This window comes from Nerophis lumbriciformis, linkage group LG04 (assembly GCF_033978685.3).
Source record: "Nerophis lumbriciformis linkage group LG04, RoL_Nlum_v2.1, whole genome shotgun sequence".
In the NCBI taxonomy this organism is placed as follows: Eukaryota; Metazoa; Chordata; class Actinopteri; order Syngnathiformes; family Syngnathidae; genus Nerophis; species Nerophis lumbriciformis.
This window is the reverse complement of record NC_084551.2, coordinates 41,625,160-41,852,500: the sequence shown is the minus strand read 5'-3', so window position 1 is coordinate 41,852,500 and position 227,341 is coordinate 41,625,160. Positions and strand designations below refer to the sequence as shown.

Sequence of the window (227,341 nt, the reverse complement as noted above, 5' to 3'; positions counted from 1 at the left end):
CTATGATGTTAATTGTGTTTGGAGAAATGACGGACAACCTCGTAAATGACGCAGCAGTAAATCTGATGAACACCAGCCACCCAAGTCAGTTCACACACAGTATTAACACATTTAATGGTATAGAAGAAAGACTATTACAGCCCTTTGTTTTGTATTTTCAGATTTTACAATGCCAAACAGCACCTTACAGGCGGACATGACAAAGTAGGACCAAAAAGTAAATTCACGAGTTCTCCTTAATGAGGCGTATTGGATTTTATTTTTGTTTTTTCCTTCAACTCTAGCTTTGCCATCTATTATTCCATCTTGGGTGCCTTGGTGCTGGTGGCTGCTTACATGCAGGTTGCCTTCTTTACGGTGTCAGCTGGACGGCAAGTCAAACGCATTCGAAAGCATTTTTTTCACAGCATCATGCGGCAGGACATCAGCTGGTTTGACGTCAGCGAGACAGGAGAGCTCAACACTCGTCTTACAGAGTGAGTGACAAAAAATGCTGAACTTTTTCTCTGCAATTTGATAAATGTGTCATATAATTTGAGGGCACTCTTGTCATTTTATCGCTAAGACTGTGTGTATTGTGGTACCTCAGTTTTCGTACACCCTGCTTTTTTGTAGTATAAGTCATCGACAAAGTCATAATCACGATCTGCCTGGATTTTCGTAAAGTGTCTGGTTATCATGCGGCTAAACATTACACACAACAAACTAGTCACGTTTAATTCCGTATAATTTCGTTTAATTCCGCAAAATCAAGTGTCCAAACAAAAAATATTGATCGCTGGTTACTCAATCTCTGCTTTTTAAAATAAAATAGTCCACCACAGGGCCACAGAAAGTTGCAAGTGCACTTTAATAAAAAGGTGAGAAACACTTCAACAATAAATAATTTGAAGCAAAGTATGAAGGTGGCGTCAGCGTGGTTCTCCCCTCGCCGATCATTGCCGTCTTCATAAACAAGAGTCTTCAATAAATGTAAAAGTCATGTTAAAGCCCCACTTAAGAACTTTCAGATTTTGGTGGCGCAAGTGTACCAAAGCGGTAGTGTTTTGCCAGAAAGGGTCACATTCGGGGGGGGGGGGGGGGTCGCAGCTCGCTGCTGGGTTGTTCTTCCAACGCAAAAGACGGCTCCGGACGACAGCGTGAAGGTAGGCTTGGATTTATTTAACAAAAATCACTCACTACCACAAACACAAAAATACAACAAAAAAGGCAAGTGTGCCTAAAACACAAGTGAAGCTGTTGAATAGATCAGAAGCTATGGCATGGACTAGGAAACTTACTTGGTCAGAAAGAGACATGAATCGGTGTGACATAAAGACAATGCAGGCAGAACGAGTGATGAACAAAGGTAGGCTTGAATAACAGTGACATGATTGGTGACAGGTGTGTGTGAGTCCAAACGTGGAACAGGTGAAACTAATGGGTAACCATGGAAACAAAACAAACTCAAACAAGGAAGTGAAATCAGGAACTAAGGAAGTCCAAAACTAACAGCATAACTAAACAAAACATGATCCGGACCACGGATCATGACAGAAAGAAGACCACATTTCCCATTAGGACTAGCACATTTGGCGTCAAACTGACATAATGTCCGTTGTAATATTGGCACAAATTACAAACCCCGTTTCCATATGAGTTGGGAAATTGTGTTAGATGTAAATATAAACAGAATACAATGATTTGCAAATCCTTTTCAACCCATATTCAATTGAATGCACTACAAAGACAAGATATTTGATGTTCAAACTCATAAACCTTTTTCTTTTTTGCAAATAATAATTAACTTAGAATTTCATGGCTGCAACACGTGCCAAAGTAGTTGGGAAAGGGCATGTTCACCACTGTTACATGGCCTTTCCTTTTAACAACACTCAGTAAACGTTTGGGAACTGAGGAGACACATTTTTTAAGCTTCTCAGGTAGAATTCTTTCCCATTCTTGCTTGATGTAAAGCTTAAGTTGTTCAAGAGTCCGGGGGTCTCCGTTGTGGTATTTTTTAGGCTTCATAATACGCCACACATTTTCAATGGGAGACAGTTCTGGACTACAGGCAGGCCAGTCTAGTACCCGCACTCTTTTACTATGAAGCCACGTTGATGTAACACGTGGCTTGGCATTGTCTTGCTGAAATAAGCAGGGGCGTCCATGGTAACGTTGCTTGGATGGCAACATATGTTGCTCCAAAAGCTGTATGTACCTTTCAGCATTAATGGCGCCTTCACAGATGTGTAAGTTACCCATGTCTTGGGCACTAATACACCCCCATACAATCACAGATGCTGGCTTTTCAACTTTGCGCCTATAACAATCCGGATGGTTCTTTTCCTCTTTGGTCCGGAGGACACGACCTCCACAGTTTCCAAAAACAATTTGAAATGTGGACTCGTCAGACCAGAGAACACTTTTTCACTTTGTATCAGTCCATCTTAGATGAGCTCAGGCCCAGCGAAGCCGACGGCGTTTCTGGGTGTTGTTGATAAACGGTTTTCGCCTTGCATAGGAGAGTTTAAACTTGCACTTACATATGTAGTGACCAACTGTAGTTACTGACAGTGGGTTTCTGAAGTGTTCCTGAGCCCATGTGGTGATATCCTTTACACACTGATGTCGCTTGTTGATGCAGTACAGCCTAAGGTGTCGAAGGTCACGGGCTTAGCTGCTTACGTGCAGTGATTTCTCCAGATTCTCTGAACCCTTTGATGATATTATGGACCGTAGATGGTGAAATCCCTAAATTCCTTGCAATAGCTGGTTGAGAAAGGTTTTTCTGAAACTGTTCAACAATTTGCTCACGCATTTGTTGACAAAGTGGTGACCCTCGCCCCATCCTTGTTTGTGAATGACTGAGCATTTCATGGAATCTACTTTTATACCCAATCATGGCACCCACCTGTTCCCAATTTGCCTGTTCACCTGTGGGATGTTCCAAATAAGTGTTTGATGAGCATTCGTCAACTTTATCAGTATTTATTGCCACCTTTCCCAACTTCTTTGTCACGTGTTGCTGGCATCAAATTCTAAAGTTAATGATTATTTGCAAAAAAAAATGTCTATCAGTTTGAACATCAAATATGTTGTCTTTGTAGCATATTCAACTGAATATGGGTTGAAAATGATTTGCTAATCATTGTATTCCGTTTATATTTACATCTAACACAATTTCCCAACTCATATGGAAACGGGGTTTGTACAAATATTACGTCTCTAACCGCTATGCTGATGTTGAATAGCAGACACTATTAAGACATGATCTTGGATTGCAGTACAAACATGACGCTACTACCAAGAATGTGAGGAAAAAAAGACTGGCGGTAGTTTTTTTCGAAAGGAAGTTGTGTGGAACTGCAAACTATCAAGCTGGTGCCTATTTATTGCTACCACGAGAATTTACGATAGCTATCATTAGCATTAGTTTTGCAGGAACAGCCAAGGAAGAATCGGTCTGAAATCTCTCCTGGTATTTGAGCTCACGCCAGCGAGTAAAAGCCGGACCAATGTTGATCCTTGACTGTCCTTTTATCTGGGTAACCTCCCTCTTTCTTTTTTTGTCTCCTCTGACAAAAGTTTTGTTTTTTTTGGTTGTTTTTCAGCCTCTGACATGATAGCAGTAATTGCACGTAGGCATTATTCTTCTTCTTTTATTTTATTGGCGGTACGCAGGTGTTCGCATCGACTTCAATCTTTTTAAAGGCTAGAGCATACAAATGAGTTTTAGGATGGAAGTTAAATGCTTCTACTGAGGCATCTCTAACTGTTACCATTAGGGCGTTTCAGAGTACTGGAACCTGAATAGAAAACGTTCTAAACCCTGCAGACATTTTTGGGCTCTGGGAATCACTAATAAGCCCGAGTTCTTACAATGCAGATTTCACTCCATGCTTTATGAAAAACCTCAAGTTTAGTTGCATGCCATTTGCGTTCCAGCTTTCTACAAACCCTGTTTCCATATGAGTTGGGATATTGTGTTAGATGTAAATATAAACGGAATACAATGATTTGCAAATCATTTTCAACCCATATTCAGTTGAATATGCTACAAAGACAACATATTTGATGTTCAAACTGATAAACATTTTTTTTTTTTGCAAATAATCATTAACTTTAGAATTTGATGCCAGCAACACGTGACAAAGAAGTTGGGAAAGGTGGCAATAAATACTGATAAAGTTGAGGAATGCTCATCAAACACTTATTTGGAACATCCCACAGGTGTGCAGGCTAATTGGGAACAGGTGAGTGCCATGATTGGGTATAAAAGTAGATTCCATGAAATGCAGTGCAACACATCTCCTTTGCATAGAGTTGATCAGGTTGTTGATTGTGGCCTGTGGAATGTTGGTCCACTCTTCTTCAATGGCTGTGCGAAGTTGCTGGATATTGTCAGAAACTGGAACACGCTGCCGTATACGCCGATCCACGGCACCCCAAACGTGCTCAATGGGTGACATGTCCGGTGAGCATGCTGGCAATGCAAGAACTGGGATGTTTTCAGCTTGCTTGCATACTGCAATATGAGTTGATGGTCTCGGGTGAATGAGCCCCAGGATCTCGTCATGGTATCTCTGGGCATTCAAAATTTTTAGATTTTTGATTCAAGATGGCTGTCGGCTAGATGCACTGGGTCACACAGCTCCAACAATCCATGCAAAAGCTTGAAAATAAGTTGACATCCATCCAGCAGAGCAACATCTTCATGTTTATGAGGAAGATAAACATCAAACTGCCGGATCATTTTTGTGATTTTGGACTTGTTGGAGACTTTTTGATGACATGTGCTTCAATGCACTGACACACCATCAATACTTGATTGCCTGGAATCTGAAAGTATTCTGAATGATCACCCGGATTCTGAAAGTACGTTCCTCACTAAAGAATGGTGACTAAGAAGTTATCAGAAGAAATGGAGGAGGTGAAAAAGTCTCTGAATTTCATGTCAGAGGAACTGAGCAAAGTAGTAAAACAGCAAATTGGCTTTCTGGATTTAATTGACGAACTTAAGCAGCTGAAGGCAATAATCAAAGACAAAGACAAGAAGATTGAAGAGCTTGAAAGAAGAGTGGAAGATCTAGAGCACTACTCGAAGATGGACGACCTGGTGATTTCTGGGCTTGAGACAAGCCACCGCTCCTATGCACGGATCACAGCAGGTGACAAGGAGGGAGAAGATGCACCAAGAGGTGAACTGCACACGCTTGAGCAGTAAGTCATCAACTTTTTCAACAACAAAGGAATTCCTGTATGCAGTTCAAGTATAGCTGCATGCCACACCATTCCACTAAAACAAAACAACAGATCCAACATCATCATCCGTTTTGTGAGTAGAAAACATAAAATTGAAATGCTTAAGCTGGGGAAAAAATTGAAATACACAGGAGTGCATATAAATGAGCATCTATCTCACAAAGAGAAATGCAGAAATTGCAAGACAAGCCAGGATCATGAAAAAGGGAAAGCGAATCCAGGACACATGGACAAGGAACTGTAAAGTAATGATCAGATTGAATGGTCCACCAGAACAAGCAAGGGTATTAGTGGTCAGAGACTTGAAGGACCTTGAACAATATCAAAGAAAAAGATGATCATGATAAACAAGTGGAATAGTGTGGAAATGTTCCTTGTTGGCTGTGTACTGTGTGCAGAGAAACAGTTTGTACAACGGACATGATAGAAGAACAAATGAGCTGCACAAAATTCAAGTCTTTTGACTTTCATGATCATAAATGCTGTGAGTTAGAAAATAACATTGACCCAGATATTTACTTATATCAGAACTCTAATGTGGACTGTGAGTATTATACTGAAGAACAGTTTAACCCAAATGTTAAAATGGAAGGCTTTTCAGTGATTCATTAAAATAGCAGGAGTCTTTACAGTAACTTTTCCAAAATTAAAGAGTATCTTAAACAAATACAGCAAAGGTTTACCATAATAGCAATTTCAGAGACTTGGTTGAGTGATAGTAAGGAATTACTGGATGGATTAGAGCAGGGATGTCAAACTCAAATACAGAGTGGGCCAAAATTTAAAACTGAACAAAGCCGCGGGCCAAGGTTGAACAAATTAACCTTTTAATAGGGACCCAAACACGTTTTGCATTGAATATTGAACAAGCAAGGCTTATATAACTTTATAGTGACATGCAAAATCGAGTTTCAAATAATAATAATAATAATTAAAAAATATCAATGGCATATCAAATACAATTTAAATAAAAATGTAATGCCTCTTTTCTATTTGCAGCCTTCTGAGGTAAATATCAACATTATCTTTTTCCACAGGCTAATAAATTAGAACATAAAATAACAATGAATAAACCAACCATTCACAACTTTAAACTGCTCAGTTTGCAACACACTGATCTAATCTGATGTGCCCAAGCCAGATACCTGCCATCTTTTCTTGGATGCTAGTTCATTAATGTCGGGGCTCAGGCTTTGAGCTGAGGCAACCTTCATTATCGAACGAAGGTGTTCATCAGTCATTATATCTCGTAGTCCACCCGGACCACAGTCTTAGGGGCGTGCCTTAAAGGCACTGCCTTTAACGCAGCGTTTCTCAAAGTGTGGGGCGCGCCCCACTGGTGGGGAATAGAGACATGACAGGTGGGGCGCGAGGAACGGGAGGAAATTTCACTTTAAAAATTTTTTTTTATTATTATATTCTTAGATTTTTTTTTTTTACTATGCTTTCATTTTCTATACACACTGTAAATCACTTTGTGATTCTGTCTGTGAAATCCGCTATATAAATAAATGGAAATTACCGGTACTTATTTTTACTGTAGGCTTTATATTTCTCGATAGGAGCGAAAGTTTGACAGACATAGCAACAGTAACTAATGGGGGCGGGGCTAAGCGGAACAAACTTTCGCGCGGATGGGTAGCAGGCTAATGTGTGGATCACAATTACACAAATATATACATTTGTGACTCGCACCTCAAAGGTCGTCGAGCCAGAGCCAGCGCCTGCAGAGGAACAAAAATCTGACGGGCACACACTGTGTCATTCACTGGGAAGCACTCGCGTCAAGGCAGCTCAGCCCCGAACTCAATGAGGTTTTAACAGATGTTGTGAGCGCGGTAAATTTGATCAAAACACGACCACTGAAAGTGCGACTGTTCTCTGCACTGTGTGAGGAAATGGGAGCTGATCATACAGCCGTGCTGTTTCACAGTGAAGCAAGGTGGCTCTCCCGGGGAAAAGTGCTGTCACTTGCCCTGTCTTGCCAAATGCATAGCTCCTCCTTTTTTTTTTTTGCGAAGATTGCAAAGTAGCACTTTTATTTGATTTATTTTTGAACTTGATGCAAGTTATTTGATTTATTATTGAACTTTATGCAAGTTATAACACTTTTGTTTTATTTATTATTGAACTTGATGCAAGTTATAACACTTTTTGATTTATTATTGAACGTGAGCAAGTTATAACACTTTTTTTTTTTTTTTTATTGAACTTGATGCAAGTTATTTGATTTATTATTGAACTTGATGCAAGTTATAATAACACTTTTATTTGATTTATTATTGAACTTGATGCAAGGTATAAGACTTTTATTTGATTTATTATTGAACTTGATGCAAGTTATAACACTTTTTTTGATTTATTATTGAACGTGATGCAAGTTATAACACTTTTTTTTAATTTATTTTTTAACTTGATGCAAGTTATAAAACTTTTTTTGATTTATTATTGAACTTGATGCAAGTTATTTGATTTATTATGGAACTTGATGCAAGTTATAACACTTTGATTTATTATTGAACTTGATGCAAGTTATAAAACTTTTTTTTTATTTATTATTGAACGTGATGCAAGTTATAACACTTTTTTTGATTTATTATTGAACTTGATGCAAGTTATAACACTTTTGTTTTATTTATTAAACTTGATGGAAGTTATTTTATTTATTATTGAACTTGATGCAAATTATACCACAGCTGCACAGTTATTTTATTTATTATTGAACTTGATGTTATTTTATGTTATTGAGCTTGAACGTATACAACTTGATGTTCAATAAATTTGAAAATGTTAAAGCTTGGCATTAGCGCTCTGTTGGGGCGATGGGGGCAGGTGGGGCTTGAAAACTCCCCCTTGTCCAAAGTGGGGGATGACAAAAAAAGTTTGAGAACCACTGCTTTAACGTCCTCTACGAGCTGTCGTCACGTCCGCTTTTCATCCATTCTAACAACGTGCCGGCCCAGTCACAAGATATGTGCGGCTTCTGTACGCACACACACGTGAATGCAACGCATACTTGATCAACAGCGATACAGGTTACTCTGAGGGTGGCCGTATAAACAACTTTAGCACTGTTAGAAATATACGCCACACTGTGAACCCACACCAAACAAGAATGACAAACACATTTCGGGAGAACATCCGTACAACATAAACACAACAGAACAAATACCTAGAACCCTTTGCAGCACTAACTTTTCCGGGACGCTACAAAATACACCCCCCGCTACCACCAAACCCCCCACACACACACACACCTTGTAGCGTCCCGGAAGAGTTAGTGCTGCAAAGGGTTCTGGGTATTTGTTCTGTTGTGTTTATGTTGTGTTACGGTGCGGAAATGTGTTTGTCATTCTTATCTGGTGTGGGTTCACAGTTTGGCGTATATTTCTAACAGTGTTAAAGTTGTTTATACGGCCACCCTCAGTGTAAACTGTATCGCTGTTGACCAAGTATGGGTGGCATTCACGTGTGTGTGCGTACAGAAGCCGCACATATCTTGTGACTGGGCCAGCACTCGTTGGACTGGATGAAAAGCGGACGTGACGATTTTCGGGAGGGGCACTGAAATTTGGGAGTCTCCCAGGAGGGTTGGCAAGTATGAGAATTAGCGGTGAATGCAATGTTACCGCGGCATCGCCGCTGTATATAATCGGCGGGCCAGCTCTAGTGTTAATTTGATATCGCCTCAAGGACCAAGTGACATTACACGGCGGGCCAATTTTGGCCCGCGGGCCAGAGTTTGACACCATGGATTAGAGGGTTATGAAATGTTTTGGCAAAACAGGATGAACAAAAGGGGAGGGGGTGTTTTATTGTTTGTGATGTCTTCTCTCAAATGTAGGGTGATGCTGACATGACAACTGCCATTGACAATCTGATGGAATGTGTAACTATTGAAATCAGTGTTGAAAAATCCAAAAAAATATTATTTAGTTGTATTTATAGAACTCCAGTAACATGCATTGATCAATTCAATAAGACAATTTTTGAGTTATATGAAAGTCATAATGATAAGGTGATCTTGATTTGTGGTGACTTCAACATTGATTTGATGAAATTTAATGATCACACGAAAACCACTGATTTTGTTAATCTTATGTTTAGCTTGAGTTTCTTTCCACTAATTGTAAAACCTAGCAGAATAACAAAGGACAGCTTAACACTGATTGACAATATTTTTATAAATGTATTTTATGGGAAGAGAAAAAATTTACTCTTAGTGACTGATGTAAATGATCACTTGCCTCTCTTTACAGTGATCAAAATGAACAAGGAGCGACACTTACAATCAAAAAGACAAATAAATAACTTTGTTAGAATAAAATCACCAAAAACAGTTAAGGCATTCAAGGCTGATCTTTTAAATTAGGATAGGCAAAACGTTTTTGTGGAGGATACTAATGAAGCATACGATACATTCCTGGATATATTTCAGACTCTTTATGACCGTCATTGTCCATTGAGAGAATATAAGTAAAATACTAAAACGAGGGAGAAACCATGGATAACAAAGGGTTTAGTAAAAGCCTGTAAAAAAAAAAAAAGGCTTTACAGGGAATGTATTAAGCATCGAACAAAGGAAAATGAGGACTAATATAAAAAGTATAAAAACAGATTGACATGTATCATGAGGCTGCAACAAAAAAACTATTATGAACAATTGCTGCATAAACATAAAAATAATATCATTGAAACTTGGAATGTGCTTAATACTATGATTAAAAAATCTAGCAAAAAGGATTTTACAGCATATCTGGTAAAAGATGACAACTCAATTATGGAAAATATAGAAGAAATAGCTGAGGAATTCAGTAAGTTTTTTGTGAATGTTGGCCCAAATTTGGCTAAAAATATTAATTTTAATATGAATGATGACAAAAAGTTAAAGCGTGTATCTGACATTAAAAATGTAATGTTTCTTGGTGGAGTTTGTGAAAGTGATGTGTTAGAAGTGGTCAGAAAGTTTCAAAACAAAAAATCTGTCGAAGGTTACAACGTGGATATTGTTAAAGAAGTGACAGATTGTGTCCTGAAGCCGTTTACTTATATATGTTATAAATCTTTATCAACTGGAGCTTTTCCTGACAAAATGAAAATCGCTAAAGTTATTCCGATTTATAAAAATGGTGATAAACATATGGTCTGAAATTATAGACCTGTGTCTCTACTACCTCAATTTGCAAAAAATATTGAGAAATTATTTGTAAATAGACTTGATAAGTTCATTGACAAACATGAGCTACTGAATGACCATCAGTATGTGTCCAGGATTAATCGACCGACGTTCCTAGCAGTGATGAACTTTGTAGAAAACATAGCTACAGCAATAGAAAAAAAGCAACACACCGTTGGAGTATTTATTGACTTATGTAAAGCTTTTGACACAATCGATAATTCCTTACTTCTGCAAAAATTGGAAAACTATGGCATAAGAGGTGTTTCACAACAGTGGTTAAGTAGTTATTTAAGTAATAGATCTCAATATGTGGAAATTATTAAGACTAAATCACAGCCAAGAAGAGTAACTTGTGGGGTTCCACAAGGCTCGGTATTGGGACCTAAGTTATTTATACTTTATTTATATGACATTTGTTCAGTATCTAATACATTGAAATGTATTATGTTTGCAGATGATACAAATGTATATTGTTCAGGAGAAGACTTGAAGGAAGTGTTGAGGATAATAGAGGTTGAGTTGATTCAGCTAAAAAAATGGTTTGATATTAATAAGTTATCATTAAATGATAAGAAACTAAATTTATGGTGTTTAGTCGTGCAAGGACAAATTGTGAAGCAAAATTAAATCAAGTGGAAATTGATAGAGTATATTAAACTAAATTCTTGGGAATAATAATTGATCATAAATTATGTTGGAAACCGCATATTGAATATATAAAGGGAAAAATATCCAAATCCATTGCTATTCTTTATAAAGTAAAACACATGCTGAATAAGACATGTCTGCATATGTTATATTATTCTTTTATTTTTCCATATTTAACATATTGTGTTGAAGTTTGGGGAAATGTTTATAAAACAAACATTGACCCAATAATTAAACTTCAAAAAAGGGTCGTTAGAATATTTCACAAAGCGTGCTACTATGAACATACCAATCCATTATTTATAAGTTCTAATGTGGTAACATTTTCAGATATTGTGTTTTTAAAAGCAACGGAAATTATGTTTCGAGTAAAGAACAACAGCCTTCCAGCTTGTATTCTTAGGTTATTCAAATTAAGAGGAGAAAACTATAATTTACGGGGGATATTGATTTTTGAAATAGGTAAAGTAAGAACGAATATAAAATACAAATGTATTTCAGTTTTAGGAGTTAAATGGTGGAACAAGCTCAGTGATGAGTTGAAGACATGTAGTTATTTGTTCAGGTTTAAGAAAACTTTGAAAGGTGAAATAATTGAAAATTACAAACTGCATAAAATATAGTAACAATTACTTTCATCCCATTGATTTTTTTAACGTTGATGATTCAGGTAATCTTATTTTCAGTGAAGGTATAGGATAGGCACATATAAGCTTTGGCTTCAGCCTATTCCTTTTTCGGTCATTCTTTTTCTTTTTTTGTGTGTGTAAATGTGTATGATTGTTAAATATGTATAATCTGTACTGTGTTAAATATGTATAATCTGTACTGTTAAACTGATCACACAAAATGGTTGATTATATGACCGAAATAAACTTATTTGAAAATGCCATCAGTAAAATGTACTTGCTTGTTGTCCATAGCATAGGCTGCCCATACCATAACCCCAAACCCACCATGGGCCACTCAATTAACAACGTCGACATCAGCAAACCGCTCTCCCACTCTATGCCACACCCGCTGTCTGCCATCTGCCCTGAATAGCGAAAACTGGGATTCATCCTTGAAGAGAACACCTCTCCCAACGTGCCAGACGCCATCGAATGTGAGCAATGGCCCACACAAGCTGGCTAGGAAGACAAACTGCAGTCTGGTCGAGACCTCGATGAGGACGAGAAACATGCAGATGAGCTACCTTGAGATGGTTTTTCACAGTTTGTGCAGAAATTATTTGGTTATGCAAACCAATTGTTGCAGCCGGGTGGCTGGTCTTAGACGATCATGTGCTGGTGTGTTTACACGTGGTCTGCGGTTGTGAGGTCGTTTGGGTGATGACTTATGGTAGAGAAATTAACATTCAATTCACGGGCAACAGGTCTGGTGGACATTCCTGCAGTCAGCATGCCAACTGCACGCTCCCTCAAAACTTGCGACATCTGTAGCATTATACTCTGTGATAAAACTGCACATTTCAGTGTGGCCTTTTATTGTGGGCAGCTTTAAGGCACACCTGTGCAATAGACCTGCTGTTTAATCAGCATATTGATATGTGAGGTGGGATGGATTATCTTGGCAAAAAAAGAAATGCTCACTAACACAGATTTAGACAGATTTGTGAACAATATTTGAGAGGAGTAGGTATTTTGTGTATGTAGTAAAGGTTTTATAGATCTTTGAGTTTATTCATTCATGAAAAATGGGAGGAAAAACAAAAGGTGTTGCGTTTATATTTTTGTTCAATGTATTATTTATATGGTGCTGGGATACCATGATTTCAGCCTTTCAACGCTCCTCTTGGACCACCATTGTTTGACCTCAGCATTTGTCAAATCATGGTTACGGCCCTGAGTATAGACTACTACAGTATATTCATTCAGGTGTGTTGTAAAAAAATACACCCAAGGTAATTAAATAAGTTATGTGTATATTTATAGCAAGGCAAGGCAACTTTATTTATATAGCACGTTTACAACAATTTTTAAATTGGACCAAAGTGTTAGGAACTGGTCAAGGGGGTGACCCCGGGATGCAGAGATGAGAGGCAAGTTTGAGTAACAAAAAGGGAATACATTTAATGAGTCCAAAAAGTGTAACAAAAAGCGATGGAGGCAGAAGTGTACTCCATGAAATACTCAAATGAAAACAGGTTCCTCAGTGGTCGGCAGGGGGAGAAGCCAGTGCACACTAGAACACAGGGTAAAGTCCTTGTTGCCTCAAGGAGGCTAGGAAAACAAACAGAACAACGTTAGGAATTACAGGACTAGGAAAAAACAACATACCAGGACTGACGAGGCGAAGCAGGCACGTGCACGTGGAAGGTGCAGGATAAAATAACCGACAAGAGCCAGCTGTGGGAGGTGAGCTTAAATAGTCCTCGGTGGAAATAGGTTGCAGGTGTGCCTTAGTGTCCGCCCCTTGCTGGAGACCAATGAGCTGCGGAAACACATCACAACACAAGAGAAGGCAGGGAAATAAAAACACAACAGTACCCCCCCCCTTAATGGACGCCACCTGGCGGCTTACCTGGCTTCTCTGGAAAACGATCATAAAATGTATTTAAAAGTGTAGGGTCTAAGATAAGGGAACGCGAGACCCAGGATCGGTCCTCGGGGCCGTAACCCTCCCAGTCCACCAGATACTGGAAACCCCTGCCCCTTCTCCTCACATCGAGAATGGCCTTGACAGAGAACGCCGGATGGCCATCAATAAGCCTGGGAGGTGGAGGAGGCACCTCTGGAGGGCTCAGGGGACTGGTGGAAACGGGCTTGATAAGAGAGACGTGGAATGAGGGATGTATCCTTAGGGAGTCGGGAAGGCGTAATTGAACGGCAGAGGGATTTATGATACGCTCAATGGAATAAGGACCAATAAATCTAGGCTGGAGTTTTCTTGAGTCCACTTGGAGAGGAAGATCCCGAGACGACAACCACACCTTCTGACCGGGCCTGTAGTCTGGTGCTGTGCTGCGGTGGCGGTTAGCGATGCGCTGGTTGCGCTCTGATGTGTGTAGCAGTGCAGAGCGGGTGTTGCGCCAGGCTTGATGTGCGCAGTGCAGGTGGGCCGCCACCGATGGGACAGCTACCTCCGATTCCAGAGAAGGAAAAGCGGGAGGTTGGTACCCGTAGGCAGAGTGAAAAGGTGACATGCCTGTAGCAGAGCTGATGAGCGTATTGTGAGCGTACTCTATCCACGGTAGACTGAACGCCCAGGATGCCGGCTGCTGGTGGCAGACGCAGCGGATGGCGGCCTCCAGGTCTTGATTAGTGCGCTCAGTCTGACCGTTAGTCTGTGGGTGGTATCCTGAAGACAGGCTGGGTGATGCTCCTAATGCTTTGCAGAACACCTTCCAAACAGCAGACGAGAATTGTGGACCTCTATCCGAAACCACATCCACCGGGATACCATGTAGCCGGAAAACATGGCGTACGAGCAGTTCTGCGGTCTCGAGTGCAGAGGGCAACTTGGCAACAGCGACGAAATGGGCCATCTTGGAAAAACGGTCCACCAAGGTCAATATCACCGTGTTGCCCTTGGATGGTGGAAGTCCTGTGACAAAGTCCAATGCCACATGGGACCACGGGCGGGAGGGAATGGGAAGCGGGCGCAGAAGACCAGCTGGTGCCCGATGTGAAGCCTTATTACGGGCACAAGTGGCACAGGCGGATACGAAGTCCTTTGTGTCAGCCCTGGAAGTTGGCCACCAGAAGCGCTGGGATAGGAGGAAAAACGTACGGGTTATGCCGGGGTGGCAGGCGACCTTGGAGCTGTGGGCCCAGTTCAGTACTTCAGGACGGAGCTCTGGAATCACAAACAAACGCCCCTGAGGGCAGTTATTAGGAAGAGGAACGTCTTTGAGTCCCTCCTTGACGCGGCCTTCAATGTCCCACTGCAATGCTCCCAGTACACGTGATGGGGGGATAATCATCTCAGTCTTGACCTCTTCTTCGGGGCAGGAGTACATCCTCGACAGGGCGTCTGGTTTGCCATTCTGTGAACCGGGGCGGAAGGTCATGGTAAATTTAAATCTGGCTAGAAACAACGCCCACCTTGCTTGTCTAGGATTGAGCCGTTGAGCAGTACGAATATAGGATAGATTTTTGTGGTCTGTGAACACCACAAACGGGGTCTCCGAGCCCTCCAGCCAGTGCCTCCATTCTTGTAGTGCCAACACTACGGCGAGTAGCTCTCTATTGCCAATATCATAATTTCGTTCTGCAGGAGTCAGGCGGCGTGAGAAGAAGGCACAGGGGTGCAGCCTCTGGTCGGAGGTGGAGCGCTGGGAGAGAACAGCCCCCACGCCGGAGTCAGACGCGTCAACCTCGACAAAAAATTGAGAGGATATGTTAGGATGGACCAGAACAGGTGCAGAGGTGAACAAAGACTTAAGTTTCTCAAAAGCAGACTGAGTCTCTGAGGTCCACAAAAACGGAAGCTTAATGGAAGTTAGTTTCGTTAATGGTATCGTTACTCGACTAAAATTACGGATAAAACGACGATAAAAATTAGCGAAACCTAGAAACCTTTGAAGGTGCTTTCTAGAAGTGGGTGTGGGCCAATCAACCACTGCCTGGATCTTAGCCGGATCTGCCCGGAGTTGACCCCTCTCAACAATAAAACCCAAAAACGGAACAGACTCAGTATGAAAAACGCACTTCTCAGCCTTGACATACAGACGATTTTCGAGAAGGCGTTGGAGTACTAGGCGAACATGCTGGATGTGTAGTTCAGGGGTAGGTGAGAAAACGAGGATATCGTCTAAATAAACTACCACGAAACGGTCGAGCATGTCACGCAGGACATGATTTATGAGGCCCTGAAAGACGGCAGGAGCATTGGTGAGACCGAAAGGCATGACAAGGTATTCAAAATGTCCAAGTGGTGTGTTGAAGGCAGTTTTCCATTCATCTCCTTGCTTAATTCTGACTAAGTGGTAAGCATTGCGGAGGTCCAATTTAGTGAAATGTCTAGCATTGTGTAGTGGGTTGAAAGTAGAGTCTAGAAGTGGTAACGGATATTTATTCTTAACAGTAATATTATTGAGGGCACGGTAATCGATGCAGGGGCGAAGTGTCTTATCCTTCTTTTCCACAAAAAAGAACCCGGCGGCTAGTGGAGAGTTGGATGGACGGATAAGACCAGATGCAAGTGAAGTGGTGATATAGTCCTCTAGTCACTGTCTTTCGTGTCGGGAAATGTATAAACGCGAAGAAGGGAGTGTAGCACTAGGGAGGAGATCAATACCGCAATCGTAGGGACGGTGTGGAGGTAACGACAAGGCTCGATCTTTGCTAAAAACGTCTTTAAGGTCGTGATAAGCAGTGGGCACCACCGACAAATCAATGACCTCCTCGGTGACGACACGCGATGACCCTGTGCGAGGGCATGCGGACCGCAGACAATGAGAATGACAAAAAATACCCCAGTTAATTATTGTAGCTTTAGTCCAGTCAATATGGGGGTTGTGTTTAGATAACCAGGTAAGCCCAAGCACAACCGGAGCAGAACGAGAGGGAATTACCAGAAAAATTATTGATTCAAAATGGTTACCAGATAATTGGAGAGATAACGGAAGGGTATGATGGATAACAGTCGCCAGGTGGCCCCCGTTTAGGGATCGGACCACTTTTGGTTTATGTAACTTAGCAACGGGTATAGAAAAACGCTTAATTACGGACTCATCGATGAAATTATCGTCAGCACCCGAATCAATAAGAGCCCTAATGTCCAATTCCTGGTCTTTATCCCAGGTAAGCGTACCCGAGATTTGAAGTCTGGACAGCGTCTGACCTGTAGCTGACTGTAGAGGAGCAGGGTCGGTCGCTGGGGGAAGTGACGCTGGAATGCAGTGAGGCGGCGCCGCTTGAGTACGCAGATGAGGCGACGCTTGGGTGCGCAGAGGAGGCGACGCTTGGGTGCGCAGAGGAGGCGACGCTTGGGTGCGCAGAGGAGGCGACGCTTGGGTGCGCAGAGGAGGCGACGCTTGAGTGCGGCGGCGGTCAGGACGATGAGGACAGTGGGAGATGTGATGCTCCGCCTTGCCGCAATATAAACACAGCTGGAGACGAAGGCGACGATCTCGCTCAGCTGGAGAGAGACGATTTCCACCGAGCTGCATCGGTTTCTCTTCCAGTGATATCGGCAGGGCATCGACACTGGGTATCGGTGTGAATGCTTGATGCGCCTCGTGGCCACTCCTACTATGCTTCAAGGAGCGGAGTTCCTGGCGTTGGAAACTCTCTCTCTCCCAGTCAACGAGGCGATTTTCAATCCTCACCGCCAGAGCGACTAGCTCGTCGAGGCTGTCGGGAGTTTTGAGCGGGATCATATGTTTTCGGACTCGATCAGCCAGACCGAGGGAAAAAACGTCCACCAATGCGGAAGTAGGCCATCCGCTCTCAGCTGCGAGCCTTCGGAATTCGATGGCGAAGTCTGTGACGTTCCGCTGTCCTTGCTGTAGACGAAGTAATGCCCGCGCTGCTTCACGTCCTGGTCTTTCGCGCTGGAAAATGTTCTCCATGGCTTTGGCAAAAGCGGCATACGAGGCACATACGGGGGATTGACGTGTCCATTCCGCGGTGGCCCAGGCGGAAGCCCGGCCACTCATATGGGACAAAACAAAAGCCACACGAGCCTTTTCAGTGTAAAAAGAAGTGGGCAATAGTTCAAAAAAGATTTCACACTGGGTGAGGAAGGACCGCACGTCACCTGACTCGCCGGAGAATCGCTCGGGCTTGGAGAGTGGTGGACATGTAGTAGGAGAGGTTTCGTCAGGCAGCTGAATATCTGCGGGTCGAGGATGGCTCAGCGGTACTGCTGGGTCGGCCGGGGGGGAAGACATCACCTGCAGCGCGGTGAGTACACTTCCCAGCTTTGTCTCTAAGATATTAAGGCGAGCGTTCTGGCGTTCCGCCATGGCGTTGACGCTGGCCCCAAGCACGCCAAACTGTTCTTCCTGTTGGCCTAGTCTCTTGGCCTGTTGGTCAAGAGATCTTATGACCGGGTCGATCTCTGCGAGGTCCATGATGTGGTCGGTTAATATGTTAGGAACTGGTCAAGGGGGTGACCCCGGGATGCAGAGATGAGAGGCAAGTTTGAGTAACAAAAAGGGAATACATTTAATGAGTCCAAAAAGTGTAACAAAAAGCGATGGAGGCAGAAGTGCACTCCATGAAATACTCAAATGAAAACAGGTTCCTCAGTGGTCGGCAGGGGGAGAAGCCAGGGCACACTAGAACACAGGGTAAAGTCCTTGTTGCCTCAAGGAGGCTAGGAAAACAAACAGAACAACGTTAGGAATTACAGGACTAGGAAAAAACAACATACCAGGACTGACGAGGCGAAGCAGGCACGTGCACGTGGAAGGTGCAGGATAAAATAACCGACAAGAGCCAGCTGTGGGAGGTGAGCTTAAATAGTCCTCGGTGGAAATAGGTTGCAGGTGTGCCTTAGTGTCCGCCCCTTGCTGGAGACCAATGAGCTGCGGAAACACATCACAACACAAGAGAAGGCAGGGAAATAAAAACACAACACAAAGTGCTTTACAGGTTGAAAAGCATAGAGCAAAAACAAACAAAGAACCGCCCACCTCAACCGATGCACGGAGGGGGGCGGGGGGTGATGTGTGTGTGGGGGGGCAGGGTTGGGGGGACGAGGTTTGGTGGTAGTGGGGGTGTATAATGTAGCCTGGAAGAGTTAGGGATGCATGGGATTCTGGGTATTTGTTCTGTTGTGTTTATGTTGTGTTACGGTGCGGATGTTTACCCGAAATGTGTTTGTCATTCTTGTTTGGTGTAGGTTCACATTGTGGCGCATATTAGTAAGAGTGTTAAAGTTGTTTATATCGCCACCCTCAGTGTAACCTGTTGGCTGTTGATCAAGTATGCATTGCAGTCACTTATGTATGTGTACAGAAGCCTCATACAACATGTAACTGGGCTGGCACGCTGTACAGGCTGTAGAGGACGCTAAAGGCAGCGCCATCACGGCACGTCCTTATTAGTGTTGTTTGTTTAAAATTCAGCAGACATTCGAGAGAATAATTGCCCCGAAATACGGGAATCTCCCAGAAAAATCGGGAAGGTTGGTAAGTATGACGCGGTCAAGCGCCATTCATATAAAACTTGCGGGCCGCACTAACATTAAATGTTCTTATTAAGGTGCGGGCCGTGTGTCTGAGACCCCTGGTTTATACATAGCACAAAGCAAAAAAAAAACTTTGTATGCAGTGTTATTTCATTTTAAATTTCAAAAGAGTTTTGTGGCTCCCATTGTTTTCTTTAATTTGTGAAAGAGGTCAAAATGGCTCTTTGAGTGGTAAAGGTTGCCGACCCCTGATCTAGGGAGGAGAAAGAGCAGCGAGTGATCTTCATGGCAGTTTTTATGACCCTCTGAAGTGCGTTTCTCTCTGCGCTGTGCAGCTGGCATACCATACACACATGCAGTATGTCAGCACACTTTCTATTGAGCAGCGATAGAATGACACAAGCAGTTTTTGTCACAGGTGGTTCTTTCTGAGGAGTCTCAGAAAGTAAAGTCTCTGCTGTGCCTTTTTGATGGTCACTGATGTCTTCCTCGATCTGGATGCCCTAGAACCTGAAGTTAGAGACCCTCTCCACATAGATGTACAGTGGTTGGATAGTTATGGTTTTTTTCTTCCGGAAGTCCATGATCAGCTCCTTCATCTTGGTGGTGTTAAGGACCAAGTTATTTTCCCTGCACAACCCAGTCAGCCGCTCCACTTCATTTCTGTAGGCAGACTCATACCCCCAGAAATGATTCCCACTACTGTGGTGTCATCTACAAATTTAATAGTGGTATTGCTGGCATGGGCAGGGGTGTAGTCATGAGTGTAGAGGTCATACTTGCAAACCTTGAGACCTCCGAATTCGGAAGATGGGGGTGTTGAGGTGGGCGGGGTTGGGGGGGCGGGTTTGGTGGTAGCGGGGGTGTATATTGTAGCCCGGAAGAGTTAGGGCTGCAAGGGATTCTGGGTATTTGTTCTGTTGTGTTTATGTTGTGTTACGGTGCGGATGTTTTCCCCAAATGTGTTTGTCATTCTTGTTTGGTGTGGGTTCACAGTGTGGTGCATATTTGTAACAGTGTTAAAGTTGTTTATATGGCCACCCTCAGTGTGACCTGTATGGCTGTTGATCAAGTATGTCTTGCAGTCACTTACGTGAGTCTGTAGAAGTCGCATACAACATGAGATTGGGCCGGCATGCTGCTTGTATGGAGAAAAAGCGGACGTGACGACAGGTTGTAGAGGACGCTAAAGGAAGTGCCATCACGGCACACACTCAATATTATTGTCCGGGTGAAAATCGGGAGAAATCCGGGAAAATGGTTGCCCCGGGAGAATTTCGGGAGGGGCACTGAAAAATTGGGAGCGTTGGCAAGTATGGTAGAGGGTGTAGAGTAGGGGGCTTAGCACACAGCCTTGGGGGAGCCGGTGCTGATGCTGATGGATGCTGAGAGGTGGGAGCCTACTCACACCCTCTGAGAGCGATTTGTCAGGAAGTCCAGGATCCAATGGCAGATGGAGGAAGACAATCCCAGCCCCGTCAGTTTGGGCACAAGTCTGTGGGGGAGGATGGTATTGAACGCAGAGCTAAAATCAACAAAGAGTAGCCTTGCATAGCTCCCCTGCTGCTCTAGGTGGCTCAGAGCAGTGTGGAGGGCTGTCGCGATAGCATACTCTGTAAATCTGTTGGCCCTGTACGCAAACTGGTGAGAGTCCAATGCAGGTGGCAGACTTGAGGTGATGTGCCCCCGAACCAGAGTTTCAAAACACTTCATTGGTGTAAGTGCCACTGGACGGTAGTCTATTCAAGCTGTGTACGGCATTTTTTTTTGGCAGTGGGACAGAGTCCTTTAGACAGGGTGGGACGATGTACTGGGACAAGGACTGGTTGAAAATCCTGGTAAAGACAACAGCCTGGTCTGCACAGGTCTTTAGTACACGTCCAGGTACGCCATCTGGTCCAGCAGCTTTCCTCGGGTTCACCCTCCTTAGTGTGTGCTGCACCTCATGTTCTTCCAACATGAGGACGTTGTCACGGGTTGAGGGTTGTGATGCGACTGCATGTGGTTGCTCCACCTCGAAGCGAGCGAAGAAGATGTTCAGTTGCTCTGCCAGCGAGGCGTCTCCGTCAGCCACAGCGAGGGTGTTGGATTTGTAGACAGTGATGTGCCGCACCCCCTGCCACACCTGCCTTGTGTTGTTGCTGCTGAGGTGTCCCTCTATTCTCTTCTGGTATGCTGTCTTGGCCTCTCTGATGCCTATCCCCTGGCTGGCTGTGGCAGCACTGTACTGTTCCCCATCACCACACCTAAATGCCTTGTTCCTCTCCTTCAGCAGGGTCCTGACCTCACCAGTCATCCAGGGCTTTTGGTTTGGATAGACCCGGATGCGCTTCTCGGTCATAGCAATATCCGTGCAGAACTTGATATAGCTGTTCAAAGATGCCCCAGTTTGTTCTTTCAAACCAATCCTGGAGCTGCTGAGGGGCGCCCTCAGGCCAGATTTTAAGTGAAGTGAAGTGAATTATATTTATATAGCGCTTTTCTCTAGTGACTCAAAGCGCTTTACATAGTGAAACCCAATATCTAAGTTACGTTTAAACCAGTGGGGGTGGCACTGGGAGCAGGTAGGTAAAGTGTCTTGCCCAAGGACACAACAACAGTGAGTAGGATGGCGGAAGCGGGAATCGAACCTGGAACCCTCAAGTTGCTGGCACGGCCACTCTACCAACCGAGCTATTGTGGGGCGGCAACTTTTAACAGTTTTAGTTGTCGGGGGAGCACTTTTCCTGAGGGGGGTGTATGCTGGGATTAAGAAAACTGACAGGTGGTCGGAATGGCCCAGGTGTGATAGTGGCTTAGCCCTGTACCTACTCTTGATATTAGAGTATGCCTTGTCCAGAGTGTTTTTTCCTCTAGTTACACATTTAATGTGCTGGTGGAATTTAGGGAGCACAGTTTTCAGTTCTGCATGATTAAAGTCCCCTGCAATGATGTGCACCGCCTCAGGATACGCGCTTTGATTACTGTTAATGGAGTCATGTAACACCCTGAGGGCCGTACTAGTATTAGCTGCCTGTGGTATGTAAACAGCTGTTAGCATGACAACATTAAACTCCCGTGGAAGGTAGATGGGTCTGCATTTCATAGTAACGTACTCCAGATCTGCCACCAGTCTTGGTGTTGGTGCACCAGCTGTTGTTGACGTAGATGCATAGCCCCTCTCCTCTGGTCTCACCGGAGTCTTTGGTTCTGTCATGCCGATGTGTTGTGCAGCCCGCTAGCTCGATAGCCGTGTCCAGGATGAGCGGGTGAAGCCACGTCTCCGTGATGAGCAGAATGCAGCTGTCCCCGAGGATCTTATTTGTCGCAATCTGCAGCTTCAGCTCATCCAGCTTGTTGGCGAGGGATCTTGCATTTGATAAAAAAATGCTGGTAAGCGATTGTTTGAATGGCAGCTTGCTGAGCTTAGCTAGCGCGCCAGCTCTGCAGACCCGTTTTTGCTTCCTGTATCTCCGCCTCTTTCTCCTGGGTAATGTAATCCACGGAGAGCCCAGTGTCCTGGCTATGTCCGCCGGTATCTCGTGTAAGCGAAGAAACTCAGCTGTGACGTCTTGCTCACTCCATAGTCCCAATTTTAGAAGTTCGGGTCGACTGTAGATGTTAGTTGCCCGGCATAATGTGGACAGACACACCCACCATACAAAAAAATATAAAAAACTTGCACCAAAAAAGAGATCTCTGAACCACTGCGTCTATGTGCGCCGTCATCTTATTTGTCCTGGCTCAGGAAGTAGACCTGGTAGTTCTGTAAACCAGAGGATCAGAGGTTTGAATCTCACTTTGGTGGGAAATACTTAATACCGGCTTTGCTCAAAAGAAAGGGAAAGTAAAGCATGTCTGAATGTCACTGAATTTTTCGACACTGAATTTTTAAAAAACAAATTTTTATACACTGAATTTCTAAACACTGAAATGTTTTACACTGATTTGTTACACTGAATTTATGCACTGAATTATTGAACACAGATTTTTTTACATTGAATTTGTATACACTGAATTTTAAGACACCACATTTTGAAACACATGCAATTTGCTAACACATTTAAAAAAAAAAATTGTCAGCATAATTTAATGCAAAAAATTCAGTTCACAAATTTCCAACGCAAAAAATTCAGTTACATAAATTCAGTGTAAAAAAAAAAAAAAGAAGCTTTTTTAATAAAGACACAAATGAACCTTTAGACATTCACCGCTCCAAAATTATTTATATTCAAAATACATTTGAGTTTTTAGGGTCTTTTCCCATTTTTGCATTCTAAAACCGTTGTCAGGTAAAACTGATGCAAATATTGCTGAACAGTTGAGATAAGTGATGGACATTTTTTCATCTGTATCATCAGCGATGTCTATAAGATCCAAGAGGGGATCGGAGACAAAGTGGGGATGCTGCTTCAGTCCTTTGCCACCTTCATCACATCTGTCATCATCGGTTTAGTGAAAGGATGGAAACTCACGCTGGTCCTTCTGTCCATCAGCCCCTTGCTGGGCCTTACGGCTGCACTTTTTAGTACGGTAAGCCTTGCTCTTTGTTCACATTGGCATTCAGCCCCCATCTTCACAGCCAGACTATTCCTGCTATAATTGCATGCGTCTCCCATCTTGAATAGGTGTTGGTATCGTTCACGTCTAAAGAACAGGCTGCCTATGCGAAAGCGGGGTCCGTGGCAGAGGAGGTGCTTTCTTCCATCAGGACGGTGTTTGCCTTCAGTGGTCAGCAAAAAGAGATTGCCAGGTGAGTTGTACAATGTTGTATGCTGCATGACTGATGATACTGTACAATTTGGTATTGATCTAAACAAAGTTAATGAGCAAATACATAGTCGGTATTGCAGATGATATTTTTAACAGAATTTTTGAGAAAATAAAGTCAATATAATGAACCACAAGCAAAAACTTTTGGCTCTAATTCAAATCCTTTGACTTCTGTGTCCAAAAAAAAAAGAATCTTGCTTTGTAAATAATTTGTAAATACAACAGTATTAACAACACAGGTATTTGTAAACAATATAACAGAAGAGAATTAAAAAGAATATTGATCTACTATCAATCGAATATAATGTCAATATTTGGATCTATGTACCCATTTTTCGAGTGATCAGATCCCAATTCACCAAATGTGGGACAGAGACTAAGTTTTAATGCATCGAGGTAGTCCATAATAACTTAAAAAATAACATTTGTATTTTGCTTACAGAATCCGAATAAAAACTTTAAATGCAATTTTCTCACACTGTCTTATGTAAAAAAAACAAGCAAGGAGCTTAAATGAAAAGAGTATAAATCTATAGTAAATATTCTCACATTTGACTTTGCTATCATAATTTTTTCTACTAATGTCAGTGCTTTTCACTAGCAAAGCTCCGTTACTGCTCTGTGTGTATGCTAGCAGCCCTGCTTCCAGTAACAGAGACAAAACAAGTGGATTACTGACAAGATGGTTCACTCCGCACCCAATACGTGAAACCATCTCCGGCTATCGAGCTAAAAACCTGCTATCAACTAGCTATTAACCCCGTAACAAGCACTTCTCTTAAGGTTGTGAGGGAGTGAGGTTTACCGATGTACACATGCCCCAGCCACACTGGCTGGCCTCCGTTACACTCAACCCCCGAAACAGGTAACAACACCATTGTAACCCGCCTGGTTCTGTCCTTGCTTTTCTGTTCCGCCCGGAACTTGAACCTAGGTTGGCCTGCATTAGAGACGAGCGTTCTTGCCACCGAGCTAAAAGCCCAGGCTATCAACAGTCCTGAAACTCGTAGAAAGCAAAGCTGCAAAAGTAAAACAGCAAAGCAACTGAATTAGTAATTTATGCAGATCTTAATATTATAAAGTTTTTGTCAAGATCCATGAACCATTTGGATTCTGGATTACCGTATTTTCCGCACTATAAGGCGCACCGGATTATAAGGGGCACCTTGAATGAATGGCATATTTTAAAACTTTGTTCATACATAAGGCGCACCGCATTATAAGGCGCATAGAATAGACGCTACAGTAGAGGCTGGGGTTACGTTATGCATCCATTAGGTAGAGCTGCGCTAAAGGGAATGTCAACAAAACAGTCAGATAGGTCAGTCAAACTTTATTAATAGATTACAAACCAGCGTTCTGACAACTCTGTTCACTCCCAAAATGAATAAACAGCTGTTTTATTATTTTCCCCGAGGTAAAGTCAGTGACGTGGTGTTTTGTTTATCTTTTAACAACAGCAAGGTATAACATGTAGTGCAACATTTATATCACATAGTGGAGGGGAACTTTTCCCTGATTCAATAAACACGTAAAAAACAGTGATACTGTTACGGTAAATCAAACGTTAGTGCAATCACAATATAGTAACACTCGAAATAGTGCAGAGCAATAACAATATATCAATAACTCAACGTTGCTCAAACGTTAATGTCACACAACACAACACACAAAATAAACATGTAAAGCTCACTTTATGAAGTTATTCTTCATCCACGAATCCCTCGAATTCTTCTTCTTCAGTGTCCGAATTAAACAGTGGAGCGAATACGGAATCCAACATGCCCGGCTCCGTCTCGTCGATGTCGTCATTAATCGAGTCAGTGTCACTGCTGCTCTATTCCCGTGTTCTACTGCGTGACTGATCGTCTTAAGTTTAAACTCTGCGTCGTAAGCGTGTCTCTTAATAGGAGCCATTTTGGGGTCTTTACATAAACAAACAAATGGAAATGAAACAGCACGCCTCGCACAGTCATATATCCCAGCATGCACGGCGCGCTTTTTCTTCTTCTACGGGGGAAAATGAAGATGGAGGAAAATTAAGTCGGCGGCTGCTTACCGTAGTTGCGATTGATTGATTGATTGAAACTTTTACCTGTTGGAGGCTCAATATTGGTCCATATATAAGGCGCACCGGATTATAAGGCGCACTGTCAACTTTTGACAAAATTGGATGTTTTTAGGTGCGCCTTATAGTGCGGAAAATACGGTAGTTTTCTTTGAAGCAGTGCTCAATTATTTTGTCTTTACATTGTCTCACAGGTATCATAAGAACCTAGAGGATGCTAAGACTGTGGGAATAAAGAAAGCAATAAGTTCAAACATTGCTATGGGCTTCACCTTCTTAATGATCTATCTGTCCTATGCTCTTGCCTTCTGGTATGGAAGCACACTTATTCTGAGTGGAGAGTACTCAATTGGGGTTGTACTTACGGTGAGTAGAGACTATTAACACCAATAAGAACATTCCCACCAAAACTAAGCTACAGTAAATATAATGTTTTGTTTTAGGTTTTATTTGCTTTGCTTATTGGAGTATTTGCATTGGGGCAGACCTCCCCTAACATCCAGTCCATTGCCAGTGCTCGAGGAGCTGCACACAAAGTGTACAGCATCATTGACAATGTAAGGAAAGCCACAATCTCTTTTGACACTTTCACACACAACACATTTTTGTTTCTGTAGAGCTGTCAGTTTGCTTTAGTGCATGTGCACAAGTGTGTTCTGGCGCTCCAAGGAGTCACATTAATACAGCCTTCAACCAGGAGGCACCAATAAGGGGTTTGGAATCCACTCAAATTGGAGCAGCACCCACTGTTAGAGTGCACATTTGGTTAATCTGAAGACCACAGTCTTCTGACTCCAATATATTCACGCAAAGTGATTAGAGCAATATGACTCATGTGAGGTTTAAACATTCTATCATTTTGCAAGAGATTTTAAGACACAACGTATAATAATGGCTTAATTAATCACGTTCTTGCTGTGTCTCACACTACAACATGCATAGATACTTAGCATTAATGAAAGTTGTTCGTACTGCGGCGTTAAAAACCCGGTAGCTTGCTTTTTCTTGTTTCTGAAGATATCTTCTTCAATCCATGTGGAGAGACTTCCTCAAACAACAATACTTTCGTTTTTGTATACGTACATTGAGGAAAGTGGCTGAAGTAAAAAGCAGTGTAAATAAACAGAAGTACACTTCAATACTCCTGCAGAGCAGACAGTCTTCCTCACACTGTCTGTTTGGCCTTTGATAAGCTTCAGTTTCTTTGACCCGCAGTGACCAAACCTTCAACCACAACTGAGCTCAATATGAAATATTTTTGCTCTACAGAAACCATGCATCGACAGCTATTCACACAGCGGCTTCAAGCCTGATGTCATCAATGGAAACATTGAGTTCAAGAACATCCACTTTAACTACCCATCAAGGCCAGATGTCAAAGTAAGCTCCTCAGTGACTGTTTATCCAACACATAACTTCGCTTTGTAGGCCTAAATTACTATCATAACTTTCGTCATTTGCAGGTATTAAACAACTTGTCCTTGAGCGTGAAAAATGGACGAACCATGGCTTTAGTAGGAAGTAGTGGCTGTGGAAAAAGTACAACTATCCAACTATTGCAGAGGTTTTACGATCCTATGGAAGGATCTGTATGTCCACATTTGTAAAGCTTTAAAGACACATTATTTGCAATAAATGGACGCAAAAGGCATTAAATATATCTTTACATTCCTCTCTGTAGATATTCATTGATGACCATGACATCCGTTCTCTCAACGTCCGCTACCTGCGAGAGAAGATTGGAGTGGTGAGTCAAGAGCCCGTACTTTTTGCCACCACGATCACAGAGAACATTCGATACGGACGAAGTGATGTGACGCAGCAGGAGATAGAGCAAGCTGCCAAGGAGGCCAATGCTTACAACTTCATAATGAACCTTCCTGATGTACGACTTTATGACTTTACTTATAAACATATTTGACTGATACTTTCCAATGATAAGACTGTTTTCCTTAAGCAGAAATTTGAGACACTGGTTGGGGATCGAGGGACTCAGATGAGTGGAGGACAGAAGCAGAGAATCGCAATTGCTCGAGCACTTGTCCGTAACCCCAAAATCCTTCTGCTGGATGAAGCAACATCTGCTCTTGATGCAGAGAGTGAGACTGTCGTACAATCTGCACTGGACAAGGTACAACAGACCCTTCACACTAGCCCTTTATATTACTTTGACCTTTAGGTGCCAAATGCTTGTCTTCCCGGGTCTTCCCCAAAACTGATTTTGGTTACCCTTTGTATATTTTTGTTCACAATTAGCACAGTTGATTTTAGGGCGTGTTATTGCCCATTATTTTGAGAAGCACAAATAGCTCTTTAAGTTGCCTTTATTATTTTGGTTTGGCGTACTACAAGGTGTGTCATAAAAGTTCCAGGACTGTGATGTTCTATGATGTGAGACGCATCGTGCGGCATTTGCCTTCAGTGCACGAGAGGAGGCGAGAGTTGTGGCAGGACAACTGGTGGCTGCTTCACTATGACAAAATGCCCTCAGCATCCGACACATTGTAATGCTGGAGCAACCTCCCTACTCACCTGACTTTGCTCTGTGTGATTCCTCTCTCTCTTTCCGAAGTTCAAAGGTTTTATAAAGGGGACAATATCAAGATGGCCATGACAGCGAGGACTGGGAAGAAACATTCAAGGAATGCGTGAAGGCGTAGCATAGGCTAGGAAAGTGTGTTACGTTTCAATAGGATTACAGAGAGGAAAACTTCTGAAAGATATTTTTTGTGACACCAGTCATGGAACTTTTCTGACCCGCCTTGTCAACTAATACTTATTTCGCATGGCTATCCTATTCAGTGTTTATAGAGTAATCTGTAATGTTGACATTCTCAAATGTTTGGGTTATACACGTACACTACTGTCATTAAAACAAAGGGCCAAAATAGCACTTTTTTTTTTCCCAAATTTGGCAAAAAACTGTTGTGTAAATGGTCACATACAGAAAACAGCTGGAGGTGTTGAGGTAAAGCACTTTAGATGTATTTAGTAGGGACAACTAAGGTTGTTGGACTTACAGGATAGACTAAAAAAGGTACAACATCTGTTTTGTATCGATTAGCAAAATCCCAACCCTAAGTGACAAAAACAACAGTAATGTGTCATGAGCTAATTCATATATTATTGTTATAATACATAAACTTCTCTTCAGGTCAGACTGGGTCGGACCACCATAATTGTGGCCCATCGTCTCTCAACTATCAGAAACGCTGATATCATCGCTGGCTTACAAAACGGGGAGGTTGTTGAGTTTGGGACTCATAGCGAGCTAATGGAAAAACAGGGTGTCTACCACAATCTCGTCACCATGCAGGTAACTCTTTAACACAACTTTGGGGGACATTTATTTATCACCAGAAAGATAAACCTCGTGGTTTCTTCGCATTTCCACCCTGCAGACATTTGAAGAAGCCAAAGGTGAACAGCAAGATGAAAATCAGGAAGAAAAGAGCCCAGAATCAAAAACGAGTCCCGACTCCCCTCAATTCAGGAGGAGGTGTACAAAAAGTTCCTTCACTGGTTCAGAGGGAAAGAAAGAAGAGAAAGAAAAACTGGTGGATGCCAAAGACGAGGAGGTGCAATTGCTGCCTTATATCCGATGATCCATCTGAACAGGATTCAGATTTTTCTGCTTCTTTCTGCAGGATGAAAAAGTTCCACCCGTGTCGTTCCTCAAAGTGATGCATTTTAATCTTCCCGAGTGGCCTTACATTTTAGTCGGGACCATCTGTGCTATGATCAACGGAGCGATGCAGCCTCTGTTTGCAGTCCTCTTCTCCAAGATCATCACCGTAGGTTTTTGTAATGTTCATTTAAAGGCCTACTGAAACCCACTACTACCGACCACGCAGTCTGATAGTTTATATATCAGTGATGAAATCTTAACATTGCAACACATGCCAATACGGCCGGGTTAGCTGACTAAAGTGCAATTTTAAATTTCGCGCGGAATATCCTGCTGAAAACGTCTCGGTATGATGACGCCTGCGCGTGACGTCACGGATTGTAGAGGACATTTTGGGACAGCATGGTGGCCAGCTATTAAGTCGTCTGTTTTCATCGCAAAATTCCACAGTATTCTGGACATCTGTGTTGGTGAATCTTTTGCAATTTGTTCAATGAACAATGGAAACAGCAAAGAAGAAAGCTGTAGGTGGGAAGCGGTGTATTGCGGCAGGTGTTGTGCCGTATAACGCACCCCCGCCGTAGAATGCACCCCTTGACTGTTGTGCCGGATAACACAGCCGGTGTTTCATTGTTTACATTCCCGGAAGATGACAGTCAAGCTTTACCATTGGCTTGTGGAGAACTGGGACAACAGAGACTCTTACCAGGAGGACTTTGAGTTGGATGCGCAGACGCGGTACCGTGAGTACGCATGCAGCTGCGGCTTCCAAACATTTGATCGCTTGCCCGTACGTGCGTGCCGCTATGTGCATGTCACATACGTAACTTTGGGGACTTTGGGGAAATATATGTGCTGTATGCACTTTGGGGAGGTGAACGGTACTTTGGGCTGTGGGATTGAGTGTGTTGTGCAGGTGTTTGAGTTGTATTGGCGCGTTATATAGACGGGAGGGGGGAGGTGTTTGTTATGCGGTATTAATTTGTGGCATATTAAATATAAGCCTGGTTGTGTTGTGGCTAATAGAGTATATATATATGTCTTGTGTTTATTTACTGTTTTAGTCATTCCCAGCTGAATATCAGGTCCCACCCGCCTCTCACAGCATCTTCCCTATCTGAATCACTCCCACTGCCCTCTAGTCCTTCACTCTCACTTTCCTCATCCACGAATCTTTCATCCTCGCTCAAATTAATGGGGAAATTGTCACTTTCTCAGTCCGAATCGCTCTCGCTGCTGGTGGCCATGATTGTAAACAATGTGCAGATGTGAGGAGCTCCACAACCTGTGATGTCACGCTACTCGTCTGCTACTTCAGGTACAGGCAAGGCTTTTTTATCAGCGACCAAAAGTTGCGGACTTTATCGTCGATGTTCTCTACTAAATCCTTTCAGCAAAAATATGGCAATATCGCGAAATGATCAAGTATGACACATAGAATGGACCTGCTATCCCCGTTTAAATAAGAACATCGCATTTCAGTAGGCCTTTAAGTTTTTTGAGAAATCAATCTGCTTTCTTTTTCAAATGTTTAGGTGTTTGCCGAGCCTGATGTGGAAGTCGTTCGACAGAGATCTCTATTCTTCTCCCTCATGTTCGCTGCTATTGGAGGCATATCTTTTTTTTCCATGTTTTTTCAGGTATGAATAGCAACATTCACACACATTCTTATGATAGTTTTTGTTGATGTGTTAAATTGAGCTATTTGTCCGATTGAAAGTTTCTGTTATGACAGCCTGCCAAAATATGTCAGTATCGCTCCGCGTGCTCTGATCTGTCACTTTATTCAGGGTTTCTGTTTTGGTAAATCTGGAGAGATCCTCACGATGAAACTGAGACTTTCGGCTTTCAAGTCCATGCTGAGGCAGGTAAGTAACAAGGACTACTCATTTACTGCGACTAACATGCCACTAGATTTACGAGTATTTTTAGTGTTGGTTGAAGTAATATTTGTAACAGGTGCCATTTAAACAATGAAGAATTATAATATATTACATGAGTTGGAAAAAATGGGCCTCTTGTCGTAGTCAAACTAAATCGAGTGCAGTTGTTTGTTTGTTTTTATTGACTTTCAGCTCATTCAAATCGATCAACATATCAAAACCTTGAAAAACAATATCAAGGTGCAGGAATGATCCATATAATGATTGACATGTAAGACTTTCCAATGATTGCATAAACAATGACTGACTGACTGTGCGGGAAGGCGGGACTTAAACAGAAACACAAGTCACAGCTCAGCTGAATATTGCAAGCAGATACATTCAATAAATCAGATTTTCTAACTGTTTTGTTTTCTGTTAGGACCTTGGATGGTTTGATGACCACAAGAACAGTGTTGGAGCGCTCACAACAAGGCTTGCCACAGATGCTGCTCAAGTACAAGGGGTAAGTAAGGCACTCACTTGAGCACTGACACACACATCCTTGAAGCAAACTTTTTGGACTCTGCTCAGGCTACAGGAGCACGTCTGGCTACTGTGGTCCAAAATATTGCCAACATGGGCACCGGTCTGATTCTGGCCTTTGTATATGGCTGGGAGCTGACCCTGCTCATCCTGTCGGTGGTGCCGGTTATGGCGGTGGCTGGAGCTGTGCAGATGCAGCTGCTCTCTGGGCAAGCTGCCGAGGACAAGAAAGAGCTGGAGAAGGCAGGAAAGGTGCGATTTTGTTGTGGGATGGTTTGTTTGTGAAATGAAAAAAATTTACCATTTCTAAGTGTTGTTTAGTAAATGTTACCTTGAAAGAAAAGTATTATAGTGTTCACTACACCACTGATACTTTGTTTACAGCAGAATGTAGTTTTTGATGACAAGCAAAATAACGAAAGAACTTCCATCCATCCATCCATCCATCCATCCATTTTCTACCGCTTGTCTCTTTTGGGGTCGCGGGGGGTGCTGGAGCCTATCTTAGCTGCATTCGGGCGGAAGGTGGGGTACACCCTGGACAAGTCGCCACCTCATCACAGGGCCAACACAGATAGACAGACAACATTCACACTCACATTCACACACTAGGGCCAATTTAGTGTTGTCAATCAACCTATCTCCAGGCGCATGTTTTTGGAGGTGGGAGGAAGCTGGAGTACCCAGAGGGAACTCACGCAGTCACGGGGAGAACATGCAAACTCCACACAGATAGATCCCGAGCCCGGGATTGACGTCAGGACTACTCAGGACCTTCGTATTGTGAGGCACATGCACTAACCCCTGTACCACCGTGCTGGCCACGAAATAACTTAAAGAAGAAAAAACGTTAAAGTACCAATGATTGTCACACACACAATAGATGTGGTGAAATATGTCCTCTGCATTCGACCCATCCCCTTGTTCCCCCCCTGGGAGGTGAGGGGAGCAGTGGGCAGCAGCGGTGGCAATTTAACCCCCAATTCCAACCCTTGATGCTGAGTGCCAAGCAGGGAGGTAAAAACCAAGGTACGGACCGTAGTGTGGGTTACAATGCTGCACCTCAACACAACCAAAAATATTGCACAAAATGACTGAACATGCAGCTGAAGGCAGTCAAAAAAAATGTTAACCGGGACTATGTAGGGCCCACAGTTGTACAGTATACCGGTAATAATTAAGTACCGCAGTACTAATTAATCATAATTGGTACTATACTGCCTCTAAAAAATACCGGTTCCCTTTTTTATTTTTTTACGGGCATGACGGCGCGCCGTTGTCACATTGTGACATTGCTGGTTTTACAAGCAGAGGAGCATGTCTGGCAACACACACGCACAGAGTACTTAAAAGCAGACAGTGTGTAGACAGAAAGGGAAGAATGGATGCATTTTAGCCTAAAAACTTAACAATAAAGGTTAAGCTACAATACTGAAACGCCGCTCAGCAAGAGGTACTTTAAAACATGGCTAGCTAGCTAGTGGCTAGCTATAAACACTGAAGCGTTGCCCTGCAAGTGGTCTTTTCAAACATAGCTTGCTAATAGCTAGCTAGCGGCTAACGTCCCTCTGTAGTGTTTTAGCTACTTCTAAATCACTAATCTTCGCCTCCATGGCGACAAATAAAGTAAGTTTCTTACAAGTATCATCTCTGCAGGACGAGTTACAGCTAAACATGCTTCACCACACACCGTAGGAGGATACAATAGCTCAGCGGCGTCACTGTAACAAAAGCTAGTGCTCCTCAATGTAAACAAATGCCAGGGATGGATATACACCTGACATCCACTGTAATGAAAATTTGAGAGTAATAGATCTTTTTTGTATATAGTAAAAGTTTTAGATTTTTCAGTAGCTGGACGAAGTGGCTGGGGAGAGGGAAGTCTGGGCTTCTTTGCTTAGGCTGCTGCCCCCGCGACCCGATCTCGGATAAGCGGAAGAAGACTGATGGATGGATAGTTTAACTCATGAAAAATGGGAGCAAAAACAAAAATGTTGCGTTTATATTTTTATTCAGCATACATATTGCTCACTAATATAGATAGAAGATCAAATACAACAAAACAAACCACTAATATCTGTACTGCACACCATGAAAAAACATCACAGTAATTACAAAAGTGCGTTGTACAGTTTAATGGCTATGGGTAGAAAGGACCTGCGGTAGCGCGCCTTTTTACACTGTGGATATAACAGTCTAATGCTGAAGGAGCTAATCAGGGCCTCCACAGTGTTGTGCATGGGGTGAGAGGGATTGGACATTATGGATGTCAACTTTGTCAGTATTCTTCTGTCAGCCACCTCCTCAATGCTATCTGGTGGGCAGCCGAGGACGGAGATTTCAAGATTCAAGATTGTTTATTGTCATATGCACAGTTAAACAGACAGTTTGCCATACAATGAAAATCTTACTTTGCTAGTCCACCCTTCAACAAGTCACACGGTACTTAGCTAAAAATAAAAATAAAAATAAAAATGTATATACAAGGCACAGTAAGTAACATTACAATATTGCACATTCTGATTGACAGTCAACAGTATAACTATGGAGGTGACCTTGGGTCACAGCAGCAGTTAAAGTGTTTTTAGTGATCAAAGGTGAAAAGTGTGGTTCACAGTTCGGGGGTGGTCATGGTAGCTGTCTTTTGTTCAAAAGATAAAAGTAAAACGGGGGGGGGGAAGCTAGCATTCACAAGTTAGCATTCACAAGACTGATGGCCTGTGGGTAGAAACTGTTTGTCAGTCTCGTAGTCCTGGATTTCAGGCTCCTGTATCGTCTGCCTGATGGTAGGAGGCTGAAGAGACTGTGCTGGGGGTGTGTACTGTCCTTTATGATGTTGTGTGCTGTCCTGGTGGCCCTGGTAGAGTACATGTCCTGTAGTGAGGGGAAGGCTGCTCCTGATATGTACTGAGCAGTTTTAATCACTCGCTGGAGTGCCTTCCTGTCTTTAGCAGTGCAGTTTCCATACCAGACCGTGATTGAGCTGGTAAGGACACTCTCAACCGTACTTCTATAGAAGTTGCAGAGAATTTTGGGTGGCATGCCAAATTTTCTCAGCCTTCTTAGGAAGTACAGTCGCTGCTGGGCTTTCTTTATTGTTTGTTGGGTGTTGTGATCCCAGGTGAGGTCCACCTTTGTCCCCCCTATGTACAGAGGTGTGTACTGGGCACTCCTTCTCCGTGGGTCAATAATCATCTCCTTGGTCTTGTCTGTGTTCAAGGAGAGATTATTATCCTGACACCAGGCCACCAGTTCCGCTACCTCCCTTCTGTACACTGCCTCAGCTCCCTCGGTGATCAGTCCGACGACCGTAGTATCATCTGCAAACTTGATGATACTGGTGTTGTTCTGGGAGGCCACACAGTTGTGTGTGAAGAGGGTGTACAATAGGGGGCTCAGCACGCAGCCTTGGGGGGTCCCTGTGCTTAGAACCTTTGTGCCTGATGTCTGGTTGATGTCTGACTGACTGGGGCCGGTTTGTGAGAAAGTTCAGGACCCAGTCACAGAGAGCCGGTGTCAGACCAACAGTGAGGAGTTTAGCAGTGAGTTTTTGTGGGATGACCGTGTTAAAAGCAGAGCTGTAGTTGATGAATAATAGCCTGGCATAGGTGTCCTTGCCCTCTAGGTGGGTGAGGGTGGTGTGGATGACGGTGTTGACTGCTTCCTCAGTGGACCGGTTCTGCCAGTAGGCAAACTGTAGAGGGTCCAGTGTGTCTGGGATAGTCTTCTTGATGTGTGACATGACTATCCTCTCGAAGTACTTCATCACTATTGGGGTGAGTGCAACAGGTCACAGTGTTTTTCTTTGGCAGGGGCACGATGGTGGTAGTCTTGAAGCAGGTGGGCACAACAGCTTGTGCTAGTGACAAGTTGTATATGTCAGCAAGTACGTCAGCTAGCTCTGATGAACACACCCTGAGGGCCTGGCCAGGGATGTTGTCTGGGCTGGCTGCCTTCAGTGGGTTTCTTCTCCTCAGAACTGTACGTACCTCTGCTGTTGTCACAGTGAGTGGTGGGTCCTGCGTGCGCTCCGTAGTCAGAACCCCTCTCTGTTGGTTAGTGTTGAGGACCTCGAAGCAAGCGTAGAACTCATTCAGCTCATCTGGCAGTGAGCGTTGGCTGTTTGTGACCTCCCTGCTCCCCTGCTTGTAGTCTGTGATGTGTTGCAGGCCTTGCCACATGCGCCGGGAATCTGTGGTGGAGTAGAATCCCTCCAGCTTTAGTCTGTATTGTCCCTTGGCCTCGCTGATGGATTTACGCAGGTCATATCTGGCCTTATTGTAGTCCTCAGCGTTGCTTGAGACAAATGCAGTGGAGCGGGCATGAAGCTTGGACCGAACATCACAGTTAATCCAGGGTTTTTGGTTTGGGTATATTTTGTATTGTTTTGTGGGAACAATGTTTTCCACACATGTGCTGATGTAGCCAGTTACACTGGAAGCATATTCCTCTATGTCCACAGTACCGTCATCCCTCTGAGCAGCAGTTTTGAACATGTCCCAGTCTGTACTCCCAAAGCAGTCCTGAAGCACTAGTTCAGTGTCTTCATTCCACAACAGTTTTTCTCACTGGGGGGGCCTTGCTTGAGGCGCTGTCTGTACGCTGGATATAGAAAAGCTGAGATGTGATCAGATAGTCTAAAGTGTGGTCTGGGTACAGCCTTGTAGGCTCCCCTCACGTTGCAGTATAGACTTAGACTTCCTTTTTATTGTCATTCAAATTAGAACTTTACAGATAAGAACGAAATTTTGTTACATAAGCTCATGGTAGTGCAGGATAAAAAAGCAATAAGGTGCATATATAAATAAATAAATATATATATATAATAAATAAATATATATAAATAAATAAATAGATTACTGTACAGATAAATATATTGCACTTTTTCACATGTGTCCACGTTTATGGATCTATGTTATATTGTCTTTTTTATTCCAGCAAGTTAATCCATTTTGGGGGGGGGGTTGAGGGTATAATTTAATTATGATGCGTTTAAGAGTCTTACGGCCTGAGGGAAGAAGCTGTTACAGAACCTGGAGGTTCTGCTTCGGAGGCTGTGGAACCTCTTTCTAGAGTCCAGCAGTGAAAACAGTCCTTGGTGGGGGTGGGAGGAGTCTTTGCAGATTTTCTGAGCCCTGGTCAGGCAGCGGCTTTTTGCGATCTCCTGGATAGGAGGAAGAAGAGTCCTGATGATCTTTTCCGTCGTCCTCACCACTCTCTGGAGAGACTTCCAGTCTGAGGCATTGCAGGCTCCAGTCCAGACAGAGATGCTGTTGGTCAGCAGGCTCTCTATAGTGCCTCTGTAGAATGGGGTGAGAATGGGGGGAGGGAGCTGTGCTCTTTTCATCCGACGCAAAAAGTGCATGCGCTGCTGAGCTCTTTTTGGTCCAGAGTGATTTTCTCCCTCGTAGGAAAGTTCACATACTGATGGTATTTCGGGAGGACACTCTTTAGGTTGTGGTGGTTAAAATCCCCAGCTACCGTGAACGCAACATCGGGGTGTGCGGTCTCTTGTTTACTGATGACGTCATGCAGCAGCTTCAGCGCTGTAGTGGAACCCGCCCGTGGCGGGATGTAAACAGACAGTACAAACACTGCACTGAACTCCCTTGGCAGGTAAAATGGTCTGCATTTCACCATCAAAAACTCAATGTTGTCCAAGCAGTGTCTCTCAACCACCTGTACGTCCGAGCACCAGCGGTTACTCACGTAAACACAGACGCCGCCGCCTCTCGCCTTTCTTGAAGCCTTTGTCCGGTCTCCACGGTAGACTGAGTGTGTTGCTAGCTGGATAGCAGAGTCTGGGATGCTGTCCGAAAGCCAGGTTTCCGTAAAAATAAGAGCACAGCAATCTCTCAGTTCACGCTGGAATGTAATCCTGGTTCTCAGCTCATCCAGCTTGTTGTCAAGCGAGCGCACGTTAGCTAGCAGCAGGCTAGGTAGTGGTGGTCGTGTCGCTCTAGCCTTTTGCCTAGCATGTGGCCCCGCTCTCTTGCCCCGCCGCCTTGTTGTTGTTGCTTGGTTAGGTGGGTCTCATCGTAGCAGAAAGTTAAAGTCCGTCAGACTAGCTCATGGTGAGCTTTTCCGATGTCCAGAAGTGCGTCTCTGTTATATCTCACTGTTGCGTGCAAAAACTTTGCATTTAGGATGCAAATTAGTACTATAATAAATAAAAAACGTAAATGTTGTCGGGAGGACGACGCAAAGACGTCAGCCACGGGGGGCACATCAGGTCATAGCTCTCTTGATCAGTTTATTAAGTCTGTTATTGTCTCTGGCTGTGCCCCCACCCCAGCAAATGACAGCATAGAACACAGCAGAAGCCACCACAATGTCGTAAAAGGTGCGCAGCAGTAACCCGCACACCCCAAAGGACCTCAGTCTCATTAAGAGCTGTAGGCAACTTTGATCTTTCTTGTACACAGCGTTTAAATCTACTATTTTATTAGGATGTTGAACTAATCTTTTGTTTATTTTTCTTTAACTGCAGGCTAAAAACAATATAAAAAACCTGATTTTAATCGAGATTGGAAGTTGTGAAATTTTTGTTCCTAATAATTTGTTTGCCATATTGGCCAGTCCTACTGCGTTTGTGTATCAATGGGTAAAACGAAACTTTTTGGCTTGGCTTGTTTGAACATTGTGGTTTATTGCCCAGGGCCACTGAACTCTGGAGAAGTGGAAATACATTCAAATGATTGATTGGTCATCTGCCCTACCTGAACAACTGCTTTAGTGGATAACTGATAATGTTATGGCGCAAGACTTAGGTGTCACATGACGTGCTTTACTCAGGGCTTTTAAGAGAACATTAATGTCTGACTACTCAACCAAAGTTCACTGTCTTTCCAAACTGACATATTTTATGGTCTGTTTCCTCAGATTGCTACAGAAGCCATCGACAATATTCGCACTGTCGCATCTCTGACCAGAGAACCCGAGTTTGAATCTCTGTATCATGAAAACCTCAGCGTTCCATTCAAGTATGAAAAATCTTTGGTACAGTGTTGGAAATTTGAAAGAAAAATGTCTTGATAGTTACTGTAGGTCTCTCTTTGCAGAAACTCCCAGAAAAAGGCCCATGTGTACGGCTTTACCTTTGCATTTACCCAGGCCATGATCTACTTTGCTTATGCAGGATGTTTCCGGTTTGGAGCTTGGCTCATTGACAATGACAGAATGAACGTGGAAGGAGTTTTCTTGTGAGTCAACTTCCAATCAACTTTCTTTTGATGTGGTTGGCAAAAGGCAACTATCAAGAGTTGATCTAAGCCAAAATGCTCAATTTCTATATTTAGCTGTTAATCATTTACTACAAGTTTAAAAGACCTTTGTGGGCAATTGTAGATGTGAGTGGGTTATAAACCAAGAACTGTAACACATGCATAAACATATTGTTTTGGAGAAGGTGTGTATTAATGTTCATTACATAACGCTGCCATATAATTACTAAGTCTCAGCAAACATTGTGTCTCAGGGTGATTTCGGCAGTTCTGTATGGAGCCATGGCTCTTGGAGAAGCCAATTCTTTCGCTCCCAACTATGCAAAGGCCAAAATGTCTGCTGCACACATCATGATGCTCCTGAACAGAGAGCCTGCCATTGATAATCTTTCAGAACAGGGAGAGTCGCTGGTATAACACCTTACTTTACCTTTCCGTTTACTTACAGACTTAAGTCTTCCTTCTTGACTTTGTTGTCTTTTAAAACCTCAGGATAAATTTGATGGTAACGTGCAATTCGAGGGTGTAAAGTTTAACTACCCTTCACGCCCTGATGTACCCGTCCTCCGAGGGCTGAATCTGAAGGTGAGCAAAGGAGAGACACTTGCCCTGGTAGGAAGCAGTGGCTGTGGAAAAAGCACAACCATCCAACTTCTGGAGAGGTTTTACGACACCATGAATGGATCAGTGGTGAGTACATAAATACACACCCAACAGCTTTATACCACACATGCCTCTTCACCTACTGTCTCTTAGTCCACAGTCAGTGTTTTTATAGCTGCAATGATAAAACCACACTACTTAAATTCATCCTAATAAAGTTAATATTGCTGCCGCTAAAAGACAAAACGGGATTACTATTACTATCACTTGCTGCATTTGTCTCCATTTCAAGGCCTCTGTGGGAGCAAATCAGAGTTCTCAAGTCTGCCTGCCACAATTAACAGATCTATAGACTGAATGTTTGTCATTTCTTATTAGTTTGAACTTAGTCCTTGCTTCAAAGTTTTCCTGGTTTTCCAGCATCTGTTCGTGTGGTTGTTCATGAAAATGTTCGCCCAAATTTGCCTCAATTTTCGTATCCTGTGCCGGCCAAAACATTGAATCACACATTGGTGACTCAGTCTGTGTGCATTCTTTTCACAGCGACAAAATAAACCACCACGGGTCAAAGAATACTGTAGAAAAACTATACAGTTCAAGAAAGAACTCGTAGCAAAGTACAAAGGTGGCGTCCACTTACTTGGCTGTACGCTCCCCTTCTCCCTCTCCACTCATTGCTGTCTTCGCCAACAACTTCAATAAATGTAAGTGGTGTTAAATGTTAAAAGGCACTCTGGGTACATCTGTACCATATATGGATAATCCACTGACGTCACAACGGCAGAAACTTCACAAAAGAAGCAATTTCCAAATAGCTTGTTGACAGTTGTAGGAAGGAAGGCATGTATATTTTATAAATATCTCCACAATGCCTCCTAGGTATGTGGGCTTGTATAAAGCCTCAGGGAGTTGAACGCCCCTGCCTTACATAGTTCCGGGTCACCCTTGGGCAAGGTGTAGCACCCGAATGCCCCCCCATCAGGTTTACGATACCCCCCGTGAAACAAACTAAGAGAAGATGCGTTACCGGCCCAGAGGAAGCCCGGGGCCCTCCTCCGGAGTTAGGCCCGGAGGCAGGGCTCGTCAGCGAGCCCCTGGTGGCCGGGCTAGCCACGGAGCCCGGCCGAAGCTCATTGAACACACCATCCTCTCCGCCACGTGGGCCCACCACCCGCGGTCGGAACCAGTGGGATCGGGTGAGCTGCCAAGTGGATGGCAGTGAAAGTGGAGGCTCCAGACGGACCAATTCGGGGCAGCAAAGGCTGACTTTTGGGACGTGGAACGTCTCTACGCTGGTGGGGAGGAGCCCGAGCTAGTGCGAGAGGTGGAGCGCTACCGGTTGGATATGGTGGGGCTTACCTCTACGCATAGCAAGGGCTCTGAAACCACACTCCTGGACAAGGGATGGACCTTGTTCACTTCTGGAGTTGCTCAGGGTGTGAGGGCCCAGTCGGGTGTGGGGATACTCACAAGTCCCTGGCTGAGTGCCTGTACGTTGGAGTTCACACCAGTGGACAAGAGGGTCGCTTCCCTTCGCCTTAGGGTTGGAGGGGGGGAAAACTCTGACTGTTGTTTGTGCGTACGCACCAAACAAGAGTTCAGACTATTCGGCCTTCTTAGATAACTTGCATGGGGTCATGTATGGGGAACCGGCAGAGGATTCTATAGTCTTGCTGGGGGGCTTCAACGCACACGTGGGCAATGACAGTGATACGTGGACTGGCGTGATTGGGAGGAACGGTCACCCTGAGTGGTGAATTGTTATTGGACTTCTGTGCTAGTCATGGACTTGTGAAAACAAACACCATGTTCAAGCATAAGGATGCTCATAAGTGTACCTGGTACCAGAGCACCCTAGGCCAAAGATCAATGATCGATTTTGTAATCGTATCAGCTGATCTGAGGCCGTATGTTTTGGACACTCGGGTGAAGAGAGGGGCTGAACTGTCAACTGATCACCATCTGGTGGTGAGTTGGGTCAGATGGCGGGGAAAACCTGTGGACAGACCTGGCAATCCCAAGCGTTTAGTGCAGGTGAACTGGGAACGTTTTGGGGAGTCCTCTGTCCGGAAGGACTTCAACTCCCACCTCCGGCAGGGCTTCTCTGCCATCCCTGTGGAGGTTGGGGACATTGAACAGGAATGGGCAATGTTCAAAGCCTCTATTGCTAAAGCTGCAGCTGCGAGCTGTGGCCAGAAGGTCTTAGGTGCCTCAAGGGGCGGTAACCCTCGAACACCCTGGTGGACAGCGGTGGTCAGGGAAGCCGTCCAACTGAAGGACTCCTACCGGGGTATGTTATCTCAGGGGACTCCGGAGGCCGTTGCAAGGTACCGACAGGCCCGAAGGGCAGCGGCTATGGCTGTGGACGAGGCTAAGCAGAGGGTGTGGGATCAGTTTGGGGAATTCCATGGAGAAGGACTATCGGGCGGCACCAAAGCTGTTCTGGAAGACCATACGGCACCTCAGGAGGAGGAAGCGGGGAACCATCCAAGCTGTGTACAGCAAGGATGGGACTCTGCTGACTTCAAGTGAGGAATTCGTAGGGCGTTGGAAAGAGCACTTTGAGGAACTCCTGAACCCAACAACCTGGTACTGAATGTCAACAAGACCAAGGAGATCATCGTTGACTTCAGGAAGCACCAGTCCAGCCACGCTCCACTCTACATCAACGGCACAGCGGTGGAGAAAGTAAGCAGCACCAAGTTCCTGGGGGTGCAGATAACAGACAATATAACCTGGTCCCTACACACCGGAGCTCTTGTAAAAAGAGCTCAGCAGCGCATGCACTTTTTGCGTCGGATGAAAAGAGCACAGCTCCCTCCCCCCATTCTCACCACATTCTACAGAGGCACTATATAGAGAGCCTGCTGACCAACAGCATCTCTGTCTGGACTGGAGCCTGCAATGCCTCGAACTGGAAGTCTTTCCAGAGAGTGGTGAGGACGGCGGAAAAGATCATCAGGACTCCTCTTCCTCCTATCCAGGAGATCGCAAAAAGCCGCTGCCTGACCAGGGCTCAGAAAATCTGCAAAGACTCCTCCCACCCCCACCAAGGACTGTTTTCACTGCTGGACTCTAGAAAGAGGTTCCGCAGCCTCCGAAGCAGAACCTCCAGGTTCTGTAACAGCTTCTTCCCTCAAGCCGTAAGACTCTTGAACGCATCATAATTAAATTATCCCCTCAACTCCCCCCAAAATGGATTAACTCGCTGGAATAAAAAAGACAATATAACATACATCCATAAACATAGACGCATGTGAAAAAGTGCAATATATTTATCCGTGCAGTAATTTATTTTTTTATTTATATATATTTATATATATTTATTTATTTTATATATATATATATATATATATATATATATATATATATATATATATATATATATATTATATATATTATTTATATATATATTTATTTATTTATATATGCACCTTATTGCTTTTTTATCCTGCACTGCCATGAGCTTATGTAACGAAATTTCGTTCTTATCTGTGCTGTAAAGTTCAAATTTGAATGACAATAAAAAGGAAGTCTAAGTCTAAGTCTAGCTACATCAGACACACCCTCCATGACAGGAGCGGAGCCTGAGGATGATGGGGGATTGACGTCAATCTCTCGGAGTGAAGTCACTGATGTAGTTAGACAACTCCACAGTGGCAAAGCTCCGGAGGTTGATGAGATCCGTCCAGAAATGCTGAAGGCTCTGCGTGTTTAGGGGCTGTCTTGGTTGATACGCCTTTTCAACGTTGCGCGGAAGTCTGGGACAGTGCCGAGGGAGTGGCAGACTGGGGTGGTGGTTCCCCTATTCAAAAAGGAGGACCAGAGGATGGGTGCTAACTACAGGGGTATCACAGTACTCAGCCTCCCTGGGAAAGTTTACGTCAAGGTACTGGAAAGGAGGGTTCGGCCAATAGTCGAACCTCAGATTCAAGAGGAGCATTGTGGATTCGGTCCTGGTCGTGGAACAACTGACCAGCTCTTTACTCTTGCGGGAATCCTGGAGAAGGCCTAAGAGTATACCTATCCAGTCTACATGTGCTTTGTGGATTTGGAGAAGGCGTATGACCGGGTCCCCCGGGAGATCCTGTGGGAGGTGCTGAGGGAGTACGGGGTGGGGGTAACCCTGCTGAGGGCCATCCAATTTCTGTACAACCAAAGCGAGAGTTGTGTCCGGGTGCTTGGATGTAAGTCGGATCCGTTTCCAGTGGGGGTTGGTCTCCGACAGGGCTGCGCTCTGTCACCTATCCTGTTTGTGATTTTCATGGACAGGATTTATAGGATTTCGTGACCATGGCGGAGAGGGTATACGTCTCGGGGGACTAAAGGATGCGTCACTGCTGTTTGCAGATGATGTGGTCCTGATGGCACCTTCGGTTCGTGACCTTCAGCTCTGACTGAATCGGTTCACAGCCGAGTGTTCAGCGGCTGGAATGAGGATCAGCATTTCCAAATATGAGGCCGTGGTTCTCAGCAGGAAACCGATGGTTTGTATACTCCAGGTAGAGAACGAGACTCTGTCCCAAGTGGAGGAGTTTTTAAGTATCTTGGGGTCTTGTTCACGAGTGAGGGAAAGATGGAGAAGGAAATCAGCCGGAGAATCGGAGCAGTTGGGGCAGTATTGCAGTCTCTCTGCCGCACTGTTGTGACGAAACGAGAGCTGAGCCAGAAGGCAAAGCTCTCGGTCTACCGAGCTATCTACCTTCCTACTCTCACCTATGGTCACGAAGTGTGGGTCATGACCGAAAGAATAAGATCGCGGATACAAGCGGCTAAAATGAGTTTCCTCAGAAGGGTGGCTGGCATCTTCCTTAGAGATAGGGTGAGAAGTTCAGTCACACGAGAGAGACTCGGAGTAGAGCAGCTGCTCCTTCGCTTGGGAAGAAGCCAGCTTAGGTGGTTCGGGCATCTCGTGCGGATGCCCTTCGAGCATCTCCCTAGGGAGGTCCTCGTTGCACGTCCCACTTGAAGGAGACCCCGCGGCAGGCCAAGGACCAGATGGGGGGGGATTACATCTCCTCTCTGGCCTGGGAACGCTTCGGGATTCCCCAGGAGGAAGTTGCTAATGTTACTCTGGAGAGGGAAGTCTGGGGGTCTCTGCTGGAGCTGTTGTCCCCGTGACCCGATTCCGGATAAGCGGTTGAAGATGAAGATGGCAATGCCTCCACAGTTTGATTTCAAATCTTCGGGACTTACACAGATTCCAAATACACAATAGGATATGAAAAGTTGGTTTTACAAAAAAAAAATACAAATGTTTTTTTGTTTTTGAAACTTTTGATTGTAGATGCTGGCAAGCCGTAGTTTGGGGACCGCTGTTTAAAGAATTTGATTTTTTATTTTTTTCAACAGTTTTACTAAAGAAAACTGAGATGTTATTGAACCAATGCAGAAAATGTCTGCTTTGTAATTTTCCATCCATCCATTTTCTACCGCTTGCCACGTTCGGGGTAAGGTTATTAAAATTAAGACTTACAATACTTATCGATATCAGTGGTTCTCAACTGTTTTTATTTGCCCTCCTTTTTGAAGGAAGACAACACACACACACACACACACACACACACACACACACACACACCTCCCACCCAGCACCAACCATACTGTAATGTGTCAAGTATGATTCTAATTTTTATGATATTTTATTTTTATTTTTTTTATATAATTAGCTGTACAATAAATGTGGTACTTTTATAAGCACAGATCAAATTCTGTTTGTGCTACTGAGTATCGATTCATGTAAATTCAAACAGTGCCATATTTGGATATTTTTGTTGATCGTGACGTCAGGTATAGTTACAGACTAAACACTGACTCAAACACTTGGCGAGGAGACAATCACTCAAGCAGCACTCAGAGCGGACTCAGCCAAACAAAGCAAGTATGTCTGATAGAAAACTGTCATACGTAAACAATTTTACATGGTGATTGCAACACCTCCAAAAATTTGGTAATGAAAACTATAATTAAGATAAGCTTGTTTGTAATTACTACAATACTTTCATTATAACTACTCGGTTGGGCACAACAAAACACTGGGCTGGCATATTCAGCTTGAAGGTGAACTGCACTTTTTTAAATTGTTTTCTATCAAGCACAATTGTTATGTAAGAGAAGAACACATGTTTTTCTATTTGTAATGCATTCTAACTCATAAATAAACGGCAGCAAAAGTCTGCTAAAATGGAGGTAATGGGAGTCGCTCTATTGCAGATATAAAGCGCTTTAAAAACCTCCAAAAACCTCCATCAATGTTTTATATACATGCTGCAGGTATATGCAATGTAGTAATAGGCACATTCATCGTAACATGTAATATTTACGTATTTTGCTCATTTTAAGCATACGTGGCATTTTAGTTTCACAGACGCATCACAACCTTCGCTTTTCACTTAAAAAAACACTAATACTAATGATGGCAGACTTAATAAGAGACAACAAAGACTACTTTGGGACAAATGATGATCCAGAGCTTTATATTTTGTATTTTGAATATAAGGAGAATGAGCTAGAAGTTTTAGAAGCTGACTGATAATCAGATCCAGCAAGTAGTTATATTGCTACGTGATAAACCAAAAATACAAATAAGAGCATGATAAAAGGACAGCACGGTTCTCCACGGTTCTGCATGTTCTCTCTGTGACTGTGTGGGTTCTCTCCGGGTACTCCAGCTTCCTACTGCATCAATCATAATCCTTACACAGGTAAAAAAAAAAAAAGAAAAAAAACCAAAACGAAACTAGTGTCAATTTGTGTCTTTCTCATCATTTTTGGGTCTAACTTGGACATCAAAGTTGACCAACTTCTCTGTTTATGGCAACAACCTTCATCTATACAAGTGAGAGGCATGACTGATAATCTAGAATTAACTTGTCCCAACTCAGAGGCGATGCAGCAGCTCAGTATGTCAATATACAAACCCCGTTTCCATATGAGTTGGGAAATTGTGTTAGATGTAAATATAAACGGAATATAATGATTTGCAAATCCTTTTCAACCCATATTCAATTGAATGCACTACAAAGACAAGATATTTGATGTTCAAACTCATAAACTTTTTTTTTTTTTTGCAAATAATAATTAACTTAGAATTTCATGGCTGCAACACGTGCCAAAGTAGTTGGGAAAGGGCATGTCACCACTGTGTTCCATCACCTTTTCTTTTAACAACACTCAATAAATGATTGGGAACTGAGGAAACTAATTAAAGTTAAAAGTTAAAGTACCAATGATTGTCACACACACACTAGGTGTGGCGAGATTATTCTCTGCATTTGACCCATCACCCTTGATCACCCCCTGGGAGGTGAGGGGAGCAGTGGGCAGCAGCGGTGGCCGCGCCCGGGAATCATTTTGGTGATTTAACCCCCAATTCCAACCCTTGATGCTGAGTGCCAAGCAGGGAGGTAATGGGTCCCATTTTTTTATAGTCTTTGGTATGACTCGGCCGGGATTTGAACTCACAACCTACCGATCTCAGGGCGGACACTCTAACCACTAGGCCACTGAGTAGTAATTGTTGAAGCTTTGAAAGTGGAATTCTTTCCCATTCTTGTTTTATGTAGAGTTTCAGTCGTTCAATAGTCCGGGGTCTCCGCTGTCGTATTTTACGCTTCATAATGCGCCACACATTTTCGATGGGCGACAGGTCTGGACTGCAGGCGGGCCAGGAAAGTACCCGCACTCTTTTTTTACGAAGCCACGCTGTTGTAACACGTGCTGAATGTGGCTTGGCATTGTCTTGCTGAAATAAGTAGGGGCGTCCATGAAAAAGACGGCGCTTAGATGGCAGCATATGTTGTTCCAAAACCTGTATGTACCTTTCAGCATTAATGGTGCCTTCACAGATGTGTAAGTTACCCATGCCTTGGGCACTAATGCACCCCCATACCATCACAGATGCTGGCTTTTGAACTTTGCGTCGATAACAGTCTGGATGGTTCGCTTCCCCTTTAGTCCGGATGACACGATGTCGAATAGTTCCAAAAACAATTTGAAATGTGGACTCGTCAGACCACAGAACACTTTTCCACCTTGCATGAGTCCATCTTAGATGATCTCAGGCCCAGAGAAGCCGGCGACGTTTCTGGATGTTGTTGATAAATGGCTTTCGCTTTGCATAGTAGAGCTTTAACTTGCACTTACAGATAGCGACGAACTGTATTTAGTGACAGTGGTTTTCTGAAGTGTTCCTGAGCCCATGTGGTGATATCCTTTCGAGATTGATGTCGGTTTTTGATACAGTGCCGTCTGAGAGATCGAAGGTCACGGTCATTCAATGTTGGGTTCCAGCCATGCCGCTTACGTGGAGTGATTTCTCCAGATTCTCTGAACCTTTTGATGATATTATGGACTGTAGATGTTGAAATCCCTAAATTTCTTGCAATTGCACTTTGAGAAACGTTGTTCTTAAACTGTTTGACTATTTGCTCAAGCAGTTGTGAACAAAGGGGTGTACCTCGCCCCATCCCTTCTGGTGAAAGACTGAGCATTTTTTGGGAAGCTGTTTTTATACCCAATCATGGCACCCACCTGTCCCCAATTAGCCTGCACACCTGTGGGATGTTCCAAATAAGTGTTTGATGAGCATTCCTCAACTTTATTAGTATTTATTGCCACCTTTCTCAACTTCTTTGTCACGTGTTGCTGGCATCAAATTCTAAAGTTAATGTTTATTTGCAAAAAAAAAAATGTTTATCAGTTTGAACATCAAATGTCTTTGTAGCATATTCAACTGAATGTGGGTTGAAAATGATTTGCAAATCATTGTATTCCGTTTTTATTTACATCTAACACAATTTCCCAACTCATATGGAAACGGGGTTTGTAGCAGCATAAGCAAGTTAGCTCTCTGTGATCACGGCGCTGTTAAAAGTAAATCCTTGGTATTAGAAAAACTATTGCAGCACATTGAGCAACTAAAAAAGCAGCATTAGTTCAATATTCAAGTTAATGTAGTTATTATAAAATCAGAAACTTGCCACAAAAAACCCTATGTAAAATATTTAAAAAAGCAACAGCACAGACATAGTGCAGTTATTACTAACAATACATTGGGGGCAGCCACCATAGTTATATACTTCACAGAAAAGTCATAATTTGTCATTAATTGTTGGTCCAAAGCTAAGGATTTTGGCAAAATGAGGGTAATAAGTTTTGCTTTTTTTTGGTCGTTATAAGCATTTTCTGATGTACATTGCTGTGGCGGGAGCATTTTAGAAACCTGTTGGTAACTAATACTGTAAGATTATAGTGGTGGAGTGCATCAACTACGGCCACAAAATTGCCGTAAAAATATTCATCCATTTTCTACCGCTTGTCCCGTTCGGGGTCGCGGGGGGTGCTGGAGCCTATCTCAGCTGCCTTCGGGCAGAAGGCGGGGTACACCCAGGACAAGTCGCCAACTTATCGCAGGGCCAACAAAAATAGACAGACAACATTCAAAATATATGTACTATTAACCGCAACAGGTAATTGTAAAAAAAACAAAAAAAAACAATATTATGATTTGTACAATTTCAGAATGTTCTTGTTCTATTTTTAAACAAAGAAAAAAATCTTTGAATTTATTAATGGAAAACCCCTTGAGATGCAGCATCTCGTTTTCAAGGTACCGAATAAAAAAAAACATGTTTTATTGTAAGTTTATAAGCTGGAGTATGTTAAGAACTGTAATTAGACTTATTATTTTTTTGGTTTATTTTTGTCAGGAAAACTAACATCAGAACGACTGAATTTGCATGCATCCGGGTACAACAGGACACGTCCGAGGTCCCCAACATGGCGCATTTGGTTTAGTTGGCCATACTTTCTCTATACACGGCTCTGCCGTAGCATACACACTACTGCCATCTGAAGTCTTGGAATTGCAACTGCATGCAAAGTCTACTATATAATACTTGAAAATGAAACTCAGAAATGTAGTAAGAAAGCAAGTTATAACAACAGGACAGCACCGTTATCATAATTAGCTCATTTTCAAATATTACATTAAAAGATTAGATATTATTATAAAACAATTAACATTTATTAACTTACACAAGTATTGAAGATTGGTACCGAGAATTGGTACAGTATCCTTTTATATGTGAAGAATACTCATCCCTAAGTACAAGACAACTAATTTGCAAGAATTTTGCTGCCTGAGCACCGTCTCCAAAAATAAGTGTTTTTATCTTTGACTTTTGACACCCTTGCAATTGCATCATTGGACAGGAGGACAAATTCAGCAGTCAGTGTGAGTTCCTTTGCGATTATGTGTGGTTTGTGACTATGCAATATGCAACCTTGTAGGAAACCCTGTTTTCTTTTTATTTTATTGTTAACCAATTTAAGGCCCTGTTTACACGAGACACTAAATCAGATTTTTTTGCCAATCTAAATGCTCCAAAGTGCTTCAAATCTGATCTTTTGGCATCAGATTCATGCTACATCAGGAGGTAGTCCTGAATCTGACTGAAATCAGATCTTTTTAAATGTGATTACAGTCTAAACGCAATGCGCCATGTATGTGACTTTTTTTGTCAGCTTTGGGCGAGCTACGTCACTCGTGTGCGCGGAAGTGGATATATCATCACAACATCCGGTTTCGGTGACGAAAGTCTATTTAAGATGACCAAATTTTCGGTGAATCACTTGTCAATAGTGCACAAATAATAGGCTATATGTAATATATGAATATATATTTTGATTCCGAAGAAATAGCAATTGTTGAAGGACCGGAAACGGCGCTGTGACGCATTTGCTTACATGTGAGTTGAAAAATAAAGCTCACCTAGATCCTGATGTCTGTGTCTCCTCTACTCAACAGCCATTAAAAAATGTGATCCCTCCCAAATATATTACACTATATACATCCATTCATACATTATATTACTTTAATTTACTTTCTCGTAAACAAAATACTCATTTTGAAGGTGTTGCGACTTTTATTTTATTGTGTAGTAGTAACGACTTCCTCCCGGTCAACTACCTTTGTTTTTACTTTATCGCACTGCGCATGCAAGTGACTTCGAGGCAACATTGGGGCCTGTGCGCGTTTACACTGGAGTCTGATAAAAATCACATTTTACTTGCTGTGTAAACGGTCAGCTGGAAAAAACAGATATAAAAAAATCAGATTTGGGCCACTTTTGCCTGCAGTATAAACTTAGTCTAACTCTGTGAGCATGAACTGGTGAAACCTGGTCAGATGAGAGGGGAAACATTTTTGAAGTTCTTCTCAGCACTTAGACTGATTTGGCTTGTTTGTCCAAAACATTGCACAGTTTTGTTTTTTCAGAAACGCCTTCATTCTCAAAACCTATAATTGTCACCAAAGCACCGTGGATTTTTTTGTTGTACGTACCTAAAATTACTTTTAAGTACGTATTTTTTATTTTATTTTTTGTCCTGTCCACCTTCTCAGGCAAATCATATAGTTGATGTAGATGCCCATATCGGCTGTTCAGATTTACTTTACAAAAGAGAAGTGTAGGATACTTCTCTTGTTGCCTTATTTGTATGTGACTTTATTAAATGTATTTATATTATCATTTGGTGCAGCCGGGCCGGAGCAGGAGAGAATAGAAAGAGGAAAGAAGGAAGACAAAGGGGGAAATTGTGGGGACAAGAGGGGGATTAGACAGAGAGACAAAAACAACAACAGCAAACACAACAATAACAACAACAACAACAATAGAGCAACATCAGCAAATACGACATGTACAAATATGATGGTAAAAGTGATAGCAAATAAGCAGTTAGTGAAAATAAAAAATTATACAGAAATGAGTACTTATGACACCAAAACTCTACTTCTACCTTCTAAACTTTAGCTCTGACTTAAAAAAAAAAAAGGCAGCAGGGATCTGGTGCCACACCTCCCCAAACCTTCGGAAAGTCTCCAAAAATGTGGCAAACATCAATTAAAATAAAGGGCCCTCACCTCTCAAATTGTTGGCTTTAATGGAGACTAGACTCTAGATCAAATACTTTCATGCTTGCGTAATACCAAGTTGTTTAGATGACGCACAACGTCTAAACAAAACATTCCTCTTCCCTGTAAACATTGTTTCAAGTCCATTGTTTAAAACTATTCCGAAAGATTTACTCGAGTGTATTTTGGCTTACCTTCAGACTTGGACCACATCACTTCCGCTTTGCTTGTGACTTTTGACTTCACTTTTGATCTTACCTTGCAGATGCTTGATTCCAAGAGTGTAAAAGAGCTGAACATCCACTGGCTGAGGTCTCAGATAGGTATTGTGTCCCAGGAGCCTGTGCTGTTTGACTGTAGCTTGGCTGAAAACATCGCCTATGGAGACAACAGTCGCACTGTAACTATGGAGGAGGTTAAGGCAGCTGCTGAGGCAGCCAACATTCACAGCTTCATTGAAAACCTGCCAAAGGTCGGTAATTGTGTTTTTTTATCAAAGAGTTGATATCCTGATTGAAGCTCACTTCTAGACCTTAGTATTTTGACGTCAACTCTAATGATGAAGGCAACTATGAAAAACCTATTTCTTCAATTTTAGGTACCGTATTTTCCGCACTATAAGGCGCACCTAAAAACCACAATTTTTCTCAAAAGCTGACAGTGCGCCTTATAACCCGGTGCGCTTTATTACGATTCATTTTCATAAAGTTTCGGTCTCGCAACTTCGGTAAACAGCCGCCATCTTTTTTCCCGGTAGAACAGGAAGCGCTTCTTCTTCTACGCAAGCAACCGCCAAGGAAAGCACCCGCCCCCATAGAACAGGAAGCGCTTCACCCGCCCCCGGAAGAAGAAGAAAAAACGCGCGGATATCACCGTACGTTTCATTTCCTGTTTACATCTGTAAAGACCACAAAATGGCTCCTACTAAGCGATCCGGTTCATAAAAAGACGCAATCTCTCCATCCGCACACGGATTACTACCGTATTTCACAGCTGATATTCCTGTGAACCGCACTGTGGAACGGGAGCACGTACGGTGAATATTCGCACCACAGGGAATGAGAAGTCATCCTTCACTGTGGTTCTAGCTTGCCATGCTAACTTCCACCCATGATGATATTCAAAAGGAAGACCTTGCCAAAAGAGACCTTTCCAGCCGGCGTCATCATAAAAGCTAACTCGAAGGGATGGATGGATGAAGAAAAGATGAGCGAGTGGTTAAGGGAAGTTTACGCGAAGAGGCCGGGTGGCTTTTTTCACACAGCTCCGAAGGCGAACACACCTTCACTAAGACGGGCAGATAGCGCCGGTCGACATACGCCAACATCTGCCAGTGGATTGTAAATGCCTGGGCAGATAGTTTCGGTCACAACTGTGGTCCGAGCTTTCCGGAAGGCAGGATTCACAGAACTGCTGCACAACAACAGCGACACTGAATCCGATGACTTCGACGAGGCGGAGCCGGCCATTTTTGGATCCCACGCTTGCGCAACTTTTCAATTCGGACACCGAAGACGAAGAATTCGAAGGATTTACGAATGAAGAATAACTTCAGAAGGTGAGCGCTATGTTTATTTTGTGTGTTGTGACATTAACGTTCGAGCAACATTATGTTGCTATTTATTGCTCTACACCATTTTGAATTTTACTATGTTTGTGATTGCACATTTGCGTACATTTTGGGACAGAGTTGTTAGAACGCTGGTTTTCAATATATTATTAAAGTTTGACTGAACTATCTGACTGTTTTTTTGACATTCACTTTAGCGCAGCGTTTTTTTGACATTCACTTTAGCGCAGCGTAGGCGCGGCTTATAGTCCGGGGCGGCTTATTGGTGGACAAAATTATGAAATATGTAATTCATAGAAGGTGCGGCTAATAATCCGGTGCGCCTTATAGTGCGGAAAATACGGTAGATCTATTTTAAGAACTGAAAACAATAACTTTCTGCCTGACTACATCTTGGTTTTGTCTTTGTTTGCTTGAGCAGAAGTATGACACTCAGGCAGGCGATAAGGGGACCCAGCTGTCAGGGGGTCAGAAACAACGAATAGCCATAGCCCGAGCCATCCTCCGTAACCCCAAACTGTTGCTTCTGGATGAAGCCACGTCTGCACTCGACACTGAGAGCGAGAAGGTGGGATTTTTTTCTTATCAGGGATAACAGAATAATTCTTTATCTGGTTGATTTGTGTGATTTTTGTCCTCTCATTGATCAAGGTGGTGCAGGAGGCGTTGGACAAAGCAAGGCAGGGCAGGACGTGTATCGTTGTCGCCCACCGCCTGTCTACCATCCAAAACGCAGACCGCATTGCTGTATTTCAAAGAGGTGTGGTTATAGAACAAGGGACACATCAACAACTGTTATCCAAAAAGGGAGTTTATCACATGCTGGTCACAACCCAGATGGGTCATGGAAGGGAATCAGAAGATTAATAAAATGTATTTCAATAGGTTTACAAATAGAAACTTATTATTGTTGTATCATTGTTTTAATTAGTAGTAGCACCTGATTGTTTGAACGTACTACCTCAGCATTGGAATTAGTGCTGACTTTGTGTCCACTGGCTAACATAAGTTGCCTTAAAAGTCAAATCGCCTTTTTTGTATACATACAGTATATATATATATATATATATGTATATACAATATTAGGGGTGTAACGGTACGTGTATTTGTATTGAACCGTTTCGGTACGGGAGTTTCGGTTCGGTTCGGAGGTGTACCGAACGAGTACACATGCTAGCAGCGACCGGGCTAGGACAACATGTAAAAGCCAGAGCTGGAAGACCCTCCTGCCTCGTTAAGATCTCCGGTTTGGGAACACTTTGGCTGCGCGATACAACAATGGAGGACGGAAGTTTGCCGACATTGTTCAGCAGCTGCTTCTGACAACACGTCAAACATGTGTTGCACCTTTCCTGCTTCCGGCTCCCAGACCGTAGTCGAGGAGTGCAGGGAAGACACTCCTCCAGGGCCGATGTATTCTCGGGGGGAACACCCTTCACTCTACCCGGCAGTGGGTCTCCACAGCTCCGGACTCCAGGGTAAATGACGAGTCCGGCGATTAGTTGCAAATCGTGGCTTTATTGAGGTCTTGCACACAGCCAATCCAACAAAACACTAGCCACTCCCCACACTCAGCTACCGCTCCCTCACCTCACATGCTGTCACATATTAAAGGGCCACACACACATACGCTACTCTCATAACACATGCTAACCCATTTGAAGCGTCACCACCGCATTCAAGCAGCCTCTCCTCGGCGAGTCAGGCAGGGCTAAAGCAATAACAAATGTTTTTATAGCAGCAGATATAAGTCCATATTGCATTAAAGGCCTATTGAAATGCGATTTTCTTATTTAAACGGGGATAGCAGGTCCATTCTATGTGTCATACTTGATCATTTTGCGATATTGCCATATTTTTGCTGAAAGGATGTAGTAGAGAACAATCGACGATAAAGTTCGCAACTTTTGGTCGCTGATAAAAAAGCCTTGCCTGTACCGGAAGTAGCAGACGAGTAGCGTGACGTCACAGGTTGTGGAGCTCCTCACATCCGCACATTGTTTACAATCATGGCCACCAGCAGCGAGAGCGATTCGGACCGAGAAAGCGACGATTTCCCCATTAATTTGAGCAAGGATGAAAGATTTGTGGATGAGGAAAGTGAGAGTGAAAGACTAGAGGGCAGTGGGAGTGATTCAGATAGGGAAGATGCTGTGAGAGGCGGGTGGGACCTGATATTCAGCTGGGAATGACTAAAACAGTAAATAAACACAAGACACTCTATTAGCCACAACATAACCAGGCTTATATTTAATATGCCACAAATTAATACCGCATAACAAACACCTCCCCCCTCCCGTCCATATAACCCGCCAATACAACTCAAACACCTGCACAACACACTCAATCCCACATCCCAAAGTACCGTTCACCTCCCCAAAGTTCATACAGCACATATATTTTCCCGAAGTCCCCAAAGTTACGTACGTGAGACTTTTATTAGTAGGTTGCACAGTGAAGTACATATTCCGTACAATTGACCACTAAATGGTAACACCCAAATAAGTTTTTCAACTTGTTTAAGTCGGGGTCCACTTAAATTGATTCATGATACAGATATACACTATCATATATACTATCATCATAATACAGTCATCACACAAGATAATCATCAGGGTGTATACATTGAATTATTTACGTGACATGCACATAGCGGCACGCATGTACGGGCAAGCGATCAAATGTTTGGAAGCGTACTCACGGCACCGTGTCTGCGTATCCAACTCAAAGTCCTCCTGGTAAGAGTCTCTGTTGTCCCAGTTCTCCACAGGCCAATGGTAAAGATTGACTGTCATCTTTCGGGAATGTAAACAATGAAACACCGGCCGTGTTTGTGTTGCTAAAGTCGGCCGCAATACACCGCTTCCCTCCTACAACTTTCTTCATTGCTGTCTCCATTGTTCATTGAACAAATTGCAAAAGATTCACCAACACAGATGTCCAGAATACTGTGGAATTTTGCGATGAAACAGACTACTTAATAGCTGGCCATCATGCTGTCTCAAAATGTCCTCCACAATCCGTGACGTTTTCAGCAGGATATTTCGCGCGAAATTTTAAATTGCACTTTAGTAAACTAACCCGGCCGTATTGGCATGTGTTGCAATGTTAAGATTTCATCATTGATATATAAACTATCAGACTGCGTGGTCGGTAGTAGTGGGTTTCAGTAGGCCTTTAAAAACTCGATTTTGACCCACTTCTATGGTGGATGAACAATGAGCCCATATATCCTCTTACTGGCAAGATAGCCAGGCGGGGGGGGGGGGGGGGCTAATCTGAGGCTGAGTTGACTTGAAACTGTTTAATGTTGCACTTTTTATATGTAGAAGAAAAGTTTTGTCATTTTATTTAATCTGAGCAACAACTTGAGGCAGTTTAATGTTAATTAACTTGGACCCCGACTTAAACAAGTTGAAAAACTTATTGGGGTGTTACCATTTAGTGGTTAATTGTACAGAATATGTACTGTACTGTGCAATCTACTAATAAAAGTCTCAATCAATCAAAAAAAGCACTTTATATGTAGAAAGGTTTTGTTAAGAAACCATTCTGAGCCTTATCTTATTTAGTTTTTATTTTATATATGTTGACCACATTAACCCTGGCAATGGACCCTGTGTGGATATGTATGTTATGCCATTGTTTACAAATTTGGTAAATAAATAACTAAAACTTTTATATTTTGTTGTTTTCTTACTGTACCGAAAATGAACCGAACCGTGACCTCTAAACCGAGGTACGTACCAAACCGAAATTTTTGTGTACCGTTACACCCCTATACAATATATATATATGTATATATATAGATATATAGATATTGATACCAGGCATGGAACAGTTTTTCCGCAGGTTCTGACTTTGTCTTTCTCCTCCTGAGAGTGCTCTTGATTTCAAAGATTCATTTAGCTTGAGTCAGTTTTTCTTTTTTTTTTTCACCTGGTTCGGACCACGTGTGTCGTTTGTGTCATAAGCATGCGCAATATGAGTAGAAGGATAAACTGAAGAGTTGTGGCGGCGTTCATATTGTTTACAGAGATAGAGGATGCACACCTGTGGCTTTGTATATATCTGATGTGTGAGAGCACTTTTTGTTTAGTGTGAGCTATGATAGCAGCGGTAAGAAAGTGGTGGATGAAACTACGACTGTGTGCCGGAATTATGCAACACATTTTGTTTAACGCATCCAACATGTCACCTAATCTGCGGAGACGTCACCTAATTGTGTCAATTGACAGTGCCAGAAGGAGAGAGTGAGGTGGGAAACCGCTTTTACTCCCCGTAACATTGAGACAGCATCTTAGTGCTGACTTGGAACAAAAGCGCTGGGGCAATTTACTGCCAAGGGTATGTAGCCATATGCCGTGGTGGAGGGTGCATGATTTCAACACATTGTAAAAGCACTCTAGTCTAGATATGTAATGTTCACAAACAAATCGAATATTTTCAACGGCTCTCTTAAGTGAGCGAGAAGAACTGATTCACAGTTGCGAGCTGTTCGATTGGGGGACATTTTTTATGCACACCTCCAAATACACGCACCTGGGAATAAGTTGATTGGCAACACTAAATTGGCCCTAGTGTGCGAATGTTGTCTGTCTATCTGTGTTGGCCCTGCGATGAGGTGGCGACTTGTCCAGGGTGTAACCCGCCTTCCGCCCGAATGCAGCTGAGATAGTCTCCAGCACCCCCCGCAACCCCGAACGAGACAAGCGGTAGAAAATGGATGGATGGAGGACACAGATGCAGCATTTGCATATTGTATTCGGGTTTTATTTATACTTTTATATTTGTACTTATTTGTATTTTTTCAGGATTTTTAATATGTTACAATGTTTTTAAGGGGGAATATTTAAAATAAGGATATCATTGGCAAAGGCAAGGGAAGTGTGTTTATAGAGCACAATTCATACACAAGGCACTTCAAAGAACTTTACAAAAAAATACAAGGCGGCAAAAATGAAATCATCATAAAAATATGGGGTGGATGAGTAAAAAAAAAGGTTTGTTCTCAGACTGGGGTCCTGGGGAGGGGATCCAGACTGAGGCCAAGAAAAAAAACTCAATAGCCATAAGCAAACAAACATGTTACATAGAATCCACAAAACTTGCAACAGAGGGGAGGTTGTGGTTTGCTACGGTGGCAGGCTGCTGCTATCTAAAGCGTTGCTCATCCGTCCATCACCCCTAAGGAATTCAAGCGGTGGTGAAGGCTTGGGGTCGGGGTGTGTGTGTGCATATGCACATTGTCCAGGGTGTAGTGTTGTTGTGTGTATAGGCCTGCAGTCGCTCTGCTGGTGTTACGAGTAAAGTTCAACTCCCAGGTGTTGTTGAAGGAGGGAGGGAGGTCAGAGCGGCTATCACTGAGGTGTCCTCGGAGGATGTTTTCAGAACAGCCTTCTTCTGTTGTGAGCAGCATCAAGGCCATTTGAGAGAGTCGAAATGTAGATAAGGATCGTTGTTTTCCAAGCGACCAGACATTTTAATGGTTTGTTTGATCTAATCGTCCATGCTGGCTAACAAGTTGATCAATTTTCGCATTTCAGTAAGCCTATCAGTGATGTGATCCCACTTAACGATTCAGTTCAGAAATCGCCACAGTCTGTGGTCCCACAGTGCGACCCTTGCCTTCCATTGTGACAGGCAGCCTTTGGGCTCCTTGAACGGCTGCCATCGTCTTCCGAATTTGACGATACACCAAAGCAATGCCCAGCCGAATATAGGTAGATAGGTCGATGTCTTCCACGTCCTCGACGTAAAGTACTGAGAGCAGGCCCGGCCCTAACCAATCTGGCGCCCTAGGCAAGATTTTAGGTGGCGCCCCCCCACATCGGCAGTGAAGTGTATATACTCACAAGAAACCGAATAGCTTTGTCTTTGACCTTTTTTTTTTTACTTACAACGACTTGTCCAGGGTGTACCCCGCCTTCCGCCCGATTGTAGCTGAGATAGGCTCCAGCGCCCCCCGCGACACCAAAGGGAATAAGCGGTAGAAAATGGATGGATGGACAACTATACCTAATATATAAAGGGGTGGAAAAGTGACTATTACCTGCAGGGCAAACATTAGCTAACCAGAAGGCAATAACAATGTAAACAAAAAACACCTGCTTAAAATATCTAATACAAATGTCCCTGAGGAATGTAAGGTGGGAGTACTGTAATTACCTAACGTTACATTATTATTTTCCATAACAATTTAGCCCCCTCCACAATATTAACCCGACGTTAAAACAGAACTTGCTATTTATTGATTAGCAATTGCCGAATCATGTAACATTAGCTTAATGCTAAAAAGCCAGGTTACTATCACATTCTGTAACAGACAAATAATTTCATGTAGGCTAACGTTACCTACCTGCTACCTCTGTCTTTTCTCGTTTCTCCTCCTTTTCTTTTCTCTTTTTTCTTCCCTGGGCACCTGACAGTTTTGGCCGTTTTGACATCTTGTGTTGATTTTTTGATGTGGTGACGTCCAAAAAGAGTCATGATACGGGAAGGGAGGGGGCGCACCGTGCTGGGGGGGGGGCAAATAATATTTCTATTAAATAGGCTTTACTTTGCATTTTAATTAACGCGGGATTATGTTTTGTATTTAGAAATAATAGTACCAACTTTTTTTCTTTTTTTTTTTTCTTTTTTCTCCAACATTTGTGACACTGGTGTGGCGCCCCCTGATGGACGGCGCCCTTAGCATTTGCCTATACGACCTATGCCACGGGCCGGCCCTGACTGAGAGGCACATGATTCTCCATTTCTCCCAGGAGTCTCTCACGTATCCCGCAGCAATTGTTCTGTCAGGGATGGCAGGCTCCCCAGAACCTCTTTTCCTAGTCGAGAAGATTTGGTCAATTGAGTCGAGAGTCCAGCTAATCAATTCTATGTTAGATGTTTAGATTTCGGCGGACAGCGCAGAGAAATAGGCTCTTAAAAAGTATAGACAAGCAGAGGGAGGAAAATGCAACCGCCTCCACCAAGTGCCAAGCCAGAAATATATTGCCAAAGTTGAGGCATGTTTGGTCCTGACTCTGGGCACCAGCAGGAGACCACTCCTTGAGGTTCTAAGTTCCCAAGATGGTTAATATTGTTTGAACATATCAGAGATGTACTTTGGCACAAAGCCATGAAAAGAATTGTACACAAGCAGAGCTGTTTTAAAGTCTATTCTCTGAGCAACAGGAATCTAGTGCACGCCTGCACAGACCTTTGTACTGGACTAATATAGTCATGTTCTCTGGTTCTAGTCAGGACTCGAGGAGTAGAATTTTGGATGCACTGCAGCTACGTTACAGCTCGTTTTGAGACCCCAGTGAGAAGGCCATTACAGTAGTCTAACTTGCACACAGATATGGCACCCCCTAATGGAAGGTTTACTACTGTATAAAACACAGCAAAATTTAAAATACCGGTAGTCAGTATTTTAGAATAATTAGCACCAAAATAGTAATACTGGTGTAAAATGAATCTGATGCAAATCTTAAAACTCCAACCAGTTATTGTTCCCTTGATAAAACTTAGGTTAGGTTAGCCTAAATTTTATCAAGGAAACAATTTATTCGTACCGGAAGGTAAACTTGTTTTGCAGCCAGCAAGATCAGGACATCCATTGAAACATACAGAGAAAATAACATCTTAGATATGCAATACAAAGACCATAATGAAATAATCATAAAATAATAAATAATAAATCAAAGAATAAATTGCAGTAAAATAAATATAGGCAAAAATAGGTACTACAGCTTATTTAGTTCTGTGATGGCAGCTGGGACAAAACTACATCTGCATTGTTTTGTTTTGCCTCTTGGGACTAAAAACCTCTGTCCAGATGGGAGAAGCTGAAAATGGCTGCGTAGGTAGTGAGGTACATCAGTAAAATGGAGGAAGCTATCCTCACTACCTGGTTGTTGTAGAGCAGTGTTTTTCAACCACTGTGCCGTGGCAAGTGCCGTGGGAGATTATCTAAATTCACCTATTTGGGTTAAAAATATTTTTTGCAAACCAGTGATTGTAGTCTGCAAATGATGTGTTGTTGTTGAGTGTCGGTGTCAGTAGGTGGCAGCCGGTAGCTAATTGCTTTGTAGATGTTGGAAACAGCGGGAGGCAGTGTGCAGGTAAAAAGGTGTCTAATGCTTAAACCAAAAATAAACAAAAGGTGAGTGCCCCTAAGAAAAGGCATTGAAGCTATGCAGAACGAAACTACAACTGAACTGGCTACAAAGTAAACAAAAACAGAATGCTGGGCAACAGCAAAGACTTAGTGCGGAGCAAAGACGGCGTCCACAATGTACATCCGAACATGACATGACAATCAACAAAGAAGGATAAAAACTAAAATATTCTTGATTGCTAAAACAAAGTAGATGCGGGAAATATCGCTCAAAGGAAGACATGAAACTGCTACAGGAAAATACCAAAAAAAAAGAGGAAAACCACCAAAATAGGAGCGCAAGACAAGAACTAAAACACTACACACAGGAAAACAGCAAAAAACTCAAAATAAGCCAGGGGGTGATGTGACAGGTGTTGACAGTACACCTACTTTGAGACGATAGCTATAGTGATGCATGCTTGGTTATGGTTTAAAGCCATATCCAACAATTGCGACAACGACTTTTTACTGTCAACTGAGTTTCGTTTTTTTAGTGATTTCTGCTGGTGGTGTGCCTCCAGATTTTCTCAACGCAGAAAATGTGCCTTGGCTCAAAAAAGGTTGAAAAACACTGTTGTAGAGGGTGGCTGGAGACAAATGAGACTCACCAATTAATTTACCTGACACTTTAACAATTGGACTTAGGGAAATCTTGTCCTTTAGTGACAGGTGACTGAACCATGAGACCATGGAGAAGGACACAGCAGATTCTATAAAAGCACAGTAAAACATGATCATGATGGTCTTGTCAACATTAAAATGAGACAGTTTTCTCAGACAGTACAAACATTGTTGAGCCTTTTTACACACCACGTCACAGTTAGCTTCAAATCTCAGTTGTTCATCAATTATAGTCCCAAGGTATTATACTTGTGCGCATATTAATTTACCTGGTTTTTAATCATAGTTGGCTGGTTCACATAGAGTCTCTTCCTAAAGTCAATCAGCATGTCTTTTGTTTTTGATAAGTTGAGCTAGAAGTAAGACTCATCACACCAGCAAAGTCATCAATAATCAGGCCGTTGCTGCTTTCATCTCCATTTAGTAACTAACAATTACTGAATAATCAGCATATTTGATTGTTGTTCTGTTGTCATATTTACTCCGACACAAAAGGGACAAGCTGTAAAAAACGGATGGATGGATGGATGGATGTTTGTATACAAAATAGATAACATGAGAGACAATACACAACCTTGTGGTGAGCTGGTAGAAGTACCTTTCCTGACAGACAAAGTATCATTGACCCTGACTTTCTGGGTTCTGTTCGTTAAAAAGTTAAGGATCCAGCCCAAGTTATTAGTCAGGTTAAAGTGCAGTCAATCTGCTAATCAGGAGATGCGGCTGGATCGTGTTAAAAACTGAAGAAAAGTCTACAAATAAAAGTCTGTCATGAATTCCATTTTTGTCCAAATGTTTTAAAAGCATATCTGAAAGAGTTACAGTGGCATCATCCACACCTCTTTTGGCTGTACATGCAAACTGCAGAGGATGTAGTTCTGTTCGAGTTTGTTTTAAAATCTCTTAATATCTTCATAACAATGGAGGTCAAAGCCACTGGTCTAACTAAAATCATTAAAAATGTTTGGTCTGTTGGTTTTGGGGACAGGAACTACCACAGCATCTTTCCAAAGCTCAAGGACATGTTATGTCTGTAGAGACTTGTTAAAAATATAACAAAATACAGGACTTAGCTCTATAGCACATGTTTTAAGTACACGACCACAGACATTGTTTGGACCATGTTTTTTTTATTTACTTTTACTGCGCTAAATGATCTTTCAACATCCAGCTGAGTAACTTTAAAATGCTTGTTGTCCCTCAGACTATGACTTAGTTCCAGAACTTCTCTTCTACAATCAAATGTATCAAAACGACAATAAAAACAGTTAAGAGCATTAACCAAATTAATATTTTTGCTAAAATCATCTAAAATAACACGATTGCTGCACCCTGCGTTTTGAAGCCTTGTCGTGGTTTTCATTGTCTTTCAGCCTGAGCAAGATCATTTGCAGCCAATTTATTCTTCAGTTTTAATTTATAGCAACAAGAAAAAAATATGGTTAAAAGTTATATTTATGTATATATATATATATATATATATATATATATATATATATATATATATATATATACTTTTATATATGTATATATATATATGTATATACACACATATATACATACATATATACATACATATCAGGGTTTCCCGCAGCGCTTTGTTGTTAAAGCGGCTGCCTTAACAGCAAAGAGCCGCCGCCTAAACTAAAGTCTTAACAAGCTGCTCCGCTTAGTTCTGCCTCTGCCTCTGTCAGTACGTCTCTGCAGCACCCAGCATTGTCCCAACCATCTGATTGGTTACACGCAGAGCGGTAACAGCCAATCAACAGTGCGTATTCAGAGTGCATGCAACAGCCAATCAGCAGTGCTTATTCAGAGCGCATGCAACAGCTTATCAGCAGTGGTATTCAGAGCGCATGGAGTCAGTGCTCCTTCGATGGAGTGAGCAGAAAGGTAAGCGTAAGGCAGCGGACTCTCCCCAAATAATAATAAACACTTCCAAGTCAACTACTAGTAACATCACTATGAGCCCATTGACGTTCTAGAAACATAAGCGGCAGCTCAGCTCGCTCGCAGTCCTTGAGGTGAAGGCTAATGAGCTTTTAGCGTAACGTTAGCTCACTGTGCGGTGAGTGTGCGTGCGTGTGTGTGTGTTACGGACAGCAAAGCCCTGTCTAAGACAAGCATCATTGACCTACAGTTAACAACTAAGTTATTTCATTTTACCTTTTTCTGTGTTGATTGAGCTGTGTTGAAGCAGCAAAAAAGGACATTATGTTAAATGAAGAGTTTCCTGAAGCTGTCTCTGATAGTTGATATAATAATTTAACTGCATCATAAAGCCTACATGAACTCCATGGTGTTCAGGGATGAATAGTCTCTCCTATTGCTATTGTACTATTTTTTCAGCTATAGTTACATTAATCATTAGTAATGTAGCAACCTAGTTTTGAATGGCAATGCTATCACATGTTGATAAAAATATAACATTTACATAATAAAAATCAACTACAGGCTTCCCAAATGCTGTAATAAATGAAGCATGATGAGTTGAGCATATGTCAGCATGTGGCCCCAATTTTAACTCGTTTTTTCAAACGCTTATTGCAAACGCTTACTTACAGTAAATCATTCATTTGACTTTGTTAGTCATTATTTTAGTATCTTAGGTAACTAGGACTGTTTTGTTTTTACTTTACGGAAAAAATATCGAGATATATATCGTATATCGCCATTCAGCAAATGGAGCGGAAAACACAACCAAAAGTTGTAGGCTTCTTCATGCGACGAAGCCGGCCTACGTCACCACAGTCTGTAAATTATTGCCCCCCCAGGCTGTGGTGGCAGCGACGAGGTGGAGACGTGATGGCGACAGGCCGAATTACACCAATCCTTACACCCACCCACCCCCTTCCATGGTCCCCCTCGCTCTGAGTAACAAATGAAAAGCTCTTCATGAGAGCATCTCTCTGTAGCACTGACAGAGGCTGTGACAGAGTAGAAGTTGGAGACGGGCAGCAGCATAAAACAACAGACAACTGATGTATGCAGCTTATGATGTATATTTTAGCCAGTTCTAAATTGTTGCACTCTATTTTGGTGACAGTGACTATTTTTCTTTATATTTGTGCATGTGTCTGATCCAGCTTTAATTATGTATCAAACGGCATCAGGTTGTATGTAACTATACATGACACAATTGATTTAACAGAAACCTGGTTATGATGGGTCTTTGGAATCTATGGTATTCCTGGGTGTTAAAAACATTAACATGTACACCGAACCGAACTGAAAACTGTGACCACTAAACAGTGATCAGATCCGAACTGTGGATTTTGTGAACCATTCCATCCCTAATATATGTAGTTGTTTTGTGACTGTGAATGCATTGAGTACAATGTAAAAATGAATGTAATGACTAAAGTTTTCTATTCAGTTTGCACTGGTAGTCCTTATAAACAAGTTTGAAGAAAAACAGACATGTTCTTGGCTGAGTTATTAATGGTTTGTTCATTAAAGGGGTATGAGTCAACCCCTGGGTCCTGAAGACTTGTGCTGCTCAGCTGACTGAGATCCTGCACTTCATCTTCAGCCTGAGTCTGAAGTTAGAAAGGAAACCAGCGCTATGGAAAACATCCCGCATAGTGCCGGTGCCCGAGAAGCCCATCCCATCGGGCTTGAATGACTTCAAACCGGTTGCCCTGACGTCTCATGTCATGAAGGTCCTTGAGAGACTTGTGCTGGCTCAGCTGAGACCCCTAGTGGCTCCTTCCCTGGACCCTCTACAATTTGCGTATCAGCCCCATGTTGGAGTTGATGATGCTGTTATCTACCTGCTGCATCATGCTCAGTCTCACCTGGATGGTGGGAGGGGCACTGTAAGGATCATGTTCTTTGATTTTTTCCAGTGTCTTTAACACCATCCAGCCAATTGTGATGAGTGACAAGTTGCTCAGGATGGGTGTCAGTTCATCCATTGTCTCCTGGATCACTGATTACTTGTCTGATAGGCCCCAGTTTGTACAACTGGGGAGCTCCTTGTCGGATACTGTGGTCAGTGGTGTAGGTGCTCCACAGGGGACTGTCCTGTCTCCTTTCCTGTTCACCCTGTACACCCCAGACTTCCAGTATAGGTCCAAGTCCTGCCACCTGCAGAACTACCCTGATAACTGCTGTGGTTAGGTGTATCGGAGAGGTACAGGAATTGGAGTACAGGACACTGATCGCTGACTTTGTGGAGTGGTCTCAAGTGAACCATCTGCTCCTTAATGTGGACAAGACCAAGGAGCTGGTCATCAACTTCAAGAAGAAAATGACCCCTGTGGAGCCCATCAACATCCAGGGCCGGGAGGTGGCAGTAGTGCGGCAGTACAAGTACCTGGGAGTCCACTTGAACAGCACATTGGACTGGAAGTACAACAGCAAAGCTGCATACAACCGGGAGGTGGCAGTAGTGCGGCAGTACAAGTACCTGAGAGTCCACTTGAACAGCACATTGGACTGGAAGTACAACAGCAAAGCTGCATACAAGAAGGGCATGAGCAGACTCTTTCCTGAGGAAGCTTAAGTCCTTTAATGTGTGCAGCAAGCTGTTGAAGATCTTTTTTCAGCCTGTTGTGGCCAGTGCTCTGTACTTTGCAGTGGTTTGTTGGGAGAGCAGCACCAGCAAAAAGAACTTAATGTCAAGACTTGAACTATGGCTTGGTTTGTTCTCCCGAGGTGCAAGTGAATTGGACCAGATGTGGCGTGAAGGTAAATACATATTTAATAATAACACTCAAAGGAACAAAAGGCGCGCTCAAGGCGGATGTTCAAACTTGACTAACGAAAACAAAAGACTTGCACGGGGGCAAAAAACTATGAACAACAAAAAACACTAACTGTGGCAATAATAAACAAAACTTACTTGGCATGGACATGAAGTGCGCAGAGGTGGACAGAGTGTGACAGGAGTATGAATACGGGGATGTCACCAGGACGAACAACAGAAAATGAAAAGCTTAAATAACACAGACATGATTAACGAAAACAGGTGCGTGACTCAAAACGTGAAACAGGTGCGTGACGTGACAGGTGAAGACTAATGGGTTGCTATGGTGACAAAACAAAACAAAAGGTCCAAAAACAAAACCGAACATGAATGAAACAAAACATGATCACACAGACATGACACTTAAACCAGATTGACAAACTATTGGCATGCAGTTGGAGACGTTTGTGTCAGTGAGGGACAGGAGGACAATGGACAAACTGCTCGCCATCATGGACAATCCTGCCCACCCACTACCCCAGACAATTGAGGGACAGCGGAGCTCATACTCCAACAGGGTCCTTCAGCTTCGTTCCCACAGTGTTCGATTCAAGAACTCCTTCATTCTGCACTCCATCCAGCTGTATAATCACTCGCCATACAGCAAAATATGTCTATTACCTGACCGCTTCTAGGTTAGCTACCTTTGTTTATAATGTATATTTTCTGCTGGATCTACTCTTTATTTTATGCTGCCCTGTTACATATACTGTAATATTGTACATGGTAATTGGGATTTGTTATATATTGTATATATTATATAAAAATATAATACAATATAATAATATGATATATCAATATATAGTATATACTGTATATATAATATGTAAATATTACATATGTTATATTTTATAATGCTACTATGGTACATTTTTAGTCTACTTAATACATTTTGTTTTCGCCCTCTTTTGGTGACCTTGTGTGCATTATCCTTTCCATCCTTATTGAATTTTGAATTGAATTATATTTATATAGCGCTTTTCTCTAGTGACTCAAAGCGCTTTTACACAGTGAAACCCAATATCTAAGTTACATTGAAACCAGTGTGGGTGGCACTGGGAGCAGGTGGGTAAAGTGTCTTGCCCAAGGACACAACGGCAGTGACTCGTATGGCGGAAGCGGGGATCGAACCTGGAACCCTCAAGTTGCTGGCACGGCCACTCTACCAACCGAGCTATACCGCCCCTATCCATTCCATCCTTTGTAACTGAGCTACTGTGTGGAACAATTTCCCTTGTGGATCAATAAAGTTTGTCTAAGTCTATGATATGGGGATGTGTTACCATAATTTGACTGAAGGTCATTATTGTGCCTTATGCTTGTCTGTCCACATACTGTAGGTTTTGCATTATCAGTGAAATACAAGAGACAACTTTTTTTGCTTGTGGCAAATGGAAACATCAGCATGTGAAACATTCATTTAAGAAATACTGCAGAATAGGTTTACAAACGTTGTCTCACATAAACGTACGCACTAACTGTACAAATAAATGGACAACTAAAGCGATGATTAGGGTGGCAAACTCACTGTAAAAAAATAAAATGGAAAAAGGACAAATTTATCTCTATCATGAAGAATATTTTGTCTTTTTTTTTTTTTTTTTTACTAATCAGAATCAGCTTTATTAGCCAAGTATGTTCAACATACAAGGAATTTGGACTTGGTCGACTGTGTTCTCTCTTTAAATGTAAAAAATAAATGTTGACCAACTAAAAATATAAACAAGTAAATAAATAATATGTGCAAGGCTAATAAGTAATTTTCATACTATTTGACTCAAATTTAAATTTGATTAAATGCATGTGTTAAACCAATACGAATACGTGGGAACAAAATTGTATAATTTAAATAACTTTTGGCTATTTCTCGTTGATTTAGCGTAATGTTTACACCGGATACATTTCCTGAAGGAATTAAAATAATACCTTGTTCTTTCATTAGCGGCAGAGCAGGAAAGGTCTAGGAATATGTTTGTCTTGTATAGGAGAACTTTTTATTTTATTTTTAATTTTGCCTATTATGGAATTGTGCCTATCATCCACAATCCTTATGTAAGACGAGAACACACACCTTCCCTTTTCAATGCATTCTAAATAGTAAAAAACTGCTAATAAAAGGTAGCTAACAATGTAGGTAATGAGGATACAATATATTCCGCCTATAAAGCACGTTAAGAACAGTAAAAAAAAAAAAAAACATTCAGCGTTTTATACAGATGCTGTAAGTATGTATGTAATGTTTTAATAGGCACATTTATAATAACGTGATAATATACAGTATAGAATTGGAGGGTTATCATGTATGGAGCACTATTGCTAAACATTTCAAATAAAAAAATAAATGTCTGGTCTCACTAGGATGCAGACTGATGGGATGTTGTGTTTTTCAGCACCAGTGCTCTCCTTGAGTTTAGAATAATCTTCACTCCTTCAAATTTTGAAATAATTAACGAATATGCCTGCCACATGCATTGTTGCAGGTTGTAGCAATACAACTAAAGAAGGTCAGTCTGCATACATTTTCAAAAGATTGGCCGAAAGGGACGAGCGGTAGAAAATGGATGGATGGAATTATGAAGAAAGTAAGGACCTCTCAAAATGACTTGTGCAAAATGGGACGGACCAAACGAGAGGAGTGTCATTTGCAGCGACCGTTTTAATAACTCTAACTTTAAAGAAGAGGGGCTTTGGTTGCGTTTGGATGGGAAAAAAAGAAAAAATTACTCAAACCAAATTAATCGTACAAATCAGGAGCACCGTCGAGAACCTGAACCGTCAAGTCAGAACCTGCGGAAAGATTTCAGTTCAGTTCAGTTTTAGTTTATTTCGAACGGGCATACAAAACAATTACAATGTAATGACTCACATATTTCCAGTTGTTTCATCAAAGCACGTCCAAAAAGGAGTAGAAGAAACAGATCTTATTTCATCCCAACCCTTTTCATATAATAGCAGTTTTATCCCATTTCTGTGTTCTCTGTTTGTAACAGAATAGTGAATAAATAAAAACATGAATATACAATAAGTACATAAACAAATTGTAAATACATAAATAAACTTTTTTTTTTTTTTTTTTAAAGTTCAAGATGTATATCATAATTCTTCTTCTTTGTACTTTGTGAACACTTGCCGTTTGAACAGACTCTTAAACTGAATCATATTGGTGCTTTGTTTGATTTCCTTGCTTAATACATTCCATAATTTAATTCCGCATACGGATATGCTAAAGGTCTTAAGTGTTGTACGTGCATACAAATGTTTTAAATAAGATTTTCCTCTAAGGTTATATTTCTCCTCTTTTGTTGAAAATAATTGTTGTACATTCTTGGGTAGAAGGTTATATAGTTTGCTTTGTACATAATTTTAACTGTTTGCAAATGCACCAAGTCGTTGAATTTCAATATTTTTGATTCAATGAATAAAGAGTTTGTACGTTCTCTCTGTCCAACCTTATGTATCTTTTTTGTAACATTGTTGATAAATGAAGCACAAATTTTTATTTGTTTCTCCATATTTCTGCACAATAACTCAGATATTGTATCACTAGCGAGCAGTAGAGAATATGGAGGGATTTTTGGTCCAGAACATATTTTGCTTTATTCATTAGTGACGTGTTTCTAGCCACCTTATGTTGTATATTTTTTACATGAGGTTTCCAGTTAATTTTATCATCTGTTATTGCACCCAAAAATGTGTTTTCTTTTACCCTTTCAATATCTACTCTGTCTATTTGTGTTTGACTTTCCCTTTTACTGTTACTGAATAGCAATATTTTAGTTTTACTGAGATTCAAAGATAGTCTGTTTTTGTCAAACCATCTTTTTTATTTGTTAATTTCCTATTTTATTATTTATGTTAGCTGCTGTGTTTTCTGTCCTGAACAAAACGCAGTCATATCATCTGCAAATAATACTAACTTTAAGTCTTTTGTAACTTTACAAATGTCGTTTTGTATAAAGATTGAACATTTTTGGTCCCAGTATTGATCCTTGAGGTACGCCACAAAATATTTTCAGCTCTGTAGACGTTTGTTCTCCTATCTTTACATATTGCTTCCTGTTGGTTAAGTAGCTTCTTACCAGTGACATGCGGTGAGGTTCATGGCTGGTGAGGCACTGACTTCATCACAGTCAGATTTACAAACATATGAACCCTAAAGAGTATCTTATTCACCATTTGATTGGCAGCAGTTAACGGGTTATGTTTAAAAGCTCATACCAGCATTCTTCCCTGCTTGGCACTCAGCATCAAGGGTTGGAATTGGGGATTAAATCACCAAAAATTATTCCCGGGCGCGGCGCCGCTGCTGCTCACTGCTCCCCTCACCTCCCAGGGGGTGATAAAGGGGATGGGTCAAATGCAGAGGACACATTTCACCACACCTAGTGTGTGTGACAATCATTGGTACTTTAACTTAACTTATAACTTTACACATACAAACTGTACAGCACACAAAAAAAGCACATTTAATTAAAAAAAAACGTTATTATGGTCTTATCTTTACTTATAAATGATGTCCATGTGCCGCTCCTTCTGAACAAAAGCATCGATAACTTGTTTATAGAAGTATTCCTTATCTTTCTTCAGTTTTAAAAGTCTCTCTGTCTCGATGGAGATCTTCCTTTAATTATTACCTCCTGCTTCGATTTAGAAAACTGTTTTATTTTAGATATGTAATCCTCCATGTTAAAAGTCCAGGCGAGAGGAAAAAATAAGCGATCGATAACTGTTGCTGCTTGTTGTCACTTCTTCTGCAGCCGAGTAGTTGCAAAAATGATCTCTGGGATCACTAGCGCCCTCTACCACCATGAGGCGGGATTACTGCGAGCCTCAGCCTGTGCGTCTTTGCAGCCGTTTTATGATTGCTCAGCACAAGAAATACGTTACACACATACAGTTGTTGACAAAATACACTGTACATTATATACCTCAGCTAACTAAACTATGGGAATGTATAATATAATTCATATAGCAATACGGTCTCACTGCACTGCAGGCCAGCAGTTAGCCGAGTCATTGCGCAATCCATGGTGAGGCTCAACTGGCTGCTGATCACCGCAAGTCTCTTCTCAGTATTTGAACGGCAAATGTGAAAATTCAGCAATTTTGAATAAAAAATAATCTAAAACTGGTGAAGTTAAATGGTAAATAACTATATAGTATAATCACTGGATACATATAACAATTTAATTTTTTTTTTTTCTTTTTACATTTTTTTTCTTGATGGCACGTGAGGCTCCGCCTCACCTGCCTCCCCTGACTGCACGTCACTGCTTTTTACACAAGACCAACCCTCTGATGCCATATGTTTTAATGTGTTTACTAAGATATTGTGATTATTTGTGTCAAATGCTTTTGTTAAATCCATAAACACTGCAGCAGCACATTTCTTTTGCTATCTATTGCATTGGTGACCTTTTCCGATATTTCGAGTAATGCCATTGATGTTGAAAGGTTGGCTCTGTATCCGTATTGGTTGTCTGTGAGTGTTTGATTTTTATATATGAATTAGTCAAATCTGTTGTTAAACAGTTTTTCAATAATTTTAGAAAATTGTGGAAGTAGAGAAACATGTCTGTAGTTTTTAAACTGGTGTTTGTCACCTGCCTTATGAATTGGTACGACTTTTGCTTTTCTTCTTTTTTTCTGGGAATTTGCCTGTTTGAAATGGTTGGTGATATATGTTAAAGGTTCTGTAATCTCTTCAATAACCTTTTTTGATCGTTTCCATATCAATTTCGTTACAATCAGCTAAGGTGTTTGATACACATATTTTTATCAATCAATCAATCAATCTTTATTTATATAGCCCTAAATCACAAGTGTCTCAAAGGGCTGCACAAGCCACAACGACATCCTCGGTACAAAGCCCACATACGGGCAAGGAAAAACTCACCCCAGTTTTACAATATTGATTATATCCTAGCCGAAGGCAGGGCACTTGGCGGTCCGATCCTCGGCTACAGAAGCTAGCTCTTGGGACGTGGAACGTCACCTCGCTGGGGGGGAAGGAGCCTGAGCTAGTGCGCGAGGTAGAGAAGTTCCGGTTGGATATAGTCGGACTCACCTCGACGCACAGCAAGGGCTCTGGAACCAGTTCTCTCGAGAGGGGCTGGACTCTCTTCCACTCTGGCGTTGCCAGCAGTGAGAGGCGACGGGCTGGGGTGGCAATTCTTGTTGCCCCCCGGCTCAGAGCCTGCATGTTGGAGTTCAACCCGGTGGACGAGAGGGTAGCTTCCCTCCGCCTTCGGGTGGGGGGACGGGTCCTGACTGTTGTTTGCGCTTACGCGCCAAACAGCAGCTCAGAGTACCCACCCTTTTTGGATTCACTCGAGGGAGTACTTGAGAGTGCTCCCCCGGGTGATTCCCTCGTTCTACTGGGGGACTTCAACGCTCATATTGGCAACGACAGTGAAACCTGGAGAGGCGTGATTGGGAAGAATGGCCGCCCGGATCTGAACCCAAGTGGTGTTTTGTTATTGGACTTTTGTGCCCGTCACGGATTGTCCATAACGAACACCATGTTCAAGCATAAGGGTGTCCATATGTGCACTTGGCACCAGGACACCCTAGGCCGCAGTTCTATGATCGACTTTGTAGTTGTGTCATCGGATTTGCGGCCTCATGTTTTGGACACTCGGGTGAAGAGAGGGGCGGAGCTTTCTACCGATCACCACCTGGTGGTGAGTTGGCTGCGATGGTGGGGGAGGATGCCGGACAGACCTGGCAGGCCCAAACGCATTGTGAGGGTTTGCTGGGAACGTCTGGCAGAGTCTCCTGTCAGAGAGAGTTTCAATTCCCACCTCCGGAAGAACTTTGAACATGTCACGAGGGAGGTGCTGGACATTGAGTCCGAGTGGACCATGTTCCGCACCTCTATTGTCGAGGCGGCTGATTGGAGCTGTGGCCGCAAGGTAGTTGGTGCCTGTCGTGGCGGTAATCCTGGAACCCGTTGGTGGACACCGGCGGTGAGGGATGCCGTCAAGCTGAAGAAGGAGTCCTATCGGGTTCTTTTGGCTCATGGGACTCCTGAGGCAGCGGACAGGTACCGACAGGCCAAGCGGTGTGCGGCTTCAGCGGTCGCGGAGGCAAAAACTCGGACATGGGAGGAGTTCGGGGAAGCCATGGAAAACGACTTCCGGACGGCTTCGAAGCGATTCTGGACCACCATCCACCGCCTCAGGAAGGGGAAGCAGTGCAGTGCCAACACCGTGTATGGTGCGGATGGTGTTCTGCTGACCTCGACTGCGGAAGTTGTGGATCGGTGGAGGGAATACTTCGAAGACCTCCTCAATCCCACCAACACGTCTTCCTATGAGGAAGCAGTGCCTGAGGAATCTGTGGTGGGCTCTCCTATTTCTGGGGCTGAGGTTGCTGAGGTAGTTAAAAAGCTCCTCGGTGGCAAGGCCCCGGGGGTGGATGAGATCCGCCCGGAGTTCCTTAAGGCTCTGGATGCTGTAGGGCTGTCTTGGTTGACAAGACTCTGCAGCATCGCGTGGACATCGGGGGCAGTACCTCTGGATTGGCAGACCGGGGTGGTGGTTCCTCTCTTTAAAAAGGGGAACTGGAGGGTGTGTTCTAACTATCGTGGGATCACACTCCTCAGCCTTCCCGGTAAGGTCTATTCAGGTGTACTGGAGAGGAGGCTACGCCGGATAGTCGAACCTCGGATTCAGGAGGAACAGTGTGGTTTTCGTCCTGGTCGTGGAACTGTGGACCAGCTCTATACTCTCGGCAGGGTCCTTGAGGGTGCATGGGAGTTTGCCCAACCAGTCTACATGTGCTTTGTGGACTTGGAGAAGGCATTCGACCGTGTCCCTCGGGAAGTCCTGTGGGGAGTGCTCAGAGAGTATGGGGTTTCGGACTGTCTGATTGTGGCGGTCCGCTCCCTGTATGATCAGTGTCAGAGCTTGGTTCGCATTGCCGGCAGTAAGTCGGACACGTTTCCGGTGAGGGTTGGACTCCGCCAAGGCTGCCCTTTGTCACCGATTCTGTTCATAACTTTTATGGACAGAATTTCTAGGCGCAGTCAAGGCGTTGAGGGGATCCGGTTTGGTGGCTGCAGGATTAGGTCTCTGCTTTTTGCAGATGATTTGGTCCTGATGGCTTCATCTGGCCAGGATCTTCAGCTCTCACTGGATCGGTTCGCAGCTGAGTGTGAAGCGACTGGGATGAGAATCAGCACCTCCAAGTCCGAGTCCATGGTTCTCGCCCGGAAAAGGGTGGAGTGCCATCTCCGGGTTGGGGAGGAGATCTTGCCCCAAGTGGAGGAGTTCAAGTACCTCGGAGTCTTGTTCACGAGTGAGGGAAGAGTGGATCGTGAGATCGACAGGCGGATCGGTGCGGCGTCTTCAGTAATGCGGACGCTGTATCGATCCGTTGTGGTGAAGAAGGAGCTGAGCCGGAAGGCAAAGCTCTCAATTTACCGGTCGATCTACGTTCCCATCCTCACCTATGGTCAAGAGCTTTGGGTTATGACCGAAAAGACAAGATCACGGGTACAAGCGGCCGAAATGAGTTTCCTCCGCCGGGTGGCGGGGCTCTCCCTTAGAGATAGGGTGAGAAGCTCTGTCATCCGGGGGGAGCTCAAAGTAAAGCCGCTGCTCCTCCGCATCGAGAGGAGCCAGATGAGGTGGTTCGGGCATCTGGTCAGGATGCCACCCGAGCGCCTCCCTAAGGAGGTGTTTAGGGCATGTCCGACCGGTAGGAGGCCACGAGGAAGACCCAGGACACGTTGGGAAGACTATGTCTCCCGGCTGGCCTGGGAACGCCTCGGGATCCCCCGGGAGGAGCTGGACGAAGTGGCTGGGGAGAGGGAAGTCTGGGCTTCCCTGCTTAGGCTGCTGCCCCCGCGACCCGACCTCGGATAAGCGGAAGAAGATGGATGGATGGATGGATTATATCTTCTTTTGTCACACCTTCGAGGAACATCAAGTTGGGGTTTCTGTCTATAGCAGGGGTCCCCAAACTTTTTGACTCGTGGGCCGCATTGGGTTAAAAAAATTTGGTCGGGGGCCGGGCTGTATATGTATGTATGTATATATATATAAACATTGTCTTTTTAATCCGTTTTGACATTTAAAGGCCTACTGAAATGTGATGTTCTTATTTAAACGGGGATAGCAGGTCCATTCTATGTGTCATACTTGATCATTTCGCGATATTGCCATATTTTTGCTGAAAGGATTTAGTAGAGAACATCGACGATAAAGTTTGCAAATTTTGGTCGCTGATAAAAAAGCCTTGCCTGTACCGGAAGTAGCAGACGAGTAGCGTGACGTCACAGGTTGTGGAGCTCCTCACATCTGCACATTGTTTACAATGATGGCCACCAGCAGCGAGAGCGATTCGGACCGAGAAAGCGACGATTTCCCCATTAATTTGAGTGAGGATGAAAGATTCGTGGATGAGGAAAGTGAGAGTGAAGGGCTAGAGGGCAGTGGGAGCGATTCAGATAGGGAAGATGCTGTGAGAGGCGGGTGGGACCTGATATTCAGCTGGGAATGACTAAAACAGTAAATAAACACAAGACATATACTGTATATACTCTATTAGCCACAACACAACCAGGCTTATATTTAATATGCCACAAATTAATACCGCATAACAAACACCTCCCCCCTACCGTCCATATAACCTGCCAAACAACTCAAAGACCTGCACAACACACTCAATCCCACAGCCCAAAGTACCGTTCAACTCCCCAAAGTTCATACAGCACATATATTTCCCCAAAGTCCCCAAAGTTACGTACGTGACATGTACATAGCGGCACGCACGTACGGGGAAGCGATCAAATGTTTGGAAGCCACAGCTGCATGTGTACTCACGGCACCGTGTCTGCGTATCCAACTCAAAGTCCTCCTGGTAAGAGTCTCTGTTGTCCCAGTTCTCCACAGGCCAATGGTAAAGCTTGACTGTCATCTTCCGGGAATGTAAACAATGAAACACCGGCTGTGTTATCCGGCAAAACAGTCAGGGGGTGCATTCTACGGCGGGGGTGCGTTATCCAGCACAACACCTGCCGCAATACACCGCTTCCCACCTACAGCTTTCTTCTTTGCTGTCTCCATTGTTCATTGAACAAATTGCAAAAGATTCACCAACACAGATGTCCAGAATACTGTGGAATTTTGCGATGAAAACAGACGACTTTATAGCTGGTCACCATGCTGTCCCAAAATGTCCGCTACAATCCGTGACGTCATCATACAGAGACGTTTTTAGCAGGATATTTTGCGCGAAATTTTAAATTGCACTTTAGTAAGCTAACCCGGCCGTATTGGCATGGGTTGCAATGTTAAGATTTCATCATTGATATATAAACTATCAGACTGCGTGGTGTGTTGTAGTGGGTTTCACGTTATCGATGGGAAAATTCATTTTTAGACAATATGATTTGCCTGAGCGGCTAGGAGACACCGAGAGTAACGAGCGGTAGAAAATGGATTAGAAAGGAAAGATTAAAAAAAAAATATAAATAAATAAATAAAAAACATTTTGTAACTTGGGATTTCCCGTGGGCCGGATTTTGGATGCTGGGGGGCCGGTTCCGGCCCGCGGGTCGTAGTTTGGGGACCCCTGGTTAATAGTGTCATTCAAGTCCTCAACTGACCCAGGATTTGGAATCTTTTCCTCCAGATTTTGTCCAATGTTCACAAAGTACTTTTTGAAGCTTTTAACTACTTTGTTTTTTTTTTCCATTTCATCATTTTTTCCATTGCAAAAGTATTTAGGATAATCCTTCTTAGCACCATTTTTAATAATGCCATTTAGGATGCTCCTTGTTGCTCTCATATTGTTTTTATTCCTGTCTATTAATTAACTGTAATATTCTATCCTATGTGTTCGTAGTATGCCAGTTAGCTTGTTCTAATACATTTTGTACTTGTTTGTGCCTCTGTAGATCTTTGTGTTGTAAATGTTCTATATAATGTATTCTTCTTGTTGCAAGCATTTTTCCGTCCTATTATCATCTATGGTTGATTGTTATTATTTAGCTTCTTACTAAGTTGTTTCAATGGAAAATATTTGTCCTAAAGCATCATGAAAGTAAAAATTACCATATGCATCATCTACATAATTTTCACTGTATACATTGTCCCAACTTTGATCCCTCAGATATTTGTTGGAAGCTGCCATACTTTGTTCTGTGCATATTCTTCGAAAAGTATTTTTGTCATTACGTTCCTCTTCTTGTGGTTTCCGTCATCCATCCATCCATCCAGTTTCTACCGCTTGTGCCGTTTGGGGTCCCAGGGGGTGCTGGAGCCTATCTCAGCTGCATTCGGGCGGAAGGCAGCGTACACCCTGGACAAGTCGCCACCTCATCGCAGGGCCAACACAGATAGACAGACAACATTCACACTCATATTCACACACTAGGGCCAACATAGATGATGAAAACTGGCAGATGATCACTAATGTCGGATATTAGCAGGCCACTTGTGGTATTGTCATCAAAATCATTAGTAAAAATATTATCAATAAGTGTAGCTCTGTGTTCTGAGATAGTAATTTTTTGACTCATTTCCGTAAAAGTTGGCTTAATCCAGTTTTCAAATGTATCAATGTTTTACTTAGGTTATCTATATATGCTGATGATTAATATGTCATTTTTTTTCTTTACATATTTCAATGGTAAGACATTCTAAGATATTATCAATCGCAAGTGACATTTTTTTTTTGCCACTTTGTAGTTTAAGTTCTTCATCACGTACCCAGCTTCTACCCCTCTGTTCTGTTGATATAATGTAATTAATATCTTTCCAGGTCAAAATATATTCCTTTTTTAGCATCTATCCATTTTTTTGAGGGTTCATTGAATTGTTCCAAAAAATGCTTAACGTTGTTGTAGTTTGCATACAAACTTCTGCTGTTTAAATTAATAATCGACAGAGTGTTGTCTATTTTATGTTTCCGTTATATTGTTTGTCTGTATAATAAAAATAATTATTCCTGGTATGAAAGAAAAAAACTGTATCTGGCGCTATATCCTTATCTAATTCCAGACTATTGTGGTAAAATGTTTCAGTACCATATATTCCTGTTCAGCAATAATTTGTGTTGCTCTATGAATTTCCATAAGTGTCGATGATTACCAGAGTTCGGTAATCCCTGGGAGCAATGTTCCCTCTAATTTTTCTTGTGTGTGAGCAAACGCACAAACTCCCTGAGCATTCAGTGGAGCACATGTTAGCAACACCAGACGTGCACACTGTGGCCACACCAGCGTCACACCTGTCCCAAACCTGACATTATAACAATTTAAATGTTTTATTAAAATAATTTTCTGATATAAGTGATTTTGCCCTCTTCCAATGACAATAACAAAAAAACATGTTTTTCATGACCTATGTGCTAGTATTGTATGCCTGGCTGCGGGTCCTGCCTTTAAAATAAATGTTACCCCTTTCAGAGATTACATTTAGTTCCTGTAACTTTCTGTCTGTAAAATACATCTTTTTACTAGCATTTATGAAATCTAGTGACAATATTTCATGAATAATATCCTTAGATTAACATTCTTAATAAATGGCAGTAAAATAAGCACACATCTGATTGTGGAGTCAAAGTGTTACAACCTGGCATTTACACATTGTGTGGCGTTGGGGTTGTCCGACTTTTTGTGTGGCCATAAACGCAGCACTGGCTAAGTGCCATGAGTGCTTGTGTTGGTGCAGGTGAGAGAGCGAGCGGCTTCTGTTGAAACGACGGATGATAACGTTGGTTTAAGCCTGGTTTGTATGGCAGAAAATTACCAGTTTTTATAGATAAAAGTTGTTTTTACTCATGTTTTTGGTGTGGTTACAAACAGTTTTGCTCAATAAAGTGATTGATGGAATTCCTGTCCGTAAAGTGTCTCGACAGACAATAATTGAACTGTGTTGACGAATATTGTTTTATTCATTGGAGCCACTCTTGTTGTCACCTGTCACTCACAGAGTTGCATTGCAAAGTCATACAGAATAAATTGTAATGTGTTTATTTTATGAGTTTCCTCCGCCGGGTGGCGGGGCTCTCCCTTAGAGATAGGGTGAGAAGCTCTGTCATCCGGGAGGAGCTCAAAATAAAGCCGCTGCTCCTCCACATTGAGAGGAGCCAGATGAGGTGGTTCGGGCATCTGGTCAGGATGCCACCTGAACGCCTCCCTAGGGAGGTGTTTAGGGCACGTTCAACCGGTAGGAGGCCACGGGGAAGACCCAGGACACGTTGGGAAGACTATGTCTCCCGGCTGGCCTGGGAACGCCTCGGGATCGCTCGGGGAGAGCTGGACGAAGTGGCTGGGGAGAGGAGAGTCTGGGCTTCCCTGCTTAGGCTGCTGCCCCCGCGACCCGACCTCGGATAAGTGGAAGAAGATGGATGGATGGATGGTGTTTATTTTGTTTAAAGTTCAGATGGGATTTTTGATTTCCTGCGCGGCATTAATTTGCTGTGCACAGAGGATGCGTGAGCGGTGCGCAATTGCGCAGGCGCGCACCTTAGAGGGAACGTTGCCTGGAAGCGTTGTAATTTTGTAGTAGAATGTCGATGATTGTTTTCCGTCAGACTTCATTATCACTGTTGTTGTTGTTTTGGTTCCTATGGGAATTTCATTATTCGTCCAGACACATGATGTCTTTGACAACTCGTGCTTTTGTTTCTGGCATACTTGCCAACCTTGAGACCTCCGATTTCAGATTTATATATATATATATATATATATATATATATATATATATATATATATATATATATATATATATATATATATATAATAATAATGATAAATGATAAATGGGTTATACTTGTATAGCGCTTTTCTACCTTCAAGGTACTCAAAGCGCTTTGACAGTATCACCACATTCACCCATTCACACACACATTCACACACTGATGGCGGGAGCTGCCATGCAAGGCGCTAACCAGCAGCCATCAGGAGAAAGGGGTGAAGTGTCTTGCCCAAGGACACAACGGACGTGACTAGGATGGTAGAAGGTGGGGATTGAACCCCAGTAACCAGCAACACTCCGATTGCTGGCACGGCCACTCTACCAACTTCGCCACGCCATCCACATATATATATATATATATATATATATATATATATATATATATATATATATATATATATATATATATATATATATACATATATATATACATATATATATATATATATATATATATATATATATATATATATATATATATATATATATATATATATATATATATATATATATTAGAGATGCGCGGATAGGCAATTATTTCATCCGCAACCGCATCAGAAAGTCGTCAACCATCCGCCATCCACCCGATGTAACATTTGATCAGAACCGCATCCGCCCGCACCCGCCCGTTGTTATATATCTAATATAGACGATGCAAGGCATTAGTGAGGTTATAAAGCTTTTGCCTGTTAAAGAAAGGAGACTGATCCAATGCAGCACAGACATTCGCGTGCCACGCTGTCACGACCCAGACGCACACCAGTGCGCAATCATATGGGAGCCGCGCTGAGCGCACCTCCAAGCGCGTCTCGCTGCCGGCGACGGCCGCGTATGAGCCCGACGCTCCAGCGCCATCCATTTTCAGGGCTAGTTGATTCGGCAGGTGGGTTGTTACACACTCCTTAGCGGGTTCCGACTTCCATGGCCACCGTCCAGCTGCTGTCTATATCAACCAGTGTGAGCCCCACCCCTTTCGTGAGCGCACTGCGCGCGGAGTGACCCCTGTTACGCGCCCCCGGCAATGGGGGTGGCGGGCAGGTAAGCTGCGCGGGCGGAGCGCGCGGAGTGACCCCTGTTACGAGCCCCCGGCCACGGGGGTGGCGGGCAGGTAAGCTGCTTACCTGCTGCGCGTGACGCCGGCCGCGGCGAAGGCAGACGAGGCGGGGTGTCGGTGCGGTGGGCGCGGTGGTGACCCTGGACGTGCGTCGGGCCCTTCTCGCGGATCGCCTCAGCTACGGCTCCCGGTGGGGCCCTCTCGGGGGAAGGGGCCTCGGTCCCGGACCCCGGCGAGGCGTCCCTTCTCCGCTCCGTAAAAGTGTCCATCTCTTTTTTTTTTTTCTTCTGTTGTGGCATATGCAGCAGGTGCCTGCTCGTTTTTCGTATGTGGGTAACAACATTTAACTATGTATATATATTTCCGAATTGGTTTAACTGCCACCCGCCTGAATCTATTTAAAATCTAATTTTTTTTTATTTCAACCACCCGACCCGACCCGACCCGCGGATAAAATCTAATTTTTTTAAATTTCATCCGCCCGATCCGCGGATAATCCACGGACTCCGCGGTTGTGCCCGCAAACCGCGCATCTCTAATATATATATATATATAAAACAAATACTTGAATTTCAGTGTTCATTTATTTACACATATACACACACATAATACTCATCTACTCATTGTTGAGTTAAGGGTTGAATTGTCCATCCTTGTTCTATTCTCTGTCACTATTTTTCTAACCATACTGAACACCCTCTCTGATGATGCATTGCTGTGTGGCACGCACAAAAGTGCTTTCATCAAATGCGCTAGAGTCTGGAATCTTCCATCCCTCCCTAGCATGGCCCAAAACCGGTCAATCCTTGCTTCCTGAGGAAGATCTTCACTGCCAAGCACTTGGTAGTCCACTACTCCTTCCCGGAGGCTATCCAGGTCCAATCGCAGCTGCGGCTTGGAACTTACAAGCGTACAAGCGTATTTCTTCATCTTACTCGTCGTCTGCGTCGTCACGGCTGTATCGTTCTCGTTCTTATGCTACGTCTCCTTGTTGTGTGCGCAGTTGTGCACTGCACTCTCTAAAAGCCGTAGATGTTATTGTCACATATGCATGTACAGTAGATGGCAGTATTGTCCTGTTTAAGAGTGTCACAACATTGCTGTTTACGGCAGACGAACTGCTTTACGGTAGACAAAAACGTGACTGCTGTTGTTGTGTGTTGTTACGGCGCTGGGAGGACGTTAATGAAACTGCCTAACAATAAACCCACAAGAGAAACCAAGAACTCGCCCTCGATCAATCTACAGTTATAACGTGATTGGGCAGGCACGCTGTTTATATTGTGGGAAAGCGGACGTGAAAACAGGTCAGGTCCGCATGGAGCTGGAGGGGGCGTGGCCTCCAGCTCGGCCTGAATTTCCGGAGTTTTTCGGGAGATAATTTGTCCCGGCAGGTTTTCGGGAGAGGCGCTGAATTCCGGGAGTCTCCCGGAAAATCCGGGAGGGTTGGCAAGTATGGTTTCTGGACTCCCATTCAGTTGATGTAGATTTTGCGGTTGGCGCTCCAAGTTCCCTGAATTGTCCCCCGTTTCCTCTAGTCGCATGCTTTCTTGGCAATTTCAGCATTGCGTTTAATGAAGTGCTCATCATGTACACATTTGTACCATTCCGCTTATTTCCCTGTGTCAGTAATGCCATTTTGGTTTTTCTATTGGCAAGCTTCATGATGATGACTGGCGTGGTGTTGTTGCTACTTCCATTCAGTGAAATGCATGCATCAATGGTGTTAATATCAACATCAATTCCCTGTAAGAATTGACCACTTGTTGCTCCGTTAACCAGAGGTGGGTAGAGTAGCCAGAAATTGTACTCAAGTAAGAGTACTGTTACTTTAGAGATTTATTACTCAAGTAAAAGTAAGGAGTAGTCACCCAAATATTTACTTGAGTAAAAGTAAAAAGTATGTTGTGAAAAAACTACTCAAGTACTGAGTAACTGATGAGTAACATATATACACACACACACACACATATATATATATATATATATATATATATATATATATATATATATATATATATATATATATATATATATATATATATATATATATAAATATATATATAAATATATATATATATATATATATATATATATATATATATATATATATATATATATATATATATATATATACATACATTGATATATACAGTATATAATTTATATTTATTTATTTTGCCGTTTTTGTTTACATGTTAAAGGTGTTTTAATGAATATACATGCATGTTTAACACATATAGATTCATTTCTTTCATGAAGACAAGAATATAAGTTGAAGTATTACCTGATTCTGATGACTTGCATTGATTGGAATCAGACAGTAGTGATGATAACGTCCACGTTTTCAAATGGAGGAGAAAAAAAGTTCCTCCTTTCTGTCTAATACCACATGAAAGTGGTTGGTTTTTGGCTTCTTATTTGTACAGCTTCCATATTTGTTTTTATACACTTTACAAGAAATACATTGGCGGCAAACTCCGTAGCTTGCTAGCTTGTTTGTGCTGGCTTTCGGAGACTCTTATTTTGAAAGCGCAGGCGCGATGGAGCGGCACTTTTATTGTGAAGACAGGAACTGTGAAGTCAGTCTTTAGGCTTTTGACAGGATGTACGGTTGAAATAAAAAAGGGTCTTTTTTCCTTCACACTTTTGATTGATTGATTGGAACTTTTATTAGTAGATTGCACAGTACAGTACATATTCCGTACAATTGACCACTAAATGGTAACACCCGAATACGTTTTTCAACTTGTTTAAGTCAGGTCATGTGACCCCTGGCTCTGTTTGATTGGTCCAACGTCACCAGTGACTGCATCTGATTGGTGGAACGAAGTGAACGTCACCAGTGACTGTATTCGTTGAAACGCAGGCACTATGAAGGTCTGTCTGACAGACCAAAACAAACAAAGCGTGCATTAACAGATCGATAAAAATTTGTAGCGAGTAGCGAGCTGAATGTAGATAAAAGTAGCGGAGTAAAAGTAGCGTTTCTTCTCTATAAATATACTCAAGTAAAAGTAAAAGTATGTTGCATTAAAACTACTCTTAGAAGTACAATTTATCCCAAAAGTTACTCAAGTAGATGTAACGGAGTAAATGTAGCGCGTTACTACCCACCTCTGCCGTTAACGCAGCATCCATGTCCTCTGGTTCTCCTCTGTTGTAAACTGCTCTTGCATAGGATCGAGGATTGAGGCATAGTCCTGCAATGATGATGTCATTCTGTCATGTACACTGATCCATTTCCTCTTCGATGTTTTTCCAAACACAGATATTCCCCAGATTGGTGATATCTTGTTGTCTGGCATTGAGCTGTTTCAATACAGCCATCTCCTTCCCTGAAGTTCTTCAAATCAGTGTTATCTAATTGCAACTGTTGGTGCAATGTTGCATTTTCCTCTGTCAGCTTCTCCCCCTCCCGTTTTAATGTTGTGTTGTCTTCACTGAGAATCTTTATTTCTTCTCTGAACTTTTAAAATTCCATCATACCATCACAATATCCTTGACTCTCTCTGATAATCTGTTCTTCGAGTTTTGTGAGATCATTTTGTACACCATTGATAATCTGTTCATGGAGATTGTTGACATTGCTTTGTACCTCATTTACATTGTTTTCTAGAGCTCCTATTAACACTTTTAAGTCTGGTTCCACTTCTGGTAACGCTGTATTGCGCCGTTGACTTCTTGTTGTGCTCATGGTTGCTCGGCAGCAAAGTGAAGCCCTCGGTGTTGTTAGCTTCTGCGGCAAGCAGTGGCTGTAAGGTGTTTTTTTCATGTAGCTGTGTCAGCCTTTCTTGTAGATCACATGTGTGGTCAGAAGCGCTTAAAATATGTCCAACGTTTTGGTTTTGTTGTTAGGCTTTGAGTATGGCTTTGAGCTAACATTTAGATACATGCCTTACATGCCATTATCCACACTTTTTGGGAAAATAGGTCCCAGTTCTGTAGATGACATCACACCAAGAGAGGGGCAACATATCGAGTCTGGCGATGGCAATCTACACATTACACAAAAACTCATTGATATTATGGGAAATGACTGTCAGATTCATTTTCAGAAGCAAATAATACCTAATGTGAATTTTATGGGGAAATATTGCTCTTCTGGACGCTATGTGTCCTTTAAGCTCTTTTATTAAGAAAATAAAATATTTTTAATGATCATATAAACTATGTTGACATGCTCGTCCTCAGATCCTACTCAACTACAAAGTAAAATAAATAATTTGCGCAAATATGTTCGAGAGGGGGCAGCACGGTGACAGAGGGGTTAGTGCATCTGCCTCACAATACGAAGGTCCTGAGTAGTCTGGGGTTCGAGATCTTTCTGTGTGGAGTTTGCATGTTCTCCCCGTGACTGCGTGGGTTCCCTCCGGGTACTCCGGCTTCCTCCCACCTCCAAAGACATGCACCTGGGGATAAGTGGATTGGCAACACTAAATTGGCCCTAGTGTGTGAATGTGAGTGTGAATGTTGTCTGTCTATCTGTGTTGGCCCTGTGATGAGATGGCGACTTGTCCAGGGTGTACTCTGCCTTCCGCCCGATTGTAGCTGAGATAGGCTCCAGCGCCCCCGCGACCCCGAAGGGAATAAGCGGTAGAAAATGGATGGATGAGAGGGTTCTGCATTTTTGCCGACATGTTTGGTAAAGTTTTTCATTTTGTCATACTTTTTGCTTAACAACTTTTGTTGTTAAGCACCTTCATATTTACGGAGTTCTCTTTTTACATTTTTGAGTTTTCCTTTCTCGTCATTTCGCATCAGTGTTACCTCCATAGAGTAGGTTTAATAAAAGACGAGTCCAAATTTGGATTAACAATGGATGGTTTGGAAATAACACAATATATTTGAACGTATTGACAATATAGAACTACTTGTATGTGCTTGTGCAAATATGACAAAGTTCAGTGATACAAGCAGAAATAGATAACAATGTTGATATAATGTACTTAAGTGAAACTACTTGATCATTTCAACAAGTGGGGGGTTGGGAAAGGGCATATACAGTCTGACAGTCTATAGCTGTTTAGTGCAGCCATTATATCTTACGTGCAAAAAAAAAAAAGATGTTGACAGTTCTTTACAAAACAAGTAAAACTTGAAAATGGGTCTTATGGTGAAGTTTTTTTTTTTAATGCTGTTATTGATATATCAGCTATACAGGGATGTGCACAAGAGGGAGTATGTTTCATTACTTGCTGAATGGGAGTGCGCAGCCCGGTTGTTCTGTGTGTGCCTCTTAACACAATGCGCTTGATAGCAGTGGTGGGCCGTGCGTTTCCCACCTAGGCCTTCAGTGATGTCCGACTTCAATGATTACCGTATATTACCAAATAGCCCGGGCGTTTATTTCACAAAATCGATTTTGGAGACAGGCGTTTAAAAGAAGCAGGCGGTTATTTGCAAAAGGCTTTTATTTATTTTTGCACCAGCCTGCACAAGGCCATTATTTGGTTACAATGGTTACTGTCCAGTATTTTTTTTTCGTACAAAAAACTTTAAATGGAAAAGCTATTGCAAACATATAAACAAAAAAGCAAGAGATCAACATGAGGTAGGCTATCAAAAGACAAGAGATCAAGGCCTCAACATGGCAGTAGTGCAACAATTGTCAAATAGAATACCAATACTATAAATAAATAAACTTTTTAAATAAATCAGCCTACCGGGAAAAATTAAATTATGGTACCAAGTACTCAAGTATAAAACCCACCATCAAAACAGAACAATAATACTGTCACTTAAATAAAATAAAGGCTACAGTACTCCAAGTTTTAAATAAAGCAGCATACAGGACAAATACAATTATGGTACCAAATACTCTATAAAACCATCAAAACAATAAAACTGCAGCAAACGCAACCTCAGTAGCATTTTAATCTAAATTAAAGCTGCAAGCAGCGATGGACGGGACCGACTTTGACGGCACATAAAATCCAAACCGGAGCAGTAGTTAAAACTCTTTCGTCAACTTTTAATCAGAAGGGTTCAATCTCTCCCCTGTGCTAGTTTGAAGCCGACACGACTAACGCGCTCGGAGGAGATAATGTTTGAAAAAAGGTGACCGGTTTTTACAAAACTTTTGTTTTGAAGGGGGAATTGCAAACTTCCTGTGGATTTTTTCTGGGGGTTGTCAGTATATGAAATCTAGGTTTAAGTGAGACCTACATAGAGATTTTGTTTCATGTCTCTACAACATTCCTACTAGAAGTTACAGGCAGTTTTGTTTGTGTTTTCTTCCTAGGGGGCGCTAGAGCGCAATTTTGAGTTTTGGGGTTGTTGGGTTTTTTTTTATTTGATCGCAATTTTTGCCAGTCCTGATGTGTGTGTCCAGTTTGGTGAGTTTTGAAGCATGTTAAGGGGGTCAAATTATAGCTCAAAGAGGCAAAGGTGACTGTTTTGTAAAAACTCTTGTTTTGAAGGGGGAATTGCCAACTTCCTGTTGAATTTTGCTGAAGGATGTCAGTGTCTGAAATCTAGGTCTAAGTGAGACCTACATAGAGGTTTTTGTTTCATGTCTCTATGACATTCCTACCAGAAGTTACAGGCAGTTTTGTCTGTGTTTTCTTCCTGGGGGCGCTAGAGCGCAATTTTGAGTTTTGGGGCTAGGTTTTTTTGATTAGATTGCAATTTTCGCCAGTCCTGATGTGTGTGTCAAATATGGTGAGTTTTGAAGCATGTTAAGGGACATTCGGTCCCTAATTATGCAAATAACAACCCAGAGGAGGCTATTTGGACGTGGGGGTTATAGGAAGAGGCGGTTAATTCACAAAATGGGGTCAGACCACGGGCGGTTATTAGGACATGGGCGGTTATTTGTTTATTTGGTAATATACGGTACCTTTCAAAATACCATAATTGATGTCACCACATGACCATTGCTGGAGAAATAATTTACAGGAACACATTTACACCCTACTGGTCATTGGATCACATCAACAATATACAAAACGGGTTATTTTCTGACGCATTTAAAAATCAATTAAAACGCATCAGCAATTACAACATATCTTATGTGGTACTGTCAAAATGCCAACATGGCACTGCCATATTTATTATTGAAGTCACAAAGTGCATTTTTTTTTAACATGCCTCAAAACAGCAGCTTGGAATTTGGGACATGCTGTCCCTGAGATAATCCTGATACTACAACTATGGGAAATACTATACTTTGACTTTCACAAAGTGCATTATTTTTTTTAACATGCCTCAAAACAACAGCTACAAAAACAATGAAGGCACACAGCTTGAGTCCAGAGTATACTAGAGTTATAAAGTAAACAATAACACAGTCCTCATTTAGTGCAAGACTGCCTGGCATACTGCATAACAGTATAAACTGGGCTCAATCTGCCCTGCTCTAACGTATTTGTATGAGTAACACAAATGTGCTGCAAGCTAGTGGTGAGTGCTTGAAGTGGCCTACGAGTCAGCCAGAGCTTCTGAAATGCTACGTTGAGACAGGGCACCTCCGTTCACTGCAAGCTGCAAAGTGTGCGCCATGCAGGGCAGACTAGCCATCGTAGCTTTTGCCACACACACACACACACACACACACACACACACACACACACACACACACACACACACACACACACACACACACACACACACACACACACACACACACAAACAAACAAACAAACAAACAAAGGATTTCTGCAAACCCAATCCTGTGTCTTGGTGAGAGTCAGGTGCCACTAAAAGGGCTGAAAAAGGGCATTTATTGCACAAGTCTTTGTAGGAAGGGCAGGGTGTAGAAGTATCAAACGTAAAGTATCCTTTAACAAACATAAATATCTCCCATCCGGGGCTCTCAATCCTTCACACAGCACACTTCTTTATATGTCGTAGGTAATTGCCTATCAAACAAGAGAAAACATAATATCACAAAACATTTCCCTAATAATGTCATTAATGTGGAAATGGTGGATGTCTCACTTACCACCTGATGCACCTGCCTTGACACAGAGGAGAGCCAGACCTGAATGAGGCAGGAGTCAAGAACAGTTTGTAGCTGGACTCCACCTGGCCGCAGAGCTGGTGGCACTTCAGGCTGATTGAGCAGGTACAGGGGGATGTACCGCCCCTCAATGATGCGGCCAAGGCTGGGGCGTTGTCCTCTGTGTTCCACTCTGCCTCCATTCCCTGGCTCCTCCCCTGTGAGGTGCCTACCTGTCAGGCGGTGCTTGAGTGAGACTCGAGTCATATGACTTGGACTCGAGTCGAGTCATGAATTTGATGACTTTAGACTCGACTTGACAAAATGTAAAGAAACTTGCAACTCGACTTAGACTTTAACATCAATGACTTGTGACTTAACTTGGACTTGAGCCTTTTGACTTGACATGACTTGCTACTTTCCCCAAAACCCAAAGATTAAGAAGTTATTCAGGAGCGCTCTGTATTGTACGTGTGTGTCTGTCAGCGTGTGTCTGTCAGCGTGTGTGCTGCCTGTCAGTTCAACATCCAATCAAATTAGATCCACGTTGTTTTCATCCCACTGCATTCATCCAATCAAATTGCAGGACAACAAACGAAGAAGAGCTCTCAAACAACGCGCCAGTGAGGAAAAATTATGCCAAATTAGTTTTGTTCGGGTATTAAAACTACGACTTGGTCAACAAAAAAGGAATTGCAGTATGCAAAACATGTGGTTCGAAGATTACAGACGGAGACGCAACAACTTCCAACTTCGTTCGACATTTGAAGTTGCACAAAGAACGGTAAGTTTTGAATGTAAGCTATCGTTTATTGGCTAAGTAACGTAATTTTTATTTGCTGTGTAGTTAAATCAGTGAGGCTGTAAACTCACTGCTAACGTTACAACCATAGACATCTTATAAGTAGACGCAGCATCGAGCGCTACTGCCTACTGGCGCTGACGAGACGCGGGGCCGCCAACTTGGAGTGGTGATCCGCTCCACTCAGCATACTTGCCAACCCTCCCGAATTTTCCGGGAGACTCCCGAAATTCAGCGCTTCTCCCGAAAACCTCCCGGGACAAATATTCTTCCGAAAATCTTCCGATTTTCAGCCGGAGCTGGAGGCCACGCCCCCTCCAGCTCCATGCGGACCTGAGTGAGGACAGCCTTTTTTCACGTCCGCTTTCCCACCATATAAACAGCGTGCCTGCCCAATCACGTTATTCCATATGAGGCGTCCGGCATACCACCGATGAGCATGGTGCAGATGGAGAAGATCTTCTCGGCGTCCGTGTTGGTGCACACGTTGCCAAAGCCTACGCTGGCCAGGCTGCTGAGGGTGAAGGAGAGGGCGGCGATGTATGAGCTGCGTGCCGACGGGCCGCCGACCGTGTTGTTGACGTAGGGCATCTCCAGGCGTTTTCCCAGCTCATGGAGCCATCCTCAGGGAAGAGACGGGAGGACAACAGGGTGACAAGAACTAAATCATCCAGACTAGAGATACATTGCATTATTATGTTTATCTTACCTAAAAATAAATATATTTCATAATTTAAAAAAAAACAACTAAATACATTTTTACTATATTTTGCTAAAAACATAAAAATTAATTGTATTTTTATTTGTATTTTTTCTGACTCCTTATTACATCCAGCCATAGAATTATACATTAAAATAAACATATTTGAAATTATTAATTTTAAATGATCATAATAATTCATTTAAAATGACCACATTTAATTATTAAAATAATTGCTTGTTTATCAACAACTTTAGCATTTTATACATTATATTTTGAAGTCCAGCGCCCCCCGCGACCCCAAAAGGGAATAAGGGGTAGAAAATGGATGGATGGATGGATATTTTGAAGCTCTCAGAAGCCAGTTATGTTATATTCCTTAAGATTTATTTATGCAAGTTTGAAGTATCAATTTTCTAAACACAGTTTTGTTTGCATATTTTCAGGATGTAAATTGTATATATATATATATATATATATATATATATATATATATATATATATATATATATATATATATATATATCAGTGACGTGCAGTCAGGGGAGTCAGGGGAGGCGGGGCCTCACGTGCCATCATGGAAAGAAAAAAAATGTAAAAAGAAAAAAAATTTTTTTAATTGTTATATGTATCCAGTGATTATACTATGAAGTTATTTTCCATTTAACTTCACCAGTTTTAGATTATTTGTATTCAAAATCGCTGAATTTTCACATTTGCCGTTCAAATACTAAGAAGAGACTTGCGGTGAGTCACCAGCCAGTTGAGGCATGCCACTGAGTTGAGCCTCACCATAGATTATTTGTATTCAAAATCGCTGAATTTTCACATTTGCCGTTCAAATACTAAGAAGAGACTTGCGGTGAGTCACCAGCCAGTTGAGGCATGTCACTGAGTTGAGCCTCACCATGGATTGCGCAATGACTCGGCTAACTGTTGGCCTGCTGTGCAGTGAGACCGTATTGCTATATGAATTATATTATACATTTCCATAGTTTAGTTAGCTGAGTTATATAATGTACAGTGTATTTTGTGTATTTCTTGTGCTGAGCAATCATAAAACTGCTGCGAAGACGCACTGGCTGAGGCTCGCAGTAATCCCGCCTCCTGGTGGTAGAGGGCGCTAGTGATCCCAGAGATCATTCTTGCGACTACTCGGCTGCAGAAGAAGTGACAACATGCAGCAACAGTTAGCAGCGATCGTTTATTTTTTCCTCTTGCCTGGACTATTAACATGGAGGATTACATATCTAAAATAAAACAGTTTTCTAAACTGGACTTTCAATCGAAGCAGGAGGTAATACTTAAAGGAAGATCTCCATCGAGACAGAGAGACTTTTAAAACTGAAGAAAGATAAGGAAGACTTCTATAAACAAGTTATCAATGCTTTTGTTCAAAAGGAGTGGCGCATGGACTTCATTTATAAGTAAAGGTAAGACCATAATAACGTTTTTTTTTTATTAAATGTGCTTTTTTGTGTGCTACAGTTTGTATGTGTAAAGTTAAAGTTAAGTTAAAGTACCAATGATTGTCACACACAGTAGGTGTGGTGAAATTTGTCCTCTGCATTTGACCCATCCCCTTGATCACCCCCTGGGAGTGAGGGGAGCAGTGGGCAGCAGCGGCGCCGCGCCCGGGAATCATTTTTGGTGATTTAACCCCCAATTCCAACCCTTGATGCTGAGTGCCAAGCAGGGAAGAATGCTGGTATGAGCTTTTAAACATAACCCGTTAACTGCTGCCAATCAAATGGTGAATAAGATACTCTTTAGGGTTCATATGTTTGTAAATCTGACTGTGATGAAGTCAGTGCCTCACCAGCCATGAACCTCACAGCACGTCACTGATATATACAGTATATATACTGTATATGAAATACTTGACTTGGTGAATTCTAGCTGTAAATATACTCCTCCCCTCTTAACCACGCCCCCCTCCCGAAATCGGAGGTCTCAAGGTTGGCAAGTATGCCACTCAGTGCAATTCATTTGGCAGGAGCAATAAACTCACTGAATACGACTGATTTCCACGCGTTTTTTTGTCATACGTGTAGCTATGATAAAGGACACAAGTTTCGGCGTGTTTTATTATTCATAGTTTGCTTAACAGTAATAGAATATTCTTATATGCTATAAGTGACCAGACAAAACTGGGAATATAATCCCAGAGAAGGGGGAAAAAAGGGTCTGCTATTTTTAAGTTCAAGAAACAATATGATTAGGTTATATATACATGCGTATATCCTACGTAAACAATGTATGAATACATTAGATATCTATATATCTTAGGGACCTATAGACTGTATCTCTGTTGCTGCAGCAGCAGAGAGTTTATTCTGTCTTGACACTTTGTATTGATATTTTGTATTACATTCTTCCCTTAAATGATAACGTTTACAGTGATTGTTTTATATGTATTTTTTATGTATGTCACTTTGGATAAAAGCGTCTGCCAAATACTTAAACATAAACATATATAAACACCTGAAAGTCTTTATATCAGCTAAAATCACCATCTGTTTCACTGGATTCAGAATAAAACCAAATTCTGTCTTACCCAACAATGTCAGTATTTGAATATTGTTACTTGAAGACTTATTCCTGGTTACAATTATACTTAAGAAAGTATTATCTTATACTTTGCCTAAAATGAGAATGCATCATAATCAGTGGCGGCTGGTGAATTTTGTTTTAGGTGGGGCTGAAAGTTTGTAAACAAAACCCCTGTAGGGGGGTTATCCTCCCCCAGAAGATTTCTTTGTGATTTTCACATACAAATATTGAAGATCTTTGCTCCTTCTCAACTCTGTGGTAATATTCTTTTCACAAAATACAACCAATAGTACGTTAATGTTAAATCTTACTTGTGAAAAGTAATCCCCGGATTCCTATTTTCAACAGTCCGCTCATTTGAGCAGGAAAACGCTGAACACCGGCATCTTTGTTTTCTACCTGTCAACTGTCAGTTTAGGCTGCTCGCCGGCTCCTCATCACCACTTCAAGATGACGGCCGAATTTCTCGCGTCACAGCAGCCAATGCTGCGTCTACTTATAAGATGTCTATGGTTATAACGTCATTGCAAACACTGCAATCTGTTGCATCCACTGCAGTTCACTACCTTATTCATACTGTTTGTCAAGTGATTTTTTTTAAGCAGGGTTGCATGAGGTACCTATATGCAACGTTTCTTTAGTCAATGTATCACACACAGTATCGTAACGTTATATGGCGGTCAGCAGCACCGCGTATTTTAGCCACCTACAAAAAGACAAACATAGTCAAATGAAGGTCAGTTAAAATGTATACTATACTAAGAATATGTGTACATATTGCATAGGACCCCGACATCTAAAAAGTACAACTCTGTTCATTGTTATGTTCATGTATTTTTTATGTTTTTCATGTGTACGCACACATCAACACACATGCAGTATGAGATGAGATCAATGAGACAAGGTAAGAACAGGATAGAAACTGCTGTGGAAATAGTTATAATGCAATATGCCATGAAAATAAAATGTTAACACTTTTGTGCAAATAAGTACAGTTGCACTTGTTTTTTCAAATATGTTTATTCTGTAAAGGAATGAGTTAAATGTTTAAAATGACTGGTTAATAGTGCTATTATGAAGTGCAATGTCAGCCCTATTTTTTTTCCTGCAATTTCAAATGCTTTTGTTTTAATAAATAAATACAGCGTTTTAAAAGCATACACAATCTGTGTAAATTGTGGTTAAAAGGACTTGAAAGGACTCGAAGCTCAAAATGCAGGACTTGGGACTTGACTTGAGACTTTCCAGTCTTGACTTTGGACTTGACTCGGGACTTGCCTGTCTTGACTCGGGACTTGACTCGGGACTTGAGGGCAAAGTCTTGAGACTTACTTATGACTTGCAAAACAATGACTTGGTCCCACCTCTGGAGACGCCACTATATATATATATATATATATATATATATATATATATATATACATCTTATTTTTTACTATTTATATTACTATACTATTTTGTATGCACCTTAGGGGATCTGCTCCAATTTTGTTGTTCTTTGAACCTGTTCACTATAATAATGACAAAACTCTATTCTATTCTAAAATAGCCTCCAAAATAGAGTTGGAGGAAACATCAGCTTGCTCAACGGTCCCTGCAGTTTTAGATTGTTCCCCGCTGATTTGCCCCGAAATTAAGGCGCAACTTCGCAACCCCTATCTCTTTTGTTTGGTGTCACCATCTTTGTATCATAGTTGTGTTCTTTTTCCATCGTGTCTCAAATCCTCACTTCAAAAAGCATGTCAATACATCAACCACAACATTCCTCTCTTGGGCCACAGAGTAGACAAATCTTGGAGGTTTTCCTTTTTACATTTTTTGTGAGTTTCATCTTTCATTAGAGATTTTCATCGGGAGCTCCCTGGATCACAGTCGCTCAGCCCGCGATCTTGGGCCCACCACTTCCTGTCAACTTGTTTTACGGCAATTATGTTCATTCACTATGCGTTCACTGCCAATGGTTCACCGTTATGTTTTTTTCTTGTAATCTTTATCTAAATAAAAATGTAATATGAAATATCATAATCCAAAAACAAAACCAGTTATTTAAGAATTTATTTTGAAACCGTACAGATCTGTAGAGAAAGCTGAAAGATGTGCTCAGCTGCCTTATAGCTGTTATTCGGACATGCGACTTCTTCCCGGGAGTGAAAACCAGAGGTGGTCGACCAAGCCAAGAGGCTTAAATCTTCCTGCAAAAAGCAGATACAAGCAAAATCAAACTATGCAATGGAATCGATTCCTATATTTTATCAAAAAAAGATTGTCGAGTGATATTAAGGATTACTTAGGTCTCGTCTAAGCTGCCATGTTTGATGCTGTTCCACGTGTCATTTATGAGTAGCATGTTTTTCCCCGTCTTTATCAAAATATAACTTAATGTCAACATTGTGTATGTGCTGATAGCTTCATTAATGATTTTTTCCTTTGGCTAAAAACTTAAATCTTTTAGGTTTTAATCACATTTGATTTATTTTCTTTCTGTTCTCCGAGTTGGTGCATTTTGAAACACTGTGTTTAAGAAATACAAATATAATCAAGATAATACTTAGATGAGAAAAAAACAACATTAAAAGTATATCAAACAAACCTTTAACGAAGTGATCACTGCAAACTCATGCATTCTTTGACTCTGCTCCCTTGGACTGGAGTGTGAACTGCACGATTTTCTCATCGTCGTTTCCACAAATCTTGCACTTTTCTGCCCTATTTGATTACCTCTCGAGGAACTCAGAAGAAATGTTTATCCTTTCTACGATTTTAACGGTTTGTACAGCTGAAAACAACAAAGCATAGGGCATTTTTTCTTCGATGAAGGCTAAATGACGCCTAGTACCCAATGAAAACAGAGCTAGCTTGACCACCACCGTATTCAACAGGCGGGACGGGAGCCGGACGTGATGTCAGTAACATTCCAGCAATATGGCAAGGAAATTTTTTTTTTTTACAACATTATTTACATCAACTACTGTACATTGCTTCACAATACTGATAATTTAAAATTCTACTTTTTGTCAGACTGCAGATAAAGATTTAAGTTAAGTGCCTTGTTTAAAAAAATCAATATTTAAAAAAAAAAATGCCATTGCAACGACAGAAAATACATGTCTGTTATCTACCCCTTGATAATATTTTTATATTTTTACTTTCTTTTACTACTATGTAATCTATTATTTGAATAAATAATAATAATAATAATAATAGTAATACTAATAATAATAGACCATTAATAAAATATTCAAATATCACGGTATGTGTGTTTTTCTTTTGATTGAACAATGAACATACATATACAAACACATTGAGGCACTTCCAATATACAATATAGTAACATAGCTCCAATGTTCTGGATCAGGCCGAGGAATAACATAATAAATCAAATTCAAACAATTCTCAAACAAACAAAACATTTTAAAGTAAAAGTAAATATAAGAGAAAATACACATGAGATTCAAATAAAAATCGATATCCATGAAAAAAAGAATATATTAAAAACATTTTAAAAAAGGGCTTATCTAAAACAATTTAAATTCCTCCAATAAAAACAACAATTTGAGGACTTTTTAAAATTTTCAATTATTTTCCAAGATTTTATTGTTGACTTGAAGTCATTAATCCAATGGGAAAATTACGGTTTCACTCGATTTTTGTGTATGAAAATTTTTACTAGCAATATAATAGTATTGATAACCATCTCAAGGTCGTTGTCGTTCATAAATATGCCAAATTTAATATCGGGACATCTCTTCAACATCACAGTATGTGACCTTTCAGATGCGCCGTCGTAAAATATGAAAATGAAGTGACGTAGTCTTCGCGCATGTGTGGACCGATCGGTTCTTCCGGTACGGGTGCAACACAGTGTCATTTGACTTCCTTCAATAGCTCTGAATGTGGGGACGGAACACCAGCTGAAGGTCTGTTCAGAATTTTTCAAAGAATATTACTTGATAATAACGTATTGCAGTTTGTTTGTGTTTATATTTAGAAACCATGTGTTTTGAGTTACGTCATCTTAATTCTGGCATGGTCACTTGTCCCGTATTTATTTGCTTACTTTGCCAGTGTTCCCAAGTAACGTCAATTCTGGCTAGAATGTTTTTTGTAATCTTCTTTCGGATTAGAAAAATGCAAAAACTTAAAAAGAATGAAACAGCAGCAGGACGTCAGTGTCAGTAACGTTACACAACAAGACAAAGACAACACCTAATTATTCTGGACTATGACCATGGCCTTTAATTGACCTATACAGCACAAACAACCATTTCAACTGCACAAACTGTTTCAGCTTGTTCTGTCTTTCAATGACTATACAAACTGAACGGTTGAGCTTTACCCTACTCACAGGGAACTTTTATTCAACTGTTGCCATTCAACATATACGGCACACTTCTCCCGGTGCGTCACTCTAAACCCTACGGTTAGGAATAACACACATACAGTTAAAGTTAAAGTACCCATGATTGTCACACACAGACTAGGTGTGGCGAAATTATTCTCTGCATTTGACCCATCACCCTTGATCGCCCCCTGGGAGGTGAGGGGAGCAGTGAGCAACAGCGGTGGCCGCGCCCGGGAATCATTTTTGGTGATTTAACCCCCAATTCCAACCCTTGATGCTGAGTGTCAAGCAGGGAGGTAATGGGTCCCATTTTTATAGTCTTTGATATGACTCGGCCGGGGTTTGAACTCACGACCTACCGATCTCAGGGCGGAACAAGCAATTCCTATTGCTACATCCCTTTTCTTTTAATAAAGAGAGTATTATTTTCAAATATTAAATCAGAAAAAATTACATTTTAAGTTGCTACTCTACAAACTCAAAATAGTATGCATTTTCAAATATGCTACTTATTTAAACATTCTTAGTGCAAAATAAATATTACATTCAGTTTCACAGTGCATAATTATTATTATTATTTTTTTTAAGTTACCGAACAATGTATCTTAGCTTTAGCTTATTTTCAGAACATAACCATAAGAGCCTTTACTCATCATACCTAAACCTCAGTTCACCTTTCTTTCTTTTCTTTTTTTTTCTCTCTGAAGCTAAGTACACACAAATTTATTCAAATGTCTTGGACGCTGTACCACACGTCCTGACCGTGTAGTGGTTTGTGAGCTCTCAGTGTTTTGAGACACTGGGTCGAGTCTCGTCTCAGTTTGGGATTGTTCTGACCTGTCCGGTTGCGTATCCACAGCTTTTCTCAGATGGCAACGATTTCTTCTGAGAACACTGCCTGTGTCCAGCTCCACTGAATAGGATCTGTTACCAAGTGGAGTGCTCACTGTAGCCTTTCTCCATAAGGTGTTCGTATCAAAAGGCTGCACTCGCACAATATCACCTGGTTTCAAAGAGTCCATGTCCTTGGCAGTTTGGTTGTAGTATTTTGATTGTCTCTGTCGGTTCTTCAAGAGTCCTATTGTTGGTCACTTTTGGCTCGAGTAGGCTGTCTGATCGGTAGAAGTGTCCTTGTTCTCCTGCTTAAGAGTCTTTGTGCAGGGCTCGTATCCAAACCTTGGGTTGGGGTGTTGCGATGATCCAAAATGGCTAAATACGGGTCCTGTCCAGCTAGTTTTGCCTTCCTCATCAGTCGTTTGGCTGTTTTAACAGCTGATTCCGCTTTGCCATTACTTTGCGGATAGCCAGGAGAGGAAGTTTTGTGCATAAATTCCCATTTGCGACTGAAATTTGCAAACTCTGCAGAACTAAATTGGGGTCCGTTGTCTGAAAAAATAACGTCCGGAATGCCTTGTCGAGCCAAGTGAGCTTTCAGCTTTCGAATGACTGTGCTTGACTTTGTATCTGGCAAGTAGTCCACCTCCCAGAAATTGGAGCAGTAGTCCACAGTCACTAGATACTCTTTGTTGTCAAAAGTAAACAAGTCTGTTCCAACTTTAGCCCATGGTCTGGTAGTGATCTCATGTGGTTGTAGTGTCTGTCTTTGTTGTTTTGTGTCCATAGATCGACATGTGTCACATTTAGCAATGTGCTTTTTGATATGGTCGTTCATACCGTGCCAATACACGCAGTCTTTTGTCACCGGCTCTTTTGTCACAATACTATCCAGTGCATAAATGTTGTCGTATTGGACCTGAATGAGTTTTATTGCTTCACTTGCTCTGCGGCCAAGATGTGCAGTTTTACAGTCTGCTCCTACAACTTGAAACTCAACTTTGTACTTCTTCTGATTTCTTGGATTTGTCATCTTAACTTTGCATTTTCCTAACGGACACAATTTTGACTTATTGTACATTACCAACACCTTGTCAGTGTGCTCCAATTTCACATCTGGATTCAGCAGGTTGATTGGAATGACATTGCAAGTTGCACCGCAGTCAATCTGGAAGTTCACAATGTTTTCCTTAATCTTCATCCAAGCAAACAGTTGCTCTGTTTAGCCATTTTGTTTCTCTGCTATTTGGTTCACTTCTGCTGCTTTTATTGTTACTGCTGTGACTGTCATTATCTCTTCACATGAATCTAAATCAGTCTCTGCTATTGTGTGAACTTTCTTCTTGTAGTATTCTTTCATACCTGTACTGCTTCTGCATGCCACTGCAAAATGATTGTCCTTGCCACATTTCTTACATTTTTTCCCAAAAGCTCGGCACTTTTGCTTGAGCCTTTAATATGTTTTTCCACAGTATTTGCAAGATATTTCATTAATCCTGACTTTTCTTGTTGCATGTTTTACTGCATGTATTCCTCTGCGCCATGTACTTCTATTGCTTTGCTGTACTCTCGTGAAATCTCCATTGACCTGCAAATTAGTAAACATTTGTCCAGATCTAACTTGTCCTCTCTGAGTAGGCTTTCTCTCCAACTTGAGCTGTGCGTGCCGCAAACAACCCTGTCCCCTCATAGCGAATCTTTTAATTGCCCAAAGTTGCAGGAACTTGCCAGCGATCTCAAGTCACAACCAAGCTGCGTGTCGATTGATTCTCCCGCAGCTTGGTTTTGTGCGAAAAATCAGTATCTTTCCACGGTTTCATTCACTTTGGGGTTGCAATGTCCATCTAGCTTAGTGATCAAACTGGAAACAGTCACTCTTGTGTCTAAACCTATTAGCGTTCCACATAGCTCTCTGCCGCGTTCTCCAATGAGGTAGTAAAAAGTTTTACCCGCGCTAGCTCGATATACAGCATCAATTTTTCTTTCCAGGTCTTCCATGACTTGGCAAGATTCACAGAGTCCATACACCATTGTTGAGGGGGTTTTAATCCATCCATCCTTGTGCCTCTTGAACTTGTATTTTCTGCTCGCTCAGCGGTAGCTCACTGCTATGCTAACAGCACTTAGCTTCCTTCAGCTTCGTTCGAAAAAAATCTCTTGTTTTTCCGGTACCTGCGCTGTCCTCACCGCTCAAAACGATCCGCTGCCACCATGTTTCAGCTTGTTCTGTCTTTCAATGATTGTACAAACTGGACGGTTGAGCTTTACCCTACTCACAGGGAACTTTTATTCAACTGTTGCCATTCAACATATACGGCACACTTCTCCCGGAGCGTCACTCTAAACCCTTTGGGTAGGAACAACACACATACAAGCAATTCCTATTGCCACACAAACCAGCACAAAAGAATGAGACTATTTCAACAGAGTTTTGCAGGGGGGCCAACTTCACAAAGGCCTTGTAAATATGCAAATGCCATGCAGGAACATCACAGGCTTAATGCAGGGAGTGAAGTCATGGAGAGAGGAGCAAACCGACAGGTAAAATGGACTAACATATAACAAGAGATATTTCACAAAAAAATAAAACATTGTGTTGCTTGCTCATCGTAAGTGCAGTTCAGTGGCATTGTGACTTTTCATTTTAGGGTGTTCATAGTCGGGACAGATTGCAGGGAGACTCTGAAGGCAATAGACAGAGGACGGAGCAATACCAGCCACAACCAAAATTCATGGATACTCAAGTTCTGTCAAACAAAACTTTAAAGAACAACTGCACTTTTTTGAAAATTTCCCTATCGTTCACAATCGTTATGAAAGACATGATGACGAATGTCATTTTTTTAATGCATTCTAATTTGTAAATAAAAGTCAGCTGACAGCGGAGCGAATAGGAAGTCCTCTATTCCGCCCATAAAACCTGTTAAAAAAAAAACAAATCATCCAAAAAGCGGCAACAATACTCATTTACATTTCGTGACTTGAATATTAACCAAGTATTAGTGATATTGGTATTATAAGCGTTAACTCAGACAAACTATAGCGGCGCTGTGATCACGAGCTTGTGTGCCAATGTTGCTTTCCCGATACCCTGCTCGTCAATCTATATTCCAGATCATAATTCCACCCTCCTTTGCTTTGCGAGGATTATGAGTCAGTCTACATGTAAATGGGAATTTATGTTTATGTGTGCGTGTGAGCGTGTATGTCCCAATGTTGAACTCGTTCCTATGCCCCTGGCCTCAAGGACTTAATAGCCTGATTAGCTGTGAGCTTCCTCAATCAGCTGAAAACATAATTAAAATAATTTTTAATCGGTCCAAAGGTGAACTCTGTTTCCCTGAGGGCAGTGGTTCATAAACTTTTTTCACCAAGTACCACCTCCAAAAAGCCGAGTAGGCCTAAATTGCCATTAAAAACAAGGCAGGGGTTTTATTTAACAAGTATATTTAATATTTTTAAATATACACACAGTTTGAACAGTAACGCTGTGTTTGAATAAAGAAAAATAAAACATTGTACATTAATTATTTAGTGTACCACTAGATGGAGCCCGAGAGTATGGTCAACCCAGTTTCAATGATTGGTCAAAAGGCACTTACGGGACTGCAGGGCGCCATGATGACCGCTACTAATTTTGAGCTGATGCAAATGTCTATGGCACTTCCTCATTATTTTTTCGACATGTGAAATTGCCCTGTTGTGCAGCATTGGCCTCCTACACCCACGACAATTGTGAAAAGCTTTGGCATTGCTTTCCGCACAACCAAGGCTAAAGAAGATTTTGGCACAATGAGGGTAACAAAGTTATTTTTTTGGTCGTTCTGTGTATTTTTTACGTTTATTGCCCCGTTGGGTGCATGTTAGACAGTTTGCTGGTCTCTAAACACTGCAGGAATGTAGCAGCAGAGTGCGTCAAATACGGCCACAGAATTCTACTTTTACGAAATATAAGCATGTTTTGTTGTAAGTTTACGAGCTGGAGTATGTTTTGACTGTAGACATATTATTTTAGTATATTTTGTCAGAAAAACTAACGTCAAAATGACAGCAATTGAATGCTTCCGGGCACAGCCCATGCCTTTGGCAGCAAAAACGGTGCCTGTTGCTCTCTCTATTTTTTGTATTCCGACACATGACTTTTTCCCGGAAGTAAAAAAAAATGGAGGTCAACCAAGCCAAGATTGCTTTTGTGTGCAAACTATCTACATACGCAAGAGGCCTAGATCTTCCTGCAAAAAGCAGATATGAGCAAAAAAATCTAACAATGTAATGGAATACTTTATCAAAAATAGATTTAATATTAAGGATTATCCATCAGTCACCTTATCAGACATGACAAACTATCTTGTGCTCAAGACATCATTCTATACAACAAAACAGATGAAAACTTGGAAAATCACAGAGGCCTACAACTTCTCGGTGTGTGGCTGGGTCAAGGAAATTGTTGTCAAAACTCTCCCGGATAAATCATGCATATTTTTTGCTCAGGTAACGTTGCATTTCATGATTCAACTTTGCATCTATAGCTATGTTTGTTGTTGCACGCTTTGTTTATGAGTACGCGTGTTTTACCGTCTCTATCAAAATATAACTATCGATCTCAACATTAGTATGTGCTGAAAGCTTCATTTGTGATTGCTACCTTATGGTTAAGCCTTAACTCTCTCACATTTACTTTTGTTTAATTTGACTCGCCGAGTTGGTGCTTTACGAATCACTTGTTGCAAAAATGTGTTTTAAGAAATGCAAATAATATCAAAATAATACTGAAATTGGAAACACTAAACATTAAAAGTATATCAAACAAATCTTTAATGTAGTTATCACTGCAAACGTGTGCATTCTACGACTCTGCTCTCTTGGAATATAGTGCATGCTATTTTTCTCGTCGTTTCATAAAATCTTGCACTGCGCCGCCCTTGTTGATTTCCTCTCAAAGAACTTTGAAGAAACATTTATCCTTTTTACGATTTGAACAGTTCGTACAGCCGAAAACAACGCAAGCATTGGCAGGGCCATAACTAGGACTTGACAAATACCGCGGTCAAAAAATGGTAGTCTGGCTTCCGGTTTGGCGACAAGATGGAGTAGTCGCACTTTTCCACGCTCCCGCAAATTTCATTCCTACCATTCTGTACAGCTCGACTGAATGCAGTAACTGCTACTAACGTTTTAATAGTACTAATACTTTTTCGCGCTGAATGAGAAAATGTCTAACAGATCCAAAAAGGAGGAGCAAAAGAAGGACTTGGCGGCCAGTACCATCATGGCTACGCTAACTACAATGCTAGCGGACCACAAGACTTCTCTCTCGTCGGAGTTTAACTCCGCCTTTTCCAAACTCAACAACACGCTGGATTGTATACAGACCACACTTCTGGAAAACCAGAAGCGCCTCTCCTCACTAGAACTGTTTGCCGACACGACCAGCCGGCTATGAACACCAAGCTAACATTCGTAACCGAGGAGAACGCGAGGCTAAAAGCTAAGCTAATAGACTTGGAGAGCAGAAGTCGTCGAAACAACATACGAATTGTCGGCGTACCTGAAAACATTGAAGGTCCACATCCAACAACGTTCTTCTCTCAACTGCTGGTCGAGGTCCTGGGTGAACACACGCTGTCGTCGACCCCGGAGCTGGACCGTGCCCACCGCTCGCTAACAGCAAAGCCAGGCCCCGGTGAGAGGCCGCGGGCTATCGTGATATGCTTCCACCGATTCCAGACGAGGGAGCTGGTGGTGCGGGAGGCTCGGAAACGCAGAGGCAAACTAAGGTACAAGGACTCACCGGTACACATCTTCGAAGACTACTGCCCCGAAATACTGGAACAGCGGGCCGTGTACCGTGACGTCATGAGGGATCTCTACAATCTGGGCCTCAAACCAGCACTCCACTATCCAGCTAAGCTAATGGTTTCAACCGAGGATGGAAAGAGACGGCGACTCACATCTCTCAAAGACGCCCAAGATTTTGTCAAGTCCCACAATCAACGCAGCCAAGAACATGCAAAAGAGTAATCTCAGTCGGTATGACTTTATTGAAACTTTGTTTGATACGATGTGACTACCCCACAGAGCATGGCAGGGTGGCGCTAGCTTGGCTAACTGCAGCCATGTCTGGATGCCACACTGCCGACACCAACCTTAATAATCAACGCCTGCTTTATCACGATAAACCATGCTAACATAACTCTAACTCCAGGCCTGACCGTGAATATCACATCGGTGTGTTCACTCATTGGATCCACTTTCAACCCGCAATATTGTTCATTCTGTTTTATTTTGCTACATCGACACTCAAATTATTTTGTCTCCCCTTTACATTTAGTTATCATGTTCTAATAGATATATATTTTTACACGGTGGTTTACTTTTTTGTTATTTGACCTAACTGCTGATCTACTTATTTCTTGGTTGGTTACTGTTATTCCTTACCTATACATCCATGATGGTATACATGTTTATGCGTGTGTGTGTGTGTGTGTATATGCATATATATATAAGTGTATGTATGTGTGTATGTATATGTGTGACACCGCTTGCTTGTACTTTACATTTACTTTATTTCGCCACATGCTTTTTGAGTTGTTTATACTTTATAATCTATTTTTCTCGCTTTCTGAAGTTATCTTAGTACTGGGTACTACGTTTCCTGAGGGAATATATTGCAGTTTTGATGCACTTTAATATGTTCTGACTCAGTTGGAGCCAATCTGTTGTTCTCGGGAGGTGGAAAAACCCGGAAGCCGATATGGATACGTCCATGCAGGCGCAAGGACAGCGCACTGCTGTGAAAAGGACACTTAAGGTTCAGTTTCGACAATGGGGTTCTCAGGTCCTGGGACGATGGCCCTGTAGGTGGTTGCCAGGTTTAATCCACCTGGCATTGTTGTATGTTGTTGTGTCTGTGAGAATGTGTGTGAGTCTGTTGTGTTTTCTATATGTACGTGTGTTTATTGGTTTGTTTATCTCCTTATTCCTTCCTCTCACGCTTCTGTTTCATCCCCTCCTCTTACCAGTACTCTCTGCAGTCCCCAGTTATCGTGCATCAGCCTCCCTCCTGACCTGCTTGTATACATCAGCCCGTTCTGCTCTCCTAGTTGGACATGGTGAGACATGACAAGCACCAGTAATACACTTAGATTTGTTTCATGGAACGTGAGGGGAGTGGGGAGCGCCACTAAAATTGGGAGGGTCTGACCCATTTGCAACACCTCAAAGGAGATATATTTTTCATTCAGGAGACCCACCTTCGCAACAGAGAGATTTCACGACTTAAAAGAGGCTGGATCAGCCATATTTTCCATTCAAAATTCAACGAAAGGGCCAGGGGCACAGCTATCCTTATTCGTAGAAATATTTCATTCGAACTCAATCAAACTGTAGCAGACCCGGCTGGTCGTTATATTATTGTGTCTGGAAAGCTGCAAGGCACCCCAGTCATACTCGCTAGCGTTTATGGACCCAACTGGGATGACAACTCTTATGTGACTAAATTGTTTACATAATTTCCGAACATTGGAAACCATTTCATCATTATGGGCGGGGACTTTAACCTGGTGCAGGATCCTGTACTGGATCGATCATCTAACAAACTGGCTCCCTTATCTAATTCAGCTAAAACACTGGATACTTTCGCTAAACAGTTGGGTCTTACAGACCCATGGAGACATGCCTCCCCTACAATTAAACAATTCTCCTACTTCTCCCATGTACATCACACTTACACTCGGATAGACTTCTTTCTTCTCGACAATAGATTGCTTTCCAAAACCAAAACATGTAATTACCATATTATCGTAATCTCCGATCATGCCCCCACCTCAGTCGACATCAATATGGACACTCAACCTAGACCCCTTAAACAATGGCGATTCAACTCAGCCTTACTAGCAGAAGACCGTTATAGGAATTTTCTACACGATCAAATTAAGTGTTTTTTCGAACTGAACGACTCGCCAGAAATTGGAAGAGGTATACAATGGGAAGCATCTAAAGCCTATATTAGAGGACAACTTATATCTTTTGTTTCAAACCTAAATAAGACAGAGACCATTCAAATCACTGGGCTGCTCCGCAAGATTAAGGATCTCGACGATAAATACGCTTCAAACCCAGACCCGACACTATATAAAGAACGCCTTCGCCTACAAACTGACTTTCACCTTATGTCTGTTAATAGAGCGAAATTACAACTGCTCAAATCCAGACAACGATTTTTTGAATCTGGGGAGAAAGCTGGCAGGCTCTTATCCCACCGGGTCAGGGAGGAAGCATCTTCGAGGCTAATCACGTCTATTCGCTCTAACACAGGAGAACTACATACTGATCCAGCTAAGATTAATGAAACATTTGCTGCATTTTATACAACGTTATATACCTCAGACTGCCCCCCTTCCTCAGATGAGCTGTTTGGCGATAAAACATTCCCACAGATAGAACGTGGGACTGCGAGGGGCCTGGGCCAGCCCATTAGTGTCATTGAGATCACAGAAGCCATCAAATCCTTACAGAACAATAAGTCACCCGGCCCGGATGGCTTCAGTGCAGAATATTACAAGACTTTCTCCAGTGCTCTTGCTCCGGCTCTAAGAGACATGTATAATGAAGCTTTTCTGCAACATCGCCTCCCAGAAACCTTATCGAGGGCCACCATTTCTCTCATCCTAAAAAAAGAGAAAGACCCCCTGCTTTGCAGCAGCTATAGACCAATTTCGCTCTTAAATGTAGATCTAAAAATTATATCCAAGGTTCTCGCTCTCCGGCTCCAAAGGGTGATGCCTTCCATCATCTCGTTGGATCAAACAGGTTTTATGCTAGGCCGGCAATCCTCACACAACACTCGGCTCCTCCTAAACATTATCCATTCGCCAAACCCTTCGACCCCGGAGGTGGTAGTGTCCCTCGATGCGGAGAAAGCCTTTGACAGGGTTGAATGGGAATATCTATTTGAAGTGATGGGTCGGTTTGGTTTTAACGAAGATTTCATTCTCTGGGTTAAACTTTTGTACTTGTCCCCAATAGCCTCGGTACGTACAAATAATACACTATCCGCCCCAATTTTTCTAAAAAGAGGCACTAGACAGGGTTGCCCGTTATCTCCACTACTGTTTGCTATTGCGATAGAACCCCTCGCTCTTTGGCTGCGCGCAGAGGCGGGCTTTAAAGGTATCACCCGGTCGGACACGTTGCACAAAGTCTCGCTTTACGCGGATGACCTGCTCCTGTACATCTCGGACCCTGCTAGCTCACTCCCGGTAATATTTGACATTTTGGAGCGGTTTGGCACACACTCTGGTTACAAACTTAACTACCAAAAAAGTGAGCTGTTTCCGATTAATTCCTTAGCTAAACAGTTACCACGATCTCTAGCGGCATTCAAATGGGCACATGATGGGATTCATTACTTGGGGATCCTTATTACTCCGGCTATGTCTGATATGCTCCGGGCAAATTTTTTACCTCTAATTGAAAAGATGGAGAAGAACTTTGCCCGCTGGTCTGTTTTACCATTATCTCTCGCTGGCCGGATCAATCTGATCAAGATGATCACTCTGCCTAAATTCTTTTACCTTTTTCAACATATCCCCATATTTATTACTAAATCATTTTTCGATAAATTAGACAAATCAATATATAAATTTTTATGGGGGGCCGGATTGGCTCGAATCCGTAAGTCTGTCCTACAATCTCCCAAATCTGAAGGAGGGCTCGCTCTCCCCAATTTCAGACAATACTATTGGGCGGCTAATGTACAGAAACTCCTATACTGGATGGATGGAGGCTCTCAGACCCTCCCGGCCTGGGTGTCCCTTGAAACGGCAATCCCACACTCCTCATTACATTCTTGCTTATGCTCATCACTTTCTTTCCCATTTAAACTTGAAGGCGCAAACACCATCGTGTCAATCTCCATTGAAATATGGAACCAGCTACGAAAACACTTGGGTTCTCAGGGCCCATCTATATTGACCCCGCTACTTAAAAACCAATTATTTAAACCTTCCCGTACTGACCCCGCATTTATGACTTGGCACGATCATGGTATCACCACTGTGAAAGACCTCTATGCAGACGGAGTGTTCTCATCCTTCACTGAACTCTCTTCCAAATACGATTTGCCGAACTCCCACCTTTTTCGTTTCTTTCAGGCGCGGGACTTCGTGAAGAAGCAGTTCCCACACTTTCCAAATCGTCCTCCGGAAACTCTTATAGATACATTGTTATCTTTGAGCCCTAATCATAAAAAATGTATCTCCGTGTTATATACCTCCTTAAGTTCAGTTGCTCCAAACTCTCTATCAGTGATAAGAGCCTCGTGGGAGAGCGATCTTAATATCAACATATCCGATCAACACTGGAACTCGGCCCTGAAACTGGTTCACTCCTCCTCAACCTACTCAGTGGCCTAGTGGTTAGAGTGTCCGTCCTGGGATCGGTAGGTTGGGAGTTCAAACCCCGGCCGAGTCATACCAAAAACTATAAAAATGGGACCCATTACCTCCCTGCTTGGCACTCAGCATCAAGGGTTGGAATTGGGGGTTTAATCACCAAAATGATTCCCGGGCGCGGCCACCGCTGCTGCCCACTGCTCCCCTCACCTCCCAGGGGGTGATCAAGGGTGATGGGTCAAATGCAGAGAATAATTTCGCCACACCTAGTGTGTGTGTGACAATCATTGGTACTTTAACTTTAACTTTAATATGTGCCCGTCATAGTCTCATCCAATGCAAAGTAATCCATAAAATTCACTACACTAATTCAAAACTATCCAAAATTTACCCCACTGTTAGCAATACCTGCAATAGATGCAAACAATCTCCGGCTGATCACGTCCATATGTTCTGGTCCTGCTCTAAACTATGTTCCTTTTGGGAGGACATTTTTGACACAATTGGAAAAGCATACGGTCAAAACTTTCCTCCCAACCCATTATCAGCCATTTTTGGCGTATGCCCCGATAACATGTGCCCGGTACCACTAAAACGCGCTGTTGCTTTTACGACCTTGCTGGCCAGGCGATTGATCTTGTTTAATTGGAAGCTGGCTCGCCCCCCATCACACGGCCGTTGGATTAGAGAGGTTCTCTACAACCTAAAACTGGAAAAACTTAGGTTTTCGCTAAAGGGCTCGGTTCAAGCATTTGAAAGCTCATGGAGCCCTTTTTTGCTGTATGTCAACTCTCTTGACCTATGCCCAGACGCAGATGAGGAATAATCTCCCTTTTATTTAGTAGTATTATGTTATTCTATTTTTATTTTATTATATATTATTATTATTATTACTAATTTTTATTTTATTTTATTATTATATATATATATATATTTATTTTATTTTTTTATATATATCTGTCTGTCTCTGGCCGCGTATATGTGTGTGTGTGTGTGTGAGAATGTGTCTGTCTTTGTCGTCTTGTTACATAATTGCGCCATTTGTCCCTCGTTAGTGGGACCTGAGTGGGGTGGGAGGGTGGGTGGGTGGTTTGGGTTTTAAGGGAAAGGGTGTGAATCATGTACTAACTTTAAAATTGTACTGTTTGGACTTGCACTTTTTTCTGTCTGTTTGAAAATGCCAATAAAAAAAAGTTGAAAAAAAAAAAAAAAAATGGTAGTCTAAGAGAAGCTTTGAAAGGCTGAAAGAAACCATGGGAGTCCGAGCACCATATTAATAAAAAAGTGGACTGTTACAAAATCATGCTGATTGTCAAAGACTTTAGATAATATAACATGATAGTTATACCTCAATGAATGCTTTTATTATTTATATACAAACCCCAAAACCGGTGAAGTTGGCACGTTGTGTAAATCGTAAATAAAAACAAAATACAATGATTTGCACATCCTTGTCAACCTATATTCAATTGAATACACTGCAAAGACAAGATACTTAACGTTCGAACTGGAACATTTTGTTATTTTTTGCAAATATTAGCTCATTTGGAATTTGATGCCTGCCACATGTTTCAAAAAAGCTGGCACAAGTGGCAAAAAAGACTGAGAAAGTTGCGGAATGCTCATCAAACACTTATTTGGAACATTCCACAGGTGAACATGCTAATTGGGAACAAGTAAGTGCCATGATTGGGTATAAAAGCAGCTTCCTTGAAATGCTCAGTCATTCACAAACAAGGATGGAGCGAGGGTCACCACTTTGTGAACAAATGCGTGAGCAAAGTGTCGAACAGTTTTTAAGAACAACATTTCTGAACGAGTTATTGCAAGGAATTTAGGGATTTCACCATCTACGGTGGGCAGCACGGTGGAAGAGGGGTTAGTGCGTCTGCCTCACAATACGAAGGTCCTGAGTAGTCCTGGGTTCAATCCCAGGCTCGGGATCTTTCTGTGTGGAGTTTGCATGTTCTCCCCGTGACTGCGTGGGTTCCCTCCGGGTACTCCGGCTTCCTCCCACCTCCAAAGACATGCACCTGGGGATAAGTTGATTGGCAACACTAAAATTGGCCCTAGTGTGTGGATGTGAGTGTGAATGTTGTCTGTCTATCTGTGTTGGCCCTGCGATGAGTTGGCAACTTGTCCAGGGTGTACCCCACCTTCCGCCCGATTGTAGCTGAGATAGGCTCCAGCGCCCCCCGCGACTCCAAAGGGAATAAGCGGTAGAAAATGGATGGATGGACCATCTACGGTCTGTAATGTCATCAAAAGGTTCAGAGAATCTGGAGAAATCACTGCACGTAAGCAGCTAAGCCCGTGACCTTCAATCCCTCAGACTGTACTGCATCAACAAGCGACATCAGTGTGTAAAGGATATCACAACATGGGCTCAGGAACACTTCAGAAACCCACTGTCAGTAACTACAGTTGGTCGCCACATCTGTAAGTGCAAGTTAAAACTCTCCTATGCAAGGCGAAAACCGTTTATCAACAACGCCCAGAAACGCCGTCGGCTTCGCTGGGCCTGAGCTCATCTAAGATAGACTGATACAAAGTGGAAAAGTGTTCTGTGGTCTGACGAGTCCACATTTCAAATTGTTTTTGGAAACTGTGGACGTCGTGTCCTCCGGACCAAAGAGGAAGGGAACCATCCGGATTGTTATAGGCGCAAAGTTGAAAAGTCAGCATCTGTGATGGTATGGGGGTGTATTAGTGCCCAAGACATGGGTAACTTACACATCTGTGAAGGCGCCATTAATGCTGAAAGGTACATACAGGTTTTGGAGCAACATATGTTGCCATCCAAGCAACGTTACCATGGACGCCCCTGCTTATTTCAGCAAGACAATGCCAAGCCACGTGTTACATCAACGTGGCTTCATAGTAAAAGAGTGCGGATACTAGACTGGCCTGCCTGTAGTCCAGACCTGTCTCTCATTGAAAATGTGTGGCGCATTATGAAGCGTAAAATACCACAACGAAGACCCCCGGACTGTTGAACAACTTAAGCTGTACATCAAGCAAGAATGGGAAAGAATTCCACCTGAGAAGCTTAAAAAATGTGCGACGCGCAACGCCACACACAGATAAATAATAAGATTTAAAAAATAATAAAAAAAAATAAAAAATGAATAAAATAAGTAAATAATTAAAAAAAAAAGAATAAAAAAAAAAAAAGAATAAAAGCCTGGCAGGCCACCAGACCGCAGTGCCCGCAATCCGCGCCAGCCGACGAGGCAATGAGGGGTGCGCCGAACCCCAACCCCCCATGCATGTGTACAAGGCCCCCAGAGTGTCTACTGTGTAGTAAAAATTAGGAGGTCAGCCGTTACAGCCGACCTCCAGTCCCTATTGATGTGTGTACTGTAGCGTGTGTGAGATATGTATACTTGTAGGAACTAATAATGCGATTAAAAATTAAAATTGGGGGACATCAAGGTCATGGTGTGTCCCAACCAAGCCGAGCCCCCCAAATCCTAATTGTCTAATATGCAGCTAAGACTGAGGGATGGACAAGCAGGGGACAAGACAGGAGGACTGGAGCCCCATAGGAGGCATCCTCATCCCCCCGCCATGCCTCCCCGCAGGACAATCCCCCAAAGTCTTATATATGTGTGACTGTGTGTGCTATAAGTAGGAGGAGTAGAGGGCCCGGACAGTGGAGTTTGCTTGTTCTCCTTGTGACTTTGTGGGTTTCCTCCGGGTACTCTGGCTTCCTCCCACCTCCAAAGACATGCAGCTGGGGATAGGTTGATTGTCAGCACTAAAATTGGCCCTAGTGTGTGAATGCGAGTGTGAATGTTGTCTATCTGTGTTGGCCCTGTGATGAGGTGGGTATATATATATATATATATATATATATATATATATATATATATATATATATATTAGGATGGGCGATATTGGCTTTTATTAATATCTTGATATTTTTAGGCCATATCGCGATATACGATATATATCTCGATATTTTGCCTTAGCCTTGAATGAACACTTGATGCATATAATAGGGCGCATTAAAGGAGTCATATTATTATTATTTTTCTAAATGTAAAACACTTCCTTGTGGTCTACATAACATGTAATGGTGGTTCTCTGGTCAAAATGTTGCACAAATGATGTTTATGGGACCATGTCCTTCGCTATGTAATAAGTTACTGCGGACGTTATCTCCTTGTGTTTGTGACTATGTTTTTCATATGGTGTTGATCTGTAAATGGAAGACGTCAGGCTCGTCAGTGCAGGTTGTTTCGTCATTTTTTGGGGTGTGGCACCGGCCAGAGATGTTAACTACGGAGTTTCAAGCACTCTTCATTTTCTCGCGGGTGACTTTTTAAATGAAAGAACAAATTAGTGGTCCTGCTACCAATGTTCCCTCTAATTGTTCATGTGTGTGAGCAAACACAAAAACTCCCTGAGCATTCAGTGGAGCACATGTGAGCAACATCACACGTGGCAATACCAGCAGCACACGTGGCAATACCAGCAGCACACTTGTCTCAAACCAATCTTTTATAATAACACTCAAATGAGTGGAGTCATTTTCATATTATTTTGTAATATTAGTGATTTGGCCCACTTGTAATGAAAATAAAAGAAATCTTGTTTTTCATAAGCTATGGATTAGTATTGTACAAAAAGTCTGGGTGGGGGTCCTGCTTTGGAAATCATTTGTACCCCTTTCAGAGATCACATTTAGTTGCCCTTAAACATCCTCATGTTGCACAATGAAATGTAAGCATAGGATGAAGTGTGCATTCCTGTAACTTTCTCTAGTAACAGCATTCCATGATTAATATCAATAAATTAACATTAATAATAAATGACAGTAGAATAAGCACACGTATGACTGAGGAGTCATTAGTGTAACTTTGTGTGGTGTTTGAGTTGTCCGACTTTTTGTGTGGCCATAAACGCACCAGTGGCTTAGTGCTATGCGTGTTGGTGACAGATGACAAGTTGCTTTTGGCCTGGTTTGTACGGCAGAAAATGACTAGTTTTTCGAGATAGAAGTTTTTTACTCATGTTTTTGGTGTGGTTATGGCCGAATATAAACTGTTTTGTTCAATAAAGTGATCGATATAATTCCTGTCCTCGAAGCATCTCGATATACGTTACAATAATTGAACGGTGTTGACGAACACCGTTAGGGCCGCTTGTTGTCACTGTCACTCAGAGTTGCATTGCAAAATTACACAGAATAAATGTGTTTATTTTGTTTAGAATTCAGATGGGATTTGATTTGGTGCGCGGCATATATTTGCTGTGCACAGAGGACGCTTGAGCAGTGCGCAATTGCGCAGGCGCACACCTTAGAGGGAACGTTGGCTGCTACCTTTTGTAGCAACGCTTCTGCTGCATACTTTGCATATTACTGCTGAATATCTTCCCGCTTGAAGCCAAACGACCGCCAGATGATGGACCCCGTGCTGTTTATATATATATATATATATATATATATATATATGTATGTATGTATATATGTATGTATTAATAAGGTTATCCAAAAAATAGTGCTCGATACCGTAGTAGAGCGCAATATATGTATGTGTGGGGAAAAAATCACAAGACTACTTCATCTCTACAGGCCTGTTTCATGAGGGGTTCCCTCAATCATCTCCATGAAGAATAAAAACAAAGGACCCAGATTTCCCTCACCCGGACGCGGGTCACCGGGGCCCCCCTCTGGAACCAGGCCCGGAGGTGGGGCACGATGGCGAGCGCCTGGTGGCCGGGCCTGCCCCCATGGGGCCCGGCCGGGCACAGCCCGAAGAGGCAACGTGGGTCCCCACTCCAATGGGCTCACCATCCATGGCAGGGGCCATAGAGGTCGGGTGAAATGTGAGCTGGGCGGAAGCCGAAGGCAGGGCACTTGGCGGTCCGATCTTTGGCTACAGAAGCTAGCTCTTGGGACGTGGAACGTCACCTAGCTGGGGGGGAAGGAGCCTGAGCTTGTGCGCGAGGCTTCGACGCACAGCATTCTACTCTGGCGTTGCCGGCAGTGAGAGGCGACGGGCTGGGGTGGCAATTCTTGTTGCCCCCCTGCTCAGAGCCTGCACGTTGGAGTTCAACCCAGTAGCCGAGAGGATAGCTTCCCTCCGCCTTTGGGTGGGGGGGCGGGTCCTGACTGTGGTTTGCGCTTACGCGCCAAACGGCTGCTCAGAGTACCCACCCTTTTTGGATTCACTCGAGGGAGTCCTTGAGAGTGCTCCCCCAGGTGATTCCCTTGTTCTACTGGGGGACTTCAACGCTCATGTTGGCAACGACAGTGAAACCTGGAGAGGCGTGATTGGGAAAATGGCCGCCCGGATCTGAACCTGAGTGGTGTTTTGTTATTGGACTTTTGTGCCCGTCACAGACTGTCCATAACAAACACCATGTTCAAACATAAGGGTGTCCATATGTGCACTTGGCACCAGGACACCCTAGGCATCAGTTCCATGATCGACTTTGTAGTTGTGTCATCGGATTTGCGGCCTCATGTTTTGGACACTCGGGTGAAGAGAGGGGCGGAGCTTTCTACCGATCACCACCTGGTGGTGAGTTGGCTGCGATGGTGGGGGAGGATGCCAGACAGACCTGGCAGGCCCAAACGCATTGTGAGGGTTTGCTGGGAACGTCTGGCAGAGTCTCCTGTCAGAGAGAGTTTCAATTCCCACCAGCGGAAGAACTTTGAACATGTCACGAGAGAGGTGCTGGACATTGAGTCCGAGTGGACCATGTTCAGCACCTCTATTGTCGAGGCGGCTGATTGGAGCTGTGGCCGCAAGGTAGTTGGTGCCTGTCGTGGCGGTAATCCTAGAACCTGTTGGTGGACACCGGCATTGAGGGATGCCTTCAAGCTGAAGAAGGAGTCCTATCGGGTTCTTTTGGCACATAGGACTTCTGAGGCAGCGGACAGGTACCGAGAGGCCAAGCGGGGTGCGGCTTCAGCAGTCGCAGAGGCAAAAACTCAAACATGGGAGGAGTTCGGGGAAGCCATGGAAAACGCAGTCACTAATACAAAAGTATTATCAAGTAATTATGTAAAGAATATTAACAATTGACTTCAGGACAACATATGAGGCCACTAAAATCGCCAAACAACTCTAGTCTTTGGGCAGGAGTAAAACAACTTCTGTTACTTGTCTCAAAAATTGTTTTGGAGTTCCTTGGTCTGTAGTCATCACTTCGACCTTCCTGACCAAACTGTCGATCAGGGGGAATGTGGCGGTGACCATGGCCATAGGCCAGTAGTTACGAGCAGCTTGCTTGTCCTTGAGGAGAACTAGATCTCGTACTTGAAGATTTCGCCGTGACATTTTCCATTTCTGTCTCTGTTGCAAAGAAGGAAGGTACTCCCTGCTCCATCGGCTCCAAAACTGGTTTGCAAATGCTTGCACTTGCTTCCATTGTTTGGTGTAAAAGTTAAAGTTAAAGTACCAATGATTGTCACACACACACTAGGTGTGGCGAAATTATTCTCTGCATTTGACCCATCACCCTTAATCACACCCTGGGAGGTGAGGGGAGCAGTGAGCAGTAGCGGTGGTCGCGCCCGGGAATCATTTTTGGTGATTTAACCCCCAATTTCAACCCTTGATGCTGAGTGCCAAGCAGGGAGGTAATGGGTCCCATTTTTATAGTCTTTGGTATGACTCGGCCGGGGTTTGAACTCACAACCTACCGATCTTTGGGCGGACACTCTAACCACTAGGCCACTGAGTAGTAAAGGTCCTTCTCTGTGAATTCTCCGGGTGGAGGTGGAGCTCCTGCCTTTTGTGTTAGGAGCATTGATGGTGAAAGAATGAAGGGTTTTTGTGGATCTATGGATACCGGTAGAAGTGGTCGTGCATTTATAATTGCAGTGACCTCCGCCATCAGAGTGCAAAGGACTTTGTGGGTTATACGAGTCCCATGCTGCAGTAACATTGAATCCAGGATTCTTCTTGCAATCCCGATCATTTTCTCCCAGGAGCCTCCCATATGGGAAGCGTGTGGTGGGTTGAATTTCCAAATGCACTGCTGTTCACTGAGAAACTTCTGCACTGCCTTGTTCATTCCAAGCTCTTTGCATGCTCCCGTAAAGTTAGTGCCACAATCAGAATGGAGTTGATTTGCCGGACCTCGAAGCGTGAAAAAATGCCTGAGGGTTGTTGACGCAACTTGAAGTGTCCATAGACTCGATTAACTCGATATGAACTGCTTTCGAACTAAGACAAGTGAACATCATGGCCCACCACTTGCTCTCTGCTAGTCCTCCTCTGGTACGTCTGGTTAGGACAGACTAGGGTCAAAAACATCAACTCCCACATAAGTAAAAGGAGAACAAGATTTAAGAGGTTCCGGAGGCAAATTAGCCATTTGTTGTTCTTGAACCTTCCCTCGAAGTCTATGACAGATTGTGCATTTGTGAAGAATTGAGTTGATTAAAGACCGACCACCTAGAATCCACAATCCTGCTGCTCTGATGGCTCCTTCGGATCCACAATCCTGCTGCTCTGATGGCTCCTTTGGTAAAATGACGGCCTTGATGTTTTACCTGCATATGGTGGTGGCGCGTGAGCAACACAGAGATGTGGCTTTTCTTGGGGAGGATTACAGGATTATTTTCTAAAAGTGTGATTTCAGCGCACTTTAGTCTACCTCCCACACAAAGTTGGGTTGACTTTCAACAAAGGGCTGTTTCTTGAAACTGGCTTGTTTTCTTGTAAAGCTAAAAGCTCTTCTGAGAAGGCTGCATTTTGTGCTGCCCTCAGAATAATATCTTTAGCTTGGGCCATTTCATCTGCAGTGCGTGGTTGGTGACATTTGTGCCAGCCTTCGCATCCATCTTTTTGATTTGACCTTTTGTATGCTTGTGCGACGTGGATGAGGAATGCCACACTCCTCGCCAAGGAAGTGAATGTGGAAAATCGTTGGAAGCAATCTGGCTTAAGTATCTGATGTTCCAGGTAAGTAGCGCAGGTCTGCACTTGTGGTCAGATTTCAGAGTCATTATCTGGTCCAATGAGGTTTGAGCTCAAACCTTTCACTGGTTTGTGTCGTCTTTGCAGATGTCTTCATCAAGGAATGCAGGGCCGATAAACCAAGATGTTTGTCCAAGGCTTGATACAGGTAAGGATCTTGACGCATGATCTGCAGGGTTTTCCTCCGTGCACACATAGTTCCATTTATCGGGATTTGAAGATTGACGAATACGCTGGACTCTGTTATGAACGTAGGTGTAGAAAAGTTTTTTCACATTGCAAATGTATCCAAGCGCTACCTTACTGTCCGCGTCGAAGCAAACTTCATCGAACTTGAGGTCCAGCTCATCTTGGATGAGATCTGCCATCTCTACCGCTAGCACAGCAGCACAGAGCTCCAGCCTTGGGATGGTAGGTTCAGACTTGGGTGCCAACTTGGCCTTACCCATCACAAATCCGACTTCGGCTTTTCTATCTTCTTGGACCATTTTCAGGTAAGCCACAGCGCCAATGGCCTTGCAGGATGCATCTGAAAACACGCACAACTCTGTGAGCACCGCATTGCAGAGTGACTTTGCAGTGTACCTGCATGGAATATGAATTGTATTTAAGCCTTGAAGAGACTCTCTCCAAATCTCCCACTTGTTCTTTTTGGCTTCTGGCAGGGGTGTGTCCCAGTCTGATAGCTCGGAGATAAGTTCTCTGAAAAGGGATCTTCCCTGAATCGTGACAGATGCGAGCATTTCTAGGGGATCAAAAACACTGTTTACAGTAGACAAAATACCACGTCGAGTTGTTGGTGATGCGAAGTATGTGAATGTGTCTGATGTAATCTCCCAGAGCAACCCTAAGCTCCGTTGTGTGAAGTCTCCACTCAAATCTAAGTCTTTGACCACAGGGGCACAATCTTGAGGGGAGAAGGCTTTAGTGACTTCCTCAGAGTTTGATACAAACTTGTGCAAGCAAAGGTTCGACTAGGCGAGTGAACACTTTGTCCGTTGGAGCAGGTCAATGGCTTCACCTTCAGATGGTAGGGATACCAAGCCATCGTCCATATAAAAGTGCCTTTCCACAAACTTGACAGTATCAGCTCCGTGCTGGTGTGCACCTTCCCTGATGGCCTTTCGCAGCCCATAGATTGCCACGGCAGGAGATGGTGTGTTGCCCAACATGTGGACCCTCATGCGATACTCAATAACTGGCTTACTGGGATCGTTTTCCTGATGCCACAAGAAACTTAGGAAATTTCTGTGATCTTCATGCACCAAAAAACAATGAAACATCTGCTGGATGTCTGCCATAATCACAACCCTTTCCTTCCGAAAGCGCAGAGGATCGCCCAGCAAGTGTCGGGTCCTGAGAGTAGCACATCATTGAGGGAAATACTTGCGTGTTGGACGCAGGTTTTCGTGGATGGTATACACCAAAGGATGGCAAATACCAGCACTCTTCATCTTTCCTCAATGGCGGTGCTACCTCTGCATGCTTGTTGGTTATGAGCTTTTCTATGAATGTGACATACTGTTCCTGCATTTCCGGTTTCCTTTAGAGGGTTCGTTGAAGTGACATGAACCGCTTGATTGCCTGGTCCTTATTGTTTGGCAAACGTTGACGTGGTTTTTTTAAATGGGAGTGGAGCCACACAATTGTTGGATCCATCTCTGTAGGTGTGAATGTCCATGATCTTTAGAAACAGGAGGTCATGCATTGATGGAGCGGGTTTGTTGTCATGTTCAGTTTGGTTGAAAACTGTCGATCCCAGCATCCTTTCTTGTGATTTGCAGGACTTTCGAACGAATACCGGAAGTCAACCAACAGGAAGTAATTTAGCGGAAGTGACATCATCTAACTGCTGTTTGCCGATTATAGCATACAATAAATATAAACAACTTTAGCTCCAAATTAAAGCATTGCAGTCACTAATACAAATGTATTATCAAGTAATTATGTAAAGAATATTAACAATTGACTTCAGGACAACACAATCACCAAGTCCAATGCAAAGTGTCGGATGCAGTGGTGTAAAGCACGTCGCCACTGGACTCTAGAGCAGTGGAGACGTGTTCTCTCGAGTGATGAGTCACGCTTTTCCATCTGGCAATCTGATGGACGAGTCTGGGTTTGGAGGATGCCAGGAGAACGGTACATTTCGGACTGCATTGTGCCGAGTGTGAAATTTGGTGCAGGAGGAATTATGGTGTGGGGTTGTTTTTCAGGAGTTGGGCTTGGCCCCTTAGTTCCAGGCCCAGGGGCCAGATCTGGCCTGCAAACACCTGGAAATGATGTGTCAATAAAGTACTTAATATTTGCTCACTAAAGGTAATGGATTTTTTTCATTTTGACAGAAAAAATATATGTACTGCTTGAAATTGCATGCATTTAAACTTAAATAGTATCCATTATTGCAACAAATATTCCAGTATATTATCATACTTTCCAAACATTTTTTGTCTTAATAAAAATAAATACTTAAATATCTGCTTGACTTATGATTTTACAGCAAACTACCCATCAAATTATTTAAAATGACAATACATTTTACGGTGTTCTTTACAGCGTATTACTATAAATTGCGTAAAAATTCTGGCGCATCGTCAGGATTGTACCACCTATGCCTCAATTTGAGCCAGGAAATACCCTGATATATTAACGTTGTTGCCCTAGGAGAAACTGGGTAACACATGGCACACTGACAAAGCTTAACCTATTGTTACTATAATAACAATCTACAAAGGTTAATACAGTTTGCTTCTGCTTTCTTTTGTATTTCAAGTTATCATTACGCTTTTGTATTGTTGCATTTAAAACAATTGTATTGTTGATAATAGAGGTAATTATTGTTATTATTCATTATCAATAGTGCTATTTCTTCAGCATTGTCCACCACATGTTCTCAATGGAGTTTAAGTCAGGACTTTAGGAAGGCCATTCTAAAACCTTAATTCTAGCTTGATTTAGCCATTCCTTTACCACTTTTGACATGTGTTGGGGTCATTGTCCTGTTGGAACACCCAACAGCTCCCAAGGCTCAACCTCCGGGCTGATGATTTTAGGTTGTTCTGAAGAATTTGGAGGTAATCCTCCTTTTTCATTGTCCCATTTACTCTCTATAAAGCACCATTTCCATTGGCAGCAAAACAGGTTCAGAACATAATACTAACACCACCATGCTTGATGGTAGAAATGGTGTTCCTGGGATTATAGGCCTCACCTTTTCTCCTCCAAACATGTTGCCGAACAGCTCAGTTTTTGTTTCATCTGATGGACAAAGATAAGACCTTCTGGAGGAAAGTTATGTGGTCAGATGAAACAAAAATTGTTTGGCCACAATAGCCAGCAGTATGTTTGGAGGATAAAAGCTGAGGCCTTTAATCCCACGAACACCATTTTACCGTCAAGCAGGGTGGTGGGAGTATTATACTCTGGCCCTGTTTTGCTGCCAATGGAACTGGTGCTTTACAAAGAGTAAATGGGACAATGAAAAAGGAAGATTACCTACAAATTCTTCAGGATAACCTAAAATTATCAGCTCGGAGGTTGGGTCTGGGCGCAGTTGGGTGTTCCAACAGGACAATGACCCCAAATGCACGTCAAAATTGGTAAAGGAATGGCTACATCAGGCTAGAGTTAACGTTTTAGAATGGCCTTCCCAAAGATCTGACTTAAACGTGTGGACATTGCTGAAAAAACAAGTCCATGTCAAAAAACCAACAAAGTTAGCTGAACTGCACCAATTTTGTCTAGAGGAGTGGTCAAAAATTCAACCAGAAGCTTGTGGATGGCTACCAAAAACGCCTTATTGCAGTGAAACTTGCCAAGGGACATGCAACCAAATATTAACATTTCTGTATGTATACTTTTCAGGAGACCCATAATAAATTAATTAAAGAACCAAACTTCATTAATGTTTTTTGTGACCAACAGGTACAGTATGTGCTCCAATCACTCTATCACAAAAAAATAAGAGTTGTAGAAAATATTGGAAACTCAAGACAGCCATGACATTATGTTCTTTACAAGTGTATGTAAACTTTTGACCACGACTGGATATATATATGTATACACACACACACACACACACACACACACACACACACACACACACACACACCCACACACACACACACACAGAGCTCGCCCCCGGCCAAATGTTTTTAACCCGCTGCGGCCCCCGAGTCAAAAAGTTTGGGGACCCCTGCTCCAATCTAAACCCACATAATATGTGTCCCTACTTCTCCAATCGTCTGAACACATGCACATTTCATCCTGTAGAATGAGATGTCCTTAGACCCCGAATAAACCTTGAGCAAGTCACCAAACTCTGCACTGCACTGTAGGTCACCAATAATGACTTTAATGCCTTAATATGTCCACATCAACAGAAGTGTTCCAATGAAGCCATATGAGAAGCAGGAGGAGGAGAAAGGGTGTGTGCAGTGTGTGAGCGAGCCAACTCTGTCACACACTGGAGCCTGAACATCAGGTGCAAAGGACAGAGGGACTCAGGTATGGTTCTGCTTTATTTGGTCAACTGAGACTCCTTTGATGTGTTTTTTTTTCCAGATAGGACTACTAACATTTTCTTAATGTGAAACATACAAATATATCAACCTGCATCTTTCCATAATACGATTAGGCATGGCTGAAACAGACACGTTTCGAAAAGATGCAACAGACTGCCAACAATATATTTGTTTAAGGTAATATTTTGGAACTTCATAAAACTAGGGTCAAATTACATTGCACCAAAATCAAATATAGGACATAGAAAAATAAATGGATTGCACTAATGATTTCCCAGGGATCTCAAAAATGAGGCTGACAAAGATAAAAAGACAAAAGACCAAACACCAACAGTCCCCAAAGTTGGCCCTATTGAAGTGGTAAGTTATTTTTCTGCATTCCTTCACATCATTATTGTGATTTTACTTTTTAGTTTACATGCACACAAAATTCCTGTATTTATCGGAATATTGAAAGTTTAGTTTTAGTTAAGTCTTTATTTAAAGGGACAATGCAAATGAACAGGCATGTGATTTTTCCATCTATAGTCGGAAATCCGTCTTTTTTATCTCTGTAAAAATATAAAAAAATATTTGCTGTTTCCTTTTTTTCCCCCCGACCTACAATGTGTGTTAAAATCTTGATCAGTCTCTTTGCCATACCTGCTAACAACTACGGTTTTCCCGTAATGAGTACGGTTTTTGATCATCCATTCCGGTTTACGGCTGCAGTGGTAAAAACTAAGTTTTTTCCATTAAAATTATTAACTTAAAAATCGAAGCTACATAGCAAATTTCCCAGTACCTTTGCTACTTTTTAAACAAGTAGCGATTTCCGTAGCTTAGCTATTTTTAGACCCATGTAGCGGTTAGCTAAGTTACATGCTAGTGCAACTCCACGGGCAGGGGACAACATATACAAGAAAAATCAATGATGATTGGTTGGTTTACGTATAAGGTTTACTATGATGATGCACGATTGGTTAAGATTAGGGAAAAATATTACAAACAGGCCAATCAGAAGCAAGATAGGGTGGGTCATCGAATTAGGAAGGTAAATCAGAACAGACACGTACATCCCAAATGACGCCGAGAGAGTCGGAGAAGAGAAGAGGGAATATGCAAGTAGACGATTTATATATTAAAAAAACTAGTGGAAGATGGCAGAGAAATTTTCTTCCTTAGATTATTTTTTTAGATGACGTCCAGGAAACCCACAATGCGTTTACTTGGCCACATTAGACAAATGTATGCGTCTGGATAAAACAATGCCCAAAAACATTCATTTTCGTTGTTTTTCACTGCTCTCAACATGGCAGATATGGAATACACATTTAAGAACGCACATGATTGTGGCAGATATGTGATGACTTTAGCTACAGTATAGCCTGTCTAAATGCTAAATTTAATTTTTGTTGGTGTTTTAGAACAAGACAGTAGCTAACATGTTGTTCATTATTTTACAGTTTATATTTTGACATTGAATAGTTGAATCATTTTGAAACATTAACAACATGACTGCAAGATATTTGTTATGTCATGCTTTAAAGGGGAACATTATTACAATTTCAGAATGGTTAAAACCATTAAAAATCAGTTCCCAGTGGCTTATTATATTTTTCGAAGTTTTTTTCAAAATTTTACCCATCACGCAATATCCCTAAAAAAAGCTTCAAAGTGCCTGATTTTAACCATCGTTATAAACATCCGTCCATTTTCCTGTGACGTCACATAGTGAAGCCAACACAAACAAACATGGCGGAAAGAATAGCAAGCTATAGCGACATTAGCTCGGATTCAGACTCGGATTTCAGCGGCTTAAGCGATTCAACAGATTACGAATGTATTGAAACGGATGGTTGTAGTGTGGAGGCAGGTAGCGAAAACGAAATTGAAGAAGAAACTGAAGCTATTGAGCAATATCGGTTTGAACCGTATGCAAGCGAAACCGACACTACAGCCAGCGACACGGGAGAAAGCGAGGATGAATTCGGCAATCGCCTTCTAACCAATGATTGGTCTGTGTTTGTTTGGCATTAAAGGAAACTAACAACTATGAACTAGGTTTACAGCATATGAAATACATTTGGCAACAACATGCACTTTAAGAGTGCAGACAGACCAATTTTCATCAATTAATATATTCTGTAGACATACCCTCATCCGCGCTCTTTTCCTGAAAGCTGATCTGTCCAGTTTTGGAGTTGATGTCAGCAGGCCAGGGAAACTAGGGTCGATAGGGGGTTTAGCTCGCTCGTCTGCAGGAACAAACTGCCGCCATTGCTTGCCGTGCTACCGAGGTCCTTTGTCCCTGAATTGCTCACACACTCCGGCAGATTCAATGAGGGTCTGGCGGCAGATTTCTTTGACTTTATCGTTGGAAATGCATCTGCTTTGAGTGTCGCAGGATATCCACACATTCTTGCCATCTCTGTCGTAGCATAGCTTTCGTCGGTAAAGTGTGCGGAACAAACGTCCAAATTCTTGCCACTTTCTCATCTTTGGGCCACTGGTGCAACTTGAATCCATCCCTGTTCGTGTTGTTACACCCTCCGACAACATACCGACGAGGCATGATGTCTCCAAGGTACGGAAAACAGTCGAAAAAAAGGAAAATAACAGAGCTGATTTGACTCGGTGTTTGAGAAAATGGCGGATTGCTTCCTAATGTGACGCCACGTTGTGACGTCATCGCTCCGAGAGCGAATATTAGAAAGGTGTTTAATTCGCCAAAATTCACCAATTTAGAGTTCGGAAATCGGTTAAAAAAAAATATGGTCTTTTTTCTGCAACATCAAGGTATATATTGACGCTTACATAGGTCTGGTGATAATGTTCCCCTTTAAATCACAAATGGCTAATCAGATAAAGGAAGTTATAGAATAAACATTGTTTGTACTCTATGATGTTTGCATGATTTTTGCATTTGGAGCAGTTAGAAGTAGGGAGTCGAAGACACAGAAATTGGCTATAAAATCCAAGGCAGATTCTACTAAAGCAGAAACAAAAAGGGAAATGCAAGCTGCTAAGACATTTGCCAGGAAGGCTCATGTCAGAGCCATCAAAGCAAAAATGCCAAAGTAATGTGTGAATGAACCAAAGTAATGTGTAAATAATGTAAATAACTAGATGAACCATCAGTGGCTGTGAAATGAACACTAGTAAGGTTGTAAATAATGTATATAATAGGCTAACCCATGTGGTTCCTGTGGATGTGAACACAAGTTGTAATTACTGTAGTGACTGTAACAGACATTGTGATTAATTTGGATGAATTCGGTATGTATTTGTGTAAACTCTGTTGATAATTTTTTAATTCTTTAAACACTAAAACATCTTTAAATGGTGCTTTTTTTTGTGCAAATTTTTAAAATTAAGCTCAAAGACAGATATGTTCTGCACCCAATTATAGCTAAACGGCTAGTTTACATCTGCAGTTCCTGTTAATAAGAATACAATATGCAATAACATGCAATCAAATTACAACAATAGCAATATACTTTCGCATGTAATCAAATAAGAACAGTCAGAAAAGGCCCTCTCATTGAAACTGACCCACGCGCACACACGTACAGCATCATACTTGTACATTACAACTAGGGCTGCAACTAACAACTAATTTGATAATCAATTAATCTGTCGATTATTACTTCATTTAATCGATTAATAATCGAATAAAAGAGACAATGAATAATAGCATGAAATATTCCAGCACCTTCATAACGTTGAGTTATACTAAAGCGTCACTCAAATCTAAATATATTTATATAGCTTTATCGGCCCGGCTACATTGATCCATAATGAAACGAACCTGAGATATTTCTGTCCGTTACGTTTATTTCGAAATTGGTAACCATGCAACAAAGGGATAACGTTAATGTTACTCACAAAAAAGCTGAACTCATGAATGCTTGTTGTGACTCAAAACAACACAGAAAATGCACTCTCCAAGAAGTTCCTAACACTCTAAAAGTTAAGACACAACAGTTGCTGCTTCGCTTCCTTAAAAAAAATCTCCTCGTTAACAAAATATTAAAAACACACAAAGACGGACACAACGGATCAATGTACCCGGACTATGGACTTAAAAAGTTACTTACCGTGAGTTCTTCCCTTCATCCATGGCTCCCACGTTTCCTCTTCAGGTGCTCCTGAAGCAATGTTGTACTCCCGTGCCATTTTACAGGAAACGGTCTTCTTTGAAGCCTTTAAAGTAAAGTGTTCCCACACTTTTGACGACTTAGGTCGTACACTTTTCTCCATTGAAGCAATAACCTCAAGATGTTTCTCCGCTGAACTATCCGTACTGTTTTCCTCCGCCATTTTTCGAATGTTTCCAGGCAACGGAGACGGCGTCGTCACGTGAGCTGCACATGACACATCATTGGCTGGCTTACTGCCACCTCATGAGACGTAGCCTCGGTTTATAAAAAAATAAATACAAAAATTTAAAAAACGTAGCCTCAGCGCATGCGCATAGCATAGATCCAACGAATCGATGACTAAATTAATCGCCAACTATTTGTATAAACGATTTTAATCGATTTAATCGATTAGTTGTTGCAGCCCTAATTACAACCACACCTCTCATTTACATCATCACACTGCAACAATGCATTCTGTCTTTCACATGTTATAATTCGTAAACACTAACCATACATTCAAATTGTAAACACTAACCATGAATTGAAAAGATACATTTCATAGCTCATAATAGAATGTTCTCATACATGAATATAATACACATTAAGTTGTCATGTGGGGTCTAACATACAGTGGTGCCTACCTCAGTGTCCGTGTGAGCAGCTTTGATTGCTCCAAAGCCACTTTTTAAGTTCTACTGTGAGTGGAGAATAGTCTGTTTGACTTCTCAGGTCTATTGTGAGGCTGTTCCATTGTTTTATCGCTTTATATTAAAAGGCTGATTGTACAAAATATATTTTTTTTTTCGGAGTATGTTACACTTCCCCCTGGTGTAGGCTCGTCTCTTTCTAGTTGTCACAGCAGATGTGAACTGGACAAAGTGCTTAAATGGCGCTTGTGCAGTGTTGTTTAAGATTCAATTCGTACTTATGCAAATCATTGAATGTTGTCATAATTTACCAGTCTGTATTTTTGAAGGACTAAAGAGTGATGGGGTTGTTGTGGTTTTCGGTCGGGGATTTTGAGCGATTGTTTCCCCGCCTTCCGCCCAATTGCAGCTGAGATAGGCCCCAGCACCCCCCGCGACACCGAACGGGACAAGCGGTAGAAAATAGATGGATTGATGTTTGTGCAAGGTGTCCAATTTTACTTGTCTGCGACCAACATGTTATACAATAATTAAAACAAGACACAATCGTTGCAATCAAATAAGTTAGAACTGCTTCTAGTTTTAGCAAATTCTTGAAACATTTGATCATTTTTGCTGTATGTTGTAGGGTTGTCCCGATACCAATAATTTGGTAACGGTACCAAAATGCATATCGATACTTTTCGATACTTTTCAAAGTAAAGGGAATTAGAAAATATTTCAATATTGTCTTTATTTTAACAGAGAATCTTACAATACAATAAACATATATTTCCTATTGCACTCAAAGAACAATTTTAGAAGGTTAAAATATAAATTAAAGGGCATTAAACACATTGGGCTTTTCTTGTTGCACTTTACAATTTTCCATATTACATATACCGTATTTTCCGCACTATGAGGCGCACTTAAAAACCTCCAATTTTGTCAAAAGCTGACAGTGCGCCTTATAATCCGGTGCGCCTTATATATGGACCAATATTGAGCCTCCAACAGGTAAAAGTTTCAATCAATCAATCAATCAATTGCAACTACGGTAAGCAGCCATCCCCGTAGAAGAAGAAGAAGCGTGCGGTGCATGCTGGGATATATGACTGCACGAGGCGTGCCATTTCATTTCCATTTGTTTATGTAAAGACCCCAAAATGGCTCCTATTAAGAGACACGCGTACGACGCAGAGTTTAATCTTAAGACGATCAGTCACGCAGTAGAACATGGAAATAGAGCAGCAGCGACACTGACTCGATTAATGACGACTTCGACGAGACCATGCCCAACTGTTTCATTTGGACACTGAAGAAGAAGAATTCGAGGGATTCGTGGATGAGGAATAACTTCATAAAGTGAGCTTTACATGTTTATTTTGTGTGTTGTGTTGTGTGACATTAACGTTTGAGCAACGTTGAGTTATTGATATATTGTTATTGCTCTGCACTATTTAGAGTGTTACTATATTGTGATTGCACTAACGTTTGATTTACCGTAACAGTATCACTGTTTTTTATGTGTTTATTGAATCAGGGAAAAGTTCCCCTTTACTATGTGGTATAAATGTTGCACTACATGTTATACCTTGCTGTGTTAAAAGATAAACAAAACACCACGTCACTGACTTTACCTCGGGGAAAAGAATAAAACAGCTGTTTATTCACTTTGGGAGTGAACAGAGTTGCCAGAACGCTGGTTTGTAATCTATTAATAAAGTTTAACTGACCTATCTGACTGTTTTGTTGACATTTCCTTTAGCGCAGCTCCATCTAATGGATGCATAACGTAGCCCCAGCCTCTACTGTAGCGTCTATTCTATGCGCCTTATAATGCCGTGCGCCTTATAATGCGGTGCGCCTTAAATATGAACAAAGTTTTAAAATATGCCATTCATTGAAGCTGCGCCTTATAATCCGGTGCGCCTTATAGTGCGGAAAATAAGGTAGTCTGCCATAATCAAGAATTAGGTTAGAATATAATAAAAAGCTTTATTCACATTATATTAAATGCTTCAAGATTTATGGTTGCCTATGCTGGTCTGTGCTTTAAGAAAAATACAATTATTAGTAGGTACTAAAAACAAAACTATGGATAAATGTACCCAGATAAGCCATGTAGCAAGTAAACCACACATTTGTTAAAGATAAAACACAAATTGTAGTAATTTGTTACAAAATTCTGTAATTTCACTTGCATTAGTTGACGTTAGATGGGTCTTAACTCCGCTAATATTTGGCATCAATCCAAGCAGCTGTGGGTACGTCGTCTACGTATCTCCATGTGCACAGCAGGGGAGCTGGTTAACTCATGAGAGTAGTGTATGTGTGTTTAAGTGAATAGCAACTTGTTGTCTGAGTGACCTCAGTTAGTGAGTGGGCGAGTAAAGAGAGAGAGAGAGGTAGTGCGTGCATTGCGCAGTATAGTGACGAATGGGTCTGGTTATGTCCTGCAAAACTAATAATAAAGCAACAAAATTGTCACATATCGATGGCCTCGTCATTCTGACCTGAAAGGGGAGCTTAGCAGACCCATTGCCGGTTAAAGTGAAGGTTGTTACCCCCGATAAAAACATCGACCCTGAAGGGAACAACTGCCCTGTGCACCTCTACTACGGTCTGCACCGGCGCAGAACAGCAGGACAAGTGTAACAACAACATTATTACCTGTCACTGTTTAAACTCCTTGTGCTGATCTTATTATTTAAAAGTTTACCTAAGTTTAAAGCAATGATGGTAATACTAATCGCCACATTTAGCGAGGTGTGTTTTAAAGCAACACTTGAAGCGATTTGCTTCCTTGTTTAAAGCGTCACGCTTATCTTTGTTTTTTAAGCCCAAATACCTCCATATTGCGCTTCACGCACACTCTTTATTAACCAGTAGAATTGTCGTTTTTTGCCATTCTTCCTCTCCAAGATGTTATTGATTGTATGCACTTTGTGTGTGCGTTTTAAGACACTCAACATCATGCGCCTCGGCTCTGTAGTGACCACTGCACAGCGGCCTTCAAATGAAAGAACGGTACAGGTACTTTTCAAAGGCTGTATAGTAACGATTTCAATCAATTAGTATTGTGGTACTTTATTAGTACCGGTGTAAAGTACAACCCTATTATGTTGTACTTGAGATTCTGGCACATCTGTTTGATATGTTGGGTCTAAAGTGATACGCAGGTAGCGATATTCACTGACATTTTTTTATTATTTCCCCTTTTACAGTTATATTTGGAAAGGATGATATTTTATATTTGTTAACAAAATACATTGTTGCCGTTTTTTAATGTTTAATGTGAGACAAGAGTCATGTAGCCATCTTGCCAACTTCCCCATGGCTGCTGTAAGTATATTGACAACCGTTTCAGCGTCTTTTCCCCAAGTATAAATAACCATGTCATCTGCATGCATCTGGATATTAAGTTAACATCCTCACATACAGATGGCAGGTTGTTTGTATACAGGGAGAACAGAAGGGGGCCGATGTTAGAGCCGTGTTGGCAGCCCAATATCAGTAGCAGTGATACTGGATGTACTGTTTTCGATACAGACATATTGGGTCCAACCAGTTAAGTATGACTTAATCCAGGCCAGAGTATCTGTCGACTGTTTAAATGTTGTTTATTTTGTAAGTAACATGGGGTGACTGTATCGAATGTCTTGCGATGGTCTAAGACTATTGCGCCAACTACACCTTCCATCGTCCAGATGTTTTGTGAGTTGTTCAACGACCACTTTTTTATTGATTTTGATGTGAAAAGGAGAAGGCTATTTGGTCTTTAGTTGTTGATGTCTTGTTTATTTCCTGCTCTATGGATTGGATTATTAGTAGGTACTAAAAACAAAACTATGTATCATTAGCTGTTTTTAATGTGGTAGGAAAGAGGTTTTCAGTTATTGATCAATCAATGTTGTTATTTGAGCAGTGGTATATGTTTTTAGGAAGAGAGTGTCCAAACCGTGTATAACTCTAGACCGTAAGCTTCATAACGTGAAGAGGATATTGTTTACATTTGTTTCATTTGTTAATTCTAAACTTTGTCCTTTCTGATTAAAAGATAATTCACTATTTCAATAGCACTATGACAAGGATTTGTACATACCAGAAGACATTTTCATTAAAATGATTATTGATGTCCAGACTGTCTAACAGTAATGCCATTGATATTTGATATGATAGTGTTGTTCCTTGTTTGCCCTTTTCCAGTGAGTTTGTCAATGCTTTTCCATAACTATCTAATGTTCCCTTTTTTATCTTTGATTAATTATAAGTGAAAGTAAGACATGGCCATCAAGAGACAAGTGTACACCTTCTTCCGAACACCAATTCCGAAAAAAGTTAATTTTCCAAATTTTGAAAACCTGTTTCGAGCACCCATATGCCTGTGTTGAGCACCCACATGCCTGTATCATTCTGAAAAGAATGCATTTGTAAAAAATGCTTGCTTATGTTATTGTGCATGCTCACTCCTTATATTGGGTGAAGGATATTAATGTATTATTACTGTATCTTATGGAGTACATTTATGTAAGTACCGGAACAGGATTTTATTTTTAGCTCCAAGTATCTGAAAAACTTCAAGAGGCAGCTTTTGTTCGTGCAATTGTTCACAGGGTTTCCGCAGGTCATTAAAAAGCATCAACAGACATTAAATAGATTTGGAAAAATCTATTTTAATGGCATTAAAAAGTGTTAAATACGATGTCTAGAGGTATTAAAAAAAATCATACAAATATAGGCCTGGGTCGATAGTGAGTGAGTCAATTAATGGAACGATAACTTGAAATAAACTTGATAACATTGATACATTGCTATGTCTGTGTTTGTTTCTTTTCTTTGTCTCTGGCTTTCAAAATGGTCACAAGGGTCTCACTCTGCATCGCTCTCAGCACCTGAACACGCTTATTTGACAGTAGAATTAAATTAGCAGAGTGAAGCCTTTTGTCAGTCATCCACAATTTTGTTTTGGTTACTAACTGGCCGGACCGCTTGCTTATACACACAGAATGCACGGACATCACTCGCTAGTTGCGACTCGATTGTGAGAAGCACTGCTAAGTTGGAAAAAAAGATTATTACAAAGCCAAATGTCCTTGTGGAGGAATATTTCATTTTCAAACTGAATGAGCAACATGAGCCCATCAGCACAGACACATGAGCAAGTATGCTGTGATGACATTGGAAACAAAAAAAACCAACTATCTAACTTAGTTTTTCCAACTTGGGAAAAACTGCACTTCAAGATGTTAAATATTTATTGAAGGGCAATTTTTGCTAACATAATTTGAGAGTCAATTTTATTTGTATATGTTTGTTTACTTATTTAGGATAATTAAGTTATTGACCTTCCAATTACAATAGAAAATTAAAGCTGCAAGCAGCGATGGACGGGACCGACTTTGACGGCACATAAAATCCAAACCCGAGCAGTAATTAAAACTCTTTCGTCAACTTTTAATCAGAAGGGTTCAATCTTTCTCCTGTGCTAGTTTGAAGCCGACATGACAAAGGCGCTCAGAGGAGATAATGTTTGAAAAAAGGTGACCAGTTTTTACAAAACTTTTGTTTTGAAGGGGGAATTGCAAATTTCCTGTTGATTTTTGCCGAGGGTTGTCAATAAATGGAATGTAGGTCTAAGTGAGACCTACATAGAGGTTTTTGTTTCATGTCTCTAAGACATTCCTACTGGAAGTTACAGGCAGTTTTGTCTGAGTTTTCTTCCTAGGAGCAGTTGTGTCTGTATTTTCTTCATAGGGGGCGCTAGAGTGCAATTTTGAGTTTTTTTTTTTGTTTTTTTTTATTAGAGCGCAATTTTTGCCAGTCCTGATGTGTGTGTCCAGTTTGGTGAGTTTTGAAGCATGTTAAAGGAGTCAAACTACAGCTCAAAGAGGCAAAAGTGACTGTTTTTAGTAAACTTTTGTTTTGAAGGGGGAATTGCCAACTTTCTGTTGATTTTTGCTGAAGGATGTCAATGTATGAAATCTACGTCTAAGTCAGACCTACATAAAGGTTTTTGTTTCATGTCTCTACGACATTCCTACCGGACGTTACAAGCAGTTTTGTCTGTGTTTTTTTCTAGGGGGCGCTAGAGCGCAATTTTGAGTTTTAGGGTTTGTTTTTTTAATAAATTGCAATTTTCGCCAGTCCTGATGTGTGTGTCAAATATGGTGAGTTTTGAAGCATGTTAAGGGGGTCAAATTACAGCTCAAAGAGGCGGCCGGTATAATAATAATAATAAAACCTTACAATTTCAATAGGGTCCTCTGTCCCAAAGGGACATTGCGGTCCCTAAAAATCAATACAATAATGATAAACTTTGTTTATCGCATTTGAAAGGGTTATATGAGAACCATAACTTACTTAACTATTTATTTATGAGTTGTTTCGAACGTGCATGCAATACAATTACAATGTAATGCATCACATTGTTCCAGTTGTTTCATTACATCATGGAATAGGAAGAAGCAGAGCTTATTTAATCCTACCTCTTTTTGTTTCATAGCAGTTGTATCCCATTTATTTGTTCTCTATTTGTAACACAACAGTGAATAAATCAATGAGTAAACAAATTGATATATAGTAAGTAAATAAACAATCATTAAATAACATAAATAAATATTAAGACATATAAACATATACACAATAATTAAAGTTCTCATAAATAAATAGTTAATTTATGGTTAACCTAGGAGATGAATGAGATCATCTATTTTTTTTTTTTAAGTTTAAAGATGTTTATCAGGATTCTTCTTTTTTGTACTTTGTGAACACTTGTAGTTTCAAGAGTTTCTTAAACTGAATCATATTAGTACTTTGTTTGACTTCCTTGCTTAATCCATTCCATAAATTGATTCCACAGATTGATATGCAAAAGTTTTTTAAGTGTTTAAAAGCATACAGATGTTTAAAATTAGATATTTTTCTAAGATTATATTTCTCCTCTTGTTGAGACAAAGTGTTATATATTCTTGGTTAGCAGATTATAGTGTGCTTTGTACATAATTTTAGCTTTTTGTAAATGCACCAAGTCATTGAATGTCCATCCATCCATCCATTTTCTACCCGCTTATTCCCTTCGGGGGGGGTGGGGTACACCCTGGACAAGTCGCCACCTCATCACAGGGCGTCATTGAATGTCAATATTTTTTATTCAATAAATAAAGGGTTTGTATGTTCTCTATATCTAACATTATGTATTTTTCTAATTTATCTTTTTTTGTAACACTGCGAGTGAATGAAGCATACTTTTGTAGTTATTTCCCCATATTACTATACAATAACTCAGATATGATAACACCAGCGAGGAGTAGAGTATAGAGTTATTTTTGGTTCAGAACACATTTTACTTTATTCATTATTGACGTGTTTCTTGTTACTTTATGTTGTATATTTTTACATGAGATTTTCAGTTAATTTTATTGTTTATTACTATACTCCAAAATGTGTTTTCTTTCACCCTTTCAATATCTACTCTGTATATTTGTATTTGTGTATGACTTTCCCTTCTACTGTTAACGAATAACATTATTTTCGTTTTACTGAGATTCAAAGATAGTCTGTTTTTGTCAAACCATCTCTTTAATTTGTTGATTTTGTCTGTTATTATTTGTATTAGCTTTTGTGTCTTCTCTCCTGAACAAAACCCAGTTCCATCCATCCATTTTCTACCGCTTATTCCCTTTTGGGGTCGCGGGGGGCGCTGGAGCCTATCTCAGCTACAATCGGGCGGAAGGCGGGGTACACCCTGTGTCTTCTGCAAATAGGACTACCTTAAGTCCTTTGTGTGTGTGAGTAAATTATATTTTTATAGCGCTTTTATCTAGTGACACAAAGTGCTTTACATTGTGAAACCCATTATCTAAGTTACATTTAAACCAGTGTGGGTGGCACGAGGAGCAGGTGAGTAAAGTAGCTTGCCCATGGACACAACGGCAGTGACTCAGATGGCAGAAGCGGCAATCGAACCTGGAACCCCCAGAGTTGCTGGCACAGCCGCTCTACCAACCGAGCCACGCCGCCGCCCCACTTTTTAAAATGTTTACAAATATCATTTATATAAAGATTTATAAAATTTGGTCCTAGTTTCAATCCCTGGGGTATGCCACAAGATATATTCAACTCTGTAGATATATGTTCGCCTGTTTTCATGTTTTGCTTCCTGTTGGTCAAGTAGCTTCTTACCCATTTAAAGACCAACCCTCTGATGCTATGCAGTTCTAATTTGTTTATTAAGATTGTAGCTGAGATAGGCTGCAGCGCCCCCCGCGACCCCGAAGGGAATAAGCGGTAGAAAATGGATGGATGGAAGATATTATGATTAATTGTGTCAAATGCTTTTAAACATTGCAACTTTTCACGAGCTATTGTGTTGGTAATCTCTTCTGTTATTTCGATTAATGCCATTGATGTTGAATGATTGGCTCGGTATCCGTATTGGTTGTCTGTAAGTGTTTTATATGTACAGTTTGTATTTATGAATTTGTTAAACAGTTTTTCAATCATTTTAGAAAATTGTGCGATTAAGGAAATAGGTCTTAGCTTGTAAATTGGTGTTTGTCTCCAGTCTTATAAATCAGTACGACTTTTCTTATTTTCATTTTGTTTGGAAATTTGCCTGTTTGAAATAATAGGTTGCAATACCCTTTGTTATTGTTTCCATATCAATTCCGTTACAATCAGTTGAGGTTTCAGATTAAAATTTTTCCACAATATTGTTGATTACCTCTTTTGTCACACCCTTGAAGAACATCAAGTTGGGACTTCTGACTATAGTGTAATTGAAGTCTTTAACTGACTGGTATCTGGAATGTTTTCCTCCACATTTGGTCCAATATTTACAAAGGTGTTATTAAAGCTTTCAATTAGTTTGTTTATATTGTATTTTTTTACATTTGCGTCTGAAGTATTGAGGATATTCCTTCTTAGCACTATTTTTAATAATGCAATTTAGGATGCCCCATGTTGCTCTCGTGTTGTTTTTTCCTGTCTAATAATTGACTGTAAATATTATTTCCTACATGATTGTAGTATGCCAGTTAGCTTGTTCTTATACGTGTTTTCTGCCTCTGTAGATCTATGTATTATACATGTTCTGAAAAATGTATTCTTGTTGCAAGCCTTTTTCAGTCCTTTTGTCATCCATGGTTGATTGTTTTTCTTTTGCTTCATACTAAGTTGTTTCAATGAACAATGTTTGTCATAAAGCATCATGAAAGTGTTGAAAAAAATTACTATATATATAATTTACATAATTTTCACTGTAGACAATCTCTCAGACCATTCTTGAAAGCTGTCATTATTTTGCTCTGTGCACATTCTTTCAAATGTATTTTTGTCATCAATGTTCCTCGTCTTGTAATATCAGTCATCCATCCATCCATCCATTTTCTACCGCTTATTCCCTTCGGGGATTGTGAAAACTTGCAGATGACCACTGATGTCGAATATTAGTAGACTACTTGTGGTATTATCAAAATAATTACTAAAAAAATATTATTAAATGTGGCACTGTGTTCTGAGAGTCTGCTTGGCCTCCTGATTTTAGGATATAAAGACTGGAAATGTGCGATGTATCACATTGTATGCCTGTTCGAAATAAACTGACAGCATAACCATAATAACAAAGTCAGGCTATCAGTGTGTCTATGAAGTCATTAATGGACTTTTTTTCGTTAAGGTTCAATAGGTCAATATTTATTTGATGATATTCAATGTCTTTTGATGCTTTTTAATGATCTACGGAAACCCTGTGAGTAATTGCACAGACAAAAGCTGCCTCAGATATTTGGAGCTAAAAAAATATCCTGTTCCGGTTCTTACATTATTGTACTCTATAAGATACATTCATATCCTTCACCCAATCTGAGCAGTGAGCATGCACAATAGCACAAGCAAGCATTTTTTTCGATGCATTCTTTTGACTGATTTGATACGCAGCTCTGCACGTCATTCTGTCATGTAAACTGATTATTTTTTCACAAATTTCAGTAAAAGTTGCCTTAATCCAGTTCTCAAACATATGAATGTTTTGACTTAAGTGTTCTATATGTTTTAATGTTTTTTCTTTTTTCATGATATGATTCAATGGTTAGACATTTTAAGATATCAAATGCTCGTGATATGTTTTTTAGCACTTCGTAGTTCAAGTTCTTCATCACATACACATCTACTCCTCCTCTGTTCTTGTTGGTTCTGTTGACATAATTTAGTTCATATCCTTTCAGATCAAAATCTGTTTCTTTTTTTAGCATCTGTCCTTGTTTCTGAGATAGCGATCACTTTGAAGGGTTCGTTGACTTGTTCCATAAACGCCATACGTTGTTATAGTTTGGATACAAGCTTCTGCTGTTGAAATTAATATTTGAAAGTTTGTTGTTCATGTTATTATGTGTTTGTCTGTATGGTTTATGGTTTATGGTGTGAGATTATTTCGAACATGCATACAATTACAACATGATACATCGCAATTTCCAGTTTCTCTTTTCAACATGTTTGAAAAGGAGTAGGAAAAAGCAAAGCTTATTTAATCCTACCCCTTTTCCATTACATACCAATTGCTAACACTTTTGTTCACTTCCTGTTCTCAATTTTTTCACAATATACTGCATCATAATGAATGAAATAAAAAATAATGATGTAAATTGTATTTCATACAGTGAGCTAAATAAGATTATCAATACATTCAGAATGTTTATCATCATAATAGAGTTATGCCTGATATGGGAGAAAAAAATGTGTATCTGGATCTATTTTTTTTTCCAATTCCAGACTGTTGTGATTTACAGAAGCTTTTCGGTTCCATATATTCCTGTTCAGAAATTGTTTGTGTTGCTCAATGAATGTCCATAAGTTTAGATGAATGTGCTCCTAAATATAGAGCGTCTTGTTCAGTAATCCCTTGGAGTGTTGTAGTTTTGTAGTTGAATGTCAATGTTTGTTTTACATCAGACTCCATTGTCGTTATTCGTTGTTGGGAGCTTCAATATTTGTCCAGATCTTTAAAATCTTTGACAATCAGTACTCTTGCTTCTGGACCTTTATTCAGTTTGATGTAGATTTTGCAGTTGGCGCTCCAGGTTCCCTGAATTTTCCCCTGCTTGCTCATTCATGTACACATTGCATTGCATTGGGACTTCAGCAAGTCCCTTTGATTGCAGAACGTTGACAACTTCTTGCTCTGTTGAAGCAGCGTCCATGTCGTCTGGTTGTCCTGTGTTGTCAACTGCACTTGAGCTGTGGTTGCAATGATGCCATCTCTTCTTTCAAGTTCTCCACAACATTGTAGTTCTCCCAAATCAGTGTTGTCTTCTTGCCTGACATTCAACTGTATGTGCAATGCTGCTATCTCTTTTTTAATGTTCTCTGCTGTTGTCCCAACAGTTATTATCTTGCTGCTTGGCATTCAACGGTTGGCATAATGTTGCATTCTCCTCTTTCAGCTTCTCCATCTCCTGTCTTAATGCTGTGTTGTCTTCACTGAGAATCTACATTTCTTCTCTGAACTTTCTCATTTTTATTATGTTTTCACTATATTCTTTTCTCTCTCTGACAATCTATTTTTGGAGATTTTCAACATCTTTTTGTATGCCATTGATAATCTGTTTTTGGTCATTATTGACATCGTTTTGTACCTCATTGACATTGACATGCTTTGTAGAGTTCCACTTAACACTTTTAAATCCGGTTCCACTTCTAGCCATCCCTTATACTGTGGTGTCTGAGCAGAGCTCTTCTAGTTTTGCATCCCCTCTCATAAACAGGAAGTCACATCTGGCTGGATTTTGATCCAACTTTCAGGAAATATTCAAAATGGGATAAGGAACAGTTAATTACTTTTTGGACGTGATCCGCATCACAGTTCGGATTCAGAACTTACTGTTTCAAGGCAAGGCTTTGCGGAGGTCTGTGCTCTCATTTTGCTTTCCATTTCGTAATTTTCCGAGAATGTTATTGCTAAATTTATATATTTAATAAGTATTTACTTAATAATTTTTCTATAATTTCATTTATTTATTTACTCACTTATTTTTTTATTCACTGTGGTGTGTGTGTTAAAAACTGTTATGATACAAAAAAGAGTAGGATTAAATAAGCTTTGCTTCCTCCTACTCCTTTTCAGACATGCTGTAATGAAAAATTGGAAATGTGCGATGTATCACATTGTATGCATGTTCGAAATAAACTGACACCGTAACCATTATTATATATTATGATTACATTAGTGCTTAATTTGGCCATAGTTAATGTAAACTTTTAAACTATTCAAGATTATCATTGTCAAATGCTTACCATTTTGTCTATACAGACAATTGCATGATTTGACTATAAAAAATTTTTTGCAGTTAGACATGGGCATTAAATGTGTTTCAAGTTGCATTAAAAAGGCAATACAAATAATTAAATTAGAGCTGCTACTACCTGCAGAAACCCTGGCTTAAGTAAAAATATTCATTAGCTAAAGGATAACAGAGACTATGCTAAGACAAACAATATTTTTAAACTTATAGACACCAAATTGATTAGCTGCAACACGATACTTGGCACATCTTGCAAGTCTGCACATTGCACCATGGCAACCCGCTAGAGTTGCTAACAGTCATTTGAACAATTGATCATTGAATTGAACATTGATTCAAACTGTCTCATTACTCCATTTTGTTAAGACCTGCACACCAACAGTGCATGCCATTTTACGTTACGTTTTGGATACACTCGAGGGAGTACTGGAAAGTGCACCCCCGGGTGATTCCCTTGTCCTACTGGGGAACTTCAACGCTCATGTTGGCAACGACAGTGAAACCTGGAGAGGCGTGATTGGGATGAATGGCCGCCCGGATCTGAACCCGAGTGGTGTTTTGTTATTGGACTTTTGTGCTCGTCACAGATTGTCCATAACAAACACCATGTTCAAACATAAGGGTGTCCATATGTGCAATTGGCACCAGGACACCCTAGGCCGCAGTTCCTCCTCATCGAGAGAAGCCAGATGAGGTGGTTTGGGCATCTGGTCAGGATGCCACCCGGACGCCTACCTAGGGAGGTGTTTAGGGCACGTCCAACTGGTAGGAGGCCACGGGGAAGACCCAGGACATGTTGGGAAGATTATGTCTCCCGACCGGCCTGGGAACGCCTCGGGACGAGCTGGACGAAGTGGCTGGGGAGAGGAAAGTCTGGGCTTCCCTGCTTAGGCTGCTGCCCCCGCGACCCGAACTCGGATTAGCGGAAAAAGATGGATGGATGGATGAATGGATGATTACATTAGTGCTTAATTTGGTCACAGTTAATGTAAACTTTTAAACCATTCAACATTATCATTGTCAAATGCTTACCATTTTGTCTATACAGACAATTGCATGATTTGACTATAAACATTTTTTTGCAGTTGGACATGGGCATTATATGTGTTTCAAGTTGCATTAAAAAGGCAATACAAATAATTAAATTAGATCTGCTACTACCTGCAGAAACCCTGGCTCAAGTAAAGATATTCATTAGCTGAAGGATAACAGAGACTATGCTAAGACAAAACATATTTTTAAACCTATAGACACCAAATTGATTAGCCGCAACTCGATACGACATCTTGCAAGTCTGCACATTGCACCATGGCAACCCGCTAGAGTTGCTAACAGTCATTTGAACATTGTATTTAGAAACAAAAGTCTAGTATTGAGCCTAAAAGGCACGCAATTTGTCCTATATTTTTATGAGAATGTAAAATTGTTTGTAAAATGTGAATAGAATAAATTAATGACAGGCTTTATTAGCAAACGTATTCCAAGCCCTTTCCTGTTCTGTCACCAATGAAAGAATCAATTCACCAATTCCTTAAGCTGTGGTGGTGTATTGGTACATGCATGCGCCTCTTGTGGCGCAGAAAATGCAGTTAATCTCCCACGAGACTTGTGTCAAGAAAGGTATCCGAAGTGAACATGTTTGGCGGTCACTGTCCGGTCCGTCTGTTTCGGCTTCGCGCTGTAGGGTTTGTATCAATGGCTTGGTGCTTGATGCTTATCCCGTGCCTTGTCCTCGGCTGGGCGTGTCTGACTACCCCCTGCCTGGGGCCACGGTGGGCCCAGTCCTGATGGGTGTGCTGTCACGTGTGTATGTGGTGTGCAGAAACACGGCACATTGCTGACGCTTAACATATTTTTACAATTACAATCTATAAGCTTAACTTAGTCTGCTCATCTTTCTTACCCCCCTCTTTATCTGCTTTCTTTTGTAATTCAAGTGCTCATTACATTTATGTATTGTTGCATTTGAAGGGATTGTAATGTTGATCATAGAGGTAATTATCATTGTTATTAATGAATAATAATGTTATTTTTATTAGTATTTGTATTACCCCATTTGTAGTGAAGTGAAGAGATTAATTATATTTCTATAGCGCTTTTTCTCTAGTGACTCAAAGTGCTTTACATTGTGAAACCAATTATTTACATCTTTAAGCTACATTTAAACCAGTGCGGGTGGCACTGGGAGCAGGTAGGTGTCTTAAGTGGCTTGCCCAAGGACACAACGGCTGTGACTAAGATGGCGGAATCAGAAATCAAACCTGGAATGATGGAAAGATGCTGGCATGGCTGCTCTACCAACTGAGCCACGCTGCCCCAAGTGCAATAATGTCCACAGTGTTATTACTTCATTAACTGGTTCTTTGATATAATATTTGGTATCGTATTTGTACATATCGTATTTGCTGATGTTCTGTTTTTGTTTTGCTTCTTGTTGTCTCTCTGTCTTATCCTCTCCCTTATCCCCGCTATTTCCCCCTCTGCCTTTTTTTCTTCTTTCTATCCCTTCCATCTGCACCGAACATTAAATACATCCATTTAATAAAGTCAAATACAAACAAGGCAAAAAGAGAAGTAACCCACACTGCTCTTTTGTAAAGCAATATTGTACAGCAGATATGGGCATCTACATCAACAATATGATTTGCCTGAGTGACTGGACAGCACATGTTGAAAAGAATAAATAAATACAAAAAATATATAAATAAAATGGCTGTTGGCTTGTAACAGGTGGTGGCGTGTATGCAGTCTTCGTAGTGCAGTTCACAGTAGGCCATGTTCCTTTTTCTTTGATGTAGTACTAGCTTTAGGAAATCTGGAATCGTCCTTATAGATAACATCACCCATTAATCTGACTTGACATTTTATCAGCAGGGTTTTAACACTGCGATATCTGAACCCTAAGACATTTTGGCCACATATACATTGTGTACGTTTCTGACGAATAGTTAAGGCAATTGCATAGTAATGTGCGAGTCATGAACAAATCATTCAAAAATCACAAGTTTTTTTACTGAACCAGCGCTTACAGGTTGTCGTCGCCATTACCTCGGTCAGTGACTCGCCCTTGCAACAAGCGCTGTTGCACCACATCTGCCGTTACCAGAGGCGGCCCTGGCTAGAGTTATGCCCTAGGCGAACCATCCTTCAGTCCTGTGACCTTTTTTATAAGCTCGTCAATCAACCAAAGTCATGTGAGTCACGTAGATCAGTTTTTTTCAACCACTGTGCCACGGCACACTAGTGTGCCGTGGCACAGTTGATGTGTTGTTGTTGAGTTTCTGTACTGTCTGGAGATCGGCAGACCTACCACGTTATACTCTTCCATATCAGTAGGTGGCAGCCGGTAGCTAATTGTTTTGTAGATGTCGGAAACAGCGAGAGGCAGTGTGTAGGCAAAAAGGTGCCTAATGCTTAAACCAAAAATAAACAAAAGGTGAGTGCTCCTAAGAAAAGGCATAGAAGCTTAGGGAAGGCTATGCGGAACGAAACTAAAACTGAACTGGCTTACAAAGTAAACAAAAACAGAATGCTGGACGACAGCAAAGACTTACTGTGGAGCAAAGGCAATGTACATCCTAACATGACATGACAATCAACAATGGCCCCACAAAGAAGGATAAAAACAACTGAAATATTCTTGATTGCTAAAACAAAGTAGATGCGGGAAATATCGCTCAAAGGAAGACATGAAACTGCTACAGGAAAATACCAAAAAAAGAGAAAAAGCCACCAAAATAGGAGCGCAAGACAAGAACTAAAACACTACACACAAGAAAACAGCAATAAACTCAAAATAAGTCAGGGCGTGGTGTGACAGGTGGTGACAGTACACCTACTTTGAGACAAGAGCTATATTGATGCATGCTTGGTTATGCTTTAAAGTCATATCCAACAATTGCGACAACAACTTTTTACTGTCAACTGGGTTTAGTTTTTTAATGATTTCAGCTGGTGGTGTGCCTCTGCATTTTTTCAACGCAAAAAATGTGCCTTGGCTCAAAAAAGGTTGAAAAACACTGACGTAGATGACTGCACAGACTCCTTTTTTTTTTAAATTTTATTTTATTTTATTTTTCATTTTTCACATAACGCTGTTAATTACATGTCAGTATATGGGTCTATTTTAATTTTAGAAATGAAATACAAGTTATTTAGAACCACTGGCCTGGGATCACATTATCCCCTGCGCCCCTCACCCTTGCCAAGTTGCCTCTTCCAGTGTTGCCAATTTTGCGACTTTGTCGCTAAATTTGATGACTTTCCAATCCTCTTGGTGACTTTTTTTTGTAAACCACTACTAGCGACAAATCTAGCAAGTTTTACCGGTGTTATTGGAGACTTTTTTGTGCTTTGGAGACTCTGAGGTGTAAGCACAAAACGGGGAACTGCCGTGAGCCCCTGTTCCAAAGCACTCGCAGGCGGTCAGCTGGTGCTGCTGCGCGAGGACAGCAGAGACCCTCACAGGGAGCGGGAATTGCAGCGATTCGCGCATGCACAAATCATTTGGAGTCTGGACTTAAGGTGCATTCCATTTGTACTGGAAACACTACATAAAAAGGGTTACTATGGAAATGAGCGGCAGTAGTCTATTAAACTGGCGAATTTTTGTTTTGATCTTTTTTTTTGCGTGCACCCTCACATAGATTGTGCCTTGGGCGGTCGCCCACATTACCCATAGCAAACACCGGCCCTGGCTGTCACATAATGATAGAAAGACTTTTATTTATCTCACAATGACGGTATGGCGATCTAACTCAAACGGTATTAATATGCGTGGGTTCCCTCCGGGTACTCCCTGAAAGGGACACGCGTTAGAAAATGGATGGATGGAGTTGCGCGGGCAGCCCACAGGCAGAAAGAGTGAACATTGAATGAACATTTCTTATCCCGGTTATTGTGACCAAAATTATCAAGCTTATCAATATTATCGCGGTATTTTTAAATATGCTCAAAATTTTCTGAAAGTACTTATACTGAAATTTTTCAACGAACAAGAGATCAACAATTAAAACAAACGTACTGTTACTACATGGCACCTGATGGCCATAAGACTGCACTTTTTGCCCGTATAGATAAAAATAGTGTTCAAATATGAGATCTAGTCTTAGACATAGGGCTGCACAATTATGGCTAAAATAATAATCACAATTATTCATTATGTTAGATTAAAACATTGTTGGGGTGGGGTGTGAATGCGATGCCATCATGTATTTTGCAATGTACAATAAAAAGGCTATAGATTAAGTATATGGATAACGTTTAAGACAAATATTTGTATTTTTGTTCAATAATATTATCAACGTGTCAGCTTTTTTTCATTAAATGATGCCTTTATCTCTATGACATTTTATTGAGAGAGGTATTTTTTTAAGTTATGTACATTTTGTCTACATTGACATGTACTAAACATATGTACATGTACATGCTATATCGGGACTGATCTATTAAAGGTTTGAGCAGAAATTGTTGTATAGGAATTAACTATCCATCCATCCATTTTCTATCGATTGTCCCTATACACCATAAAACATTAACATGCTATGTCACATGAGTGATTTTTTTATATATACCTTTGTGACATGAAAAACACATAAGTAATGTAAAAAAAACATGGTGTTTACTTTTTGACATCGATATAAAACACAAAGCAGATAAAGTGTAATAAACAAGCTTTGTTCTTCTCCAACAACACCATGTTTGGCCCAAAAAATAAACAGGAGTGATACCTCCTGCCTAATGCACAATCTTCGTACCTCAACGAGTTGATACTTTACAGCCAGCGTTCAATTCAATGAGATGACAAAACATTTTCGCTAGTATTGATGGTATTGGAACACTGACAAAGTTAGCAGTCAAAGGGGAACTGCACCTTTTTTTTTAAATTTTGCCTATTGTTTACGATCATTATGAGAGAAAGGATAACGCGGCAAAAGGGAGTCACAATTGTAGCCTTCAAATCCCTCTAAAACAACTTCAAAACCCTACATCCACGTTTTATATTCACACTGCAAGTCTATATATATTGTAGTAACAGACATGTTCATAATATGTAATATGTACATTATTCACCGTATTTTGGTCATTTTAATCATTGCCGCAACTAATTCTTTGGCGCATTATTGCATACTTGGTAACAAATAACGAAGATTCACAACCTTATCTTTTTTAATCTGAATTCATGGAGGATGGATTACTGCTTCTAGAAGCCAGCACGAAGGAATAATGTGAGATGTTGGAGCAGACGGAAGCCACCAGAGTGGGGTGAAAGTGAATCAAAACTGCAAAATGTGGAATTTAAAGCCAAGCTATTTTGTCATAAATGGCGTGCTTACCCATAATTAACCGTAAAAAGTGTCCTTGGCCAGCTGGACCAAACATCGAGTGAGTCACACTTTATATTGATCATGATCAGAGGTGGGTAGTAACGCGCTACATTTACTCCGTTACATCTACTTGAGTAACTCTTGGGATAAATTGTACTTCTAAGAGTAGTTTTAATGCAACACTTTTACTTGAGTATATTTATAGAGAAGAAACGCTACTTTTACTCCGCTACTTTTATCTACATTCAGCTCGCTACTCGCTACTAATTTTTATCGATCTGTTAATGCACGCTTTGTTTGATTTGGTCTGTCAGACAGACCTTCAGAGTGCCTGCGTTTCAACAAATACAGTCACTGGTGACGTTCACTCCGTTCCACCAATCAGATGCAGTCACTGGTGACGTTGGACCAATCAAACAGAGCCAGGGGTCACATGACCTGACTTAAACAAGTTGAAAAACTTATTGGGGTGTTACCATTTAGTGGTCAATTGTACGGAATATGTACTGTACTGTGCAATCTACTAATACAAGTTCCAATCAATCAATCAAAAGTGTGAAGGAAAAAAGACCATTTTTTATTTCAACCGTACAAGACTGACTGCACAGTTCCTGTCTTCACAATAAAACTGCCGCTCCATCGTGCCTGCGCTTTCAAAATAAGAGTCTCCGAAAGCCTGCGCAAACAAGCTAGCAAGCTACGGAGTTTGCCGCCAATGTATTTCTTGTAAAGTGTATAAAAACGAATATGGAAGCTGGACATATAAGATGCCAAAAACCAACCACTTTCATGTGGTATTAGACAGAAAGGAGGAACTTTTCTTCTCCTCCATTTGAAAACGTGGACGTTTGTCATCACTACTGTCTGATTCCAATCAATGCAAGTCATCAGAATCAGGTAATACACCAACTTATATTCTTGTCTTCATGAAAGAAAGGAATCTATATGTGTTAAACATGCATGTATATTCATTAAAACACTATTAACATGTAAACAAAAACGGCAAAAAAAATTAAAATAAATTATATACTGTATATATCAATGTATGTATATATATATATATATATATATATATATATATATATATATATATATATATTTATATATGTGTATATATATATATATATATATGTATATATATGTGTGTGTGTGTGTGTGTGTGTATATATATATATATATATATATATATATATATATGATATGTGTGTGTTTGTTACTCATCAGTTACTCAGTACCTGAGTAGTTTTTTTACAACATACTTGTTACTTTTACTCAAGTAAATATTTGGGTGACTACTCCTTACTTTTACTTGAGTAATACATCTCTAAAGTAACAGTACTCTTACTTGAGTACAATTTCTGGCTACTCTACCCACCTCTGATCATGATACATGCAGCACGTCATGACAGACAGCATATGCTGTCTGGCTAGCTGTATACAAACAAAACATGAAATTTGGACTAGGGCTGGGCGATATATCGATATACGCGATATATCGCGATTTTGTCTCTGTGTGATATAGAAAATGACTATATCGTGATATCGAGTATACGTTCTCACGCAGTTGCTTTTTGCTGCGGGCATTACACCACAGGCTCTCCTCCTCTTTCCAGTCTCTCCTTCTCACAGACAGACAAGCGCACCTTCTTACATACGTCACATACTGTCACGTCATACATCACATACGTATACGCCCTCCCCGAGGAGAAAGGTAGCAGCATGGCTAACGTTAGCTGTGATGCTAGCGGAGTGGTGCGAGCGCGAATACAAGAGAAAGAAGGTGCAAATCTGGTAACAAATGGAGGAATAATTAATTCCCCCAAAAAACAGCAGGGGGTCCATCGTCTGGCGGTGGTTTGGCTTCAAGTGGGAAGATGTCGAACAGACAACCGTAATTTGTCAAGTGTGGGGCAAAAGCGTTGCTATAAAAAGTAGAATTACTGCTGTAACAAACAGTTCAGGGTGTCCCAAGTTACCAGAGTGTGTTAGGTAAGGAGGAGGAGTTTTGTCCCTCCAGAGTTGTTGCAGTAGGGCTGTGACGTAGGGTGTGTGTGGTTGTGGAAGGAGGTGTGTGATGTTGACATTAAAGAAGCGGTGGCTACCGAACCTTCTCTAATGTCTCCCGTTTATTATTTTATTAGATAAGTACGCTGTATAGGCGAACCCAGGACACTCGGCTACACTGCTAATATGTAGCATCATTTGAAAAGTCACCCGCTAGACCAGGGGTGTCAAACTCAAATACAGAGTGAGCCAACATTTTAAACTGAACAAAGCCGCGGGCCAAGGTTGAACAAATTAACCTTTTAATAGGGACCCAAACAAGTTTTGCATTGCATATTGAACAAGCAAGGCTTATATAACTTTATAGTGACATGAAAATCGAGTTTCAAATAATAATAATAATTCAAAAATATCAATGGCATATCAAATAAAATTTTAATAAAAATTGAATGTCTCTTTTCTATTTGCAGCCTTCTGAGGTAAATATCAAAATAAACTTTTTCCACAGGCTAATAATAAATATGAAAATAAAATAACAATAATGAATGAATCAAACATTCAAGCCTTGAAGTAGCAAGAGAAAGGGGGGGCAGGGTTTGGTGGTGGTGGTGTGGGGGGGTTGTATATTGTAGCGTCCCAGAAGAGTTAGTGTTGCAAGGGGTTCTGGGTATTTGTTCTGTTGTGTTTATGTTGTGTTACGGTGCGGATGTTCTCCCGAAATGTGTTTGTCATTCTTGTTTGGTGTAGTTTCACAGTGTGGCGCATATTTTTAACAGTGTTAAAGTTGTTTATGCGGCCACCTTCAGTGTGACCTGTATGGCTGTTGATCAAGTATACTTTGCATTCACTTATGTGTGTGTAGAAGCCTCATATATTATGTGATATGGGCCGGCACGCTGTTTGTATGGAGGAAAAGCAGACGTGACGACAGGTTGTAGAGGACGCTAAAGGCTGTGCCTTTAAGGCAAGCCCCCTATATTGTTGTCCTGGTGGAAATCGGGAGAAATTCGGGAGAATGGTTGCCCCGGGAGACTTTCGAGAGGGGCACTGAAAATAATACCAGCGGAACGGCTCTAATCCATCCATCCATCCATCCATCTTCTTCCGCTTATCCGAGGTCGGGTCGCGGGGGCAGCAGCTTAAACAGGGAAGCCCAGACTTCCCTCTCCCCAGCCACTTCGTCCAGCTCCTCCCGGGGGATCCCGAGGCGTTCCCAGGCCAGCCGGGAGAGATAGTCTTCCCAGCGTGTCCTGGGTCTTCCCCTTGGCCTCCTACCGGTCGGACGTGCCCGAAACACCTTCCTAGGGAGGCGTTCGGGTGGCATCCTGACCAGATGCCCGAACCACCTCATCTGGCTCCTCTCGATGTGGAGGAGCAGCGGCTTTACTTTTTAAGCTCCCCCCGAATGACAGAGCTTCTCACCCTATCTCTAAGGGAGAGCCCCGCCACTCGGCGGAGGAAACTCATTTCGGCCGCTTGTACCCGTGATCTTGTCCTTTCGGTCATGACCCAAAGCTCATGACCATAGGTGAGGATGGGAACGTAGATCGACCGGTAAATCGAGAGCTTTGCCTTCCGGCTCAGCTCCTTCTTCACCACAACGGATCGATACAGCGTCCGCATTACTGAAGACGCCGCACCGATCCGCCTGTCGATCTCACGATCCACTCTTCCCCCACTCGTGAACAAGACTCCGAGGTACTTGAACTCCTCCACTTGGGGCAAGATCTCCTCCCCAACCCGGAGATGGCACTCCACCCTTTTCCGGGAGAGAACCATGGACTCGGACTTGGAGGTGCTGATTCCCATCCCAGTCGCTTCACACTCGGCTGCGAACCGATCCAGTGAGAGCTGAAGATCTTGGCCGGAGGAAGCCATCAGGACCACATCATCTGCAAATTGCAGAGACCTAATCCTGCAGCCACCAAACCAGATACCCTCAACGCCCTGACTGCGCCTAGAAATTCTGTCCATAAAGGTTATGAACAGAATCAGTGACAAAGGGCAGCCTTGGCGGAGTCCAACCCTCACTGGAAACGTGTCCGACTTACTGACGGAAATGCAGACCAAGCTCTGACACTGATTATACAGGGAGCGAACTGCCACAATAAGACAGTCCGTTACCCCATACTCTCTGAGCACTCCCCACAGGACTTCCGTCCTGAACACGGTCGAATGCCTTCTCCAAGTCCACAAAGCACATGTAGACTGGTTGGGCAAACTCCCATGCACCCTCAAGGACCCTGCCGAGAGTATAGAGCTGGTCCACAGTTCCACGACCAGGACGAAAACCACACTGTTCCTCCTGAATCCGAGGTTCGACTATCCGGCATAGCCTCCTCTCCAGTACACCTGAATAGACCTTACCGGGAAAGCTGAGGAGTGTGATCCCACGATAGTTGGAACACACCCTCCGGTTCCCCTTCTTAAAGAGAGGAACCACCACCCCGGTCTGCCAATCCAGAGGTACCGCCCCCGATGTCCACGCGATGTTGCAGAGTCTTGTCAACCAAGACAGCCCCACAACATCCAGAGCCTTAAGGATCTCATCCACCCCCGGGGCCTTGCCACTGAGGAGCTTTTTAACTACCTCGGCAACCTCAGCCCCAGAAATAGGAGAGCCCACCACAGATTCCCCAGGCCCTGTTCCTCATAGGAAGACGTGCTGGTAGGATTGAGGAGGTCTTCGAAGTATTCTCTCCACCGATCCACAACATCCGCAGTCGAGGTCAGCAGAGCACCATCCCCACCATACCCGGTGTTGACACTGCACTGCTTCCCCTTCCTGAGGCGGCGGATGGTGGTCCAGAATTGCTTCGAAGCCGTCCGGAAGTCTTTTTCCATGGCCTCCCCGAACTCCTCCCATGTCTGAGTTTTTGCCTCCGCGACCGCTGAAGCCGCACACCGCTTGGCCTGTCGGTACCTGTCTGCTGCCTCAGGAGTCCCATGAGCCAAAAGAACCCGATAGGACTCCTTCTTCAGCCTGACGGCATCCCTCACTGCCGGCGTCCACCAACGGGTTCTAGGATTACCGCCACGACAGGCACCAACCACCTTGCGGCCACAGCTCCAATCGGCCGCCTCGACAACAGAGGCACGGAACATCGTCCACTCGGACTCAATGTCCAGCGCCTCCCTCGTGACATTTTCAAAGTTCTTCCGGAGGTGGGAATTGAAACTCTCTCTGACAGGAGACTCTGCCAGGCGTTCCCAGCAAACCCTCACAATGCGTTTGGGCCTGCCAGGTCTGTCCGGCATCCTCCCCCACCATCGCAGCCAACTCACCACCAGGTGGTGATCGGTTGAAAGCTCTAATGTTAATTTGATATTGCCTCAAGGGCCAAATGAAATTACACGGCGGGCCAAATTATGCATCAAGTGTTCATTCAAGGCGAAGGCAAAATATCGAGATATATATCGTGTATCGCGATATGGCCTTAAAATATCGCGATATTAAAAAAAGGCAATATCGCCCAGCCCTAATGTGGACTAATATTTTATAGATACTGTAATATGGTTATTTATGTTTGTCAGTCAGTACAGATTTTTGTCTTATGGCATTGCGTTGTGCAATACAAACTCGCTACAGTTTGGTTATTATTCAGGATACAGAATGTAAATTAAGAATTGTTGATGGTTTTTGAATGCATTTTTTAAATATTTTAGTGATAGAATTGATTGCTCCCATTAGCTGCATTGGTAGCCACCAAGAACAAGACGATTTTTATATTTTAGAAAGCGAAAACAAAATAAAAACATTTTGTCTTTTTTGGTCTGTATAATAATTGTGACGCTTGGCAAAATAACATTTTTAAAAAGTGCAGTTCGCTTTTAAATAAAGGACACGTGACCATCCCAGGAAATAAACTAAAGACTTTACAAGTTGTGGAATCACGTTGACCATCACTACAACTCACTACTACAGTATGATAAACCTTGTTTTTGTTTGATGATGGATGCTTTGGTGTTCTTTCATAGTTCTTTTTATTGATTTCACATTCACATTAACAACAAATTCAAACCCTCTTCATCCCCTACCCCCGCTGTCACTCAAAACAAAAACAAAAGTAAGAGTACAAAAGTACCCGGAGTAAAAAAATAAAATAAATAAATAAATACAGTTCAGTACAAGGCACTTAAAACAAAGTAATTGAAAACTGAAACATAATTTGGAAGCAGCATGACAAGGCCTGAAACGTCTGCAGTCATATTTAGGTACATACAGTATCTAGGGCTCTTCCTGCACTTGAGGATTGGTCAAAAAAAGGCAAAAAAGGTCTCCACACTTTAAAAAACTTGTTTTCAGAGCCCCGTAATGTATATCTTATTTTCTCGAGCTTCAGGTTTGCTAGTACGTCCCTTATCCAGTGGGAGACTGAGGGTGGGACAGCCTCCTTCCACTTCAACAATATCAGGCGGCGTGCGAGGAGGGTGGTAAAGGCAACTATTTTGTGACCCCCTACAAGTAGTTCCATCCCTTCAGGAATGATTCCAAATACAGAAATTAAAGGGTTTGGATCGATTTGAAATGTTAAGACCGTGGAGAGTGCTTCGAAGATGGACTTCCAGTACCCCTTTAGCTTCGGACAAAGCCAAAACATGTGTATTAATGTTGCGTTATCTAGTTTACATCTATCACATAATGGGTTAATTTGGGGAAATATTTTTGCTAATTTTGCTTTTGAGAAGTGCACCCGGTGTATCACTTTAAATTGGACCAGTGAGTGTTGTGCGCACTTTGAAGATGAGTGAACCCTTTACTCAATTGTTGCCCAGGTTATGTCATCTATTGATATTTGGAGGTCTTGTTCCCATGCTGTTCTGATTCTTAGCATGGAAGTGCATTCTAATCCTGAGAGTAAATTAAGTATATGTGAAATTGCCCTCTTCTTTATTGGATTTAAAGACATAATTGTATCTGTGGTTGATTTAGAGGGTTTGTTAGGGAACTGCGGAAGAACTGTTTTAACATAATCCCTTATCTGGAAATATCTAAATATATGGGAACTGGGTAGATTAAATTTCTTGGACAACTCCGTAAAAGAGGCGAATATATTGTCTATAAAAAGATCATTGAAGTATTTCAAACCCCTTTGATGCCACATATTAAAAGCTGTGTCAAGTGTTGAAGGTGGAAAGCAGTGATTTGATGCTACTGGACTGAAAAGGCTCATTCCTTGCAGGTTAAAATGTTTTCTAAATTGACAGTATATTTTGAGCGAGTGACTTACTACAGGATTAATGTTAATTGTTTTCACTGACAGAGGCAAAGCTGCACCCATTAGGGCTGCTAAGGGAGCAGAACCACAAGAATGTGTCTCCAGCTTCACCCATGTAGGACTTTCTTGATGTAGATGGTAATACGTCCAATATGACATGCAATGCAAGTTGGTGGCCCAGTAATACATACAGAAATTTGGAAGGGCCATACCTCCATCATGTTTTGCTCTTTGTAAAAACTCCTTGCACAGACGTGGCTGTTTGCCATTCCAAATATAAGATGAGATTATTGAGTCTAATTTTTTTTAAAATGTACCAGGGATAAATACAGGTCAGCATTGAAACAGATACAAATATTTTGGAAGCACAGTCATCTTAATTGCATTGACTCTGCCTATAAGTGAAATGAAAAGGGGAGTCCAATTAGCCCATACTTGCCAACCTTGAGACCTCCGATTTCAGGAGGTGGGGGGGGGGGGCATGGTGGGGGCGTGGTTAAGATATATATATATAAGAAATACTTGACTTTCAGTGAATTCTAGCTATATATATATATATATATATATATATATATATATTTTTTTTTTTTAATTTTTATTTATTACTTATATATATATATATATATATATAAATAAAATAAATACTTGAATTTCAGTGTTCATTTATTTACACATATACACACACACTCATTGTTGAGTTAAGGGTTGAATTGTCCATCCTTGTTCTATTCTCTGTCACTATTTCAGAACACACACATTATACAAATATACATTATAAAATCAATAAGAAAACGGGAGCTCTAATTTGGGAGTCTGAATTAGGATCAGAAGTTCCTATATAAACATTGCGCACTCACGTCGCCTTTTTGTATTGATTACTGCAGCTGTGCACTGGATTCATTCACAAATACAAACTACAACTCACAAACACTTTAGAGTTAGGCTCCACCATCAGAATGTGTACTTAAACTTATAAAGATCACATGGATATTATTGAGTGAGTTGATTCACCAAAACTAACCTGTTATACAGGAGGAAAAAGCACACAGGACGTTTCAATTGTTCACAGACTGGTCGCGCTCATCAGAATGACAAGACACTTTCAGTCTGCAGGTGATAGCATTCAATTGGGAAGAAACGCCCTACTGCCCCCTACTGACCAATGTGAATACTGATAAATGTGTAATGACAGCTCCAAAAACGAATTCAAACCACAAAATAAAATAAATAAATCAACACAAAAATGTGACACATTATGGGTGGGTCACATATGCATGTACAGTAGATGGCAGTATTGTCCTGTTTAAAAGTGTCACAACATTGTTGTTTACGGCAGACGAACTGCTTTACGGTAGACGAAGACTTGACTGCTGTTGTTGTGTGTTGTTACCGCGCTGGGAGGACGTTAATGAAACTGCCTAACAATAAACCCACATAAGAAACCAAGAACTCGCCCTCGATCATTAGCTGTTTATATTGTGGGAAAGCGGACGTATGAACAGGCTGTCAACACGTCACTGAGGTCCGCATGGAGCTGGAGGGGGCGTGGCCTCCAGCTCCGCCTGAATTTCGGGAGATTTTCGGGAGAAAATTTGTCCCGGGAGGTTTTCGGGAGAGGCGCTGAATTTCGGGAGTCTCCCGGAAAATCCGGGAGGGTTGGCAAGTATGAATTAGCCAGATCCCAAAGTTTTGTCTGAAGAGGTCTTTAAAATTCTTTGTAATAGTAACTCTGAGGTAATTAAAACTGTCTGTAGTGATCTTAAAGGGCAACCTAATGTTTTCTAGTATTGTGACGTCCATATTCAAGGGCAGTAGCTCACTTTTATTTAAATTCAATTTATAACTAGAGATTTCACCAAACTGTTGTAACAGGCTAAGAATTAATGGAATTGCAGACTCTGCGTTGGACACATAAAGGAGAAGATCGTCAGCATAAAGGGACCATTTATGTTCTATGTTTCCTCTATTTATGCCCATTATAGAGTGATTAGACCTAATGGCTAAAGCTAGGGGTTCGATTGCCAGGACAAAAAGAAGGGGGCTGAGGGGGCATCCCTGGCGAGTTCCACAGTGTACATCAAAAGGACTTGAATACAAATTATTAGTCAGAATCATAGCAGAAGGGCTGGAATATAACAGTTTTATCCATGTGATGAATGTTTCCCCGAATCCGAATTTTGCCAGCGTTTCAAAGAGGTAGTCCTATTCTACTCTATCGAATGCCTTCTCTGCATCCATGGAGAGAAGACATTCTGAAGCAGCTTGACAAGGAGTGTACATTATGTTAAACAGGCGTCGGGTATTAAAAAAGGAGCGTCTATGCTTAACAAAACCTGTCTGGTCTGGGGATATTAAACTGGGTAAAATGTTTTCCAAACGGTAAGCTAGTACTTTGGCCAATATTTTATAGTCTGTGTTTAACAAAGATATGGGTCTGTAGGATCCACAGTCTAAGGGGTCCTTGCTCTTTTTTGCCAGTAATGTTATGCATGCCTGATTTAGGGTGGTTGGAAGAAATCCCGCTTCTAGTGATTCTGAATACATGGCTGCCAAAATAGGAGCTAACTGTGTGGAAAATTTCACATAAAATTCACACGGCAGACCATCCAAACCAGGTGATTTTTTAGTTTGCAGAGACTTAATGGCTTCCAATATTTCTTGTTGTGTTACTGGCTTATCTATATTTAAAGGCCTACTGAAATGACATTTTTTTTATTTAAACGGGGATAGCAGATCCATTCTATGTGTCATACTTGATCATTTCGCGATATTGCCATATTTTTGCTGAAAGGATTTAGTAGAGAACATCGACGATAAAGTTCGCAACTTTTGGTCGCTGATAAAAAAAAGCCTTGCCTGTACCGGAAGTAGCGTGATGTCACAAGTTGAAAGTCTCCTCACATTTCCCCATTGTTTACACCAGCAGCGAGAACGATTCGGACCGAGAAAGCGACAATTATCCCATTAATTTGAGCGAGGATGAAAGATTCGTGGATGAAAAACGTAAGAGTGAAGGACTAGAGTGCAGTGCAGGGCGTATCTTTTTTCGCTCTGACCGTAACTTAGGTACAAGGGCTCATTGGATTCCACACTCTCTCCTTTTTCTATTGTGGATCACGGATTTGTATTTTAAACCACCTCGGATACTATATCCTCTGGAAAATGAGAGTCGAGAACGCGAAATGGACATTCACAGTGACTTTTATCTCCACGACAATACATCAGCGAAGCACTTTAGCTACGGAGCTAACGTGATAGCATCGTGCTTAACTGCAGATAGAAACAAAAGAAATAAGCCCCTGACTGGAAGGATAGACAGAATATCAACAATACTACCAAACTCTGGACCTGTAACCACACGGTTAATGCTGTACCGCCTGACGAAGCCTAGCAATGCTGTTGCTAACGACACCAATGAAGCTAACTTAGCTACGGGACCTAGATAGAGCTATGCTAATAACATTAGCTCTCCACCTACGCCAGCTCTCATCTGCTCATCAACACCAGTGCTCACCTGCGTTCCAGCGATCGACGGCGCGAAGAAGGACTTCACACGATCATCGATGCCGTTGGCGGCTAGCGTCGGATAGCGCGTCTGCTATCCAAGTCAAAGTCCTCCTGGTTGTGTTGCTGTAGCCAGACGCTAATACACCGATCGCACCTACAGGTTTCTTCTTTGCAGTCTCCATTGTTCATTAAACAAATTGCAAAAGATTCACCAACACAGATGTTCAGAATACTGTGGAATTTAGCGATGAAAAAGACGATTTAAGATGGCAACCGACCTATTCCAAAATGTCTGATTTAACTACTGACGTAACGCGCATACGTCATCATACCTAGACGTTTTCAACCGGAAGTTTCCCGGGAAATTTAAAATTGCACTTTATAAGTTAGTCTTGGCATGTGTTACAATGTTAAGATTTCATCATTGATATATAAACTATCAGACTGTGTGGTCGGTAGTAGTGGGTTTCAGTAGGCCTTTAAGACCTGATCTGGTGGCAAGGATGGGATATATAGATCCTTAAAAAAATCCTGTATGGCATTGGGGTTGGAGGGACTGTTGGACGCATACAGTTTACAATAGTAATCTTTAAAAATTTTATTTATTTCCTGTTGGTCTGTAGTGACCCTACCATCCTGAGAAAGCACACCATTGATAATTTCTTTAGCTCTTGCCCCCTTCAATTGTCTGGACATAATTTCCCCTGCCTTCTCACCATGTTCATACAGAACACTCCTATTCCTGAGCAGAAGGTTTTCAATGAAAAATGATGAAATAAGGTCATATTCTGCTTTAAGTTTCATACGCTCTTTATATAAGTCAGGAGATGGGAATTGTGCACATATTTTATCAATATCAGCTATTTGCTTGTCCAGACTTAGTTGTTTTGCTTCCGAGTTCTTTCTCTTATTAGCCATAAAATATATTATCTGCCCTCTTAAGTAAGCCTTAAGGGCCTCCCAAACAGTTGCAACTGAAACATCTGTGGTCATGTTTATTTCCAAAAATAGAGAGATTTGTTCTGATAAAAAAAGTACAAAATTTTCATCTGCTAATAATAAAGAATTAAACCTCCAATTTCTTCTAATTGTCCTTGATTCAGGCAAATTCAGCTTCAATAAAAGGGGAGCATGGTCAGATATTAATATAGTTTGATACTCACAAGTACTTATGTAAGGAGTCAATTTATTGTCAGAGAAAAAATAGTCGATTCTGCTGTATGTGTGGTGCACATGCGAGAAGAAGGAGTATTCCCTACTTTTTGGATGCAAAAAACGCCATATATATCGGATATGCCAATTTCCGAAAGAAAAGTTTGTATATAGGAAACTGATTTAGATGCTACATAACCTTTTCTGGCTGTTGATCTGTCCATCCCAGGTTCTAAGCAAAAATGAAAATCACCTCCCATAATGAGCTGGTGAGAATTTAGATCTGGAAGTAATTTGATGAGACGATCAAAAAACTGGGCATCATCAAAATTCGGAGGTGTTCCAAATAGTGGTTTGTAAATTGCCAAAAGCAGTAAGTAGCTCCACAGCTGATTGTTGTTGGCTTCCGAGATATGTGAAGTGTTTCACTACCTTGAGACGTTGGCCGTTGAGGATAATGTTGGGAGTGTGTTGAAACATGCTTTATTTTTCAATGCATTGATGGTGAGTAAGAGCCTATGATTTCCGTGTTAATGAAAACACAAACCAGCCTGAAACACATTTCAGGTCATGGAAGAGGTGGAAGAGTCCAGTGGTCACCGACTGTAGAAGTCTCTAATAGGTGGGTTCCCTTGGGACCGACAGAATCCTTGTGAGCCCGAGTCGAGGGTTCAACAAGTCTTTTATTTTTTCGTTTATGTTGAGCAATGTTCGGGGCTGTCTCGCTCGCGGCCTCGCCCGTGTGTGTCTGCTTTCTTTCTCTCTCATGGCCTCGGACGCTGCTGTTAAAGGAGACAGGTGATTGGACAACCAGCCTCAGCTGGGCAATCCACTCACCTGTCAGCTTGGGCTTCGAAGCCGGGCCCTACACAGGAGGCGCGCCGACCACGCCCCCCTCCACGCCGACCTTCTGGCGACCCAAGAGTGTAGAAATTGACATAATATGACTGAAATGCTGGCATCGTGAGGACCAGTTTACAGGGACCCGTGCACCTCCTCACAAACACTCAACTGCTCCTTCTAAAAGTAAATGTTTTTTCTCACCTGTATGTAGCCTATTTTGAAATACTAATACAGGAATATTATGTGCATATTAATGCAGTCATTTTGAAGTTATCTGTCCCACACAAGAGCTCTGCTAATATAATTGCTTTCTAACATTGTTCAAAATTGGTTTCTCTTTTTCTTTGCATGAGCACAGTTCAGGTTTGCAGACGGCAGAGACATTGTACTAATAGTCTTTGGGACCTTAATGTCGGTGGTCCATGGATCAGCCATGCCTTTTATGTGTGTTGTGTTTGGAGAAATGACGGATACCTTCATACATCTCTCTGTAAATCAAAACAACACCAGCGACCACAGTGAGTTCACAGAAGGCATAATAATTATCTAACTCAGTGATTAACATATTTTATTTTCTATTTTCAGATTCCACCGCCATGATTTTTAACGCAACCTTTCAGGAGGCGATGGCCATGTAGGACAAGAAGTCAATTCAGAAGCTGCCTTTAATGAGACACATTTGATCACTATTCTTTCTCCAATTCCAGCTACGCTGTCTATTTCTCCATCATAGGGGCCTTTGTGCTGGTGACTGCGTACATGCAAGTTGCCTTCTTTACAATATCAGCTGCATGGCAGGTCCAACGCATTCGCAAGCGTTTTTTCCACAGCGTCATGCGACAGGACATTGGCTGGTTTGATGTCAACGACACAGAAGAGCTCAACACTCGTCTCACACAGTGAGTGATGTTTAAATTACACACTGCACTCCACTTTGTCAAAGGTTTGCACATGAGCGACGGAAGAACCCTTTTTGAAGGTTGACGATTTATGATTAAATTGCAATTATAGGAATTAGGATGGGATGTTGAGATCAGGTTTTTGTGCTGCCTATTCCAATACCAATACCATGAGTGAGGTCAACCAATACCAATACTGATACAGGTCATGTGAGTCCCTTTTCCACTGCAGGAATTTTTACAGGAATTTTCCCATTTACCCTGGTAACCCTGCGTTTCCACTAAAAATTTCCTATGCAAATTAAGTTCCACAGGTACTATTTTAGTTTTCTAGTTTGCTGGTACTTTGAGGGGCCGGCTTTGCTGTCAAATGCTGATTGGTTGAACACAGTTGTGGTGTTCCTAAAACTCTGTAGTCTAAATTGTTGCCGACATTAGAGTATGTGTGACATCTTCTTTATTATTTATTTCTTTTGTAATTCTATTACAACGTCCTTGACATCGGAGAGAAAGAAGAGCGAAAGGAACTTTCAACTCGCAAGAACTTGTGTGTGGCATTATTCAGTAAAACAGGATCAAGCTTCACCAGATGACCGCTTCTTTTAATCTTGATGCCTTTTTTCAGACATGTCAGCTTCTTACTGATGCTTTGACCTTGACAAAATTTCATGATTTCACATTCTCCTTTCACAACATCTTCTATTGTGAGAGATGATCCTTTGGTGGTTAATCTCAATTATTATTATTTTTTTATACTACTGTGGAAGCCTTTTGCTTCTGGGTCCGTTAGATCACCCCCCAAGGACATGCGCGTTGTAGGTCTCGGTTGCGCGCTTTGTTCGCGCTCTGTGGGTGCCGGTTGCGCGCTTTGTTCGCGCTCTGTGGGTGCCGGTTGTGCGCTTTGTCCACGCGTTGTGGGTGCCGGTTGCGCGTTGTGGGTGCCGGTTGCACGTTGTGGGTGCCGGTTGCGCCTCGCGGTGAACGGCCAGGTGGTCCTCGGCGAGGGTCACCGCTGCTAAGAGGTGCCGGGGCCAGTGGTACCGGATCCAGTTAGCCGTCCGCGTCGGGATCGCCTCAGGAACTGCTCCCAGATGATCTGGTCCAAGAGTCGGCCGTCTCCCTCTCCCGGCTGCAGCCAGCGCGTCGCTGCGTCCTGGAGCCGCTGACCAAAGGTGAATGGCCGGTCCTCCTCCCCCAGACGCATGGACCGGAACCGGCGCCTGTAATCTTCAGCGGTGCCTCCCGTCCGGTCCAGCACCGCCTTCCTCAGGTCCGTGAAGCGCATTCTGGATGCTGCGGGCAGGCTGAGCGCCGCGCGCTACGCCTCCCCCGTCAGGAGCGGCAAGAGCCGCACCCCCCACTCTTCCTCCGGCCACGCACATGCTGTCGCCGTGGCCGCAAACATGTCCAAAAAGGCATGGGATTCCTCTTCCTCCCCCATGCGGTGTATGGCTGTCACCATACACCGCATGGGGGAGGAAGAGGAATCCCCATGCTGCCAACTCCATGCTGCCACCTCTGCGAGCACGCCCGCGAGAGCCGTCAGGGGATCGTCTTCCCCCGCCACCGGTGATCCAGCCAGGTTGGGCGCCAAATTGTGGAAGCCTCTTGCTTTCGGGTCCGTTAGATCACCCCCCAAGGACATGACAGTTGCCTTCATGAACAGTGATTTATTTTTCAATAAATGTTTTTTGTGTTCCTTTTGAGTCCTTGCGTTACTCTCATGCTCGTGCTCGTACTTGTTCTCCATCATCAACAAACCTCCTCTCTTTCCCAACCGCTGCCTTTAACCGAGCGACAGGTGTCAGGTTCAAACACTGATGACATCTATTAAATAAGACAAAAAGGCAAGGAATCAAACAGAGACAGAATTAAATTTGGACTCAATTGAGGAGATACCGTGTCGACACTGTAACCGCTACAGTGTCACCCACGCTCTGACGAAGAAGGTTTTCGTCTCCTCTTTTATTTAGATGTTCAATGTTTACACAACAACACCTGTCTCAACAGGAATGGGGAGTATGTAAACATTCATTGTTTTCGGTCACATTGAAGACAAAATAAGAAGATCCCTCGGGCTTGGGCTTGTCCTGGATCCAGCTTGGGCAGGTTTTCGAGGACAATGGATGACCCCTCCCGTCTCATTCCATCGTCCACAGCGGAATCTTCCAAGCGTTTTTTGATAATTTACATCCAATTTTTCTGACAACAGGTGATCAGACAAACACTCACAGCTGTGTCATCTACGCACCTGTCACTAATCTCGAAACCGATCCTGACACACCCCGCTTCGCTGCAGGTCCACAGGCGCACCCCCCCCCCCCGCCCCCCCACACACACTATATTTGTTTTTTTCTCAACACTATCTTTTCTTAAGACAGAAGCAACTTGAGATGTGCACTCAACTTCTGAAGCAGCTTTTTAAACTTCAACATCCATAACACTGCCTTCTTCACACTGTGTCAGTTTGAATAATGACAAGTAAGCTTGTTTATTTTGTTCTCTTACACATATGTTGTGTTCACATTTCCAAGGGCTTCAACTTTTGCATTATGCATCTGCATTTCTTTATGTCAGGTGACACAGGCCATTCTGTATGGTTCTATGTAAAATACCCTGGTCCCTGAAACCAAGTTTGACACCTTGTGAATTTGTCTGCATTCATACCTTGTTATGTTTGGTCAGCTGGGTTGAGCTCAGAACTCACATACATCCAATGTCTCGGTGAGGTATTGTCAACTGACACTTTATTGACAACAAACGTCTTGAACCTAACATTTTCACTGGCAATGTATCTCAACACAATGTGTTTTTCACACCAAAACAATGAATCATCAAGGTACATTTGCAATTAATTGCTCATGAGTCCGTCCATTTTTACAGCCAATGCAGCTGCTGTTAAATCCAGCCTCGGGATAGTTGTTTGCTGTAGTGGAAACACTCTGGATTGGCTGATGATGAATGCACAGTGGATTACTTTTTTCTCGGTTGTAATTCAAAGATAGGTTACTGCACCATAACCTTTTTTGCTGGCATCAGCAAAATGATGCAATTGTGCTGATGTGACTGTTCCAAATCCATTTGATTTCAAACATCTCTGCATTGTGAAACCATGAAGTCTTGTGAGATCTTGCTCTGTTATTCAACTCCTCATGCATTTCCTCATCCCACGAGATATTTCTGGTTCAAAGTTCATGCAGGATCATTTTAGCTGGAAGAATGACAGGTGACATAAATCCTAAAGGGTCGTATATTTCACTTACAAATGAGAGGATGTCACGCCTGTACTGTGGCGTCTGCCTTGCATTTACTATCACTTTGAACACATCTTTTTCTGAGCACCAATTATCGACTCTTTCCTCTGGCAATGACTCATGAGTTAAATCCAAATCCTTTACCTCTGGCTCTTTCAGTCTCTGAATGGGAGACAATGACAGTCCTGCTGTTTCTCAACCACTTGGTGAGATTAAATCCTCCAGTTCCGCACTGCATATGCTTTGTTCAGCAGATCTGACATGAAGCGCTGATACTCTGGGTAAAAGTTACTGTTCTTTCCAAGGTGTCTTTTTAGATTTTCTGCTTTTTGCACAGCTACATGCAGGTTGTTGGGCATTTTTGTGTCTGTATTTCTGAAGTGAAGACATACACTGTAATATCTATGCGCCTTATCTACTGTGGAAAAAGCTAAGTTTTCAAACTGCACACCTTCTTGTGACAAATCTTGTTTTTTTACAGGCTTTTTCTGGGAAATCATGGTTGAACTGCTGCACAAGCACGTTCTTGACATCTGCAATAGAAACGCGATTCAGAGAAATTCCACATTTGTTTTCAGGTGGAAGCTAACATTTCTTTTTAAAGCACCATTTATGACCCAGCCAAGGACAGTTCTTACTGCATATGTGAATAACTTCCCATGGTTCCATAATTTGATTAACATCACATACTATCGGCAGACCTATATCTGCATGTACCTGTGGCAAATGAACACTGCCAAGGTGTGACCAACATCCCAAATCCCTTTGCACTGGAATTTTTCCTTTGAAACGGGAATGTCTTTATGTCCGTGGATCTCTGGTAAGTCAATATAAATATTTTTTCACACCACACACCTCTAATCCAGAGAATCTGTAGCTTCATTCCACCTGTTCCTCACCTATGGCGTGAAGCGGGAATTTGAGTCTTTTTGCCCTCTAAGTCAAGCTGCCTCATCATTGTATCAGAGCAAAAGGTGGCTTAGCTTCCATTGTCCATGATATATGTCTCGATCACTTTGTTGCCTTTCTTTGACTTGACGTAGACTGGCACAATTGACAGAACACGGTGGTCTGTTCCGGCCTCAGTAGCGCCACGGGTTCCACATGAGATGTGCGATAATTATTTGGGGTGAACTGCTTCAGCTGTGTTTCTTTGACTACTGTCACTTACGTTCCTGTTATTGTCCTTCACAAAATGAAGCATGCTTGGCTGTTTCTTAGCGCAAAACTCACATGACGCTCTTTTTCTGCAGTCCTTGCTTCGATATCCTGATGACAAACATTCAAAGCACAATTATTTAACCTTTATAAAATCCATCTTGTCTTTGTAAGGCTGATTTATGAATTTGTCACACTCTAACAGGGTATGCTGCTGGTCTCAGTACATGCAGGGTTTCTGAAAATACTTGCTGGTATGACATAAGAGGTCTTTACCATTTTCAGGTGATTTTTCACTTGCATCTGGAGTTACACTTTGTAGAAAATGCACTTATTTTGGTTGATCAGCTCCTGTTGTTCTTAAGTTGGCTTTACCTTGTCATCAAAATACTTTATTTTGCCAAAAACAGGATCTGTAACTAAATCTTACCAAATCTGCAAACTTTGCACTCTGTCCACTTTTTTCCCGTATGTCAAATGCAGAAACTCTCCACTTCTTTCTCAATTTGTATGGCAGTTTAGATACTACTGTTCTAAGGTGAGGTGTTTTTTCTATCTTTTGAAGCTGGTTAATGTTTTTCATCGCATTGTGGCATCCAGTAAGAAATAGTGAAGAACTATGAAGTGCCTTGGCGTCTTAGCCTGTCACTGTCACAAGAGCAGTTGACAATAGAGGAGAACCAAACGACATGTACGCTGCTTCAACGGAGCAACAAGTGGTCAAGTTTCTACAGTCAACGGGAATTGATGTTGATATGTCCACCATTAATGCATGCATTTCACGAAATAGAAGAGGCACTAACACTATCACGGTGAAGCATTCTAACAGGAAATCCAAAATAATATTGCTGACAGAGGGAAAAAAGCTGAACAAGCACCTCACTAAAAGCAGTGCTGAAAATGCCAAGAAAGCACGCCACTTGAGGAAAGGGGGGACAATTCAGGGTACTTGGAGAGCTAACTGCAAAATTTACATGAAACTGAATGGGAATCCAGAAACTAGAATAATAGTTGTCATAGACATCAAGGATCTGCACAAATATTGAAACTCCAAGAGCGACCACAACAACAGCAATGATAATGGAGCCTGATGGAAGACAAACATTCAATAAAAGATTACAACGCTCTAAGGAATTACCGAACAAGAAGATCTGTACTCATGTGCACATTCATCTACACTTCTAGACATTCATAGGGCAACACAAAAGATTGCTGAACAGGAATGTATGAAACTGAAAACCTTCAGTGTAATTCCGTAATTAGATAAGGATATACATCCAGATAAAAAATGTTTCTTTCATACCAGGAATAATTGTTTTTATTATACAGACAAACAACATAACGGAAACATTAAAATCAACAGCAAACTGTCGATTTTTCATTTAAACAGCAGAAGTTTTTTGTATGCAAACCACAACAACGTGAAGCATTTTTTGGAACAATTTAACAAAACTTTTATAGTTATCACTATCGCAGAATCATGGATATATGCTAAAAAAGGAATGGATTTTGACCTGGAAATATATGAACTAAATTATATCAACATAACCATACGTGATGAATAACTTAAACTACAAAGTAGTAAAAAAATATCATTAGCTATTGATATCTTAAAATATATAACCAATGAAATATATCACGAAAAAAACAAGTACATATTAATCAACTTCTTATATAGACTAGTAATTCAAATGTTGATATGTTTGAGAACTAGATTAAGGCAACTTTTACTGATATCAGTCAAAACATATCTTTCTTTTGTGGAGACTTCAACATTGACCCCAAACCCTAACCCTAACAAAAAAAAGTCTAAAGCTGACTTCATATACACAATGTATCGCCTGAGTTTATATCCTAAAATCATAATGCCAAGTAGAATCTCAGGACACAGCGCCACACTTACTGATACTATTTTTACTAATGATTTTGATAATAATACCACAAGTGGTCTGCTAATATACAACATCAGTGTTCATCTGCCAGTTTTTATAATCTATGACAAAAACTACAAGTAAAGGAACATTGATTACCTATAGATATTTTGAAGAATATGCACAAACAAAGTATGACAGCTTTCAAGAATGATCTGAGAGATCAAAGTTGGGAAAATGTATCCATCCATCCATCCACATCCATTTTCTACAGCTTGTCCCTTTTGGGGTCGCGGGGGGTGCTGGAGCCTATCTCAGCTGCATTCAATGTATACAGTGAAAATTATGTAAATTATACATATTGTATTTTTTTTAATATTTTCACGATGCTTTATGACAAACATTGTCCATTGAAACAACTTAGTTAGAAGCAAAACAAAAACAATTTACCATGGATGACCAAAAAAACACTGAAAATGCATGCAACAAGATGAATGCATTATATAGAATATTTATAACACAAAGATCTACAGAGGCAGAAAACAAGTACAAAACGTATAAGAACAAGCTAGAAAATAATATTGCAGTCAATTATTAGACCGGAACAAAAACAGTTTGAGAGCCAGATGGGAAATCCTAAATATAATTATTAAAATGGTGCATAGAAGGATTATCCTAAATACTTCTCAAACATAAATGTAAAAAAAATTACAATATGAAACTTTCAACAAGTACTTTGTGAACATTGGAACAAATCTGGAGGAAAAGATTCTAGATCCCGAGTCAGTTGAGGACTTGAATGACACTATAGCATGCTTGTGATTCTTCCCCCTATAGTCGGAAATCTGTCTTTTTTTATCTCTGTAAAAATATAAACAAATATTTTCTGTTTTAATTTTTTTCCGACCTACAGTGTGTGTTAAAATCTTGAGTCGTCTCTTTGCCATACCTGCTAACAACTACGGTTTTCCTGTAATGAGTATGGTATTTTAATATTCCAGTGGTAAAAACTAAGTTTTTCCATTAAAAATGATTAACTCAAAAATCTACGTAGCGAAGCAACTACACGGGTGGGGAAAACATATACGGAAATCATCAATGATGACGAGTCCACATTCTTATATGTAAACCAGTTGGTTTACATATAAGAAAATTCATGATTTGGTTGGTTGGTTTCCTATGATGAGTTACGACCGGTTAAGATTAGGGCAAAACATTACGGACAGGCCAATCAGAGGCAAGATAGGGTGGGTCATCGAACCAGGAAGGGAAATCTCAACAGACAAGCACATGCCAAATGATGATGAGAGAGTCGGAGAAAGGAAGAGGTAATATTAAAGCGGGCGATTTATATATTAAAAAACTAGTGGAAGATGAAAGAGGGATTCTCTTCCTTTGATTTTTCTTTTAGCGATGTGGATGATGTCCAGGAAACCCACAATGCGTCTACTTGGCCACATTTGGACAAATGTATGCGTCTGGATAAAACAATGCCCAACACATTTATTTTAGTTGTTTACCATGTAAGCCCAAATCGAAACTGCTCTCAACATGGAAGACGTGGAATACACATTTAAAAACACACATGATTGTGGCAGACATGTGATGACTTTTGCTACAGTATTGCCTGTCAAAATGCTAAATTTCACTTTCATTGGTGTTTTAGAACGAGACAGTAGCTGACATTTTGTTCATTATTTCTACTGTTTATCTTTTGACATTGAATAGTTGAATCATTTTGAAACATAAACAACATGACTGCAATATATTTGTTATTTCATGCTATAAATCACAAATGGCTATCCAGATAAAGGAAGTTAGCTAATAGAATAAACATTGTTTGTAGTCTTTATGATTTTTGCATTTGGAGCAGTTAGAAGTGGAGAGAGCGTCAAAGAGACATACATTGGCTAAAAAATCCAAGGCAGAATCCACTAAAGCATAAACAAAAAGTAAAATGCAAGCTGCTCAGAAATTTACCAGGAAGGCTCATGTCAGAGCCATCAAAGCAAGGTTGGCCCCCCTTGTCCCCTTACCAGAGCACCGCCTTGGACCTGATTGGGGACATGTGGCCCCCAGACCCCCGGCTTTTTTCAGTCTTTTTCATTAAATTCAAATCACATGCCTGCTATAGACAAAAATCCCAACTTGATGTTCCTCAAAGGTGTAACAAAAGAGGAGAAAATCAATATTGTGAGAAAAATTTTTAAATCCAAGACTTCAACTGATTGTAAATAAAATATTATGGAAACAATAAAAAAGGTTATCGAAGAAATTTCTGAACTTTTAACATATACAGTCGCGATCAAAAGTTTACATACACTTGTAAAGAACATAATGTCGTGGCTGTCTTGAGTTTCCAATAATTTCTACAACTCTTATTTTTTTTGTGATAGAGTGATTGGAGTGATTATTTGTTGGTCACAAAACACATTCATGAAGTTTTTTTTTTTTATGAATTTATTATGGGTCTACTGAATATTTGACCAAATCTGCTGGGTCAAAAGTACACATACAGCAATGTTAATATTTGGTTACATGTCCCTTGGCAGATTTAACTGCAATAAGGCACTTTTGGTAGCCATCCACAAGCTTCTCTTTGATTTTCTGACCACTCCTCTTGACAAAATTGGTGCAGTTCAGCTAAATGTGTTGGTTTTCTGACATGGACTTCTTTCTTCAGCATTGTCCACATGTTTAAGTCAGGGTATTGGGAAGACCATTCTAAAACCTTAATTCTAGCCTGATTTAGCCATTCCTTTACCACTTTTGACGTGTGTTTGGGGTCATTGTCCTGTTGGAACACCCAACTGCGCCCAAGACCCAACCTCCGGGCTGATGATTTTAGGTTGTCCTGAAGAATTTGGAGGTAATCCTCCTTTTTCATTGTCCCATTTACTCTCTGTAAAGCACCAGTCCCATTGGCAGCAAAATAGGCCCAGAGCATAATACTACCACCACCAACTGGGCTCAGGAACACTTCAGAAAACCACTGTCGGTAACTACGGTTCGTCGCTACATCTGTAAGTGAAAGTTAAAACTCTACTATGCAAAGCAAAAGCCATTTATGAGCAACACCCAGAACTGCCACCGGCTTCGCTGGGCCCGAGCTCATCTTAAGATGGTCTGATGCAAAGTGGAAAAGTGTTCTGTGGTCTGACGAGTCGACATTAATTTTTTATTTTTTTGGAAACGTTGTATCCTCCGGACCAAAGAGGAAAAGAACAACCCGGACTGTTATAGGCGCAAAGTTCAAAAGCCAGCATGTGTGATGGTATTGAGGTGTATTAGTGCCCAATGCATGGGTAACTTACATTGCTGGTTTTGGAGCAACAAATGTTGCCATCCAAGCAACGTCTTTTTCATGGACGCCACTGCTTATTTCAGCAAGACAATGCCAAGCCATATTCTGCACGTGTTATAACAGCATTGTCAGGCTTGTCCCTGACAGTTTGGTTATGTTTTAGTTTTTCCTCTGTTTGTCTTTGTTTCCTGTCAGCGCTCATATTTTGGTTAGTTTCCTGCTTTTCTCCCTGAGTGCTGTTTTCCCTCAGCTGTGGCTGATTGGCACCTGGTGTCAATCAGGCAGCTGCTACTTAAACCTGCCTTGCCATACAGTCTGGGCTGGAGTATTGTCATTAGAGCTGATACTTGTCGATGTCTTTGTTTGCGGTAAACTGTTCCTGTTTACTAGTTTCTATAGCTATTTACAGTTTGCTGTCTCCAAGCTTCTTGTTTTCCTGTTAGCTATATCCAGTTAGCCGTTAGTTATTCCTAGTTCCTGTTTGCTCGTTCCTGTTCCCTGTCTCCAGTTTGCCTGTGCCTGTTTCCTGGTTTGTGTTTTGCCTTATTTTTATGGACATTAAATCATGTTTTCCCGCACAAAGCCTGCCTTCTCTGCATCTTGGGGGTCGTCACCAACACCTTGTGACAGAATACTCCAGCCTAACACAAACCCCGCGGAGATTTCTATGGCGGAGAGGTTTAACAATATTTTAACATTGATGGCCGAATCGAAAAAAAGCTTTGCCTCTTTTTGTGATCCCTCCCACCCATCCCTGTAATGTGTTGGCTTCTCGTGGGACGTCTTGGATCCGTCCCTTGAGGGGGGGGGGGCTATGAGTAGCTGTGCAGCTGGGGAGGCACAGCTACTCCTCACCCCAGAGGGTCTGCAACAGACGCCACCATGCAGTCCGGTGGGCCAGCAGACGCCGCCACCATGCAGTCCGGTGGGCCAGCAGATGCCGCCACCATGCAGTCCGGTGGGCCAGCAGACGCCACCATGCAGTCCGGTGGGCCAGCAGACGCCGCCACCATGCAGTCCGGTGGGTCAGCAGACGCCGCCACCATGCAGTGTGGTGGGCCAGCAGACGCCGCCACCATGCAGTCTGGTGGGCCAGCAGACGCCGCCACCATGCAGTCCGGTGAGCCAGCAGACGCCACCATGCAGTCCGGTGGGTCTGCAACAGACGGCGCCATGCAGTCCGGTGGGTCTGCAACAGACGGCGCCATGCAGTCCGGTGGGTCTGCAACAGACGGCGCCATCCACTCCAGTGGGTCTGCAACAGACGGTGCCATCATCTCCGGTGGGCCAGCAAATGCCACCATCATCTCCGGTGAGCCAGCAGAGGGCGCCACCATCCTCTCCGGTGGGCCAGCAGCAGAGGGCGCCACCATCCTCTCCGGTGGGCCAGCAGCAGAGGGCGCTACCATCCTCTCCGGTGGGCCAGCAGCAGAGGACGCCACCATCCTCTCCGGTGGGCCAGCAGCAGAGGGCGCCACCATCCTCTCCGGTGGGCCAGCAGAGGGCGCCACCAACCTCTCGTCGGCCACGGGTGTAATCGTTTCATGGGCGACCGCCTCGCCAATTGCGGCGGCGTTTTACTCGCCGTCGCCACCTGACTCTTCCCCGCTGGTTGCGGGAACACTTGGCCGTTCGTCACCAACACCTTGTGACAAGCATGGCTTCGTAGTAAAAGAGTGCGGGTCTAGACTGGCCTGCCTGTAGTCCAGACCTGTCTCCTATTCAAAATGTGTGGCGCAATATGAAGCGTAAAATACAACAACAGGGACCCCGGACCGTTGAACAACTTAAGCTGTACATCAAGCAAGAATGGGAAAGAATTCCACCTGAAAAGCTTAAAAAATTGGTCTCCTCAGTTACCAAAAGTTTACTGAGTATCAGTGGTAAAAATATCCCTGTGCCAACTTTTTTGCAATGTGTTGCTGCCATTCAATTCTAAGTTAAGGATTATGTGCAAAAAAAAACAACTAAGTTTCGCCATTCGAACATTAAATATCTTGTCTTTGCAGTGTATTCAATTGAATAGAAGTTGAAAAGGATTTGCAAATCTTTTTTTTTTTTTATGTACGATTTACACAACATGTCAACTTCACTGTTTTTGGGTTTTGTAATTAACAAATTAGAACTGTATGGTATCATGGGGTTAGTCTTGAACTGGGTAAGAAGCTACTAAACCAAAAGGAAGCAATACATGAAGATAGGAGAACAAATGTCTACAGAGTTCAAAATATCTTGTGGCGTATCTCAAGGATCAATACTGGGAGAGAACTTGTTTCTTTATTGAAACAACATTTGTAAAGTTACAAAGGACTTCAATTTTAATAGTATTTGCGGATGACACAACTGTGTTTTGTTCAAGAGACAACACATAGAAGCTAATTCAAATATTAACAGAAGAAATGAACAAATAAAAAAATGGTTTGACAAAAACAGACCATATTTGAATCTCAGCATAACTAAAATAGTGCTATTCGGTAACAGTAGAAAGGAAAGTCAAACATATACAAATAGACGGAGTAGATATTAAAAGGGTAAAAGAAACATTTTGGGGTATAATAATAGATGATAAAATATACTGGAAACCCCATGTAAAAAGTATACAGCATAAAGTAGCAAAAAACACGTCAATAATGAATAAAGCAAAATATGTTCTGGACCAAAATTCACTCCATATTCTCTACTGTTCACTAGTGTTGCAATGTCTGAGTTATTGTGTAGAAATATCGGAAAAAAATTACAAATGTGCGCTTCATTTACTAACGGTGTTACAAAAAAGATCTATTAGAATAATAGTAATAATAATACTGAAATTCAACAACTTGGTGCATTTGCAAACAGCTAAAATGCTGTACAAATCAAACTATAACCCGCTACCCAAGAATGTACAACAATTCTTCTCAACAAAAGAGGAGAAATATAACCTTAGAGGAAAATCTTATTTCAAACATTTGTATGCACGTACAACACTTAAGACCTCTAGCACATCAGTACGTGTAATTGAATTATGCAATGGATTAAGCAAGGAAATCAAACAAAGCACCAATATAATTCAGTTTAAGAGACTGTTCAAAATACAAGTGTTCACAAAGTACAAAGAAGAACAATTATAACATATTGAACCTTAAAAAAATATGAAATAATGATTTATGAATTTAATGTTTGTTTACTTTACTTACGGTATATCTATTTACAAAAATATGTATTATTTATTTGCTGTTCTGTTACAGAGAACAATAAATGGCATAAAACTGCTATGCTATGAAAAGGGGTATGATTAAATAAGCTCTGCTTCTTCCTACTCCTTTTCGGGTGTGCTGTAATGAAACAATTGGAGAAATGTGATGCATTACATTGTAATTGTATTGTACAATACAATACAATACAATTACAATTGCATGTTTGAAATAAACTGAAACTGAACTGAACTAGCGGTTTTGACATGAACGGTATTATCAAAGGCTCTCATAAATTACTTAAACTTAAGTGGCTTGGCCGTGAAAACTGAGACCTCACTTTGTGGTAAATGAGCCATTTTTTGTTGTTTGACCAACATCTCAATAATGTCATTTTGCATCAACATCCCTTCACACAAGTCAAGATTATTGTTGCCATCAGTTTGCTGTGTGTGGTTGTCTTATGAACATGATAATGAACATGTTAATACTTACTAATTACTTTCTACTGCAACGTGGTTCATGTGCACAATAGAGGTTTCTTATTGTAATTCCAAAATCGTATTTCAATAGTATTTGTCAATCGCACTATGATTGAAACATCCACTTACTATCGCACTTAAAACATTACCAATATTACACACATTCCAAATTTAACTACGTGTGGGTTCCATTTGTATATTATGTTGAAATAATTCATTGTTTTGTTTTTTTCATTTACACGGATAGAGATGTCTACAAGATCCAAGAAGGTATTGGAGACAAAGTGGGGATGTTGCTCCAATCCATTTCCACCTTCATCCTTTCCTTTGTTGTTGGCATAAGCAAAGGATGGAAGCTCACTCTGGTCATCCTGGCTGTCTGCCCAATGATAGGTCTTGCAGCTGCACTTTTCAGTGGGGTAATTTTGGTCTTGGTGCCGCCTTCATCTACAGAGCAAGCCTCATCTCACTATGCTTATACTGTATGTCTCTCCCTAGATGCTGACATCATTCACATCTAAAGAACAGGCTGCCTATGCAAAAGCAGGGGCCGTGGCACAGGAGGTACTTTCTTCGATCAGAACTGTGTTTGCCTTCAATGGTCAACAGAAAGAGATTGACAGGTTAGTGCAGGATGTTAAAGATGTAAATGTACATCCATTTACAACCATTCTCTTGTTCACATTATATTATAAAATCAATGTGCCAGAATTGAGCATGAAATTAATACTTCTCTTGTAACCTAACATCATCTCTCGTATTGCCTCATTAGATCAGACCTGTGCAAAATATGGTTGTGGGCTGGAACGGCGCGCCCGGCGCTTCCAAATTATTTAAAAAAAACCTTTAACATTGAAACCGATAGGATGTACAGTGGCGTTTTCAGATTACCGTAAATGTTGAACTATAGAAAGTATTCCAATGGTTGGAATCTTTGCTTTTGAGTGATATTCGGGTTATTACAGTAATCTGTCACAGCAGCTCCAGGCAGATGAGGCTCGAAACGCGAGTGTCAAGTACAGATGCAGAAGCGTATTTTTACAACAAAGTTCTGAAGAAAAGTAATATAACAGATTTTATGCTTTTTACCCTTTGTGTTCCTATTTTGCTTGGTTTGTTGCATTTTTTTTTTGCGTTGCTTGATTGTAAAATATGTCAATCAAGAAGGTCTGAGAAGGAAAAGATGAGTGATGTTCATATGTTGTTAATATTCAGTGTTTTTCATTGTTCATGGTTGATATTATAAATACCACATTCTTTATTTTCATGCACATTCTGGGTGTCTCACTCGGTAAAAAAAAACGGTAAAATTCCATTTAGTTTTTGTAGGTGGTCTGACATAACGTTTTTAGCATTCAATTATACATAATTGTGTTTTTGTATTCGTGTTCCTAAAAAAAAGGACACAAGGACATATACAGCAATGTTTACAGTTATACAGACATACATATATGTATACATATACATGTACATATATATGTGTATGTATACATATATATGTGTGTATATGTATGTATATACTGTATACTGTACATATATATATATATATATATATATATATATATATATATATATATATATATATATATATGTATGTATATATATATATATATATATATGTATATATATATATATATATATATATATATATATATATATATATATATATATATATATATATATATATGTGTATATATATATATATATATATATATATATATATGCATACATGCATGCATACATGCATATATTCAATATATGCCCAGGTCTCCATTAGATTGTTCAAGAATACAAAAAGCAGTGTCACCTGAGCTAGCTATATATGAGTATTTTCAATCTGCAGCTTTGTTTTAATTTAAACAATTCTTGTTTTGACTTTCTGATGCTTCACAGGTATCAAAAGCACTTGGAGTTTGCTAAGAAAATGGGATTAAAGGCAACGTTGAGTGCTAATGTTATCATGGGGTTCACTTATTTGATGTACTTCTTGGCTTTTGCTCCAGCCTTCTGGTATGGGAGCACACTCATTCTGAGTAATGAGTACACTGTGGGAACTGTCCTCGCAGTAAGTAGAGATGCTAGTATGTTAAATGTCACAAATTACCTTTTCATTTAACAATAGTGCTCAAATAGAAGTGGAAAGCTAACAATAATGCTTGTGTGTTAGGTTTTATTCTCTTTGCTTCTTGGAGCGTTTGCATTGGGTCAGACGTCACCTAACATCCAATCTTTTGCCGGTGCTCGAGGATCTGCATACAAGGTGTACAACATCATTGACAATGTAAGCAATGGTACATTTCCTCATCAAGTTTATTGCGTCTGAGCTACGCAGAACAAAAGCACGCCTTTCTATTTATATCTGCCTTCATAATATGTATTGGATTTTTCATTTGTAAAATAGCTTTTAAGAAGCATTACTAAGATTGAAAAGCACAAACTAATTTCTACATGTTTATATTAATTTCAAAATACAATTATTGGGACCATACTAGTTACGAAGGAAGCAACACATAGCAGAACATTTAATAGACGATAAAATTTCACACCACAATAATTTCATGAAGCAATATAATAAAAGTACAACTTCGAATAATTCAACCAGACTAAAGTATGTTAATAGGATATTGATGGACAAATAAGAGATCTGCTTCCAATTAATTGGAAAAATGTCTGTTCAGTTATTATTTTGAGGTGTGTCGCATTAGAGTGTTGAAGCCTGAACATATTTTAGACTTAGACTTAGAGACTTAGACTTCCTTTTTATTGTCCTTCAAAGTTGAACTTTACAGTACAGATACGAACGAAATTTCGTTACATTAGCTCATGGCAGTGCATGATAAAAAAGCAATAAGGTGCCTATATAAATAAATAAATAGGTTACTGTACAGATAAATATATTGCACTTTTTCATATGCATCCACGTTTATGGATGTATGTTATATTGTCTTTTTTATTCCAGCGAGTTAATCCATTTTGGGGGGAGTTGAGGGGATTATTATGATGCGTTCAAGAGTGTTACGGCCTGAGGGAAGAAGCTGTTACAGAACCTGGAGGTTCTGCTTCGGAGGCTGCGGAACCTCTTTCTCAAGTCCAGCAGTGAAAACAGTCCTTGGTGGGGGTGGGAGGAGTCTTTGCAGATTTTCTGAGCCCTGGTCAGGCAGCAGCTTTTTGCGATCTCCTGGATAGGAGGAAGAGGAGTCCTAATGATCTTTTCCGCCGTCCTAACCACTCTGGAGAGACTTCCAGTCTGAGGCATTGCAAGCTCCAGTCCAGACAGAGATGCTGTTGGTCAGTAGGCTCTCTATAGTGCCTCTGTAGAATGTGGTGAGAATGGGGGGAAGGAGCTGTGCTCTTTTCATCCGACGCAAAAAGTGCATGCGCTGCTGAGCTCTTTTTACAAGAGCTCCGGTGTGTAGGGACCAGGTTATATTGTCAGTTATCTGCACCCCCAGGAACTTGGTGCTGCTTACCATCTCCACCGCTGTGCCGTTGATGAAGAGTGGAGCGTGGCTGGACTGGTGCTTCCTGAAGTCAACGATTATCTCCTTGGTCTTGTCGACATTCAGGACCAGGTTGTTGGTTCTGCACCAGTCAACCAGATGTTTCACCTCTTCCCTGTAGTCCATGTCGTTGTTGTCACGGATGAGGCCGTGACAACGTGTAGTCCGCATACTTCACAATGTGGTTAGTAGTGGACCTGGCGCAGCAGTCATGGGTCATCAACGTGAACAGCAGCGAACTCAGGACGCAGCCCTGGGGGGAGCCGGTACTCAGGAAGATGGCACTGGAGGTGTTGTTGCCCACTCTCACAGACTGGGGTCTGTCTGTGAGGAAGTCAAGCAGCCGGTTGCATAGGGGGGTACTGAATCCAAGGGGGGCCAGTTTGCTCACCAAGTGCTGCGGGATGATGGTGTTGAATGCTGAGCTGAAGTCCAGAAACAACATCCGCACGTGTGTGTCCTTTACTTCCAGATGTTCTAAGCTCAGGTGGAGTGCAGAGGAGATGGCGTCCTCTGTGGAGCGGTTAGGGCGATAAGCAAACTGGTATGGGTCGAATGTGGGGGGAAGTCTGGAGACAATATATTCCTTTACCAGCCTCTCGAAGCACTTCGTTATGATGGGGGTGAGTGCAACGGGGCGGTAATCATTGAGGGAGGAGATTGTGGGTTCAGGTTAGCTCTGGCTGTTTTTAATGCTACCATGTCGCCAGATTTAAATGCCTTGTTCCGAGCCTTCAGCATTGCACGTACCTCACTGGTCATCCAGGGTTTCTCATTGGCCCGTGTGGGGATGTTCTTGATCACACTGACATCCTCCATGCACTTCTGAATGTATGCGGACACAGACTCTGCATACTCCTCCACACATGTGATGATTTTCGGTGGCGGCTGTCTTGAACATGTCCCAGTCTGTGGTTTTGAAGCAGTCTTGTAATGCTTCCAATGATAAGCAATAAGCAGTCCTCACCTGCTTCACTGTAGCTTGCTTCCTGATCAGCAGGGGCTTGTATGCAGGCACTAGCATCACAGATAGATGGTCTGAGGAGCCGAGGTGGGCTTACTTCCACCCCTGGTTGCAAAATTCACATTTTGATGGAAATGAGGGAACACAGTTTTCATGTTAACTTGATTAAAATCCCCTGCCACGATGACAACTCCCTCTGGATGTGTAAATGGTAAATGGGTTGTACTTGTATAGCGCTTTTCTACCTTTTTAAGGAACTCAAAGCGCTTTGACACTATTTCCACATTCACCCATTCACACACACACACACACACACACACACACACACACACACATTCACACACTGATGGCGGGAGCTGCCATGTACGGCACTAACCAGGCCCATCAGGAGCAAGGGTGAAGTGTCTTGCTCAAGGACACAACGGACGTGACTAGGATGGTAGAAGGTGGGGATTGAACCAGTAACCCTCAGATTGCTGGCACGGCCACTCTCCCAACTTTGCCACGCCGTACCGTGTAGATTGCAGTTCATTGATGGAGCAGTACAAAGCATTCAAAGCTTCTTTGGTGTTAGCACTGGGAGGAATGTACACTGCTGTGAAGATCATAGCACTGAATTCCCGGGGTAAATAAAATGGCCTGCATTTTATAGTTAATATTTATACATTGGGAGAGCAGTGACATGAGACTATCTTCCCATTGTTGCACCAGTTGTTATTGATGTATATACAAACACCACCGCCTCGGGATTTACCAGTGAGAGTTCTGCTCCTGTCCGACTAAAACATAGTTAGCCCCTCGATGCTAACTGCCTCGTCCAGAACGGATGGTTTCAGCCACGTTTCTGTGAGAAATATGGCGCAGCAGTCGCTCATCTCGCGTCTTGCATATAAATCCAGCTTAAGGTAGTCGAGTTTGTTCTCCAGGGAACAGACATTTAAAAGCAGGATGGAAGGAAGGGGCGTTCTGTGAGGATTAGCCTTTAGCTTTGTTGTTAGCCCCGCTCGGCATCCCCGCTTCTGCTTCCGATCACACCGCTTACGTCTCCTCTGTCGACGATCCCCGCTGGTACTTGACTCCGCTGCTTCACAGGCCGCTGGATGTAGCCGGCGTAGAATTCCGATGCTAGCGAGGAGGTCCAACGTGTACGCATCTTTCGGTCCAAAACGGCCCGATCTCTCCACATCCAGAATTTTCTGGCGGTCGTATGTTACCACGGAGTGTCCACGCTGGAAGCCAGCTATGAAATTCACAGAATTTACCGGAATATTTGCCAAAATGTTCTATTTCTACCATGAGCCTCTGAAGCCGCAGCCATGCAGGGCGCCGCCATCTTGCAAAATTTTGGAGGACTAATAGCACTAACAGTTAATGCTGAAGGGTTTCCGATGATAAAAAAGAGCAGCTTACAAGCAGGTCAGTGTTTTGAAATCAAAACTTTAAACATTTTTGAGTTTTGGACAGAGAAAAAACATCAAGCAGGGGCAAAACCACAGCGATTGCGCCTATCGTCTAAAATCAGGGTATATATTTCTGCCAATTTGGCTTTAGAAAAGGGGGGTTCAACTGTATGAGCCCTAGGCAAGCACAAGATGATGTAGCGGTCATTCTATCGATTGCTTTAGCCCACCAGTCATCATTGAAATTCACATTTAAATATTTTTGAGTACAGGTTTGAAGGACATTATACCGCTATACCCCGGATATAGAGCTTTCTGATTGGAATTTTATTTCAATAATTTCTCCCAGGGCAAAGTGGGGGTGGTGAAGGAAAGAGAGGATAGATACTGAGTGTGAATTAAGTGTCTTACTTGTAAGTAACAAAAAAAAATTAAAGTGTGGAAGGCCAAATTTTAGTCAGGACTGTAAAACTGAAAAAAACTTTGTTTTCATATAAATCCAGGAAACAATTAATGCCTTTTCCTTTCATACGCATCTAAAGCTGTGGGAAATAGGTGGTTGCCAGAGATGAGGATAAGAATTTGAAATGGCGGCGAAGCTGATACCAAAACCATACCATCGGGTTTTCGGTGTGCTTGAACGGGGCATTTGGGAGACGAAAACACAGCAGTGCAGAGAGAGAACATTATTTTGAGTCAATGGATCCCCGGGAGGTGTTAACTGCATGGAACTGTTATTGTTAGGGTTATGGTGTCAGTTTATTTCAAACATGCATACAATAGGAGGAGGCAGAGCTTATTTAATCATACCCCTTTTCCTATCATAACAGTTATGATATTTTTTGAAGATTAGCTGATCAATAGTAGCACATAAAGTTTGGTAGGGCAATGCCCCGTCCAAATGTACTAATTTATAATATTTTCCTACTATTTCTGGGGTGATTTCCTCCCCAAATGCATGATGTAATAAGTTTATTCAATGATTGAAAAAAATACGTTTTTTTAAAGAGACTTAATGGGCAGCCCTGTTGTGTCCCACATGTTAGTGGAAAATAAGTTATATACCAAGATGTCGCTGCTCCGTTTGGCTGCCTCTCCATACTCTTGTCACAAGATTTGCGTATTTTGGTTAATTTGTGTAGTTTTTTTGTTTGTTTTACCCCGACCAACGGCACAACAATTGTTTACGACCGACAGACTCTTCTGGACATAAATTCAAAAACAACTCACCAACTTCAACGAAGCTCGGACCTCTTGTAGCAACTGCCGGCAGAATTGAGAGTCCATGGCAACGCTGGTAACAACAACAAAGGAGAATGGCGGACACACCATCGATACCGTGGCACCCGGGGGGGAATAAGGAACCGCGTCAGAAGACGTGCGAGCCGGACGCCTCTCCCTTCTATCCTGCTCTCCAACGTCCAGTCAATTGAGAACAAGCTGGACGACATCAGGGCGAGGATTAAGTTCCAGTGGGACATCAGAGACTGTAGCGTCCTGTGTTTCACTGAGACCTGGCTCACACCGGAGGTTCCAGACCACGGCATCAGCCTGGAGCCCTTCTCTGTGTACCGGAGCGACAGGAACGAGTCGTCGGGGAAATCGAGAGGCGGAGGCGTGTGTTTTATGGTGAATAAACACTGGTGTGGACCGAGCAGTGTGGAGAAGATAGGGGAACACTGCTCACCGGACCTGGAGTTTCTCATCATCAAAGGCCGCCCGTTCCCTCTACCAAGGGAGCTAACATCAGTCATACTCATCGGAGTATACATTCCACCCCAGGCCAATGTTGAGACTGCACTTTCAGAGCTCCACGATCAGGTTAATAAACTCCAGACAGCTCATGTTAATGCTGCTATTGTGGTTGCTGGGGACTTTAATAAGGCGAAACTTAAAACGGTTTTATCAACGTTTTACCAACACGTGACCTGTCCTACCCGAGGCGATAATATACTGGACCACTGCTACTCGCAGTTCAAATGCGGCTTTAAGTCACAGTCTTTATCAGCCTTCGGTAAATCAGATCACTCCGCCATCTTCCTTGTACCAGCGTATAAACAAAGTTTGAAGCGCGCCCCCGTGGTGACGCGAGAAGTCAAGCGTTGGTCTGTGAACTCAGAGAGCGCGCTCCAGGACACGCTAGATTGTACAGACTGGAGCGTGTTACCCGAGGGCACAGACAACATTGACGAATATACAGACTCCTGGTCTGTATACTCCTGGTCGAGGAAATATTCCCCACCACCACAGTACGGGTTTTTCCAAATCAGAAACCCTCGGTTGATAGATCAGTCCGAGAGGCTCTGAAAGCACGCACCTCAGCCTACAGCGGAGGGCGTGCGGCCGGCGACATGCAAGCGTACAAGGCAGCTTGCTATGACGTCAGGCGCGTAGTGAAGCAGGCAAAGGGACAATACAGGGACAAAATGGAGTTTAAATTTCAACAGGCTGACTCCAGAGCTGTATGGCAAGGACTCAGAACGATGACAGACTACAAAGGCAGCCCTCCCACGGGGAATGCTGAAGTCTCCCTGGCAAATGAGCTAAATACCTTTTATGCACGGTTTGAGGCTGCAAGTTCAAACAGCAGCCTTCATGCCGCCGCAAAAGAGGGTATGGCCACTGGCAATGGAGACTCAGCATTCAGGATAGCAGAACACGACGTGAGGAGAACCTTTAAGAGGGTGAATACCAGTAAAGTCACAGGGCCAGACAGCATCCCCAGTTGCGTTCTAAAAGTCTGTGCTGACCAACTGGCACCGGTATTCACAGACATATTTGTCTGTCATCTGTCATTGTTTGGTGGTAGCGGGGGGTGTATATTGTAGCGTCTTGGAAGATTTAGTGCTGCAAGGGGTTCTGGGTATTTGTTCTGTTGTGTTTATGTTGTGTTACGGTGCGGATGTTCTCCTGAAATGTGTTTGTCATTCTTGTTTGGTGTGGGTTCACAGTGTGGCGCATACTTATAACAGTGTTAAAGTTGTTTATACGGCTACCCTCAGTGTGACCTGTATGGCTGTTGATCAAGTATGCTTTGCATTCACTTGTGTGTGTGTAATAGCCGCATATATTATGTGACTGGGCCGGCACGCTGTTTGTATGGAGGAAAAAGAGAGAGAGTTTTAACTTGCACTTACAGATGTAGCAACCAACTGTAGTTACTGACAGTGGGTTTCTGAAGTGTTCCTGAGCCCATGTGGTGATATCCTTTACACACTGATGTCGCTTGTTGATGCAGTACAGCTTGAGGGATTGAAGGTCACGGGCTTAGCTGCTTACGTGCAGTGATTTCTCTATATTCTCTGAACCCTTTGATGATATTACGGACCGTAGATGGTGAAATCCCTAAATTCCTTACAATAGCTGGTTGAGAAAGTTTTTTCTTAAACTGTTCAACAATTTGCTCACGCATTTGTTGACAAAGTAGGTTTATATTTTAGAAAGCAAAAAAAACAAAAAAACATTTGTCTTTTGTCTCTCATAAGGGTTTTGAACGATAGGAAAAATTCCAGAAAAAATGCAGTTCCTCTTTAAGCTTATCGCGTCAACTATTTCTTGTAGCACCAATAGTGAATCTAAGTTGTGTCCAATTGCATGATTACTAGTGGATACATGAGACCATTAATAAATTGTTGTCAGTTTGGGAGTCAGACTGGTCGAATAAAATGTTTTGAATGTTGCATTAATATCAGAGGGGGCAGATAGGAGAGCGCCAAGTGGGTCTCTAATTTGAGTAATGACATGTGATGCAGCTTGACACTTTGGCTGATGGGCGAGTAAGCGACCACCTTTATTGCCATGCTCATAGTAAATACTACGAGATTGTAAAACATGCATTATGCCTGCCTAGTGGAGAGCAAATCGAACTCAGCCTGCAGACTTATGCACTTCTTCAAGGTTAATAACGCAGGTGAAATCACCACCAAAAATCAGTCGATGTGTATTTAGCGCTGGGAGGCTGCTAAATAAATTGTTTGCAAATATAGCAGTGTACACAGTAACCGGTAAGACAGGGTTCTGCTGTATGGTAACTGCTTTACCTTCCATTAAAGTCTGAGATTGTGCTCGTGGGAATTACTTGTTTTCTAATGGATCAATGTAGCCACACTCCTACCCTTTAAACTAAAGGTAGAGTGGAAAACTTGGCCTACCCAAGATTTGTGATGGTCATGGATATGCGTCTCATATAAAAAAGCGATGTCCGTTTTTAAATGTTTAAGTTGTGACAAAACTTTGGATCTCCTAATTGGATGTCCCACGCCGTTGACATTTCATGATGTAAACCTGATAGGGTTTGAGTTATTAGACATCATTAGAGTAAGTCGATAGACAATGTCCTACAAGAGAATACATTGATATGAATAGATCAAGCATAGAGATATTATGAAAACACACATGCATTGTGTATAGATGTAGACAAAATAGAATTACACCAAGGATTACCCTCCCTCCCACTTACCTAAACCCAATGTCCTCATCCCCAAATGATGAAGACGGCAGGTTCAAGCTGCTTAAAACTTCCACATCACGACAGCAAAAAGAGCAAAAAAAAAAACAAGCAGAAACGATTTCCTTTCTAAATGCAGAGAGGCCCCGAGCATTCAAACAGAGCACGAATAAAACACGAATTAACACCTCAGTTAAAAATAAATCACTTCTTTAAGCAATGATAGCCAGGTATATCTAGCCAATGAATAAGGGAGTAACCATAGTCCGCACAAAATAGCACAGCACAACAATGTCTATTTAAACGAAGAATAAAGAAAACACTCAGCTGGAAAAAAATTTAATGATCAATATTTTTTTTTAAAACACCCCACACTAGGTGTTTTGTTACCGGTACCAAATTGTATTTCGATAGTTTTCAATACTTTTCAAAATAAAGGGTACAACAAAAAAATGTTATTATTGGCTTAATTTTTACATAAAATCGTACAATACATTAAATACATACATACATAATCTAGAATTAGGTTAGAATAGAATATAAAGTTTTATTGTCATTATATTAAATGCGTCATGATTTATGGTTGACACTCTTGGTCTGTGCTTTAAAATAAATATAATCTTTAGTAAATACTAAAAGCAATACAGCTAAAACTGCAGCTAAGTCATGTAGCAGGTAAAACACACATTCCATCCATCCATCTTCAACCGCTTATCTGGAATCGGGTCGCGGGCACAACAGCTCCAGCAGAGACCCCCAGACTTCCCTCTCCAGAGCAACATTAACGACTTCCTCCTGGGGAATCCCGAAGTGTTCCCAGGCCAGAGAGAAGATGTAATCTCCCAGCTGGTCCGTGGCCTGCCGCGGGGTCTATTCCCAGTGGGACGTGCAACGAGGACCTCCCTAGGGAGACGCTCGTGAGGCATCCGCACGAGATGCCCGAACCACCTAAGCTGGCTCCTTTCCAAGCGAAGGAGCAGCGGCTCTACTCCGAGTCTCTCTTGGGTGACTGAACTTCTCACCCTATCTCTAAGGGAGATGCCAGTCACCCTTCTTAGGAAACTCATTTCGGCCGCTTGTATCCGCGATCTTATTCTTTCGGTCATGACCCACACTTCATGACCATAGGTAAGAGTAGGAATGTAGATAGCTCGGTAGACCGAGAGCTTTGCCTTCTGGCTCAGCTCTCGTTTCGTCACAACAGTGCGGCAGAGAGACTGCAATACTGCCCCAGCTGCTCCGATTCTCCGGCTGATTTCCTTCTCCATCTTTCCCTCACTCGTGAACAAGACCCCAAGATACTTAAACTCCTCCACCTGGGACAGAGTCTCGTCCTCTACCTGGACTGTACAATCCATCGTTTTCCTGCTGAGAACCATGGCCTCAGATTTGGAGATGCTGATCCTCTTTCCATCCGCTGAACACTCGGCTGCGAACCGATCCAGTGAGAGCTGAAGGTCACGAACCGAAGGTGCCATCAGGACCACATCATCTGCAAACAGCAGTGACGCAACCTTTAGCCCCCGAGACGTATACCCTCTCCGCCATGGCCACGACTCTGCCTAGAAATCCTGTCCATGAAAATCACAAACAGCATAGGTGACAGAGCACAGCCCTGGCGGAGACCAACCCCCACTGGAAACGGATCCGACTACATCCAACTCTCGCTTTGGTTGTACAGAGATTGGATGGCCCTCAGCAGGGTTACCCTCACTCCGTACTCCCTCAGCACCTCCCACAAGATCTCCCGGGGAACCCGGTCATACGCCTTCTCCAAATCCACAAAGCACATGTAGACTGGATAGGCATACTCCCAGGCCTTCTCCAGGATTCCCGCAAGAGTAAAGAGCTGGTCAGTTGTTCCACGACCAGGACGGAATCCACATTGCTCCTCTTGAAACTGAGGTTTGACTATCGGCCGGACCCTCCTTTCCTGTACCTTGGCGTAAACTTTCCCAGGGAGGCTGAGTAGTGTGATACCCCTGTAATTAGCACACACCCTCTGATCCCCCTTTTTGAAAAGGGGAACCACCACCCCAGTCTGTCACTCCCTCGGCACTGTCCCAGACTTCCACGCAATGTTGAAAAGGCGTATCAACTAAGACAGCCCATCAACACCCAGAGCCTTCAGCATTTCTGGACGGATCTCGTCAACCCCCGGAGCTTTGCCACTGTGGAGTTGTCTAACTACCTCAGTGACAACCCCCATCATCCTCAGGCTCTGCTCCTACCAGGGAGGGTGTGTCTGATGTAATTGGGTTCAGGAGTTCCTCAAAGTGCTCTTTCCAACACCCTACGACTTCCTCACTTGAAGTCAGCAAAGTCTCATCCTTGCTGTACACAGCTTGGATGATTCCCTGCTTCCCCCTCCTGACGTGCCATATGGTCTTCCAGAACAGCTTTGGTGCCGCCCGATAGTCCTTCTCCATGGATTCCCTGAATTGCTCCCACACCCTCTGCTTATCCTCGTCCACAGCCACGGCCGCTGCCCTTCGGGCCTGTCGGTACCTTGCAACTGCCTCCGCAGTCCCCTGGGATAACATACCCCGGTAGGACTCCTTCTTCAGTCAGACGGCTTCCTTGACCACCACTGTCCACCAGGGTGTTCGAGGGTTACTGCCCCTTGAGGGACCTAAGACCTTCTGGCCACAGCTCGCAGCTGCAGCTTTAGCAATAGAGGCTTTGAACATTGCCCATTCCTATTCAATGTCCCCAACCTCCACAGGGATGGCAGAGAAGTCCTGCCGGAGGTGGGAGTTGAAGTCCTTCCGGACAGAGGACTCCTCCAAACGTTCCCAGTTCACCCGCACTACACGCTTGGGTTTGCCAGGTCTGTCCAGAGGTTACCCCCGCCATCTGACCCAACTCACCACCAGATGGTGATCAGTTGACAGTTCAGCCCCTCTCTTCACCCGAGTGTCCAAAACATACGGCCTCAGATCAGCTGATACGATTACAAAATCGATCATTGATCTTTGGCTTAGGGTGCTCTGGTACCAGGTACACCTATGAGCATCCTTATGCTTGAACATGGTGTTTGTTATCGCAAGTCCGTGACTATCACAGAAGTCCAATAACAATCCACCACTCAGTTTCAGATCAGGGAGACCGTTCCTCCCAATCACGCCAGTCCAAGTATCACTGTCATTGCCCATGTGCGCGTTGAAGTCCCCCAGCAAGACTATGGACTCCCCTGCCGGTGCCCCATACAGGACCCCATGCAAGGTATCCAAGAAGGCCGAATACTCTGAATTCTTGTTTGGTGCGTACGCACAAACAACAGTCAGAGTTTTCCCCTCTCCAACCCTAAGGCGAAGGGAGCCGACCCTCTTGTCCACTGGGGTGAACTCCAACGTACAGGCACTCAGCCGGGGACTCGTGAGTATCCCCACACCCGTCTGTGCCCTCACACCCTGAGCAACTCCAGAAGTGAACAAGGTCCATCCCTTGTCCAGGAGTGTGGTTTCAGATCCCTTGCTATGCGTAGAAGTAAGCCCCACCAGATCCAACCGGTAGCGCTCCACTTCTCGCACCAGCTGAGGCTCCCTCCCCACCAGCGTAGAGACGTTCCACATCCCGAAAGTCAGCCTCTGCTGCCCCGAATTGGTCCGTCTGGAGCCTCCACTTTCACTGCCATCCACTTGGCAGCGCACCCGACCCCACTGGTTCCGATCGCGGGTGGTGGGCCCACGTGGCGATAAATTGTAGGAATTTGTAAAAAAAACATTCTGTCATTTCATGTGCATTACTTTACGCAATGTGGGCGGTTTTGATTGCGCCAATATATGGCAATAAGCCAAACAGCTGTGTGCACATATATGTATCTGTATGCGCACAGCAGGGCAGCTGGTTAACTACATTACCTTTAAAGTCCTTTTGCAGGTCTGGATGTTTGTTATTTAAATGTTTACCTAAGTAATATTGCGCTTAATGCACCCTTTTATCAACCAGTAGAAATGCAATTTTTTTGCCATTCTTCCTCTCCACACTGTTTTTGCTTGTATGCGCAGCTGTGTGTGCGGGCTGACACACATCATTGACATCACTGACATACATACATACATACATACATACACTGACATTCATCACTGACATAGATAATTAGCCTCGGCTCTATACGTTACGGCCGCACAGCAGCATGCAGAGAAAAAAAAAAGTACCTGTATTTTTCAGACCGTATAGTATCATTTTTTATTATTAGTACCGCGGTACTTTATTAGTACCAGTATACCATACAACCCTACCCCACACACAGCAGCAGGAAAACGATTATATTAACTTATAATATAGGCTAAATACTGTTTTTACCTGGCAATATGAGAGAGTTTAGTAGGGCACAATGTTTGAAAATCCAGAGAAGTGAGATTCGTAAACTTCAGGAGATCAGGAGCCGATGTTCAGCTTTCAAGTCAGGGAACGCCGGGGAGTACAAGCATGCTCGCTACAAACTACAAAAGTCCATTAGCGCTGCCAAAAGAACATACTCTCTGAAACTTGAAAACGGTTACATGGACAACAACACAAGGAGTATGTGGCAGGGAATACAGTCCATCTCCAATTACAGAAGTTGAAGTTGTTGACACACAGAACAGTTTCTATGTCAGATTTGACAGAAAGAACAGCAACACCCCCACAAAGTCCCCACATAACCCAGAGGAGACCGCACTACAAGTAACACACACAGATGTCCTTCAGGCTCTGAAAAAGGTTAACCAAGAGTCCTAAAAGCCTGTGCTTAACAACTGGCAGAGGTGTACACAGATATCTACAACATCTCTCTCATGCAGCAAACCGTCCCGCATCTTTAAATCATCTGTCATAGTTCCAGTCCCTAAAAAAATACACACAATCATGATGAATGACCTAAGGCCAGTGGTACTCACGACGGTGGCCATGAAGTGTCTGTAGAAGTTGGTCCTTCACCACCATCAACTCTGTGATTCCAGACATTATAGACCCCCTACAGTTTGCTTACTGCACCAACAGATTGGTGGACGATGCGATGGCCCTTGCACTTCACTCCACACTGGAACATGCGGACATTAACAACTTGTACGCACGCATACTCTTTTTGGATTACAGCTCCGTCTTTAACACCATTTGACCAACAAAGCTTGTTGGGAAGCTGACAAACCTTGGAGTACCTTCACCCACCTGCAATTGGGTACTGGACTTCCTTATAGACAGAGCACAAGTGGTGAGGATGGGAACAAAGGTCTCTGCTGATCTCACAATCAGCACAGGAACCCCCCAGGGCTGCTGTCTCAGCCCTAAACTTTTCTCACTGTACAGATATGACTGCATCTCCCCCCAGGACAATAACATCATCAAATATGCATATGACACAACCATTCTCGGCCTCATCAGAGGGAGGGATGAGTCCTCTACCAGGAGCTGGTCCAAAAGTCACTGTCTATGGAAAGGACAGCGACTAAATTTTGAACATAGACAAGACAAAGGAGCTAATTCTGAACATCAGGATGAAAATCTTATTTTTTGTATTACTTACACAGTGTATAACTTCTGTACAGTTTAGTTTATTTATTTACCTGTTAATACAACATATTTATATATTTGTTTCTTACTTAGTACATTTTTTTACAATGCCATTGTATTTTCTAACTCTTGTTTTTGTAAAAGCTAACTCAGGGAGAAATGCACAAGAATTCCATGAATGTAGTAAGGGTCGATGTCAAGTCTGATAACAGCACAGCGCGGAGTTTATCAAGGTCCGGTGGTAGTCCGACATAGTGGCTGCCTCCCTGTCGGGTGAATCCTGTCCTTTCTCCTTCTGCCTAGTGCGGACCATCAGCATCAAACAGCCATGGGTCGTAATATCTCAGCAAAAAGGTGTTTAGTGTCGTCTTTGGTGCTAATATGAATCAAATAACTAAAATGCTCGGGAGGATGGAACAGCCACTCAATACACCTTTAAAACTATTTTCCTTGCCAACATTTGGACTCACTGGTGACGGTGGCGGAGAAAAGGGCTGTAGAAAAACTAGTGAGCATCCTGGATGATGCCAGTCACCCTCTGCATACCGTTATCAGTAGCCAGAGGAGCCCGTTCAGTGCTAGACTGCTTCATCCCAAGTGCAGGACTAATAGACTAAAAAAGTCCTTTGTCCCACACGCCATTAGACTGTACAACTTCTCTCTGGGGGGTAGGGGGGTACTAGGATGACAGGGGATGCAAAACAATAACAGTGCAATACTTGTTCATAACATGGTCACTACTGCCTAGTTTCTCTTGTTATATTCTTATTTTACTGTTATATTTTTATTCTCATTGTTGCTTTTTATTTTTATTCTTATTGTAATATTTTTCTGTTTTGTTTCCATTTATACCCCCATTATTTACTTTTTACTTTTTAAATCCGATCTCAATTCTGTACAGTGCTGCTGGAATTTAAATTTTCCTGAGGGAACTCTCCTGAAGGAATCAATAAAGTACTATCTATCTATCTATCTATCTATCTATCTATCTATCTATTTTACTTTATAGAAACCAAGCATCGACAGCTATTCAGAGCACGGCTACAAACCTGACCGTATCAATGGAATCATTGAGTTCAGGAACATCCACTTTAACTACCCCTCGAGGCCAGAAATCAAAGTAAGCTCCTCACTGACACTGTTTAACTTAAACTGATATTTGACTGTTTTATAATTGACACCGTATTATGCAGGTATTAAAAAACTTATCCCTGACTGTGAAGAGTGGACAGACCATTGCCTTAGTAGGAAGAAGTGGCTGTGGAAAAAGCACCACAATCCAGCTGTTGCAAAGGTTCTACGATATTCAAGAAGGGTCTGTAAGTACATATCCTTACTCTAAAAATATATTAATTGACAAAAATGGACACTGATGAATCTTGACCACAGAACTAACCAGTCTATCCATGCTTTGATTATTTAGGTATTTCTAATAATCAAGACAATTCAAAAATAATATTCTTGTCATCTCTTTGTAGATATATTTTGATGGCCATGACATCCGTTCTCTCAATGTCCGCTACCTGCGAGAGAAGATTGGAGTGGTGAGTCAAGAGCCCGTTCTTTTTGCCACCACCATCGCAGAGAACATTCGATATGGACGAACCGACGTGACGCAGCAGGAGATAGAGCAAGCTGCCAAGGAGGCCAACACTTACGACTTCATAATGAACCTTCCTGATGTAGGGCTTAATTTGTGACTTTACTTATAAATAGGGCTGCAACTAACGATTAATTTGATAATCGATTAATCTGTCGATTTTTACTTTGATTAATCGATTAATAATCGGATAAAAGAGACAAACTACATTTATTTCCAGTATTTTATTGAAAAAAAAACAGCATACTGGCACCATGTTCTGGACATTGGGGGTGCAGCATACACCAATAATAACACAGAAATGTAACTCATCAGATCAGAACTGAATCAGATATTGTACAAGTTTCTGTTGTGAATAATAAAGGATTCATTTTAGGCTGCCTCTGAATAATAGCCTGAAATATTCCAGCACCTTCATAACATTTAGTTATACTAAAGCGTCACTCAAATCTAAATATATTTATATAGCTTTATCGGGTCCGGCTACATTGATCCATTATGAAATGAACCTGAGATATTTCTGTCCGTTACGTTTATTTCGAAATTGGTAACCGTGCGTTTTCTCTCTCAAAACAGAGTCAAATGTGCCGGAGACACATTATCAGCCCCGCGTTGCAACAAAGGCATAATGTTAACGTTACTCACAAAAAAGCTGAACTCATGAATGCCTGTTGCCACTATGGACTTAAAAAGTTACGTACCATGAGTTTCCTTTATCCATGGTTCCAACATGTTTCCTTTTCAGGTGCTCCGAAGCAATGTTGTACTTCCGTGCCATTTTGCAGGAAACGGTCTTCTTTGAAGTCTTTAAAGTAAAGTGGTCCCACACTTTTGACCCCTTAAGTCGTACACTTTTCTCCATTGAAGCAATAACCTCAAGATGTTTTTCCGCTGAACTATCCATACTGTTTTCCTGCGCCATTTTTCGAATATTTCCAGCAAAGGAGACGGCGTCGTCACGTGAGCTGCACATGACACATCATTGGCTAGCTTACGCCACCTCATGAGACGTAGCCTCAGCGCCGCCCTGGCGCTGTTTTGTACTGTTTTTGTACTTATTTTGATTATTGTTTCTCAGCTGTTTGTAAATGTTGCAGTTTATAAATAAAGTTTTATTAAAACAATAAATAAAGAAAGAAATAAAGAAAATAAAAATAAAAAAAATAAAAAAGCCTCCGCGCATGCGCATAGCATAGTTCCAAAGAATCGATGACTAAATTAATCTGCAACTATTTTTATAATCGATTTTAATCGGTTTAATCGATTAGTTGTTGCAGCCCTACTTATAAACATATTTGACTGACACGTTCCACTGATGAGACTGTTGTCCTTGAGCAGAAGTTTGAGACACTGGTTGGGGATCGAGGGACTCAGATGAGTGGAGGACAGAAGCAAAGAATCGCAATTGCTCGAGTTCTTGTCCGTAACCCCAAAATCCTTCTGCTGGATGAAGCAACATCTGCTCTTGATGCTGAGAGTGAAACTGTGGTACAATCTGCACTGGACAAGGTACAAGCATATATTTAGGCACATGTTGAGGCATTTTTTTAAACTAAAATATTTGTATTCAAGTTTGTACTTGTGTGGTCCAAACACGTGTTAGTTACTTGGTATGTCCAAATTAGAGGTAACCCTTGTGAATAGCTAAATCACCACTGAATTGGCAGCTGGTTGCATCAGCTTTATGCACTTTTATTGTCTTTTATGTCATTTGTATTCTTTAATACTCTTGTTTTCATGTGTTTTTGACTTTTTTTTGTCGACTTTTTGTATCTGCGCTGCAACCACATAATTTCCCCATTGTGGAATAAATAGTCTATCCTATCCTACATCTTAGAGGCAGCACAATTGTGGTAAACCCAGAGAACAATACGTTCTCTTTAAATTGTACAAATTTGCCGTAATTACAAAGGTGGACACAGCAACAACAGAGGCATGAGACTGATTATATTATATGTTTAAATTGGACACACGTTTTGCATGAGAAAACATACCATGCCAGTCAGTCCCCCCAGGGTTTCGCAGGGTGTTGTGATTGCGCCAATTCTCGCAAAGTTATGGCTTAAGTTGTGGCTTTGCTACTTTGTCCAATCCCCACAATTTCTTCACACATTTTGACCAATCATCAACAGTATCACTCAAGTGCAATGGAACTGTGCTAAGTGTTGCAACATGAACAAAAGTTTACGATCGTCTTTCAACTTTCTAAACATGCAGAAATGTGCATGAAACTATCTGCAACTTGTGGACGACAGAGCAGACAATAATAATAGTAATAAACACAACAATAAGACAGCTTTGGTGGTGTTTGTTTTACAAACTATGTGTGTGAATTAGTCACATGTGTAAACAATAAACATGCCAGCAGGTGGTGCACAATGTTGGATAAGATATGTATTAAATACACTATTTATAAAATATGAACTACAAACCCCAAGACCATTGAAGTTAACTTCTAACTTCTTGCAACTCAACGCCAAGAAAACGGAAATGCTGATTATCGGTCCTGCTAGACACCGACATTTATTTAATAATGCCACCTTAACATTTGACAACCAAACAATTAAACAAGGCGACTCAGTAAAGAATCTGGGTATTATCTTCGACTCAACTCTCTCGTTTGAGTCACACACTAAGAGTGTTACTAAAACGGCCTTCTTTCATCTCAGTAATATCGCTAAAATTCGTTCTATTTTATCCACTAGCAACGCTGAGATCATTATTCATGCATTCGTTACGTCTCGTCTCGATTACTGTAACGTATTATTTTCGGGTCTCCCTATGTCTAGCATTAAAAGATTACAGTTGGTACAAAATGCGGCTACTAGACTTTTGACAAGAACAAGAAAGTTTGATCATATTACGCCTATACTGGCTCACCTGCACTGGCTTCCTGTGCACTTAAGATGTGACTTTAAGGTTTTACTACTTACGTATAAAATACTACACGGTCTATCTCCATCCTATCTTGCCGATTGTATTGTACCATATGTCCCAGCAAGAAATCTGCGTTCAAAGAACTCCGGCTTATTAGTGATTCCCAGAGCCCAAAAAAAGTCTGCGGGCTATAGAGCGTTTTCTATTCGGGCTTCAGTACTATGGAATGCCCTCCCGGTAACAGTTAAAGATGCTACCTCAGTAGAAGCATTTAAGTCCCATCTTAAAACTCATTTGTATACTCTAGCCTTTAAATAGACCCCCCTTTTTTTAGACCAGTTGATCTGCCGTTTCATTTCCTTTCTCTTCTGCTCCCCCCTCTCCCTTGTGGAGTGGGAGACACACAGGTCCGGTGGCCACGGATGAAGTGCTGGCTGTCCAGAGTTGGGACCCGGGGTGGACCGCTCGCCTGTGCATCGGTTGGGAACATCTCTGCGCTGCTGACCCGTCTCCGCTCGGGATGGTTTCCTGCTGGCCCCACTATGGACTGGACTCTCACAATATTATGTCAGACCCACTCGACATCCATTGCATTCGGTCTCCCTGAGTGGGGGGGGGGTTACCCACATATGCGGACCTCTCCAAGGTTTCTCAAAGTCATTCACATCGACGTCCCACTAGGGTGAGTTTTTCCTTGCTCTTAAGTGGGCTCTGTACCGAGGATGTCGTTGTGGCTTGTGCAGCCCTTTGAGACACTTGTGATTTAGGGCTATATAAATAAACATTGATTGATTGATTGATTGTAGTTGGCACGTTGTGTAATTCGTAAATACAAACAGATTACATCCATCCATTTTCTACCACTTGTCCCTTTCGGGGTCGCGGGAGTACTGGAGCCTATCTCAGTTGCATTCGGGCGGAGGCGGGGTACCCTGCAAAAGTCGCCACCTAATCGCAGGGCCAACACAGATAGACAGACAACATTAACACTCACATTCTCACACACTAGGGCCAATTTAGTGTTGCTAATCAACCTATCCCCAGGTGCATGTATTTGGAGGTGGGAGGAAGCCGGTGGACCCGGAGGGAACCCACAAAGTCACGGGGAGAACATGCAAACTCTACACAGAAAGATCCCGAGCCCGGGATTAAACTCAAGACCTTCGTATTGTGAGGCACATGCACTAACCCCTGTTTCACCGTGCTGCCCAGCCAAAATACAATGATTTGCAAATAATTTTCAACTTATATTCAATTGAATAGACTGCAAAGACAAGATATTTAATGTTCCAACTGAGAAACTTATTTTTTTTTGTAAATAATCATTAACTTAGAATTTAAAGGCAGCAACACATTGCAAAAAAGTTGGCACAGGGGTATTTTTACCACTCTGTTACATGTCATTTCCTCATACTTGCCAACCCTCACGGATTTTCCGGGAGACCCCCGAAATTCAGCGCCTCTCCCGAAAACCTCCCGGGACAAATTTTCTGCCGAAAATCTCCCGAAATTCAGGCGGAGCTGGAGGCCACGCCCCCTCCAGCTCCATGCGGACCTGAGTGACGTGTTGACAGCCTGTTCACACGTCCGCTTTCCCACAATAGAAACAGCTAATGATCGAGGGCGAGTTCTTGGTTTCTCATGTGGGTTTATTGTTAGGCAGTTTCATTAACGTCCTCCCAACGCGGTAACAACACACAACAACAGCAGTCAAGTTTTCGTCTACCGTAAAGCAGTTCGTCTGCCGTAAACAGCAATGTTGTGACACTTTTAAACAGGACAATACTGCCATCTACTGTACATGCATATGTGACCCACCCATAATGTGTCACATTTTTGGGTTGATTTATTTATTTTATTTTGTGGTTTGAATTCGTTTTTGGAGCTGTCATTACACATTTATCAGTATTCACATTGGTCAGTAGGGGGCAGTAGGGCGTTTCTTCCCAATTGAATGCTATCACCTGCAGACCGGAAGTGTCTTGTCATTCTGATGAGCGCGACCAGTCTGTGAACAATTGAAACGTCCTGTGTGCTTTTTCCTCCTGTATAACAGGTTAGTTTTGGTGAATCAACTCACTGAATAATATCCATGTGATCTTTATAAGTTTAAGTACACATTCGGATGGTGGAGCCTAACTCTAAAGTGTTTGTGAGTTGTAGTTTGTATTTGTGAATGAATCCAGTGCACAGCTGCAGTAATCAATACAAAAAGGCGACGTGAGTGCGCAATGTTTATACAGGAACTTCTGATCCTAATTCAGACTCCCAAATTAGAGCTCCCGTTTTCTTATTGATTTTATAATGTATATTTGTATAATGTGTGTGTTCTGAAATAGTGACAGAGAATAGAACAAGGATTGACAATTCAACCCTTAACTCAACAAAGAGTAGATGGGTGTTATGTGTGTGTGTATATGTGTAAATAAATGAACACTGAAATTCAAGTATTTCTTTTATTTATATATATATATATATATATATATATATATATATATATATATATATATGTAATAAAAAATAAAATAAAATAAATAAAAATATATAGCTAGAATTCACTGAAAGTCAAGTATTTCTTATGTATATATCTTAACCACGCCCCCAACCACGCCCCCGGCCCCACCCCGACCACGCTCCCCACCCCCGCCCCCCACCTCCCGAAATCGGAGGTCTCAAGGTTGGCAAGTATGCATTTCCTTTTAACAACACTCAGTAAACGTTTTGTAACTGAGGAGACCCATTTCTGAAGCTTTTCAGGAGGAATTATTTCCCATTCTTACTTAATGTACAGCTTAAATTGTTCAACAGTCCGGGGTCTTCGTTGTGGTATTTTAGGCTTCATATTGCGCCACGTATTTTCAATGGGAGACAGGTCTGCACTACAGGTAGGCCAGTCTAGTACCCGCACTCTTTTACTATGAAGGCACGCTATTGTAACACGAGGCTTGGAATTGTCTTGCTGAAATAAACAGGGGCGTCCATGATCACGTTGCTTGGATGGCAACATATGTACAAACCCCGTTTCCATATGAGTTGGGAAATTGTGTTAGATGTAAATATAAACGGAATACAATGATTTGCAAATCATTTTCAACCCATATTCATTTGAATATGCTACAAAGACAACATATTTGATGATCAAACTGATAAACATTTTTTTTTTTTTGCAAATAATCATTTACTTTAGAATTTGATGCCAGCAACACGTGACAAAGAAGTTGGGAAAGGTGGCAATAAATAATGATAAAGTTGAGGAATGCTCATCAAACACATTGGAACATCCCACAGGTGAACAGGCAAATTGGAAACAGGTGGGTGCCATGATTGGGTATAAAAGTAGATTCCATGAAATGCTCAGTCATTCACAAACAAGGATGGGGCGAGGGTAACCACTTTGTCAACAAATGCGTGAGCAAATTGTTGAACAGTTTAAGAAAAACCTTTCTCAACCAGCTACTGCAAGGAATTTAGGGATTTCACTATCTACGGTCCGTAATACCATCAAAGGGTTCAGATAATCTGGAGAAATTACTGCACGTAAACAGCTAAGCCCGTGACCTTTGATCCCTCAGGCTGTACTGCATCAACAAGCGACATCAGTGTGTAAAGGATATCACCACATGGGCTCAGGAACACTTCAGAAACCCACTGTCAGTAACTACAGTTGGTCGCTACATCTGTAAGTGCAAGTTAAAACTCTCCTTTGCAAGGCGAAAACCGTTTATCAACAACACCCAGAAACGCCGTTTGCTACGCTGGGCCTGAGCTCATCTAAGATGGACTGATACAAAGTGGAAAAGTGTTCTGTGGTCTGACGAGTCCACATTTCAAATTGTTTTTGGAAACTGTGGACGTCGTGTCCTCAAGACCAAGGAGGAAAAGAACCATCCGGATTGTTATAGGCGCAAAGTTGAAAAGCCAGCATCTGTGATGGTATGTGGGTGTATTAGTGCCCAAGACATGGGTAACTTACACATCTGTGAAGGCGCCATTAATGCTGAAAGGTACATACAGCTTTTGGAGCAACATATGTTGCCATCCAAGCAACGTTACCCTGCTTATTTCAGCAAGACAATGCCAAGCCACGTGTTACATCAACGTGGCTTCATAGTAAAAGAGTGCGGGTACTAGACTGGCCTGTCTGTAGTCCAGACCTGTCTCCCATTGAAAATGTGTGGCGCATTATAAGGCCTAAAATACCACAACGGAGACCCCCGGACTGTTGAACAACTTAAGCTGTACATCAAGCAAGAATGGGAAATAATTCCACCTGAGAAGCTTAAAAAATGTGTCTCCTCAGTTCCCAAACATTTACTGAGTGTTGTTAAAAGAAAAGGTGATGTAACACAGTGGTGAACATGCCCTTTCCCAACTACTTTGGCACGTGTTGCAGCCCTGAAATTCTCAGTTAATTATTATTTGCAAAAAATAAATAAAGTTTATGAGTTTGAACATCAAATATCTTGTCTTTGTAGTGCATTCAATTGAATATGGGTTGAAAAGGATTTGCAAATCATTGTATTCCATTTATATTTACATCTAACACAATTTCCCAACTCATATGGAAACGGGGTTTGTAGCTCCAAAACCTGTATGTATCTTTCAGCAATAATAGTGCCTTCACAGATTTGTAAGTTACCCATGCCTTGGGCACTAATCCACCCCCATACCATCACAGATGCTGGCTTTTCAACTTTGCGCCTATAACAGTCCGGATGGTTCTTTTCCTCTTTGTTCCGGAGGACACGACGTCCACAGTTTCCAAAAACAATTTGAAATGTGGACTCGTGCGCGGCTGGTATACAAAGTGTAATTTCTGTAGTAATGCCCTTTTAGGAGTATTTGTATTGTTTATTCATCTGTAGTATAAATTATTTTTAATTGTGAAAATGTTGTTTTTTTAATCATGTGAAGGCTGATATGTAATTGTTACTATTTTCCTTGAAGTAATACACATGTACTTTATTATGACTGAATAACGCCTATTTTGCATATTTTTGTTTGCCATGTTTGTCAAATGCACTCAGTCTTTGTTTAAATTTGTTAAATTACTTTTTTTTCAGAAAATTTCCCTTTTACAATTGCAGAGGGAAAATCACAAAATTGTATTGCAACTTTCACTTTCTCCCCCATTTTTATTGAAACAAACACCTAAAAAAACCTTTATTTCCATTGAACTTTCTTTGAAGAAGTTCTGCGAATTCCACCATCTAAAAAACATCCCAAAAACACTCCTCTTACCTGCCGTGACCTACATATTATCAATAAATAGTGACATTAGTATTGTGAGAGGCAACACAGAGGACCTACTTCTCTGGTTTGGTCACGCTGCTCCTCTGGGCACGAACGAGACATTTGTTAATGTCGCTACTTGAGCTCCTGCTGTTGTATCATCTTTGAGTATGTGAAAATTTATGACAAGTTATATAAATCATGCCTCTCCCCTTTACAATAGTAGGTTGTGGCACCAAGCAGAGAAGTTGGTCAACTTTGAATTTTTACACTCTACGTAAAAATCTGGACCTTTGTTCTTAGAGAGCTTTATAGTCAGAAGAGAGATGACTCTCCATTACCTGCATACTAGCAGTTGTTTACTGTTTAGAACGCACAGAAAAAGTAACGAGTAATGTTCTTGTCTCACAAAAGGATTCTGAATGATGGGCACAATTTAAAAAAACTTTAAAGTCTCATGCTATTTATACAAAAGTATTATGTTTTGTGCAGGTCAGACAGGGTCGGACCACCATAATTGTGGCCCATCGCCTCTCAACTATCAGAAACGTTGATATCATTGCTGGCATACAAAATGGAGAGGTTGTTGAGTTGGGGACTCATAGTCAGCTGATGGAAAAACAGGGTGTCTATCACACTCTAGTCACTATGCAGGTAAACTTTTACTCAGAGTTTGGGGGATGTGCATGTTTTTAAAACTATCAACCTTGTGCTTTTTCCATCTTACAGACTTTTCAAAAATCAGAGGAGCAAGAAGAGTCTCAGCAGTATGAAAAGACACCACTGTCCATAACTTTCTCAGAATCTTCTTTGCAAAAAAGGACGTTTTCCTTTGCTTCTTCAGATTCTTCAGAGGGGAAAAAAGAAGAGAAAGAAACGTTGTTACATGCTACAGAAAAGACAGTGGATGTAGAATTGGTATTAGAAATGTTTCAGTTACGAAAAAGAAGGGAAGGACATGATTCAGCTCTTTCTCCTCATTTGTGCAGGATGAAAATGTTCCACTTGTGTCATTCCTCAAAGTGATGCGTTTCAACCTTCCTGAATGGCCTTACTTTTTGTTTGGAATCATCTGTGCTGCACTCAATGGAATAATGCAGCCTATGTTTGATGTCATCGTCACCAAGTTTATTGTTGTAGGTTACAACTTCTTTCAAGCAAGATCGCTTTTAATTTATGACAAAATCACAAAGAGCGACTTTTTAAACAATTAACAAAGTTAATGTGCTTATTTCAAACTTTCAGGTGTTTTCAGGACCTGATCAAGAGGAGATCAGAAAAAACTCTATGTTGATTTCCCTGATGTTTGCTGTTATTGGAGTTGCAACTTTTTTCACCGTATTTCTTCAGGTATGCACACATTTTCAACAATACGTTAGTACAGTAATAATCACAGTTAAAATAAGTTGGCTATTATCCATAGTAGGGCTGTGAATCTTCGATTAGAATCTCGGGGGTAGTGATTCAATTCAGAATTGATTCTCGATTCAAAGTGAATACTTTTTTTTTATAATATTGGGCCTTCAATAATTAGCTACATTCCTCCATAAAATAGATAATAGCTCCAATAAATGTATATATTACTTAAAAGAAAACTGGTTTTGCTTGATAAAATTCTACCCCAACATTTAATAAAGTCAAGTACAAATAAGGCAACAAGAGAGGTATCCCACATTACTAAAGTAAATCTGTATAGCAAATATGGGCATCTCCATCAACAATATGATTTGCCTTAATGTCTGGACAGGACAAATTAAAAAAATAATAACAATTAACACTTTTAAATACGGTTCCACTTCTAGTGATCCCGTGTTAAATTGTGATTGTCGGAGCAGAGCTCTTCTAGTTTGTGTCCCCTCTCGAAAACAAGAAGTAACATCTGGGTGAATTTTGATAGAACTTTCAGGAAATGTTCAAAATAGGATAAGGAACAGCTAATAACTTTTTGGAGGTGATCCGCATCGCAGTCCAGATTCAGGACTTACAATTGCAAGGCAGGGCCTGGAAAAGGTCTGTGCTCTCTCTATGCTTTTCCATTCCGTAATTTACCGAGAACGTTATTGCTAATTTATATATTTAGTAATTATTTATTTACTCATCTGTCTATTAATTAATGTATTTTTCTACTCATTTATGTATTCACTGTAGTGTGTGTTAAAAACTGTTATGATACAAAAAGGGGTAGGGTTAAATAAGCTCTGCTTCGTCCTACTACTTTTCGGACATGCTGTTATGAAAAACTGGATATATGCGATGCATCAAATTGTATGCATGTTCAAAATAAACTAACACCATAACCATACATTTTTTTTAAATAGATTTTTGATTTTTCTGAATCGATTGAGAATCAAATAAGAATCACGATTCATTCGAAAAAAATAAAATAATATTTTGACAACCCTAATCCATAGTTTTCAAAAGATAAACTATGTAAACTAAAAGGCACAAAAAGCCATACTTGCTGTTAGTTACCACACCAGGAGTTATATACCATGGGGGAAAATATTGTACAGTATGTAGTTATAATTTATATTGAACATCAACACATATTCTCGTACTTTTTGCCACTGAGTAAACAAGTTGACTCTTACAGAATCCACCTCATATTTCCACATTGTTTTAAGTGTGTTATTACCTTTCTGTTTTACAGGGTTTCTGTTTCGGCACAGCTGGAGAGATCCTGACTATGAAACTGAGAGATGCATCATTCAAGGCCATGTTGAGCCAGGTGAGTGTGTCAATTAATTCTCATCGGACATTAATATTATTTTAAAAGGTTTTGTAACTTGTGTTCCTAACTAGTGATTCCACAAATACACATTGTTAAGTAATTAATTGTTATAATCATTACAGTGTAAGTCCATGTCAGTCACATATTAAGCTGTTCAGTGGTTATCGATCAAGTACACAATTTGTCATGATTGGCTTAAGCCAAAGAATGTCCTCGGTGCAGAGAAGAAATAATGAAAATAATAACAAAAGGCGCACTCATAAAGGAGTGAGGAAAAATAAAAAAGGATGCACACACAAGGTGTGGCGTAACGGAAAATGCACACAGAAGGTGTGGAGAGGAAACAGTTTACACTACACAGCAGGCAGAACCACAGGAACGAGAAAAGTGTGGAATCGGTGTTTTCCTCACTTATTATATGATGATGTATATTTGAACCAGTGGGTCCCTATCCATAAACTGTACGCTTCTAAGGATTACCCTTTTTCAGAACGAACTCTGATATTAACAAAAGAAACAATAATGTAATTTAAAATTGTCTGTAAATAAATAAAGCGTGACTGGAGCCATGGCAGGGGAGATGAACAAGATTGGAAGGGTGAACCATCAGGAATTTACTGGTGCCGAGTGAATGCCCTGGAGAGCTTATGTAGTCAGGACAAAATACGTAACGTTTGTGCAAAGGTGACTCCGCCCTGTGCCCCAAAAACCATGCACTGCAGCAAAAAGCAAACAGGCAGCAGCAGAGCTGCCAGATCATGACACAATTTATAGTATTGGGACACATACAGTATATGTAAATAGGGCTAAGATAAAAATGGATTGAAGAAAGAGGAAAGAAGTGAAATGATTAATCAGGTCCTCCAGGATTTCGCAATTATGGGATTGCATTAATTCAACCATTCCTGACTTATCCACCAACCCGACAACTTTCACTCATCTCCGCAACTTTTCTGGACATTTTGGCCAATCATCGTCATTTCGGCAATAGAATCCATCCCTAAGTAGCTCTAAACTGTTACAATAAAATGTGTCCCTGCAATGGCCTGTATCGTCTAGCCACGTCTTCACTTGCCTTGATAACATTGACAGAGATGTGGACATGTGCTGATAATCTTTTATCATATATCATTGACAGTCGTCCAACAACTTATGAGCTCAATTCATTCCATGACCAAGCTCTTCACTTAAAACACTCGTATGGCAAATCAGCTCCGTTCATTTAAATTAATTTAAATACATTTAATCTGTGCTTGGCCCCACCAAACACCTACACTGCTAAAGGTTTGGATTCCAATGGTTGGAAAACAAAGTTTTGTCGACCTTTAGCTATAAGCTAATGTCAGCAATTAAGACTGGATGTTGTATGGCATTAGCTGCGCCATGTCGTGGGGCGAGGGTCGTAATTTAAATTATGCTCGCAACTTAAACCATAACAAAAAGATGAGAGACCACTCGTACTGAAAATACTCATGAGTTAAGGTACTCATAAATTGAGGTACCACAGTACCAACAAATATCACAGCTACGGATCGCTCTCAACGATTACCCAATATTTTTATCGTAAGCCGTAAACAGCTGCAATGTGTTAAAAATCTAAACAAAAGTTTACAATGGACAAGCACAAGTGTGTCGGGCCGTGTATTCAATGCCTGCCCCAAAAAGCTAAGCTGTAGGTGTAGAGAAACAGCGCAAGGCCACCTTAGTATGTTTTTATGCACAATAATTTGTGTCATAAAACTTGCATAGGGGTTGTAGCTGTTGCTGAGAGTTTGCATGCTTTAAATATGTGTCATAAATAAATAAATATTAATAAATAAGTTAATGATGCAGAGTTATAAAATATTATTAGAAAATGTGTGATTGTAAAATCTCCTGAGCAAAATGTAAATGTATTGAGTTAATTGTGTTGCAAAGCGGAACGATTGTTGTGATGTTGCGACCCCACGGACAGTAAATAAGGCAGAACACGCAAGAGGGGAGGGTGCTTGAGCACGTTGTCTTCAGTTCCTCAAAAGATTTAAGTGTATTTGATGATTTGTGCAAAACTTCAAGCAAGTGATTATTAGAACCTCTTTTCGTTTCAAGCAACCAACGAGGTATTGTATTTTTGTAATTTAATTTTCTTTCTGAGTGTTTATTGATGTGAAATCAAAGTCTGATGTACTGTATTGTACTTTATTTTGTAAGTTCTCACGGTGTGTAGGCGTGTCGGCGTGGATGGTGTCAATAAACGCCAGTTTTACAAAAAATAACTTTCCTGTGTTGCAGTGTACCGAAAGGAGCTACAGGGGTGACCCGCACAGACCGAATGATTCTCCTTAATCACAATCAGAAGTACTTTATTAATCCCTGAGGGGAAATTGAGAAAAAGATGTAGGCGACTTTGGCCTTTCTTGTAAAGGGCATTTGTGTTGTGTGTCCTGTCCAATTTGTTGTTTAAGATGAATACTGAAGTATTTTAAACAGTCCACTATCTCAAAGCCTGCCCTCTAGATGTTCACCACTTGGAGCTGAACATGTGTCTTACTGGTGTTCAAATGCAGATTGTTACATGCGAAGCAGTTAACAAAGCTCAACACGATTCCGTTGTATTGCTGCTCGTTTCCCTCAGACCAACAAACCACCACTGCGTGGTCTGCTGAGAACTTCTGCAGATGGCAGTGGTTAGAGCTGTCTGAAATCTGAGATTTATAGAGTGAGTAGAAAAGTTGAGGGCACCCCGTATAGTCAAGCAATAAATTGTGACCAAAGGATTTGACCCAATGTGTTTGTGTTGCAGCTGTACTGCGACTTTGCTGCTTTTTCGCCAACACTCAGGGGCGTCATGGGGGGAGGCTAAGGCAACAGGCCTGTAGTGATTGGTTCGGCTCATTCAGATGAGCTATTTTGGGGATAATTAAGTACATTTAAGTATAATTAGGTAGCAGCTGGTTAATGTTTTTGGTTTCCACTGATCATGCTGAGGTTATTTTGCTCTCAACAATTTAGTAACATTAATTTGAAATCAATTTGAGTTTGGACTTTTTTATCAATTCATTGAGATCTGGAAAACAGCTTAATGATTTTTCTCTTAGGACCTTGGCTGGTTTGATAACCCCAAAAACAGTGTTGGTGCTCTCTTAACAAGGCTGGCCTCTGATGCTGCTCAAGTACAAGGGGTAAGGCACATCTCTCTTTCTAGTATACACATAATGTTCTTTTACCATACTGATCAACACCGTTTTCTTTGGTTTAGGTTACGGGATTACGTTTGGCCGCACTCGTCCAAAATATTGCTAACCTGACAACCTGTCTGATTATTTCCTTTTTGTATGGCTGGGAGCTAAGTCTGCTCTTACTAGCGATAGTTCCGGTCATGATAGCGGGTGGAAGTTTGCAGGTGCACTTGATAGCTGGGCACACTGGCGAGGACATGAAGGAGCTGGAGATGGCTGGCAAGGTGGGCATTTGGTGGTGGATATGTTCAGCTCGACCATGGTGCCTACTCAGCTAAGCACTGCTTTACTCCACTGTAACCCTTTTCCATTGTCAAAACCTGAAACAAATTTTTGGTTAGGGTTATTAAAATGTGTTGAGCCAATATCATATGATCACGTAAAACACTGTTGGTCACTCACTAGTTGAGCAAATTCATCAATTCCGTCATTCACTCTCTCCACATTGTTGCAGCAGTCTGGTTTTCCTCTGTCATCAAGTTATCTATTGAATTAATTTTGTCTCCTTAGTGCACTGCTTCTCAAGCAAGTGAGGCATCAGGCAGACCTACGGTGCTTTTTTTCATGCTTGAACGATACCAGTAAACATCCAGCTAGGTTGCATCTGACCAGGAAATATGGCAAAATATCGGCTTTTAGGAAATTGAGATATATAATATCCTAGCAGCACAGTGGAACAGGGGTGTGTGTGCCTCACAATACGAAGGTCCTGAGTAGTCCTGGGTTCGATCCTGCGCTCGGGATCTTTCTGTGTGGAGTTTGCATGTTCTCCCCGTGACTGCGTGGGTTCCCTCCTGGTACTCTGGCTTCCTCCCACCTCCCAAGACATGCACTTGGGGATGGCTTGATTGGCAACACTAAATTGGCCCTCGTGTGTGAATGTTGTCTGTCTATCTGTGTTGGCCCTGTGATGAGTTGGAGACTTGTCCAGGGTGTACCCCGCCTTCCGCCCGAATGCAGCTGATATAGGCTCCAGCACCCCCCGCAACCCCAAAAGGGACAAGCGGTAGAAAATGGTTGGATGGAATATCCTAGAGTTGATTCGTAGTTATAAGCTCTTTATTTGGAACATGTGTTAGTCAACAACTAGCTTGACACATGCAGATTGTAATAATTTGCAACTATTCTACAGTGGAAACTTGATAGGTCCAAACTGAGGCAAGCTGAGTACCATGTGCTTGAGCTGGCTACTATTGTGTTTCAAGTGTGCTCCTGTGGTATACAACATGTATGTTTTCATGATGCGTCTTATCAGATTTTCACAGAAGCCACTGACAATATCCGTACTGTTGCATCTCTGACCAGAGAGCCATTGTTTGAGTTTTTGTACCACAATAACCTCAGAGTTCCATTCAGGTTTGTGACGTCCTCCATCCACTTTGTACGAATATTTGAAAAGATAAAAACGTATATTTGTACCTTTTCCTTTTCTCTACAGGAACTCCCACAAAAAAGCCCATGTGCAGGGTGTAGCCTTCAGCATATCCCAAGCCATGCTATACTTTGCTTATGCTGGATATTTCTACTTTGGAGCTTGGCTTATTGACGAAGGACGAATGGATTTTGAGGGCGTTTTCTTGTAAGTGGGATCTCATTTTGGGGATCAACTGTCTTCTGTCAAAAAATTCCAAAACATAAACACTAATGTGCCCATCGTTACAAAATGTACATTTTCCTAAAATGTAAACTGAATGTCTTCTCTCAGAATTGTGACGGTGCTTTTGAATGGTGCTATATGTGTTGGAGAGACCAATGCTTTCACTCCTAACTATGCCAAAGCCAAAATATCAGCCGCTCGCATTATGGTGCTTCTGAAAAGACAGACAGCTATTAATAATCTCTCAGAAGAAGGACAGACACTGGTAAGTAGTAAAAATCCTCACATGAGAGCAACTACTGATAATAGATATAGAGTTTTAATACATTTTAGATTAGAATATATCTTTACTGTCATTGTACATTGTACAACAAAATTGTAAGCAAAACTAATTTTCCGTCTTGCTTCAAATTCCAGGATCAATTTGATGGCAATGTGCAATTTGAGGGTGTCAAGTTTAATTACCCCTCACGCCCTAATGTGACTGTCCTACAAGGGCTGAATCTGAAGGTGTGCAAGGGAGAGACATTGGCACTAGTAGGAAGCAGTGGCTGTGGAAAAAGCACAACCATCCAACTTCTGGAGAGATTCTATGACACCACGCATGGAACAGTGGTGAGAAGGCAAATACAACTGTGATTGAGTACTGTACTACCTGCACCAATAAGCCCTAAAAACACACATACCTGCTAATTGTTGCGACAGCCACATGATAATAATGGGATTTATCTGGGGGTTTTTTTTATTCCTCCTTTGGAAAAAACAAATTATTTGACTTGTTTTACCGCAGTCTTGTGTATGATTTAAAGGTATCACTGTAGTCAAATTAACTACACCAAAGTAGTGGAACAGCTTTACACTTAATTACTTAAAGGGGAACTGCACTTTATAGGGAATTTTGCTTATCGTTCACAATCCTTATGTAAAACAAGAACACATGTTTTCTGTTTATTTTTATGCAATCTAAGTAGTAAATAATTGCGATCAAAAGTCTGCTTACAATGCAGCCTACGGGAGTCGCTCTACTCTGCCTACAAAGCCCTTAAAAAACATCCAAACACCTCCATTAAGGTGTTATTTACATGCTGTAAATATATATGTAATTTGATAACGGGCACATTTGTAATAAGATATAATATTTACGTACATGTATTTTGCTAATTTTAAGTATACATGGCGCTTTAATTTAAAAACGCATTACAACTTTTTCGTTTTTCTTCGACAACATCACTGATTATTACTCACTGCAGACTTCGTGAGAGCCAACAAACATAATAAAACATCACTTACTGTACAAATGTCTGTTCTCACTAGGATGCCGACTCATAAAATCTTGTTATATTCCTGTTTAGATGAAGAATTACTCATAATCCTTGCGAGGAAAGGAGGGATGGAACCAACCATCTTTTCGTGTTTTTCTCGCCATATATATGTTTGAAAGAAGCTGACACCATAACCATATCCGGTTCTAAATTGGTTGTCAAAGTGTACCAACTTGTCGGAATACGTCCTAATCTTTCTACTATCAAGGTGAGAGGCATGATTTATGATGTAGAATAAACTTTTCACCAGCACCGGAAAGCACTTTTTGGGTTTTATGAGCATAATAGAGGACCTCCCATTGGCTCCATTGTAAGCTGACTTTTATTTACGTTTATTCACGAGTGAGAATGCAGTCGTCATGATTGTGAAAGATAGGCAACATTTTTAAAAAGTGCAGTTCCCTTTTAAGACTAAGGCTGAATCCAAATTCTCCCCCAAGCCTCCTTGTCATTTGATTTTGTGCATTCACGTCATTTAAGTGGTGTCCAAATTGGGGCAGCACGGTGGAAGAGGGGTTAGTGCATCTGCCTCACAATACGAAGGTCCTAAGTAGTCGTGAGTTCAATCCAGGCCTCAGGATCTTTCTGTGTGGAGTTTGCATGTTCTCCCTGTGACTGCGTGGTACTCCGGCTTCCTCCCACCTCCAAAAACATGCACCTGGGGATAGGTTGATTGGCAACACTAAATTGGCCCTTGTGTGTGAATGTGAGTGTGAATGTTGTCTGTCTATCTGTGTTGGCCCTGCGATGAGGTGGCGACTTGTCCAGGGTGTACATTGCCTTCCGCCCGATTGTAGCTGAGATAGGCTCCAGCGCCCCCCGCGACCCCAAAGGGAATAAGCGGTAGAAAATGGATGGATGGATGGACGTCAATTAAGTGGTGTCCAAATTCTCCGTCAGGTAAGGGGGAAGAGCCAAGTGTTAGGGCCGCACAGCCCTCCAAACTAAGTGCGCTAGGAGACCTCCCTAGTTATCGAGGGGGAGGAGAAATCTTCCATATACACAATGCCTGCTAAAAACGTTGGTATAAAACAATCAAAGAGAAGCCTACAAATGTAATAAATAAGCTTAATTATTGATTTTCATAATAATTGTTCAGATGTTCTTCCTTTGCTACTCCATGTAATAACATTAAACATAAATAAATAAATAATAATTAGTGAAGTAAGTTATATTTCATATGGTGAGATAAATAGGATTATCTAGAAAATGATGAATGGATGGATGGAATAAATTCAGAATGTTTATCATGGTTCTTCTTTTTTGTATTTTGTAAACACTTTAAGTTTTGTTTCTTTGCTTAATCCATTCCATAATTGAATTCCACATACTGATATACTAAAGGTCTTAAGTGCATACAATATTTTAAATTACATTTTTCTCTAAGGTTATATTTCTCCTGCATGTATAAGAAATAAACAGCACAGATACATAAGCCATGTGTTCAATTGTTTATTGTACTGTTTTAACCCCTCATTACAACAAGCTAGCAAAGCAGTTGAAGCTACCGTGGGTTATTGCTGCGGAATACTGCGTTGCTTGTTTTTCTTATCTACCTCATCAGTAATGTAACATGATACATGTTTGTGAAAAGTCTGGACATTTACATTCATCTTTTGCCATCGATTTGTGTCCGTTGTGAGACCAACTTATCCTTGTGAGACCAACTTATAATGGCATAACTATCGGATGTATTTTTTCCACAAGGACACGCAACTGAGCCGCTTCAGAAACAACAACAAAAACAAAAGGAAGATGGCCGCCGTGAGCAACGTGAGCTGAGACCGTCTCTACATAAGTCCCAGTATTTAATGTCATAAATGGCATAAACGCGCCAGTGACACAAGACCAAAGTCGTTTTCGCTACATATATCCACCTCAATGCAATTGGTGAGAAATATACTACTCACGAGTGTTATTTGGCTGAAGATAAGGTGCCTCGAACGCTGAGTGACCCATTGTTCCCCTGCAACCATGCCAAAACGCAGATTAAAGGACTCTAAGCACGTCTGTGATCAATTGTCCTCTAGTGATTCGGACAAAATTGCAACGTTTACTGCGGACGATCGAAAAATGTTGCAAGCTATGGTTGAAAAACTTGGAAAACTGGACATTTTGGATGAACTAAAAACTGATGTTACAGAGCTGAAAAGATCAGTCGAGTACAATCACGCTGAAATGGAGGAGATAAAAAGGGAACAGACAACGCTAAAAGCAGAGGTAACAAGCCTGACACTCGAAACCACTAGACTGACAACGGACAACGAGAAGTTAAAGGCGGACTTGTTAGAACTCTGCATGCGGGACAACCTGCTGATCATGGGGATTAGCGAAGATGTAGGAGAAACTTACAGCATCGCGGAGAAGCTCGTCAGAGCCTTTCTGCAGGAGCAACTCGGTGTCCCGGAGGAAGAAGTCAAGAGGATCCAAATGGAACGAGCATACAGGATTGGCAAACGCAAGGAGGATGCTAAACCGAGACCTATGGTTGTAAAGTTTACTAACTCCAAATGCAAAGACGGAGTGCTTGGTCTCTCCAGAAGACTAAATGGCACTGTATTCTTCGTGACCAGCCAATACCCAACTGAAGTGGTGGAGAACGACGTAAGTTAATTACAATTATGAAGTTCTTTAGGCAGAAAGGACAACAAGCTCTTCTTGTTGTCGATAAACTGTACGTTAACGGTGAGCTGTACAGACCTGCGGAAGCATGTGAGGAACAATAACAAAAACTGTACGTTAACGGTGAGCTGTACAGACCTGGGGAAGCATGTGAGGAACAATAACAAAGTCGCGCAGTGATTGTGTCATCGCGACATCGCCATGGTGACGACTTGACGGAAATGGCTTGACATTTTGTTTGGAGCTTTTCAGTTTATTCTGGGTCTGGACAATGTAGTTAGATTTTGAAAAACGGTCTTTTGGAGGGGTATGTATTTGTTTGTCTTGTGTGAATGGTGTGTCTGTGGGTTTGATAGAAACATATGGTATTAAGAGAACCAAAAAAATACATAACGAATCTACTCAGGTACCATGGTTTATAACAACGATAATGAAGTTGGAATAATTAGTTATAATTGCAATGGTCTTACAGACAACAGAAAAAGAAAACTTATATTTCTGTGGCTGAAGGAAAAAAAACAAGATATTTTTTGTCTTCAAGAAACGCATTCAACAAATTTAGATGAAGAAAAATGGAAAAAAGAATGGGATGGTCCGATTTTATTTTCACATGGTCACATAAATTCAAACGGTGTTATGATTTTGATTAAAAAAATCTATTTAATTTTCAATTTAACTCTATGGAATAAGACTCACAAGGACGCTGGTTAATATTAAATATGATTATTCAGGGTCAACAGATGTGTGTTTTGAATCTGTGTGGGCCAAATATTGATGAACCTTCTCTTTTTGAGGAAATAAGTGATATGTTGCAAGAACAACAAGGGGAAATGATTACTGTGGGGGACTTTAATGTTGCCTTGAATAAAATTCTGGGCCGAAAAGGGTATTCTTCAATGGATTATCATCCTCAATCTTTACAAAAGATTCAAAATGTTATGGATGCCCTTGATTTATTTGATATCTGGAGATTAAAAAATCCTAAATTAGTACGGTATACATGGAGAAGACAACACCAGGCAAGTCGTATTGACTATTTTCTTATATCATTTTCATTGCTAAACAAAGTGACTGCAATATCAATAGATGATAAATTGTGTTCTGATCATAATTGTATAGGATTAAATATTGTAATTGAAGATAATACACTTGGGCCCGGATATTGGAAGTTTAATCAAATGCTTCTACAGGATGATGAATTTATTGAAAAAACAAAGCAATTTATTACTGACTTTTTTTAACAATAATGTAGGATCGTCAAATCCCCAAATAGTTTGGGAAGCCTTCAAATGTTGTTTAGGGGATATGCCATTGTGTACACTTCATGGAGAAAAAAAACCCAACATAAAATGGCAGAACAGGAATTAAAGAAAGAAATTGAGGATTTACAAAAATCATTGATAGTAATGATAATCCAACTAATGAGCAACTGAATTCCTTTACAGCCAAACAAGAGGAGTTAGCAGACTTTTATTGAAAAGTTATGACTGCAACAGAGCAATCTGGATGAAAAAAGGTGAGAAGTGTTCAGAATTATTTTTAAATATCCAAACAAAACATCATTCTAAAAAGAACATTTCCAAGCTTATTAAAACACATGGAAAGCTATTGGCTACACACACCACATTGTTGAAAAAATTTAAAAATATTTTTTTAATATTTTTTCAAATCCGGTAATCCCTCCTGAAACTACACTTTTTTTCCCAGAAAATTCTGAAAGAAAATTTAATTCAGAAGAAAGCCATTCATGTGAAGGCCTCATTAGGGAAACATAACTTGTAGAAATCCAGGGAAAACCCCAGGATTAGATGGAATACCTATTTAGGTTGATCAAGTACTGTATGTTATGAAGAGGTTAAGAAACTATTGCTTTCTAGTTTCAATTATTCATATAAAACGTTTTTTTGTCTAACTCAAACAGAAGGTCTTTATTTCTTTGTTATTGAAACAGGAAATAAATGGTCAGTATAAAGACCCAGTTTATCTGAAAAATTGGAGACCAATAACACTTCAGTGTTACGATGCTAAGATTCTGGCAAAATGTTTGATACACGACTTAAGTCTGTTTTGTCAAATATTATTCACCAAGATCAATCAGGTTTCCTACAAGGAAGAAATATAGGAAACAATATTGGACAGTTATTTGAAATTATAGAAAATTATAATATGGAAAATAAAAGGATTCATTTTTGTAGCCGACCTGGAGAAGGCATTTGACAAAATTAGCTTACATGTTATTTGTAAAAGCTTAGTTTTTTTCAATTTTAGCAACTCCTTATTGCACTGGATCAAGACGCTATATAATAAAACTAATTTTAGAATTATCAATAATGGATACATCTCTGGGACAATACCTCTATTAAGATGTCTAAAACAAGGGTGCCCTTAGTCTCCATACTTGTCTATTATTGCTATGGAAATATTGGCGATTAAACTTAGATTGAATAAAAATATTGAAGGGCTCAGTAATAATAATATTGAAATTAAAATAACAATGTATGCAGACGATACAAGCTTCTTTATAAAGCCCAATCCTCATTGCTTACAAAACCTTATAAATCTTGGACATTGTTTAGACTTAGACTTAGACTTCCTTTTATTGTCATTCAAATTAGATTTTTACAGTACAGATAAGAACAAAATTTTGTTGCATTAGCTCGTTGTCCATCCATCCATCCATTTTCTACCGCTTATTCCCTTCGGGGTCGCGGGGGGTGCTGGAGCCTATCTCAGCTACAATCGGGCGGAAGGCGGGGTACACCATGGACAAGTCGCCACCTCATCACAGGGCCAACACAGATAGACAGACCACATTCACACTCACATTCACACACAAGGGCCAATTTAGTGTTGCCAATCAACCTATCCCCAGGTGCATGTTTTTGGAGGTGGGAGGAAGCCGGAATACCCGAAGGGAACCCACGCAGTCACGGGGAGAACATTCAAACTCCACACAGAAAGATCCAGAGCCCGGGATTGAACCCCAGACTGTAGTGCAGGATAAAAGAGCAATAAGGTGCAGATATAAATAAATAGATTGCTGTACAGATAAATATATTGCACTTTTGCATATGCATCCATGTTTGTGGATGCATATTCACAGCAATCTGGGTTTAAGCTTAATTATGATAAATGTAAAATATTAAGGATCGGAAGTTTAAAGAGAACTTCCTTACAAATGGTATGCAAAGTGCCTGTTTTGTGGACAGATATGTGCCTCCCAATACGGAGGTCCTGAGTAGTCCTGAGTTCAATCCCGGGCTCTGGATCTTTCTGTGTAGAGTTTGCATGTTCTCCCCGTGACTGCGTGGTTTCCCTCCAGGTACTCCGGCTTCCTCCCACCTCCAAAAGACATGCACCTGGGGATAGGTTGATTGGCAACACTAAAATTGGCCTGAGTGTGTGAATGTGAGTGTGAATGTTGTCTGTCTATCTGTGTTGGCCCTGCGATGAGGTGGTGACTTGTCCAGGGTGTACCCCGCCTTCTGCCCGAATGCAGCTGAGATAGGCTCCAGCACCCCCCGCAACCCCAAAAGTGACAAGCGGTAGAAAATGGATGGATGGATGGACCAGTTTACATACTTGGTGTTGTGGTCCCAGAGAATCTGGAAGACCTAGGGTCAGTAAATTATGATAATCGACTAAGAAAGTTGGATACAATTCTGCAATTATGGAAAGGGAAATCCTTAACCTTGTATAGTAAAATATCTATTGTCAACTATTTAATTATTCCTCAATTTATTTATTTATTTTTGTCATTACCAGCTCCATCACAAAACCTTTTTAAGGTTTATGAGCGGCGGGTCTTCAATTTTGTCTGGGACGGCAAGCCAGAAAAGATCAAAAGAAAGGTTTTGTACAATGAATATGAATATGGGGGTCTGAAACTTCTTAACCTTGAAGCTACGTATCTGTCTTTAAAAGCATCAACTGTTCCAAAGAAGTATCTAAACAGAGTGGTACACAAGTGTCCTTTTGGACAAAAAACATGTACTGTATCATAAGAAATTATATCTGTTTTTACAAGTGATGCCCTCCCATTTTTCTTATGTAGAGAGTCTGCTGGGAAACATTGCGGGGTTCCTAAAGGAAACAATCCACTCATGGTGGTGTTTTCAATTTTATGTGCCAGAAAAAAGAGATGACATTTTGCAGCAGATAATATGGATGAACTCTAATATTGAAATAGATGGAAAGCCCTTCTTTTGGAAAAATATGTTTGAAAGAGGAATCATTTTTGTCAATGATATTATCAATGAGAATGGTAAGATTATGGAGTATGATGAATTTAGAACTATGTATGGTGATGCTTGTTCAAGCTTTTCATTTAATCAACTAACTGGAGCAATTGGGAAAACATGGAAACACATAATTAATTATGGAACTACTAAATTATTAGTTTGTAAACCTCCAATAAGAAATTCTAGTTGCAAAAAGGAACTAAAATAAATATAAAAATACATAATTTTTATTTAATAAAGAAATCTCTGAAGGCTGCCCCATATAACACATATGGAAAATGGGAGGACTTTTTTGACTGCCCGTTGCTGTGGGATGCAATATTGAAATTAATCTACATAACTACTATCGATGTGCAAAATCGTTATTTTCAAATTCAAATTATTTATAACTTCTTACCCACGGGAACAATTTTAAAACTATGGAACATGACAGAGTCACATGATTGCCGATTTTGTTGTCAGGAGTCTGAATCCACTCTGAATTTGTTTTGGTATTGTCATATTGTGTCTTCGTTTTGGGTGGAATTTGAAAAATTGTGTTTAAGGATTGGTTTGTTTATGAAGCTTGATGTGGTTTGTATTATTTTAGGAGAGTTCATTGACAGTCAGGATTTAGTCAATTTAATTATAGTACTCGGTAAAAGGTTTATTTTTAAGGCCAAAAACGGATATTTACTTAGTATTACTTTCTTTAAAACATCTATTCAGTATTTTTTAACTTTAGAAAGTTACAAGGTTGAAACCAAAAATTATGCCAAAAAACATTAAAACAAGATGGGAAGTCCTCAAATGCTTATTTTGAAAATGTAATTGTGTTTACAGATTATATGCAATATGTTGTTGGGTTCCCTAATTTGAGTGTACAAATATGAAGGTGTGTGTTGCTCAGTCCGACCTGGACATATACTGGACTGTACATAAATGTTTATTTTGAAAATGTATTTTTGTTTATAAATTTCATGCAATCTGTTGTTGTGTTCCCTAATTTGAATGTACATAAATGAAGGTGTGTGTTGCTGAGCGCGACCTGAACATAATCTGGACTGTATTTAAATGCTTATTTTGAAAATGTAAATTTGTTTATAGATTATATGCAATCTGTTGTTGTGTTTCCTAATTTTGATTGTACATAAATGAAGGTGTGTGTTGCTGAGCCCGACCTGGACATAATCTGGATTGGACCTGGTTTTAAGAACCCTTTAAACAATCAAATTTTATTGACGACCTGGTCTGGTGAAGATAATGTCCTTTATTAAAAAAAAAATATAAATATATAAATATATATATATATATATATATATATATATATATATATATATATATGTATGTGTGTGTACTGTATATAAACATTTTCTTGAACACAAAAGAAACTAAAATAAAATAAAAACTGTTGCATAGAAACTTGTAATTAATGAAAATGAGTACAATTAACTGTTAAAGGTTAGTACTGTTAGTGGACCACAGCACACACAATCACAATGCTTCACGGACTGTATCCCTTGCAGACTGTTTTGATTTATATTGTAGGAACCAGAATATTAATAACAGAAGGAAACAACCCTTTTGTGTGAATGAGTGAGAATGAATGTGGGAGGAAGGGTTTTTGGGTTGGTGCACTAATTGTAAGTGTATCTTGTGGGGTTTTTTTTATGTTGATTTAATAAAAATAAAAAATAAAACAACAACGAAAAGGTCTCTCTTTTTGTCTACGGCCAAAATAAAAGAGCTCAAGCAAAGTTGAACATTTCACGAGACGGCACAAACATGTGTTGCATCTGCAAGCGGCAAGGGTTGATGACGTAGCCAGACTCAAGCAACGTCCAAATTTTTAGTGGCGCATTTTCAACATGTTCTTAAGGGCCAAGAGCAAAGGTTAAGAGGAATGGAGAAGCTACAACCACATGATACTAAACCGGATTCGACATGCCATTGACCCTCAACTGAGGGAAAATCTAAATGGCTTTTGAGAAGAGAGGACCACACTAGCCCAGATCCTGGCCCTGAGAAGACTCATCAAGGGTGTGAAGACGAACACCCAGACGGCTGTATTGTGCTTTATTGCTTCCGCCCGTGTACAGTTGAGATAGGCTCCAGCACCCCCCGCGACCCTGAAAGGGAAAAGCGGTAAAAAATGGATGGATGGATGATTTCAAAAAGGTTTTTGACAAGATCTTGGCCATACTCTTACAACAAGGACGTAAAGAAGACATCCTGCAGTTGTTCTGATTGACTTACACCAGAGTCGTATATAACGAGTATGAACGACTAACAAATGGCGCCTCTGCGACTTTGCCCGAAACCATGCATTGCGGTAATTTTGACGTTTGTTTTCCTGACAAAATAAACTAAAATAATATGTCTAAATATGGTTTTAAACCTACTCAAGCTCATTATTTAGTACATACAATAAACATTGTATTTATCAATTAATTTGAATTAAGATAGTGCGTATTAATGTGTCAGCAAAAATAGCTTCAACATTAGCACAAAAAAACCCTAACACTAAGTTACACACACAGACAATTTGGACACAATAGACAATGACACAACAGGTACAACTAATCATAGTTTTAAAAGAAGGGTTCACATATGGTAGCTTGACTGGTTTGACTTCAACCAATTTTTAAGGACCCCTTTAATATCGGGTAGGTCCAACATTTTCTTATGTGCTGTGTGGTAGACTTTTCCATAATGTTGTGCCATGCTTTTATTTTGTCAAAACAAAGTTTTGCGGCCATATTTGATGCACTCTACTGTATACATCAATGCAGTATTTAGTGACCAGCAGGCTGTTTAACACGCTCCCAACGGCCTAATAAACGCAAAAAAAATACACGCAACCACCAAAACAACTTACCTTCATTTTGCCAAAATCCTCATTGGCTTTGGACCAACAATTACGAAAAAATAATGACTTTTGTGTGAAGTATGTCAACTGTGGTGGCTGCCTCAAATGTATTCTTTGTAATCACTGAGCTTTGCCTATGCTTTTACTTTTGGTTTTTGAAATATTTTGCTTAGATTTTGTTGTGGCAAGTCTGCATGGCTTCCTGATTTTATAACCACCCCATTAAGTTGAATATTGAACTAATGCTGCTTTTTACTGCAATAATTACTATACACAGTATATATATATATATATATATATATATATATATATATATATATATATATCTTCACGGTGGCAGAGGGGTTAGTGCATCTGCCTCACAATACGAAGGTCCTGAGTAGTCTTGGGTTCAATCCCGGGCTCGGGATCTTTCTGTGTGGAGTTTGCATGTCCTCCCCGTGACTGCGTGGGTTCCCTCCGGGTACTCCGGCTTCCTCCCACTTCCAAAGACATGCACCTGGGGATAAGTTGATTGGCAACAATAAATTGGCCCTAGTGTATGGATGTGAGTGTGAATGTTGTCTGTCTATCTGTGTTGGCCCTGCGATGAGGTGGCGACTTGTCCAGGGTGTACCCCGCCTTCCGCCCGATTGTAGCTGAGATAGGCTCCAGCGCCCCCCGCGACCCCAAAGGGAATAAGCGGTAGAAAATGGATGGATGGATATATATATATATATATATATATATATATATATATATATATATATATATATATATATATATATATTTGTACTGGATTTTTGCCATGTACAATCCATAATTAATTGACTGTTTGTGATTTTAAAAAAACCCAAAACATATCAATAAGAAAGTGTGTTAATTGTGAATGGATTTGTTTGTGAAGTATTCTATCATAAACATATCTTTAGAACATGTATAACATACATCTGGTCCAGATGCATATTACATACGTTTTGAGAGAAAAATATGGCTCCAGCTCGCACTATAACTTAATTGCAATGGCGTTTCTTTCTGTATTGATATCTAATTTGCATATACATGTATTTAAAACAACTAATATTTTACAATGAAGGGCTTTATACCACTTAAAACTCCGTAGTAGTCACGTAAGTGCCTTTTGACGAATCATTTACGAGATGGTCTTAAACTGAGGTAGACATACTTTCTCCATACACGAGTCTGATCTCAACTACGTGTCATGTCTGTGTGATCATGTTTTGTTTTAGTAATGTTCGGTTTAAATTTTGGACTTTTTGTGCACTTTTGTTTTGTTTTGTCACCATAGCAACCATTAGTTTCACCTGTCACGTCACGCACCTGTTCCACGTTTGGACTCATTATGCACTCTTGTCACCATAGCAACCATTAGTTTTCACCTGTCACGTCACGCACCTGTTTCACGTTTCGAGTCACGCACCTGCTTTCACTAATCATGTCCACAGTATTTAAGTTCATTCATTTTCTGTTGTTCGTTCTGACGACATCACCACATTTATGCTCCTGCACACTCTCCACACCCTGATGACCCTTGCTACTCTTTTTTTCATGCCGGTTCCATGCCAAGTAAGTTTTTGTTTGTTAAGCCACAGTTAGTGTTTTGTTTAATTGTTCATAGTTTCTGCCAATGTGCAAGTTTTGTGTTTAAAGTCTAGTTTTATTCTCCGCCACTGTGCACGCCTTTTGTTTATTCCTTTTTTGATAGTTTAAAATAAATCATGTACCCACCTTCAAGCCTTGACCAGTCCAGTTCATTTGCACCACGGGAGAACAAACCAAGCCAAAGTCCAAGTCATGACAGATGTCGTCAGCAAAAAAGTTTTCCCGCAGATGACATCACGCCGCCGCCTTGTCATGACGTCACCCCACCCACTGGTGATGACGTCAGAGACCAAGATTTTTTTTTAAATTCTGTTAACTTTGTCTATCAGCCACCACCAAAGGACTTTTTTGCCAGAATCAGACACTTTCAGAACATTTTTTCACAGACCCGCTCACTGGGACAGTCCTTGCCCCCCAAGACTCAAGCCCCGCCCCCGTCACAAAATGTTTCTTTTTTTTCCGCCCACACAACACCAGGTGGGGGAAAAATAAATATTTTTTGGACAATTTAGTGGGGAGGATTCTGCCCCCCTCCTGACCTCCCTCCACCCACCCCTAAAACGGTTCCAGACCGCGGGGAGTGCGTCTGGTATCCGCTCCTTGAGGGGGGGGCTAGGGCTGGGAACTGTACAGGTGGGGTGACTCAGCTTCGCCATGCCAAGCCGCAACCCCCAGCGGGACCACCTCCACCTGCACCAGTAGCTCCACGACGCCAAGCTCCGGTACCAGCTCCACGACGCCAAGCTCCGGTACCAGCTCCACGACGCCAAGCTCCGGTACCAGCTCCACGACGCCAAGCTCCGGTACCAGCTCAACAAGTCCAAGACCAAGACCCTCCACGCCAAGTGCCGCCAGTCGCAGCTCCACGACGCCAAGTGCCGCCAGTCGCAGCTCCACGACGCCAAGTGCCGCCAGTCGCAGCTCCACGACGCCAAGTGCCGCCAGTCGCAGCTCCACGACGCCAAGTGCCGCCAGTCGCAGCTCCACGACGCCAAGTGCCGCCAGTCGCAGCTTCACGACGCCAAGTGCCGCCAGTCGCAGCTTCACGACGCCAAGTGCCGCCAGTCGCAGCTTCACGACGCCAAGTGCCGCCAGTTGCAGCTTCACGACGCCAAGACCCGCCATGCCAAGACCAAGACCAAGACCCGCCATGCCAAGACCAAGACCAAGACCCGCCATGCCAAGACCAAGACCCGCCATGCCAAGACCAAGACCAAGACCCGCCATGCCAAGACCAAGACCAAGACCCGCCATACCAAGACCAAGACCCACCATGCCAAGACCTAGACCAAGACCAAGACCCGCCATGCCAAGACCAAGACCCGCCATGCCAAGACCAAGACCTGCCATGCCAAGACCAAGACCCATGCCAAGACCAAGACCTATACCAAGACCCACGCCGAGCTTCGCCGCCTGACGCGCCACGCCGAGCTTCGCCGCCTGACGCGCCACGCCGAGCTTCGCCGCCTGACTCACCACGCCAAGCCACGCCTGCCACGATGACGACGCGCCTGCCTCCTCGTCGGCCACGGATATGGCCGCTACCTGGTCGCCCGCCACGCCAAGTGCGCCCACCTCCCAGTCGGCCACGAATGTGGCCATTCCCTGGGCGCCCGCCTCGCCTGCTGCAGCGGCGTTCCACTCGCCGCCGCCACCTAACTCTGCCCCGTTGGATACGGGGACACGTGGCCTGGCGACCCACCGCCATGTCCCCCTCCCGCCCTCCCATGACTCTTGTTGATATTTTCTGTTTTTGGACATCTGGGATCTGTCCGTAAGGGGGGGATTCTGTCATGTCTGTGTGATCATGTTTTGTTTTAGTAATGTTCGGTTTAAATTTTGGACTTTTTGTGCACTTTTATTTTGTTTTGTCACCATAGCAACCATTATTTTCACCTGTCACGTCACGCACCTGTTCCACGTTTGGACTCATTGTGCACTCTTGTCACCATAGCAACCATTAGTTTTCACCTGTCACGTCACGCACCTGTTTCACGTTTCGAGTCACACACCTGCTTTCACTAACCATGTCCATAGTATTTAAGTTCATTCATTTTCTGTTGTTCGTTCTGACGACATCACCACATTTATGCTCCTGCACACTCTCCACACCCTGATGACCCTTGCTACTCTTTTTTTCATGCCGGTTCCATGCCAAGTAAGTTTTTGTTTGTTAAGCCACAGTTAGTGTTTTGTTTAATTGTTCATAGTTTCTGCCAATATGCAAGTTTTGTGTTTAAAGTCTAGTTTTATTCTCCGCCACTTTGCGCGCCTTTTGTTTATTCCTTTTTTGATAATAATAAATCATGTACCCACCTTCAAGCCTTGACCAGTCCAGTTCATTTGCACCACGGGAGAACAAACCAAGCCAAAGTCCAAGTCATGACACTACGGGGATTATATCTAACCATATGGAGCAAGCACAAGAGCTCTTGAGCAGAGTGGAGTCTGATTGTGCCGAAGTTGGCCTTCGGCTGAATTCAAGAAGGTGAGGTGGTCACCCATAACATTAAAGCGGAACATCCACCTCTCACAACAAAAGGAGGCACTGCTCTGAAAAAAGTCAGTGATTTCAAGTATGTGGTCTCATGAGTCAACTTGACACATCAAGATTGAAAAGTGAGGAAGGCACTTACATGGAGGGCGCTGAATGGCATGGCCAGTGTATGGAGCTCCAACCACCCCCAAGAAACCAAACTCAGATCCCTTTATGTGAAAGTAGAATGTTTTATGGCAGTGAATGCTGGACCCTGAAGCCAACTCTGCAGAAGACAAAGACAGGTGCTACACCAGAACGCTAAGTGAAGTCCTTACTAACAAGAGTGCATGTTTCCAACGAGAATACGTATCCTGGAATATTCAGGGTGAGTGACAGCAGCCAGGAGAATGAGACTTACAGACACTACCAAAGACACCAGGAGCTGCCAGCCAGCACACTGGTGCCATGGTAACCAACGCATTGGAACTGGTCACAAGGATGTCCCACAGTAATAGTTGTAGACATACTCAAGACAGAAGTGCAAAGCATCAACGAGTTAGCCAGATGTATGAAGAACCGGGATGAGTGGAAGAGTCTTCAATATTGAAGATATTGAAGATTGAAGACTTGCATATTAACCAAGTATTAGTGATATTGTTATTATTAGCAAACTACACTGCTCAAAAAATTAAAGGAACACTTTGAAAACCCATCAGATTTCAATGGTGAAAAAAAAAAATGTCGGATATCTATACTGATATGGACAGTTTAATGTCTCAGGAACTAAAGGATGCCACATCTTTTGATGGAAATAAATGTTTTCAGCCTACAGAGGGCTCAGTATATAGACACCCCAAAAATCAAAGTGGAAAAAATGATGTGGCAGGCTCGTCTATTTTGCCTAAATTCAATTTCTGCAACTCAAAATTATTTTCAATATCTTGTGTGGCCCCCACGTGCTTGTATACATGCTTGACAACGTCGCGGCATGCTCCTAATGAGACGACGGATGGTGTCTTGTGGGATGTCCTCCCAGATCTGTCTAAGGGCATCAGTGAGCTCCTGTAAAGTCTGAGGAGCAACCTGGCGGCGTCTGATGGACCGAAACAATATGTCCCAGAGGTGTTCTATCGGGTTTAGATCAGGTGATCGTGAGGGCTATTCAATTGTGTCAATTCCTTCATTCTCCAGATACTGTCTGCATACTCTTGCCACATGAGGCCGGGCATTGTCGTGGACCAGGAGGAACCCAGGACCTACTGCACTAGCGTAGGGTCTGACCATGGGTGCAATGATTTCATTCCGATACCTAATGGCAGTCAGACTGCCGTTCTCGAGCCTGTAGAGGTCTGTTCGTCCCTCCGTGGAAATGCCTCCCCAGACCATCACAGACCCACAACGGGTCATGCTGAATAATGTTGCAGGCAGCATAGCGCTCTCCTTGGCTTCTCCAGACACTTTCACGTCTATCACAGGTGCTCAGGGTAAACCTGCTCTTATCTGTGAAAAGCACCGGGTGCCTGTGGCGGACTTGCCAATTCTGGTGTTCTATGGCAAATGCCAATCGAGCTCCACGGTTCTGAGCAGTGAGCACAGGGCACACTACAGGACGTCATGCCCTAAGGCCACCCTCGTGAAGTCTGTTTCTGACTGTTTGGGCAGAGACATTTTGGGCGGGACACTTCACCCTTTGCCCCCGGTGCCACTCACACCGGTGAATTGAATGATAGGTGGTGGTCGGAGGGGCCGTTGGCGCAAATTGCAGCCACGCTTCCGTCAGTCTACCCCAGGGCAGCTGTGGCTATGAAAGTAGCTTACCACCACCAGGTGTGAATGATTGATGGGTTCTACATGTAAAGCGACTTTGGGTACTTAGAAAAGCGCTATATTATTATTATTATTATTATTATTCACACCAGTAGCCTGCTGGAGGTCATTCTGTAGGGCTCGGGCAGTGCTCAACCTGTTCCTCCTTGCACAAAGCAGCAAATATCTGCCCTGCTGATGGGATGAGGACCGTCTACGGCCCTGTCCAGCTCTCCTAGAGTAACTGCCTGTCTCCTGGAATCTCCTCCATGCTCTGGAGATTGTACTGGGAGACACATCAAATCTTCTTGCAACAGCACGCATGAATGTGCCATCCTGGAGGAGTAGGACAATCTGCGCAACTTCAGGAGGGTTAAGAAATCGCCTCATGCTCCCAGTCATGATAATGACTCTAGCTAAAGCCAACAGTTGTGGAAAAACAGTTAAAAAAGATCAAGAGGGAGGAACTTGAAATGGCCTCCACCTGCAAAACCAGTCCTGTTTTGGGGGCCATCTCGTTGTTGCCCCTCTAGTGCACCTGTTGTTAATTCCATCAACACCAATGCAGCTGAAACTGCATTAAACTGTTTAACAACCCCCTCTGCCACGTACCTGACCAAAACCTTATCAGAAAAGTGCAATTGAATTCATGCCATACCCTGATAAAAAAAACGGTTCCTTTAATTGTTTTGAGCAGTGTATTTATTGTGGTGCCTATTTTGACATTATCGAATGGTGAGCTGCTTCCTCACATCCCTACTCAAGAATGTTTATTCTAGATTATAAATCATGCCTCCCACCCAAATAGTAGAATGATGAGGACGCATTCTGACAAGTTGGTGCACTTTGACAGCCAATTTAGACCCGGAAATGGCGAGAACAACACGAAAAGACATTTGGTTCCACCCCCATTTTCATCGCAAGGATTATGAGTCATTATTCATCTAAACGGGACTATTACAAAATTATATCAGTTGGCATCCTAATGACGGCAGACATTGTACACATTAAGTGATGTTTTATTAAGTTTGTTGGCTCTCATGAGTCTGCAGTGAGTAGTAGTCCGTGAGGTTGAGGGAAAAAAGCAAACGTTGTGATGCGTTTTTTAAATGAATTCTCCATATATGCTTAAAATGATCAAAATATGTAAAAATAAATGTCATTTTTAATATGCCAGTTACATATATACTTACAGCATGAATATAAAACCTCAATGGAGCTGTATGGATGTTTTTTCAAGTGTTATATAGGCAGACTAGCGCGACTCCCATAGTCTCCATTGTAAACAAACTTTTGATCGCATTGATGTACTATTTAGAATGCATAAAAAACAAAAGTATTATTGTTTTACAAAAGGATTGTGAATGACATGCAAAATTCCAAAATAAAGTACAGTTCCTACTTTAACTCTTAGCTGGACTCACGTACTTGTTTTTGTCTTATTTGGTCTTCCAGATGCTTGATTCCAAGAGTGTAAAAGAGCTGAACATCCACTGGCTGAGGTCTCAGATAGGTATTGTGTCCCAGGAGCCTGTGCTGTTTGACTGTAGCTTGGCTGAAAACATCGCCTATGGAGACAACAGTCGCACTGTAACTATGGAGGAGATTAAGGCAGCTGCTGAGGCAGCCAACATTCACAGCTTCATTGAAAACCTGCCAAATGTAATCATGTTTTTGTCTTGAAGCCTTCCTTTTTTTTTGCTTAATCAACCAAACGTTGGAGAGTTATTAATAATTATTTTGGTAATGTTTAATGTTGCATGGATGTACTTTTCCTGTGTTTGCTTGAGCAGAAGTATGACACTCAGGCAGGCGACAAGGGGACCCAGCTGTCAGGTGGTCAGAAACAACGAATAGCCATAGCCCGAGCCATCCTCCGTAACCCCAAAATGTTGCTTCTGGATGAAGCCACGTCTGCACTCGACACTGAGAGCGAGAAGGTGGCCTTTTTTTCTCTTCTAGAATAGTTATGCATTCGTCCATCTCATTTGTTTGACTTTTGTCTATTCTGTTGCTTGATCCAGGTGGTGCAGGAAGCATTGGACAAAGCAAGGCAGGGCAGGACATGTATCGTTATAGCCCACCGTCTGTCCACCATCCAAAACGCAGACCGCATTGCTGTCATTAAGAACGGTTTGGTGGTAGAACAAGGAACACATCAACAACTGTTAGCCAAAAAGGGAGTCTATCACATGCTGATCTCGACCCAAATGGGTCATGAACGGGAAGACACATATTGATTCAAATTATTTTAAGAGGTCTAAAAAGACAGACTGAGGCTTCTAATTTCAGTTAAATAGTTGGCTGTGTTATGAGTACGTTTTGTCCATTAGTCAGTCCCTTCAGGATTTCGCAATGTTGCGATTCAGGCAAATTCAACCAATCCCGGCGAATAATGCATGGCTTCGCAACTTTGTCCAATCCCGTGATTTTCCCCCATATTTTTGCCAATAAGCCTTGGCCGATAGTCAATAAGTCAATAATCGAACGCTAACAAGCGGTAAAATATGGATGGATGGATGGATAAATAAAAATTAAGTCGATAAATTTGCCGGCAAGGATAAATTACTATGTCCATGTGTGTTTGTTTTCTTCCTCTCTCACTTGAAAGAGGGAGAAAGAGGTCTCACTAGGCCTGGGCCGATAACATATTTTGCTTGACAATATATTGACCTACAAATTATTGCCGAAAAACTATATTGCCATTATTTTTATGAGACCATATTAACCATTGATGTAATGATAATTCATGATAATATTGTATGTATATCCTTACTAATGTAATCAACTTGTATTTCTCATTTTTTTAACATAGTAATTGGAATGTAAACTTTTTAATCTCCAAGTTAAATAAAACAAATATTACCAATAAAATATATTTTGTCTTTTAGCAAATTTTGCACTTGAATACAAATCACAACTAAAAGCAACATATTTTAAAGAGGAGGTGTGGGGCAACTTAATCAATAAATAAATTGGCAAAATAAAGTATTGACAAAGTTGCACTTTAATATTGAATGTATGAATGTCTGGGCAGATGTAAAGTTGTACATTACTTAACTGACAATGAAGTTAGGACATTTTTAAACAAAAAGTGCAGAGTAACAATTTAAACACTACATTATAAGCCGAGCATCAGCAACCCGCATCTCTAGAGCCGCCCTAGTGGCTCCCTGGACCTCTTTCAGAGATGTGGGAAAATGGAAAAAGATGAAGAAAAACATATATTTTTGGTTTTAATATATTTTCTGCAGGAGAACAAACATGGCCCAAACCTTCCTAATTGTTAGAAATCCCACTGTTTATGTTATACATGCTTCACTGATGAGAGTATTTGGCCAGCACCATTTTGTCCTACTAATTTCAGCTATCCTTGAACTCATCGTAGTTTGTTTATATTAACAACTTTCTCCGATGTCTCTCAGAAAGACATGTTTTATGCCACTCCTTTTTTGTCTCATTTTGTCCACCAAACGGTTTATGCTGTGCTTGAATGCACAAAGGTGAGCTTTGTTGATTTTATTGATTTGCTGGAGTGCTTACCCGCATACTTGCCAACCCTCCCGGATTTTTCGGGAGACTCCCAAAATTCAGCGCCTCTCTCGAAAACCTCCCGGGACAAATTTTCTCCCGAAAATCTCCCGAAATTCAGGCGGAGCTGGAGGCCACGCCCCTTCCAGCTCCATGCGGACCTGACCTGTTTTAAAGTCCGCTTTCCCACAATATAAACAGCGTGCCTGCCCAATCACGTTATAACTGATCGAAGGCGAGTTCTTGGTTTCTTATGTGGGTTTATTGTTAGGCAGTTTCATTATCGTCCTCTCAGCACGGCAACAACACACAACAACAGCAGTCACGTTTTCGTCTCCCGTAAAGCAGTTCGTCTGCCGTAAACAGCAATGTTGTGACACTCTTAAACAGGACAATACTGCCATCTATTGTACATGCATATGTGACAATAACATCTACGGCTTTTAGAGAGTGCAGTGCACAACTGCGCACACAACAAGGAGACGAAGCAGAATGCATCATCAGAGAGGGTGTTCAGCATGGTTAGAAAAATAGTGACAGAATACAACAAGGATGGACAAGTCAACCCTTAACTCAACAATTAGTAGATGAGTGTTATGTGTGTTTATATGTGTAAATAAATGAACACTGAAATTCAAGTATTTCTCTTATTTATATATATATCAATCAATCAATCAATGTTTATTTATATAGCCCTAAATCACAAGTGTCTCAAAGGGCTGCACAAGCCACAACGACATCCTCGGTACAGAGCCCACATTATGGCAAGGAAAAACTCACCCCAGTGGGACGTCGATGTGAATGACTATGAGAAACCTTGGAGAGGACCGCATATGTGGGTAACCCCCCCCCCTCTCTAGGGGAGACCGAATGCAATGGATGTCGAGTGGGTCTGACATAATATTGTGAGAGTCCAGTCCATAGTGGATCCAACATAATAGTAAGAG

General features: G+C 41.7%; 2 protein-coding genes across 14 annotated transcripts in view; both read left to right on the top strand.

Annotated features, from left to right (window-relative positions):
• The window catches only part of LOC133602469 (ATP-dependent translocase ABCB1-like), a 73,229-nt gene extending 16,766 nt beyond the window's left edge, over positions 1-56,463 (top strand). For 2 of the 3 annotated variants that reach the window (XM_061955670.1, XM_061955679.1), the window contains exons 5-29: positions 1-84; positions 162-204; positions 285-476; positions 23,494-23,665; positions 23,761-23,885; positions 26,168-26,339; positions 26,417-26,530; positions 27,243-27,353; positions 27,437-27,562; positions 27,655-27,858; positions 27,934-28,104; positions 29,128-29,289; positions 29,375-29,551; positions 29,621-29,767; positions 31,137-31,241; positions 31,392-31,469; positions 31,906-31,989; positions 32,058-32,261; positions 38,892-38,992; positions 39,071-39,211; positions 39,487-39,643; positions 39,725-39,922; positions 52,018-52,224; positions 53,744-53,890; positions 53,974-56,462. The exon at positions 1-84 is cut by the window's left edge and continues 79 nt beyond it. In XM_061955670.1, coding sequence (XP_061811654.1) covers positions 1-84; positions 162-204; positions 285-476; positions 23,494-23,665; positions 23,761-23,885; positions 26,168-26,339; positions 26,417-26,530; positions 27,243-27,353; positions 27,437-27,562; positions 27,655-27,858; positions 27,934-28,104; positions 29,128-29,289; positions 29,375-29,551; positions 29,621-29,767; positions 31,137-31,241; positions 31,392-31,469; positions 31,906-31,989; positions 32,058-32,261; positions 38,892-38,992; positions 39,071-39,211; positions 39,487-39,643; positions 39,725-39,922; positions 52,018-52,224; positions 53,744-53,890; positions 53,974-54,189 — 3,638 coding nt within the window. In that variant the 3' untranslated portion in view covers positions 54,190-56,462. Of the gene's footprint in view, positions 85-161; positions 205-284; positions 477-23,493; positions 23,666-23,760; positions 23,886-26,167; positions 26,340-26,416; positions 26,531-27,242; positions 27,354-27,436; positions 27,563-27,654; positions 27,859-27,933; positions 28,105-29,127; positions 29,290-29,374; positions 29,552-29,620; positions 29,768-31,136; positions 31,242-31,391; positions 31,470-31,905; positions 31,990-32,057; positions 32,262-38,891; positions 38,993-39,070; positions 39,212-39,486; positions 39,644-39,724; positions 39,923-52,017; positions 52,225-53,743; positions 53,891-53,973 lie in introns of all 3 variants that reach the window. The other variant, XM_072913030.1, reaches the window with a different exon arrangement.
• Positions 56,464-97,437: 40,974 nt separating this feature from the next.
• Positions 97,438-226,991, top strand: LOC133602392 (ATP-dependent translocase ABCB1-like). Of its 11 annotated transcripts, none has more exons than XM_061955581.1 (29): positions 97,438-97,522; positions 122,500-122,623; positions 122,754-122,817; positions 122,919-123,000; positions 159,099-159,258; positions 159,326-159,374; positions 159,448-159,639; positions 173,129-173,300; positions 173,380-173,504; positions 174,775-174,946; positions 175,049-175,162; positions 189,698-189,808; positions 189,882-190,007; positions 190,167-190,370; positions 191,627-191,797; positions 198,890-199,051; positions 199,127-199,315; positions 199,387-199,533; positions 199,643-199,747; positions 201,048-201,125; positions 204,206-204,289; positions 204,367-204,570; positions 205,602-205,702; positions 205,785-205,925; positions 206,052-206,208; positions 206,361-206,558; positions 224,319-224,525; positions 224,657-224,803; positions 224,888-226,991. In XM_061955581.1, exons 3-29 carry the CDS (start codon positions 122,756-122,758, stop codon positions 225,101-225,103), a joined length of 3,876 nt encoding a protein of 1,291 aa, XP_061811565.1. In that variant the 5' UTR covers positions 97,438-97,522; positions 122,500-122,623; positions 122,754-122,755; the 3' UTR covers positions 225,104-226,991. The 11 variants fall into 11 exon arrangements, 10 of the variants coding, with proteins under 10 accessions (XP_061811565.1, XP_061811573.1, XP_061811592.1 ...); XM_061955589.1 differs by having other exon boundaries at positions 122,681-122,817; XM_061955588.1 differs by lacking the exon at positions 97,438-97,522 and adding an exon at positions 118,222-118,265.
• The last annotated feature ends 350 nt before the right edge of the window (positions 226,992-227,341 follow it).

What these genes read in the sequence shown, in the direction of transcription:
- LOC133602392 (XM_061955581.1), top strand. Translation starts at nt 122,756, where the DNA reads ATGGCTGAAACAGACACGTTTCGAAAAGATGCAACAGACTGCCAACAA. An exon ending in AAGTTGGCCCTATTGAAGTG is followed by an intron (nt 123,001 to 159,098) that starts GTAAGTTATTTT and finishes GCATGAGCACAG; the next exon opens with TTCAGGTTTGCAGACGGCAG. An exon ending in TACAATCTGCACTGGACAAG is followed by an intron (nt 191,798 to 198,889) that starts GTACAAGCATAT and finishes TGTTTTGTGCAG; the next exon opens with GTCAGACAGGGTCGGACCAC.